Source organism: Macrotis lagotis, chromosome 1, assembly GCF_037893015.1.
Source record: "Macrotis lagotis isolate mMagLag1 chromosome 1, bilby.v1.9.chrom.fasta, whole genome shotgun sequence".
NCBI lineage: Eukaryota > Metazoa > Chordata > Mammalia > Peramelemorphia > Peramelidae > Macrotis > Macrotis lagotis.
This window is the reverse complement of record NC_133658.1, coordinates 411,645,846-411,898,225: the sequence shown is the minus strand read 5'-3', so window position 1 is coordinate 411,898,225 and position 252,380 is coordinate 411,645,846. Positions and strand designations below refer to the sequence as shown.

At 38.7% G+C, this 252,380-nt stretch overlaps 15 protein-coding genes, 1 long non-coding RNA gene and 1 pseudogene across 32 annotated transcripts; 9 read left to right on the top strand and 8 right to left on the bottom strand.

Moving 5' to 3' along the window:
- Positions 1 to 10,033: 10,033 nt before the first annotated feature.
- Positions 10,034 to 139,933, top strand: ANKHD1 (ankyrin repeat and KH domain containing 1). Of its 7 annotated transcripts, none has more exons than XM_074212820.1 (34): positions 10,050 to 10,408; positions 35,795 to 35,948; positions 53,831 to 53,987; positions 54,572 to 54,719; positions 56,054 to 56,201; positions 56,830 to 57,063; positions 59,572 to 59,666; positions 61,595 to 61,832; positions 62,115 to 62,306; positions 63,754 to 63,863; positions 83,911 to 83,998; positions 85,296 to 85,423; positions 85,678 to 85,821; positions 87,222 to 87,324; positions 94,985 to 95,734; positions 101,349 to 101,494; positions 101,637 to 101,748; positions 102,197 to 102,342; positions 102,851 to 102,993; positions 103,356 to 103,569; positions 107,361 to 107,536; positions 107,759 to 107,921; positions 109,534 to 109,629; positions 111,276 to 111,392; positions 113,971 to 114,145; positions 115,496 to 115,955; positions 120,606 to 120,752; positions 129,970 to 130,119; positions 130,263 to 131,872; positions 135,768 to 135,944; positions 137,381 to 137,581; positions 137,966 to 138,141; positions 139,022 to 139,186; positions 139,435 to 139,933. In XM_074212820.1, the coding sequence occupies exons 1-34, from the start codon at positions 10,067 to 10,069 to the stop codon at positions 139,492 to 139,494; spliced, it is 7,665 nt and encodes a 2,554-aa protein (XP_074068921.1). In that variant the 5' UTR covers positions 10,050 to 10,066; the 3' UTR covers positions 139,495 to 139,933. The 7 variants fall into 7 exon arrangements, with proteins under 7 accessions (XP_074068925.1, XP_074068924.1, XP_074068921.1 ...); XM_074212819.1 differs by having other exon boundaries at positions 10,052 to 10,408; positions 115,499 to 115,955; positions 137,330 to 137,581; XM_074212818.1 differs by having other exon boundaries at positions 10,052 to 10,408; positions 137,330 to 137,581.
- On the bottom strand, positions 137,299 to 143,421 carry LOC141506260 (uncharacterized). The gene is made up of 2 exons (XR_012473801.1): positions 142,583 to 143,421; positions 137,299 to 140,063 (listed from the first exon to the last, which is right to left on the bottom strand). It is a non-coding gene; the product is annotated as an uncharacterized LOC141506260 (long non-coding RNA).
- Positions 143,422 to 144,599: 1,178 nt separating this feature from the next.
- On the top strand, positions 144,600 to 146,905 carry EIF4EBP3 (eukaryotic translation initiation factor 4E binding protein 3). Its single transcript, XM_074212840.1, has 3 exons — positions 144,600 to 144,717; positions 146,081 to 146,251; positions 146,546 to 146,905. The coding sequence occupies exons 1-3, from the start codon at positions 144,615 to 144,617 to the stop codon at positions 146,572 to 146,574; spliced, it is 303 nt and encodes a 100-aa protein (XP_074068941.1). The 5' UTR covers positions 144,600 to 144,614; the 3' UTR covers positions 146,575 to 146,905.
- Positions 146,760 to 166,352, bottom strand: APBB3 (amyloid beta precursor protein binding family B member 3). The gene is made up of 18 exons (XM_074209040.1): positions 166,237 to 166,352; positions 165,569 to 165,732; positions 165,375 to 165,451; positions 165,094 to 165,154; positions 164,457 to 164,603; positions 163,714 to 163,841; positions 163,053 to 163,167; positions 162,848 to 162,932; positions 162,424 to 162,507; positions 161,954 to 162,069; positions 161,580 to 161,777; positions 160,169 to 160,404; positions 152,002 to 152,167; positions 151,647 to 151,896; positions 150,765 to 150,890; positions 150,103 to 150,305; positions 149,127 to 149,235; positions 146,760 to 148,573 (listed from the first exon to the last, which is right to left on the bottom strand). Exons 1-18 carry the CDS (start codon positions 166,283 to 166,285, stop codon positions 148,371 to 148,373), a joined length of 2,517 nt encoding a protein of 838 aa, XP_074065141.1. The 5' UTR covers positions 166,286 to 166,352; the 3' UTR covers positions 146,760 to 148,370.
- Positions 166,353 to 166,638: 286 nt separating this feature from the next.
- LOC141506257 (SLC35A4 upstream open reading frame protein) lies at positions 166,639 to 169,497 on the top strand. Its single transcript, XM_074212839.1, has 3 exons — positions 166,639 to 166,749; positions 168,640 to 168,738; positions 169,298 to 169,497. The coding sequence occupies exons 1-3, from the start codon at positions 166,735 to 166,737 to the stop codon at positions 169,493 to 169,495; spliced, it is 312 nt and encodes a 103-aa protein (XP_074068940.1). The 5' UTR covers positions 166,639 to 166,734; the 3' UTR covers positions 169,496 to 169,497.
- A 487-nt stretch (positions 169,498 to 169,984) lies between these two features.
- SLC35A4 (solute carrier family 35 member A4) lies at positions 169,985 to 173,450 on the top strand. Its single transcript, XM_074212838.1, has one exon. The coding sequence runs from the start codon at positions 169,985 to 169,987 to the stop codon at positions 170,945 to 170,947; it is 963 nt and encodes a 320-aa protein (XP_074068939.1). The 3' UTR covers positions 170,948 to 173,450.
- A 1,039-nt stretch (positions 173,451 to 174,489) lies between these two features.
- LOC141506251 (uncharacterized) lies at positions 174,490 to 184,686 on the bottom strand. Of its 4 annotated transcripts, XM_074212827.1 has the most exons (16): positions 184,055 to 184,686; positions 183,923 to 183,977; positions 183,727 to 183,806; positions 183,582 to 183,629; positions 183,217 to 183,336; positions 183,020 to 183,097; positions 182,815 to 182,897; positions 182,369 to 182,455; positions 182,143 to 182,259; positions 181,889 to 182,019; positions 181,373 to 181,587; positions 181,209 to 181,292; positions 178,656 to 178,784; positions 178,371 to 178,544; positions 178,039 to 178,189; positions 174,496 to 175,261 (listed from the first exon to the last, which is right to left on the bottom strand). In XM_074212827.1, the coding sequence occupies exons 1-16, from the start codon at positions 184,070 to 184,072 to the stop codon at positions 175,221 to 175,223; spliced, it is 1,611 nt and encodes a 536-aa protein (XP_074068928.1). In that variant the 5' UTR covers positions 184,073 to 184,686; the 3' UTR covers positions 174,496 to 175,220. The 4 variants fall into 4 exon arrangements, with proteins under 4 accessions (XP_074068929.1, XP_074068928.1, XP_074068930.1 ...); XM_074212828.1 differs by lacking the exon at positions 178,371 to 178,544 and having other exon boundaries at positions 174,490 to 175,261; XM_074212829.1 differs by lacking the exons at positions 174,496 to 175,261; positions 178,039 to 178,189; positions 178,371 to 178,544 and adding an exon at positions 179,957 to 180,005 and having other exon boundaries at positions 178,756 to 179,867.
- Positions 184,687 to 184,770: 84 nt separating this feature from the next.
- Positions 184,771 to 190,685, bottom strand: CD14 (CD14 molecule). Of its 5 annotated transcripts, XM_074212836.1 has the most exons (4): positions 189,987 to 190,685; positions 187,532 to 188,468; positions 185,960 to 186,050; positions 184,771 to 185,837 (listed from the first exon to the last, which is right to left on the bottom strand). In XM_074212836.1, exons 2-4 carry the CDS (start codon positions 187,552 to 187,554, stop codon positions 184,908 to 184,910), a joined length of 1,044 nt encoding a protein of 347 aa, XP_074068937.1. In that variant the 5' UTR covers positions 187,555 to 188,468; positions 189,987 to 190,685; the 3' UTR covers positions 184,771 to 184,907. The 5 variants fall into 5 exon arrangements, with proteins under 5 accessions (XP_074068937.1, XP_074068936.1, XP_074068935.1 ...); XM_074212835.1 differs by lacking the exon at positions 189,987 to 190,685 and having other exon boundaries at positions 187,532 to 188,804; XM_074212834.1 differs by lacking the exons at positions 187,532 to 188,468; positions 189,987 to 190,685 and adding an exon at positions 186,533 to 187,488 and having other exon boundaries at positions 184,773 to 185,837.
- Positions 188,650 to 196,020, top strand: TMCO6 (transmembrane and coiled-coil domains 6). The gene is made up of 13 exons (XM_074212832.1): positions 188,650 to 188,667; positions 189,002 to 189,144; positions 189,696 to 189,808; positions 190,053 to 190,165; positions 190,462 to 190,645; positions 193,170 to 193,274; positions 193,389 to 193,474; positions 193,707 to 193,823; positions 194,178 to 194,289; positions 194,469 to 194,655; positions 194,838 to 194,932; positions 195,193 to 195,360; positions 195,638 to 196,020. Exons 2-13 carry the CDS (start codon positions 189,060 to 189,062, stop codon positions 195,782 to 195,784), a joined length of 1,512 nt encoding a protein of 503 aa, XP_074068933.1. The 5' UTR covers positions 188,650 to 188,667; positions 189,002 to 189,059; the 3' UTR covers positions 195,785 to 196,020.
- NDUFA2 (NADH:ubiquinone oxidoreductase subunit A2) lies at positions 195,196 to 197,376 on the bottom strand. The gene is made up of 3 exons (XM_074212841.1): positions 197,140 to 197,376; positions 196,755 to 196,861; positions 195,196 to 196,285 (listed from the first exon to the last, which is right to left on the bottom strand). Exons 1-3 carry the CDS (start codon positions 197,307 to 197,309, stop codon positions 196,194 to 196,196), a joined length of 369 nt encoding a protein of 122 aa, XP_074068942.1. The 5' UTR covers positions 197,310 to 197,376; the 3' UTR covers positions 195,196 to 196,193.
- Positions 197,377 to 197,554: 178 nt separating this feature from the next.
- On the top strand, positions 197,555 to 209,809 carry IK (IK cytokine). Of its 2 annotated transcripts, XM_074212825.1 has the most exons (20): positions 197,555 to 197,698; positions 197,888 to 197,954; positions 199,192 to 199,284; positions 199,630 to 199,689; positions 200,311 to 200,478; positions 200,679 to 200,793; positions 200,968 to 201,038; positions 201,132 to 201,178; positions 203,825 to 203,988; positions 204,106 to 204,214; positions 205,514 to 205,553; positions 205,697 to 205,922; positions 206,621 to 206,639; positions 206,972 to 207,052; positions 208,001 to 208,079; positions 208,325 to 208,382; positions 208,960 to 209,048; positions 209,212 to 209,320; positions 209,521 to 209,555; positions 209,634 to 209,809. In XM_074212825.1, the coding sequence occupies exons 1-20, from the start codon at positions 197,683 to 197,685 to the stop codon at positions 209,659 to 209,661; spliced, it is 1,674 nt and encodes a 557-aa protein (XP_074068926.1). In that variant the 5' UTR covers positions 197,555 to 197,682; the 3' UTR covers positions 209,662 to 209,809. The 2 variants fall into 2 exon arrangements, with proteins under 2 accessions (XP_074068926.1, XP_074068927.1); XM_074212826.1 differs by lacking the exons at positions 197,555 to 197,698; positions 197,888 to 197,954 and adding an exon at positions 197,963 to 198,975.
- Positions 209,810 to 211,114: 1,305 nt separating this feature from the next.
- LOC141506253 (E3 ubiquitin-protein ligase RING1 pseudogene) lies at positions 211,115 to 212,944 on the bottom strand (annotated as a pseudogene).
- A 2,510-nt stretch (positions 212,945 to 215,454) lies between these two features.
- Positions 215,455 to 218,859, top strand: WDR55 (WD repeat domain 55). Its single transcript, XM_074212813.1, has 8 exons — positions 215,455 to 215,562; positions 215,662 to 215,816; positions 216,015 to 216,115; positions 216,507 to 216,594; positions 216,736 to 216,915; positions 217,004 to 217,103; positions 217,223 to 217,392; positions 217,482 to 218,859. The coding sequence occupies exons 1-8, from the start codon at positions 215,545 to 215,547 to the stop codon at positions 217,795 to 217,797; spliced, it is 1,128 nt and encodes a 375-aa protein (XP_074068914.1). The 5' UTR covers positions 215,455 to 215,544; the 3' UTR covers positions 217,798 to 218,859.
- Positions 217,902 to 220,623, bottom strand: DND1 (DND microRNA-mediated repression inhibitor 1). 2 transcript variants are annotated; one of them, XM_074212814.1, is made up of 4 exons: positions 220,273 to 220,623; positions 220,026 to 220,143; positions 219,174 to 219,635; positions 217,902 to 218,935 (listed from the first exon to the last, which is right to left on the bottom strand). In XM_074212814.1, the coding sequence occupies exons 1-4, from the start codon at positions 220,294 to 220,296 to the stop codon at positions 218,502 to 218,504; spliced, it is 1,038 nt and encodes a 345-aa protein (XP_074068915.1). In that variant the 5' UTR covers positions 220,297 to 220,623; the 3' UTR covers positions 217,902 to 218,501. The 2 variants fall into 2 exon arrangements, with proteins under 2 accessions (XP_074068915.1, XP_074068916.1); XM_074212815.1 differs by having other exon boundaries at positions 217,903 to 218,932.
- A 100-nt stretch (positions 220,624 to 220,723) lies between these two features.
- Positions 220,724 to 230,912, bottom strand: HARS1 (histidyl-tRNA synthetase 1). Its single transcript, XM_074212812.1, has 13 exons — positions 230,763 to 230,912; positions 230,307 to 230,396; positions 229,049 to 229,168; positions 228,360 to 228,455; positions 227,598 to 227,723; positions 227,026 to 227,133; positions 226,723 to 226,821; positions 226,414 to 226,507; positions 225,806 to 225,933; positions 225,470 to 225,712; positions 223,774 to 223,890; positions 222,885 to 223,031; positions 220,724 to 221,153 (listed from the first exon to the last, which is right to left on the bottom strand). Exons 1-13 carry the CDS (start codon positions 230,850 to 230,852, stop codon positions 221,076 to 221,078), a joined length of 1,536 nt encoding a protein of 511 aa, XP_074068913.1. The 5' UTR covers positions 230,853 to 230,912; the 3' UTR covers positions 220,724 to 221,075.
- A 43-nt stretch (positions 230,913 to 230,955) lies between these two features.
- HARS2 (histidyl-tRNA synthetase 2, mitochondrial) lies at positions 230,956 to 240,515 on the top strand. Of its 2 annotated transcripts, XM_074212810.1 has the most exons (13): positions 230,956 to 231,288; positions 233,553 to 233,627; positions 234,047 to 234,166; positions 234,272 to 234,367; positions 234,762 to 234,887; positions 234,991 to 235,098; positions 235,345 to 235,443; positions 236,745 to 236,838; positions 237,370 to 237,497; positions 237,591 to 237,833; positions 237,979 to 238,092; positions 238,305 to 238,451; positions 238,865 to 240,514. In XM_074212810.1, the coding sequence occupies exons 1-13, from the start codon at positions 231,145 to 231,147 to the stop codon at positions 238,922 to 238,924; spliced, it is 1,554 nt and encodes a 517-aa protein (XP_074068911.1). In that variant the 5' UTR covers positions 230,956 to 231,144; the 3' UTR covers positions 238,925 to 240,514. The 2 variants fall into 2 exon arrangements, with proteins under 2 accessions (XP_074068911.1, XP_074068912.1); XM_074212811.1 differs by lacking the exons at positions 230,956 to 231,288; positions 233,553 to 233,627 and having other exon boundaries at positions 234,101 to 234,166; positions 234,256 to 234,367; positions 238,865 to 240,515.
- A 196-nt stretch (positions 240,516 to 240,711) lies between these two features.
- ZMAT2 (zinc finger matrin-type 2) lies at positions 240,712 to 252,095 on the top strand. Its single transcript, XM_074212817.1, has 6 exons — positions 240,712 to 240,818; positions 241,308 to 241,401; positions 244,449 to 244,572; positions 245,235 to 245,308; positions 245,948 to 246,093; positions 247,638 to 252,095. The coding sequence occupies exons 1-6, from the start codon at positions 240,801 to 240,803 to the stop codon at positions 247,779 to 247,781; spliced, it is 600 nt and encodes a 199-aa protein (XP_074068918.1). The 5' UTR covers positions 240,712 to 240,800; the 3' UTR covers positions 247,782 to 252,095.
- The last annotated feature ends 285 nt before the right edge of the window (positions 252,096 to 252,380 follow it).

The window sequence follows — 252,380 nt, the reverse complement described above, 5'->3', positions numbered from 1 at the left end:
TCTGTGTTAAAGATCTAACCTCTAGAAGAGATGCAACTTACAGGTCATTTCCCAATATTTGAGTGCATGTGTATATGTGGTATGTGTGTGTGTGTGTGTGTGTGTGTATGTACATATGCATGTGCCCATTTGTTCAAGTGTATATATGGAAGTACACTTGTCCTTGCCTGTTCTTTGCATGAAAAGTTGGCAGAAGAAAAACTCTGGAGGAATGTGGATATCATACTGCCTGATCCTCTGTCCTTTTCTTTTTTTTTTTAAGGTTTTTGCAAGGCAATGGGGTTAAGTAACTTGCCCAAGGCCACACAGCTAGGTAATTATTAAATATCTGAGGCCAGATTTGAACTCAGGTACTCCTGACTCCAGGGCTGGTGCTCTATCCACTGCACCACCTAGATACCCCTTCCTCTGTCCTTTTCAATGAATCAACAATTATTTATTGATCATGTTCTCTAGCCACTATTACCTATTTCTCTCTCCCTCATGAATCTGGGTTTGTATACCAGAGCAAGGCCAAAGGAATTGATAATGGACATTGAAGAAATATACCCTTTGTCTCTAGAACTTGATCATCCCTGTCCTTCGCTTTTCAAACTGGTCTTCACAGACAGCCCTGGCTCTGCCACAAGTTCTTAACTCCAGTTGTTACTAGAGGGGCGTAAAAGTTGGACAAAGGTGAAAAAAAAAACTCCCTTTGCTACCAGCCCAGTCTTTTGTTGTCCCTCTTTCCCTTGAAGTCATATAGAATTATAAATTCTAAACATTAGAGAAAACTACCTGTGTGACCAATGCCACATGTATCAGGGTTGCTCTTGGGTTCTTTCTGCTCTTCAGTTTACTTGATCCTGAGATATGCTTTAGGATTGTAAAGGGCAAACTGGAGATGGAAGAGAGATGAGCAAGGTACAATCATCGAAAAGTTTTCATTACCCCCAACCAGGAACATAGCTGTCAAAGTTTAAGGGCCTTTAGTGTCTTGGAGTCTAACTCTTCTATCTTATAGATGAGGAAACTGAGATCCAGAGAGCTTCAGTTACTTGTCCAATGTCTAAGGAAGGATTTGAACCTAGGACTTCAATTTGTAATGCCCTGTGCACCATGCTATATCACATAGAATTGAATAATCTCATTACATGAGCAAAGATAATTAAATGTTCTTTCTAGAAGAAAGAAATAAATGCAAATTAACATTTTCAGTCAGGTCTAATTTTCTGAGTTGAATATGCTTATCCAATTTTGACTTTAAAAATAAGTTGTCAAAGATAGGACAGAAGCTTTTCTAATTTTTGGCCTCTGGTTGTTTGCTTTTTATGTGAGGCAGCATGATGTAGGGAGTATTCTACTTAGAGTCAAGCAAAACCTAAATTTCAAATCCTAGCCTCTGATACTTACTAGCTGGATAATCTTGGGCAAGTTACTTAATTTCTTTTAGCTTGTTTCTTCAGCTATTAAATATGGATAATAATACCTGTTGTACCTACCTCACTGGATTGTTGTGAAGATCAAATGAGATCACGTATATGAAGTACTTTGTAAATCTTGAAGCTCTTATGTAAAAGTCATTTATTACTATTATTCCATAAATGGGGCACATGTGCCAGTGGTAGTTATGAACTTTTAAGTAACAAAATCAATGGTATGCATGTAGTGGGAAAACAAAAAAAAAACAAACAAAAACCAAAAAAACAACCTCTTATACTGTACTTATTCTGTCCAATACCTTCTCCCCAGAAACTCTTGGTCCCATCAACAGCTTTCCAACAATTCCCAGAGTCTATTCACTGGATATCAACTAGGGCCCCCAGAACCCAAGTTGACAGAATACATTCCTCCCTTCCCTGGAGCCTCTAATGTGGCTTAATCTTAGTTAAGTAACTTGCATTTCATAAGAAGAGTCATTAGTGAAGATCTGCCAGCAACCGTTGCCCTACTCTCTACAGGACTGGCTGAGGAACTATCTTCAGTAATAGAAACTCCTCTTCCCTCCTACTCCCTGCAGGAATATGATGCCTTCATCAACTCTGGCCAGGTCCCTCCCATATACCAGAGGCATGCCCTATGATAGAATGGTGGAAGCTGACAAACTTTCTAAAGGTTCTAGGACAAATCTTTCCCCACCTCTCATCCTCACCTCCAGTTCCCAAGCAGAAGACTGAACCTTAGCTGATTTTACTGTCTTGCTATTGTTTAACAGGAAACCAGAGAATCGGGTCTGTGTCTGAGAGAAACTTACAGGTTAGAAGAGTACCTGGGCGAGTTCTGACAATCATCCCTCTTACTCATGGTCCCAGGATCCGTGAGGCATATAGGTCCTGGTGCTTGCTCCATGCTGGAATCTCACCTGAATTTCCTAGACACTCTGTAGTCACAATATGCTTTACACTGCTTCCTTAAGGAACAGGCACCTGGTGGGTGGCACTGTTACCTGCCCCAGGTGAACACTGAACTGCGTCTCCTAATTTACGGGCTTGACCTCATAAGCAAGGGGTGTGGTGAATCGAGTTCAAAGACAAAATAAGAGTGTCTTAGTTTTTGGCTTAACTAGCAAGGTGACTAGGTTCCCATTTTTAACACAAATTGCTCCCCAAACAGGACTTCTGGGTAGATGCCCTTGAGACTTTAGTCTGTTTGAAATGTTTCTAATTCTTGGTGGTAAAGTCAGAGTCTGAGGAATGGGTGTGGAAGATGATATTATAAATTTCCCTGGAACATATTGGACCAAATGTGCAGCCTCATTAAATATAAAATTTTACATGTTACTGGAAGATGTTATGATGATCCTAAAGCAACATATATCTGCCAGATATAAATACCTCAGAGGGTATGCAGATTGCTTTGGAAAGTTCTGAAGTTTTCAAGGCCCTGTTCCTGCAAGCCAAGAGGGACAAGTTCAAAGAATTCTTTCTAGTACATTGTAAAATCATGGCATACTTAATTTAATTTAAACTTATTTAAAATTTAATTCAATATTTGTTTGGGATAAATTTTATTGACATATTCTAACCTTAACAAACACCAAATAAAATGGGCATTTTCATATGCATAGTAGAGCAGAAAAAGAAAATTATATATGAAAATTCAGATCTTTATTAGGTATAGTTTGCTTCACTTTTTAAATACATATGATTGACATGTTTCAATTATCACTGTCCCCACCCACAATATCAAGATAATGTTCATTTCTATCCAAGGCATTAATGGCATCTCTCTTTTTGGCTTGTGCCTTTGAGAAGACTTCCTGACTGAAATGAAAGATGACTGGAGAAGTATGACTCTAGGTTCTATCTAAAGTCTAGAGTGTGAAGATCAACTTGGGAGAGTATCATTAAGATCATTAAGAGGGTTGAGTGTAGATTAAATGAATAGCTAAAATGTGTGAGAACTCACCCAAATGAGACCAATACAACACTGAAAAGCCATATCTCTCCTCCCCAACTGCCAAGCCAGCAAACACAATCAGATATTTCAAAATACACTTCGAAGGAAGAGGAACTTCTTATGGTTCAATTACATATCAAAATGTCCCAGTGTTGTGTAGACTGAAGGCTGCTAATTTACATCATTTCTGTTCTGTTTGAAAAATATCTCAGACTTATCTACATTTGAGATGAGAAAAGGTATGGACCTTAAGACTGGATTCTTGGTCTTGCCATTGGATTATGGGTCTCTTGAGACCAATCAGATCTTTCTCAGTTTATGCGAGCTGGTGTCTGTCTAATTTGCACCTCACACGCTTATCTGAATTATGCTCCTATCTATCAATATTTAACAAATATTTATTAAGTCTATGTATCCAGTACTATGTGCTTTGTACAGGAAATACAAAAGTGAAAGTCTCCCAACTTTGTGTAACTTAGTTTCTGACAGGGAGACAATATATATATGTATTTGTGTGTATGTTCTACAAAATAAATACAAAGTAGTTTGGGGAGGGAGGATACTAACAACTGTAACAGAAAGGGTTACATGCTGTGCAGACTTAATTTGGTCAGCACGAATCTGTACCACAATGTCTTTAAATGAGAATTTAATGATTAATTTAATGATTAATATATTCATAACCCAAGATTAATATACTTATAACTCAAAGATATACAATTACAAATATGAATATATGAAGGAATAACATCAGCATAGATAAAGGAGGAGAGATAAGAGATTAAAAAAAAAAAGAATTAGTTACCCAACAAAGGCTGCAATACCTGAAAATCTGACTGGCTGGGGAAGTCAAGTCAAAACACTTCCAGGGTCTCTTCCCCATCTCCAGTATTTCCTTCTTCTAATCTCACAGATTATTATCAGATTGTCTTCCTATTCCCACAGCTATGATCATGTTAATCCCCTGCTCAAACATTTTCAATGGCTCCCCCTTGACTACAAGATATAGTTGAAATTACTTAACTTGGCATTTAAGTTCCTTCATCACTTGGCTCCAACCAACCTTACCTCATATTTCTCCCCTTCATTTATCTACTTCACAGGTGTCTTTCAGGGGAAACCACTTTGTAAACTGAAATTCTATAGAAATGGGAATTACTATTCCATACTTTTCCAATTCTATGCTTTTGTTCACATGAATACTCTATTTAGCATGGCAAGGAACCTTGCCTTGTAAAAAAAATAGATAAAAAAAGATTTGGCAAAATCAACCATGTCTGGCAATGTATGCAATATTTTATACCTATAATTCTTTTTTTTTTAAGGTTTTTGCAAGGCAAATGGGGTTAAGTGGCTTGCCCAAGGCCACATAGCTAGGTGATTATTAAGTGTCTGAGACTGGATTTGAACCCAGGTACTCCTCACTCCAGGGCCGGTGCTTTATCCACTATGGCACCTAGCCGCCCCCCATAATTCTTTATCTCTGTAAAAAAAGGCAGTTTCTCTCTCATTTCTGCTCCTTAGCATCCTATCCATTTGAGTTTAAATGGCATCCCTTCAACAATCCTCCCTACCTGAAAGTGATTTCTTTCTTCTAAAAACTTTCATACCAATTTATTAGTATATTTAATATCACAGGATTTAAATCTGGAAGAGATTTAATAGAACATTTATACCAATGCCATCATTTTGGAAGAGTCAATGAAGACCCAGAGTTTGGCCAAGGTCATATAGATAATGGCTATCAGAATTTGAATCTAGGTCTTCTCAAACCAGGATACTTTCCTTTTACCATACTTCATGTATTTACTGTTTTCTGCAACTGCAACTGCATGTGTTGTATATCTCCATCTATACTGAGGGTAGGCACTATGTCTTATTGACATTTATATGTCCCTCAGAGTCTAGCATAGGTCTCTCACATAGCAGCTGTTCAATAAATACTTGTTAATGGATCAAAATTATATAGAATTAAAATTGAACTTAAGGGTATAAGGGTATAATTTGCTTGAGCTGTGTTACAATGAATGTAGATTTAAGAAATTATCTCCAAAAAGCAATCTGGCTAAATTCCTAAGATACCAGATTACTAAGAAGCTTCTGGAGATTGGTCCTCTCTCTGGAAAAGAGCAAAAGGAGTATACACAAATGACTAATTGTCTTACTCTGGATTCCCTTTCCCCATTACCTCTACTTCCCTACCAAGCCTTCAGAGAGTAAATCAGATGGTGGCAGATTTGGATTCTGTACCCTACTGCCACTATTGATTTTTTTTTAACTTCCTGAAAGACAGGTAGCCTACTTTCCAAATTCAGAAGCCCACATACCTCTTTGAAGTGGCTTTATATTTTTTTGTCAAGACAAAAAAAAAGGATTTATAACTTACCACCTACTTCCATCTTCAACACTTTGTGAGGATTCACTAATATATTATTGGATGAAAGTAGAGAATAAAAACATGTATGTAGTAGGGTGACATAGGTATTGCAATCCGGTGGAATTCAGGTCTTATTATTGGCAAAATATATGGTTCTCTGTTCCTCCATGGATGACTTCCAGTTTTTTTTCTAAATATTTGATTAAACTATTTCTTAAGTATAAATTGGGTTTGCTGAGAAGTTGACAAGGAAAGGCAAAAGGCATTTTGCCTTTTAAAATCCATCCTGGGCATCTCATGCCCTGGAACACTAAGATCATAAGCAAATACTACTGTTACTTGGATTATTCAGTTCAGTTATGCGACTCTGTAGTCACATTTGCAATCACTTACTTATCAATCAATCCATTTATGACTGAGCAAACAAGCCTTTTAGAAACACTTATTATGTGCCAGGCACAGTTCTAGGTATTTCAGATTCAAAGAAAAACTAAAAAGAAAGTTTCTCTCCTCAATCAGTTTTATTACATAAACAAACATGCTTACTGTATATCCCAAAGTATACTAAGCATAAGACTTATATATTGAAATTAGATGTCCTGAAAAGCTTTAAGTTGCACATCAATGTATTGATAACTTCACTTCCATGAATCTTTATCAAACCAAATCAAATTATTATAAATCAAACTATTACTGGTGAGAAAAGAAACCCTTTACATGTTAGTATTTTTAGTGGGGTTTTTTTTGCAAGGAAATGGGGTTAAGTGGCTTGCCCAAGGCCACACAGCTAGGTAATTATTAAGTGACTGAGGCCGGATTTGAATTCAAGTACTCCAGTGCTCTATCCACTGTGCCACCTAGTTGTCCCATGTTAGTATTTTTAAATGAAATTCAGGGATTACAGAATTTCCCTTTGTCTTTCCTCTGACCTTCTTAGCTTTACAAAGCAATTTTGTCCTTCTCTATTGTATTTACTGCACAATACTGTATATATATATGTGTATACATATATATGTATGTACACACGCATATATTTCTCTTAACTCTGTACTAAGCCTGTACTTCATGGAGGCAAGGCCTATATCTTAAGTCTTTGTATTTCCTTCTCTGCCACCTAGCTGTCCCTCTCAAAGATTTTTGTGTTCAAAACAAATTCAATACTTTCTAATCAGTTTTATTTTTCTATGAGTTTAACTTTTTTTATGGTATATTAATATCAGTATGAGTCTCATTCTTTTACTGATGTGGAAGCTGAGGTCATATTTCAAATCATACTGATAGAGGTTAAACTTTATCTTAAATATGTAACATATCAACTGTGATCAGGGGAGGGAATCACAAAATGTGAGATCTACTGCCTTGATGCTAAAGAACACCCAGTCCAATTCCTTCAGTTTTTTTGTTTTTTAGGTTTTTGCAAGGCAAATGGACTTAAGTGGCTTGCCCAAGGCCACACAGCTAGGTAATCATTAAGTGTCTGAGACTGGATTTGAACCCAGGTACTCCTGACTCCAAGGCCAGTGCTTTATCCACTATACCACCTAGCCGCCCCCCACTACACCACCTAGCTGCCCCAAATTCCTTCATTTTTACAAATAAGGAAATTAAGGTCCAGAAAGTTTAAATGACATAGGTAGCAGTTGGGATTTGAACTCTGGTCCTTTGCTCCCAATCCAGTACTTCTGTACTATATCCCTTCTTCTATCCATTTCCTCATTTGTAAAACTGTTTTATGTTAGTAATAAAACATTGGACTTGAAGTAAAGTTCAGGTGTCAGATTTTAATGTAAAATGAGGATAATAGTATCTAGTCAATACAGCTATTTTGAGAATCAATTATGACAAGCCTTAAATTCTTAATATGAGAGCTATCACTATAAATTGAAAATATTAAATAGTTTACTATTTTTTTTTTTACATTTCAACAAATACAAAAGTGAATTTGGAAGTTTTCAACTACTACATTATCTGGAGCTGGTCCTACCCTCCACTGGGCACTTATACTTTTGTGATCTTACCCACATCAAGGATATAATTTTTTTCCCCTCAGGTCTGCTTGAACTAATATACAATTAAAAAAAAACTCTCAAAGTCCTTGTTTAAATAAATTAGAAAATTTAAGTAGTTCAACTTTTTTGAGTTAGCAGTAATGTCAAGAAGACCCTTTTTCCTCCCTAATTTTACCTTTCAGCACCTATTTTTGTTGCAGGATATATACATGCTGAATCTGAATCACCTAGCTTTGAAGTGGGTTGGGCAGTGTTGGCTTTCTTTTGTTATTAGTTTGGGTCATAAACTAGACCTATATGATTTCAAGATTCTAAAACACAGAGGGTCTGAAATAATTATGTTTCATAGGTGTTAGATGAAGTCGTAGTAAACTATTTTTAGCTTAATGTTCTTGTGTAGCATTTACCGAATTCCTTTGCATTACGTCTAACCTCCCTCGAGTTGCTGAAAATAACAAGCTTATCTAATATACTTTAGTCATTTGAATGCTTCACATAAAGGGAAAAGAATCTTCATGCCACGGACACACTGGCAGTCCTCATGCGTTTCCTGATATTTTGGTTTACTCTATTCTATTTCCAAAGGTAATTTTCAGTTTTGCTAGTTCAAAAACAGATCAAACAATAAATAGTGTACAACCAAGTTGTGTAGACTGTTTTACAAAGGCTGCGAGCCAGTAAGCAATGTCGGATCCTGAGACTTGAGCCAGCTCATTATCAAGTTGACATTTTCGGGGTCGAAGGACACGTGGCAGCAGAAGCTTCTCCGGAGTTCCTCTCTGGCTCTGGCTAGCAGAGGGCAGGAGCCTGGCAGGTAGAGTGGAAAGAGCGCTGGAAGCGGTCATCTTAAGGCCTGGATCTTGGCCCCTGGCTGCGTGACCTCGCTCGCACAAGTCCCCAGGCTCGGCTCCCGCAGCCGCCCCGCGGGGCCCCTCCGGGCCGTGGCTTTCCTTCTCGGAGGCGGCAGCTTTCTCCAGGGGAGTCTCGGGGCGGCGCTCTCTTTCAGCCCGCTTGGCCAGGCGGGGCCGCCCTGGGCGCCCCGGGCCCCGTCGGGCCGCGGTGGCGCGGGGGGCGGGGAGGTGAAGGTGACTCCGCGGCGGCGGCGGCGGCGGCGGCGGCTCGGGCCGGGGGGAGGGGCCTGGGAGCGGGCTCCGGGCCCGCGGCTCCGCGCGCCGCGCCTGGGCGGAGGCCCCGAGGAGGCGGCTGGGCGGCCGCGGAGCGGTTAGCCGAGGCTGCCCCGCGCGCCCCCGGGCACAGCGAGGGCGGGAGGCGGCCCTCCCCTCGGCAACCGTCCGCCTCCGAGATGGAGGAGAAGAACCCCGAGCGGGCCGCCGGGAGCGCGGGAGGGGGGGGCTCCAAGGGAAATGCCGCCTCACCTGCCCGGGAGGCGGGGCTCGCTCCTACCGACTGACGGTCAGTGCCTCCAATTAGAGCTCGACGGCAGGGGCGGGGCCTTTAGTTGACTGACGGCACTCCTTCCTCCAATCATAGGGGGCACTTTCTCTGACCGGCCATAGTTTCCGCGCCTGTCTCAGAGCAGCGCCTAGGAACTGCGTTGCCCTCTTCTTCCCCCCCTCCTTCTCTGGTCCTTTAGGCCGGTGCCGCGGAAGCGCAACCCGCCGGAGAGTGAATGCTACTTGAAAGCCCACTTTTTCCCAGGCGTCATTCTCGCCAGCGAGGAAATCGGGAATTGGGGATTCCCCAGCCCTTTCCCGTCACCTCAGATGGGGGCGGGATGACTGGCACGCTAAGCGGCCAATTGCGCCACGCGATGTCCGGTGACCAAGTGACCGACACTTCATCGCGCCAATGAAATCCCCCATTATGAGGGGTCAACAGGACTGACGACACGGTTAGCTAATCCGCATTAAGGTTGGGGAGCGATGGGCAAGGAAGCTAGCCAATAAGAACAGAGAGAGACCGGAAGTCAGCGCGCGCGGAGTAGAGGGTGGGCGCTCGCAACCGCCTCGGCCTGCGCTGCTCAACGCAGCTTGGTGGCCTCGAGCCAGCGAGCGGCGCGTGACGGAGGGACTGAGCGACGGGCGGCCGGGGCCAATAAACGGTGGCCGACGGGGCTCTGTAGCCAGTGGCGAGTGGGGGGGCGGGAGGCAGCAGGTTAGGCTGTGGGAAGTTAGTGGCGCTGCTGGGACTGGGGGAAGGAGAAGCTTCTTCCTCCTGCAGTTCCTCTCGCTCCGGGGACCGGCGGCGGCGGCGGCGGCGGCGGCGGCAGCGGCGGCGGCGACGGCGGCGGCGGCAGTGGCCGCGGGCTACTCGGCTGCGGCTCCGGCTCCGCGTGCGAACTATGCTGACAGACGGCGGCGGCGGGAGCGGCGGCAGCGGCTCCTTCGAGGAGGACCTGGACTCTGTGACTCCGCGCTCGGCCCCGGCCGGGGCCTCGGAGCCACCTCCGCCCGGAGGGGTCGGGCTGGGGCTCCGCACCGTGAGGCTCTTCGGGGAGGCCGGGCCCGCGCCGGGTGGCGGCGGTAGCGGCGGCGGCGGCGGCGGCGGCGGCGGCGGCGGCGGCGGCGCGGGCGGAGGGGACGCGGCGCTGGATTTCAAGCTGGCCGCCGCCGTCCTCCGAACCGGGGGCGGCGGCGGCGGCGGCGGCGGCGGCTCCGGCAGCGACGAAGATGAGGTTTCGGAGGTACGTCTCCTCTCTCCGCCTCCCGGACCCCCTCCACCATCCCCGGGGGCGCTCTGCCTCTCTTTCTCTGGGCTGAGCTGTCTCCTGACAGCCAGCGGGGCCCATGGCGGCGGCGCGGGGCCTGCTGCGCATTCGGCCCCATCTCACAGCCTGGGGACCGGGAGGACGGGCTCCCCGGGCTCCCCCACGCCCTCTGAACACCGGGAAAGAGGAGACAGTCTTGAGGCCCTTCGTCTTCCGGCCCTTCGGGGGAGTGAGGGGTTCCTGCCGGCCCCTCCCCCACCCACCTTCGGGCTCGGAGGGGGAGCGGGCGTCGGCCAGAGGGTCCCTGCCCTTGGGACCGAGTAGAGTCGGGGACTGCCGCCGAGCACCTGCACCACTTTTTATTTTTCGGCGGGGAGAAGGATTAAGGCCCCTATCCCCGCCTCCCCAAACTCGAGCTGGATGCTCGCCATAGGAGTTCTCTTGTCTTTGGATTGGAGAGGTTGTTAGTTAACGTGTTGCCTTGTTGTGTCCGGGAAGCGGGCATTCCAAAGAACCTCCGAATGCGCCCCGAAAAATATTTGAGAATCCACTATGAAGAATGAGAGGAAAAGTTGTGCTGGTGTATTGTTCTCCTTTGGGATGATCGTTCCCTAGGTCTTTAGAAAGCCTGAGGAACATCTGGCACCCTAGGGCACCTTTTTAACATAAAGAGAATTAGGGTCTTTAAAGTTCTTGTCCCGGGAATATTTCCTGCCCAAAGGGTGAGATCCAGTTACCGTTTCCCTTTGAACCCGAGAGAAAACGGGATGCCGACCAGTCTCTGCCTCCTCATGATTCTACTGTAGCACATGAGGTTGCCCGTGGTACCATTCTCGATTTGTAACTAAGGTCATATCGTGCAATCTCTGTACCATCCCTTTCTTTAATTGACACACATGTACATACACATAACTTTTTATTAACGTCCCTATGAGAGAATCCTGTAAAGAGAAACACTGCTCATAGGCTTTAGAGAACTCTGTCCTTTTTATACTGTGCTCATAGGCTTTTAGAGAACTCTGTCCTTTTTATACTGTGCTCATGGGCTTTAGAGAACTCTGTCCTTTTTATACTGTGCTCATGGGCTTTAGAGAACTCTGTCCTTTTTATACTGTGCCCATGGGCTTTAGAGAACTCTGTCCCTTTTATACTGTGCTAATAAGGGATCTTCCAGAATGGGATAAAAAGAAACAGGCTAAGATAACAGATGAAGGAGCTGGCTGGCCTTGGAGCCAGGCCGACCTGAGTTCAAATTAAGCCTCTGACACATACTTGCTGAATGACTCCATAAAACATTAAGCTGCTCAGTGCTCTATGCACTGGTACTATAAGTTACAGACAAGGTCCCTGTGTATATTAGTAGAGGGAGTGGATTCATTCTGGAGTTCCTAATATCAGTGAAATCACAGGTGCATTCTGTATCTAGAACTGCACCAGGATTTTATCAACCGGATATTTTGTTTTCTACATCTTTTTTTTTTTTTTTTTTTTTGGAAGGAGCCTGAGGGGGAAAGAGGACTAGGACGCTGGGACTGAGATTTTGGTTCCAGGATTAAGGAAATGCTTCTTAATTGTGTATCTCCTTTGATATCAGTGTCTTGCACTTAGTAGGTATTTGACAAATGTGTAATGAATGTGTGAAATCTAGGTGGGGCTGATAATATTTAAGTAGGCATTGTTTAGCTGAAGTTAGGTTGTGGGGATTGTCTAGAGCCGGTTCTGTTTTGGGTTTATAGATAATCCACCTTGTTGAGAACCTCTTCCTTTTTAATTGAAAGTATTTTGGATGCATATTTAGTATTCCAAAGTCCTTAGGGGAGGTGGGAGGGAGGAAGAGAGAGAGAGAGACAGAGAGAGACAAACTATAGTGTACTTCTGTTTCCTGAACTGATTTCCTGAAAACATGGAGAATAATCTCCTGCTTGTTATGGGGAAAAAAAAGTTCCTTGATTTTATATTGTAGATGGTAGTAGAAGTAAGAATATCTATTTACTTCAATCTGTATTCCTAGCCATATTCTGGAATATTATTGGGAGAGACTCTATTAGAATTAGGTAGTTTTTGTCTGAAGAATTTTATGTGACATGAGACAACCACTCTTAGTTATTGGTAATATAGGAAACTAAAACTTATCCATCCCACCTACCTCACAGGGTTGTTGTGAGGATCAAATGAAATAGATATTTTAATTACTTTGTGAAATTGTAAAGTGCTGTGCAAGTGTAGTGTGATAATTTCTGATGTCATTTGGACAGAATTTGAGGGAAAAATTTCAACAGCATTTCTCTGATTGAAGCATCCCTAAAATTTTAGTCTTTGGGGAGTGTACCCTTATTTTGTACTCTATTAGTAGAGGTAGAATTCTCCAAAACCACCCTACTTTTTTTTTTTGATACAGAGAACATTCTGTCATTAGCCCCTACTCCAACACTCCTATATGAAATGAAGAAACATAACTTGTAGACTACATACAAAGAGTGTACTTGGCACATGATCCTTTTTATCCAATTAAGGTATATTCTAAAACAATATCAAAACCTTTTGATCCAATTCTTTAATAGAAATGGTTTAGATATTTTTCTGCAATCTTTAATGTAACTCAAAGCTTAAATTTTATTTTGGGAATATTCCCTGGCTTCCATGGAAGAATGGTGGTATAGGTCCTTATTTTCTTTCTCAGGCTAAAGGGCCCAATTATTTACATGTTCCCTGTACCTAAGAATATTAGTCTTGATGTCCTGATAGGTCCATAGTTTTGAGGTTAAAATTCTACATATTAAATTGAACAGTGAAATTGGGTGCCTATAGTATCTTCAAGGCTCCTGTGCTAGATGCTGAGGAAGATGATTAAAAAGAAATTATTTAAAACATAGGCTCTACCCTCATGGAGCTTGATTAGGCAAGAAGATGATACACATAAGAAGATGATACACACTAATTCCCAATTAGCATATTAGAGAAGAAAAAACAGACTGTGATGTCCTGATGAATAAAGATTATAACTCAACTTTGAGGTTTCATAGTAAAACTGGAATTTGAGGTGAGATTTAAAAGATGCCTAACACACATCACTTGTGACCTGAAATAATAGGAGAAAGAATTTGTGTTTTTTTTAATCATCTTTCTGTTGGAAGAGAAATTTCCAGAGGACCTGTGTTTTTCATTGAGTTAGGCACCCATTACAAGAGGGTAAGAGTAAGAATGACCACAGTATTTATGCTGATCAGGTAACATGTTCAGTACTTTTTTTCTTTATTCCATAGGATAGGATGAAACTTTTGAGTATCATGCTTAATACTTCAAGTTCCATGGTTACCATATAAAATCTTAAATATTTATTAGAGCATATTATTACTTAGATAAAAAATACAGATATTATATAGAATTTGTCAGTCTACTTTTTGCCTCTTCTCCAAATAGTTTGTAGGAAATCTAGAAATCCAGCATTTTTGAAATAGGCTTGATTGAAGAGCTATTCATAGGAAATTGCCCATATTTTCAGCCTTGCCACATTTGCAATCTCTCATTGGATCATTTCAAAAATCTTGTGAGGTAGGAAATACAAATATCATCTTCATTTTAGTGATAAGGGAAAGAAACTGATGCTCAGAAAGATAAAATGACTTGTCTAGGGAAACACAATACCTAGAGTTCAGGTCTTTTGGCTCAACTCCCAAGAGTTGTTTTCTCTATACCATTGGGACATTTTCTTTGGAATTATGCCAGGTTTAGGAACTCCACAGAGTGGTATCTTTGGGGTTTTATTGCCTTAAAGGAATGAGTATTCATAATGTATTTAATAAATGAAGCACGTCTTGGAATAAAGTAAATTGTTAGAAGGTTCTTTGTCTATTCCGACCCTTGAATAGAAAAGTCACAATTTGAATTGTATCTCAGTGAATTGATAGGTATTGTTTACAGTGGAGGTCAGGTTGAAAAGTTCTTTTAATAATAAAATCAGTTCTTTGGAGACTGTTCAAAAATTGGATTCATTCGTGAATGTAGTCTAATTTTTTTTAGGTTAAAAGAGAAGTAAAAGACATTTAAAAAACCATAATTTAGGACCTATTTTGTCATATATGAAGTTTAGCCTACTTTTTGTCATCTTTTCAAGTGTATTGTAGCTGTATATATTCTGAAAGGTATTCAGTGGTTGCAAATAAAAAATGTACATAATCATTTTGTTTTCTCTTAGATATGAGTTCAAGCAATTAGGTGAGATTATAAAAATTGTATTAAAATTGAAACTTTAAGTAGTAACTCATCATAAAAATCACTACTGGACTTTAAAGGTATACAATATAATAGATACCTATATTTTTTTATGTGTATGTATAAATAAAAGATAGATCTTTAGTCTGTATATATGTGCAAATGTGTGAATTTAAGAAAATGGGGCTTGGAGTCAAAAGGACCTGGATTCAAATTAAGAAAAAATTTATAAAACCAGAGTTGTCCCAAAGTGGAATATAGATTATCTTTGGAAAGTAGTAGAATTTAGGGGCAGCTAGGTGGCACAGTGAATAGAGCTGCGGCCTTGGGGTCAGGAGTACCTGGGGTTCAAATCCGGCCTTAGACACTTAATAATTACCTAGCCTTGTGGCCTTGGGCAAGCCACTTAAGACCCATTGCTTTGAAAAATCTCAAAAAAAAAATAGTATAATTTCTTTCACCATGGTCTAAACCAAGAGGCTGAAGATCATTTGTCAGGGTCATTAAAAGGAATTCTTATATTTGAGTGTAGCTTAATTAACTTAAGGTCACTTCCAATTTTGATATTCATTGATTCTGTATAAAGAGAAAACCAGACAGGAATGTAGCTTTCAGAGAGTAGAGTAAAGGAACTATTCTTTGGAGAATTGATTTGAATTTTATGCTTTCTAGAACCTACTTTCTTTATTGACAGTTCTGTCATTTTTATCATTAAAAAACCTCACCTTTTTCAGACTACACAAGCTAGTAAGGTGAGTCACTGCTTTTAGTAGCATCTTAAAGTTTATACTTACTGTTTAGATTATGGAGAAATAAAAAGGGAATGCTAAAAACATTTAGAGTAAAATTAAGATATTCAGTATACTTTTTTGTTAATACCATTTTAAATATTAGCCAAAAGACTTTTGCAAACAAACATAGCAGTCAATTGGAAAAAAATGCTTTTTTTTTGAAAACTCAAATAAATCAAGTTTTTCTATAGACTTTACATAAATTTGAATTAACACTGTCATAAAGAGTAAAACAATTTTACGAAATTTGAATTTTAAAAAGGAAATAGGAGTTTATTCTAGTAGGTCAAATTTTGTAGAAATTTGAAAACATGGGGTGGCTAGGTGGTGTAGTGGATAAAGCACTGGCCTTGTAGTCAGGAGTACCTGGGTTCAAATCCAGTCTCAGACACTTAATAATTCTAGCTGTGTGGCCTTGGGCAAGCCACTTAACCCCCTTTGCCTTGCAAAAACCTAAAAACTAAATAAATAAATAAATAAACAAATAAGTAAGTAAATAAACAAACAAATGAATAAATAAATGAAATTGGAAAACACTGAAATACAAGAAGGCCTATTTGCCTGCTGAAAAAAAATCTGCAGCTTATATAAATAATGATTTTTTTTTTGGTTAAAGACTAGGTTTTTTAAAAGTTTAATTTGAATGGAATTTTCAAAATGAAATTTTGGAAAAAATTTAAGCAATTTTAAAATATATCAATGCATTTGAGCTTTCTATAAAATTTTAGGAATGAGAATGGTTCAAGTTTAGTTTTATTATGATTTTTTTAATATGATTTGTAAGTTATAAACTATATGACATTTGAACATCCCTTTTAAATGTTTGATATCTTGAAAGATGAAATGATAGCTTTTATTTATAAAGCACTTTTTCCACAGTAACCTTGTGAAGTGAATAGTTAAAAAGATGATTTATAAAGTTCAGATTTAAATGGGAAAGTATAATTTTTGAAAGGTAGGAAAAATGTTTGCATAAGTTTGGTTTAAAATATTAAAGTTAGCTGTATAAATATGGGGAAATTATTAGTTTTTGGTCAGCTTGCTTTTCCTTAGAACAAAAAAAGTTAGCTTTAAAAAGAAAAGAGAATGAAATTAGCACTGTATTATAAATTACCTGATATAAATAATTTCTAGTTGGGGGGAGGGGAGGATGAATGATTTAAAAGTCAAATGTATTCTTGCTTGTCCAAGGTTAGACAGCTACTGACCTACCTTGTACTTCAGAATTGAATAATTAGAAAATTGTATCTATTTAGTATATGTATTTTTAATAGAGACTAATGTAGGAACTAAAGACTGTTGATGGAACTCCCAGGTGAGGAAACTCCCTTATACCAATTGAATAGTCTTAAGAGAGTTACTTAGAACATTGAGATTCAGTGAATTGCTCAATTCAGTGCTGCCCACTCCCCCCATTTGTCATAGATTCTTAGGATTTATGAGTTGAAAGGGACCTTAGAGCCCACACTGCATTCATCCTCCACATTTTACAAAAAAGGAAATTGAGAAATACAAAAGTCTAAATGACTTGTCCAGGATCTTACATCTGAGGGGCAGGATTTGAATCCAGGTCCTTTTGACTCCAAGCCCCATTCTGTATCTGCTATGCCACACTTTTATTCATCTATTAAGGAGAATAATAAAGACCATCTTTTGCCTGTACTATTATATTTCTTTATGTGGGTAGGTTGATTTTGGCATTATAAAAGTGATAGCTTTTAAGGCAGATTTTTAGATACAAAAATCAATATTCTGGAGATTGTTAAAATGTCAAAGGTTCAAGTTTGCAGTTATATTGGCTGATCAATTTTTAAATTTTCACCCCAGAGGAGTGTGAGGGGTATTCTCATTTTCACTGGTATGTCACTGGTATGTGCAGTCTCTATACACAATAGACATTCAATAAATGCTGCTTGACTTATTGAATAAGTTGTGGGTTATCATATTTTCTCATTCCTGCTTTTATCCACTACTTTGAAATGGAATGGACATCATAATACAATGATGTTTTTGAATTGTTATAACTTCCTACAGAAAACATTTTGTAAAGTGTAAAGTATTCTGAATATTAGTTGGATCAGTTGTGGCAGGACATATAAATACATATACTGTTATTACTAAAGTATAGTGGTACTGCAAGGTTTCCAAAATGCTTTCGCTCTAATCTCTGAGAAGAGGCAGTTTGAAGATTATATTAATTTTACAAACTAAAAAGATTGGTTTAAGGGGCTTACCTCAGGGTTACACATTACTTCTTGGAGCCAAAACTTAACTGTTTTGATTTCTATCACTCTACTTTACCTTACCACACTATTCTGGATGGGAAAATTAATCTAGTTTGGAGGAAAAAATTTCTTGTTAATTGATTTTGCTTCCCCTGTGGAAATTAGGCCTTTAGAATTTTCAGGGGAAGGACCTGAATATTAGCAACAACTACCTGATAGTTCTTTTGTTTTTTTTCCCTAGTTACAGGTAAAGACAATTTTAAAAAACAGTTGAGTTTCAAATTTTCTCTCTTCCTACCCCCCAAGATAGTAAGCGATTTATTATAGTTTATACGTGTTCAATCATGCAAAATATATTACTATATTATGTCATGTGAAAGAAGACTAAGATCCAAAGAAAGAAAAATTCATGAAAAAAATAGTAAGCTTTGATCTGCATTCAGAGCTATTATTTGTCTGAAGGGAGGAGATAGCAGTTTTCATCATGAGCCTTTTGGAATCATTTAGATTATTGTACTGCTGAGAATAGTTAAGCCATTCACAATTGATCATTATACAGTATTGTTGTTACTATTTACAGTGTTCTTCTAGTTCTGCTCACTTTATTTTGTGTCAGTTCATATAAGTCCAGGTTTTTTTTTCTGAAATCATCCTATTTATCATTTTTTTATAGCATAGTAAGATTTCATTACCACAATTTGGTCAGCCATTCCCCAATGGATGGGCATTCCTTTAATTTCCAATTCTTTGCTACCACAAAAAGAGGTGATAAAATATTTTTGTATTGATGGCCCCCCCCCCCCCTTTTAATCTCTGGGCTACAGATCTAGTAGTTGGAGTGCTAGGTCAAAGGCTTTGCAGAGTTTTATAGCTCTTTGGGCATATTGATTTCCAAACTGGTCTCCAGAACGGTTGGGTCAGTTCACAGCTAACTCCACCAGCAGTGTATTAATTTTCCTTTTTTGTCCTATTACCCAATCTAATAGAGATGAGGGTGGAACCTTGGAGTCTTTTTAATTTTGCATTTGTCTGATCAATATAATGTAGAACACTTTTTCATATGCCTATAGATAGCTCTGATTTCATCTGAAAATTGCCTCTAACAGGTCTTCTAAGAGAGTAAGAAAATGGCTAACCAATTGGGACAGGTCCCATAGGTTTCGTTAATTTATTTTTTTAATTATTCCTTGTTGATTTCTAAGGCCATCTCTACTTCAGTGTCCCAGAGTCATCTCTAACTCAACATGTTCAAAACAACTCATTATCTTTCTCTGAATCACTTTGACATATGATAGATACATATTTTAGCTGAAACTTTTAACCATATAAAACCAAGCTTTTCTTGTAGATATAGGAGGCCAGAAAGTGTTCTAACTTAAAAGCCAGAAATTAAGATACTTTGTTCCATTTTGTTTTTAAAAAATAGTTAAATTGTCTTTATCAGTAATAGTAAGATCTATTAAACATTTTTTTTACATATAGTTTTAAGAATTAAAGTTTGCTGGCATCTGATTATACAATAAAATTCTTCTGCACTCCAGATTAAATAAATGAGATAGTAATGTCCATCTTGGTTAGTTAACTCGATTATAATAACCCTCATTTCTCCTTCTTCCTCACACATTATTGGATGTTTTTTAAAATAAAAAAGGGACTAATTCATTGTTGGAATTGTAAACTGATCCACCATTTTGGAGAGCAGTCTGGAATTATGCTTAAGAGTTATTAAACTACTTTTACCCTTTGACCCAGCAATTCCACTAACTTGGACTATTCCGAGAGATAATCAGTGAAAAAGGAAAAGAATTAAAATGTTTATAGCAGTTGTCTTTGTGGTAGCAAAGAACTGGAAATTATAAGGATGCCCTTTAATTGAGGAATGGCTGAACAAGTTGTGGTATAAGAAATTATGAGCTCAGTGATTTAAAAAAAAACCATGGAAAGACTTATATGAAATAGTAGTAAAGCAGAAATGAAATGAGTAGAAGCAAGAGGAAATTGTATACAGTAGCAGCAATGTTTTAAGAATGACTGAACAAATTAGTTAATTGACCTATTATGAATACCCAAATTAGTTATAAAGGACATATGAAGAGAGATCCTCTGCATCCAGAGAAATAGAATTATGTATAGAATAACATTTTCACACACACACACACACACATATATGTATATAAATCACTATTTTGGGTCTAATGGTAGTTATCTGTAAGGTGGAGGAGAAAAAGGGGAAAAGAAATTTACATGATAATTTTGTATATTTGAAAGGAATAGAAAGTTGTGCATAGTAGATTTGCAGTTTTATGTTCAATCATCTTTTTAATTGTATTAATGGAAATGCTTGTTTATTCCATAAATTAAAAATAAAATATTTTTTTAAAAGACCATAGATTTCTATGTGTGGAAGGGACCTTAAACATAATTTAGCTCAATCCTGTTGTTTTAAGATGAGTTGCCCTTCTAGAGGGGCAACCTGTTAACATAACTAGATAATCTATAAACCAGAAATTTTTACTTTTCCAATACTCTTTTCATTGTCTATACCAGACTGGTTTTCTTGTATTGTACTGGACCAGTGAACCTGTTAACATTTCACAGAGGTAAATGCTAGTTCCAGATTAGTTTATAGAATAGATATATTTATTAAGAGCTGATTTAATATAAACTGACAACCCACAATAGAACAAAATTAAGTTGATTTGGAAGACTGTTGTAAGGAAAGCTTGCTTCTTACTACTTTATTAACCTAGTATTTGATGCCCCAAATATTTTAACAGCTAGTCTTTTTCATGGCTTCATAAGTACACTCCAGGACTCTTTATTATTTTTTTTTTTTAGGTTTTTGCAAGGCAGATGGGGTTTAGTGGCTTGCCCAAGGCCACACAGCTAGGTAATTATTAAGTGTCTGAGACCGGATTTGAACCCAGATACTCCTGACTCCAAGGCCGGTGCTTTATCCACTACGCCACTTAGCCGCCCCTCCAGGACTCTTTATTTGAAGATTTTTTTTTTTATGATCTCTCTTTATCTCATCCCCTCCTGGGGAGTCATTGGATAAAACTGGGCCTGGAGTCACAAAGACCTCTGTTCAGTTAAGGCCTTACACAAAAACAACAATAGACATTTCCTGGCTATGTGACCTGGGCAGTCACTATTTCCCTCAGTTTCCCCAGCAGGAAAATAGGAATGGTCATAATAGGGCCTACCTTCATGGTTCTGAGCATCAAATGAGATTATCTGTAAAGCACTCAGCACCTTGTAGCATATAATAGCCTCTCAATAAATGCTTGTTTCCTTCCTTCCATGGATTTAGTTATTGTCTGCAAATGACTCCCAAATCTACCTACCAGTCATTCTTCATTTGTCTCCCCCAACACTTAGGACAATCTTGGGGACACAGTAAATGCTTATTAAATTATTACCCATTGATTCATGTCTCCTGAGCCCAAATTCCATATTATCAGCCATGTATAAGATGTTTCTACACCTATAAGATGTTCCATGGGCATCTTAAACTTAACATTTCCCAAGCAATTCATTATCTTTCCCCTTAAACTTACTTAACCCTTCTTCTGATTCCTCCCTATTGGTGTGGAGGGTACCATCATCCTTTTACTCACCTAGTTTTATAACCTCTTGAGTTACCTTTCACTTCTTCCCCCCATCTGATTATTTGCTATTTTCTTTCTGTGTTGTTCATTGCTCTCAGCCTTCTTTTTTACTTCACTCACATGGCCACCATCCCTGTTCAGGCCCTCTGTACTCCTTTGCTTGGACTATGATAAAAAACCTCATATTTAGTCCTCCTGGCTCCAGTCTTTTTCCCTTTATAATCAGTTTCCCATGTATCTGCTAAATTGATATTCCTGAAGAACAGGTCTGACTGTGTCCCCATCTTGCTCAAGAAGCTTCATTAGCTTCCTGTTGGCCTCTAGGACAAAATATAAACTTCTGTGTTTGGCATTTGAAGTTTTTTATCATCTAGTGCCCACTTGTCTTTCCAGACTGATTTCACAATAATAACTCTCTTAAGCTAAACTGCATGTATACATGATACTTTATCTCCCATTTGTAATTCTTTGGGACAGGATCCCCTACATTCCCTTCCCTTCTATCCCCCCCTGCCACCCTCTTGCCTACAATACTCTTCATTTTTGACTATTTTTTGTCATTCCCTTTAAGGCTAAAATGAAGTGCCCTCTCTGTGTGGAATTTCCTTATCTTAATCATTCTCACTTTTCTAAGCAGCCTCCCACTTATTTTTTATTCTTCTTTGTATATTTTGTATTTACTTAAACAAGTTAATTTCCCTTGAATAGAATGTAAACTCCTTGATGGTAAAGGGCGGTTTTGTTTTCATCTTAGTATCCTATGTACCTAGTGTTCTATGCCTTGCAACTAAGAGGTATAGGTTGTGGAGTCAATGGTTGTGAAATATAACTACAGATAAATAAGAATTGTAACAAAGTATGTTTTAGTAATAGAAGAAGCACTCTGTTTATAATACTTATTATTTGGTACCTTCATTTATTTTATAAAAATTAATCCACATGGCTGTTTTTTTGTCAGGGGAAGCAGATAAAAATCTCTAAAATAATCCCTGGCAGTGCTTTGTCCCTTTGAGTGGAGTCAGTTGTTTTACTCCAAATGGCATATCTAAGTTGAAGGTAATATTTGCTGACTTAAGTCCATACAAGCTAATTCTGACCTCCATAGCACTAAAGTTTATTTGCAATCTTTCAAAAATCAGTATATTTTTTCTGTATTCATACTTTTGTTCACAACCCAAAGGTTTGTTTAACTGGGTGCTGTCCTCATCAGGTGCTTAGCTACACACCACTATAGTTTTTATAAAAACTCCCAAATCAGTAACTGTGGGAACAAAAAAAAGTAAGCAGAAGCACATTCAAGTACCTGACTGATTTTTCAGGTACTGTCTAATGACACTTAGGTTGAGAACAAGTGGAAATGTATCTTTTTTTTAAAGTCCATGATAGTAAGAGATTGAAGGTCTTAGCACATGAAAGAATATGAAGGGAAAAAAAATTGTATCCTAAATGAATACTCAAGTGCTTCCTCCTGAAGTATCAACTCTTCCCTACACCTTTTCTGGCTTTCCCAGCTATTTTCAATCTACAAGTTTACTGTTTGCCATGTATTGTTTAGCACTGGAGTTGTAAAGCAAAACTAATCCCTGCCCTTAAGCACCTCACACTGTTATGAAGTTCACGTCCAGCCTTTTAGTTCTGCTGGGCGGCTTCACTGGCCTCTAAGGGGGCAGGCAGAATTCAATACCTGTTTATGAATACAAATGCAATCCCTGTTACTCAGTGCTTACTTGGTGGGCTGTTTGAATGGGCCCACCTGCCCTAAGGTAGAAGTGACATGTTCTGAATAGAACATGAAATAATAACTTATAGCTCTTTAAAGTTTGAAAAGCACCTTACATACCTTATCTTATTTTAACCTTGTAGCTGCCTTGGGGAGATAAGCACAAGATTTTTACATATGAAGAAACTGGTTCTGGGAGAGGTTAAGTAACTTGCCCTTAGTTGAACAACTAAAGTGTAACAGTTGGAATTTGAATTAGGTCTCTCCTACTGTAGAAGTGTAGTGTAGGAGTGTATGGCTCCTATTGTACCATGCTTTTATGATTAAGTCCCCTTTACTTGCTTTCAAGAATTCAAATTACATTTTAATTCTTGAAATGAGTAGAAACCTGTTAGTATATTATCACAACACTGAATTGTATAAGCTTGTATTATTTTTTTTACAGGCACAAAATTTGAAAAGTTTTTTTGACTGTATATTTTGTAAAATCTGAGACAAATTAGTCAAATCTTGTCATTTGAAACCTACATGGAATGATTTTTAAATCTCAACATCTAGCTCGAGTTGTTTCTAGTTATTCTTTACTGAATAAATAAATATTAATTTTTTAAATTTCACTTTTTAAAGTTGTAAATTGCTTTTTCATATGGGAGAAGGGACTTAGTAGGAACTAAGTTGAGGGATAAATTTAGAAGAAAACAATGGTCAGATTAGATGAATAAATATTAATTCTTTTGGTGGATTTCTGAGTGGAAAGTATTTTTTTTTAGGTTTTTGCAAGGCAAATGGGATTAAGTGACTTGCCCAAGGCCACACAGCTAGGTCATTATTAAGTGTCTGAGACTGGATTTGAACTCAGGTACTCCTGACTCCTGGGCTGGTGCTCTATCCACTGTGTCACCTAGCACCCCGAAAGTATTTTTTTAAAGTTGAATTTGTGGTCACAATTTTTTCCCTTTCTATCCTGATTTTGAAATTTTGCTTCAGTCTTTGAAACTTCACTGCATGTCTCTGTATGATCAGTGATGGTTGCTTTGAAATAATAACTTGAAGTCTTGGTTGAATAGCTTTTTCTTTTTTTCTGTCCCTTAAAATGACTTTTAGAAACTTTGCCCTTAAAGAAAAGAGTAAAAGTGAAATTAGAATGAGTTAGGAGAACTGGATAATTCAGTGAATTTTGATGCAATATTTTTGCAGTTTTGACATACATATGGGGACAATGGACTTTATTTTTTTAAAAAAGTCACAATTTTCTAAGTATAGTCAATCAAATGCAATGTAAAATAAAAAGTGGTAATTTTTCATTCTATATGTGTTCAGCAACTAATCATAATTTTTGTCTGCTTAATCCTTAAGTAATGTTAGGTTTGTTTTATTTTATCCTATATTGTGGTCTAAATGGTTACACTGTAAAAATAGAACTTGAGTGTTAGAGTTTAAATTATTATATTCATGCTATATTACTGATTACTTTTTGTGGTAGTGAAGCTGAATAATAATACTGTACCATCTTAGTACCTACCTTTCATTGTTTCAGAATACTAAATGTAAAGCAACACTTTCCCTGAGGTGGACTAATGTATGTCATATGTTACCTTTGGTAGCTTAATACCTTTTCTTTAAAGAATGAGTATTCAGAACTAAAGTATATATGTACAATCATTCAGCATAACCATAAATTGACAACCTCAGTATTTAGGAATAAAATTGAGTATGTACTCCATCTACTGGCACTGAAGGAGCAAAGCAGTCACTGTAACATGTTCTCATAGGGCTTTAATGGAAGACACACCTGCTAGCCATGGGGCGAAGACAAAGATACATGTGGGTCATTCAGGGTGAGGAGTTTGAGTAGCCCTGAAGAAGAGATCTTGGGCATGCTTACTTATTTCCTTAGTATTAATGCTTTATGGTATTTGAGCCTCTTTTGAAGGACCTATTTTTCAAGGCTATTTAAAAAAACTTTTTGAGTCATGAGAAGATGTCTATTTCCAATACCCCCTGGGGTAGAGAGGGAAGAAATTTGGAGTTTCATATATGCAGTTGGCCTTTTTCAAAGTTAAGATTTTGTAGTGCCTACAAAGTAGGGCATTTTTTCATTTAGTCCTCACAACTCTTGGGGCAAGGACTTTTATCTCCCTTTTAGAATGAACAGGTTCAGAGAGGTCAAGTGTCTTGCTCAAAGTCATGTAGCTAGTGACATGTGTAAAGCAGGATTTGAATACAGGTCTTTGAATATTACTTCTATACTATCTCTTTCTTCGGCCTGACATTCCATTTTATCAGCATCATCAAGATACTTTCTAGCTTTCTTGTGGCATTTTTAATTTATCTATTTTAAAAGGAGATAAATGTATTTACCAGAAAATTTAATGAAAACACTCTGCCTTTTTGGGGTAAATTTGGTAGGATAAATTTAGTGCTGATGGAATTGGAGGTTGTCTTTGTTGCAATCTTTCTTCCAATTGCCATACTTAACCTTGCTCACTAGGCCCTTCTCACTTAGATTTACAGAATTTTAGGACTATAAGGGACATTAAAAACTTGTTGGTTGGGGTGGCTAGGTGGTGTAGTGGATAGAGTCAGGAGTACCTGAGTTCAAATCCAGCCTCAGACACTTAATAATTACCTAGTTGTGTGGCCTTGGGCAAACCACTTAACCCCATTTGCCTTGTAAAACCCTAAAAAAACCAAAACAAAACAAAAACTTGTTGGCCAGCTCCCTTATTTAGCAGGTGAGGCATTTGAGACCTAATAATGTCATAATGTCAAGTTATTTGCCCAAAGTTGCAGAGCTAGTTAGGGATGTATGATCTGGTCTTAGTACCTGCCTTCTGTCTAGTTACATCTCAAGGTTTTGATAGGACACACTGAAGATCATTTGCATTTAAAAAAGAAAAACTTGGTGAATAAGTAGATCAACTTTTTTTTCCTTTTAAGGTCTCAATCTCCTTTCCTTAAGGGATTTTCAATATGTGAAAAGTGTTTAAGCTTTAGAATGGGTAGCCTGTGATGAGAGTTTATTGTTCCCTTTATGTATATGGTTAACTCTAATTAGGAGATAGTAGTTCTAACTTTTACTAACCATGACTTGACTAGGGAATTTTTTTTTAAAGATTTTATTTGAGTTTTACGATTTTTCTCCCAATCTTACTCCCCCCCCCACAGAAAGCAATCTGTCAGTCTTTATTTTGTTTTCATGTTGTATATTGATCCAAATTGAGTGTGATGAGAGAGAAATCACATCCTTAAGAAACAAAAAGTTATGAGATAACAAGATCAGACAATAAGATAATGGTTTTTTTCCCCTAAATTGAAGGGAATAGTCCTTGAACTTTGTTCAAATTCCACAGCTCTTTATCTGGATACAGATGGTATTCTCCATTGCAGACAGCCTAAAATTGTCCCTGGTTGTTGCACTGATGGAACGAGCAAGTCCATCAAGGTTGAACATCACCCCCATGTTGCTGTTAGGGTGTACAGTGTTTTCTGGTTCTGCTCATCTCCCTCAGCATCAGTTCACGCAGATCCCTCCAGGCTTCCCTGAATTCCCATCCCTCCTGATTTCTAATAGAACAATAGTGTTCATGATATACATATACCACAGTTTGCTAAGCTGTTCCCCATTTGAAGGACATTTACTTGCTTTCCAATTCTTTGCCACCACAAACAGGGCTGCTATGAATATTTTTGTACAAGTGATGTTTTTACCCTCTTTCATCATCTCTTCAGGATATAGACCCAATAGTGGTATTGCTGGATCAAAAGGTATGCTCATTTTTGTTCCCCTTTGGGCATAGTTCCAAATTTCTTTCCAGAAAGATTGGCTGAGTTTACAGCTCCACCAACAGTGTAATAGTGTCCCAGATTTCCCACAACCCAAGAAGGGAATTTTTAAAAAGGCAAAAACAGACTCTGCCTTGAAAGAGCTTACAGTGGGGGAATGACATGTAATTAATTAGGTCTATACAACACATATATGGAGTGAGTGGGAGGTAACCTTTGGGCCAATGCTGTAGCAACTAAGGGGGAACTGAGAGACTTCCAGCAAGAATATAGAATTTGATCTCTCTTGAAGGAGATTCTAAGAGGCAGAAGTAAGGAGACAGCATTCTAAATATGGGGGAAAAGGCAAGGAGATGGTAGAGATAAAGTGCTGTTCCAGAGTACTAGCAGATAGGTCAGTCAGATAATAAACATTTATCAGTTGCCTACTATATACTCTGGAACTCTGGTTAGTGCTGGGGATACAAAGAAAGGTAGAAGACCTATCTTGAGTTCCCGTTCTCTTGGAGGTATCAGGAAAGACATCATGTGTAAAGGTCTAGGATAAAACCTTGGAGTGGGGGTCCACCTGGGTTAGAGACTGTGACCTGGATGAAGATCTAGCAAAAGAGACTGAGAAGGAGCAGTCATATAGATTGGAAGAGAACCAGAAGGGATCATTCTGAGACTTGAAAGAAGCTAGGTAAACCAGGTGGTTGAGATGAGGAAGGAGAGTATTCTAATAGTTCATGAAGGCAGCTAGGGAAAATGCCCAGACTAAGGAGATAGAATGTCTTGTCTGAGAAACAGCAAGGAGGCCATTGTCACTGGATCAAAGAGTATATGTTAACTGTGAGTATTGGGTGGGTGGGAAGTACTTTGAGAAGTTCAGTTTTGTTTATTATCTGTTGAATATCTAGTTCTATATGTCTAGTATGAAGTGTGAGAAGGTCAGCAGAGAGGTTGGGGTGGATAAATTTGAGAGTCATCAGCATAGAAGTGATAATTGAATCCATGGAAGCTGATGAGATCACCAAGTAAAATAGAGGGAGAAAAGAGGGTCTAGGATAAAACCTTGGAGTGGGGGTCCACCTGGGTTAGAGACTGTGACCTGGATGAAGATCTAGCAAAAGACACTGAGAAGGAGCAGTCATATAGATTGGAAGAGAACCAGAAGGGATCAGTGTTGTGAAAATTTAGAAAGATTGAAAAGAGAGTAATTGGCAGTTTGAAAACGGAGAGGAGTAAAAATAAAAGATTGGAATGGTGGGTAGGTAGGTACCAGTTTGTAAACCTAGTGATAGTAACCAATGACTTCTGATTAAATATGCTAGGCTTTTATTTTATGATTTTAAAATTTGTGTTTAGATTGTGATTCTTATTACTCCTGTCCCACTTTCCTTTCATTCTACTACTATTATTGCAGAATTAGAAAGGGGTTGCAAAGAATTGAGGGCAATTTCATATTTTTCTTCATTTCTTGGGTTTTTGTGACCAAAGAATTCATCATCTCATTGGCAGTTTGTTGAATAATGTGAGTTAATTTTGTAACAATATACTATTGAGATGTAGGATGATTCCTAATATATTGAGGAAACTTAGGAATCCTAAATGTTAAGGACATAATGGGTTGCAGTCTTTTGGATGATATCCAAATTGAGCTGACTTGATCTACTGAAATATTGAATATGTATAGTGAAACTTTTGGTTATTTTTATGCTCATAAATTTAGAAAGTTATTTGGAGAACTAGATGAACTTTCTTTTTCTATTTCTAACTAAAAACACTTAAATTCTTTTTAATTTGTTTTTGCAAGGCAATGGGGTTAAGTGACTTGCCCAAGGTCACACAGCCAGGCAGTTATAAAGTATCTGAGTAAGATTTGAACTCAAATCTTCCTGACTCCAGGGCTGGTGCTCTATCCACTACACCACCTATCCGCCCCAACACTTAAATTCTTAAACCAGGTAGACATTTAGGTAGACATTCTACCTGCTTTAGTTCAAGCTTACGTACCTTGTTTCTATGGTTTACTTCCCACAGTAATTGTTACCATATAAAGGTTCATTTGAAATCTTAAATGTAACAAAAACATATTTTACGGTTTCTTTTTAAATTTGGATATGTATGTGTATAAAACTTGAGAGAAGAGAGAGGACAGTAGTGATGAAAGTCACTTTGAGATTTTGTCTTAGGTTTTTGCTCTACAATAGCTGCCTTTCAAGAGGTACTATTTCAGTAATTAAGATATATTGCTTTTGGTAGGCTTTGTATATATATTTTTTCCCACTTGAATCTAATTGTGTTTAGAGAAAACAAAGTCCTGCCAAACTAGTTTAATGCCCTGAAAAACATCATGCTGTTATAGTTGTATCTAAATGTTTGTGAATGTAGCTGTTGGGTAAGAATAGTGATTTGCAACTGTATCTTTTGAACAGTTTTGAATTTTTAATATGTGTCATCTGAATCTGAAAATCTTCAGTGTTTTGTTATATAGCATTTATCAGATATTAAAAATGTCTGTAATTATATGATTTAACTTGATCAATTTGAATAAATATTGATAAGTAAACTAATATGCCAGTATTTTAATAAAATATAAACTGTCAAAAGTGGCTCATTAGCTTCTTCCCAAATAGGACAGATTACCTAAATATTCTGTCATTTTACTGTTTTCTGGTGAATGAAAGTTCAAAGGAAATAGAAAAGGTGCCAATTTTAGAAATATGAATTAGATGATACAATTGATTTACATATAACAATAATTATATATTTTTTAGGGTATTGGTTTTATTTTAATGTTAGTGGTTGTAATGTAATTTAATGTTAGTTGACATATTTTTAAAGGTGGAGCATTTAACAAGTGGCTTGCCCAAGGCCACACAACTAGGTAATTATTTTAAGTGTCTGAGGTTGGATTTGAACTCAGGTACTCCAAGGCCAGTGCTCTATCCACTGCACCACCTAGGCGCCAAAACGAGAATATTCTAAATTCAATAGTCTAGATCCTACTTTATCTTCTCTGAAAGGCAGTCCCCTCATTCCTGCCTCTCAGAATTCTAATTTTCTTTCAGGTCTTAGCTCAGATGTTACCCTTTTTTTTTTTTAGGTTTTTGCAAGGCAGTGGGGTTAAGTGACTTGCCCAAGGCCACACAGCTAGGTAATTACTGCGCCTCTTAGCCGGCCCAGATGTTACCTATTTTGAAGCATGCCTTCATATTCATTCTGATAGTGCCTTCTCTCTCCTCAAATTGCCTTGTATTTACTTATGTGGGTACCTTTTTGAATCCTTCCTATAGAAGTGAACTCTGATCAGAGTTTTTATTTTTTTTCATGTCTTGGACTACTTTGACCATGGAACCCTATGGACTCTTATGGGATGTTTTTAAATGCATGAAAAAAATACTATAAGCTTACAAAAAACTAATATTGAAGTAGTTATCAAAATGTTAAAAATATTCTTGGACCTTGAGTAAAGAACCAAGCTACCAGCTTTGTGGACAGGTAGTTTGGTTTTTGTCTTCATATCTATCCCCAGTGTCTTGCCCATAATAGGTTCTTAATAAGTATTTCTTAAATTTAAAATATATTTAAATTTTTTATCATTTTACTTTATAATAGTCCTCAAGTACATTATAATAAAATATAAATTATAATTTATAATCTACAATTAAAATGTAATTATTTTATAATTTTAAAAATATTTTTTCTTTATTTTATTTTTAGATCTATATTCTCTCCCACTTCCCTAAAATTTTGATTTCCTTTTCTGATTCAATATGGTTTTCTCCCTTCCCTCCCATTTTTCATAGATATTTTGATCCTTAAATGATTTTTCAGGTTCAACTGGAAATATTTAATGACTTGACTAAATATAAAGCATTCTTGAAATTCATAGTACTTGATTCTTTCTTATTTAAAAGGAGGATGCATTTTTAAAGTTGCTATTCTTTGTGTTGTTGTTTTAGTTGCCACTGCATCTTGAATCCATCCTTTTCCCTCCCATTTTCATACCCAGTATCCTATTTCAGGTTTTTAATCTCTTAAGATCTGTTATTTTGATAGCTTCCCTAATTGATTTCCCTATCCCATGGATCTCCCTTTTCAAACTAGGTTCCACACAGAACTACCAAATTGACATTTTTAAAGCACACTTTTTTTAAGGGTTTTGCAAGGCAAACGGGGTTAAGTGGCTTGCCCAAGGCCACACAGCTAGGTAATTATTGTCTGAGACCCGATTTGAACCCAGGTACTCCTTACTCCAGGGCCAGTGCTTTATCCACTGCGCCACCTAGCCGCCCCCTAAAGCACACTTCTGAATTATGTCACTTCTATTAAGAAACCCCTTATTCTAGGTTAAAATACACATTTTTCTGTTTGGCCCTAAACAATCTGACTCCAACCTACCTTTTCCAACATTACTTTCCTTTATGAACCTAAATTCTTGTCAAATTGGCTTATTTAATTACTGTTCCCTATATAATACATTCCATCTTTTTTTTTTTTATTTTTTTTTTTAGGTTTTTGCAAGGCAAATGGGGTTAAGTGGTTTGCCCAAGGCCACACAGCTAGGCAATTACTAAGTGTCTGAGATCAGATTTGAACCCAGGTATTCCTGACTCCAGGGCTGGTGCTTTATCCACTGCGCCACCTAGCTGCCCCTATTCCATCTCTTCTTGTTGAATCTTTGTGCATGAGTGCTGTCACACACACACACACACACACACACACACACACACACACACACACACCCCCTTACCCATGTTATTTCTCTCCAGTAGAATCTAAATTCCTTAAGGGCAGTACGTATTTTTGTCTTTATATCCTCTGTCTGGCACTTAGTCTCAAGTTTGTTGAATGGATGAATTCCTATAATGTCAATTTGTGTCCACTCATCAAGCTCAAATATCTCTGTAACTCCAGAATCAAATAAAAATTCTTTGGTGTGGCATTTAAAGCTCTTACATAACCTCCTTCCACCCTCCCACCTCCCATTCCACCTTTCCAGTTTTCTTACTCTTTCATCTCTATGTGACTTCTTGAATATGACACTGATCATCTTCTTCTTCACACCTAGAAGCCTCTTCCTTCTTATCTTTGCATCTTAGATTCCATGTCTTCCTTCAAAATTTAACTCATATCCTACTTATGACAGGAGGCTTTTCTGGTTCTTCTAACTCTGGAACTCTTAATTTTTTTTTTTCCCTCCCCGTCATAGACCTCCTTAGCAGTTTGAAGTCTATTACCACTTTCTCAGAATGTTTTTAAATGATATAAAGTAAAATAAGAATTACAAATGAAACTAATTATGTTGAATGGTTTTCAAAAATAACTTCATAGACCCCCCAAGGTTAACCCCCCCCCCCCCAGCTATAGCTGTTATTTGTATCTTATCTGCCCAGTTGTTTTATGGGTTTTTAGATGGAAATTCTTAGAGGGCAAGGACTATTTTTGCCTGCCTTTATAACATTTAACACAGTATCCAACAGAATAAGCACTTAATAAATGCTTGTTGACTGACTGACAAGATGACTTATTTCCTTTGAACTACTTCTGTGAAATAGGTAAGACCTATATTACCTTTTATAGATGGGAAATAAGAGACATGAAGAAACTTGTCTGGGGTCATGTAGCATGCTTCATGGGGGAGCATAACTCAATCCCAAATGATCTTTCTATGTCAAGCTATTTCTCACCACCCAGATCTACATGACCTTAAAACTATAAGTGCTATGTTCAGTAATGGGGGGAAGAGTTTTTGATTACTTTGTTCTGTGCTCTTTTTTCAATGTAGATACTTTCCAAGACTTCTCTTCTGTCCGATCTCTCCTCTCTTTTCATCTTCCTTCAATTTATGCTCATCTTTCAGTTTCCTTAATGTCAGTTATCCCCTATGCACATGATCCCCAGATTTGATCTACTTGACTTTTTAGTCTTGCATTGGTAACTGGCCACTGAATATCACAACTTGGATGGCCTATCATACTTGAAACTCAATATAAAAATATGACTCATTATTTTCCTTACTTATTCCCCAGATCCTTATTTTTCTTTCTGTTTTTCTATTTCTGTTATTGGTATCACCATCCTTCTTGCCAAATTCAAAACCTTGAAGTTATCTTTGATTCCTTCCTTTTCCTTGTTCCCTCACTTTCATTCCCTAATATTCTCAACCAGTTAGTAAGTATTTAATAAGTATCTACCTTGTCCTAGGTACTATGATAAGCTCTGGAGTTACAGGTACAAAAAAAAGAAGCAATTCCTATTTACGAGGAGGTTGGATATTAGGTGGTGTTATTATCATTGTCATTATTATTATTATCATGATCATCATCATCCTAGTAGTTGCCAAAACCAATCCATTTTACTATGACAGTGTATCCTGTATCCATTCCTTCTCCATTTCTGCTCTCACCCTAGTTTAGTCGTTGTTCTCTCTTAAAATCTTTTCCTAACTAATTCCCCCAATTTTACAATGTGCATGTGCCTTGCAAAAAAAAAATATACAGCCTTTAGTTGTTTTTTTCTTTCTTTTTTTTTTAAGTTTTTTGCAAGACAAATAGGGTTAAGTGGCTTGCCCAAGGCCACACAGCTAGGTAATTATTAAGTGTCTGAAGCCAGATTTGAACTGTGGTACTCCTGACTCCAGGGCCTGCACTCTATCCACTGTGCCACCTAGCCACCCCTTCTTTAGTTCTAATAATAGAATTGATAGGGATTTTTTTTAATAAAAGAAAGACTTGATTTATTTTGAATTTTTCCCCTAATCTTGCTTCCTCCCCCACCCCCCCCCACAGAAAGCAGTCTGTTAGTCTTTACATTGTTTCCATGGTATACATTGATCTAAGTTGAATGTGATGAGAGAGAAATCATAAGACTCGATAGTTTTATTTAATTTGTTTGAAATACTGTTTAGTCTATCTTCAGAACAGAAAGGTAAGTCGCCCAGAAGATGTTCAACTCCCTTTCCGTGTGCTTGTAACAAGCTTTGTTGTACAAGAAGTTACCAAGCGAGGTCATTTTGACAACTGGTAAGCTACATTTATCCCAATGGCCCAGATTCAAAATGGAGTTCTCTTTGTCTGTCATTTGTAATTATATCTTAAATAACTTTGCTACATAGTACATGATTTTATTTTAGTAGTTTTGAAGTTAAAGATTGGTTATTTAAAATTGCTGTACTCCCCAGATGGTTCAGAGCTAGACAATTTCCAATCTCTCTGATGTTTACCATCTTTTATGGGATACCTATTTTTGTGGTAGGACTAGCAACTGTTTGGTATTCATTGTGAATCATAAATCATCATATAGGGCAGATGCAATTTCTTAATAGTCAATTGAAGTAAGAATTGTGATATTTGGAAGAAGAGAATTAATTAATTTTGGTGTAATCCAAAGCACAGGTTATGAATTATAGATCATAGTTATTTTCATCCCTCTTTGCTTTTGCTGTCTTTTTAAGATCCTCCCAACCTGAACATTCCTTATGCTTCTGGTCTTTGATTTTACTTCTCCATAAACTCCAATCATACTGGTCTACCTTCCTTGTACATAATACTGTGTCTATCTCCTTGCCCTTGTACTAGCTGTCATTTTGCCTAGAATGCTTTCTCTGTCTTCTCACTCCCACCTCTTAGAATTGCTGTGTTTTTCTAAGACTTGGCTTAAATGCCATCTTCTCCAGGAAGCTTTTTCCTCCCTTGATCTCCTCAGAGACTAGAGCTTTCTTGTCTCAGGTTAACTTCTTTCTGCTCTATATGCATCTAGTATATGGTTATTTATTTTCTTGTCTTTTTGAGGACAGGGGCTAATTTTACTTAGCACAGATACGGAAACATGTCTTTCAGTTGTATCTGACTCTGTGACCCCATTGGGGTTCTTTCGGTTGTTGTTGTTTTTCAAAGAAATTTGATTAAGTGATTTGCCCAAGATCACACAGCTAGGTAATTAAGTGTCTGAGTCTGGATTTGAACTCAGGTCTTCCTGACTCTAGAGTTGGCACACTATCCACTATGCCACCTAGCTGCCCTATTTGAGTTTTTTTTTTTTTGACAAAGATCCTAGAGTGGTTTTCCCTTTTCTTCTCTAGCTCATCTTATAGATTTAGGAAATCAAGGCAAGCAGAGTTAGTGACCTGCCTCAGGGTCACTAGCAAATGTCTGAGGCTAGATTTGAACTCGGAAAGATGAGTTTGCCTGAGTCCAGTTCCAGCACTTTATCCACTATGTCACCTAGATGCCCTTCTGGAGCATAGTGCTTAAATAAAATAAGGGTAACAAGCAGTTTAACTTACTGGCCTCTTCCCTTTGATCTGCCCTGTTGGTGGTAATCAATAAGTATTTGTTGTGCTTGTTGCTCTTAAATAAATGCTTGTTGACTTCCACCATTGGGGCAGATCAGGGAAAGAGGCCAGTCAAATTGCTTGATCCAAACTTTGATTTACATTTTTCTTAAAGAAAATGCCCATTGAATTTATTGCAATTAACAAATTTTGTGAGGTTTGTTTGTTAAATTTCCTTAAGTATTTTGATGATATGTCTATTAAGATGTCAGATAATTGATTTTTGTTTGTTTGGGTTTTTTTTTATTTAGTTTTTTGCAAGGCAGTGGGGTTAAGTGGCTTGCCCAAGGCCACACAGTTAGGGGTGTCTGAGGCTAGATTTGAACTCAGGTACAGGACTCCAGGGCTGTTGCTCAATCCACTGCACTACCTAGCAGCCCCAGATAATTGATTTTTAACCTGGAGTTTCTATATCTTTGTATGGTAGGAAATTACATATTTATTTTCACTAATCTCTAACTGTAGACAAAATTAATTTGGTGTTTACTCAAAGTTTCTTTTTATCCCTATGAGTCTACACCATGCATTTCTCTGTCTCTGTATTTGTCTCTGTTCTCCCCTCTTGCTTTTTCTCTCATATACAGACGCAAATATGTGCCTCCTTTAAACTCAAGTTTACAGGGAAAATTGTCAGATGATAATTTTAGATATTAATAAAATCTGTTTAATGGAGCTTGAATCTTTAATTCTCCAACAGGTTGAGTCATTTATTTTGGACCAAGAAGATCTGGATAACCCAGTGCTTAAAACAACATCAGAGTTATTCTTATCGAGTGCGGCAGAAGGGACAGATTTACGCACAGTGGATCCGGAGACGCAAGCAAGATTAGAAGCATTGTTGGAAGCAGCAGGTACTTTGTTTGCATTCTCATGTTATCCTTGAAAGTGTTTTTTTCACTTTATGTACATATAAACTGTTAGCTATCTATAATAGAACTAATTAAACTTTTCTAGTTAATAAGAATATGTTCAAATTTGTTTAATTTGAACATAGAAAGTTCTACCTTTGAAAAAATGAAAGATAATATGAAACTTTTGAATACCTTAAATTTTAATTAGTGACTTCTGGGTTTAGCTTTTTAAATAATAGTATAAAGTACTGTCTTTCTAATGGCAAACTCCTTTGCTCTTAGAACTTTATGAAATAGAAATTAAATGGAAGCTGCTTCTTTTTAAATTGAAGAATCCTTGACTTTGATTTATATAATCCCATATGTTTTTATGTGTAATCATGATAACAAATTGATATTTTCCTTGGAATAAATTAATCTGCAAAAAATAAACCAAAACTTTTGAAAACTCTTTAAGTGATGCTAAGCAAGCACTAAACATATTTTTAAAGACAAAAATATTTAGGAACACAGTTTGAGGTAAAAGTTAATTAAAAGACTTGTATCTTGAGACTTTAAAGCATCTTACAAAACAAATAACAAAAATCTTCTGATACTTGATTTTAGAAAAGACACAAACTCATGCAACACGATCAAAATATACAGAAGACTAATGTGTAGTCAGTCTATGTAAAACACAAGTTGGGAAAAGGATTAAACTTTTAATAAATATTGAGAAAACTGGTTAGCAATGTGATAGAAAATAGATTTAATCTAGTGGTCACATATACCAAGTAAAATAATGAGGTTTATAGACTTGAACATTGTTTTGAAACCTATTGCAAAAATAAAAGAAAATAGAATGGTGTATCTATATCACTTCTGGAGGAAAGGGGGTAAGTATATATTAAATAGAAAAAATTATTGGAGATAAGACTAATGGACTTAATTACATAAAAAGAAAGCCAAGTCAAAGATTAAGAACATAGATTTCCAAAAGAGCAATATGTGATACTTTTTAAAAATCATTTGAAAAGTCATCCTTGACAAAAATGAAACGAAAATTGAAACAGCTTTGAGGCATCACCTTATGCCAATTAAATTATTTGTTGAAAAAATAAAATTCATTGCTGATATTTTGATGAATAAGTGCACTTTAAACATTTTGTATGAAATTGTAACCTTGAGATGATTTTTTTTAACAAGTAGTATCTCTTCAAATATATTTATCTTAGCACTTCGTCAATTTGATAAGGGTGGGTGCGTGTGTGTGCGTGTGCGTGTGTGTGTGTGTGTGTGTGTGTGTGTGTGTGTGTGTGTGTGTCTGGCTGTCTTATGTGTCTGGGTCTGTGTCCATGTTTGTGTGTCCATCCAATAATAAGAATTGGGCAAGTAGATAGTGGAGTGGATAGAATGCCATTTATGAGTTTAAATCTGACCTCAGACACTAGTTATATGACCCTGGTGAAGTTACTTAACCCTATTTGCCATATACACACACACACACACACACACACATATATATTCATCTATAAAACAAGCTGAGAAGGGAATGGCAAAATACTTCACTATCTCTACTAAGAAGACTCCAAATGGTATCACAAATAGTTAGGACACAGTTGAACAGAAATAATAAGAATGTGGAAATAACTGAATATATTGTTATGTTTACTTAATGAAATAAAACTTTTAATAGGATAATTAATAATAAGTTACTGAAAGGAATATAAAGAAATCTAGGAAGACTGATGAAATAATGTAGAATATAAAAATCAGAACCAGAACAGACTGCATGCTAATTATGATGAATTGGATGGATAAATGATGAAAGCTTATGTAGACCCAGAGAGAAATTTCCCACAAATTATGTCCTATGTTAAAATTCATTGTTTTTCAAATGCAAAAAAGTTACAAAGCAAGTATAATTGCTTTTGTTAATGTTAAATTTATAATAAACCTTTAAAAAGATACACAAGACTTTGTAAACTATAAAAAAGGCCCCACAATCTTTAAAAATGAAAAAAGACAATAAGAGAAATATGTTAAATGTATGAAGCATGTTTCTTAAAGATAATGCACAATTAGCAGTTTTAATTATAGTTTAATAATTCTTCAATTATTTTCTATATGAAGCTTCCATCAAATTGAAAGATAAGCTTTCTTTAGAGGTTAACTATTAGTTAAAATTAGTCTTTTATGCCCTGTATACATAATAATTTCATATTTATATATTTTATTTTTAAAAAAGAAATAATGTTATATGTAAGAGAAGGAAATTTTGTAGCTTATTAATCTTCTTTAATGAGCTCCTATAAGCATACTAAGTATTTGAGGTATATACCCCACTTAAATGTCTTTAATTCCCTGAAAATAAAGCTGTTATGTAAAATGACACTACAGTGGGCAGTTACATAGGAGCAACTTTTCTAAATGGGTAATTCACTGAATAATATTATTACATCTTTATGTTAGGCTTTGGTTTATATATTGTGGAAATATTTGTCAGAGAAATCTCATAAAAAGTAGGATGATAAAAGTGGAAAGAATACTAGACTTAGCATGAGAGTAGCTGTTAATCCTGTTATGTTTTAGTCCCTTCAACTTTCAAATAGTGGTGATACTTGTATGATTTACTGCACAGGATCCTTGTGAAAAAAGGTTTTAGAAACATTAAAGTATATAAACAGTGCAGTGCTTAACATGGTCAAATAATGATAAGAGGTGTATGGAAGGGAAAAAGGGGCACAAAGTAGGAAACGAATAAGTAGGAAATGAATAAATATTAAAATGTACACTTACTTAGGATCTTATTTATATACTATCGTGGAAAAGCACAGGCAAGATTACAGCAATACTGATTTTCTGATTGTGGTTTCACTGATGAATTAGTGGATGGCTCTATAAATTAGATCTTTTAAGCTAGTCTGAATAGAGCATTTGAATTTGATTTATTACCAAACTTGTAGTTTGGGGCTTACTTAAGAAAAATTTAAATTATTTTAAAAAATTTAAATATAAGAGATTTTGTGGTGAATATTTATTTACTTTACATCTTCTATGACAAATGGGCGAAACTACAAGTAAAGCAGCTTGTTTTAATTCCCCTTCTGTTATTTTTAGTTAAGAATAAATGGTGAGGGACAGCTAGATGGCACAGTGGATAGCGCACTGGCCCTGGAGTCAGGAGGATCTGAGTTCAAATGCTGCCTCAGACACTTAATACCCAGCTGTGTGACCTTGGGCAAGTCACTTAATTCCATTGCCTTAAATAAATAAAAAAAAATTAAAAAAGGATAAATGGTGAGGCACAGAAAACATCTTTTTTAGAATGATTTTGAAACACTGATTATGAGATAGGATCTAGTTTAAAAGTATTACTGTTATTAATAGATTAGCAGCTGTATCTTATCAGAAGTAAAGAATAATAACTTCTTCAAAGGTGACTCCTCTTCCAGTATAGAAAAAAGTTTTCAAATATAGAAAACAATTATGAATAGTCCTTTCCATTTTGATAATTGGTTTATTAATAAATATTCCTTATAGAACAAATTTCAACAAGATCATTCTTGAATCATGACTAAAATATAGATTTAATTATTAAGTTTCTAAAAGGGCCACTATTAACAAAGCATTTTTTTTTTCCAAAAGGACTAAATCTAGATAATAATATTGTTATGAGCCACATACATTATTATGGCTAATGTAGGAAAATGTTTCTGACTAGTTATGTTTTTTTGCCCAAATTTTTATCTTGTCAAGTTGATGCTGAAACTTATTGAGAAGGAGGTGACTTTGCATGATGATATTTTGTGCTTGAAAATATTTACCTTTTCTTTGATATCTAATCATTTGATTTTATTTATTTTTGGTGTGGGGGGGAGGGAGGAGACAGGGTTTACAAAACTTCACCAGGAAAGTTGATCAAGTTTTGACTGAATGCCAGTGATGGAGATCTAGACTAAGGTCAGACAATTACAGTCATTTCTCTTTGGGAACATTATACCTGTCTGGATGGTTCCTAGGAAGCTAAATCAGCTTTGTGGTTGACCCTAGTGATGATTCACTTCTTCTCTAGGGTGGAAATGAGGATCTAATTCATCTCAGACTGAATCCAGGGAATCAAAAATGTTGTGATTTTCCTCCTTTGCTTATAGTTTCAGATTTAGACTAGAAATAATACCTTCATAATTCAACTTTTAGTCAGAAGTGCTCCTGTGCTATTTTGATGCAAAGTTTAGAACTCATGGAATCATTTAGTAATATACTCACTATGTGTTGATTTGTTTCTTATTCAGGATGTTAAGCAGAATCTTGGGGAGTTTTTTAGGAGCCATATAGGAACGTGTCATAAGTATGTCACTTTTGTCAGCAGGTCTCCACTAAAGTCCTACTCCGATGCCTCATTGTGGCCTACAGGTGACCCTGGGTTCTTGAAGGTTTTGCTAGCAGAGCGCAAGCTCCGGCAGGTCCTACCAAGCTGGAAAGGCTTCAAGTATGGGCCCTTTGAATGGACTCTATATCTGTCATCCATGGACCAACCTAGCTAAGTTCGAAGAGGCTCATCACCAGAAGGTTGGACACCAGGTGATGAATTTTTTGGCTACAGCAATTCATGAAACAGTCTACTAAGGTATGGAGGGGTTGCAATATGCATAGGCAGAGGGAATTCCACCCACACGAATAGAATCATGCATCTTTTGAAGTATTGAAGTATGTCAGCAGGTACCCTGAGAAGAGACAGCTTAACTTCATAATCTAACAATTATGCCATTAATAAAATCCACTTCAAAAATTCATAGGATTATAGATCTAGAACTGGATAAGAACCTCAGAGGGTACATATCTAGTTTTGACCCCCTTCATTCTTCCATTTCAAAATTTTTGATAAATATTTGTAATCTTAAAGAATCTTATGGATACTTAGATGTAGCTTTCAGCGTAGATTTTATTTAAGAATGAAATAATAAAACCTTATACTTTGAAATGCAGAAAAATTTAAAAATAGTTGTACTTGATTTAAGACAATTACTCTTCTCAGGTACAGAACCATTTGATAGTGAAAACTGTCTTGAAAATTAAAGTTTAGGAATGTCTACTTTTAAAATTGTGTCAGATAATGAGCAAAGATGCAGAAAAGATATAATGTTAAAAAATATCATTACAAGGCAGTTAGCACAAATATTTAGAATGCCAACTATTAATACTTCATTACTTCAATGGATCTTATTGATGTGGGCATTTTATCTAAGGATGCAGATTACAACCCATCCATGCCTTCTCATCCTGTTCAGTTCTTGTCCATGTAATTTATTGGAATAAATTCTGCTGAGAGGATCTGCCCAGTATGGAGGCATGAAGCCTTCCCTCTAGGTCTTTTAACATAGTCTGGGTACTATTGTAGCCATTTGGACTATCCATCTTTTATTCCTTGATCTTGCTACATGACCATCCCACCTTTTTTCATCATACATTTTCTGGATGACATTTTATTCTGCTTCTTGTGTACAAGTGATCCTGGTTTTACTTGATTTACCACCATACAACATCATAGAGAAAAAGAGATATTTATTTTTTGGTCAAGGAGCATCTTGAGTGCATTGAAAGAAAGCACTGTATATTTCTTCCAAATATAATCTGATCTTTTCTTTTTTGTTCATTTCTGGACCCAACTTACTGTCCATTTGCAGTGCCTGTCTTTAAGAAATGTACTAATGAGAACTGATTTAATGTTTGTTCATTTAACTGCATGTCTGGACAATAGGCATTTTTTCATCCTTTAGATATTTCTGAATAGTTTATTAGGCCCATCTCTTCATCTTTTGGATTTTGTTGAGGACTATCTGTACTAGTATTCTGGGTCCTGATATAACAGAGTTTTGTACAAATAGTGGTATCTCGAGGAGCATAAAACATTGAAAATGGTGAAGATTATCCTCCATGATAGGGACAAATTCTTTAGTAAGCATTTATTCCTTTGTTATATGCCTCATTTAATATGATACATGGTTATTGAACAAAGTTGCCTCTGGTTATTATACCTACCAAAGAATCTTGTATGATAACAAAAAACTGATCTTCTATGATAATTTAAGATTGGAAAAGTATTTTATATATATAATCTCATTTGAGCCTAACATCAATCCTGGAAGTTGCAGCCATATTATTATTCCTAAATTTAAGAAGTTTGTTGAATTACCAGTATTGTCAAAGCCCCAGTATGTGTCACAGGCAAAATTTGATCCTACGTCATCCCTGGCTCCAATTCCTGGGGCTCTGTCTGTTCTGCCAAGCTCTCTTTTAGTCTGTGAATGGAAAAAAAAAAGGAAGGAAACTAGCATTTGTTTAAGCACTGTGTGAAATGCTTTAGAGAGATCTCATTTGATCTTCACAACAACCCTGGGAGGGAGGGAGGTCCATATTATCCCCATTTTACATTTGAGGAAACTGGGCAAAAAAGAGGTTAAGTGACTTGCCAAAGGGCTACATATATAGATAGTGTCTGGGATCACACTATTCTCAGATTTTTTGACCTCCAGACCCAATATTGAATCCACTGTGCCATTTTAGCTATGTGGAAGATACTTCCTTGGAAGAAGCCATTGAATGCATTTTGCCTTAAAAGTTCAAATACTTTTTTAAAAAGATAGTATATACTATGGGATCTTATTTTTTCTATGCCTTTCCATCAGTTGTGTGACTGTGAAGATGTAATCTGCTATAGAAAATGATTTGTGAAAGCATATTTATTCTCTTTCCATATTTGTATCAGGGAAATCTTTGATTTATGTGTAGATCATTTTCTTAAAGATCTTCTGGAGATTAGAAAATATACCTCTGGATTGATGGTTACTGACCATTCTCATTTACCTTGTTTGACTATTAATAATATAGTTACTCTCTCCTCCCCTCCCCCTATAATCCCATCCATCTACACAGTCATTTTGTATTTTCTTCTTTTGAGGTCTTGAAAATTGATTCTCTGATGCTTTCAAAATTATGTTTTATAGAACAGAGATTTGAATCGTACTTAGTCTGATCTAACTACTTTTTATTAATTTATCTAAATGTCATTTCCATTTCCTTGAGTGTGTAGTATGATTCTGCTGCCCATAATGAGAATAGACTGTTCTATCTGTTTTCTGTTATCCTCCCTTCAGTTTTATTTAGGAGCTTTAGAGAAAAACTGATTCACACCAAACTCTCTGAAGATTTCTTTTTTACTTCATTTTTTCCCTTGTTTTGTGAGGTGACATTATTTATAGTCTTTCATGATCCTTTGCTTTAATGAATCTTTACTAATTTATATTCTAAAGTAGCATACTCTTGTCTTGCCAATTCTTTCTGCTTGGCAATGAGGTCAGATATTTGTAGGCTACAGAGGCTTTTGGGTTCTTTTGGTCACCTTGGTGGTAATTGTTCTACACTGGATAAACTTCTATAACAAAAGGTAACAATAAGTCTTAAATTTTACCTTTGTTCATTTCCCATTTTTAAAAAATCACCAGCTTCTTTGAATAGACCAAATTTAAGCTGTCTTTTCATTTTTGAATTTCAAAATTTATTCGTTTTTAACATTGGCCTTTAATGATTTCCGTGTGTGTGTGTGTGTGTGTGTGTGTGTGTGTGTGGTTCAGTTGGAATAATTCATTAACCAGTTTTTTGGGTTGTTTTAGAATTTATTTAGTAGTTTATTTATCCCCCTGCTTAATATTTAAAAATGATTTTTTCATTCATTTTTTAAAATTTTGAGTTCCAAACAGTCCTTTTCTGACATTCTTTTTTTTTTTGCAAGGCAAATAGGGTTAAGTGGCTTGCTCAAGGCCACACAGCTAGGTAATTATTAAGTGTCTGAGGCCTGATTTGAACTCAAGTATTCCTGACTCTGGGGCCAGTGCTCTATCCACTGCTGCCACCTAGATGCCACTCCTTTTCTGAATGTTAAAAATATAGTCATTGCTTCTCGGCCTTTTTGGCTAAGATCAAGTGTAGTAAAAAATAGTCAGTTTCTTTTGTATGTCATATTATTCAGTATTTGCCATATCCAGTATCTTCCAGCTCTTTAGGGACAAAAGCATTTAATATTGTATGAACACAAATCTTCTGATTTCACCTGATTTTGATTTCTTTCATTTCATAATCTGAAACCACCACATCCCTTCCCTCTGGTCATCTTTGCATTCATGTTATATCTAAGTTTGAAGATATATTCAAGATATATTTTAACTTGTTCTAGTGGATCTTGGAAAATTTTTGTTGCATTTCTCTTTGACTTTACCTTTTCAATAGTGGTTCCCTTATAAGCTGCAATCATTTTAATAATGACTGTTACTTAAATTTATCATGTACACCACAAAGTGAGATGACCACATTACTTGAATGATGTTTTATTGCCTTTGGGTGCATGATGAAGCTAAACTCTTATCAGCTGCTTTATTTATTTTTTCAAGCAGAATCTGTAAGCCATTCTCTTTTTTCTTATTTATAGTGAGAATATTAATATTGATGTTCTAAATTTACTAATTTTGGTGTTGTTCATCTCTTCCAGTAGTATCTCACTCAATTCATTGATCATTGAACAATCTCATAGTTAGATTACCCAGAGTTAAATTCATCTTTTTTAGGTAAACTGTAAGCTACATAAATCTTGGCATTCTGTCCTATATTCTGCTTCAGCACTGTAGAATGAACAGGGATTGCATATAATTGAGGGTTCATTTCTTTATTTTTCTTGTTTCATAGGGTTGCCATTGGCAAATAATTCCTATCATATAATGCTCAGCCTGCTTTTGATGAACATCGTTATACTTGGCTTAGTCTCTTGATGTAGTTCTTTGCTGGGACTAGACTCAAAGCCTTTTTAGTTTGATTAGAGTGAGGTAAGAGTTTGCAGTCTTCTGGTTTATTCTTCCAAGTATCCAAAGTCACCTCCAAACCATGTAGAAGCATCAGAGGACTATCAGGGAAAAAAATATCAAATAACCTTCCAGAATTGTCCTTTTTTTAACCTGTAAGAAACGAATTTAGTGATGATAAGGATTTTTTTTTTAGCTTTTTGCAAGGCATATGGGGTTAAGTGGCTTGCCCAAGGCCACACAGCTAGGTTAAGTGTCTGAGGTCACATTTGAACCCAGGTACTCCTTACTCCAAGGCCAGTGCTTTATCCACTACGCCACCTAGCCTCCCTGATGAGAAGGATTTTGAAGAAATAGCAAGGCAAAAGTTATGGAAGAAAAGTCATTTTATAGGAATTTCCTGTCTTGACTATCCTTAGGTAATTTAAAGGACACATTAATTAGATAAAAGATAACCAATGACTAGTTGGTTACAGGTGATATAAGAATAACTTTATGGGTGAAGTAGACCAGTTTTGTTTTGTTTTTTGATTGTTTTTTGGATTTTTGCAAGGCTATGGGGTTAAGTGATCTGCCCAAGTATTAAGTGTCTAAGACCAGATTTAAATTTGGACTGACTCCAGGACTGGTGCTCTATCTACTGTGCCTCCTAGCTGCCCCTGAAGGAGATAAGTTTTGTTGAAGACAGATGAAAATTTATTAAATATTTAAAATCAAAACTGTTTATTCATTCAACATTTTTGAGGTGCCTGCTATGCACTATTTTGATCAGCCAGCTAGGTTTTGTCAACGAACAATATCAAGTGCTGTGTACAAGGAAAGTCACTTCCTTTGAAAGTAATAAAATTATCACACTAGATTAAAGATAATAAATGAGATGGCTAAGTCGGATGTTTATGTTTAGAACAGTTTTGGAGATGAAAGGTCAAATGGAATTGTTTGGGGTTGGTACACATGACTTGGAAATCCAGGTTTGAAAAATTGAAGGTCAAGTTCTTTTAAAATACCAAGTTAATTTGGTAAAGAATGAAAATGGCAATAGGCAGAAGTAGGAAAAACCTTAAACAAAGCCTTTTTATAGGTGACTAAATAAAATGTTTTAGAGTTTGCTTAAACAAAGTCTGCTTTTATGGAAATAGATGGATAGATTGAGGTAGGTGATGGGAAAATATGCTCCTGAGATAAGATATTGTCCTTACCCTCAAGAAGTTTTTATAGCCAAGTAGAAAACAAGACAAATATGTAAGAGGAGAAATATGTGTATGTATTTTTATTTCATCCATTTTGGAAGGCAATATGGAATAAGCATGTGTGTGTGTGTGTGTGTGTGTGTGTGTGTGTATACACATGCATATGCAAATATGTCTATATGTAAAAGTAGTATAAAAATCTATGCGACTCAGAGAGGGCAAATGGTATTTGATAGTGACAAAGGTCTATAGAATACTCAACTCTGAAGGGAGCTCACATTCATCACAGACCCAGTCCTCAAGACACTAGGCTGAAAAGTACTTGTTCCAAATGGGGTTCACATCATTACTGATCCTGAGACACAAAATAACAAAAGTACTGGAGGGGCAGGAAAGGGGACTGTGTTTCTTCATGCAGATTGGGAGGTGAACTCCATGTGAATGGGAAATCTTCTGAATGTGTCTTACTGCCTGCCCTGCACTCTTATCTTGGGATGAAGCTGAAAGACTGGTGCTAAGGATTTTTTGTTTGTTTGTTTTTAATTTTATTATGAACTTTTGTGGCATATCAAAAAATGAATATTTTCATACATAAGAAAGAAATTGTATATGAAACCACAAATTTCTGTAATGTATACCTTGAGTTTTTTAAAAGCATATAACAATTCAACAAATTAATTCCAGAGCTGACATACTTTTCTGTCTTCCCTCTAATCTTCAATCTGTTCTCTTTGAGTCTTTCTATTTTCTTTTGTCTTCTTTAAATATTTAATTGATGCTCTTTGCTTTCTATTTTTGGCATCATTATCACTACCCTTCCCATCCTCTATTCCCCTTGAAACAAATTATAGTCAAGCAAAATAAATGCACACATTGACAATATCTGAAAAGATGTCTTATTTTACACCTCTAGCCCACCTTTTTGACAATGAGTGGGGAAAGTATATTTCATTATCAGTAGTCTGTAATTACAGTAGGTCATTGTATTGGTTATAATTCTTAAGTCTTTCAGGTTGTTTTCTTTTACTTTATCTGGTTGTTTCAAAAGGTTGTATAAGTCTTTATCAGGTTTCTCTGAATTTCTTCCTTTCATTATTTCTTTTATCACAGCAATATTCCATTGCATTCATAAACTATAATTTGTTCAGTTATTCTCCACTAAGACACTTCATTAATCTTCAGTTCTTTGCTATACACCATAAAGTGTTACTGTGAATATTTCTTTACATATGGATTCTTTTCCTCCTTATATGATCTTTGAGGTAAATATGGCCTATTTCCTGAACCTCAAGTCACTCACAGTTTATAATGACTTTGAGTATAATTCTGAATTGCATTCCAGAATGGTTGAACTAATTCACAACTCCATAGTGGTTTATTAAGTTTTTAAAGGATTCTGTTCTTAACAAACACTAAATAAGGTGCTCATTTCCATATGCAACATAGGATAAAGAAAAACGATTGTATGTGAAGCTGTGAGTCTATAGCATATTTAGCTTATTTTTCTCATTAAATGTTTAATTAAAATTCAGAATGTTAATTTCAGAGTTATTTTCCTTGTCTATACAGCAGGGCATTAACTTGGTTGGATGCTTGAGGTAGAACTTCAGAGTTGTTTTAACACTATAAAGACTTAGGATTTAATAATACCATGAAGGACCATGGTATTAGTTGATGTGTATTTTTTAATCTACAAAGCAAATAAAGATAGGATAAAAAATTTGTTTCAAAATAAAATTTTTATTTCAAAATTAGATTGCTTAGTTCTTTTTAAAAATAATTTAGAGCATTTTTTCTAGTGGTTGATAGTTTTCATTTCTGCTTTTGAGCTCTGCTCATTCATATCATTTAACTATGGAGAGTACTTTGTGAATCTGTTACTCCTGGAACCTCAGAGCTATTAAGAGATCTGGTCCTTAGGGAGCCTAGGGCAATAAAGGACACCTTGGAAGGTGATTGAAATCTTTCACAAATTCCTAATCTTCGATGTGTGTGGAAGAAGTTGAAGGGCATTTATGCATATCTCAGATCATTCTTCTCAGTAAGCTTATGGTACCTGAGGGCTTGTTATTATGAAGTCTCTGAAATGTTCCATGCTGCTTATTCCTTATTCTCCACTGTCTTGGAATGGGGCTAAATGGCTGTTGTGAAGCATGAATTCAACTTCATTAAGAGACTAGAGCATCAATTTTTCATTAATCTAAGTACCTGAATCGAACTCACTGCTTCCTCTGTACTCATCTCCATTTCTACTCTGTTTTGAAATAACCAGTCAGAGAAGCTTAAACCCACCAATTCTGTGCTGAAACAACAGAGGATTCTTTTTTTATTTATATTTTTTTTATTTAAGGCAATGGAATTAAGTTACTTGCCCAAGGTCACACAGCTAGGCAACTATTTTTTTGTCTAAGGCTGGATTTGAACTCATGTCCTCCCAGCTCCAGGGTTGGTACTCTATCCACTGTGCTACCTAGCTGCTTCCACAACAGAAGATTCTTAAAGATAGAGGTTCTAATCACTCATATCTTTCCCTCATGTTATGGTGGGTAAACTGCCTAGGCCTAGTTCCACTTAATTTATAATTCAGAAAAAATTATTTCTCCTTCATGGTTCTCCTCATATTGTTGTCACTATCTGGCCTACCCCTCCATGTTTTTCCTCTTTTGCCCTTTTGTACTTCTGCCCTGAGTTCTCTGAACCCCCTTTTCCCTTTCATCCTAGATCGCTTTTGCTTCCTCCTCTTTCCATTTCCTTGTATTCATGGAAACCTGACTTTCTTCAAAAGAAACTTTATTCCTATTCACTCTCTTTCCAGATGCACTTTTTCTCATGCCTCTGAAATCACTGAGCTACGATGAGTAAGAAAAACAAATATTCTGAGAAGGCACTCATTGATTTCTTTAGACTGACAAAGGAGTCCGTGAAACCAAAAAGATTTAGAACATCTGTTCTAAATCATTCTTAATCCTTTCTCAAGGAGCTCAACACCAGGTTCATTTTCTTCCTACTCATCTTAGCCATTGCTCTTATCCTTGAAGAACTTCCATATGCCCTTGAACCTCTTTAGTTCATCTGTCTAGTCAGTTTCTTTAATCCATATCTTTATTGTTTTACTCACCCATTGATATTGAATGGTCAGAGCATCTGCCTGTCACCCATTACTGCTGTCTCTATGAAATTCTAATTTCTAGTCCTTATGTCTCTCCTTCTGCTTCAGTCCTGCTAAATATATACTTTGTCCCCACCATAACTTTGGGCCTCCAAAATTCAAAACTTTCTGGCCTCACAGTTTTGATTCTGTGATTATGTAGCTTATTTATGCACTGTCATCTACCTTTAAATTCCTTTGCCCTCTGTTCAGTTTTGCTAGATCCTAACTCTGGCTTACTGTACTTATCGTCTACTTTTTCCATTCCTACTTGATTACAGCTGAATGCTACTGGACAAAGTTAAATAATTATCAAAGTTAAATAGCTACTAATTACAAATTTGTCACATTAATTCAACTGACTGTCACCTCTTTAAGGCAGTCCTTTTTATTTTCCCCTTACTTTCTAAAGCATAAATCCTGTTGGCAACTGTTCCAAGCATCATCCTCTTCTTCACCATAGTATTTCTTATCTAGTCAGAAGGCCTTCCTTTCTCCTTTCTTTTCTTTTTTCTTTTTTTTTGCAAGGCAAATGGGGTTAAGTGGCTTGCCCAAGGCCACACAGCTAGCTAATTATTAAGTGTCTGAGACCAGATTTGAACCCAGGTACTCCTGACTCCTGGGCTGGTGCTTTATCCACTGCCCCACCTAGCCGCCCCTCCTTTCTACTTTCTAAGAAAATTTATCATGAACTTTTTCCAAAACATTTACATAGCCAACACCTTATTTCAAGCCCTCTAGCCTAAATTATTAGAATGCCCTCCTAATTGCTTTTCTTGCCTCAAATTTCTTTGTTTTCTTAATCCTTTTTCCTGCTGTCCAAGTAGTTTTCCTTAAGTACAGATCTGACACCCCTCAAAACCTCAGATTCCTGTGACTTCTCATTGTCTGCAAGGTCAAATATAAAGTCTTTAGTTTTAAAAACTCTTCATAACCTGACTCCAGACTATCTTGCTTAACCTCATTGGATGTTATTATAAACTCTATACAATAAATATACTGTGATCAGTCAAACTGGCTATTCCCTCTTCCTTACATATGACACTCTTTCTCCTGCACAGGCAGTCCTTCATGTCTTTTCCTCTTCTCCTCTGTCTCATGAAATCTCTTCTTTTAAGATGCAACAATTCAATTACCACTTTCTATTGAAGCCTCTCTTGACTCCCCCTCTCCCCCCCAGTGCTGATACTTTTCCTCAGAAACTATCTCATATTTAACTATTTTGTATTTATTCTCTTTATAGGTATTCTTTATATTATTCTACATAAACTTCTCTAGATGCTTTTCTCCTGCATTGGAAGGTAATACTTGAAGATAGGAATTCCTTTTTTGTATCTCTAGCAACCTAGTACAATAATAAGCACTTTTAAAAACATGGATTGGTTCTCCTTTCTTTTGTACCCTAGAACATCATTCCCTAGTCTTGCTTACCTTTTCTTCATATTTTCAAGTGGTACCTTCTCTTTTCTTTTTATTTTATTTAAGGCAATGTGGTTAAGTGGCTTGCCCAAGGCCACACAGCTAGGTAATTAGAAAGTGTCTGAGGTCGGATTTGAACTCAGGTACTTCTGACTCCAGGACCAGTGCTCTAATCCATTGAGCCACCTAACTGCACCCCCAAGTGGTACCTTCTCAAGCGAGACATACCTTAAGTGATATGAAGTCTCCCCTCCATTTCCCTCACTCTCAATAGAATGTCAGCTGCTTTAGGTTCAGCGATTGTTTCATAATTGTCTCTGTATCCCCAGTTCCTCGTACATTTTCTTACCTGTTGTCAGGATTTGTTGTGTTGAATTTAGTGTTTATGATAAATTTTAGAGTGCTCAGCAGATAACTGCTGGATCAGTTTTCTTTTTTTCCTGTAAAGAAATTAACATCTTGGGGCCGCTAGGTGGCAGAGTTGATAGAGCACTGGCACTGAAGTCAGGCATACCTGAGTTCAAATCTAGCCTCAGACACTTAATTACCTAGCTGTGTGGCCTTGGGTGAACCACTTAACCCCATTTGCCTTGCAAAAAATAAAAAAAAAGAAGAAATTAACATCTTTGGTGAAATAATTATTTTCATTTAAAATAATGAGACAGCAATTGTGGTTTTGGAAATTTGAATTAATTCCCATGTCAGTAATCAAAACAGCTTCTTCCTATTAAAATATAGTCAATTTCATTTAGTTACAATAGAATTTATTGGGAGTGCCATTTCTTATTTGAATTTTGTCAGATTATGAATAAGCAGGAAAAATGCCTTATGTAAATCACAGCTTATGATAGTCTTAATAAATTTAATGTAGTTTGACCTATCTGGCATTTGGTGCAGTCTTCTCTTTATCTCCTTTCACATATATACATATATGTATATATGTGTATGTGTATACACACACATAAACATGGGTGAATCACAGGAATTTGAAATGGAGATAGGTACCACTCTTTCTAAATCTTTGTTAGTGGTACAGTGAATATTGTTTGTATCTGGTTCATCCTTTGTGTTTGAATCCTAGAAAATTTTAGTAACTTATGCTAACTGATTCTGCTATCTTTAAACATTGAATTCGGTTCATCACTGGTTACTATTAACTAGTATTTCAGTACTAATGTTAAAGATATTAATGTAGATGATCAATTCATATTTACTCATTTGGGTTGCTTTTTTTTTTACTACTTGCAAGGTCTAAGAGTAGGCACTCTGGATTTCTTAAAAGATTAAGATGTATTTGTTAGTTTAGTGTAACTTTACTACAAGGCTAAATATAGGGGGAAAGTACAAATTCAAAGTTCAAAATAGGAAGTGATGATTTCATTGTACAGTGAGAAATAGAGCTGTAGTTAGCAAACCTTGGACTACAGTCCTCATTCTGCCTTTTATGGTTTGTTATCTTGAGCAGATCATATAATACCTCTGGGCCTCATTTTCCTGATCCTTAAAATGAAGGTTGAATTAAATCTATGAGAAGTTTATAATGAATTGTAATGGTGGGATTAATCTTTTCAGACTTCAGGAATTGTTGGATGTCACTTGTCGAGTTGAGTTTTTTCCCATCTCCAAAAATGGAAGAATCCCATCAGCATAGTGTAGTTGATTTTTTAAAAGGTGATATTAAAAAGTAGAACCAATAGTAGAACATAGATAAACTGTTAGGTTAGACTGTTTCCAGTGGAAATCACTTGTTTACTTGTTAATCTGTAGTCTCAGTGAAAGAGAATGGAAATTGATTTGCCAGGTTTGGGTGTCATGGAAACAGTGGGAGAAAATATGAAACAGGATAAGCTAATGTAAAAGGAGATCATTGTTGAATAGATGATGCTACATGTAGCTTAGAAGATGGTTACCCATAACATTTTACCAAAAGATGAGAATTTGGTAAATGTTGTATACTATTGCCACAGGGAAGTTCCTACTGGAGAAGTATTAAAAGGAAGGACAAGATGGACTTTTGCCTCTTTTTTCGTCTCCCCAGTACTTAGCATATTTATAAAAGTGCTTAGTAAATGTTAATTGACTGACTGACTGACCTATCCTGCAAATTATTCTGGGTCTTTTGATTCTGTATAAAGTATGCTTTATGTTTATTTCACCTGTTAAAGAATGCCGTGCATTTGAATGAATGAAAAGGTTTAAAGGTTTCTTATAAGCGTTGTGCTAATCTGTGGGGATGCAAATACAAGGCATTTGGCAAATATTCTTGTCTTCTGATGGTTTAAATGTAGTAGAAGATTAGTGTTATACTCATAATTAAGAAAGTCACAAAGAAAGGTATAAATCATTTTCCTATAGTTATATAAAATTAGTGACAAAGCTGGGTTTTTAATAGCTTTTTTTGTATACTGATATTCAGTCTTGTACATTCCCCATTAAACTATACCACCTTTCAAGATAAAGATCTTAGAGGAGAAAAATTCTGCCTAATAAGGAAATGAACCACTAGTATATTATCTGCCATTAGTTTATAAACTAAGTTTATAAACTATGCCACTTCTGTTACAGTACATATTTAGAGTTAGCAGCTAGTGTATATAATAATAACTTGTATAATTTTGATTGGTATGATTTTAAAATGAAAATTAAATACCAAAACATAGTGTTTGGCCACACCTGCTTTGATATTCTTTAGGTAAGCAGTAGTTAATGTTTGAATTTGTAAAACTAAGCTGAATTTCTCTTTCATTGATGCATTTTTCTCTGGCTATGTAAGTAACACAATTGCAGCTCAACTTTATGAGACTCAGGTGTCCTCTTTTTTTGAATGGGGAAGTGTGGGCATAACTATTTGAGAGGGTTAACTATAGCAGCATTTTAAATATGAAAAATTAAGCACTTATTTAAAAATTTTTCTCTACCCTTCCTTGCACATATACCACCCTCAACCCACTTGCACAATGAAAGTTTTTATTTCATTCTTAAAGGACTTTTTTTTTGCTTAATTTATCACTAAATTTTAGTTTAAATAATCTAGTAGCCTGAGTTTTTGAAGCATAATAATCTTAAGACAAGTGGTTTACACTAAAATATTTTGCCTTGTTTTGAATTTTATTACTTATGCCTTGTTTGTAAATCATACTTTTAAATTTTATAAGTTAGATTGTTGAATGTCATTTTCTAGCATGTTTATAAATTATTTGAGACTAATCATGCATGTGAATGAAAATTTTAAATTGTGCATCTTTTGTGTGATTCTTTTTTTGTACTAACCCATTTGATGAACATACTCTGAAGGAATTGGTAAATTGTCAACTGCCGATGGTAAAGCCTTCGCAGATCCTGAAGTGCTCCGAAGACTGACTTCTTCTGTCAGCTGTGCGTTGGATGAAGCTGCTGCTGCTTTGACACGAATGAGAGCAGAGAACAGTCATAATGCAGGACAAGTAGACAAGTATGTATTTGATAATTTGAGAGCAGTTGTTTTTCTTGTGGGCTGCTTCTAAGAAGAAAAGTTCTTGTTAAATATTTTATCTATTTAGGGAAACGAATAGACTTTAACTTGAGTCATTGCTGTAATTTTGTTAACTTGAATGTTTCCTATATTTTAGGCACTGTAATAGAAACAAATTTGAGTTGGGTACCATCCCTGCCCTCAAAGAAAATTGCCTTTCTAGAAATTGAAGTTTTAGTTTAATTTCTGGATTCTAAGTAGATCTTCCTATACGTGTACTGATACTTTGGCTAGTAAATGAAATGTGCTATTTTGAATAGAAAGAAAAATAGAAATACACATTAAAGAAATTCATCTGTTTCTACTTTGTTTAAAAATAAACATGTTTTTAAGAGTTGAATTTTTATTTTGTTTTAAACTTTGAACCATTTGTGCATAGTAGTTTATAATGACTGTAGCAAAGGTTTAGAAACTTTCAAAAAATAATTTTGGCTCTTCAATATTATCCTTAGCCCATTATAGCATTATGAACTTTAGCAGTTATTTATTGAACATTTCTTTATTCTTTGATTTTCATTTTTTAGTCGCAGTTTGGCAGAGGCTTGCTCAGATGGGGATGTGAATGCTGTTCGTAAATTGCTAGATGAAGGAAGAAGTGTAAATGAACATACTGAAGAAGGAGAAAGTTTGCTCTGTTTGGCCTGTTCAGCAGGGTACTATGAACTGGCACAAGTAAGTAGAAGTGTTCATATTAAGAAGATTTTTACCATTGCTTTTATATCCTAGTTTATTTGGGTTTTTTTTTTTTTTGGTTTTTGCAAGTAATGGGGTTAAGTGACTTGTCCAAGATAATACAGCTAGGTAATAAAAGTGAGGCCAGATTTTAAACTCAGGTCCTCCTAACTCCAGGGCTGTTGCTCTATCCATTGCACCACCTAGCTGACTCTGTTTCTTTGATTTTAAGAAGAAATAATTAGAGGATATAGTTTTGTTTCTTTAATACTAATAAAATCAGTTATTTTTACATATTTACATATCATTCATATTTTCTCACCCAAATATCATATAAATCTAACACATGAGAGTAAAAAAAAGATAAGAAGCATATTATATAGAAATTTTTTTGGTACAATTTTTAAACTAAAAGGATAAGAGTAATTTATCTGTACTTGTAATCAGTTCTAATATGTTAAATATGATTGTACACATATAACCTTTATCAACTTACTAGCTGTTATGGGAAGGGAAGATGGAAGAGAAGGAAGTAGAAAAATGTAGAATTCAAAAACTTACAAAAAGTCAAATGTTGAATACTATCTTTGCTTGTAATTGAAAAAATAAAACAATATTCCAAAAAAAAGAATAAGTTCTGTTTTAGTTTTCTCCTCTCATTATGGAAACTAACCACTTAAAAGAAATGTAGGTGGCACAATGGATCTGACCCTGGAGTTAGGAGGACCTAAATTCAAATTCATCTCAGATGCTTAATGATTACCTAGCTGAATGATCTTGGGCAAGTCACTTAACCTCATCACCTTGCAAAAAAAAAAACAACAAAAAAAAGTCTACTTCCACATAGTAGCTATTACATACGTAGATATGTACTCTATAAATAATTTAGTGGGAAGAGTACTTGGAGGCTGAAAACAAATTGCTTCCATTTATGGGCAAAAAGTGCTGTGTTAGTGAATCTAACTTGACAGCTTTTGAATAGTTGACATTGATTATTTAGTACTTACTGTGTATCAGACAGAAGTCCAGAGAGTGAAGCAAGCAAGATTTGAAGTGAGTGTAACTAGGGGCCCTCAAGAATTGTTACTCTGAGCAAGGAAATGATCAGTCAAGAGTGTGGGCTTCAGGGTATTGGTTTCTCCAGCTTGAAAAGGCAGGAGGTAGAGATACTCAATTTAAAAAACAAACAGAAAATATAATGAATTCTATTCCTTGGATTTACATACTAAAGGGAAAAAGAAAATTACCCTAATTTTTATGGTTTCAGAAAAAATATTATGAACTCTTAATGGTTGTGAAGCTCACATGACTATTTTTGAATTTTTTTAAAAAAGGTATTGCTTGCTATGCATGCAAACGTTGAAGATCGAGGGAATAAAGGAGACATAACTCCATTAATGGCAGCTGCCAGTGGAGGCTATGTAGATATTGTAAAGCTGCTGCTTGTTCATTGTGCAGATGTCAATGCCCAGTCTTCCACAGGTATGTATTGTCAAAGCATATGTAATATATTTGACAAAAGATAAATTTCACTTAAACCACAACTCTTTGGGGATCTTTTTGCTTTTGATAGAATTAAAACATTTCCTTTCAGTTTTTATAGTAGTTAATCCACATTAACATATGCCACATAGATTAATCTTTTAACCTGTTTTTACATTGGCTAATTGAAATTAAGATTTAGTATAGACATAGCTAAACTTATAAAAATGATACTATTTAAATCAACTGAGAAAACTATTTAGTACTTATTGTGCATCTAATACTAGACCCTGTTGAAGTCTTAAAATCAATTTACTATCTAGTTTAAGAGTTCAGACTAATTTTTGTGAAATTGAGATAAGTTAAATAGAAAGCAAGTTATGAAATTATGGTACATAAATCAAGTGCTATATGGTGTGGTATAGATGATAAAAAACTTAAAAAATTGCTTCTACTAAGAAAATAGCTTTGATAAAAGCCATTTCCTGCTGCTATCTAGTTTTTGCTGCCTCTGCTTAATACAAATAAAGTAAGTTGAAGGTGCTTCTCCTAGGAAGAAGGTGGAATGTTTATCTCAGCTATGATTATGATTAATATATTTTAATTGATTTTTCCCCTGATTTGCTAGGAAACACAGCACTAACATATGCTTGTGCTGGGGGATTTGTGGACATCGTGAAAGTGCTACTGAAAGCAGGAGCTAATATAGAGGATCACAATGAAAATGGACATACCCCCTTAATGGAAGCAGCCAGTGCTGGTCATGTGGAAGTTGCCAGAGTTCTTCTGGAGTATGGCGCTGGCATCAACACTCACTCAAATGAATTCAAAGAGAGTGCTCTTACACTTGCATGTTATAAAGGTAGGTACTACAACATATTTCTTTTCAGAGTTAGTCATGGCAGAATTTTTAATGTCATAAATTAGAATATCCCTGCTGAATATATAATATGTGATACAGCTTATATTCTTAGTTATGTGATAGCTTTGATTGGAATTGGATTTTTTGTGGGGCAGTGGGGTTAAGTGGGGTTAAGCCCAAAGTCACACAGCTAGTAAGTATCAAGTGCCTGAAGCCAGATTTGAACTCAGGTCCACCTGACTCCAGTGTACTCTATCCACTTTGCCAAACAGCTGCCCCTGGAATTAATTTTTGTTATTTTTTAAATCTACTTATAAAATTTTCTTATAATTTAGGGAATTCCAGTTTGGTTTTTACATACACTGATTTCAAAGAGTTAAAAACTTATCAAAGTATGATTTTTTTTGTTGTATCATAGATTACTTTGAGCCAAAAACAAAACAATTTCCCTTAATAGGCTGAGTTAATATAATATAAGTAATTAGAAGATTGCCATTATTTTATTTTATTTTTTAAATTAAAGATTTTATTTATTTTGAATTTTACAATTTTTCCCCTTATCTTACTTCTCTCCCCCCACCCCCCACAGAAGGCAATTTGTCAGTCTTTACATTGTTTCCATGGTATACAATGATCTAAATTGAATGTGGTGAGAGAGAAATCATATCCTTAGGGAAGAAACATAAAGTATAAGAGATAGTAAGATCAGACAATAAGGTATCAGGGTTTTTTTTTCCTAAATTTAAGGTAATAGTCCTTGGTCTTTGTTCAAACTCCACAGTTGTTTCTCTGGATGCAGATGGTATTCTCCATTGCAGAGAGCCCCGAATTGTCCCTGATTGTTGCACTGATATTGCTGTTAGGGTGTACAGTGTTTTTCTGGTTCTGCTCATCTCACTCAGCATCAGTTCATGATTGCCATTATTTTAAAGGGAATTCTAAATTGTTACTTATTTTCATCTTTTTTAGTCAATTAAACAATTTAAGCTTTAATCCTTGTAACAAAAATATGAAGTCAAGCAAAACAAGTTCTCTCATTAACTATTGGTGTTATCAGAAAGCTATTTCTCATTTTTCTGGTGTACACTTTTCTTTCAGAAGGGTGGAAGGGAAGGTGTATTTTTTTCTTTTTTTTTCAACATTTTAACATTTTATTTGTTTTCCAGTTATATACAATAGTAATATGTACCCATCATTTTTTTGCAAGGCTCTGAATTCTACAATTTCTCCCCCCCCCCCCCCGCAAAGAAGGCTGTCTGACAGTCTCTACATTGTTTCCATGCAATACATTGATGTAAATTGAATGTTATAAGAGTAAACATAATAAATATAAACCCCCTCCCCTCAAGAAGATGAGAAACTCAAGAATAGAGAGAGAGAGAGAGAGAGAGAGAGAGAGAGAAATTACTTCAGTCTGTGTTCAGATTTCAATGTCTCTGTCTCTGGGGTGAGTTGCTTTCTTTATCATAACTCCACCAGAGAAGTTGCTTCAATATTTTTCCCTCTGTTGCTATTACTAGCTGTTAGGGAGGTGTATTTCTTAAGTCTTTTGGAATCATGGTTGGTGGTCATTGCATGTTGTTGTTCATTGTATAAATTGTTCTTGTTCTGCTCTCTTCCTTCTTATCAGTTCATCCAAGTCTCCCCAATTTTCACTGAAAACTAAGCCTTTCATCATTTCTTCTGATACAATATTATTCTATTACTTTCATATACTATAATTTGTTCAAATGTTCCTCAATTGGTGAACATTCAAACATTCCCTTAGTTTCCAGTTCTTAGATACTACAGAAAAGCTACTGTGAATATATTTGTGCAGAATAGGACCTTTCTTCATTCTTTGATTTCTTTGGGATATAGGTCTACATAAATGATATTATTGGATCAAAGTTATAGTTTAGTAAATTTTTGAGTATAGTTCCAAACTATATTTCAAAATACTCTGTTTGCAGCTCTACCTACAGTGCCTTGACATGCTTATTTTTCTGCAGCTGTGTTTTCTCTAGCAAATGTTATTTTCATTTTTTGATCAGTTTTGCCAATCCTGGTAGGTGTGTGAACTAAAACCATAAAGGTGTTTTTTCATATAGTTATCAATAGCTTAGATTTCTTCCTTTGAAAACTGATCGTATCCATTGATCATTTATCAGTTGGAGAGACTGATTTGTAAGCTTTCATAAATTTGAATCGAGATTCTTATATATCTTGGAATGACCTTGATTTTCATATTTAATTTAAATATTTCTTACATAGTGAAGGAAGAATCAAAACAAGAAGAATGTTGTTAATTCTTAAATTGTGAACAAGATTTTAAAGAAAAACCCACTCTCAGGTCACCTTTTATAAAATCTACTCATTGATGTTTCAATTTTTGACTATAAAAGGAGTACTTTCCAAGCTTTCACAGTCATGAAAGAAAATTATGAAACACTTTAATACATATAACTCTTTTGACAAATATTTCTTTCAAGACATTGTTTTAAAATACTGTATTTTTTTCTTTTGAAGGCCATTTAGATATGGTTCGTTTTCTGCTTGAAGCTGGTGCAGATCAAGAACACAAAACTGATGAGATGCACACAGCTCTAATGGAGGCCTGCATGGTAATGGTTTTTGAGTTGAATTCATTTAAGCTTTTAGAGGGGAGAAGAGAAAAATGCAACTTTGAGGATTTAGGAAACAGACTTTGATTTCTAAAATTTGTTAATATAGCTTAAGCAAAGTTAGGCAACTTAGCATCAATAAAAAGTTGGCAGTTTATAGGTGATATGCCAATTCTGGTCTACCTACTTATTTTTGGTTTTGGTGGATTTTTTTCCTGTTTTCATATGCTTTCATGATGCTTTTTACATTTTTAAATGCAAAATACACTTTATGTAATGTAAATGTAAAAAAAAAATTTGGTGGGTTCAGAAGCAGGTGGCATAGATGAATCAAGGAAAAAGAGTTAGTGGCACAACTAAGCATAAAATCATTCATATTTAGGTTCATAATATAATATGTTAGGGCAGGAGTTAACAAATTAACTTTTCTAACCAATGGATAATTAATAATTGGCTGGGTTATCTAAGCAACTTTTTTCCATAATTAAAACCATATAAGCATTTTTTAAAAATTTCCTTAATATGTAGGGTTAGGTCTCCTAAGGCTCTGAATTCTTATTAGAACTGTACTCAAAGTATATTGTTGTAGAATTATTTTGGTCTTAAAATTACTACTTAATGGGTTTCTTTTTAATTTTATTTTCACAGAAGGTCAGGAACTCTTTGCTGATAAAGGGGAGAGGAATAGATGATACTTTTTAATAATAATTGTTATTTTTCTTCATAGTCAGAAATTTAATTGACTAGAAAGGACTTAGTTAAAATCTATTGTCTTAATATTGAGTCTTGTGCTTTCTATTTTCTTGTACTGAGTCTAGGTTCAGTTGATTTCATTTTGGTCAATATTGAATTCAATTCACAAACACTAAAAAAAGGAAGTTACTGAGTTTAAGTAAGACATTGTTCCTACTCTTCATGGAGTTTACAGTCTAGAGAATGATAAAACAAAAAATTTACAGTCTAGACAGTGATATAATTTAAACAGAAGTATAGAATACACACATGTAAATCAATGCATTTATAGTAATCATAGTACATTTGAGCAGGAGTTCAATATTACAAAAATAGAAAGGGAAGAGTTAGAATCTAAATAAAGAAAAGAAAGTTGTAAGAAAGTTGGAAAATGGAGTATCAGTGTTAAAACATTTTTTCTTGCTAATTTCTATTATCTGAGCAGATTTGCTTAAGGTGCAATTGATTACATGTGATTAATACTTTAATTTTATATGTATTTGAAAAATGTTAATCCACAAGTAAGATTTGTCTCAAAGCACCAGACTGTTTCATCAAGGGAACTGTATAGGACTATTTTGATCTGCAAGAGGATTTCCTTTAGTGATATAATACCAAGGGATGGGATGATAGCTACATAGAAATCAGCGGTGGTTGGTTTTTGGGGGAGGAGGGGGCAGATAGAGACAAGTCTTTGTTTTTAAAATTTATCAAGTGTCATTTTCTATACTTTATTATATAATACCTATCTGTGACATGAGAGTGATTCTTAGTAAACTCTTAGGTTTACAATTTGGCTGGATTAAATATATAACATGGTGTCTAAATTATCTTGAAGTATCCTTGGCAACTATATGTTCTGTTACTGTGGTTTTTACATTGTTTTAAAAGAATAACTAAAAAAAAATTCTAAAAATAACCAGATTAATAATGTTTGTATTTTATGATTTCATATATGTCTAATTCATCAATTCTAATTTTTTTAAAGAAATTTTTGGGTTAATGCAAAAATTTTAATATGTCAAATATGTAATTGGTACATATATAGCTGAGAATTTTGAGATTGATATAACTAATAGTATGCATCTAAGTTAATTTTTTTCCTCCCTTTTCCCTTATCAATTTCTTACATACTTTCCCTACTGTCAATATAAAACCTGTAAATTTTTTTCTCTTACTCCTGAAAACTCCTGCAGGATGGACATGTAGAGGTAGCACGTCTGCTTTTGGATAGTGGTGCTCAAGTGAATATGCCTGCAGATTCATTTGAGTCTCCACTAACATTAGCAGCTTGTGGTGGACATGTTGAGTTGGCAGCTTTGCTTATAGAAAGGGGAGCAAATCTTGAGGAAGTTAATGATGAAGGTTATACTCCCTTGATGGAAGCTGCTCGGGAGGGACATGAAGAGATGGTGGCACTCCTGTTAGCACAAGGTAGGAAAATTTTATCTCTAAAGTTGGTTTGAATGTCTTTTTCAAGAGTGTTAAATTAGACCATTTTCTAAGTTTCTTTTTAGCTTTATATTTTATGAACATTTGCAGTTTATTTTATTACATAATTTTGTTATATTTCAACACAAATTATTTGCATTGGTGAGAAACTAAGTGAATATAACAGAAGTAAAGAAGGCAGAAATGAATATCTGAATTTTTGTGAATAATATATTTTTAGGAAATTTTGGTAACTAATTTGACTTATCTTTGTGGCTACTGTAGGAGCAAATATAAATGCACAGACAGAAGAAACACAAGAAACTGCTCTTACTCTAGCATGTTGTGGAGGATTTTCTGAAGTAGCTGATTTCCTAATTAAGGCTGGGGCTGATATAGAACTTGGGTGCTCAACACCTTTAATGGAAGCTGCTCAAGAGGGACATCTTGAGTTAGTTAAATATTTGCTGGCAGCAGGTACGTGAATAATTATAAAATGCTAAAAATGACATTAGATTGAACAACTAATTTTTAAAATTACTTTTAACATTTGTCAGTCAGTATTCCTTCCATCAAAAGAAATCACAACCCCTTTGTAACAAAATGACTACAGTCAACCTAATAATGAACTTACCTAGTCTAACACTTTGAAATGGACATAATGAAAATGGGTAATTCCTTATCAGTCCGATGCTTTAAACTCTTCTAGCTAGGTTTATTATCTACTAGAGCTTGTTGAGAAGCCCATGGGTCACCCACCCCATGCCAAAATGAGCCATCTTCATGGCTGGGTATGTGACAATTAAATTTTAAAGCATCGTAAGGCTCCTTGTAAAGTACTGTATTAACACTGAACTATTTACTATTTATGATTCATACTCAAATGTCTTTCTTTTTAAACATATTTCTTCTATTATATGGTTATTGATTGATCTTAGAATCAGAAATAGTAGCTACTGCCATTACCATATATTCACTCTAAAAATAAGCATGATGCTAGGACTCTTTAAATTCTATTTATTCTCTAGTTATCTGTATGACTTCCAGAATGGGAAATGGGAACAACATATTAGCATGCATTTTTTCCCTTTTTGGCTAGAAGTACATAAAAATGATTTGTAAATTGCAGTAATCAGCCATTTATTTCACCCATTTTTCAGACTGATGTTTTAAAATAGTATATATGTATTTTTGAATACATGCATGTTATAGTTGGGTTTTTAGAGTACATTAGACTTCTGACCATAAGAAATTATATATGTAAGTCTGAATAAAACTTTTAAGTCACTTCTCTAAATTCTGGCAGGTTGATTGCAAATAAAACTTTCATGAATTAAGAAAATAAAAAGCATCATTCATCCATTAACTTTTTATGAAATGCTATTATGATTTTGGTGATAGCTTCAATTGGTACAATCTAGCCACTTTTTTTGATGTTTTTGCTTTGAATCATTAATTGAAATTACTTAAACTAGGAATAGTTAATATTTTGTGTTATGTTTTATTTTGTATTATTGTTCAAAGTAGCTGTGATAGTTTATCAGTGTCTTCCCTTTGACAAGTAACTATAAACACTCATATATTATTGATCCCTGTATATTTATGCATTATTTGGCTTCCTTATCCACTCTATTTATTGGATTGTGAGCAGAATATTTAGTATTCTTAAGCCTTTTCCCTATGACCATCTTTTCTTCTTGTCTTAAGCTTAATTATTCTTACAATATCTTGGATAGTTAATTATGCTTACCTGTTTTGCAACATTTGAGAATATGGTCCCTAATCATGTGGCAAAGTACATAAGGATTTATTTTATTATGTCATTTTTACTGAGGAAAATAAACATTTTAAAAGGACTAAAGAAATCTTTGATTTTACTAGATTTAGAAATTGAATGGTAAAGTGCTTTTCCTTTGTCATCTAGGGGCTAATGTTCATGCCACAACAGCAACAGGAGACACAGCTCTGACCTATGCTTGTGAAAATGGGCATACTGATGTTGCAGATGTGCTTCTTCAAGCAGGGGCTGACTTAGTAAGATAAAATTACTTTTGTATATTTTTATATGGAAGTAATCATGTTTATATTTTCCTTTTCAGAAAAAGTACTGAAATTCTTGCTTGCATGTTTATATAAATAATGTTAGCAATCAACTTTCCTGTCTACCTTGCATGTGCTAAATAAATGTGTCAAGGCATGTGATACTGAAAGGCCAGATATCTTAGTTATTGACATTAACTAAGTTTCTTATGTTGTTTCATGATTTTTACAGCTGCCCTCAGCAGACCATACTATAGATTTGCTGACATGCACAGAGTAGTCTTACAAAATACCTTTTGGTGATGGATTACTTTTGTTTCAAGTTCCAGAAAATTGTTTTAAATAGCTTTATTGTCTCTGAATCTTTAATATGCAAACAGAGCCACTGTTTCCTCTTTAAATTTTTTATAACTAGTTATGTTTATTACTAGTTTTTTATTGCTAGTTATTTTTATTACTAGTTAGAAGACAGGACAGATGTAGCAAAACAACCCTGAAGATTATTAATTTCATTTTAACTCATTCAATTCCACTTTAAGAAAACAAACTTTATGACCATCTTTTAAATTTATCAAGTGATATGTGGCATTTCATCCAGACCCCAGTTCTGCATATTTCTGAATAAAAGACTACTCAGATGTATATAAGTGTTGAATTCAATTCTTGATGAATTCTTAATTTTAATTTAACTAAAATTTTTAGGAATACAGTTGAAAGAACAGCTTGGTAACAACTTACTCTTTAACGTTTGTTTTCACAACAGCATATCACCCAAAAATTAGGATTATTTGAATAGAACCATTTTAAATAATAAGTCCACAGAGACCTTACTCTATAAATTAAAATCTGTTTTAAACCCCAGTTAAAACAAAACTGTTAGCAATACTTTGCTTTTGGTGATAATAATAATAATAAAAGATCTGTTATGGAAATCAGTTTGCTTTATCACCTTTCTAACATTTCCCTCTTCTTTCAGAGTGTTACTTCTTAAAAATCTTGATAGAAGAAAAAGTCAATAGTTATGTCAGTAACAAGGATTGTGATTTAAGAAAGAAATCACTAATAAGGTGTGGAACCCAAATTCTTCTTATAAAAGAAAAGGGGGAAATTGTGAGGAAAATGTGGGTGTGTGGGTTCTACAAGAATGTGAAGGGAAGATTGTAAGTTTACATTACAAAGACCTAGGGTCTGCCTATATTGTTGCCTATGGACAGGTACTGAGTTAAGATAAAAGATTTAACCTCCATTTGACCAAAAACTGTCACCTGTTTAAATAAACCTAGAGCCTTGACTTTCTCCTTCTGCATGCTCAAGCTGTTCATGTTCAAACTGTTCTTGCTCATTGGTATAATGAGCGGGGTAAGGGAAGTATATAGGAACTAATGTGTCAATTAGATTTGCAACCCAGCCTATGATTGGCATGAGGGAGCAGTAGCAATGCCTTTCAAAATGCATAAAAGAGCTTGTATTTTGGGATTTCCCCCTCCCTTCTCTCCTGTCATGAGATACCTGTGCCATTTTGTTAAGATATCTTAATAAAAACTATTTTATTCACTCTGAAAAAAGTGTTATTCTATAAATCATATACGAAAATGGGAGCTGAAATATTTATCATTTGATCCAAAAAGATTTGGATATACTCTTTTAAAAGTTTACCTCTTGCCCTCTAAATTTTTAACTAGAATGTCAGTTATACCTCTTTTACATACAAGTTTTGTGTCTTTTATATATGTTCTAAATCTGTTAAAAACCTCAGCCAAGTAAGAGGAATTTTAGTTTAAAAAAAAAGCTCAGCTAAGTTAAGAGGAATTTTGAAGTGACTAGGTGGCACAGTACCAGCCCTGGAGTCAGGAGTACCTGAGTTCGAATCCGGCCTCCAACACTTAATAATTTCCTAGCTGTGTGGCCTTGGGCAAGTCACTTAACCCCATTGCCTTGCAAAAACCAAAATAAAAATAAAGAGGAATTTTAAAGTGTATCAAACCTCACAAACCTTGATTAATTGATGGTAAATGCAATCTGAATTAGTGGAAAATTCAACTCAGAAAGTATGGTTCTATTATTTTCTGGAGAAGTATGGTATAGGACAATGTGCTTTGTATTATTCAATGTGTGATCCTGGACAAGCCATTTTATTTCTCATCTGTAAAATGAAGGGGGTTTGATCTCCAAGATTCCTTATACTTTTGAAATTGTTTTAATATATACGTAATAACTACAGTGAAGTTATGATGCCTTTATTCTATTAACTAATAAAAATAGATAAAAGAATGAAATTTAAGAATATTTAGAATTTTGGATAAATTAGAATATTTGTTTATTAGATTTTAATTTAACTTTAATGAAGTTAGAACTTGAAATTATTGTAAGATGTCCCCAAAATATTAATATAGTTTGAAGCTTTTAATGACTTCAGAAAACTTTTACAAATTTTTTTTTGTTGTTTTTGCAAGGCAAATGGGGTTAAGTGGCTTGCCCAAGGCCATACAGCTAGGTAATTATTAAGTGTCTGAGATCCGATTCGAACTCAGGTACTCCTGACTCCAGGGCCAGTACTCTGTCCACCGCGCCACCTAGCCACCCCTACAAATTTATTTTTAAAAATGCTTGAATGTTTACTTATATTTTTATAATATTGCTGTTTCTTATTAAAATTTTTAAGGTAATCACCATCTTGTACAGAATCACTCTAGTTTGATTTCAAAATGTATAAAAACTTTTATCAGCAGTTTGTCAGTATCTGAAAGGATTATATTTGTACCCATTTAGATTGGATTGGGAATAAGGTTTTAATTAATCCAAGAGATTTTTGACATGTCCTTCAAGATAAAGAAAATCTTAATCGAAATAGATCAAGTGATAATCTGAGAAAGTCATGTATTATGTATAGGTCAGTCTTGTTGAAATTAAATATTTATTATTCAAAACTCGCAAAGCTAAGTAAAAAATAAATTTAAATAATTGAATTTTCAAATTTTGGAAGGTTAGTTTGGGGCTATATTCTTTGGGAGTTAATAGAGCTTAAAACTGCACCAGGACTTTTAGAACACCCTGTATTTAAGAAAGGCTTAGATGAATTTTAAGAAATAGAGTTCTGTAATAGGTTATAAAGAAGTTTAAGGGATATTTACCATATAGCCTCTTAAGGTTGATCACATAGAAGGAAACTATTTTGCCCTTCCACAAAATATCATTTGGTTTGGTTCTCAGAACACTGAATCTTAGTTCTTACTCAATAACTTTTTATTGTCTTAAGATGATTTTTCCTCAAATAGATTAAAATATTTTTCTTGCAGAAACCTGGCCATATTTTTAGCCATTTCTTTTTAGTGGAAGGTGTGCCCCAATATACATTCAAAAATTCTCATTTAATAGAATTTGCACTTGTATTACTACACATGAGATAGTCTCTTTCATCTCTTAATTTGTTAAAATATATTTCATAGTGCTCCTAAGATCAAAATTAAGCTTTTACCCTGGAGAGTCAAATGATATAAGTGCAACTTTTTGGTAGTAGGTTTTATAGCCTTTTTAAAAAAGAAAATGGATCAGGCATTTGAATATAACTTCTGGCGTGCTGTTTCTTTTCTTTTCTTTTTTTTTTTTTAAAGATTTTATTTATTTTGAGTTTTACAATTTTTCCCCTAATCTTACCCCCCACACACACACACAGAAGGCAATTTAGCAGTCTTTACATTGTTTCCATGGTATACATTGATCCAAATTGAATGTGATGAGAGAAATCATATCCTTAAGGAAGAAACATAAAGTAAAAGAGATAGCAAGATCAGAAAATAAGATATCGGGTTGTTTTTTCCCCCCTAAATTAAAGGTAATAGTCCTTGGTCTTTGTTCAAACTCCACAGTTCTTTCTTTGGATACAGATGGTATTCTCCATTGCAGAGAGCCCCAAATTGTCCCTGATTGTTGTTGCACTGATGAAATCTGGCATACTGTCTCTTAAACACAATTTAGTGATGGTCTTTTTTCCCTAGAAGTGACTACAAAGCATCAAAGAATTTCTTAGGACAGGGGTCAGCTAGGAGGTGCAGTGGATAGAGTACCAGCTCTGGAGTCAGCCCAGGAGGGCTAGATTTAAAATTTCACCTCAGATACTTAATACATACTTAGCTGTGTGATCTTGGACAATCCCATTTGCCTTGCAAAATCCTATTGCCTTGGGGGAAAAAAAAGGAATTTCTTAGGACAAAGCTGTATAGATGAAATATGCCATTGATGATCTTTTTTTGGAGGGGCTCTCTTGAGGAGATAATGGGAAAGACCTAGGTGGACGAATTTTTTTCATTTGTGTTGATTTGTATTTATTTCTAGCAGAAGTGTAAGTGTATGGTAAGCATCTAAAGCATATCTTCGATAAAACAAGTTGTAGAAAATTTACATGAATTTCAGATGGTTATATTTTGAATCTTTCCTAAAGTCTTACTCTGATTTTGCTATGGAGGTTACTCTAGAATACTCAAAGGTGATGTCTTCTGAGCATAAAAGCTGGCAGGTCCTACCTAACTTTCTTTAAGCATTGGCTCAGTGATCAGCTAAATGTTCATTCATATCCTCATTTGGAGGATCAACTAAGAGAAGTTCATCACAAGTTTGGCAATGGAGTAGGGACTCTTTTGACCACATCCACTCTTAAATATATAAATTGAGGATGGTATATAATTTGTATTGGCAGAACACTGAATAAACTAACCACAGATTATTGTCTTATTTTGATATTTTTATCACATTTTGTTACTAAAGTAGGAGTGATTCATTATTGTAAGTATAACTTGTTTGTTCATGGTATTTCTAATCTAACTGCATAATTAAATTGGAATTATTAAACTGCCTTCTAAGATAAAATTGAGATATTTTAATAATATTTTATTCTAGGGGTGACTAGGTGGCATAGTGGATAAAGCACTGGCCTTGGAGTTAGGAGTACCTGGGTTCAAATCCAGTCTCAGACACTTAATAATTACCTAGCTGTGTGGCCTTGGGCAAGCCACTTAACCCCATTTGCCTTGCAAAAATCTAGGGAAAAAATTATAATAATATTTTATTCTAGATGATCTAAAACATAAAATTTAGAGTTGACTCTTAAAAATGAATTCAGTTTTCTCATCTTTCTATTAAGATTTCTTTATAACTGAAATTTGTTGAATTTATTGTTTTACTTAAGGTAGATAAATCTGAAACTTTTGATATAGTTCAAAATACTGTTTGTTCAGCTTTCCTATAGATTAAATATTTTTAAAGGTGAAAATAATTTGAATGATTAGTTAAATAAAAGAATGCCTGCCATAACAGATAAGTATCCTTTTCTGTGTAACACTGGCATTTGATATAATAATTATATACTAATTATAGGTCATAGTGAAGAAAATATCAGTGTTTGAAAAATACTCATGCCATTGCAGAAGACTTCAAGACCACCTCAGCATTTACTTAATCACACAATTTAACAATTTCATTCTGAACTAATTTTAGAGCTTAAAAAGCTTCCAATAAGATTATTATCCTCAGGGGCAGCTAGGTGGCACAGTGGATAGAGCACTGGCCCTGGAGTCAGGAGTACCTGGGTTCAAATTCGGCCTCAGACACTTTAATTACCTAGCTGTGTGGCCTTGGGCAAGCCACTTAACCCCATTGCCTTGCAAAAAACCTAAAAAAAAAACACCAAACAATAAACAAAACAAACAAAAGATTGTTATCATTAAGCTAAACAAATTCTTCTTCAGTTAATTTTCTAATATTCATTAGTGTTTTATGATTAGTCTTTATCATCCAAATATACAAGTTCTGGAAACAAAGTAAAGACTGACAGATGGGGGGGAGGGAAGTAAGATGGGGGAATTGTAAAACTCAATATCTTTAATTAAAATTAATTTTAAAAAATATACATGTTCCTTTTATTTTCCATTATAATGAGGTTATGCATGCAGTAAAAATTATAGTTGTAATAAGTACCCCCTCCTTTTCCTAATAGCATCTTTTACATTTGTTAGGACCATGCTTGCTTTCAGTATTTGGTGCCCACAGGCAAACAGATGATCTGAACCCTCCCCATGTAAGAAAATTTATATTTAAGAAGTTATCAATTGCAGATCCTCTAGAATAACTATTCTTGAAGAATTAGGGAAGGACTTTCTTTGGAAAAACTCACTTAAGTCTGATTCTGTGAAATGTATAGAAGTATTTTGTCTACGTTTGATTTCCCTGCAAATTTGTTATTTAATATGTTTGACTAAATAATTTCCTTTTTAAACTTAATTTGACAAGTTTCTAATTTCCTTTGTTCTCTAATTTCCTTCTGTCATCCTTTGTTTTTAAAATATATTTTGGTACTGTTAAAAATTTTCTTTGTGATGGGGCAGCTAGGTGGCATAGTGGATAAAGCACCGGCCTTGGAGTCAGGAGTACCTGGGTTCAAATCTGGTCTCAGACACTTAATAATTACCTAGCTGTGTGGCCTTGGGCAAGCCACTTAACCCCATTTGCCTTGCAAAAAAAAAACCTAAAAAAAAATTTTCTCTGTGAAAATGAGAATTTGTTCAAGGTATTTGTTAATACCTTGATACTCAGACATTTTAGAATAATGGATCATTTCAGGGACTTAGCATTTATTTTCTGAAGGGTATTAAGAATGATCTCCCAAAGACCTTAGTTCTGATAATAAGGTTGAACTTTGAACATTGGTCATTCTTTTATTCAATCATGTTTTCATGATTGGGTCACTGAAATATTTTCATGGATGATAATACTTCTTTTTTGTGAAAATAGTTTTTGAAAAGATAAAATGCCTTGATTCTTTTTTCAGTTTCACATATTACTCAGCATTTAAAGCTATTAAATATTTGGCAGTCTTCCTGGACTATTTCAAGGAACTATTGCAGAAACAATGTTTTTGGGTTTGGTGCAAAGCATTCAAGAAGTTCTCTTATGATTTTCTTGTGAACAAAATGGAGAAATGTGGACTGGTTGTTAGAATGGGTAGATTTGTTCTTGGCTGAATGTTGAGTTGTCACTTTGGAGGGAAATCTGTATTCATATTTAAAAACTTGAAGCAAAGATTGCATTAAGCCAGTGGTATTTACATATCTATACACACACACACACACACACACACACACACACACACACACACACACAGACAGACACACACACACACACAGATGTGCAAGAACTAATCAAAACATCAGTACTATGCTTTTAAACAATTGTCTCTTTAGTCATAAATCAATTTAATGTCAGTACTTAATTCTGTGAATGATTCAGGAATTTATGATACAGAATATTCTAGGAAGCATAATGTTTCCACCATAAGACCTTTTCAGTGGCACAATGGATAGAACACCAGCCCTGGAGTCAGGAGTACCTGAGTTCAAATCTGGCCTCAGACACTTAATAATTAGCTGTGTGGCCTTGGGCAAGCCCCTTAACCCCATTTGTCTTGCAAAAAAAAAAAAAACCTTAAAAAAAAAGACCATTTAACCTAATCATTTTTCTGTTCTTTATGGAATATTCATTCAATTCAGTCAGCACCAACAAATATTAGCAGATAGTTTGTTGCATAGGATTGTATTGAGTGTGGATTTAATTAGTATCTCCTAGTGAACTTATTCTTATCTTCTTATGTAACTCTCAGATTTTTCTCTTTTAAACTTGTTTACCTTTGCCTCTTCAGGGAATTGTTTCTACAAATTTGGTTTGCAATTGTCATAATTTCACTTGTCAATGAAATTTAGAACTCATGCTTAGAAGCTTGCCAGCTCGAATAAATATCTAGTAATTTAGTTGAAACTTTTTTTTTTTGGTATTATTGATGGTGGTAGGAAAGAGAAAATACAGGGCTGTGAGAAGGAATATTACTCCTTGCTTCCTGTTCCTATAGGTCTGCTTAGGCATTGTTTAGATCTGGAAGAAAGTAGACCTCAGAGAGTTAGATATATAAATATATAGTTTGTATATATGTATGTATGTATATGTATGGGAGAGTGTGTATTTGTGTGTTTATAGATATAAATATAAAATTTTATAGTTCAGTTCACTCAGATCTTCACTGAAATAAAGGTGATCTTTTTTGCTATTTTGGCTATCTAGTAGTATTGATAATCTTAAGAGCTTATAATTTATAACTTTTTACTTTCATGGAAGTTAATATTATTCATATGGCATCAGTGATAAAATTTTGACCTTTTTAATAAGTTTTATAGGCCTTTGTAACTGATTAACATCTCCTGAACATTTAAGTTCATCATAGTCTATGAATTTGATGGAACATTTGAGTTTTCTTAGGCTTATTTTACTGGTTGAGTATACTACTGAACATTTCCCAAAAATAGCAGATGGTACTCTGTACTATCCTATTTTCCTTGTCAAAAGTGGGAGTTTAATTGGCCTTGGAGATCATCTAGGTAAATACAACCAAGCTTGGTGTTAAGTGATTTTTGTGTCGTATTGTTTTGTCTTTTGCATAAAATTGAATATTTGGCATTTTCATTTGAGTGAAAGGTTGAATTCCTCTTTGTGGCATCTTATAAATTAGAAATTAGAGATTTGTGTTTGCCTTCTTTTGAAGGTGACTCTAATTTTAGTTGGAAAAACTTGAGCAATAAAGACATTATAGAGTGAAACCTAGTTGAGTTCCTTTAGCCTCCTTTTAGCACTATATTTTCTTTATGTATCACTCCCTCCCCAAGAAGACCTTCTCTTCAAAATCTATTTGTATTATTTAGCCTGTATTCACCTAGAGTTGTATTAGGTATCAGAGGCATTGGTTGATGATTTGTTTTATTTCTCCAGAAATATCTACTAATTTAATTTAAAGATTTTTTTTTTGTATTATTGGACCGTTAAAAATATCACATATTCTGGTTATAAGTCTGTTGTTTCTGGAGAAAGGATCTTTTAGAGAAGCTTAGTTTTATTTCTTAGCTCCTGAAACACCAGTCACTAGGTCTTCATGGCCATGTGTGATTTTAATTTTTGGAATAAGACCCGTGAGTTCTTCTTTTTCCTTCCGCAGGACAAGCAGGAGGACTTAAAGAAGACTATTTTGGAGGGCATAGAGACGGCCAAGCATCAGGTGAGGGTGGCCTTTGATGCTTGTAAGCTATAAGGAATAGATGTTTATAGATAACCAGGGCTTTGTATACCTAGAGTCTGTCCTTGAAGTTAAAGGGTTAGTGGTGTATACTTCTTCAAAAGATAAAACAAAGTCTCAGTAGATAGAGAGCAACACCTGATGGGTGTCTCCCTTAATGTTTCATCTAGGAAATAGAATAGAATCTCCCTGAGGAATAAAGATTCCTTTTAGGAGAGAGTTTAGGGTTCTCTGTTAAGGAGTCCTCAACATTTATTGAGTTTCACTGATAACTTTGTTCACCTATCATCAAAAATTTAGATTTTTTTACATGAGTTGTAGTATTGTGTTTTTGTTTAAGCCTTCAAAAAAATCTTTTCAAATTTAGTAAAACTTTAACTTTGTCCAGATCCTAATGAATATAAAATATTGCATTTAAAATTTTGATCTTGAATTTCCTTTATTTTCTTCTCCTAAACATTTTTAAAGGTTGAAGGAATGTTCTAGACCTGGAATTTCATTAGACTGGAGAATTTCTGTTAGAGAAATTGCAGTTCATTTTCCATTTTTTTAATCTTACTGTGGTTAAGAGAATTGCTTGAGACATTCAAAGGTTAAGTGCTTTGCACTAGATCATATAGGTCTTTCTCATTCAAGGGCAGTTTTCTATCTGTTGGATCATATTATCTCCTCAAATTAAAGTCTAAGGTTGATGAATTGTTTGAATTGGGGAATTTTGAGCTCCAACAGGGCTAAAATGTCTTAGTATCCATACTAAGTCTAACACCAATATAGTGAACCCCCAAGGCTACCTACGGAGAAGCTACCTGGCCAAAGTCAGACTGGAACCCATCAAAGCTTCTTTACAGATTGGCTCAGGATTCCAATTGCACCTTTAGTTTAGGGATAAAAAAGATCCAGGCTTTAAAAACTACCCCACCCATGAGGAAATTAATGTCTAAGAAAATAAATAATTGATATGTCAAGACATTTAATATTCATTGTGATCCATAGAGATTTGCATCAATACCATAAACTCAGGGTGTTCTTCATTACAAATGAATCTTTCAAGGGCAACTAGGTAGAATAGTGAATTATGGCGCTAGCCCTGGAATCAGGAGTACCTGAGTTCAAATCCAGCCTCAGACACCTAATAATTACCTAGCTGTGTGGCCTTGGGCAAGCCACTTAACACCATTGCCTTGCAAAAAAACGAAAAAAAAGAAAAAAAATTCCCCCATTTTTATTTTTGGTTTTTGCAAGGCAGTAGGGTTTAAATAACTCGCCCAAGGTCATACAGCTAGGTAATTTTTAAGTGTCTGAGGCCAAATTTGAACTCAGGTCCTCCTGACTCCAGGGCAGGTGCTCAATCCATTGAACCACCTAGCTGCCCATTCCTTAGATGAGCCATTTTTTGTTCTATCATCGTGCTTTAAAATTTAATTTTTTTTTAATATTTAGGTATCAGGGATGCATAGAATAGAAATTAATTTTTGTTTAACTTAAAACTATTTTACCTTCACTATGGGGCATTTTCTTATTTCAACAGGAAAGTTTGAAAGTCTATCTTTTTCCCTGAAAAGAAGATGTTCAGTTTTGCTGGGCAGTTGATTTGCTGGGTAGTAAACCACGTTCTTTTACTTTCTGGACATTTTCCAATCCCTACAAGCCCTTAATGTAGATGCTGCCAGATCCTGTGTAACCCTGACTATGGAACCTTGGTAGTTGAATTGTTTGTTTCTAGCAGCTTTTAGAATTTTCTCTTTGATTTGGGAGTTTTGGAATTTGGTTACAATATTCCTGGAAGTTTTTTTTGGGGGGGGGGATGTCTTTCAGGAGGTGACCGGTGAATTCCCTCAATTTCTATTTTACCCTCTGCTTCCAGGATCTCAGGGCAGTTTTGCTGTATTATTTCTTGGAAAATGAAGTCTAGACTCTTTTCCTGGTCATGACTTTCAAGTAGCCCAATAATTTTCAGATTATTTCTTTTGGATCTGTTTTTGAGGTCAGTTTTTTTTTCCCAATGAGATATTTCACATTTTCTAATTTTGGGCTTTTTGGAAGAGTTTTATTTCTTCCTGATTTCTTGCAAAGTCATCAGCTTCCTTTAGTTCCATTCTGCATTTAAAGGAGTTATTTTCTTCAGAGAGCTTTTTTATCTCCTTTTCCAGCTGACCAATTCTGCTTTTTTAAAGCATTCTTCTCCTCATTTGCCTTTTGTTTTGCTTTTTCCATTAGGCCAAAACTGGTTTTTAACATATTATTTTCTTCAGTATTTTTTTGTAATTCTTTCACCAAGCTGTTGATTTGGTTTTCATGATTTTTCTGCATTGCTTTCATTTCTCCTCCCAATTTTTCCTCCACCTCCCTTATTTGCTTTTCAAAGTCTTTTTTTGAGCTCATTCATAGTCTGAGCTCACTTTCTATTTCTCTTGGAGGTTTTGGATATGGAAGCTTCAATTTTGTCATCATCTGAATATGTGTTTTTTTCTTTTGTTTTTTTTTTTAAGGTTTCTGCAAGGCAAATGGGGTTAAGTGGCTTGCCTAAGGCCACACAGCTAGGTAATTATTAAGTGTCTGAGACTGGATTTGAACCCAGGTACTCCTGACTCCAAGGCCGGTGCTTTATCCACTATGCCACCTAGCCGCCCCTGAATATGTGTTTTGATCTTCCATGGGACTAAAGTAATTCTCTATGTTGAGATTCTTCTTTTTCTGTTGTTAACTCATTTTCTCTGCCCAAGATTAATTTACAGCACTTCTAAGGCTTTGGGGATATTTTATTTTTTGTCCACCCCATTGAGACCTTTATTCCTGCAAGGAATTCCTCTCTTGCCTGTGCTTTGATATGTAGATGACCACCTCACTTCCCTCTGCCCTGGAGCTGTAAGGAGGGGCCCTGCTGAGCTATCTTATCCATAGATGCCCAAATTGCAACCTGGATCTGAGTGTGGGCAAATTGCAGAGTCTTGCCCCCAGGGAGAGCAGAGATATTTCTGCTTTCTCCCCTGGCTCCCTTACCATCTGTGGGCTGTGCTCTAGAGGTGCAGGCTGGTTTCTCCTGAGTCTCACTGCATGTTCTGAGATCGGTGCTCTTCACTCCACACTCATTCTGGTCTAGCCAAATTCTCTACCCGCCCCTTAAAGTGGTTCCGGGGCTGCACTGCAACTGGGGCTTTTTCCAACTCTGGGTTCTGGTGAAACACCATTCCCATGGAACTTCTAAGTTATCTTGGACTGGGAAAATATTCACTCAGTCTTTCTGTGGGTTCTACCCCTCTGAATTTTGGCTAGAGTCATAATTTGACGGCTTTTAGAGTTCCTGGGGAAGGAGTTCCCGGGAAATGCTGCCTTCATGCCACCATCTTAGCTCCATCCCAGGACATTTTCTTAAAATATAAACTTTAATAAAATTTTAAATTATTTGACTCTTTTCTAGTTCCTAAATTGAAAATTCTGATTGATGCCCTTTGATTCCATAGTCAGATGGGGCTCTTTTTTGATGAATTGTAAATTCAGATGTTTTGTAACTGGTCTCTACTTACAATTTATAATACACATAGGTTCATGTCATTGTTGAGACCAATTCTCTTTGTTATTTTTTTGAACCATACTCAGTTTTGTAAATTTTCCTCTGATTAAAAAGTAAACTAATATATATGAAAACTTTTCTGTTTGTACCCTCAGCTTATGATTTCTAAAAGCCAAGTGCTAAATATAATCCTTGGAATATCATTTCAGCTTTTACATGTCCCTCAAGTATTGTTTTAATGTTGTAAGAAAAAGCAGGGTATTATGCATTTTATTTTAGCAAATCAAGCAAGGATTTCTTGACTTACTTTCTATTCACTTCTCTCTTATAGTTTAGTAGTATAGTTTTCATAAAAGTTTCTTTAAGTGCCTTAATAACTCTATTTACATAATCATACTGAAGATTTAATCTCTATTTCTTTTAAGTCCTGTCAAACCTGTTTCTAGTTAGCCTAATTTTAGGTTTATATCTTGAAATGTAATATAGATTGCTCACCTTGTTTGTTACTTCATCAAATTTTTATTAGTTGCCCCTAATATGAAAGGTAACAGTACCTTTTTTGGTGATTTTTTTTTTTTTTTAGGTTTTTGCAAGGCAAATGGGGTTAAGTGGCTTGCCCAAGGCCACACAGCTAGGTAATTATTGTCTGAGACCCGATTTGAACCCAGGTACTCCTTACTCCAGGGCCAGTGCTTTATCCACTGCGCCACCTAGCCGCCCCCTAAAGCACACTTCTGAATTATGTCACTTCTATTAAGAAACCCCTTATTCTAGGTTAAAATACACATTTTTCTGTTTGGCCCTAAACAATCTGACTCCAACCTACCTTTTCCAACATTACTTTCCTTTATGAACCTCAATTCTTGTCAAATTGGCTTATTTAATTACTGCTCCCTATATAATACATTCCATCTTTTTTTTTTTTTTAAGGTTTTTGCAAGGCAAATGGGGTTAAGTGGCTTGCCCAAGGCCACACAGCTAGGTAATTATTGTCTGAGACCGGATTTGAACCCAGGTACTCCTGACTCCAAGGCTGGTGCTTTATCCACTACACCACCTAGCCGCCCCAATAGTACCTTTTATTTCATTTTTTTAAAAATACAAACTTACTCTTTTGATTCCTTTTAGTCATCTCAAGGATATTTTAAAATATTACTGCAGAGTTTGAATAAGTAACTTTATCCTAATAAGTAACTAGGAATTCCTATACCTAGGAATCAAAGAATCGAGTGGTTTATTTCCTAAAACAATTAAGAACAAATCATTTTTAATTCAATTTTATTTTCTATTCCTCTCCCTGCCTGCACCCCTCCCATACCCATTGAGAAAGCAAGAAAAACAATACCCATTATAGAACTGAAATCATGCAAAATACATTTCCACATTTGCCATGATTATAAGAAAGAAAAAAATATGCTTCAAATTACATTCTGAATCTTTCTCTTCTGTTTTTGGAGGCGGATAGCATTTTTCCTAAGTTCTTTGAAATTGTGATGGATCATGGTGTTGATCAGAATTACTATGTCTTTGTTTCTATTAGTAAGTTGTATTCCTGACTCTGTATCAGTTCATATAAGTCTTATCAGGTTTTTCTGAAACCAAATGTATGCGCATTTGTCTGTGTTTGTGTGTGTGTGTATGTGTATGTGTATGTGTATGTGTATGTGTATCTATCTTTAGGGTAAAGAGTTAGCAGTATTACTGGGTCAAAGGATATGCATAGTTTATAGATAGCTCCAAATTGTTCTCAAGAATGGTTTGACTGTTTTATAACTCTTCTTTTCCCATATTCTCTCAAGCATTGTCAGTTCCTTTTCTATCATATTCTGATGGTTATAAAGTAGTACCTTAGAATTGTTTTAATTTGCATTTGTCTAATCATTAGTGGTATTGAACAGTTTTTATTTGGCTTAGACTTCTTCCTTTAAAAACTAACTGTTCACTGACATGCAATTCAGACCTCATTCTCTCCCCTTCCACTACCTTCCTCCTTTTCTCCCTCTTTTCATACTCTTGCATTGGTTCTAATAAATGGTTGCTTTTCAAAAAAAAAAATTAACTGTCCCTTGATCATTTAGCAGTTAGAGAATGGTTCTTAATCTTAAAAATTTGACAGTTTCCCATATATTTGAGAAATGAGATGAGTTAGAAATATTTGCTGCAAGAAATTTTTTCCCAATTTCCTGATTTTTTTCTAATTTTGACTACTTTGGTTTTCAATTTTATGTGATCAAAATTACAATTAGAAAAAAATATGGACTAGCTGGTGAACCAAACATTCATAAAAATACCATTTGCAGTTTAACCTATCAGACATTAAGAATCTTGAGGGGGGAGAGGGAGGATGGGGGGCAGGGGAGAGCAACTAAGTGGCCCAGTGGATAGACACTTGATACTTAGTAGCTGTATGACCTTGACAAATCACTCAACCTCATTGCCTTGCCAAAATAATGAAAAACAATAACAATAATAAAAAATTTTCCTAGGTCAAGTATTTTTTTAATTTAATTTTTATTTTATTATTTTGAATTTTTTTACAACTTTTTCCCCCTAATCTTGCTTCCCCCCCACACACAGAAGGCATTCTGTTAGTCTTTACATTGTTTCCATGGTATACATTGATCTAAGTTGAATGTGATGAGAGAGAAATCATATCCTAAGGAAGAAAAATAAAGTATTGTGCCTGATTGGTACACTAATGGAATGAACAAGTCCATCAAGGTTGGTCATCACCCCCATATTGTTGCTAGAGTGCACAATGTACCTCTGGTTCTGCTCATCTCACTCAGCATCAGTCTGTGCAAATCTTTCTGGGCTGCCCTGAATTCCCATCCCTCCTGGCTTCTAATAGAACAATAGTGTTCTATCACATACATATACCATATTTTGTTAAGCCATTCCTGGGTCAAGTATTTTTCATGAAACTTTTGGAAAATGCTAAATCATATAGGATATGCCACCTGAATTTTAAAGCTATTTTAGACAGTAAGTATGTTTTAGGCAAAGTTAGCATCTTTATGACCTAAGTTTTCATTTTCGGTTTTTTTTTAAATAATATTTCATTTTCCCCCCAGCTACATGTAAAGACATTTTAAAAAATCTATTTAAAAAAATTTTTGAGGGGGCAGCTAGGTGGCACAGTGTGTGGCCTTGGGCAAGTCACTTAACCCCATTTGCCTTGCAAAAACCTAAAAAAAAATTTGAGTTCCAAATTTTCTCTCTTCCTTTGTAACCTTCCCCCTCCTTGAGATAGAAAACAGTTTGATATAGGTTTTTCTTGTGCAGTCTTATAAAACATATTACCATATTTGTCATGTTATGAAAAAAGATAGAACCAAAGGATGTGGGAAGCCCCCCAAAAATGAAGAAAGTCAAAAATAGGATGCTTCAATCTGCATTCAGACACCCATTGTTTTTTCTCTGGAGGCGAGGGTAGCATTTTTCATCATGAGTCCTTTGGAATTGTCTTGGAGCATTCTATTACTGAGAAGAACTAAGTCATTCACATTTCATCATAGTACAGTATGTCTATTGTTCTCTTGACTTAAATTTGTCAAATGCAACCATATTGTTCCTCTAGGAACTTGAAGAAAGAAATATGTTTGAGGGGTAAGCAATTTGCCCAAGGCCACACGGCTAGGTAATTATTAAGTGTCTGAGGTTGGATTTGAACTCAGGTACTCCTGACTCCAAGGCCAGTGCTCTATCCACTGCGCCACCTAGCTGCCCCACAGGGGTAAGCAATTTTTAATCCTCTTAATAGTAAGGAAAAATTTGAGATTTGTCACTTTTATCTTTTAATTCTTATATTTTTAGTCATTCAGTAGTGTTCCAACTCTTCATGATTCCTTGGAGTTTTCTTGGCAAGGATACTGGACTTGTTTGCCGGTTCCTTTTTCAGTGGCTTAAAGCATACAGAGATTAAGTGATTTGCTCAGTCACAGAGCCAGTAATGTGTCTTAGGCTGGACTTGAATTCAGGTCTTCCTGACTCCAGACCCATGCTCTATTCACTGAGCCACCCTAGCTGCTCCTAGTCTTTCTATATCATATATGCCATAATTAGTTACTGCACACATGTAATCTCAGCAGATTTAACTACATCCTAGTTGTGGGTCCACAATGGAAATAAGTATTAATTCAGTGTCACATATAATAAATTCTAGCAGTTTTCTTTCACTTTTTATTACTTTTTATGATTTATTTTGACTTCTCATGCTCATACATTTATCCAATGGAAAGTGCAAACTTACATCATTAATCTCAAGATAGGTTTTAGCAATTCACAGAAAAAAAGTACTATCATAAGAAATATAGAGTTGGTTGCAGTGAATCAGGGGATCAGGATGGGAAATTTTTCTTTAACTTGGAATATATGACTTTATCACATGTTTTTGTGGGTACTTCTTTCAAAGATATAGTTCACATTCCCTTTATAACTTACTATTTTCTTTTTTTAATTTGCTTTCTTTTTTAAGATTTTATTTAATTTGAGTTTTACAATTTTCCCCCTATTTTGCTTCCCTCCCCCCACCCCCACAGAAGGCATTCTTTTAGTCTCTACATCATTTCCATGGTATATATTGATCTAAGTTGAATATGATGAGAGAGAAATCATATCATTAAGGAAGAAAAATTAAGTATAAGAGATAGCAAAATTATATAACAAGTTTTTTTTTCTAAATTAAAGGTAATAGTCTTTGGTCTTTTTTTAAACTCCACAATTCTTTCTCAGAACACAGTTGGCTTTCTCCATTGAGGATATCCCAAAATTGATTGTTGCCCTGTTGGCATGAGCAAGTCCATTAAGGTTGACCATCACTCCCATGTTGCTGTTAAGGTGTACAATGTTTTTCTGGTTTTGCTCATCTCGCTCAGCATCAGTTCATGCACATCCTTCCAGGCTTCTCTGAATTCCCACAGGATGGGAAAATTAAGCAACTCAACAGACTTTTCTTGAGTTATAGCTCCAAAATGTGAATTCACTGTTTTGTTTTAAAATATTGATACTTAGGCAGGGTGGCTAGGTGGCGCAGTGTATAGAGCACCGGCCCTGGAGTCAGGAGTACCTGAGTTCAAATCCAGCCTCAGACACTTAATAATTACCTAGCTGTGTGGCCTTGGGCAAACCACTTAACCCCATTGCCTTGCAAAAAAAATATTGATACTTACTAGCTGTATGACCTTGACAAATCACTTAATTAACATCATTGCCTTGCCAAAATAATGAAATACAATAACAATAATTAAAAAATATGTAAAGTCAAATGTAAATGATTTCGACATTGTCCATAAATTTTGCTATTCTCATTTTTATTTAAGTTGACTATAAATTGCATGATTTGCTACAGCAGCTATAAATGATGTCAGAACTTTTTTTTCCTTTTAAATGAGATAGCAAATTATGTACAATTACTGCAAACCTTTCTTTAAAGAATGGCAATAGGGGCAGCTAGGTGGCGTAGTGGATAAAGCACCGGCCTTGGAGTCAGGAGTACCTGGGTTCAAATCCAGTTTCAGTCACTTACTAATTACCTAGCTGTGTGACCTTGGGCAAGCCACTTAACCCCATTTGCCTTGCAAAAAAAATGGCAATAGTTTAAAATGTTTCAGGATTCGTATCTTGCATTTAGTTTTCACTCTTCACTTGTTAACTACCAGATCAGAAAGAACTGCTTTATTGCCAGAGCTTTTGCTTTCTTCAGATTCACAAGTAAAAAAACTCTTTGTCTTTCCTAAAAAGAGATGTTAAGAATATATCAAGAGCAAAATAGAGGTGAAATAGATGTTTGATCATTTATATGTTTTGTTTTTTTGATGTAGCAGAATTTATCCGAAGACTGAAATGTGATTATCTTCTAACAAAAACTGCTATTTATTTATTTATTTTTATTAAAGATATTATTTGAGTTTTACAATTTTTTCCCCAGTCTTGCTCCCCCTCCCCCCCAGATAGCACTCTGTTAGTCTTTACTTTGTTTCCATGTTGTACCTTGATCCAAATTGGGTGTGATGAGAGGGAAATATCATTAAAGAGAACAGAATTCTCAGAGGTAACAAGATCAGACAGTAAGATAATCTGTTTTGTTTTTTTTTTCCCCTAAATTAAAGGGAATAGTCCTTGAACTTTGTTAAAACTCCACAGCTCCTTATCTGGATACAGCTGGCACTCTTCTTTGCAGACAGCCCAAAATTGTATTGTTGCACTGATGGAATGAATGAGTCCTTCAAGGTTGAACATCACTCCCATTATTGCTGTTAGGGTGTACAGGTGCTTTTCTGGTTCTGCTCATCTCACTCAGCATCAGTTCATGCAAATCCCTCCAGGCTTCTCTGAAATCCTGTCCCTCCTGGTTTCTAATAGAACAATAGTGTTCCATGACATACATATACCACAGTTTGCTAAGCCATTCCCCAATTGAAGGACATTTACTGGATTTCCAATTCTTTGCCACCACAAACAGGGCTGCTATAAATATTTTTGTACAAGTAATGTTTTTGCCCTTTTTCCTCATCTCTTCAGGGTATAGACCCAGTAGTGGTATTGCTGGATCAAACGGTATGCACATTTTTGTTGCCCATTGCTATTTATTTTTATTGAAAATTCTAGTTTCTTAAAAGTTGGATTAAATTCAGTTGAGAAACACAAATTTGTCTTCATGAGTTCTAAGTAAACATTGGGATTGATCAACTTTTCATGAAAATCACCTAGATTACAGATGTCATTACTTGTATTTATGTGGTAGCATGATAAAGAACTTCTCATTTCTTTTGAGGTGACATTCCCTATCATTAGTAATAATTAGAGCAAGGTAATTTTCAATTAAATTTAGTCTTGGGATTGGAGGATATTTTTGATTGGAGGATATTTTTTCATTTGTGACAAGTATTGGTAAAATTCAGTCATTTCTTTCTGTTGCTGCATTGCTTTCTCTTCTTGGCTATTTAAATATTAAAAAATTTTTTGTTAGGATTTGATGTTTTTTTCTTCCCCATTTCTTTATAATTTGCTTATTTTCTCTTAGGATTGACTGAAATGACAATGTAGGCTTTTGAAAAATTCAGACCTTCACTTATAAGGCTAAGTTTCCTTTTCATTGGAAATACTTCAATAGTTGAAAATAGCTTAGAGTTGGTTGGATGGAACTTTTGGATCAATTGGATATTTCTTGATGTGCAAGGGTGATGTTTCTATTAAAATATAATATTGTGCTTTGTATTTATTCATGTTTGTTGTCTGGGATGAGTTGGAAGAGGGAATAGGATAGAATAAGGTATGTAATGTCAGATGACTTAAAAATATTTCACTCAAAGATCTGGCTATACTTGATAAATTTATCTATACATGAATTTTGAAGTAGTATTATATATCTAATAGAGACTTGATCAGTTGACACTGATAAGTGATTCTTTTTATTATAACAGGAGCATGAATCTGAAGGTGGGAGAACTCCTTTAATGAAAGCTGCCAGAGCTGGTCATTTGTGTACTGTACAATTTCTTATTAGCAAAGGTAAAACGTTGGTGATTGTTTCTAAACTTCTACAAGGTAGTTGTGAATTTTGCTCGTGTCATAATACTTTATTGTCTGTAATCTATAATAGAAGTTTAAAACTCAAATTCCACAAATTTATTCTAATAAATTTAGCCTTTTTAAAAAAGTAGCTCTTACTCAGTTTGCTTATAAATTTTATGCCAGTTTTTAAAAGAAACTCAATCTAAAGGTTTCAGTAACGTGTCCACAAAAGCTATATTCTCCTACCACAAAACAATTTGAGTTAAACAAAGTTATCTATGTGGATCTTCATTGAAAAAGATAGCTGCTGTTCTCCAATAGTAGTTCCTGCCATAGCTATGAAGAATAGGATAAGGTTGCTTGTAATCTCTTTTTATAACAACTTCTAATCATAACCACTAAAAATGAAATTCACTCAAGAAGGTTACCTATATTTATTAATAAGTAAACTAATTATCCCTTATAAAATATATTGAAGGGATTAGTGTTCTAGTGAAAATAATTACTAGATAATACTTTTTGCCATATTGTAGAGTATGAAATTAGCATGCTTACATTTAGAAACATAACATATTGTTTTAATTACTGTTACTTAAAAACACTCAAAACAATATTCTTTATGTTTCTGTGAACATTTTTCATCTAAGACATGTTATCTTGCCAGAAAGTTATAGTGAGAATTACTTGGAATAGAAGGAGAATAGGACATAGAAACACATGTTTGTTTTGTTTTTAGATAGCTTAAAGATGACACAGTCACTTTTTTCCATAGTCCAAAAAAGCAATATTTAAGACCATTAAAAAGAACTTAATCTTTTTGCAAAGATATTGATGACTAAATGACTTCAGCACATTTTTACTTTCAGTTCTTGATTATTTTTCTTTTGAATTGTGCAAAACTATTCAATAAGTCAGTTTAAAAGTGCATAAAATAATTTTAACAGTCATCAGAATAGTTAAAGTATTATTGTAAAGAATTTCATTGCTCTTGGATTTTTTTTTCTACTCTTGTTCTTATAATTCTTATTGCTTCCCATAACTTGCTTCAGAGGCTTGATTAAATCTTTATATTCTGATAGTAACCTAAAAAATGTTTACTAATCATTTTGAAAGCTCTAGACAAAAACACCATCTTGATGCAAAGGATTGAACTCTGCTGATTGAATTTATAAATTTTTGGTCTTACATATTATCAGTTTTGAGAATGTTACTTTCTCTGAGCAGCCTTGATTTATGTTTCATTTTAAAACATGATTTTTTTACTTGAGAAGTCATTGTTTCTTTATTCAAATAGGCGCTAATGTGAATAGAGCTACAGCTAATAATGACCACACGGTAGTGTCATTGGCCTGTGCAGGAGGTCATCTGGCAGTTGTTGAACTACTTCTGGCACATGGGGCTGACCCTACTCATCGACTCAAGGTATTTTGGATTACATTTATATGGATCTAGATGTACTCAGTGCTAGGAATTCAGGTGCTTAAGAATTTATTTTCGAACAAATAATTAATCTTAAGCTAATGTTTGACTGAAAAGTCCTATTTCTAAAGTTTATGATGATGAGAAGCTAAATTTATAGCAGGTAACTTCATTAAATCTTGATGGTGCTATATAATCTTTAGATTTTTAACTTAAAAACACTCACTAAATTAATTTTTATGTTGTTATTGTCTTAGGATGGCTCAACAATGCTTATTGAAGCTGCAAAGGGTGGTCATACCAATGTTGTTTCTTATTTGCTTGATTATCCAAACAACATTCTCTCAGTTCCTGCCACAGACATGTCTCAGCTTACCCCACCTTCTCAGGATCAATCTCAGGTAAATTATAAAATGAAGTTTGAGAATATAAATATTATTAAAATTGAATTCATTTTGAGCATAAATTACATGGCTTGTTCTGTTAAAATACCTATGACCATAAAGTTCATAACCCACTGTATTGGTCTAAGGTAAATAGAAAGGATTACTCTCATTCTTTCTTTCTTTTAGTTTTTGCAAGGCAGTGGGGTTAAGTGGCTTGCCCAAGGCCACACGGCTAGGTAATTATTTAGTGTCTGAGGCCGGATTTGAACTCAGGTATTCCTGACTCCAGGGCTACTCTATTCACTGCACCACCTAGCTGCCCCACTCTCATTCTTTCTAAGTGCTTAGTATAATATTTGAAGCATTAGTATCTTTTTTGTGTTCTTTTCTCAATCTCTTTTATTAACCTAAAAAGTTTTTTATTCAAAACAAAATTCTTTGGGGGAAAATATAGCTGGAGAAAATCTTTATAATAAAAAACATGCTTCAAAGACCAATGGCAGCCAAATAAATGTTTTCTTAATTTGGGGAGTTTTTCATATTGTATCAGCAATTTGACTGCACCTAAATCCAAACTGCAGGTTAATCAGGTTAAGGACACAGTCTTTAAAAACATCCATCAAGGGGTGGCTAGGTAGTGTAGTGGATAAAGCACCGACCCTGGAGTCAGTAGTACCTGGGTTCAAGTCCGGTCTCAGACACTTAATAATTACCTAGCCGTGTGGCCTTGGGCAAGCCACTTAACCTCATTTGCCTTGCAAAAACCTAAAAAAAAAATCCATCAAATAGTTATTCATGTTTTTGACATTTAGTATTATTTTCTCATTTAACTGAACTTAGAAGCACCATTAAAATGGCTCTCAGAGAGTGTTAAGGGTTATTCTAAGAAATAGAAGGAAACAAATGAATCCTGAATTCCATTTTTATACCAAGGTTTTTTAATAATAAAATATCAAAAATGAGAATATATTTTTAATTGCCTGGATAGAAACATGTTCCTAAATTGAACCAGCTAGAGTACACAGAATGTGTGTGTGTGTGTGTGTGTGTGTGTGTGTGTGTGTGTGTGTGTGTGTATACATGCATACATGTACACTGCATACACAAAGTTGTTCATTTTAGGAGGAGTTAGGATACTCTGTGACATCTGAAGCCCATGAAGATTAAGGATTATACTTGTGAACCATCCTGAAGTTCTTTTCTTAGTTCTGGATTCATTAAACATTTCTAGAATGAGTAGAGCTAATACCATTCCTCTTTGAGATTAGCATCTTAAGGGGGAAAAAAAACAACTTGATTATGTGAAACATTATAGTTGAAAATGAAGACTTTTGGGGTGAATTGTAAACATACGTAAATTTGTTGTTCTGTGTTGCCCAAACTGAGATAATTTTTTTTCTGAGTTGACTTTTTAGGTTCCACGTGTTCCAGTGCATGCACTCGCCATGGTTGTACCTCCCCAAGAACCTGACAGAGCTCCTCAAGATAGCTCCCCAACAGTCTTAGGAGTACCAAAAGGTTAGTATTTGAAATTTTTCTCAGAAATAATAAAAATTTATCATATGATTTATTGATGAACAACTTTAAGAAATCAGATAATAGGGGCGGCTAGGTGGCGCAGTGGATAAAGCACCGGCCCTGGAGTCAGGAGTACCTGGGTTCAAATCCGGTCTCAGACACTTAATCATTACCTAGCTGTGTGGCCTTGGGTAAGCCACTTAACCCCATTTGCCTTGCAAAAAAAAAACAAACCTAAAAAATAATCAGATAATGCTTTAATTTTATTTGGTATTAAGCATTGAGCTAGCTTGATATATTAGATAGAGAACCTGTCTAAGAGTCTAGAGTTCCTCCATTACACCTTGCCTGTGTGACATGGGCAAATCATTTAATCTTTCAGTGCCCCATGGAACTTCCTGATTCTCTCAAGTTGAAGTACAGTTTGCATTTTTGCATTGTTATAAGGAGTTTTCTCCTCCTTAATATCCTGCATTAATAAAATTGCACTCCTTGGCATAAAAAAGAAAAAAGGAAAGGTGGAAATGTAGGGGTGGAAAGTGGAAAGAAAAGTAGAAAAAACATGATGCCAAGAAAAAATAACTTTGTCTAGTATATAACTGTCAAGTTTAGTTGGATGTTTAGTTCAAGTGAGTTAAAACCATTCTTGGTTGATTACACTAAAATTTGAAAAGCACTTTTTACACATTAAATTTTTTTGTTAATCAACTAAACAGTATGCTGAAAGAAAAAAGCCCCATGGAACTTCCTGATTCTCTCAAGTTGAAGTACAGTTTGCATTTTTGCATTGTTATAAGGAGTTTTCTCCTCCTTAATATCCTGCATTAATAAAATTGCACTCCTTGGCATAAAAAAGAAAAAAGGAAAGGTGGAAATGTAGGGGTGGAAAGTGGAAAGAAAAGTAGAAAAAACATGATGCCAAGAAAAAATAACTTTGTCTAGTATATAACTGTCAAGTTTAGTTGGATGTTTAGTTCAAGTGAGTTAAAACCATTCTTGGTTGATTACACTAAAATTTGAAAAGCACTTTTTACACATTAAATTTTTTTGTTAATCAACTAAACAGTATGCTGAAAGAAAAATGACTGTTGATCCCTGCACATTCTTTTCTTTTCTTTTTTTTTTTAAGTTTTTTTGCCAGGCACTTGGGTTAAGTGGCTTACACAAGGCCACACAGCTTGGTAATTATTAAGGGTCTGAGGCCAGATTTGAACTCAGGTACTCCTGACTCCAGGGCCGGTGCTCCATCCACTGCGCCACCTAGCTGCCCTACTTTCTTTGTCAGGATTAAAATAATGAAGTAGCTTCCTTTAATATGTAAACCTGGTTGTTTGAAGAGATGGGATTCTGTACACTGTTTAAGGGACACATACTTATGAGTTCTGACACTTGTTTTCTGCAGTGCTTTGTTGTATGTATATGTATGTGTATATATATATATATGTATGTATATATACATGTATATATACATATATATATGCATCTTATACAGTATTCTTAATTTATACTGTATTCACCTGTAAATGTGTTGAATGTATTTGTTATAAGGGAAGGTCCTTATGGGGACAATTGTCTTTGAAAGGTAACAGTAGGGCGGCTAGGTGGTGCAGTGGATAAAGCACCGACCCTGGAGTCAGGAGTACCTGGGTTCAAATCCGGTCTCAGACACTTAATAATTACCTAGCCGTGTGGCCTTGGGCAAACCACTTAACCCCATTTGCCTTGGAAAAATTTTAAAATAAATAAACAAACAAACAAACAAATAAATAAATAAATGGAAGGTAACAGTAATGTAAAAGTAAAAAGGGAATGAGCATCAGTAAAACATTATTTGAGGGGCAGCTAGGTGGTATAGTGGATAAAGCACCGGCCTTGGAGTCAGGAGTACCTGGGTTCAAATCCGGTCTCAGACACTTAATAATTACCTAGCTGTGTGGCCTTGGGCAAGCCACTTAACCCCATTTGCCTTGCAAAAAAGAAAACATTATTCGAGTGGCATGAGCTTTTTGAAATAGGGGAAAGTATAGGATGTTCCAAATTAGGAGGAAAAAAAATTGTAATCCTGTTTCAGGATAGTTCAGGCAATGCCTACATATAGTTTAAAATATGAAATCATTTTATTTTTTATGAACAGATCTTAACTTCTTGATATGTTCCTAGTTTCTTAGCAGAAAAATAGATGAGGAGACTAATTGCAACAAGAGAAGATACTTTTTAAGAGATATGATTTTAGCAGTTAGAATTAAGAACTTCAGTAGCTTTTAATATAGCTTCTCAGTTTGTATTGGGGAATATTTTTCATTAGTTTTCTTTAAAACTGCAGTAATAAAAAATTTTCAGAAAATCAACTTTTTATCCAAGTAATATGAGACTCCATTGCTAGTTGAATGTTTTTAGAGTATTTAAATTAAAATTCCTCTTTTTTTAACTACTTATCACATGGTAGAGGGAAAAATTAATGCATTTGGAATCAGAGAATCTAAGTTCAAATCCTGACTTTTTCCCATCTGTGCCTTTGAAGATACTTCATATATTAGAGCCTCAGTTTTCTCATTTATAGAAAGGATTTTGATCTAAATAACTTTTAGATTCTTTCAAGCTCTAACTCTATGATTGTTACAGAATAAGTTGATTTATATTGAAGAACGGATTCATCAGGGTAACAAATAAATGAAAAAAATGTTTGAATCAGATATACATACAAAAGAACCTTAGGACACTTTAAAAGTGAAGGATTAATTCTACTGTCAAAAATAGTTTTTCAAAAACTGATGTACATGCAGGTAACCTGATTTTTGCTAGCTCATTGGTTGAGTTGAATTTTGAAAGTCTTACTAGAATGTTCTTTATGAGTCACTAAGCCAGAGGAAGTTGGTCCTGATGTCCAAGGGTAAGGTTCAAGCTTAATAATAAATAAACAATGAGCAGTGAGCATAACAAAACTTCTTTTGACATTACTTTGCAGTGACCCTGTTATATTCATACATGTAAATGTACTTGAGGAAATGAACTACTTGGAAAAATCATTTGATAGAAAATACATAACAGTAATAATTTGCACTTTCAGAAAAGCTAGCCATATACATCTTCAATAAATAGAGATTCATAATTATTATTTTTTCATTTGGTAAAATCCTTTATTTCATTTTTCTGCACTGTTACTATCTTCTACTTTTATTACCTACTTCCCAAAGTGTCTCAAAGAAAGTTAACTTCAAATGATTAAATGGCTCTTTTTGTCTTGTTTTATTCATTTATTTATCCTATTTTATTTAACTTTTTTTTTTACTCTTTTAATCAAGTTCATAAGTTCCTAGTACTTATCTCATCTCCCAGGATCCCCTTTCTGCCCTTCTCTTTCAGAAATCATGCTTTCAAATAATTCTTTTCATACTTCTTTATCTAGCAATCTGATAGGCTTTAAAGATAATTCCATAGAGTTATCATTTATTCTCGTTCTCACTATTCTTTCACAATTCATATTCATTCTATCCTGGTCCCCCCTTCTTCCTCTAATTTAATCATTTTTTCTATTCCTTTCCTACCTGAGTATTTAGTGCCTAATAATTTAGCATTTTATCACCATTAGAATCAACACTATTATTTTAAACATGAACAGATATGTGAAAATGACATTCTTAGTTGAAGGAATTTTTAATATTGTCTAAAATTTTTTTAATATTGTCTAATTGCAGATTAGTTTTGCTCCTGAAACAGAACTACAAAAATGTCTTTGTATATGTGTGTATGTAAATTTGTGTGTATACATATGTGTGTGTTTGTAGACACACACACACACATAAAAGAATTACCAGACTCTAAAGACTCAGATTGTTAGGAAGGATATTGCTTAATTCCTAAGTTTTTCTTCTAAACCCAACAATTATAATCTTTGGCATTAAGTTTTATGTATGAATGAAATCACTTCCTTTCCTTTACTCTGTTAATAACAAGGTCTGAAGAGACATGCTAAAGGAAAAACTAAACTAAACTAAATTCTTTTTCACTGCAAGTACTTTTGCTTTTAGAACCCATCATTTATTTACCAAAGGATAAGAATATTGACTTCCTCATTTAAATGTGTGAGTTCTTTATTTTTAAAGTAATTTTATACACACACACACACACACACACACACACACACACACATATTTATGTATGTGTGTGTGTGTCTGTGTGTATACACACACATATACACTCCAGACCTAGATAGGTAAGGTTTTTGGTGTTGATGGGAGCTAGTAGCATTGGATCCAGTGAGAATATTAACTTAAAAGATATTAAGAATTTAAGACATGTTATTTATCTAACTGGGGGAAAGATTTGCTCTTGAAATCTGTAAAGAGATGGATCATCATACTTATTTGTGACATTTGTTAGGAAATTAAGCTACCATTTATAATTCAAGCCTAATCTTAACTGTCTCCTAAGACTTGTATAGCTTTTATGTTAACAGTGAACATTGTTATTTATGAATGTGATTTCAGATAATAAAAAAGCTAACAACTAAGTTTTTGTCACTTGAAATAATTTAATGCTAAACCTACATTCTAAAAACAGGTTTTCTCTTTCAATCATATTCCCCCCCCAAAAAAAAACCCCAGTGTTCTTAATCTGCATATGAATTTCAATTTGCTCCTAAGAAATTGTATCTCAAATTCATGGACTTTTTTCTCCAGTTTTAGTGTATTAGGGGACAATAGAGTAAGAGTCTAATGAAAGTCTTTTAATTCTGTCTCCAGAACTACTAGCCTAGCTAAATATGTAAAGTCACTATCAGATAGTGATTTTTATCTGGCCATAAAAGCTTATTAAAGCATAGAGGGTTTTCAGTCTCTATAAGTAGGAGTGCCCACACTATTGACATCTTGGATACTTTTAAAATTGAAAATAAAAAGTAGATGAAAGAGGAAGTGGTTGAAAGATAGGCATTTAAATATTAAGTTCTATATAGAAGAAGGAAAAGACAATATAATATGCTAGGAAAAGACAATGTAAAAGGGAAGAAGCCCCAGAAAAACACTCTCCCACATTGCATCTATCTTAATTGCATTCTCAAAAGGTATTACTTTGATGGTGTTACAAATTCTTACAGGAAGACTAAATTTATTTTCAGTTAACAAAACAGATGCAGGAAATGGTATCCTGCAATAAAAACCTGCATAACCCAAAACCTAATTTGTGTAAGTCATGATTTAGTTGCCAAAAGGAAACTTATGTCACTTATTGCTAAATATAGTTGATGCTTCAGACTTTAGAGATATCACATTATTTCTTCTTAATCTCTATAACTATATTTTGTGTCCTGGGAACAAAAGATTTTAATTGGCAGTAATTTCTGGTCAAAACTGTGGTTTTTATTTTCAAATGATTCTTGGATTTGCTTATACAGATGATTTCATTAAATTCAACTTAAATAATTGGTAAAAGCAACAAATTGTATCCATTCTTTTAACAGTAGGTTGAGCTGGTATTTCTCACTGATTTCCAAAAGCATCTAATTTCAAAAATCTTTTTTGGAAAGAAAGTTGTTCTTAGGTGGCAAGAATTATACTACCAATAAGTGTATGTATAACTGCTGTTAGCATCTACCACATTTTCTTCTTGTTACCTATTGTTTTCATGGGAAGTTTTGGGAAGGTGCATTAAATCTACACTATGGTAACACTCATTATAACAATTACAGTCCAGATTTAAAAGGAGCTACTTTGAGTTCTTATATATTTTAAGTTTGATTTATCCCTTCCTTTTTCTTGTTTTTTTTGTACACAGTTCTAGTCACTTATATAGATCAGTTTTAATTATCTCTTTTATTCTAAGCTTCTTAAATGAATTTATATCAGCAAGATTAATGGTGCCATTTTGATCTGCCATTGACCTCAAAAGTTCTTGATCTTAAAATAGCATATCACATCATGACTACCAGACTTCCCTCTATTCTTTATTCATAAATCAAAATTATATTGCATTTATACAAAATTGTTTTATATCTCAAAAATGATCACAGGTGAACACTCATTCTTGGAAGAATTTCCAGTTCAGTAATTTGTGTAAATGCCTTATGCAATTAAATTTAGTTATGCTTTAAATTTGCTACTTTTCTGCTCTATTTAGTTGTAACTTCCCTGACCTCTGTAATCAAAGTAGGTACTATGAACAAATGCATTGTCATGTTTGCTCCTATGGAATTTTAGTGTAATAATTGTTTAAAAAAGTTGTTACTCAAGAAATTTTCCTTTATTGCTATGTTCAACTGATATTCCAAAATTGATTGCAAGATAATATGTTTTCTGAAGATATGAATTTTGTTTTTAATTTAAAATTAAGCTTCTTAAAATACTTGCATTTGTTGTGTTGGGAATGGTAGGATTTTGACTGTCACAAAAGAACTAGTTTATAAGGGATAAAACGTTAGATATTTTTATATACTTGATGCAGCAGAATACTAGAATTTCTTTAGTAAGAAAACAGTAGAACTCTCTCTTCTTTTCTTCTGAGGGCTCATAATCGTTAGCATTCAAGGTGTGTTAATACTTCCCTCATAGCCTTATATTTTTTCTTTGGACCTAATAACAGTTGAGTGTGGTTTGAATGTATATTGCTTCTCAATTTTTAAATATCTATATTACTTAAGTGACTAGGTACATTGACCCCAATCCAAATCAACTCTCACCTAATTTTGGCCAATCCTTTCTAAATGTGATTCATTTAATTCACTTCTAAAACAGTTTTTTATTTGCATTACAAATTTAGAGTGTGTGTATATATATATATATATATATATATATATATATATATATATATATATATATATATATTTTGTAGTTAAATGATAGGATATTTAATTTTTTAGCAGCTATAAATAGGATAGATAAAAGAGGAAAGGAGGAAAAGATGAGAAACTGACCTAATTATTTAAAAACTTTATACCTAAACAATCAAATTTCAATTATTTTAAGCACCACTCATAAAACCAAATGTTACCTGGTTCTCTCAAAACCATTTATTTCAGGTTGAGTTTGTCTTTCCTCCAAAATAATAAATAAGACTTTATCCTTTCTGATTTGTTTTCTTTTGATTGTCTGTTGGATACTGTGTTGAGTGATGTGATATTTGTAGTATCCAAAGACAGAGAAGCTGTAGTAAGAAAAACTTAAATATTAAAAAGATCTGCAAGTTTAAAGCATGATAAATTATGATCACAATGTGCTACATCTTTAAGATGAAAAAAAAATGGAAAACTTCTCCAAAGCTGTACCTATAAAGTACTCCGTCTTTTATTATCTCTTATGAAAAGTTAATGTTGTTTTTGAAAGTTTTACTAAGCCCATTAGACCAATTTCTAAAATAAGATGGATAATAATTAGATTTGATGCTCTTTGAATCCATTCTATAAATTCAGTCTAACATTCCTTTAGTTCAAAATAATTATTACTTAAAGCATTAAGTATGAAAATTCAGATCTCAAAGTTGGGTCACATGCCAGTTTACAATGTGTTGTAAATGAGCATAAATGTAAATCTATTTAATGTTAACATGACTTTTTTGACATACATTCTACAACATTTAATAGTAAGGGTTTTTGTGGGGTGGGTCTGGGAAGGGGGTGGCTAGTTTTTTTTTAGCATGGCACTTTTTCAAACATTTTTCGTGTGCTTAGGTACATCCAAGCAGAAGTCAAGTTCCCTGCAGGTAGCAGATCAGGATCTACTGCCATCTTTTCACCCCTACCAGCCTTTGGAATGCATAGTAGAGGAGACTGAAGGCAAGCTGAATGAACTGGGACAACGGATTAGTGCTATTGAAAAAGCACAACTGAAATCCTTGGAGTTAATTCAAGGTGAACCTCTGAACAAAGATAAGATAGAAGAACTTAAAAAGAACAGAGAAGAACAAGTCCAGAAGAAAAAGAAAATACTGAAGGAACTGCAGAAAGTGGAAAGGCAATTGCAAATGAAAACACAACAGCAATTTACCAAAGAATACTTGGAGACCAAAGGTCAGACAGACACATCGCTAGCCCAGCAACAGTGTCCTCACAGAAGTGTCTTTCCAGAAGGGGAAGGAGATGATAGTATCCCAGAGGATACTTTTTCAGTGTTACCTCAGGTTGATGCAGTCTTAGCTAAGGAGGAAGATGATGATGGTGAGCAACAATCTCCACCACCTGCAGAACAAATTGACTTTGTCCCTGTCCAACCTTTAACATCTTCACAGTGTAACTTTTCTGGTGACTTAGGTTATAATGGGACAAATTCTCTTGAACTTCAGAAAGCATTAGGTAATCAGAATGTAGTACAACAGCAAATTGCTGGACATGGGCAGGGATTATTAGTTCAAGAACCAGAAGGATTAATGGTTGCAACTCCAGCACAGACGCTTACCGACACTCTTGATGACCTGATAGCAGGTGGGTTAAGAAATATATCTATATTTATACATATGTACATATATAAAATATTTTATTTAACTTGTGTGCTCAGCTTCTTTACACATACCCTCTAAAATTCTTGTTTTTCAATTTGGAAATATCTCATTTCTTTGTTTTTGAAAAGGAATTAAGTACTAAAACCAAAGTTTTCTTATTTTTTTCCTGTCTTTGTCACTTTGCAAAAATGAATAAAAAATAATAAGTCCTTATAGTTGATCATCTTTAAAACTAAATTTCTGTCCACTTTTGAGAGGGTGAGGTGGGAAAAGAGAAAGGGAAATAGGGAAGTTGAGGAGAAGGGAAGGAGTGGGGAAATTTTCCTTTATTGGAGACCTCTGGTATATCAACTACTTTAATAACTTCCTCACCTATTTGTATGGTTTCTTAGCTTATAGGGAATGATCTTTGATTTAAAAAAAAATAATGGACTCTTCCATAATCCTTGTGGAAAATTGCCATATATTATTTATCCATCTGTTAATTCACTGCACTATTTATTTTTTCTATCTGGAGCCCATAATGCAACATCATCTTTAGTTGCATTGTTTTTGATTTTGTTAACTTGAGTTATTGTGAACTTTGCTGTTCATAAAATTAAAGTACTGAAGAGTAGTCACAGTGTGGTGGGTTGAAGACTTGAGTCTACCCCTACATTAACAATCTAAATAAAAATACCCCAAACCTTATATGAAAGGACTGGCAATCTACAATTATGTTTCTTTGTTTAATTACTGTTTGGAAAAGTTTTAACTATAGGCAGATTCAACAAGCTTACTTTGCCTTTCATTGTCTTCCTAGCAAAGGGGTGAGACAAATAATTACTTTACCTTCCTAAAAATAGTTAATGAAACGACTATTTGAAAGAGCCTTCATTCTGAAATGGCTAACTAAAATGATTTAACTTGAGTACAAAAGGATCATTTCAGGAATTTAGACCCAAGAGAAATAGTTAAAAGCAGGCCAGATCTTAGGAACTTGATTCCATCATTTTCCCCTTTCTTTCATTTATTGCCTTTTGTTGTTTGTTCTTATACCTCTTATTCACTGACTCTAGTTTTCCTTTCTGTTTATTTCTTTGTGAGATATCAGCCCTTTTTAATCTTTAGTGGCATTATTGAAATGTGATTCTTTAAAGTAAAAATATTTCACTTCTGAGTATCAATTATTGGCAAGCTGTTAGTTATGTGTAAGATTATCTAGTGTTTTTTTAATGTTACCTTGAGTTATGTACATCACCCTGCAAAGGAGGAATATCTTTAATTTTTAAAGGAAATTTAAAAAACAGTAAAAGTCTTCCAGTTATTGTGGTTTATGGATTTATGGTCCATATCCTTTAATTGTTGTATAGTTTCAACTTAACTCTTATCTATTGTAAATTTTAGTGGCGAATATATAAATAAATCTCAATGTTAAGTTTTGAGCCCTCAGTTTGGACAAAAACATCTTGGACTAAATGAAGTTCAGTGATAATAAAACTCTGGTGACTTGCATAATACTTTTAAAACTCTGGATCCCACAGTTAGAATTACTTCAAAGAATTATGATTTCCTTGATAGGGGTATTCCCCTCTTTCACAAAGATCATAACATCTCTATATGCCTTCATAGATAGTTTTTCCTGGGTTACTATATTTGAAAAAGCAATCCCTATAAATTATCATCTTACAATGAACCTCTCTGCTGTTAACTAGACTTGTCCTCAGGTAACTAAATTTCTGTCCACTTTTGAGAGGGTGAGGTGGGAAAAGAGAGAAAAAAAGAAAGAGGGAAATAGAGTTGAGGAGAAGAAAAGGAGTGGGGAAAGAGAGAAATGAGGGACTGAGAGGCAGAGTGAATTTCTTTGGGTTAGATGTAGTGGGAAAGTACTGAATTCAGACTCAGAAGACCTAGGTTAGAATCCAGGTTCTGCTGCTTTTAACTACTTGTATGACCTTAAATAAGTCAATTAACCTCTCTGGACCTCAGTTTCTATTAGTCTAGGTGATCTCAGAGGTGCTTTCTAACTTTATGATTTTTTAAAATTTATTTTTATTAATTTTTTTTTTTGCAAGGCAGTGGGGTTAAGTGGCTTGCCCAAGGCCACACAGCTAGGTAATTATTGAGTGTCTGAGGCCGGATTTGAAGTCAGGTACTCTTGACTCCAGGGCTGGTGCTATCCACTGCGCCACCTAGCTGCCCCTAACTTTATGATTTTTTTAAAGAATCTTAGTGCTTAGTTCACATTTTAAATATCCCCCATCACTAGTCAATCCAGTTAAATGCATTTTTTTTTTTAGGTTTTTGCTAGACAATGGGGTTACATGCATTTTGGAAAAATTTCTCAAAGGATATGTCAAGTCAACAAATTGATATTATCCCTTTATAAGTGTTTTTAAAATTAAGAGAGGTTTCAAATTTAAATTGAAAAAATTTTTATTGGCATCATGAATTGCAAAATTAATGATCAGGAATCAAAAAGTGACACATTCAAGCACTTCAACCATTTTATTAAATAAAAGAAAATCGATATTTAGTCATAATTTGATATCCAACTGCCAGTTTGCTTCATCACTATAATAAATTATTAACACTCATTTTATAACATCTGTAAGCATTTTTTAAAATAACATTTTTAAAATTATGTTATTGTCATATAACACAATAATTAAATTTCTATTCCTCAAGTAATAGGAGCATCATGACATATTCAATAGAAAATATCCTCTAAATCAGGAGGTACTTAAGTTCTAATTCTAGTTATGTGATTAGGCAAGACATTTAGTTGCCCAGGCAACTATAAGACAAAATTGCAGACAGTTGTGACCTCAGCATTGGTCTAAGAAGTTTCCTCCCTCAAGTTCCCTATACCAGTGAAATCCCAAATCCTGACTGCCTCAAATTGAGCCTTAGGTACTTCATGCTGAAAACATTACTTTAACAATAGTCTTATAATTTGTTATGATTTTTTTTTTGTAATTGTGGTGTGGGAAAAAATTGAATTCACCAAGAAAGGTAGTGCTTTTCCAAACCAGAATTTTTTTTAAATTTCTAAATCAATTAAAAAGCAATTTAAAGGTACCCAATTAAAAAAAAAACTTAAATCACCCAATTATAAATTATTCTTCATTGTTTTTTAATATGATAAACACTTCATTTTTCTATTTGTAACATGCTGTACTTCAATGATTAATTTTACTCAAAGAAGCATTCAGATGCTAAATTCAGAATGTTAATCATTACTACAATAATAGTAATTAATAACTGACCATTAATATAATGCTTTTAAGTACATTATCTCATTTGATCAACTAAAATGAAAAATTAAAGATAAAATATCCTTTTTCTCAAAGGAAAACAATGATATATTTCATTTTATTCAATTCCACATTGATTTTTTTTAAATGCTGTTCACAAATTTTACATCTCAGTTTAAGTACTTGACTGCTATAGCCTTCCATTATTTACAACAAACAAGGTTAGGGTTTGACACAGAAAAGTAGTATTACAGAGGCAAAATATATTTTAATGGAAAGGATATATGTAAATAATAAATTAATGAATTTATTTGAAAAAAATTGAAGCTAAAGAGGGACTAAGTGACTGTGAATGGTGCTTTATGACATTAAAAAAAGGAAGATTGGCTAACTACAAGCAAAGAATATATTTTGGAATAAACTTAGAGGATATAGGCTAGATGTTATCATTTTGAGATATTTTGAACTTTTTGTAAAATGTTTCTTATGTAGTGTTTTTAAGCATATATTACATCAATTCATTTCTGTTCATATTGACTGGTGTATATGACAAAGTATTGAAAACTAAACAAATGGCCTGTGTTATTTACCTTGTTTTATGTAAACTTGATATAGAGAAATACGACTTGAAAAAATAAATCAGGAATGGGTTTTAATTTTTGTTGTACGGAAATAGTAAGGTTTTAAATGAGAAGCCCCATTCAAAGCAAACATTTATCATAATTTATTATGCAAACCACCATTTTAGAACCTGACTATAAGACAAATCGAGGTTTAATAAATTTTATTTCAAGGACCCTGTCCTAAGTGTACTCTGTGACTCTGATATAATTGTCAAGTATAAATAGATTTACATTTACTTTGAATACATTTAGTATATTTCAATAGGTAATATTTTTCCATGACCCTCCTTTAAGGAAAGACTTTTTTATTTTCCTATATGACCTAATAAGGTGAAGGATGGAGTCCATAATACCAGTCTTCCTACTTCTTTCTCTCTTATCCTTTAAAATGCTGGTAAATCCTTTGTTGCTCTTGAATTAGAGATTTGTTATTAGTTACTGATAACTTTTTTTTTGGTTTTTGTTTTTTTGTTTTTGTTTTTGCAAGGCAAACGGGGTTAAGTGGCTTGCCCAAGGCCACACAGCTAGGCAATTATTAAGTGTCTGAGACTGGATTTGAACCCAGGTACTCCTGACTCCAAGGCCGGTGCTCTATCCACTACGCCACCCAGCCTCCCTTAGTTACTTATAACTTTTAACTGGAGGAAAAACTTAGGAATCTTATTTGAAGTTTTAACTTTTTGATAACACTTTTTTGTTATTCCACATGTACTTTAATGCCTTTTCCAGTTTGTTTTTTTTTTGTAGATCTTTGAGGCTTTTGGCAGAGATGTTTTAGGTACTTTCTATTATTAAAGAAAAAAAATCTTAATTAGAATGGTACAAAATAATGTTACTAGTCACTTTTTGCATATACAAGTTAATTACTAAAAAAAGCAAAGGAAGAAAGAAGAAGAAAAAAATTTTGGAACATCTCCTATATAGTTGTTAATGATGATCAAAAGGTCTTAAGTTTTAAAACATTTCTTCATACTTTGGAGAAGTACAGCATGAATAAGCAAAATTCCCTAATTATTTTTAAACCTTATTTAAAAACTATTAATAAAAATATTCTAGAGTCATATAGTGTTTTACTATAGACCAGGACATTTTAATATGTCATCAGTACATCAAATTTTGTAACAGTTGTTAGCAAATATTCTCCTCACTATACAAATGACAGCACTAAGAAGTTGTGCTAGAAAAGGCACATTCATCCTGAAGCACTAATGTGTGCCTGCCTCCCATATAATGAAGTAATGACACTCAGAAAGCCTCCAAAGATTTACTGGCATAAAGCACCTCTTAAATGGTGACAGATTTCCGTATGTTTTATACTTTGGCTCCATTTAGCAAGTGACAGGGAAGCTTATTAGGTATTAAAGGAAATGGATTAGATACTCATAATAATTTTTCAGGGATACCCCTGAGTTCCAGTATTCATTTTTATTAGTTTGATTTTACATCATGGAGTTCTTTTAGGATAATTTTTAAGTGTCTTAAATAATAAAATTCATGATATTTTACCTGCTAATAATTGTAATTAAATAAAGTAACTACATTTCAACTCTCATCACAATCAAGAACATTAAGTGTTTATTGCACTCACACATCATATAGAAGCTGTTATCTACAAAGTTGTCTATGGTGAAGTGTTTATTTTAAAAAAAAATTTATGATAGGATACTTAGTATAACATACTGTTAACCTCCCTTCCTTTTAGGAAAAGAATTTTAACAATATGAATTTTGTTTTTCAGCTGTGAGTAGCAGAGTACCCACTGGGTCCAGCAGTTCTTCTCACACTACAGAATCCCCTACACCTGAACCCTGTACACAGACTCCAAGCGGTGTGGCTTCCCAGCCAATGCTCCCTATGTATCCTTCAGTTGACATAGATGCCCACGTAAGTAGATTATTTTATAGATTTCATTTGGAAAATTGGAATCTTAATTATATAAAATTTGGTCACACAAATCTTCTCTATCTCTATTTGAAAAGTATTTCAGATAAGAAATATTTAATCTTTTTACTTTTAAATTTCCTAGACGGAGAGTAATCATGACACTGCATTAACACTTGCCTGTGCAGGTGGTCATGAAGAACTTGTGTCCGTATTAATTGCACGAGATGCAAAAATTGAGCACAGAGACAAGAAAGGTAAGTAAAATCTTTGCACACACTTAAAGTTAGCAAAAAATTAGTAGATTTTTCAACTAGGCAATAATTCAATGAATAGGTTTTTTTCACATTTGAAATTAAACACATTTTACCCATGATCACTTAAGCTCTTCTTTGGCTCCAATATGAAGCTTTTCAAAATCAATATTTACCTAATTTGAAAGAAGTACAAGTTTTAATTTTCCTTCTCCAAATCTAATACAAAAATAGTACTGAGGAAGGCATCAGTTAAAAAGGTAAAAGTCTTACAATCACTCTTTCTGATTTAGAATTACTTTTTTTATTTCAATATAAGATGGATGTTTATCACTAACAATCAATTTAGTTTATTGATTAGTGCTTTTCCTAGAGTAATGAATAAGAATTAAAGTACAATAAAACAGATGATGGGAAGTGCTCAGGAAATAATTACTCTTTTTTGGCTTAGGTTTTACCCCACTGATACTAGCAGCAACTGCTGGGCATGTTGGAGTAGTGGAAATTCTTTTAGATAAAGGTGGAGACATAGAAGCACAGTCTGAACGCACTAAGGACACCCCACTTTCACTTGCATGTTCTGGTGGACGTCAAGAGGTAACTTTTTTTAATATTTTACATATAATTTTGACTTTCTTTACAGTTATGCATATTTCTATCATTTTAACAGCATACAGTGAAAAACTTACACATCTCTTCCTCATTTTGCTCTGTTAAAGAATAAGATAAATATGAAATTTTTTTGTTTATAGGAAATGCCATATAGTAGAATCTACATTGGACATCAGCTTTTCTCTATGAAATCCCAAGCTTATGTTATTCTTCCAGTTAAGATCATAATATTAAGCATGAAGTAATCTTTCACTATTTACCCATTTGAAAAATTAACAGGGAGACATTTTGCTGATGTAGTTTGGTGTTTTAGAGCTTTAATATACTGAAAACAATATGGGTGCTTTTTAATCTCTGGAGACTTAGTCTTTTTATTGTACTTCCCCTTTAAACAAAAGTCACAGATTTTGATATCAAGACCCCAGTGTTTATTTTTTCCAGATTGATGAACCCTTCCTGTAAACTTGACTTCTCTTCATACTTTACTTTACAGGTAGTTGACTTGTTGCTAGCTCGAGGGGCAAATAAAGAACATAGAAATGTGTCAGACTATACACCATTGAGTCTGGCTGCCTCTGGGGGATATGTCAATATTATTAAGATTCTGCTTAATGCTGGTGCAGAAATTAACTCCCGGTAAGAATTGTTCATTCACAATAATCCTGAATATTGTCATCTAAAGTCCAAGCCATTTCTCCTAAATGTTTGAACAAATTAGTTTTGTTAGTTTTAGATTGTTAACCAAAATTCTCTATCTAAGTGCTTAAAGTAAACAATAAATACAGACCTTGTTTCCTATTTTACTGCTTTCAGTGATCCATAATTTCATTAGTCTCTTTTTTTAAGGGAAGAGGGGACTATAAGCTAACCATTATCTAGGAAAAAAAATCACCTTTTCAAATTTTGCGAATAAAACAAAATTTGTAACAAAATATTTTCCTCTTGTGCCTTTTGTGCTGGATGTTTTCTGCTTGCTGAGAATTTTTTTTCCTCCTCAGAACTGGAAGTAAATTAGGCATTTCTCCTCTCATGTTGGCTGCCATGAATGGGCATGTTCCTGCAGTGAAGCTGTTGCTTGATATGGGTTCTGATATTAATGCTCAGATAGAGACAAACCGGAACACAGCGCTTACCCTGGCCTGTTTCCAGGGACGAGCAGAGGTAGTCAGTTTGCTTTTGGACCGAAAAGCAAATGTTGAGCATAGAGCAAAGGTAAATATTCTGCCTTTATAACACTTTATATTGTCTCTCCAAGAGGAGAATAACTTTAATGTTATGTTTAATGAAATTTCTTTTAATGGTTCATACAAATTATAACCACTTTTTTTCCTCCTATGTTGACAAGTAAGAATTTTGGCAAAGACATACTCAAATGAACACTAACTTGAAATCCCCATACTCCCTATTACTTTATTTTAAATAGAATTTCTGAATTGTAAGGGAGGTCAGAAGCCATCTAATTCTCACTCATTCCTGAACCTCCACAGCATAACCAACACATGTTTAACTAGTTTATAGTTGAGGGGAAACCCCCTACTTCCCAAAGCAGTAGTAACCCATTCAATTTTTGAATAGTTTTTGTTTTGTAAATTTTCCCTCATATTAGACCTCAATATGCCTTTCAGTATTTTCCTAAACATTCTCCTTCTGAACTTAAAATTGATACTCATATGTTGCATATGGAAAATGTATCATAAATCAGTCTGTTGTCACCACCATGTCACAAAAACGACTTGTAGATTCCAACATACTTTAGAGTATCTATTATATATGGTTATCATTCTACTACATATGATTTTTATATTAATCCTCTAATTTAGTTTTACCTGAAGGCTTCAAAAAGTATTTTTTTAGGAAAAATTTTATTTATTTTGAGTTTTACAATTTTTTTCCCCTAATCTTGCTTCCCTCCCCCCCAAAGGCAATCTGTTAATCTTTACATTATTTCCATGGTATATATTGATCTATGTTGAATGTGATGAGAGAGAAATTATATCCTTAAGGAAGAAAAATAAAATATAAGAGATAGCAAAATTACATAATAAAATAATGGGTTTTTTTTTTTGCTAAATTAAAGGTAATAGTCATTGGTCTTTGTTCAAACTGCACAATTCTTTCTCCGGATACAGATGGTATTCTCCATAGCAGATAGTCCAAAATTTTCCCTGATTCTTGGACTTTTGGAATGAGCAAGTCCACCAAGGTTGGTCATCACCCCCATGTTGGTGTTAGGGTTTCTGGTTCTGGTTCTACTCATCTCACTCAGCATCGGTTAATGCATTTTGTATTGCATTGTAAATACATTTTATACTATGTATTTATATTAGTTTCACTTATATTATTATATATATTAATATTGTATTTCTTTTGTATTATATTGTGTGGTTATCAACAAGCAAACAAATGTTTCAACATACAGAGAAGAACAAGAGAGAATAATATAAGAAACTGTAGGCTTCTTTTTCATATTGTCATATTAATATATCTGTAATTTAGAGGGCAGCTTAGGTGGCATAGTGGATAGAGTACTGGCCCTGGAGTCAGGAGGACCTGACTTCAAATCTGGCCTCAGAAAGTTAAAAATTACCTAGCTGTGTGTCCTTGAGCAAGTCACTTAACCCCATTGCCTTGCGAAAACCAAAAAAAAAAAGTAATTTTTTAAAGTATTAAAATAGGACTTGTCCTTCTGAACTTTTTTGTTCTATGAATTTAAAAAAATATATCTTTTTTTTTTAAATCTTTTACTGCCTCCTAACCTACCATCTCCCCTATCAAGTATAAGCTTTATTTTGTAACCTATGTATAGCCTAGCAAAAGCGTGGCCATGGTTCAAGATTCATGTCTCATTTAGTTCCTCTAGTCCAGTGATTCTCAAGTTTTTTGGTCTCAGGACAGCTTCACATTCCAAAAAATTATTGAACACACCAAGGGTCTTTTGTTTATGTAGGTTATGTGAACCAGTATCTCTCATTAAAAATTAAAACTGATCAATTTTAAAGTATGTTTAAAAGCAGCAATAATAAACCTATTATGTGCTAAGATAAATATTTTTATAAAAAATAACTTCTAAACAAAAATTTAATGAGGAAAAATGTACTATTTGGCAAATCTTAGTAATGTCTGTCTTATTAAAAGACTTGTGAATTCTCATATCTGCTTCTGCATTCAATATGCTGTTTTGATTGAAGTAGAAAAAAAATTGGCCTTATAGAAGTTAGGTAGTTGGAAAAGGGCAAAACAATTTTAATGTTAGTATTATAGTAAGTATTATAGAAATATTTTTGGAGTTCTTTGGCAGAGATGTTGAAATGTTTTGCCATTTTCTTCTTCAGCTCATTTTACAGATGAGAAGAACAAGGCAGATGGGGATAAGTGACATATTTAGAGTCACACAACTAGTCTGAGGCCAGATTTAAATTTGTGAAGAGGAGTCTTCCTAACTGCAGTCCCAGTACTCTATCCACTGAACCACCTAGCTGCCTACAGCATATATTTCCTAATATCATTGTAGTGCTTGAATTTAGAAAGTTGATTATAAATTTTTTTCCTCTTTAACACCCTAAAGTACATAGATAATTTCTTCATCTTTAACATTTCTCTAAGGAAAAAATATTCTTATCATTAATAAAATTTCAAACGCTATTGTATTCTTTTTAGTATTTGCAAGGCAGTGATTTGCCTAAGATCATACAGCTAGGTAATTAAGTGTCTGAGACTGGATTTGAACTCAGGTCCTGGGGCAGCTAGGTGGCGCAGTGGATAGAGCACCGGCCCTGGAGTCAGGAGTACCTGGGTTCAAATCCGGTCTCAGACACTTAATAATTACCTAGCTGTGTGGCCTTGGGCAAGCCACTTAAACCCATTGCCTAGCAAAAACCTAAAAATAAATAAATAAATGAACTCAGGTCCTCCTGACTCCAGGACCTGTGCTCTATGCACTGTACCACCTAGCTGCCCCTCAAGCACTACTGTATTCTTGATATATTTTTTTGGGGGGTGGGGGTTGCAAGGCAGTGGGTTTAAGTGGCTTGCCCATGGCCACACAGCTAGGTAATTATTAAATGTCTGTGAGGCCACATTTGAACTCAGGTACTCCTGACTCCAGGGCCGGTGCTCTATCCACTGCACCACCTAGCCGCCCCCACTGTTGTATTCTTTTCTCTAATTTTAGTTGCATATTTAGTTCATTGATTTCGTCTTTCTCTAATTTATTCATGTAAGCATTTAACGATACAATATATCCTGAGAGCTGCTTCGAGTGAATCCCATTGGTTTTGGTATGACCCACTGTAGTATTCTTAACAGTGCCTGAGTCTGGTGCTTAGACCGAAATCAAACACAACTTAGAATTGTCCTGATAATGAGACTCTTGACAGCTCTGTAAATTTTTTATTTTTATTTTAGGAATCTCTTAATAAAAGTGATTTTTTTTATCCATGTCTTTTAAATATTTAATTTTCTAGGCACAAGAAAGTGGAACAAATAATGTGGAAATTTTTTTATGACTTTATATGTACAATGGGTATTATTTCTTGTCTTCTCAATGGGAGGGGGAGGGAGTAGACGGAGAAAGCATTTGGAATTGAAACTAAAAATAAATATTTTAAAAAGAAAGAAAATGAAGTAGAGATGCATCCAAATAATCACCATATCTGTGAGTTATTTCATATTAGGAAAAACTAAGAGTTAACTGAAAAATAATCATTTTCTAGTATCTCTGATTGTGTGTGTACTGTAGGGAAAATTCAGGATCTTTTGGAAATGCCTTTGGAGAGAATTGTTATGGCTTCAAATATGTAGACTTGAAGTAATGATTTTGTCATTAGTTTTGATCAGTCATCCAAGTTTAGTGACCTAAAATGTTCTCTAATATATTGGTATTATATCTACAATGAATAATGCCTAACTTAAACACTAAAACTAAAATTTTCTTATCATTTGCCTTCTAACCTTTGAAAAGTAAGCCATACTGGTTTGTGTCAACATTTTTTTTCTTTATTCAGACTGGCCTTACCCCTTTAATGGAAGCTGCCTCTGGAGGATATGCAGAAGTTGGAAGAGTTCTCCTTGATAAAGGAGCAGATGTCAATGCTCCCCCTGTGCCTTCTTCACGAGATACAGCTTTAACAATAGCAGCAGACAAAGGCCACTACAAATTCTGCGAGCTACTTATTAATAGGTAAAGTCAGGTTTTATAGATGTATGGAAATCTGTCTCTCTTTTACTAAGCTCTTTAATGCTAATTACAATGCCTATATTTTGCTGAAATTTTTTAAGAAAGAAAGGTTTTTTCCAAATTACATTATAGTATCTGATAGAAAGTGTCAGAGAACACTAGAAAAATTCATTCTTTTTTTAAAGTGATAATAAAACTATATTATATATACTCTGATTTTTATAGGGGAGCCCATATTGATGTTCGTAACAAGAAAGGAAACACACCACTCTGGCTGGCTGCAAATGGTGGTCATTTTGATGTGGTACAGTTGCTTGTGCAAGCAGGTGCTGATGTGGATGCTGCAGATAACCGGAAGATTACACCTCTCATGTCAGCATTTCGCAAGGTGATTTGATGCAAAAAATTGGATTTTAGAAAAAGTCAAGTCATAAAACTTGGATTTGATTCCTGCTTACTAGCCATGTGACTTTATACAAATCACTTAATCTCTTGGGCTCATTTTCTTCTTCTGAAAAATGAAAGTATAAGATTAGGTTATCTCTTCAATCCTTAGTTTCAGATTTAATGAGACTGAATGTCAAGTGACTGAAAGTTAAATTATTCCTGAAGCACTAATATTCTCAGCAGAAATTACTGCTTTTTATGTCAGAAAATAGCTAGAAACCAGCTATTTTATAATGTTGCTGTATGGGGAAAAAATCATATACAAGAAAAAGTGTTATTTGTTGGTAGTTGAACTTTATTAAGTTGATGAAGGTAGGGTGGGTGGGAGGAGAAAAAGTAGCTGTTACATATGAGAATTTGCTTTACCTCATTTAAGAAGCCCAGTTTCTTAGTATATTTTTATAAGTTGAACAGTATAAGTCAGTTGCTTTTGCAACATATTTTCTCAACAAACTATTTTGCAAATTGACTTAGTAGCAAGAAAGACATTTATTTGCAACTTTTACTACAGGAAGGAAAAGAAATATTGATACTCTAAAATAACTTTAAAGAAATCATGTTTAGGGGCAGCTAGGGGGAGCAGTGGATAGAGCACAGTCCCTGGAGTCAGGAGTACCTGAGTTCAGATGTAAGTTCAGACACTTGATAATTATCTAGCTGTGTGACCTTGGGCAAGCCACTTAACCCCATTTGCCTTGCAAAAACCTTTTTAAAAAAAAAAGAATTAAAAAAAGAAATCATGTTTGTCAGTCATATGTTAATTACAGATAATTGAATTATATTTCTTACTAATTGGTTTTCAAATATTCACTCAAATAACGTACATATCTTTATTGGAAATTTTATTTGAAAAAGAAAAATGAAGTTTTAAGAAAACTTTTAATCACTTAAGTCTATAGTTCCTTTTTTTAATTGGTGAAGCAATGGGGTTAAGTGACTTTCCCAAGGTCACACAGCTAGTAAGTTATTCAGTATATTTGAGGTTGGATTTGAACTAAAGTCCTACTGACTCCAGGGCCAAATGGGTGCTCTATTCACTAGTCACCTAACTGCCCCACAGTTCATCTTGCTGAAAAGAGCTAAGTTTAGATTCAACAGGTTTGTTTCAAAAGGCAAATTTTTTATTTTACTTATTCTAGATAAAAGTGTTGTTTAATCTCTTTTGGGGCAGCTAATTGGTGCAGTGGATAGAATACCAGCTTTGGAGTCAAGAGGACCTGACTTCAAATCCAGCCTCAGACACTAATTATCTGTGTGACCTTGGTGCAAATCATTTAACCCCCCTGCCTTGCAAAAAAAACCAAAAAATAATAATAATATTTCTATTTTCATTTGGTTATAGGTTGATAATTGAAACCAAGAAAAATTACCCTTTCCATGAAACATCTTTTAGACTTTTTTCTCTCCACAAATATGAAACTTTTTAATTTCCTCATCTCGTTTTGAAGTGGATACTTTATTCTCTTAAGCTAATTACCCACTTATTTTCATTCACTTATAAATTTTTATGCACATAGGCAAAAGTTGAAGAAATTTTCATGTATTCTCCATAGGGCCATGTTAAAGTTGTGCAGTATTTGGTGAAAGAAGTCAATCAATTTCCATCTGATATTGAATGCATGAGATACATAGCTACTATCACTGATAAGGTAAGTGTAATGATTCTGAAACATTGTTCCCCAAAGAAGTGTTACACTATGGCAAAGTGAGATTCTGTTTTTATTAACAAATGACCGTTATTTTTATAAAAGGTTTATTGATGTATTTTATCTTAAATTTGGTATTTATGAATTTTATCTTAAATCCTAATAACCTTTCTGAAACCTTTTCCTTTTTTTTACAACTCCCCTAAAAAAAGGCAAAACCATTTCATAGAAAGATTGTAACTAATAGATTTTGTAACATCCTGTACATATTGTATGCCACAACCAAGAAAAAAGGAATTGTTCCATCATTGATCCTCACATCAATATTATCACTGCAATTGATCTAAATTCTACTGTCTTTTAGGACTGTATTCATTTACATTCTTCTATTATTTATGCATATTATTCTCTTTGTTCTCCTTTCTTTGCATCAGTTCATACAAGTCTTGTTTCTTTGAACTCCTCATATTAATTGTTTATTATATTATTAGTTCTTTATTATAATGCAATAGTATTGTTACATTCACATACCAATATTTATTAAGCCATTTCCCCTTGATCTTTCGCTTTTAATTGGCTCATATGTAAGTTAGATGAATTGCTTTTGATAGTATTTTGAGATTTTTTTTCTTTTATCATTTGGTCTGTTATCTTATTTATGTAGTACTGCTACCTCAGTTATAGCCAGAGGTTTTAGAGAGATGACTTCTAACATATGACAAAGTGAATTCAAATCCTGATTCTGAAACATTCTATCTGACTATTGGCTAGTTGCATAACCTCTCAGGACTTTAGGTCAGAGCTGTCAAACATGAAACACATAATGCAGCCTGAACTAAAATTGTAATTGGGAAATATTTGACATAATAAATAAAAATTCAGTAAAATAGAGATAACATTACATTTTAAAGCTAAGTCAGTATGAGCCCTACACGGATTCTTATGTCAATTAATTGGCCCCCATTTCTATTTTAATTTGATGCTTCTCTCTATGAGATGTCTTTCTAAAGATCTCTTAAAAACTGTACATTATAGAGCAATTGTCAGACTGTCTTGAGAGAGTTTCTTGTTTATGAATTCCTTATGCCAATGAAATCACAAATGTAGACAAAAAAAATTAGTTAACTAGGTAAGATATATAGTTATTAAATGATACCTTCCTTTACTGAGATTACTTAAATTTCAGGAAATAGTACCTAACATAGAACCCTAGAGGTGTACTTCAAAGTTTTTGGCTTTCATATAACATTCCAAACAAATTGTGACAGGTCATGAAACCAGAAATTAAAGGTCCTAACCCTTTGTATCTTTGTTAGGCCTCTAGAGTAGGCATGGTGAACCTAGAACAACGAGAACCCTCATCCTTCTTGTTCTCTACTGCATTATCCTGGACTGTTGAGAAGTTTCTAATTTTGAAAATCATTGCATTTGATAATGATGAAAATGTGTTTAATACAAATAACTTTGAAAATTAAGATACTAAAGTCACCTATTTCAGGTTAATAAAAACACTTGTTTCTTATTTTGAAGAAAGACTGCTGCCCACATGGTTGAATTTTCAATTGTGTAAACTTTTCTCTCTGAAACGTGTGCTTCATAGGTTTTATTTGGTCTGTTCCACAATTATTTAGTCTTATTTTCCATCCTAGGAACTGTTGAAAAAATGTCACCAGTGTGTTGAGACAATTGTAAAAGCTAAAGACCAACAAGCTGCTGAAGCAAATAAGAATGCTAGTATCCTGCTGAAGGAGCTTGATCTAGAAAAGGTAAATGGGGAAACAGTGTTTCCTTTTATAAGTAATGCTACAATTCTAAGAATTTGATTTAAAAGAATTTATTACTGTATTACTATTTGTATTGTTTTGGAAAATGTTTTGCCATGTGGTACTTAATAAATAGGTTAAGATCTAATAAAGCAAATAGTTCACCTTTTGAAGCAAGCATTACATTTGCCAAATGATACTCCTAGATCAGTAGTTTTAATATTTAGTTTGGATAGTAATGTAGTGAAAATTTAGTCATTTTCAAACAGTTTGCTATATGGGCTAGATTATATATTACCTCATATAATTTTTTTGTTTGGGAGTATTACATTTATATTTAAGGAATGAAACAATTAGGATCTTAATAGGTATTATACTATAATTGTTGAAAATGTTATAATTTATAAAGAAATATTTCCATTGATCTAATTAGTTTGTTGTATATAGTATACAGTCTTGTGTGCTCCTTTTTTTGTTCTCCAACTTTCTCAGTGATTTTTATTGAGTTTTGGCTTTTCTTCCCTAATAAATGTGTGTTTATCAAACATATACCTTCTGTAAATATACAGTGGATTTTATTTTTGAATTCTCTGCTCTATTTATTTTGGTATTCTTTTTCTGACATGACACTTTTTGAAGTTATTTAATCTTTATATAATATATTTTGAGATATGGTAATTTTTTTATGTTCTTACCCATCATTTTCCTATAAAAATGTCTTTGACCACTTTAAATTAATATTAATGTTGATTTATATTTTGTTAAATGTTTATTAAAGTGTCAGTATTTCCCAAACTATTTGCTTGAGTTAACCATGAGTGAACTTTATTCCTTTATTTGTTGGATTCATCCTTGATTTCAATCAAAATCATTTTGAGGTTGTTTTTATATAGATATATGTCTTGATGATGCTCAAATGTTTTATTTATTTTATTATTGTAAAAGTTTTTCTTTCTATAAGGTTTTTTATTCTTATTGGTAATTTATGAGTATGTAGATTATATTTGTGGGTTTATCTTGTATCTTGCTACTTTACCAAGATAATTTGTTACCTCAGTGTTTTTACCGTCTTCGATTTGTTTTTAGGAAAATATATAATCTTCTCATCTACAAATAAAGAAATTTAAATTCCTTCATTATAGATGTTTATTCCTTCAATTTCTTTTTCATGATGTACTATCTATTTGCTTAGATTCCTAAAACTGATATATAGAAGTGCCAAGAGTGCTAATCCTTGTTTAATAGCTTTTTACTCCATTGTATATAATTAATACATTATCAGATGATATATGTATTACATTTTGTAAACCAATATTTTATATATATGTGTGTGTGTTGTCATTATAATCATCATCATTATTATTATTACTTTAAATTAACTATATATTCCTTGTGAGCAGCATGGGCTTTTTTTTTTCTCTTTGCCTTAGTGCCTAACAAGTAATAGATAATTAATAAATACTTGTTGAAATGAACTTTTTTTTTGGAAGTGGTAGGGGGTATGAGAATGGAACTTGTATATAATAGTTGGACTTTTCAACATGTTTCTTAATTTTGCTGACTTTTCCTCTGCCCTTATTTTCATTCTTTATTATGAGGAGAATAAGAATGATTTACTGGGAAATATAGGTGAAGTAAAAACCAAAAATGTGAATATTTGTTAAAGAAAAATCAGTAGTTAACAATTATATAACGTTTTATGGTTTTAGGCTTTACATATCCAATTTGATCTAGTGATTTAGTTGTCCTTATTTTGCCCTTTTTAAAGATGAGGAAAATGAGTCTGGCAGAGAGTAAGTATGGAATGACTAATGAATGTCTGAGGCAGGATTTGAACTTTGATTTTTTTTGATCCCCAAGACCAACAGTCTATTCACTATACCACTTAGCTACCTATATGAGGAAAGAAATTGTACATTTTATCTTTAGGACAAAAGTCCTTCTATAGTTAAAATCAGCATGAATTGAGGGTTATATTTTCTTGAAGAATTTCTCAGAAGAAATGATCATTCATTTAACCTTCATTATTTTTTTGAAAAACTTTTTTTTACTGGTAGTAGATATTTTAATTTACTGTTATTAGATATTTTAATTTCAATTTTAATTTAATTAGATAACTTAATTTACTTCCTAAAGTAAAAGTGCAATTCAGAGAAAACTCTAGTATAATCCTTATTATTGAATCCAGAACAAGTTGTTTATGACATATCTTTCTCAAACTGTTTCCTGAGATAAGGAGCACAGTATCTTAATGTTTCACAGTTGCTTTTGTATTTTTACTGTGTGGAAATTGTGTTTTTGCAGTATCAGTGTAATCCATAAACTGAAATACTGTCAGAATCATGGAATTTTTAAGTCTGCACTTTTTTTAGAATTATTTCTTTCATTTAATATTCTCTTACAGTACATTTTTTCTTAGTGTTCATGGGGGCCCCCATCTTAAAGAAAAGAACAAATGCCAGATGTCCATTTATAATAGTTGTAAAATTACCATGTCTTTTAAGAACCCATTTAAATTATACAATAGTATAATGAATATCTTTTATATCACTGAAACATTACTTGAATGCTTTATTTACAGTCAAGAGAGGAGAGCAGAAAACAGGCTCTTGCAGCTAAGAGAGAGAAAAGAAAGGAAAAAAGAAAAAAGAAGAAAGAGGAGCAAAAAAGGAAGCAGGAAGAAGATGAAGAAAACAAACCTAAGGAGAATTTAGAATTACCAGAAGATGATGATGAAGAGGAGAATGATGATGAAGGTACTTACAGTAATGGTATAATTTTTTTAGTCATTAAAATTTTCTTTTTTTTATATTCTTTTTTCCTAAAAAAATTATTATGACTAATAAAACATTTTCATATTTGTGATATCCAGAATATATGTATCTCATTCTTCACCGTTTCTCAACTCTCTGTTGGAGGTGGGACACAATTTCATCATCAGTCCTCCCAGAATTGTGGCTGTTCATTGCTTTGTTCAGAGCTCTTAAATTTTTCAATGTTGTTTGTTGTTTACAGTCTTGTCATAATTGCATAAATTGTTCTCCTGGTTCTGTTCTACAATGAATATTTCTGAACACCTTAGGACATTTTGAGTTAATATAAAAACTAAAAAAAAAAAAAACAGGAGAAAAGCAAGAATAGAAATAAAAATAGACAAAAGTAGTTAGGGAAAATATAGTTAAGTCTTTTTGTGAAAAGTTATGTATTGGGCCGGCTAGGTGGCGTAGTGGATAGAGCACTGGCCTTGGAGTCAGGAGTACCTGAGTTCAAATCCGGCCTCAGACACTTAATAATTACCTAGCCATGTGGCCTTGGGCAAGCCACTTAACCCCATTGCCTTGCAAAAACTGAAAAAAAAAGAAAAAAGTTATGTATTGTGACTTGTAATTATAATTACCAAGCTTGCTTCCCTAGATGCAAAAATATAAATATCTGAGGCCACATTTGGACTCAGGTAATCCTAACACCAGGGCCAGTACTCTATCCACTGCGCCCCCTAGCGCCCAACAAATATATTTTTAAAAAAACAATTAGCCATTTCCCCTGCTCAGGTTCCCAGAAACCCAAGTCATAAGTTTGAGGTAGTGTGCATACAGAGAAATGGAAGAACAAACTGAGAGGCATTCATTAAGAGAGTTTTAGAGCTCAAAAGTCAGTATGCAATTCATTCAAAGTTCTTTGCCCTGAAGCAGAGCAGAACCCAAGGAATGGGTCTTTGGAAGTCATAAAGTTAGGGCTTAGCTCCCTAATAATATTTTGTATTTGTAGAATGACTGTACTGTGCTCTGTTTGGGTAGAATTTCTGAAATGCTACTTTTGTAAGTGTGTTTTTAATTCTAAATTCATACAGTTCTTACCTAAAAATATATTGGTAAATTGGATGAGGAAATTTTAATGATTTCTCTTTTTCATAACCAAATTTGGGCTTGAATGTGCTTGTACATCAGTTCTGATAGTAATAGGGATTATTTTCTTTTATAGAGGGAATTTGTGAAAGTAAAACTTAGTAACAATGTCTTAATTTTTCAGACTTATTAGCAATTGACTAGGTAGCTATTTTGAAACTTGTGTTTTGAGTGTAGCATTTATTTATTCATTCTTATCAGCAGAGCAAGAAGTTCCCATAGAGCCTCCTAGTGCAACCACTACTACTACAATTGGAATTTCTGCCACATCTACTACATTTACCAATGTGTTTGGGAAAAAGAGGGCTAATGTGGTAACAACTCCCAGCACCAACCGAAAAAATAAGAAAAACAAAACAAAAGAGACACCTCCAACTGTGCATTTAATTTTGCCAGATCAACATATATCTCTTGCACAACAAAAGGCAGATAAAAATAAAATAAATGGAGAACCAAGAGGTGGTGGTGGTGCTGGTGTAAATAGTGATTCTGATAACCTGGATAGCACAGATTGTAACAGCGAGAGTAGTAGTGGTGGTAAAAGCCAAGAGTTAAACTTCACAATGGATGTAAATTCATCTGGTGACAGAAGATATGCATCACTATTAATTCATTCCCATGAAGAAAAGACCAGCACTACTGCTTCCAAAATTCAAACAAGGTGAGTTTTTTACTTTCAATTTCTTCTATAATTTAGTTTCTTTTTCCTTTCCACCTGAATGTTTTTATGGTGATTTGTTATACAGATTTTTATAGTGTTGAATACCAGTAATCAAATTTACCAGATTGTCATGTCTCTTCAAAACAATTAACAAACTTGTCTCCTGCCCTCCAAAGCATATTCAGAATGTGATTTCAGGAACAAAATTGTTCCTAGCAATTTATTTATAATTATATTTATTTATATTTATTTATAATATTTATAAATATTGGGGGCAGAGCCAAGATGGCGACAAGAGTGGATTGTGTTTTAGGCGCTCTCATAAATCTTCAAAACTAAAGACTTTAACTAAATTTTTGAAGAAACAGAACCCACAGAGGGACCCAGTGAGGCAGTTCTCCTATTCAAGGTAACCTAGAAAAGAGCAGAAAGGCTCTCCTCCCTAGGGTTGGAGGGGTGGCCCTCCAGAGGAAAAGAACTTCAGCCTGCTGGAGGCAGCTCCAGGGTGCTAGGAGCCATGGCTCACAGCAGTGGGGGAGTTTCCTGAGCTATGCCCTGGGGAGCACCGGGCACAAATTGGGGGGAACAGCTGGGGGACCTCTGCCAGAGCAAGCACTTTGAGCCCAGCCCTCAGGGCACACAGCTATGCAGCTTGGCCACTGCATTCCAGATCCAGGAAGCATAAGCAGGCGGAGCCAGTAAGCAGGAGCCCCCAGGGCATGAGCCTATTGAACCTAGGTAGGGGAGTAAAGAGAGAGAGACTGCAGAGCTCTGCCCCTGGAACAGGACTCTGGGGCTCTGACCACATTCAGATCCTGATCAAAGTCTAGGTCCCCCTCATAGAACAGCAAGGGCCCCCCCACCTCAGCCCTGTGGCAGAGGGGGGCACTTATGGTCATTCACAAACCAGGAAGGAGGACAGAGCCTCACACACTGAGACCGTTTTGGGAGATGCCCCAAAAGCTCAGGAAGCACCCCAAAAACAGGCTTAGGCTGGGAAAATGAGCACACAGAGAAACAAGAGGAACACCATTGAGAAATATTTTGCATATGAGCCCAAGAAGGATCAAAACACTCAGTCTGAGGATGAAGTTCCTGCATCTAAAGACTCCAAGAAAGACAGAGCTCAAAAAAGACTTTGAAAAATCAAATGAGGGAGTTAGAAGAAAAACTGGGAAAAGAAATGAGAGAGATGCAGGAAAAACATGAAAATGAAGTCAGCAGCGTAGTCAAGGAAATCCAAAAAAATGCTGAAGAAAATAGCATGCTAAAAACCAGCTTAGGTTAAATGGATAAAACAGTTCAAAAAGTTATTGAGGAGAAGAATGCTTTAAAAAGAAAAATTGGCCAGATGGAAAAAGAGATAAGAAAACTCTGAGGAAAACAAATCCTTCAGACAAAGAATAGAACTCAGGGAGATTGATGAATTTATGAGAAATCAGGACTCATTACTTTAAAACCAAAAAAATGAAAAATTAGAAGAAAATGTGAAACATTTCATTGAAAAAAACAACTGATATGGAAAACAGAATTAGGAAAGATAATTTAAAAATTATTGGAATACCTGAAAGTCATGATCAGGAAAAAGAGCCTTGACATCATTTTCAAAGAATTACTACAGGAAAATTGCCCTGATATCCTAGAAGCAGAGGGCAAAATAGAAATGGAGAGAATCCACCGATCCCCCCGAGAAAGAGATCCCAAAAAAACCAACCCCTAGGAATATTATAGCCAAGTTCCAGAACTCCCAAGTCAAAGAGAAAATATTACAAGCAGCCAGAAGGACACAGTTCAAATATCATGGAGTTGCAGTCAGGATCACACAGGACTTAGCAGCAGCTACATTGGAAGCTCTTAGGGCTTGGAATATAATATACCAGAAGGCAAAAGAGCTTAGAATGCAGCCAAGAATGAACTACCCAGCAAGGCTGAATGTCCTCTTCCAGGGAAAAAGATGGACTTTCAATGAACCAGGGGAATTTCAAATGTTCCTTCTGGAATGGCCAGAGCTGAACAGAAGGTTTGATCTTCAGATACAGGACTCAGGTGAAGCATAGAGATTGGAGGAGAAGGGGAAAATATGAGGGACTTGATGATGAACTGCATGTATTCCTGCATAGAAAAATGACACTGATAATACTCATATGAACCTTCTCAGTTAATAGAGTAGGTAGAAGGAGCTTTTATAGTTGAAGCACAGGAGAAAGCTGAATTTGAAGATAAAATATGGTGTAAAAATGGAGTCAATAGAAAAAAGGGAAATGTAATGGGAGAAAGAAAAAGGAGAGGGGGGAATAGGCCAAGATACTTCATATAATAAGATTTTTCTTTATTCCAGTGAGCTATTGCAATGATATGGAAGTGGGGGGAAGACAAGGGGTAATAAGGGAATCTTTGCTCTCATCAGAGGTGGCTAGAAGAGGAAACAGCATATATACTCAATGGGGTATAGACATCTGGAGTAAGAAGGGAGGGGACAGGGGGAAGGGGGGGATGTGAGTGATGGAGGAGAGGATGGACCATGGGGGGAGAGTGGTCAGATATAACACATTTTCTTTTTTATTTCTTGCAAGGGGCTGGGATTGGATGGCCTGTCTGGGACCATAGGGCCAGGTGGATGCTGGGCCTAAGGGGTGGTAGTGGCTTGGGGCCTCTTGGCCCCTGGACCAGGGATCTGTCTGCTGCACCACTCAGCTACCCTACAACATAGAGTGAAAGGAGAGAGAAAATATAGTACATAGTAGTAGAGAAATATGAAAGGAGGGAGTTGTAACCAGAAATGGCAACAGTGGAAAAATATGGAAGTAACTTTTGTGATGGACTTATCAAAAAGAATGTGATCCACCCAGGACAGAGTTGTTGGTGTTGGAACAAAGACTGAAGCATATTTTTTATTATTATTATTTTGGGGGATGGTGCAGGGCAAATGGGTCTGGGTGAGCTGCCTGGGGCCGCATAGCAGGGTGATCATTGGGTGTCTGAGGCCAGATTTGGACCCAGGTGCTCCTGGCTCAAGGGTCAGTGCTCTGTCCGCCACCCGGCCACCCCTACTATTATTACTATTTTATTTTATTTTGGGTCTCTTTTCTTTTTTCTTTTTTTTTGTTTTTTGCAGGGCAGTGGTGTTGGGGTTACTTGCATGTCACACAGCTGGGTGATTGTTGGGTGTATAGTGCCAGATATGGGCTCAGATGCTCCCAGCTCCAGGGCTGGTTCTCCGTCCATTGCGCCACCTGGCCATACCTACAGTTATTACTATTATTTTTTTTATTTTAATTTTTTTCTCTCCCCTTTACTTTATCACTCAAGCGAGTCTATATTTTTTGGGGGAGGAGGTATTTTGTTTACTTCTTAAACAAGAATATTTTATTAATGTATAAAAAAAATTGTAAAAAAAATGCATACCCTTTGATCCAGCATACCACTCCTCGGTCTATACCCTGAAGAGATGATGAAAAAAGGGTAAAAATACCACTTGTACAAAAATATCCATAGCAGCCCTGTTTGTGGTGGCAAAGAATTGGAAATCAAGTAACTGTCCTTCAGTTGGGAAATGGCTTAGCAAACTGTGGTATATTGTTCTATTAGAAACCAGGAGGGATGCGAATTCAGGGAAGCCTGGAGGGATTTGCATGAACTGATTCTGAATGAGATGAGCAGAACCAGAAAAACACTATACACCCAAACAGCAACATGGGGGCCATGATCAACTTTGATGGACTTGCTCATTCCATCAGGGCAACAATCAAGGACAATTTGGTGCTCTCTGCAATGAAGAATACCATGTGTATCCAGAGAAAGAACTGCAGAGTTTGAACAAAGACCAAAGACTATTACCTTAAATTTAGGAAAAAAATCCCCGATATCTTATTGTCTGATCTTGCTACCTCTTATACTTTATGTTTCTTCCTTAAGGATATTATTTCTCTCTCATCACAATCAATTTGGACCAATGTTTACCATGGAAACAATGTAAAGACTGACAAACTGCCTTCTGTGGGAGTGGGGGGGTAGGGGGAGGGAATTAAGATTAGGGGAAAAATTGTAAAACTCAAAATAAATAAAATCTTTAATAAAAAAATTTATAAATATTTTTATATTTATATTTCTACTATAATATATAATATAATATTTATATTTGCAGTGCATTTATAATTTATGTATTTGTAATATATATTTTATAAAAACATTGTCTCACTTCTAGCTGTTAAATTTAACATTCAAGTTGAAGTATTTGTGCCTTTTTTCTGTATTAGTAGTTAAACATTTCATATATCAAGCTTTAAATCAAGTCCATCAATCACTCCTGAGTGTGACACAGGCTCTCAAATGTGAATTAGGAGTTATGTGATTGCAAAAATGTTTGAGAATCAGGAGAACTTTCTTTTGATTTAATTCCTCTGTCACTAAAGTATGTGACCTTAGGTAAGTCAGGCTTTGTTAACTTAATAAGTTCATGCACATATACACTTGGGAACAGAAGAAAAAATGTTTAACTATTCTCTAAAATCAATTCCAGCTTTGTGATAATATGACATTTATTGACTGGTTAATTATATGTTGCTAATAATATCCATCTTGATTTAGTTTTCAAAGAATTTTTTTTATTTTACTTTGCTTTTATTAGAAGGAGTTATTTTGTCTTTACAGAATTGAAAGTGAAGTTAATCCTAATTCGTTGTCAACAAACTATAAATCAGTGTCATTGCCAGTGAGTTCTCCAAACATAAAGCTAAATCTTACGAGTCCTAAGAGAGGCCAGAAAAGAGAAGAAGGATGGAAAGAAGTTGTGCGAAGGTAAAATTTATTTTTATAATTAGGATTTACATAATGAATTGTTTTAAACTGCAGTGTCATATTTAATCATAACATCCTAAATGAAGTGAAATAAAATTAAAATATTTCTTGTGCTTTTGTTTTATAAATTGCAAGTACAGCACAGTACCTTATGAATTGTGTTTATTTCTCATTAAAATTATTTTGAAGCCAGCCTAGTGGAGTAGAAATATAAGACATTTGGGGCAGCTAGGTGTCACAGTGGATAGAGCACCAGCCCTGGAATCAGGAGTACCTGAGTTCAAATCCGGCCTCAGACACTTAATAATCTCCTAGTTGTGTGGCCTCGGGCAAGCCACTTAAGCCCATTGGCTTGCAAAAAAAACAAACAAACATACCCAAAACCCTAAAAAAAAAATCGAATGCATGAAATATAAGACATTAAATACAGATGAGTGTAACAGTACAATAATGATATATGCATTAGATAATTTTTTAAAAACAAGCAACTTTTTGAGGTCTTAAAGAAGAGTTCTTCCTAAACAGAGGGATCAAGGTGGTTCTTTTGGACAGATGATGTTTGTTTTGGTCTTGAAGGAATTCAGCATTTCCAACACAGAAATATCATGGAGCATGCTTGTTTAAAGTGTATATAAAGGGGAATAATACAAGATAAACCTGGAAAAGGTGGAGGGAGGAACAATTGATTATGAAGAGTGATGGAAAATAATAGCAGGTCATCTAGAAGGATTAGATGATAGTTATTTATTAAAGTAGGGATACTTAAGCATGATTCTAATCTTTTGGAAAGGAACCAGTGCTTATAGGGTTGAAGATGAAGACAAAGGTTTAAAAAAGTGAAATGAAAGCTAGAACAATGGAAATGCAAGAAAATTAATGCTTGTTCAAGAGGATCAAAGGTTCAGCTCTATCATATACTACCTAGGTGATGGGAATGCAAAGACAAAAACCAACCCAGGTCTAGAAACAGAGGAAACAAGAGCAGGAGGAGAAACTGGCCACACAAGGACCTGGCTTGAACTGAGAGGAATAACATGCTGGGAGGTGAGGGGGGCGTGATATATGGAGACTAGACATAGACTCAACCAGGAGAGAGCAGTGATATACTGGTACTGGTACATGAAGTACTTGAAGAATGAAGACAGATAGATGGTTCGGTGGACAGAGCAGGGCACAAAGGTGGTCTCTCTCTACACTGGAAGTCTCAAGTCAATTCCCCCACCCCTACCCCCATGACAATGGTATTCTTTGTACATGTCAGTTCTACTTTCATCAGGAAATTTGTTTTGTTAGGGGGTTTTGGTTGGGTAGGTAAGTTTTTGGTATAGGTGTGAGAGACCAAGGAGTGCTGAGCTGAAGAATGGAGTGGGGAGAGAGAGAGCACAGTAGTATACAGTAAAGTTAACAGGTGTTTTTTCTATTACAGTTTTCTTTCAGAATTCTTTATATAATGAATTTGCAGAAAGTGAAAACTAAATAATGAAAAAAAAGGATGAAGGAGGAATAGGACTTCTGAACTCCAGATTATACTAAAAATTAGTGATCAATACAACTTTTTGAGCACTGTTAAAAATATAGAAAAAGTGGATCAATGACGGAATAAACTAGACAAGGAAGAATAGAAGAATAGAAGTAATTACTCAGAGATCAAATGTTATCAGTAAATCTAGAAGTACAATTTACCTAGAAAGGAATTTCCTATTCGATAAGAACTTGTTTAGGAAAACAAGAAAGTATTAAAGGTGATACCATAAGGTAGTGCAGTGGATAGAGCACTGACCCTGGAGTCAGGAGGACCTGAGTTCAAATCCGACCTCAGAGGCTTAATAATGACCTAGCTGTGTGGCATTGGGCAAGCTTATAATGTCGGGAGAAGACAACCCACAGAAAGGAGAGATTGGGGGCAACTAAAGGTACCTGAGTTGACACAAAGTATTGAATTCCAAAAAGATCTAAGGAAAAGAAAGCAATGCAGGTTGTCTGCCCCTAAGTCCCTCCCCAAAATAGAAATTCCAGGAAGAACTCACCAGTGAAAGAAGGGACTAGTATTGGAATCAGGCAGGGAAAGGGGCAGATTGTTCCAGGGTGAAGGGACAACACTGGATGTGTATCCAGAGTGAGTAAGCCAAAGAATTGAAGGAGGTTCCAGAATGAGAAGGCCACTGAGAATATAGCATTTAAATGTGGGGAAGGATTAGGAAAAATTTCATTAAGGAGCTTTACCTGAACAACAGTTCTTTATAGGGGAAGGAGGAGGAGCTACGTAGGGATGGAAGTAGAAGTATAGAGTAGAGGGGAAAGAAACAGGGAGGATGGAGTACAGTCAGTGCAAAAAGCACTGAGAAGGGCGGCTAGGTGGCATAGTGGATAGAGCACTGGCCTTGGAGTCAGTAGTACCTGGGTTCAAATCCGGTCTCAGACATTTAATAATTACCTAGCTGTGTAGCCTTGGGCAAGCCACTTAACCCCACTTGCCTTGCAAAAACCTAAAAAAAAAAAAAGCACTGAGAAGGCAAAATGGGAGGATCTTGCATGAAAAAAGCAGAAAAAGGGGGCAGCTAAGTGGCTCAGTGTATAGAGCACTGACCTTAGAATCAGGAGGACCTGGATCAAATCTTTTCACTTTCTGCAAGTAGTAAGTACTGCTTACTAGCTGTGTGACCTTGGGCAAGTCACTTAATCCCCTTGCTTTGCAAAATCCAAAAAAAGAAAAGAAAAAGCAGAAAGAAGACTTCTAGACTGCAGAGTGCAGAAGGGAGAGTGATGCCCAGGGAGAGTGAAAATGGTTGGGCTGGATTGTATAGGACTTAAAAAACTAATTAGAGGGATTGTGTTTTATTCTGGAGGCAATAGAAAACCACTGGGGTTGCTTGCATAGTAGAGTCACATGGTCAGATCTGAGCTTAAGTAGCAACACTTTGGAAGCAGTGTATAGAATGGACAGGCATGAAAGATGAGGCAGGGAAAATCAGACTGTTGAAATAGGCTAAGCAAGAAGTGATGAGAGATGGGACTAAGGTAACTGTGGAGAGAGTACAGTAGAGCTTATGAAGCTAGAAATAGCAAAACTTCATAACTAAATAGAGAATGAAGGAATATGAGGAGGTCAGGATAATGTGCTAGCAAACCTCAGCTAGATAAGGAAGTTTAGAAGAGGGGGGAGAGTTTAGGGAAAAATAAAATTAGTTCACTTTCAGAAATATTGAACATAAATGTCCCTGGACCATCCACTTTGAAGCATTTGGTATCTAGGACTAAAGTTTGGTATAGATGAGACTGACTAGATAGATTCCTGAGTCATCTTCATAGAAATTTTAGTTAACCCCATGGGAACTGATTGAAGTTACTAAGAAAGAATAGGAAGGGAAGAGAAGTAGGTTCAGAGCATAACCTTGGAAAATACCCTTACTCGATGTTTATCTAACATGGCAGATTAAAAGGAATAGTCAGGTAGGAACGAGGCAGATCAGGAGGAAAATATGATAACCTATAGAGGAACAGATAGGTTGAAAAGAATAAGATTATCAGATTTGACAATTAAGAGATCATTATCGAATTAAAAGAGAGACATTGCAGGTGAATGATGAGATTTGAAAGCCAAATTGCAAAGTGAGAGGAGAGAACATGGAGGTGGCAAAAGTGGACAGCTTTTCTAGGAGTTTAGCTGAGCAAAGAAGGTAAGACAGTAATATATGAAGATTATAGAGTCTAATGGGGGAAAATTTTTTAGAATGGGGAAACCTTGAAGATTCAAAAGGAAGTGAGATGATGAAAGATGCATTCTGCTGAAAAAGATGAGAAGATCATAGGGTCCAATAATACATGTAAAGGAGTTGCTTTGTAGTAGATGAGGAAAAAGGATATCAAGGGTTTTTGAGGCTGTGATTTGCCCTTCATTCTTGAAGATTATGACTTCAGGGAGGGGATGCCATGACATGCATATGAATTGGATTTGAGTGAAGAGGGGAGAGGGGGATAATTGTGCTAAGTAAGTCACCAGCTTCACTTTGTCCTCCAAATCCATCTGGGGCCAGGACAACTGGAGATGGCCCTGGATGTGAGGCAGTAAGGGTTGAATGACTTCAGCTTGTGTCAAGTGTCTAAGGCCAGAATTGAACCATCCTGATTCCTGGGCCAGTGCTCTATCCACCAGTACTAGTACTAGTACTATCCATTGTGTCACTAAGTACTCTGTAGAGAGCAGGAGAAGATAATTACTAAATCATGTGACTTCAAATTTTCAGTACAATAAGAATCAGGGTCCACTGGGGAGAGAGAAAATGGATGGAGGAAGTATGAAAGACTTGAACAGGCAAGAGAAGCTTTTAAAATGCCTTTTTTGAGAAATGAGGTAAAGTAGTTAAATAGGTTTTTTTAGGTTTTTTAGTTTTAGATCTTTTTTTTTTTTTTTGCAAGGCAAATGGGCTTAAGTGGCTTGCCCAAGGCCACACAGCTAGGTAATTATTAAGTGTCTGAGACCGGATTTGAACCCAGGTACTCCTGACTCCCAGGCCAGTGCTTTATCCACTATGCCACCTAGCTGCCCCTAAAGTAGTTAAATAGGAAGGAATAAAAAGACTGCCTTGCCTGCAGTATAAGGGCCTGTACTTTAAATTTGATTACATGAATTTGAATTATATACTAAGTCAGCATAGTTATGGAACTTCCTCTAACTTGAACTTCATCATCAAGTGAGAAGAGTAGAGAAAGTAATAATGGAATTGATCCAGGGTTTGAGGTTTAATAAGAGCAGCAGGGAGGAAGTGTGGAGCAAGGAATTCAGAAGCACAGAGAATATGTGTATGGTTGAAGTGGCTATTAAGTTGAGTATTAAATTGATAAGGAAAAAGAGTGAAATTAGAGTAGGCATAAACAATCTGAAAAAATAATGAAGGATGTGTAACTATAAGATAGATAAAGCATAGGGGGAGGTAAAACACTCTAGATAGGGGAATGTAGAGTTTTTAATTAGGCAAGTGGAGTATCTGTAGTTAATAGCAAGTTCTTATATATAACCATCTCTGTGTAGTGAGGTCAATTGAAGGAATCTTCCTAGGTGTTGATACTGTCTAGTGTAAGTGCAGGATTTGAGAGAGTGGGAGATGGAGAACCCAGTGCTGAACTTGAGAAAGAAGGTAAAATGACCCAGAGTCATTGTACTTAACAGTTACCATAATTTTGATTAGGTAGAAATTTTAATCATGTGGAAAGGTAATAGGAAAGATAATGAGAAATGAAAAGCAGAATAATCTTGAGTTTTGCTTTGCCAGTAACTGGCAAACATGATGAGAAGTCAGAATAATCCTTGTTAGGAGGGTGTAGAGGAACAGACACCATTAATACACTTTTGCTGGGCCTATGAATTCATCCAACCATCCTGGGAAGCAGTTTGGAATTAGGCAAAGTAAATGACTCTAATGTCCATACCATTTGTCCCAGAAGTTCATAAAGATTTTACATCAAATTATGTATGTCATCACTTTTTTTTAAAATGTGATACATTAAAGTAAATGGACGATTTATTATTTTGCTGTTTGAAACAATGAATATGATAAATACAGAGAATCATGAGAGGCCTACCATGAATTGATGCTAAGTGAAGTAAGCAGAGACAAGAAAACCACACCGTGGCAGAAACAATGTAAGAAAAGAGCAACAACCACAGAACAATCAAAAGTGCATGTAGCAAAATTATAAATAATAATAATAATAATAGCTAGTATTTATATAACCCTTTTAAAGCTTGCAAAGTGATTTACATATGTTATCTCATTTACTCTTCTTAATCACCCTATGAGGTAGGTGCTATTATTATCCCCATTTTACAGATGAGGAGACTGAGACTGGGAGAGGTTAAGTGACTTGCCAGGGTCACACAGATAGTGTTTGATGCCAGACTCCAAGTCCAGCACTCTATCCATTATGCCACCTAGATGCCTCAAGAACAAGCTTGACCCCAAAGAAGAGATATGAGAAGACATTTCCCCCTGCTCCTTTGTAGAGGTCAGAATCCATGGTGTGCAACATTGCAAATGACTTCAGAATTTTTTGATGTATTAATCGGTGTCCTGATTTTTTTGTCTTTTTCTTTTTAATAAAATATAAAATCTTTATCATTCTTTTTCTAAAAAACAATTTGTCATAAGGAACAATTGAGAGAGAGAAAAGAAATTGATAAAGTGAGAAATCTGAGTGAAATGAAACCAAAAAGATGTTAATAAAAATATTTTTTAAAAAAAATTAGGAAGGGATGCCTCTTTTTGAGTTTTCAGGAAGAATTAAGTAGTCTTATAAAAAGTTAAAATATGTCAGTGTAAAAACAATGAAGAAAAATATAACAGAGAGGCAGAGAGGAAATGCTGAATTATGCCATGAAAATTGGATATAATGCAGGGAAAGTCGACAGCCATTGAATATTAGTATCATAGTATCATAATAGGAGATTAAGTGACTTGCCCTTGTCACAGAGTTAATAGGTATCTTAGAAAAGATTTCAGCTTAAATCTTCCTGACTACAAGTTCTGTATACTCAACTGTACAATTTACTCAGTGCCTTTCATGAAACTAACCAACAGGAAGCTCTTTTAGAAGATGAAAGAGCTACATCTTCTTGAGGGGTAAGTAGTTCCTTGTCCTCTAAAGAATAATGATGTAACAGAGAAATTCCCAAGTCTTTTCCCAAGGGTTTTCAAACTATTACTATTCTTTACCTCTGGTGATTCATGTGGGTACAAATGATGTTACCTGAAGAAATAATTTATAAGAAGATCCTAGGAATACAGATGGTAATTCTGTCTCTTCTATCAGTTATGTTATTGTCTTCAGCAAAGAGAAGATCATGAAACACTAATTAAATCTAGTTAGCAAGCATTTATTAATCACCCAACACACAATGCCAAGCATTATTTAGGTTAAAAAAAACCAGTATCTGAAAACAAAATTAGATTTCTGAATCTTGACTTTAAAAAATAACTATGAGAGTCTGCTGGCAAGAAATGAAGTATATCTGACATGCTACATTTTACTGGAATTTTGCTAACTTAACCTGAAGATCTTAAACCAAAAGTGAATAGAGAAGGGGGAAAAACCATCTACGTATGTTTACAAAGTTATACCATAAGAATTCAGTAATGGGGTTGGCTAGGTGGCACAGTGGATAAAGCACCAGCCCTGGAGTCAGGAGTACCTGGGTTCAAATCCGGTCTCAGACACTTAATAATTACCTAGCTGTGTGGCCTTGGGCAAGCCACTTAACCCCATTTGCCTTGCAAAAACCTAAAAAAAAAAAGAATTCAGTAATGGCAAGAGGTATTTTAGAGTTTCATAGGAGACATAGCCAAGAATGGAGCCAACAATAATAGCTTTACACAAATATACAAGGTGGGACTACAGGTCCTAATACAAGGAAGTAAATTTAATATCACAAGATACAGTCAGTGAACTGAAATATTTGTACCAGCACATCCTATAGTTAACCAAGAACTAAGTAGAGTTTCTTAAACTGGAGAAATGATTAGACAAGTTGTGGTGCAAAAATAGAATATTATTGTGCTATTAGGAAATATTGACTAAGTACTTTTTTTAAAAAAAGCACAGAAGACTTATGTGAACTGATGCAACATGAAGTAAGCAGAACCAGGAAAAGCATATTCTTAATAACTATAACAACATAAATTAAAAGAACAGCAGCAGTAAAACAATAGAAACTGAATGCTGAAAAATTGTTTAAACATGACTCCAAAGAAGAAATATGAGAAACTATCTTATTCTTCTTGTATCTTGCTGTTTGCAGAGCTGGAAGGTTATGAGTATATAATGTCAGATTTTTTTTTGATGAATTGATTAGGATTGTTTTATCTTTTGTTTTTTGAAGGGGTACTTCTGGACTGTGCATTGGAAGGTGTACTTTTTTATATATATATATATATATATATATATATATATATATATATATATATATAAATTTATTTTAAAAAATAGAAAAATCAAAGAGAGAAACTTCTTTTCTGATTTTTACCAGCTACTAGCATGCTGATTATTGGGATGTCAATGACATGAACTTTAAATGAGAAAATAACAATTATATCCTAGAGTTTGTGATTGAGAAAGAAAAAAAAATCTGTGTATAAATGTAATATACACCTTGATTTTAGAAAGCAGGTTTCATTGGGTTCATAAGGGACAATGATTGAGGGTAATTCTCAAGAATAAAATTCTGAGGGGACAGCTAGGTGGTGCAGTGGATAGAGCACCAGCCCTGGAGTCAAGAGGACCCAAGTTCAAAACTGGCCTCAGACACTTAATAATAATTCCTTAGCTGTGTGACCATGGGCAAGTCACTTAACCCCATTGCCTTAAAGAAATTTTTAAAAAAATAAATAAATTTGGAAACCTCAGAATGGAACAAAGCTACCAAGGAAATTCCCAAACATAAAAAAATATAAAGCCTAAGACCCTATGATTGGGAGAATGGGATTCAAAGAAAGCATATTACTAATGACATTGATTCCTGGCACAATTATGGTGGCTTTTATTAAAGGAATAATTATTGAATATCTAGAAGGGGTGGCTAGGTGGGAAAACAAGTTAAATATGAGTTCATAGCATGATATGGCAGACAAAAATGCTAGCATTTTTGTGTTCAGAGCATAACAGTGCAGGCTGTCTACCTAATCAAAATGGAAATTAGCATTTTTGCATTCAGAATGAGGGAATGTGTAATACTGCTCCAACCTGCTTTAACATATTTAAGGAATAGTGTTCAGTTCAACATGCTACGTTTTATATGGGTCTTTGACAAGCTAGAAAGCAACCAGAGAATGGTTTCAAGATTGAACCTGAAGAAGTTGAGGACATTGGATATTTACCCCCAGAGAAGAGAAGATTTAGAGGAAACATCTCAAAGTATCTGGTTTTAAAAAATGTATTGGAATTAGATGACCTTGAGGTCCCTTCCAACTCTTTATTAAAGAATCTTTCTTTCTGTAGCTGGGACACTTTTGGATTTGTTGGAGTCAATCAGATAACAAAATCTTTGATTCCTATCTTAACTCCCTTTTTAGGAATTCACTTTCATGATTTGATAAATCAGCCCTATATGACTAGATAAAAATCTATTAAAATGAATTATTGCAAGATTATTCATGTGTTTAAAATGAAAACAAGACAAATTAAAATTCAAACTACTTCTAATTGCTTTGTAATCTCTATGGCTTAGGTCAAAGAAACTCTCTGTCCCAGCTTCAGTTGTGTCCAGGATAATGGGAAGAGGTGGATGCAACATCACTGCAATACAAGATGTCACTGGTGCACATATTGATGTGGATAAACAGAAAGATAAGAATGGTGAAAGAATGATCACAATAAGGTAATTCTGAAAAAAAAAAGACAACTAACTCTTGGGAGATTTTTATACAAATTAAGGAATTTTTTGACTATCAGGAGAATTATAACTAATAGTGAACTTTAATGACTAACATTTTTCTGTTTATTTTGTCTTTAAAATTGCAGAGGTGGCACAGAGTCAACAAGGTATGCGGTTCAGCTTATTAATGCTCTTATTCAAGATCCTGCTAAAGAGCTAGAAGATTTAATTCCTAAAAATCATATCAGAACCCCTGCCAGCACCAAATCAATCCATGCAAATTTTTCATCTGGAGTAGGTACTACAGCTGCTTCAAACAAAAATGCATTTCCATTGGGTGCTCCAGCTCTTGTAACTTCACAGGCAACAACACTATCCACTTTTCAGCCCACCAATAAACTGAATAAGAACGTTCCAGCAAATGTACGTTCTTCTTTCCCAGTTTCTCTTCCTTTAGCTTATTCCCATCCTCATTTTGCCTTGTTGGCTGCCCAAACTATGCAACAGATCCGGCATCCTCGCTTACCTATGGCCCAGTTTGGAGGAACCTTTTCACCCTCTCCTAATACATGGGGACCATTCCCAGTAAGACCAGTTAACCCTGGAAGCACCAATAGTTCTCCAAAGCATAACAGTGCAGGTCGCCTACCTAATCAAAATGGAAATATTTTACAGTCAGAGTCTACTGGACTATCTGCTGCCAGCTGTCCTATCACTGTGTCTTCTGTAGTTGCTACCAACCAACCTCTGTGTGTTACTAATAGCCGGACTCCTTCATCAGTCAGAAAGCAGTTGTTTGCCTGTGTTCCTAAAACAAGTACCATGGCAACAGTGATCTCTACTGTGACAAGCACCTGTAGTTCTCTGCCTTCTGTTTCCTCTGCACCTATCAGCAGTGGACAAGTTCCCACAGCATTTCTGCCCTCTAGTGCTCCACAAACACAACTTTCTGCACATAAAACAGACTCTTTCTCTGCTATATCAACTCCCAAAGAGAAGGTGTCCACGCCAGACCAACCTGTGGGAAACCTGTGTACCCCATCTTCAGTTGCAAATAATTGTAGTATCTCTTCCAGCAACAACCAGGGAGCCCTAGAAACCCACTCTTCTAGTAGTCCTGCTCCTCTCAGTAACACACAGGAGGAGGTACTGCCAACAAATATATCCGATTTAAGTCCTATGTCATTGCCTTTTGCATCTAACTCAGAGCCTGCCCCATTAAGCTTAGCATCTCCTCGATCAGTTGCTGCTGATAATCAGGACACCAGTAATTTACCTCAGTTAGCTGTACCAGCACCTCGAGTTTCTCACCGAATGCAGCCTAGAGGTTCTTTTTATTCAGTAGTACCCAATGCAACTGTACATCAGGATCCGCAGTCTATTTTTGTTACAAACCCAGTTCCTTTAACACCACCTCAAGGTCCACCAGCTGCGGTGCAGCTATCCTCAGCCATGAGCATTATGAACAGTTCTCAGATGCACATTAATCCAGCAAATAAGTCTTTGCCACCTACATTTGGTCCAGCCACACTCTTCAATCACTTTAGTAGTCTTTTTGATAGTAACCAGGTGCCAGCTAATCAGGGTTGGGGTGACTGCCCACTGTCTTCACGAGCTGCCACAGATCCATCTTTCACTGTTCAGTCAACTTTCCTGGGTAACTCCGTTCTTGGACACTTAGAAAATGTGCATCCTGATAACTCCAAGGCACCTGGATTCAGACCACCTTCCCAGCGAGTTTCTACTAGTCCAGTTGGTAAGTTAACTAGCAGCTAAATCATCTCTGCTCAGCTTTGGTCAAACAGCTCATTCCATGTGTGTGTTTGTGTGTGTTTAAAGGGAATTTTATTTTTTTAAGAAATATTTTATTTTTCCAACTACATGCAATGGTAGTTTTTACCAGTCTTTTTTTTTTTGCAAGGCTATGAGTTTTATAATTTTTTCCCCTTCCTGCCCCCAACAGAAAGCACTCTGATATAAGCTTTATTTACATTTGTAACCATGCTAAACATAGATTGAAATTGAACATGTTGTGAGAGAAGAATCAGATCCAAATGGAACATTAGAGATACAAAATTATATAATGCATAAGACAGCTTTTAAAAATTGAAGATAATAAACTTTGGTCTTCATTTTAAACACCACTTTCTCTTAATATGGATGGTATTTTTCATCACAAGTCCCTTAAACTTGCCTTTGATTATTGTGCTGCTGAAATGATTATTATGGTTGATTATTGCACAATGTTGTTGCTAGTTATGTATAATGTTCTTCTGGTTCTTCAACTCATATTTTTTTAGATCATTGATGTCCCAACATTTTAGCTCTTCTGGGCCATGTCACCCAATAAAAACTTGTCAAGAACCATGTAACCTGGTCTGTGATGTTGCATTTGCCTTCCTTCATTTTTTTTTTATTTTGCAACCCAGGCCACATGAATGGGCTTTGAGAGCCTCATGCAACATAACTGCTTTGGGTGATTTTGACACTTTATGTTTTTCCTGCCTCTTTAGCAGTAAGTTGTGCTTTGTTGCCTGATATTTCCCCATAGTTGTATAAAATGACAGTTTTGATAAAGGACTTTTGGAAAACCATAGGGAAAATTCACAACTTTTAAACATTTTCTTACTCTCTGAAAATTCACCCTTGGAATAAAAAAGTGTCAGTTGTTTGGGATTTCTGAATCATAGCCTACTTCACAGCTGTCCAACCTTACTTTTAAAAGTTTTTATTGAAATAACAGACAAGATATTTTGATTTGCCATTTTAGTGAGAACTCTGCAGTTACTAAAGCATTTAATAAATCCACAGGGGGCTGCATAAAATCCTGCAGCATTTTGGACAGCCCTGGACTATATAATTTTTTTATTTTTGTTATCATCCCATTGTAGGGGGGCATTCTTGGTAAATATACTTGAGGGCTTTGCCCTTTCCTTCTCCATCTCATTTTATAGATGAGGAACTTAGGCAGACAGGTTATGTAACTTGTCCAGGCTCACAGTAAGTATAGCATTTGAGACCACATTTGAATTCAAATCTTCCTGACTCTAGGCCCCTTGCTCTATCCACTAAGCCACCTAGCTGCCCTTGTTTATTTGTTCGGTGTTTTTAAAAGGTTTAATATGGTATACTATTGTTTCTATTGGCTTAGAAACCAACTATTGAAACATGAAAAAATTTGAATTATAATACTAATTCAAATTTTGAACTTATTTGAGGAAACATTATATTTATCAGACTCTGAACCAAAATAAAATATACTGGAAATGAGAGTGGTACTTTAGATATGTAACATGCTGAAAAATAATTGAAGCTGGGTAATATAATTTAGAGTTGAAATTATTGGGTAAAAATACAATTGAAGGATTGTTTATACTGTAATCTGCTGCCTTTTTCCTAATTGGCCATATTATTTAAACTATTTAAACCATGTGTTGATGGTCTAGTTGTTCAAATGAATCTGTTGGTATGGCATTAAATATACTGTACAACTACATTAAATATATAGTACAATAGGACCTAAAAAATACATAACTCCTTCAAAAGTCCCAAAAGACTTATCTTAGTCAGAGATAAAGCTATTTAGATTTTATTTTGTTAGAAAAAGAGATTTTGGAGTACTCTTGAAAGGGCATGGGAGGGGTGGCTAGGTGGCACAATGGATAAAGCACCGGCCCTGGAGTCAGGAGTACCTGAGTTCACATCAGGCCTCAGACACTTAATAATTACCTAGCTGTGTGGCCTTGGGCAAGTCACTTAACCCCATTGCCTGGCCAAAAAAAAAAAGGCATGGGAGCAGAAAACCAGGTAATTTAGGGCCCCATTCCCAGTGCTGTGCTCATTAAAATAGTTTCAGGTGGTTTAATATAAATGCCACTGGATCTTGGGGGTCAAGAAACATGAGTTTGAATCCTGACTCTGACACTAGCAACTTGTGAAAGGTAAATCACATCATGTCTCAGTTTTCTCATTTATAAAATGAAAATAATAATTGCACTGCCTGTTTTACATTGTTATGAAAAAAAGTTCATCAACTTTTAAAGTGCTGTACAGCTATGAATACACAATTAAAATTGTAGCCTTTTATGACCTCCAGAGTGATGAAAAGTAAAGCCTGCACCTGCCTGGTATGTTTATTTGTGGATTCTTTATTTTCATGAATTGCAATTTAGGGAATCTCTTATTTTTGATTTTAAAGCAGTTTTTAGAAATATAAAGAAAGTATATAGTTAGAAAGCAATTGGCAGGGAGAAAGATTGAAGGGAAACTCTGGCCTCCAAAAGAAAACTAAGACACCCTGTTTAGTTTTTGATTTTAAAGCAGCTTTTAGAAATATAAAGAGAGTATATAGTTAGAAAGCAGGAGGCGGGGGAAAGATTGAAGGGAAACTCTGGCCTCCAAACTAAGGCAGCCTGTTTAGGTGAATTTTTTGGTAATTTACAAATTTATGACAAGCTACCTTTTTATTTATTTTTTAGTGGTTTTTTTTTTGCAAGGCAATGGGGTTAAGTGGCTTGCTCAAGGCCACACACCTAGGTAATTATTATGTGTCTGAGTCTGGATTTGAACTCAGGTACTCCTGACTCTAGGGCAGGTGCTCTTTCCACTATGCCACCTAGCCACCCCTGATAAAGCTACCTTTTTAAAAAATGAACTTAGTTATTTTGAACCTTTTTACCAGTTCCTTAGTAGAACTCCTAGAATAGGTAATGAAATACAAGACTATCAAAATTCACTGTAGGACATTGTTTGGAAAAAAGATTTTGAGTTTGTTTACCACTTGTAAATTTTACTATCATAAATAACCTATTCCACATCTACTTGGTTAATGGCATCTTTCTTCATCATTGAACTCTTCAAGAACATTAGTAGTCTTAAGTACTCATTTCTCACAGGACACATTTCTTTTAGGTAAAGAGCTATATTCTTTAATTTTTCTTCAAAACTTAGGAGTTCCATCAGATATTGAAATTGATGCCATCTAATCACAAGTTCTCCTAGGCACCGGCCTTAAACTCATAACAGCTTAGCTCTAGAGAAGGAAAATATGTCAGAGACCAACTACAGACCAACTCTCCAACTCTTATTATTTCTATAGATGAGGAATCTGAGGGTCAAGGAAGTGAATGCACATGGTCACAATAAGCATTAGAAACAGGATTTGAACCTAGATTGTGATATCAGAGCCAGTGATCTTTCTATTGTACTCTTCTGCCTCTCATGATCATCACCATATTTTCCCTTTCAGAGACAGTTACATAAATTAATCAAGATCATTAATGTTATTCTCAAATAATCATTCTTTCCTGATGTGTGTATAAGTAAGTAAATAAGCTTCATCATGGGCTATTATCATGTCACAGCCAGTGTTTGCAGTTATGTGCATTTTTTCATTCTCTTATGTACAGCCTCAGTTGACCCTTTGGAAGCACATAAGTCTATATGTATATATAGAGTGAGTTTTTATTAAGTATTTATTGAATTGAAGGATTTTTAGCTATTTCAAGAAATTTTTTCCTTTCATATTCTTTGTTTTATAAATCCTTGAATTAACAACAGAAACTCTTGTCTCTTCTTTTCCTAAAAGAAAATTAAAGCTTTGGGTTTGAAAATCTCAGCTAAATATATTTCTTGGCCATGCTTTCTTTCAGGATTACCATCCATTGATCCATCTGGCAGTTCCCCATCTTCTTCCTCAGCTCCTCTGACAAGTTTTTCCAACATACAAGGAACACGGGTTTTTCTACAAGGTCCAGCACCTGTTGGAACTCCAAGTTTCAACAGACAGCATTTTTCACCCCATCCTTGGACAAGTGCTTCAAATTCATGTAGGAATTTGGGGGGAATGATTATGAAAGTTTATTAATTAAGTTATTGACCATTTCAAAGAGTTTTTTTAAGATTTAAGAAACCATGAGACTCATCGGCATCCAAAGTTATAATAATCTTTGATAATCTTTGGTCACTGTGCTCTTTTATTGATACAGTAAGCAGCATGGAAAATGGTCAAAGTAGCTGTCCATAGTAGTATACACCTAGAATCCTTGCTACCAATGAGGCGGAGACTGATGGATCATTTTGTCTCAGAAGTTCTATCATGTACTAAGTTTGACACTACATATGGTGAATCTTCTGGAATTGGGAGTGGGGTGAGGCTATCACGTTGCTTAAGACTATCTGAGTCAAGTCAGAAATGAAGCAGGTAAAAAACTCCCTTGCTAATCAGAATGATACTGGGCCTGTAAGCAGAGCAGCCCATTATATTTATAGTCTAGGGTGAGATAGAGAGATAAGTCTTGGGAAAAAAAATGTTCAAACTAGTTTCAAATCTTGAAATATTTTTATTGACTTTATGCTGAGTAGGACAAGAATCAGAGGTACAAAGGACCTTTTGCATTTCACCACTTTGAATAATTTGTTGAATTTGACCAGAAGCTACAAATTGTGATACTGCCATGATCTGTTTTTACACTTAAGAAAGTTGCATACATTTGATTCTTTTTTTTTACATATTGCTAAAAAAGACTTATATTTAAATCCCTACAAATATAATGAATCATAAGGTAGATAGTCAATTATTTAATTTCCATTTTTGATAGTGAATAAACTTAACACTGGAAAAATGACCATCTTGTTATAGTTCAATAACCAAGCAGTCAGTTGAAACTCATAATTCTTTTCCAAAATTTATCCTTATTTTTAAAATTTAATCATTTTCAGTCCTTATAATCCAGGGCATGGATGAGTCAGTCTTTAGGTCTGAAAGAAGCAGTAATACTTTTTCTATTTTTGCCTTCATTTCATCAATCTAGGACATTTTTGTGCCAGATTTTCAATATTCATTGAGTTCTACTCAGAATTATAGAGTCTAAAACTTGTCAGAATCTTGGTTTTAGAAACTAATTTTCTACCTTTAAAAGGTTGTTGTAGGCAAAGAACATTGATAACCTTTTTGATAATGCAACTTCTCCTTATTTAACATACTAAATTGTCTTAGAAAACAGTCCATTTCTGGGAACTATACCCATAAAGATTTTATAATTTGAATTTCTTTAAGCATATAGTTCCTTCAAAAACCCTGGTTCATATCTCCACCACAATAAGATATCAGAGTAGGACTTCGGTGCAAGAATTCTCCACCTGAGTTTCTCAGATATTTAATATAAGTAGTATTTATATGTAATAAAACAATAGAGAAATATTTTGCCACCAGGTGACTCTCCTATTCCATCTGTTTCCTCGGGATCATCTTCACCCCTTTCAGCTACTTCTGCACCGCCAACATTGGGCCAGCCAAAAGGAGGCAACCCCAGTCAGGATAGAAAGGTACCTCCCCCGATTGGAACAGAGAGACTTGCCCGGATTCGACAGGGAGGTTCTGTTACACCAACGCCTCTGGGAACTAATTTCACAGCACCTGTTGGACATAGTGGTATCTGGTCCTTTGGCGTCAATAGTGTGTCAGGTAAGATTGTCCTGTCTTCTGAAGAGGGAATGGCTCAAGTAGGGCTTTTAAGGCAGTACTTTATATCTGAAATGTTTCTTAGGGTGAGTATTACAAGCACAAAGCACTATAAGTAATTAAAAATATATTTCTTTTTCCCATGAGCTATTCTAACCCAGATAGTAGCTACCTTGGAGTCCCTAAGACTATCAGTGTATATCACTGAAGACATCTTTTAAAGAGACCTCATGGCAATCACTGGAAAATGTTTGTTATTCAGAGAAGTTTCCTCAGGGTTCTCACTTGACAAACTAGTCCAGCTGCTGACATAGACCAGGAGTTCTTTTTGCTAAGAAAAATCTGATCAAATTAAGTAACACATAGCCCATTTCTAATTCTTTCCAGAAGGCCTTTCTGGTTGGTCACAACCTGTGATGGGGAATCATCCACTACATCAGCAGCTTTCAGACCCAGGCACCTTTTCCCAGCACCAGCCGATGGAAAGAGATGATTCAGGAATGGTGGCTCCCTCTAACATTTTCCATCAGCCTATGGCAAGCAGTTTTGTGGATTTTTCTAAAGTAAGGATATAAAATTTCCTAAATAGGGAATTGTCCATGTAGACCTTTTAAAAATCCTAACAATTTTAAGGGTGATTATTTTTGTTTTTGAATATTAAATATCCCTTTCTCTGGAATCTGTATAAGCTCAAATCTTTGTTGGTCATTTTGCTTCTTTGTCTTAACAAATGAAGGGCTTAAATAAATGCTAGTTGACTGTATTACTAATAGTAGCCTCTATTAAAAGATTATTCTCAGGGATTATGATAATGATAAAGAACACAGATCTTCAAACTAGAATACCTGAATTCAGATTTTGGCTCTGCTACTTACTCCCGTTGTGACTTTAAGCTAAATCAGCTTAGCCTCTTAGCATCATTTTCCTTTATCTGTAAATGAGGTTGCTCTAGATCAGGTATGTCCAACTCTTGGCCCTTGGGATGTATGTGACCCTCAAAGCACATTTATAGGACTATCACAGACCAGCTTTTAATCCTTAACAAACATGGCCCTTGACAAGTTTTTGTTGGGTGATGTGGTGCAGAAGAGCTAAAAGATTGGACACCCTTGATCTCAATCATTTCATACTAAAGATTCTTTCTAATTCTATTGTCTTTTGACCTCAAATTTTTCAAATTTACATAGTATTTTTCCCATAGTTAATCCTATGAGATAGATTATGCACATTTCAGGTGATGAGTTTATTTTGATTCTCAATAGGTTTATCTTTTTTCTCTTCCTAAGACTTCTATTTACACATGTTATTTGGTGCAAATAGATAGCATCTCTTTTTTTTACTACAGAGTCTTTGGACTACTTTATGCTTTGAAAAGGATTTCAAAGGCATAATCTGATAATTTATAATTAAATTCATGATTATAGCTATTTCCTTTCTGTGTAGGGCCTGCCAATTTCCATGTATGGAGGTACCATAATACCCTCACATCCTCAGCTTGCTGATGGTCCAGGTGGCCCCCTGTTTAATGGACTTCATAACCCAGATCCTGCTTGGAACCCTATGATAAAAGTTGTTCAAAACTCAACAGAATGTACTGATGCTCAGCAGGTAAAAGAAATTTAACTCTTTCTCTTACCTTTCAGATTTTTTTCATGTTCACTTTTGACTGTAAATACAAATCCTCAGCACTATAAATCATTTCTATCATCTTACTACTTTAGTCTCAATCTACTATTACTGTGCTTTAATATTGTAGGTTTTTTCCCTTGGTAGAAATTATTGCCATTAAACTTGTATTTTGTTTTGTAAATATGTAATGTTCCTAACTGGAAGTTATGATTTTTCCCCCTTTTCAGATTTGGCCTGGCACGTGGGCACCTCATATTGGAAACATGCATCTCAAATATGTCAACTAAGTTAGAAGGTCTTTTTTCTTTAGCCTTGTTTGGGAAACCTATGACCTTGGAAGAACTCTGGGGATTTTTTTTAATGTGCCTAACTAAGCAATTTTCTGTGTGGGCTTTAACAATGGAAACTTGATTGCCCATTGTATAAGAACAAATTGATTTCCTTTCCAACTGATTTTGTTCTTCAGTTAGTTTAGCCATTTTGAACTTAAAATCAGATGAACTTAGTGCTTTTGGCTAAACAGTACTGAATGCTACTTGTCTGCAAAAGAGAACTAGATGATTACATGATTTCAACCTTTTAGGGTGGTAAATACATGTATAATTGTTTACATACTTAAAAGGAAAAAAAGTTGAGTAAATTTCATGTCGTATAGTGGCTCTACTTTATGTAGCCTGTATTAATGTGAAATATTTACCTGAATATTCAATAAAAAGATGAACAGTATTTGGAAGTTGGTTGTGATTCTTTCATTGTTTGCATATTGCATATTCATTGTTACCTGAATGCTTTCACTATAGGAACAGAACTCCTTGGTAAATCCCCTAAAGATCACTCAACAGATGTATTTTGGAATCTGAAAAGGAAGAAGTCTCTGTTAATTAATTTTTCAACTTGTTCATTCTACTTAGTAATTCAATCTTTGTGAGTTATAAATATTGTGGCCTTTTCATTTAGTGAAAGCACAAACTGTGGCATTAGAACTTTATCAGGTGGGGCGGCTAGGTGGCTCAGCAGATAGAGTACCGGCCCTGGAGTCAGGAGTACCTGAGTTCAAATTTGGCCTCAGACACTGCTGTGTGGCCTTGAGCAAGCCACTTAACCCCATTACCTTGCAAAAACCTAAAAAAAAAAAAACTATCAGTATACCATTTGGTACAGTCACCATTGTTAGATTTGTCCAAAAAAAAGCATTTTTTTTTTTTTTTTTTTTTTTTTTAGATTTTTGTAAGGCAAATGGGGTTAAGTGGCTTGCCTAAGGCCACACAACTAGGTAATTATTAAGTGTCTGAGGCGGCATTTGAACCCAGGTACTCCTGACTCCAGGGCCGGTGCTTTATCCACTATGGTGCTTTATCCACTACGCCACCTAGCTGCCCCCCAAAAAAAGCTAGATTTTGAATCAAATGATATTGCCCAGTTTCAGGCTCAATTAGAATTGTGAACATCAAGTTATTTACTTGTGCCCTAACTTTATCAAGGGTAATAGATTTATTTGTATTGATTTTTCTCACATGTGAGGCAGAACACAGTGGTCATATAAATCTTGAATAACCGGTTACTCTAAAGGGCAATTGTTTAGTGGGAGTAGACCATGGGCATATTAGTACCCCTGTCTTATAGTGTGAAAATATACAAAGCAAGAGGTACTACCAAGAATTTGATGCAACAATATGGCAAAGTACTAAATTATACAATTGTGTACTTATATTTAGAGAGTACCAGAAAATCATTTGGAACTTAGAAGTCCTACTTAGATCAACAGGATTCAAAGGGAGGGAGGAACAGGAGAGAATGAGATAGGACTGGAGGAAATTTAATTTTAAAAGATGATGAGCCTTTAAAAGATTCTCTTGTGCCCTTTGAATACTGAAACTGGAGACTAAAATCTGGTTGACTTAAAACCATGTGGTTTTCACTGTGTTAGTCTGAAACACTTCCGAGTATGAACACATGAACACATAGCCATTCTTTATACCATACAAAATTAACAGCATATGTCTAATATTAAACATGGCTCTTCACTTTTTAGACCAGAATGCTATGATACTCCAGCCAACATGCAGAAGTTTTTACTGTATTTAAAAAATAGAACATTATTATTTTTCAGAATTTGCCAAGAAATACAGTTACTGCCTCTTCGATAATTTTTTAGTTAGAATATGTTGGTTAAAGTTGTCAGATTTCTTTAGCTGACAATCTCTTTGGAATTCATAATGTAATGATACCTTGTTACCTATTTCCATTGCTCTAAATTGCTATTTTTGAAAAAAAAGCACCTCATAATTAATGAAGAAAGTTATACAACTTCAGATGAGAAAACTAGCAAGTAATAACATAAGTGAATTGTATGCAATAATAATAATAAAAGTGATGTAGCATAAATATTACAAGAAGCTATTTGGTAAGCCACCTGACATACTTTCCTGACTCTTAGGTGTAATTATGGAAAAGTTTTAAGAGATAAGATATTCAAAACTAAAAGAGCTTAATTTCATTTATCAAGGCTACCTGTTTTCTGTTGAATCTAGTCCTCAATTTCAACACCTCCCAACATATACACTGTCCCTACCCCCCCTACTGTCTTACTAATTTTAACATGTATAAGAATAAACTAATCTTTTTTCTTAATGTGCAAATACACTATCCCTTCTTGATAGCACATCTGGGATGAATATACATGGTTACAGAATTAATGGAAATATTCAGGGATTATACAGTGAAATATTTTTATAATTAGAATTTCCTTTTAATTATGACTTGAAAGAAAAGAAAGGTTATTGTGAGGCATGGATTAAGATAGAGATTTGGACAAAAACATCCCTGTGGTACTTACTGAAGATACTTTAGGCAATTTAAAAATTTAACACATTACAGTAAAAATTCATCAAAAGGAAGGCATTCTTTTTTATTTTTTAATATTATATAAATATTTTGTTTTCTAATTATATGTAGTAGTTATTTCTACCAGTCATTTTGTGGTTAGGTTTCGAATTTTACAGGTTTTTCTCCCACCCTCCTTTCTCTTTCCCATCCCCCCCCACAGAAGGCAATCTGATAATCTCTACATTGTTTCCATGCTATACATTAATCAAAATTGAATGTGTTGAGGACATTATTTTATGTTAAAGATTTTCAAACCCTCTTACTTAAAACAAAATTGCCTCACAAAAGAATTCAGTTTGTAGCAAGACATTTGTAATATCTACTGGCATATTGGTGTTTGCCTTTTCATAAAAGTCTTTCCTTTAATACTGGTACAAATAGAAAGTACCATTTGGCTAAGCAAGTAGAAGGTAAAGGTAATGGGGGTGCTACAAACTAAAAGTTAAGAAATTTCATATCCTAAAGCAGCTCTTTCATCCATTCACTCACCTAAAAGCCAAGGTCCCTGTTAAAGCATATCATCTGCCATCGAAACTACCACTCCTTCCTAGGTAAATCAATGAGAAACTTTTCAGAAGTGCTGCATGCCAAGGACTATTCTGTCAGTGCCAGCTGGAAAAGGGAGGAGCCAGTCATTCTACAGTTCCCATCCAAACAGAAAAAGTGGGTGTGTTTAGGATTGATTGTGACCTTACTTCACTCTGTGAAGACCTTTGGACTGTGAGGTGTGCTAAGGCAACAAAATACTTGAACATCTAGTACTTAAATTCATCCTAGGCATCATGAAAAATATAGCTGTAACTTAGTTCCATAATAGACCTGTCTGGGTTTTAGTCACTTTAGTCATCTTTACTTCTCAACTGCCCAAAGAGATGGTCACCACCAATTACTTTTTTTTTTAGGTTTTTTTGCAAGGCAAATGGTTAAGTGGCTTGCCCAAGGCCACACAGCTAGGTAATTAGTAAGTGTCTGAGGCTGGATTTGAACCCAGGTACTCCTGACTCCAGGGGGTGCTTTATCCACTATGCCACCTAGCCGCCCCATAAATTTGAATCAGTTCTTTGCATATTTTTATTTAGGTTTTTACAAGGCAAATTGAGTTAAGTGGCTTGCCCAAGGCCACACAGCTAAGTAATTACTAAGTGTCTGAGGTCATATTTGAACTCAGGTCCTCCTGACTCCAGGGCCAGTGCTCTATCCACTCTGCCACCTAGCAGCCTCCACTCTGCCACCTAGCAGCCTACTTTTTTTTTAATAAGTATTTTGTTTTTCAATTATATACAATAGTAGTTTCTACCTATCAGTTTTTAATGTTTTGAATTTTACAATTTTCCCCCCATGCTCCCTTCCCTTCTCCCAACCCCCACAGAAGGCAGTCTGATATTGTTTACATTGTTTCCATGCTATACATTGATCAAAATTGAATGTATTAAGAGAAAAATATCCTTGAAGAAAACTTTTTTTTTTTTTAAATGAAGGTAATAGTCTTTGGTCTTTGTTTAAACTTCCACAGTTCCTTCTCTGGATACAGATGGTATTCTCCATCGAAGATACCCTAAAATTGTCCCTGATTGTTGCACTGATGGAATGAGCAAGTTCATTAAGGTTGATCATCACCTCCATGTTGCTGTTCCAGTTTTACAATCCCATAATCACTTTTTTTTTTAGGTTTTTACAAGGCAAATGGGGTTAAGTGGCTTGCCCAAGGCCACACAGCTAGGTAATTATTAAGTGTCTGAGGCCGGATCATCAACATTTCTTAAGAAAATTTTTGCTTTGCTACAGGAGGAAGCACTTTTTCTCTTGGTCAATACCCAATTGTTTTTCTTTTTACTTTGGTGGGAGTTGTAGGAAGAAGGAAGGATTATATTGGAAAATGACCAAAGTATAAAAAAAGGGCATCAGAAAATTTTTAGATAATAAAATTTGAGGGTTGAGGGAATAACTTTGAAGAAATTAATTGGAAACTGAGGCTTATTACTGTATTATGATCTCTTTGACCCTTCAGTTCTTCTGCTACATTAGAAAGAGGATAGGACAAATGATGAATGCTGAGGTCAATTGGGTCAGTTCTCGCCTTATCTAAAATCCTTTGCTGTTTTTGAGTCGTTAAAATAAAGACTCAGGGAGCAGCTAGGTGGCACAGTGGATAGAGCACCGGCCTTGGAGTCAGGAGTACCTGGGTCCAAATCCGGTCTCAAGACACTTAATGATTACCTAGCCGTGTGGTCCTGGGCAAGCCACTTAACCCTGTTTGCCTTGGCAAAAACCTAAAAAAAAATTTAGGAAAAAAGCCCAGTCATTTATTATTTTGAGATAAAAGAAATTAAACAGAAGATGCAATCATAATTTTAAAAAAAGACTCGAAGGTTAGGTGTTTGGTCCGCCCGGGCCCCACCCTGTAATGAGTAACTAGCTGGCTCGGCCCCAGCGGTCTGGCCTGCGTGCTATTGCCCTGCGGAGCGCGTGGCTGGGGCCGGCCGCGCTGGCCCCGGGCTCAGTGACCGCCGCAGCAGCTGCCATGTCCACCTCCGCGGGCTGCCCGATCCCCGGCGGCCGCGACCGGCTGCCCGACTGCTACAGCTCCACGCCCGGGGGCACGCTGTACGCCACCACCCCGGGAGGTCAGCCGCGGGGATTGGGGCTGGACGGGAGGGGGCTGCCCGATCCGGGCCTGGACCCGGCCGGGGCCGCGGGCGCAGGGGCTGGGAGGGCCCCAGCCGGGGCCGCGGGCGCACACGGGAGTCCAACTCGGGCTTCGGACCGACGGGACCTGCCCTTGCCCTGGACGGAGCCCCAGGCCTCCCGGCTCTGCCCCCAGCGCCCCTCGGAGTTCAGGCTGGCAGCTTGGGCTGGGCTGGGCGGAAGGAGGATCCCAAGCGCTGGGGTGTGGGGTTGCCCCCGCCCATGCCTACAGACTCCCAAATGATGCAACAGTATTGGGGGCTCTGTAACTGGGCAAGGAAGCCCGAGCTTGAGATCTCGGCTCCTGGAGAACGATGTAGTGGGTTTGACTTGGGGCTTCAGATGTAACCTGGAGGTGCCAGGGAATTTCCTTCCCTGAATACCCCCTTTTGTCCCCTAGAACTCCCCTTCCTTCGAGGGCTGGTCAGTATAACTTACAGCTGTTTGCCGGGTCCCAAGGGAAACTAGACAGCAGGGTGGGGGCTGCTGGAGCGGAAGATGTGTGGCTAACAGCTGCTGCCTGGGTCAGAGAACCCAAGCTCACAAGTTAGGATCCAGCCTTGTTCCTCCCAGGGGAAAATGAAGGAGGGGAAAGGGGAGTGGGAGAAGGAAAAGAAAGGCACCGTGCCCAGGAGGGGCCCTAACTGAATGTTTTCAGAACTGCGATTTATTGTTCAGCAGACTCTAAAACCATGTTCTCCCACTCTCAAACTCCTCTACCACACAGTGGCAGCTTCCCCCTACCACCCCTCCCTAGGAAAAGGGGGTTATCAGTTGAGAGAGAATTGTGTGACTTCATAAATATACATATTTAATATCAGAAAATTTTATTTTCCATGATAACAAAGGTATTAATTTCATGAGGTTGTGGTTGTATTAGATTGAAAACCATTACTGGACAGTAAGACATCAGGCAGTTTGTAAACCTTGCCCCCAAGTAGCTCAAATTTCTTCAGTGCAAGGGAGGGGAGGTGCACTGGTATATTACACAGGACTATCCCAGCACAAAAACCTACACATGCCTACCTCATTTTCTTAACACAAAAACATGCTGCTCAGTAGGAAACAATTTGAAGCTGAACACTGTTTCTAGAAAGGAGAGGTTGTCACAAACTCCTATCCATTAATAATAACTAATCCAATCTTTCAGATAAGGAAACTGAGGTTCAAAGAAATGGTCAGTTTGCTCAGGTATTCCCAGAGGTAGCCAGTTAAGTTCAAGAAGAAAGGGGGTTCAGGCACAGGTACTGCAGCTGTCTCCCACAGAATCCTGCTCCAACTTCCATGATCCGCTCCCTGCAGGAACTAGAATCATCTACGATCGAAAATTCCTGCTGGAATGTAAGAACTCACCCATTGCCCAGACACCACCTTGCTACCTCCCCCAGATCCCTGGGGTCACTGTCCCACCACAGGTCCCACTCACCAAACTGGAGGAATTAAAGGAGCAGAAGGAACCTGTAGAGATCCAAGGTAAGAAGGTTTTACAGAGAATTTAAAGTCTTATCTACTGGTAAATTGGTTTTAGAGGGAAATAGTCAAATTGTATTAAAAGATCCCTGGACTATTCCCTCAGCTTTCTGGTGTTGTGGTAGGGTTCAAGAGGAAGAAGAAAAAAGTTGTTTTTTGATATTTCAGGACTAGTCCCTTTTATAGAGCCAGCATCTAGCTGAAAGGGCTGTCAAGAGGGAGCCAAGGGCAAAAAGGCCTAACTGCATGGTAAGGGAATTAAGGTAATCTAACCACCAGGTTCCTCTTTCCCTCCAGATGAGGCACAATTTGAAATGGACATCTGACCCGGAATATTTGATCCTGTTAAACAGAATTCTCCCCCTGCCCTGCCTACCACCAGGTGGCTCTTCTTATTGCAACAATCAAGGCCTCAACTTCCCCAGGCATGAGAAAGGCTTGTGATTTCTAGTGACTCCTGTTCTCAGAAGTGAGAGCCCAAGGTGAAGGAGGAGGGAAGGTTCAGATTTGGGGTGTGGGTAAGAGAAGGTACTATTCTTCGAATGGATGCCATGTGGATTTGGAAGTTCCTTGATGAGCCCGTAATAACCACTTTTTTCTTTTGGTGTGGGACTGGATGTTGTACCCTATCTGTGCCTAATAAACACATTGAGTCTTCCCCTGGGTCATGGTTCTTTTTTTTTTCACCTCAACTGGCATTACTGTGCCACCTCTGGTCATCCTGAAGCTACAATGAGGAATGCCTATAGCATAGGACTCTGCTTCTAAGTCTGGGCTGTTTTCCAGCTGCAGTTGGATCCAGAATAGGGTGGGGAGCAAGGATCAGCAAGAGCTGCACTGTAAACAACAACCAATTGGCACCTGCCAAGGGTTGTTCCCTGTTCCAGGAAACAGCCTTCCAGGATCTAGGCCTGCAATCTGCTCCAAGTCCTACGCTGGGACATGGTCCTTCAGAAAAAAAGGCATTTAAGGCTCCCCTTCTCTCTTTGGTACCATAGAATGTAATGGGACCTTACAGGGATCATCTGTCAAGCCCTTATTTTGCAAATGAGATAACTGAGACCCATAAAGAGGAAATTCTTCACTCAAGGTCACATAGTGAAGAGCACATTTGGGGATTTAAATTGGAAATTTCTGAAAACAAAGACAGTATTTTTTTTTATTCAGCAACTAGGAAGGCATCTTTCTGGATTCCTTCCAACACATGCCATTTGATATCAAGATTCAATAACCTCTTTGTTCCCCTGCTGCTCTGATAGGTCTTCATTTTAATTTCTGCTTTTGGTCATCTGGAGCAAATGTAGCAGTGAGGCCTGGAGCCAATGCACAGAAATGCTAGAGGAATCCTGTGGTGATGAGCTTCCTGACTTCTTTAACCTCCTGACCCCGGAGCAGCTCTATGAGCTGCTCATTTAAGATAGATTCAGCTCTAATACCTTTGTTGGGGGCAGGGGTAAGGGCCCAGGCCCTACCTTCATTTGTCCTCTTCCAACTATCTTAATTCTCTCCATGCCCACTCCAAGGAAACAGATTGGTCACTTTACTTCCAAGCTTCTGTTCTCTCACTTTGAAACCAAACTTTTTTTTTAAATCATGGCTGCTAGGATTCTTTTGATCCTGTCATTTGAAAATTCCTACAGGGAAGGGACCATGTTATAATCCAACCCAACACAAATTAATGTTAAACTATATCTGTAAGAGAGAAAAGGAACTAAAGTGAAGATTGCAAAGAAACAGAACCTTTATGGGTGAAACCTATACTCCTAGAAGGTCTAATGGCAAGTGATTTTGAGAATAAAAAGTTCTCGTCCCACCAAGACATATCACTGGATGAAGATGTTTTTATTTATTTCACATATGTCAGAAGCAATCAATGAACTGTTTACACAGTCTTCCCTCCCCAGAGTCAGGCCAAAGTCCCAGTTAGAGTTGGAGCAGTTTCTCTGCTAAAGGAGAACCTCACTTCCCTTCTTCCAACTCCCCAATTCCTGCTGATGTCAAGAAAGCCAAGCAAATTATAAGTCCCTGGACCCCACATCCCACCAGATGTCCCACTCAGAGATAGTTCAATGTCTAGGACAGAGGGGGAGATAGGGACTGATGGGGAGGAAGAAAAAAAGGGTCACAGAGTAGAGAGGCCTGAGACCTCCTCATTCTCCTCTGTAGTAGTAGGCTCCTCTTTAGCAGCTTCCCCTGAAGGTAGGCTCCTCCTTTCTGCAATTAACCTTTTCACTCCCACCATCCACTGACTGACCTCAGTCACATGATCCACCATCAGCGATCGATGTATGTCATCAGCTCCATCCCAGTTGTGGTCCCTGAGCTCTAGGAGGAGAGAAGCCCTGAGCATAATATAGTTGCTTCTCCCCACCCCCACCCCTACCCCCACCCACAGAAAGGCTTGTTCCTCCAAACATTTAATAAAAGATCACAGAAGTATTTTCTTCACAACTCTATGAAGTGGAAATAATAATAATAATAATTATTTTTTTTTGGCAAGGCAAATGGGGTTAAGTGGCTTGCCCAAGGCCACACAGCTAGGTAATTCAGTGTCTGAGGCTGGATTTGAACCCAGGTACTCCTGACTCCAGGGCCAGTGTTCTATCCACTGCGCCACCTAGCTGCCCTGGAAATATTATTTTGCAGATAAGGAAACAGATTTGGAGATATGAGAGGACTGCCCATAGGAAAGGTTTGAGCTGGAAAGTGTCTTGATTACAAGTGCAGTGCTCATTCAACTTAGTTCCACCATATCCTGCTGCTTCTCTGGTATACTATTAACAGCCCCTTTGCTGGCTCAACCCAAGACTTCTTTGGCCACACAGGTAGTCATCTCAGAAAAATCCAAGGGCATCTGGGGTCCCTCAACCTGGCTCACCTTGCACCAACAGTGCCATCCTCTTCCTCACAGGAACTGACAGCTTCTCACTCTTCCACTGTCCCTGAAGCAAGGCTAGGCGCCGGTTGATGTCATCAAAGATCTGTTTCTGAGTACATAGAAACCCTTTCCAAGTCACAACTCTAATCTGCCTTTTCAGCTTCCTTCCACAATACTCCTTATCCCATTCTGGTCTTTTCCCCCACTCAATCAACCAATAAACCCCTTCCTTCCCTCTAGGTTCTATTCCTCCAGAGAATTATTGAGGTACCTTGTACAGAGCAAAAAAATGTTTACCTCCCTCTAAGACAAAGCCAAGTTAAGGTATGTAATATTTGGAACACATTCAGGGCCTGCTCTGTTCTGTCTTTTTGGGTTTTTTTAAGGTTTTTGCAATGCAATGGGGTTAAGTGGCTTGCCCAAGGTCACACAACTAGGTCATTATTAAGTGTCTGAGACCGGATTTGAACTCAGGTACTGATGACTCCGGGGTCGGTGCTCTATCCACTGCACTACCTAGCCACCCCAATCAAGTATAATTCTAATACAAAAGGGGGATAGAAGAAACAGAATAATGGAATTTAGGAATGAGAGAAACTTTTATGGTTATCTTATACAAAAAAAATTTTTTAATTTACTTGTAGATGAAGACATGGGCTCAGAGAAGTTATATGATTCATTCAAAGTCAAGCATCTGATTCCAAATCCAATGTTCTTTATGAAAAGACTTTTTGCCCCATTTATACTATGCTACCTTGGTTTAACTCAGCACCTGCCCCCAGAGACATTTTAAAAATTCAGAGAATTTCACTACACTTTTTAGAGAATTTCACTACACTTTTTAGGGATGGGGAGAAGGAGATTCAATTTAAATAGAGAATGCATCAGGGACACAAAGAGATGTAGATGTTCTCAAGTAAGTGGCTTACAATTTAGCTCAACTTCCATAATGAAACTGAGTTCCCCTGGGCCTTACCTGTGTATAAACCCGGCATTCCTCCAAAGCCTGTTCCAAGGGTCTCAGCACATCTTCCAGCATGATTTCACAAGTGGCTGGAGGGCTGACAGGTTCCAACCTCAAGGGAGAAGAGCTTTCCCCAAGAGAAGGCCCTGGAGCTTTTGTCAGGAGAGGTGGTGGTCCCACTGGAGGAGCCCCCATAAAAGGCTCTGCAACAGGCACTGAGAAGGGAAATCAATGTGCTGAGAAGAGCACTGAGTCCCATGGCCCTGATTGGTAAGAAGCCCTGCCCCCAGTTTCATCTTCTCCCTGTGCCCTTAACCTTTCCTGGTCAATGACCTCAGATCTAGATAGTTGAAAGGGAAGGAGTAAAGAAGGAAATAGAAAAGTTTTTCATTAAGGAGTTAAAGCTGGGACCCTGTTTTATCACAGTTTAAACATCTGTAAGAGCAAGGACTACTCATTATGCTAGGAAACAATATGGGATTTAGGAAATCTGTGTCAATGTTCAAGGAGAACAAGCCAGTATCTATATCACCATAACCTTTTAGCAAGAGCTGTCCGAGAGGACAGCTATCTCTGGGAGAACAGAAACAGCATGAAAGAGGACAAAAGCTCCAGCATAAAGGAAATACAGACAATTTTCCCCTAATCAAAATGGGAATTTGAACCAGACTGACCTTTGGGAGAACCATCCTGGGGAGCTGCAACCCGCTTGGTGAGGGGTGTCCTCTTATGACTGCTAGCCTGGGTCTGCAATCCATAAGAGAATTGTGGAGGGTCATTCCAGCCTCTATCCTTGTTCCCTGAAGTTGAAGGCAAAAAGGGGGGGGGGAATGGAGAGAAAAAATGAAAGTGATAAGGAGGAGGAGAAAATAACGAAAGGGAAGGAGAAATGGGCAAGAAGTAATCAGGAAAAAGAAAGAAATTGAAGATATTGAAAAAGACAGAAACAAGAGAAAGGAGATGATGGGATATAAGATAGAAAAAAGGAAGGAGAAAGAGAAGAGAAGACCATGAGAAGAAGACAGGAAAGTAAAGTGTAAAGACAAGAAAGCATGAGGAAGAAAAGGGGAGAGGGAAAAACGGGAAGGGAAAGAGGGGAAAGAGTGGGAATGGAGGGAAGAAGGCATGAGGGGAGGGAAAGAAAGAGAGAAAGGAGAAGGAGAAAGGGAAACGGGAAGAAGGCAGGGAGGTCCTTAAGGATGTGATTTCTCTCTCATCACACTCAGTTTGGATCAATGTACAACATGGAAACAAAGTAAAGACGGGCAAATTGCCTTCTATGGGGGGGAGGTAAGATTAGGGGGAAAATTGTAAAACTCAAACAAAATCTTTAATAAAAAAAAAGGCAGGGAGGGAGGGAGAGCTTAAGGAGGAGGAGAGGATGGGAGAAAGCGGGAAACAGAGGGGAGGGAGGGCAGGAGAGGAGGCAAGTGGAGGAAAAGGGAGACGAAACACAGGTTGGGGAAGGAGAGGGGAGGAGGGGAGAAAGGAACTGAAGGGAGAAGATGGAGAGGGAGGATGGGGCTCCGGCCCCGGGGCCTCGGAGCCCAACTCACCCGGCTTCACGTACGGATCCGCCATCGCCTCACTTCCGCACGGCCAGCGGGGCAGTGCGTGCGTCACTTCCGGAGGCGGGCCCCGCAGGGCTTCCCCGCTTCTCATTGGGCTGAGCCGCGGCTTGCCCAGTTCCCGCCCCTGCTTCCGGGGCTGGTTCCGGGGCTGGTTCCGGGGCTGGTTCCGGGGCTGGTTCCGGGGCTGGTTCCGGGGCTGGCGGAGGTAAGGGCATCTTCTCTCCTCCGAGGCGGCCTAGAGGCTGGGAGAAGCAGGGCGAGCCCCACGAGGGCTCGAGGGAGGGTCGCCTGACCTGGTCAGCCGCCCCGGCTTAGAGCCAGTGGGTCAGGAAGCACCGGCCCATGAGGCCGAGCTCCGGGGGCCAGCGTTAGATGCAGGTCGCCCCGACCTCAGGGAGCTCGCCCGGAACACTCCTGCAGGCCTCGGAGGGGAGGGATCGGAAATAACCCGACAACAGGGAGGGCCAACATTAGCAAAAATTGGGAATGAAATATACATCTTTTTCCTAAAAGGGGGATGGGAAAGGCTTCCTGTGAAGATGGGGTTTTAGTTGGGCTTTGGAGCCCTGAGTGAGGAAGAGGGTCCCCAGCTTGGGGGCAGCCAGAGGACATGCCCCTGGAGTCAGGTGCCAAGTGCAAGGAAGGGCTGATCCAGGAGCATTTGGGTGTGTGTGTGGGGGGGTGCAGACTGGTAAGGGGGCTGTTAGGTTTTGAACACAGTGTTTGATCCTGGAGGTGATTGGGAGCCACTGCAGCTCATGGAGTAAAGCGACTTGATCTGACCTGCACTTTGGTAGCTGATTAGAGAAGGGAGGTTGTGACTGGGGAGACCCACCAGCAGGTCATCCAGCCATGAGCTCCTTGAAGGTGCGGACTGGAGCGTCTTTTGTTTCTGTGTCTCTAGTGTTTGTCAGTGTCCGACATAGTGGGCATATAAGAAATAATCCAGGTGGTGAAAACATCAGAGGAAAGGAAGGGTTGTGTTCCAGAGATGTTCCAAAGGTGAAACTTAGCAGGCCTTGGCAATTAAATGGACATGGGGGTCAGAAAGGACACAGCTAGACCTCGCACAAGAGGGTGGTAATACTTTGGACAGTAATAAGGTAGTCTGGAGGGAATGGGTTTTGAGAGGAAAATAATGAGTTCGGTTTTGGACATTAGTTTAAGGGGTCTATTGAACTTAGTAATCTACTTTTTTTTTAGGTTTTTACAAGGCAATGGGGTTAAGTGGCTTGCCCAAGACTAGGTAATTATTAAGTGTCTGAGGCTGGATTTGAACTCAGGTACTCCTGACTCCAGGCCTGATGCTCTATCCACTGCGCCACCTAGACGACCCCAGTAATTTATTCTTAAAATAATCCTAATGGTTAGCATTTATCTATATACAGCACTTTTAAAATTTATTAAGCATTTTACATAAGCCTTTAAGATAGATACCATAATTGGTACCATTTTGCAGATGAAGGAAGGCTGCCTCTACCTAATCTATTTATTTATTCAATGCCATCCCAATTAAATTCAAAAAATTGTTTTACTGAGCTAGAAAAAATAAAAATTCATTTGGAAGAATAAAAGGTGACAAGAAAAAGTAACAAAAAATGTAAAGGGAGTGGAGGAGTACCAAATCTTAAATTGTATTGTAAGGTAGTAATTATTAAAACTATCTGGTATAGAGGTGGCTAGGTGGCACAATGGATAGAGCACCAGCTCTGGAGTCAGAAGTACCCGAGTTCAAATCCGGCCTAAGACATTTCATAATTACGAAGCTGTGTGGCTGTGGGCAAGCCACTTAACCCCATTTGCCTTGTTAAAAACTTAAAAAAAAAACCCTATGGTACAGGAGGCGGAGCCAAGATGGTGACAAGAAAGGATCGCATCTTAGGCACTCTCGCATAAAACTCATAAGCTAAGGACTCTAACTAAATTTTCGAGAGACAGAACCCACAAAGGGACCCAGGGAGGCAGTTCTCCTACTCAAGGTAAACTGGAAAAGAGCATAAAGGCTCTGCTCCCAGGGGTGGGAGGGGCGGCCCACCAGAGCAAAAGAACTTCAGCCTCCTGGAGGCAGCCCCAGGGCACTGGGAGCCTTGGCTCTCAGCAGCTGGGAAAGTCTCCTGAGCTACACCCCGGGAAGCACCGGCACAAAGGCACAAAGTGGGGGAACCTGTGCCAGAGTGAGCACGTGGAGCCCAGCCCTCAGGGCACACAGCCAGCAGCTGGCCACCACAATCCAGATCCAGAAACAGAAGCAGGCAGAGCCAGCCCATAAGCAGGAGCCCTCAGGGCATGAGCCCATTGAACCTAGAGAGGGGAGTGAAGAGAGAGACTGCCAAGCTCTGCCCCTGGAACAGGACTCTGGGGCTCTGACCACATTAAGATCCTGATAGCAGTCTAGCCCCCCCCCCCCACCTCAGCCCCGTGGCAGAGGGGGCCACTTAAGGTCATTCACAGACCAGGAGGGAGGACAGAGCCTCACACACTAAGATCCTTGTGGGAGTGTCCCCAAAGCTCAGGAAGCACCCCCAAAACAGGCTTAGGCTGGGAAAATGAGCAAGCAGAGAAAAAAGGAACACCATTGAGAAATATTTTGCAAATGAGCCCAAGAAGGATCAAAATACTCAGTCTGAAGATGAGGAAGCACAAGCTCCTGCATCTAAAGACTCCAAGAAAAACAGAAATTGGGCTCAGGCTATGACAGAGCTCAAAAAAGACTTTGAAAATCAAATGAGGGAGTTAGAAGAAAAACTGGGAAAAGAAATGAGAGAGATGCAGGAAAAACATGAAAATTAAGTCAACAGCCTAGTCAAGGAAATCAAAAAAATGCTGAAGAAAATAGCATGCTAAAAACCAGCTTAGGTCAAATGGATAAAACAGTTCAAAAAGTTATTGGAGGAGAAGAATGCTTTAAAAAGCAAAACTGGCCAGATGGAAAAAGAGATAAGAAAACTCTGAGGAGAACAAATCCTTCAGACAAAGAATAGAATCAGGGAGATTGATGAATTTACCAGAAATCAGGAATCAATACTTCAAAACCAAAAAAAATGAAAAATTAGAATAAAATGTGAAATATCTCATTGAAAAAACAACTGATATGGAAAACAGACTTAGGAAAGATAATTTAAAAATTATTGGAATACCTGAAAGTCATGATCAGGAAAAGAGCCTTGATATCATTTTCAAAGAATTACTACAGGAAAATTGCCCTGATATTCTAGAAGCAGAGGGCAAAATAGAAATGGAGAGAATCCACCGATCCCCCCCGAGAAAGAGATCTCAAAAAACCAACCCCTAGGAATATTATAGCCAAGTTCCAGAACTCCCAAGTCAAAGAGAAATATTACAAGCAGCCAGAAGGACACAGTTCAAATATCGTGGAGCTGCAGTCAGGATCACACAGGACTTAGCAGCAACTACATTGGAAGCTCATAGGGCTTGGAATACAATATACCAGAAGGCAAAAGAGCTTAGAATGCAGCCAAGAATGAACTACCCAGCAAGGCTGAATGTCCTTTTCCAGGGAAAAACATGGACTTTCAATGAACCAGGGGAATTTCAAATGATCCTGTTGGAATGGCCAGAGCTGAACAGAACGTTTGATCTTCAGATACAGGACTCAGGTGAAGCATGGAGATTGGAGAAGGGGAAAATATGAGGGACTTAATGATGATGAACTGCATGTATTCCTGCATAGAAAAATGACACTGATAATACTCATATGAACCTTCTCAGTTAATAGAGCAGGTAGAGGGAGCTTTTATAGTTGAAGCACAGGAGAAAGCTGAATTTGAAGATAACATATGGTGTAAAAATGGAGTCAATAGAAAAAAAGGGAAATGTAATGGGAGAAAGAAAAAGGAGAGGGGGAATAGGCCAAGATATTTCACATAAGATTTTTTTTTTTATTCCAATGAGCAATTGCAATGATATGGAAGGGGGGAAGGCAAGGGGGAATGAGGGAAACTTCGCTCTCATCAGAGGTGGTTAGGAGAGGAAACAGCATACATACTCAATGGCGTATAGGCATTTGGAGTAAGAAGGAGGGGGGAGCAGGGGGAAGGGGTGGGGATGTGAATGAAGGAGGAGAGGATGGACCTTGGGAGGAGAGTGGTCAGATCTAACACATTTTCTTTTTTACTTCTTGCAAGGGGCTGGGATTGGAAAGCCTGTCCGAGACCATAGGGCCAGGTGGATGCTGGGCCTAAGGGGTGGTAATGGGGGCTCGGGGCCTCTTGGCCCTAGGGCCAGGGATCTGTCTGCTGTGCCACTCAGCTACCCTACAGCAGAATCAGAGTGAAAGGAGAGAGAAAATATAGTACATGGTAGTGGAGAAATATGAAAGGAGGGAGTTGCTATCAGCAATGGCAACGGTGGAAAAATATGTAAGTAACTTTTGACATGGACTTATCATAAAGAATGTGATCCACCCAGGACAGAGTTGTTGGTGTTGGATCAAAGACTGAAGCACATTTTTTTTATTATTTTAGGGGTGGTGCAGGGCAAATGGGGCTGGGTGGCCTGCCTGGGGTCACATAACAGGGTGATCTTTGGGTGTCTGAGGCTGGATTTGGACCCAGGTGCTCCTGGCTCAAGGGCCAATGCTCTGTCCACCACCCAGCCACCCCTATTATTATTACTATTTCATTTTGGGTCTTTTTTTGTTCTTTTTTTTTTGTTTTTTGCAGGGCAGTGGGGTTCTGGTGGCTTGCATGTCACACAGCTGGGTGATGGTTGGGGGTACGGGGCCAGATGTGGGCTCAGATGCTCCTGGCTCCAGGGCTGGTGCTCCGTCCATTGCACCACCTTGGCCATACCTAAAATTATTACTATTTTTTAAAATTTTTTTCTCTCCCCTTTACTTTATCATTCAAGCAAGTCTATATTTATGGGGGGGAGGGGTATTTCATTTACTCTTAAACAAGAATATTTTATTAATGTAAAAAAATTATTTGTACAAAATGAGATTAAATAAAACTCAAAAAAATAAACTGGTACAAACTAAGAAATGAGATGGTGCAATAAAACTAATCTGTTGAAAAAGGAAAATGATCAGTGTTGAAGGGGATGTGGGAAAACTGGGACCCTATTGCATTGTTGGTGCAGGTGATGTTTGTCCTTTATTCTCAAAGAAGACCATGACTTCAGGGAAGTGATGCCTTGACAAGCACATGAATTAGATTTGAGGGGCTGCTGTGCTAAGTCACAGGATGACTGGAAGATGGCCCTGGATGTGAAACATTTAGCATTAAGTGACTTCATCAAGGTTGTACAGTTAAGTTAGTATTGTGTCTGAGACTGAATTCAAACTTCTGACCTCTTACCTCCAAGGCCAGTGCTCTGGTGCAGGTGTTAACTGATTCAGGCAATCTGAAACCCCACCCAAAGGGCTATAGAATCGTACTTTGATCCTGCAATACCACTGCTAGGTCTGTATCTCAGAGATCATAAAAAAGGGGGAAAGATCCACATGTACAAAAATATTTATAGCAGCTTTTTGAATAGCAAAGATTTGGAAATCAACTGGTGAATGGCTAAATAAATTGTGGTATATAAATGTGAAGTAATATTATTCTGTAAGAAATCATGAATGGGGGGGCAGCTAGGTGGCACAGTGAATTGAGTACTGACCCTGGAGTCAGAAAGACCTGAGTTCAAATCCTACCTCAGACTGTGACCTTAGGCAAGTCACTTAGCCCCATTCCCTTGCAAACAAAAAGGAATGGACTTCAGACTTACATGAAATGATATTGAGTGAAGTGAGCAGAACCAGAACATTGTACACATTAATTGCAACACTGTATGATGGGGGAACCAAATATGATGGCCTTAGATTCCTTTATCAGTACAATAATCAGACAATTCTAAAGAACTTCTGATGGAAAATGCCATTCACATCCAGGGAAAGAATTGTTTAGTCTTAATGCAGACCACAACATACTATTCTCCATTGTAAAATTTTGTTTTATGCTGTTTTTTATTCTTCCATAAATTTGTTTCCTTTTGTTCTGATTCATTTTTCACATGACTAATATGGAAATATGTTTAACATGGATATACATGTATAACCTCTATCAGATTATTCATTATCCAGAGGAGAGACAGAAGGGAGAAAAATGTGGAGCTCAAAAATCTTATGAAAAAAATATGCTGGGAACTATCTTTGCATGTAGTTAAAATAATAAATTAAAAAAATAGGATGGTGCATTGGCGAAATAGAATAAATATACAACATACTGTAGTAATTGATTCTAACACTGACTTTGAAAAATATAAAAATCTAAGCTTTTGGGATAAGCACTAACTGGTTAAAAATTGCTGGAAAACTATAAAGCAGTTTGGCAGAAACTAGGGATAGACCACTATTTTATACCATTTACCAAGATATGGTTAGAGTGTTATTCATGATGTAGATAAAAAGGGATATATCATAAACATCGAACATACTACCTATCAGATTTAAGGTAGGAGAATTTATGAATAACGAGCGATAGCACTGTGGGATATAAATGGATAATTTTGATTAATTTTAAAAGGATTTTTACAAATAAAACCAATGGAGCTGAGATTAGAAGAAAAGCAGAAAATGGGGGGGGTTTCATATTTTTCTTGAATAAATGCTTTGTATCTCAAATATATACAAAATGAGTAAAATTTATAAGACTGAGTTGATCACTTGGTAAATGATCAAAAGATATGAACAAGCAGTTTTTGGAAGAAATCAGAAACAGTCACATGAAAAAATATTCTAAAAGTCATTATTGATGAGAGAATTGCAAATTAAAGTAATTGAGATATCTCACACCTATCAGATTAGCTAAAATGAGAGAAAGGGAAAATGACAAATGCTGAAGGAGATATGGAAAAACTGGGACACTAATACACTATCATGGAATTGGGAACAAACCCAACTATTTTGGAAAACAATCTGGAATTATGTCCAAAGAGTTATAAAACTGAAGATACCCTCTGACCCAGCAATATCATTATTAGATCTGTTTTTCCAAGGGATCAGGGGAAAAAAGAGGGGATGTCTGTCAATTAGGAAATTCCTGAATAAGATGTCATATGATTGTGATGGAAAACTGCTGTGCTGTAAGAAATGATGGGCAGGTTGATTTTTGAAAAACTTGGGAAAGACTTGTATGATGACTAATTTAGAAATACATTAAACATCCCTCATATATGACATCCCATCTCCTATATCTGTGACCTAGGCCAGGATTGCACTTTCTTTGCCTCTTATAATACTTAGCTTCCTTCAGAGTACATGTGTAATCTATATCAGATAACTTACTATCATGGGGAGGGGAAAGGGAAGGGAAGTAAGAAAATGTCGAATTCCAAAGTTAACAGAAAAGATGAATGTTACAAACTATCTTTGCATGTAACTTAGAAAATAAAATAATACATTTTTTAAAAAACTGAGGATGAAACTGTGACTTATTCCACAGTAAGGGTTTGCTACAGGATTCAGATTTCTTTCTGACTCCCAGTCCAAAACTAATTGCCATGCCACCTAGTGGCTCAAGACAAATCCACATTCTCTCTTTGAGAAGCAACAGAACCTAACTTCAACCTTTCATTGCACCCCTAGTCTTCATTCTTCTATCGAGTCAAATGGACCTGTTACTATCCCTCATATAAGACATCCCACCTTCCATATCTGTGGCTCGGGCCAGGAATACATGTTCTTTACGTCTTAAAATACTTAGCTTCCTTGAAAGCTCAATTCTAATGCTTGCTCCTGCATGGAGCTTTTCTTGATTGCCCCAGCTGCCAATACTTCTATCCTCTTCCCAAAAATGCCTATTTTTATACTTACTTAAAAATATAAATATTACTTCCCTCAGAGAATTGCGGGGACATTTTTTTATTACCAGCACCCAGATACTTAATAGACTGTTGACTGCTTTTACGGATTAAGTGCCTGATCTCTAGGGGTGTCAGGAAGGGATTGTGCCCAAGAGATAGATTTGTTGTCTGGACCTCTCAACCACCTCTGCATGAGGAAACACTAGTCTAATTTCCCTTTACAGATATTCTCTCCAAAAGAACCAACTACATCTCCTAGCACCAAGCACAGAAAGTCACTGACCCCTTCTTTGGCAGCACAATCACATCCAATGAAGCCACTGAGATTTTATTTGCACTCATTTTGCTAAAAAGTGTTGCTGAGGTAGAGCCAACCTCCTGGGACCAACAGGGGCAGGGATCATAGGAACCAGGAAGGAGTGAAGGAAATGGGTCTGGGATAGTAGAGGTTGCAGAAGAACCCAGAGAAGACTAATAAATATTCAATATAAATGATTAATATATTCACAGAAGATATGAGAATGGGGCAGGCAGGAAAATGAAAGACAAATAAGGAAGACTTCATAGGCCATAGGGGCAGGTGAGAATAAGGAGGTGCTAGGATGGCCACTTGGATCCCTAGAATATGAGTGGTGTGAAATTGCTGGCAGGGTCCCCAAAGCCTCCCTTTCCAAACCTTCTCCAGCTCAATCTAGGGCATATGTAGTAAGGAGGGTTTCAGTCGGAAGGAATCTAAGAAGGAGAAGACACCTCTTTTACGGGGAGCGGCCCCCGCACTTCCTACTCCACCCTTGAGCAGAGGAAGTGGAAGAGACAGGGGTCCCCCTGCAGAGTCCACAGAGCTTGTCCGCTTGAGACGAAGTCGAGCCCGGGCTTGGGCACTCCGGGCCTTCCCTCGGGCTGCAGAGGCCACAAGACATTTCTGATACTGCACCTAAGGGAGACAATACAAGACAGTACAATATAGCATAAATATACAATCCTATGATAATGAGGGATATACAAAATTAAGTTGAGCTATTACACCTGCACTTAGAGACCTTACTATTTAATTGGGGGATAAGACATCAACATAGATAGCTACAATGTACACTATTATATAAGTATATTAGAGATTTCTAAAATGAAATATTGTGTGATTGTTACTAAGCAAGAACATCAGGGAAGGATTCCTGGAGAATATGGCATTTAAATTTGGGTTTTAAAGACTGGGATAGTGAATTAATAGTTTGACTAAACCATATATAATGGAGAGTAGCATGAGATAATGGCTGTAAAAAATAAAGTGAACCATACTGTGAAAATCTTTGAAGGTCAGGCAGAAGATTCTGAACTTTATTTAGGGCTTTTTTGAGGGACAAGTGAGAACATCATGTGGATACACAAGATTATTCTGGCAGAAATATGAAGAACAGACTAGAACCTTCTACAGATGGTCTTCTCCAAAGAATGGAGGCAGGACAATCCCTAGGGAGACTACTATCTTCAGGGAAATGGTACTGATGACCTATCCTGAGGTGGTTACAATAAGAACAGAGAAGAGGGAGATTAAGAGGTGTTGTGGAAGTGGAATTAACATAAACATGACTTGGTCATTGACTGGATGAGATGTGAAGGAAGGAGAAAAGTTAAAGATACCACCAGTTATAAAAGTGAAGGGCAAAGGGAGAGGCGATGATCATAATGAGGATAGGGAATTCTCCAGATATAAAGGCTGAAGAACAACAAGAATCTGAGGAAAAATAAACTTGTGGCCAGGGGTGAGGAGATGGCCAGGGGTGGGGAAAGAGCAGCTTTATCCTATCTGACCACTACTCAGCTCTTTAAAGGTAACTCTGGAGAAAGAAGTTGGTCAAAAGCTATCTGTCAGCTGATGTTTGTCTGATCATATTACCACCATCAGTGCTGCCTGAAGGGAATCCTCAAATGGCATCTGGGGTTTTTGGTTGCCTATGGCTGATTCACAAATAAGAGGAAGGAGTCCATGTAGGCCAAGGAACCTCTAGAGATCAAGAATTTTATGTATCACAGCACTCAAGTAAACTCTTCTCTTCCCTGGGGCCCTCCCTCAATTGCTGATCCAAGCTACTCCCCACTTGCAAAGCTCACCATGCATGCAGCCTGAACAGCCTCAGAGAGTGCCCCAGCATGGGGCTGGCACCAGAAGGCAGCACACTGGAACCGTTGATGACCAAGGTCAGCAATGAGTCCAAAAGTGTGGGGATCATGGCCAACACCAATGAAGGTCACATGTCGTACTGGACATTGCCACAATGGTTCTTCTTCTTCATCCAGTTCTGCCTGTCCCTTTTCCCCCACCCCCAATATGCAATCATAAATGGGGGCTGACCCCTTACTCAAGCCCTCCCTCTCCCATGCCTCAGTTCTCCACACACAGTAATGCAAGATCTTGGGTTCCTCCCCTTCCCTCCTGAAACTGGGATCTCCTACTCTAGCATTTAATGGTTACCAATTCCTGTTACCTGGACAGGCAATGCAGTCATGAGTGAGTCAGAGACACTGAGTATAGTTGGGACCCAGGAGTGTTGGTCCCCCTGGGAAGTCAAGGCCCCAATGGCTTCATTCAGCACATCCATTCCTGGGAGGACGATACATCCATTTCAGCTTCTATCCTGATCCAGTGGGATAGAAGTAGGAGAAGGGGGCGGGGGGGAGGCCAAAGGACCTCAGGAAGACTTTTAAGAAAAAAAGGAATTTGGGTCCTCTGGCTCACTATGGACCCACAGAAAAAGTGAACAAAGTAACCAAGTAAATATAAAACCTAGGGATGGGGAGGAAGGGTCAGGTCCTGAGGCAATATACAGTTACACCTTACACACTTCAAGACATAGACACTGCACAATCTCACATCTTATATCTAATCCCATATCCATTCTATTCTCCTCCACCCAGCTGTGCCTAAGATTTTTCCCTTGCCCAAGCAGTTCCTCACCCATAGCCTTGCAGACTGGCAGGGTCCCAACGTAGAGGGCCTCATACTGCTGGGCAGCCTGGCTCACAGCATCAAGAAGCTCCACTTGATAAATAAGGGATAAATAAGATCACTGTCCCCCCCCCCCCAAAACGAGTATTCCTTCTCAGAGGAGGACCTATCCAGTGATGCCAAGTGTGGAATTGGAGAGGAAGGCCTACCTACCTCTAAATCTCAAATTTGGGACTAGGTAACTAGGGCCTGTCACTTCTAGAGTCCCTCATTGTGGAATAGGAAAGGACAGTCACAAAGTATGGGCCAAACTCTTGGGACTACTTCCCTCCAAATATAACCTTCCCCCAAGCAATCCATCCAACCCTATGAAACCTATGTTCACGGTCATGTCCCTGTAGTCCCTACTCTTTACCCCATCCTTTGGCTATACCTTGCCTGGGTAGATCCTCAGGGGAGATAGGGTCCAAGGAACATCGAGGCGGGTCACCACTCACCCCTGCTCTCTCTGACAGAATCTGCAACATAAACACTCTGAGGTCGGGGGTGAGAGATCAGGCAAGGGGAACTCTTGGGACTCAAGGTGTCCCCATCCCCTTGCAGTCCCATCCTACCCTACCCCCTTCAGGGCCCCTCACCTGGGCACATAGCCCATGTAGGGCACTGGCAATGGCCTTGGCTGGGACATCACAGCGAAACACGTGGCATTTCAACATGCAGGTGTCCTTGTCACCCGCCACAAAGGCGAAGTCCCTGTGAGGGGGCAGGGATGGGGTTGGGAAGCTGAGCAATGAGGAAAAAGGAAAGACACTGGGAAGTGGGAGGTAAGGCAGAAGAGAGGATGGATATCTAGGAAAAGAGACAGGTTTTCAGAGTGAAAGGGAATGAAGGAAGTGAGAGAGGACAATAGGTGGGGCACTTGGCCCTGCCACTCACCTGTCCCTGATCCAGAAGCATGTGAAGAGCACAGGGGACAGTCAGCCCAGCCCTTTCCTGCTTCATCCCCATCCTTCCCAATTCCTTCAGAGGCAGGAAGCAGCTCAGTTTGCCCTCCCCCACCAGGTCCATGCCAGAACAAAGAGGGGCATCAGCATCTAGCAGGGTCAAGTCTGGGAGAGATCTGGGACTAAGGTCCAGCATGGCAAGGTCAGGGGGCCAGGGTGTGGAAGGGGTCTAGAATCAAGATCCAATTTGGCAGGGTCAAGGAGTCAGTGTCCATGGGGTTCAGTGCCAGAGAAATCACTCCTGGGGAAGGGGCTGTGAATCTTCAGGAAAATCAGTTGTCCAGGAATTTCTCACCGGCCATTAGTGCTGCCCACACCCCAGACTCGGATGTGCACTAGGGGTTGACAATGGATTAGGCTGTGGTCCAGGGGATTCACCAGACTCATTGTGTCTTTCTTCAGAATCATCAACATGTTCTGACCCTATGAAGTCCCCAGGGGAAATAGGGAACAGACAAAAAGAGGTTTCCATGAGTAATGAATGACTTATGGAGGACTCCAAGAAGGAACTGAATTTGAGAATGGCTTCTTAGAAAATAGGACAGGGAGTTAAGTCTAAACAGACTTGTCAAAGGAGAAAAAAAAAAATCAAAGAAAGTCTTATATGACTCTAGGATCACAGCACTTAAAACTGAAAGGGATTTAGGAAAAATCTAGTCTAAATGATTTATCAAGAGTGGGGAAGGGAACAGCTAGGTGGCACAATGGTCAGAGCACTGGCCCTGGAGTCACGAAGACCTGAGTTCAAATGTGACCTCAGACACTTAATAATTGCCTAGATGTGTGACCTTGGCAAGTCAATAAAATTGAATTAAAAAAAAAGTGGGGAAGTAAAATTTTTCTAAGAAAACATACAAGTAGTAATAGAGATTTGAACCTTTTCAAGTGACTTCAAATTACATAGTGCTTTGTTACCTGGTTCCCTAGCCAAGTATGTTGGTCATTTCTATCCAGCCTCTGAGTCCTTCTAACTCAAGTTACAGGAGAGGGGGAATTGAGAGAAAAAAACGAGTTTATGCAGCCAGTGGGTTGGCTCACCTCACCCCAGGCCCTAGCAGGTGGGCGGCTTTGACTCCGGTTCTGTGCCAACTGTTGAATGCAGTTATTGACAGCAATGCTGCTCTTTCCAGGTGCCAAGTCCTCTTCAGGAACCTCCACCCATCCCAGAGATCGTACTGCAAAGCACTGAGATAGCAGGGCCAGGTAGGAGAGGGGAATTGAAGAAGAGGGGATTTAGGAGTTGCAGGAATGAGAAGCAGTAAAGCCAAGATCCTCCTCTACAGAGAGTTCCTTGTAGTCACCACATAAAGGGCTTAATTAGATGTTTTATAATGTACTTGCCTTATGACACATGAGAAAGATAGTACAAGCTATCTTCAGGCAATAAAACTAAGGTTCAGAAAAATAAAATGTCTTGCCCACGGGCACACAACAGGTACCAGCATCATCTTACTGAACAAGCCCATCATCCCCTATGAAAGGAGAGGCCCTGGAAACATAGGCCATGATCCCCTATGTACCTAAAGATAGGCTCTCCCATGACCCTTCCCTACCACCCCATCCCCAGAGATCTCTGCTCCAGACTCCAATTCTAAGACCTCATTAATGCCTGTTTCCATATTTCCAGAGATACCCTGATGCTCAAAAGTAGGCACTGGTACCCACCACCCTCTACCTTGGAGCCTGGTTCCATGTTTCGGATGTAGGTTTCTTCCCCACACCAGGGTAGAGAAGTCCTGAAATAGAGCAGGGCTAGTGAGAGGAGGCTCCCCAAAGAGAGGGACACAAACTCGAGAACCCACAGAGTCCAGAAGAGGAAACAAAAAACATGGCGGCCAATGAGCCAGATGATTTGGTCATCTAGCCGCAAGTCAGATTATCCGGCTGCCCTCTCCTCCCCACCCTCCCTGTTGGGAGCTCAGCTGACACTGGGAATCACATCTCTATCCCCATTACCTTCGGTCCAGTGAACTTTCCAGGCTAGAGAAGGATCTCCCCTTGGGGGGTCGTAATCCCCAAGTCCCTTCTGTGCCCTATGGAGAGGGAGGTCAACTTAAAATCAAATGGGTAGATCAGGGACCCTAGCAGGAAGATGACTCTCCCTTCCAGTCCCACCAGATGTTATCATCCCCTCCCCAGCTGCCACATACCGAGTCAGGTGGCACAGAGTCCCCAGGTTCCCAGACTGGGCGCTGCCATTGAGTGCTGCCACTGGGTACATGCCAGTAATAGGTGCCAGCAGCATCGTGGATCTTCCGCCACCCAGGAGGCAACCCTGGTTCTCCCTCTAGGCTCTGGTCACCCCACAAGTCATCTGTAAGAGCACCACGGTCAAAAGGGTGTCCTCTAGGGAACTCGGACTAAAGCAGCCCCAGCCTCAGGGGTCGCGTGGAGTCGGAAAAGGCCTCGAGGCCCAGGGGCGTAAGCGGCTGCACAGGGGCAGGGCTGGCAAGGCAGCCACGGCGGGGCTCCTGCCAGGTTTCTGAACCCGGGCCCCGTTCCGCGTCCAGCTGTGTTTAAGTAGAGCCGACTTCCTCCGTCAGCTATGCCTTTGCCTTCGTGTCTTTAAAAGCACGATTCCGAGAGGAGGTCCGTGGGCTTCACCAGATTCCCAGATGGGTCCGTGACCCCAGGGAAGGTGAAGCGCGCCGGGCCGGGCCGGGCCGGCGTGGGGCCGGCGCAGTGCGAGGCGCAGAGCGGCCGCGCGGGGCTCCGCGGCTGCATCTGGAGGCTGGCAGGGAGGCTGCTCCGGCCGCGCGCCGCCCTCCCCGGCCCCCGCCCCGCCCGCGCGCCCCCGCGCCCCCAGACCCTCACGCACCGTCGCAGTTGACCAGGATGATGGCTAGCATGTAGTCTTTGCCCAGCATGGCCCGGCCCCTGCCCGTGCGCCCGGCCCGACCTCGGGGATGCGGCTCCCACTGCGCCAGGGAGCGGGGCCAGAGCCGCACTAACACGGGGCGGGGCGGAGCCGGGGCCGGGGCCGGCGGCGGTGAGCTCAGAGGCGCGGGAGCGCAGCGTCCGCAGGCCCGCGCATGCGCACCGCGGCCGGCGCGGGCGCGCGGCCTCAGACGGGGCCCCGACGCCTTCCTAGGGGCGGCTACGAGCGCACGGCCCGTGCGGCGGGGGCCCGGAGTGAAGCGTGGGGCCCCCCCACGCAGGGCTCCACGGAGCGGGGCCCAGCTCGCCCCCCCACGCACGCTCGCACACTCGCGACAGAAGACCGGCGACGTCCCCCGGCCCCGCCTCCCGGGGCGCTCCCGGAAGCGGCGAAGCGCGGAGGCGTGGCCGCGGCTGCGCACTGAGTGCGCCGGTGAAAATGGCGGATGACAAGGTGAGTACCCGGGCCGGCGTGGGGCGGAAGGCGGCCGGCTTGCGCTGTTCTCTCCCCCGCGCCCCCCGGGGACACTGTGCGGCGTCTGGAGCCCATCGTCTCACCTTAGCAAGCTCCAGACCACGGAAAGAGCTTTAAATGGGGAGTTCGGGGGCCCCCGGCTTCTGACTGTAGCGCCGACATTTACACTTGCTGGGTGGCCTGGGAGGAATGACTTCCTCTCTCCGGGCCTAGGCCTCCTCCTTTGGAAATGGAACATTGGACTAACCTCCAAGACCGCCTCCTCTCAGGCGTCATCTCTCTGTGGAGGCTTTGTGGGGGAAGCCGTTCAGGCGTCAGCCTTGCCTCTCTGCCCTCCAGCCATTCCCTTCCTAGAAAGCATAGCCGTGGGAGAGGAGGGAAGCTCTGGCAGGTGTCCTCCTGCTTAAGGGCCACTGGCGCCCCTATTCCAGCTCTCAGACACCCTCTTCCTTGGCTCAAGTTATAACTTAGGCAGGAGGTGATGGAGAGTTGCTTTGACAACTTTATTGGGAAAGCATTTCTCCTCTCCCGCCCTCTGGGCAACATCTTGACTTAAAGGTGTTTTAAGATTGTTTCCCAGTTTACTGCATTTCTTTTGATCTTGGTTACAGTGGTTTTATCTGTGCAAAGACTTTTTAATTAAATGTAATCAAAATCATCCAGTTTGTTTTTAGCAATGTTCTCTATCTCTTCCGTGGTCGTAAACTGCTTCCCTTTCCATAGATCTGAGAGATAAACTACTCCTTGATCTTCTAGGTTGCTTATATTGTATTTTATGTCTAAATCCTGTATCCATTTGGATCTTATCTTGGTATAGAGTGTGAGGTGTTGGTCTAATCTAACTTTCTTCCATACTAACTTCCAATTTTCCCAGCAGTTTTTTTTATCGAAGAGAGTTTTTATCCCAATAGCTGGACTACTTAAGGTATTTTAAATAAATTGGGCACTTTGATGCAATGGCCTGGGGCAAGGGAAAACTACCATGTTCCATTAATCCTAGGAAAACTTGCAGATTCACCGGACTGAAAGGGTCATCTCATTCTTGAGAGGAATTTCTTTTACAGTATCCTGACAAGTAGACATCTCTAGCCTCCTCTTGAAGGCATGTCTAGTGATGGGGGGAAGGGAAAGTGCCCCCCCCTCCCCCTGTCTCCTGAAGCAACTTGTTATTTCCCCTTTGGCCATAATTGATAGAAGGTTTTTAGACTCCCAAAGGGGAGCCAGCTCAGCTTCATCTCATGTCCTTATATGTTCCAACCTCAGATTAAAGTATTCTGAGAAGCATTTGGCCGTGGGAAAACAGATTTACCCTAGTCTAAGGATGGAGCTATCCAATACTTTCTATCTGCTCTGCCATCCCAAGGAATTCAGAATCCCCCATTCTCCTGAAGGTAGTACCCACTGACACTGTTCTCTCTCAATTCTGAGGAGAAATTTTTTAAATGTGAGGTTTAGAACTGAAGAGTTTGGGCAAGACCCAATTCTATTTTACCTAAATACTAAACCTGTTATCCATTTCTCTATGGAAAGGTTTAAATCTGACTAATTGGTATGGAAAATATAATCTTTTACCATTCCAAAAGAGAACCCTTTGGAGGTAAAGATTTGAATCTCTCACCTTTGGGAAATTTCTTTTTCTTTATAATAATATTTGGAGTTGCCAATGCTAAGCCAAGGTGAAAATGGGGAGAAAAGGAGCCAGAAAGTGGAAAGACTCCTTCCCTTGGAAAGCTAATGATTTATGCTGGGAAAAATCATAATTTATTACTTCTTTGGTTCTCCCTGTTTCCTCTTGAGGCTTGATAGCCATTGAAGGGAGGTGAGGGGGACAGTACAGCAGACTCAGACTGTCCTACTTTCCTGCCCTAGGACTCGATGCCAAAGGTGAAAGACCTGGCTTTCCTAAAGAATCAGCTGGAACATCTACAGCGGCGACTAGAGAAGGAGGTCAAGACAGGTGTGGAACAGGTAATTGGTAAGGTTAGCTTGGAGGCACAAATAGACCCACATATTCCCCACCTGATACCACTTATAGTAATCTTAGTAACCCTAATATTTGGTATTTTTCTAGATCTCATTCTCTCTCTTTTTAGTGTCCAAATCCTATATACTAATGATGTCTGCCTTCAGTTTTATAGTATAGCAGTTACTGTAGTTTTATATTAAACAATATAGAACTATAGTTCTATAGTTTACATTTCATAGAATGTAGGCAGAAGCCAAGTGAGTTACAGAAAGAACTGTGGCATGGGAGGTTAAATTGCTAAGTAGCAAAGACATAAATGGTTAGAATTGGTGGAGATTAGCTAGTATTCTTCCTGGGTCTTCTGGCCAAACAAACTCGAGAAAATATCTCTAGGTACTAAAATTTCTTCCTCTGGAGTTCAGGGGTAACTTGGAACTGAGCTCTGATTATTAAGCTCCTATCAAGAGATGGAGGCTGGGAGTTTTTCATAGCTAAGGCATGTATCCCAATGTAATTCTTAACCTGTATTTTTCATACTATCTGCGTCTGGTTTTCATGCAGGAAGGCTCGTTCCTGTCATCTCCTTTTCTCAAGGGCTTCCTGGCCGGCTATGTTGTAGCCAAATTAAGAGCATCTGCAGTGATGGGCTTCGCAGTTGGTGTATGCACCGGCGTCTATGCAGCACAGTCCTATGCAGTTCCCAACATTGAGAAGACTTTGCAGGATTATCTACGGGCCCTTCGTAAGGGACCTGACTAGTGCATCCTCAGCACTCCTTTCTCCAGGCCCTCCTCAGGAGGGGCCATAGCCCTGAGGAAGAGCCTTGGAGTCTGAGTCAGGATAGGCAGTAAGCCTGACTATCTAGGGTCATCAAAGATAGAGGCCAGCTGTCTTGCCCCATCTCCAGCCTCCCCAGGCCTTTAGTTGCCTCATTTGCTTCAGACCACAGATATTTTCTATACCCATATCCTTCCTCCTTCCCTCCAGCATCTGTACTTCCAGAATACAGCGTGCATGTGTGCATGCATGTGTGCGTGTGTGTATGGGAACGTGTGTCTCCCTGCTGCTTCTATTTCTGACTCTGACCCATGGCCTACCTAGTTCCTTGTTAACTTGATAATGTGTCCTGAATTCCCCTCTGTAGGAGCTGGCTCCATTATTCAGTTTTACCAGATGGACTATAGACTTTGCCCTCTTTTATTCTTCCCATCACTTACCTACCTAAAGACCTAGGTTGGTAAAGTAGGGATGAACGTGGAAGAAGGGGGCATACCGGGCATAGGGCGCCCAAGCCAGGCCCGATGGGTGCTTATGCTCCTCCTGTCTACAACCATGTATGGTGCCCATGCCCCACTCTTGGCCTTGTGTCGAAAAGATGGCCGTGTCCCCTTCCGCCCCTCTTCAGCTGTGCTTTGGACAGAACTGACCAAATTACTACTATCAGCATTTTCTTTGATGGCCAGGCGGCAGCCAAGATTATGGGACACTCCACCTTGGCGCCAAGCTGCCCCTTTTGCACTTTCTGCACTGCTCTATGGTGCCAACAACAACCTCGTCATTCACCTGCAACGGTACATGGACCCCAGCACCTACCAAGTGATGAGCAACCTCAAGATTGGCAGCACAGCTCTCCTTTACTGTCTCTGCCTGAACCGCCGTCTCTCTGCCAGGCAAGGCCTCGCACTGCTGCTACTCACTGGTGCTGGAGCCTGCTATGCTGCTGCAGGCCTCCAGGACCCACAGGGCCTCCTCCCACAGCCTCCAGCTGCAGGCATGCCCCTCCATGTGACCCCCTTGGGTCTGCTGTTGCTTTTGCTCTACTGCCTCATCTCAGGCCTCTCCTCAGTCTACACAGAGCTGCTCATGAAGAGGCAGCACCTACCCTTGGCTTTGCAGAACCTGTTCTTGTACTCCTTTGGGGTACTTATGAACTTGGGGCTCTATGTGGGAGGTGGGCCAGGCCCTGGGCTCCTAGAAGGTTTCTCAGCCTGGGCAGGGCTGGTGGTACTGAGCCAGGCCCTCAACGGTCTGCTCATGTCAGCCATCATGAAGCATGGGAGCAGTATCACTCGTCTCTTTGTTGTCTCCTCCTCCCTGATTGTCAATGCTGTACTCTCAGCCACTCTGCTTCACCTCCAGCTCACGGCTGCCTTCTTCCTGGCCCTCCTGCTTATTGGTTTGGCTGTACATCTCTACTATGGAGGCCGGTAGAGTCAGAGGGTCCACCCTCTGGAGCCATTTTGTCCTCCAGTGCTATTAATGCAGGCTTGATCTTACTGTGGTCAACATTGTCCTTTCCAGTGAACAAGGACTCACCTCTTGGAGAAGGTACTTCTCTCCTTTCTTGAAGGAGTTGGAAGGCACATCAGGATGGGGGATATGGGAGGTTATCCTTAGGGGTAGTGCCAGTTTGTATTCCCTGGTCTTAGTCTGTACTCTAATTGCTGACCCATAAGAAACTGCACTTCTTCATTCCCATGTGACTTTAGCCTGCTATTTCCTCATACTAGTCCCAGCCAGAATCCCTGATAGAAGTGCCTTTGAGAGGGGAGATCTGCAGGCAGGCAGGCCCATAAAAGCCCCTGGGCAAAGGTGAGGGAACCTGAAGCAAAATTGAATTTTTGCCAAGGAAACACTATTGTTCACTGAAGTTTGTTCCCCAGGTTCTAATAATTCCTTTCTGCTCCCATCATTTTGCAGAGCAGAGGGGATTCACCTAGGGATCCTGCCTCTATCAGCTGCTGTTTGGAAAGAATGAGACCTAGGTACTTTCCTTTTGTGTCAGTCCTGACTTCTCAAGCAGTGGGCCACTCTTCCATCCCTCCTGCCGTGGTAATTTAAACTCCAGTCTGGATTACTGAGATGTGAGCTCTGGAAACTAGCCAGAGTAGGCAGCAGAGAGGGCCTTTTCCTGTTGAGTACTGAGGCTCTTCCTTGTCCCCATAGATAATGCTTGTTTTTCCAGTTCCTCTCTGTCTAGCCAAGTAACTGGCTTGTTCTAAGTCCATTTCTCCTTTATTCTCTCAGACCCTACAGCAATTCACCAAAAAACTAAAATGTCATAGGTAACTTTGACCTCCCTCCTGTGTCCTATCCCAACTTTCCAGAAGGTTCTGCCATTGTCAGGGTCCATGTGGTCTGGCAGTTTTAGCAGCCAAGTGTGTCTTCCCCACCACAACTATTACCTACAACAAGTTGCAGCACTTAACTGGAGAAATGAACTGCTCCCTTGTGTGCTGCTGCTCTTCCAGTGTCAGGACTGAATTTCTTTAAGCCAACTAGAAGTGAGCCTTTACGAGTTGACAAGGAATGCCATCTCCTGTGGCCCTTGCCCTTTTATTGCAGTCTGGAGGGCTCTCATTGGCTCTGCCGTTCTACACTCCTGTACCCTGCTCCTGCCAGGAAGTATTCTGTTCTTAGACCCTCAATCTGACCACCTTTTCTGGTATATACCCATAACTTTCTAAGAAGGAGACTCCTGACTCCTTTACGGGAATAATTTAGACTAGGGCATGTGGAATTTTTCTATAGCTCAATCAGTGTCTCCTTAACTGCATAAGCAATAAGGTCTCAATAAAGTGTTTCTGGGAGTAGGGATTTCCCTACCAACTGCCATGCTGTCTGTGTCTTGTGTCCTTTATAAACTGTCACCAGTCCTGATTCTAATTGAACTTGTGGCTGCTGCTGAGTTGATCCTGGAGAGTCTCATACACCTTAGGAGTTAGGTTAATGGTATGGTTATCATATTATAGGCACCATGATGTCACTGGCTGCCTGAGTGGTTTCTGCTTTCACAGAGTTCTGAAACAAGAATGAGTCATAGATTAGAACCCCCCCCCCCCCCAAGCCCAGGCCTTTTAACTGCTATAAATTTCACTGAAAAAAAAAATCACCAAAATTTAAAATGACTTAACAGTTTCCTTACTGTTTCCCTCAGCCTTTAACTTACCACATTGTGGCTTCTGACCTTAATATCTCTGAGACAGTTTCCTCAAAGGTTGTCAGTCATTTAAATGGCTAAATCAGGTTACCTTTTCTTCTCTCTTTTAACCTCTGATTTTTCTTGTCACTTTCAGTATTGATTTTCCTCTCCTGGTATTAGTCCTTCCATTGACTTCTATGGACATTTCTCCTGATTTTCCTGTATAACTTCATTCTTAGCCCTAACAGTCATCCTTTTCCTGCCTCTTGACATTGATAATTGCCTAAACTTTCCCTTGTCAATTTCATCAGTTTTGTACTTTTTGCATATGATTCCCAATCAAACCCCAATCTCTATTGGATGCTGGTAGTACATTTCCCCCTTACCTGCTATATACATCTCCTAGATGTCCAGATGATACTGCAAACTTAAAATGTCCAAAAGACCTCACTTACCTTCATTGCTGCTACCCCTCCCATCCACAACCAGTACCTTCAGATTTCCCTGTTTCTTGTGAAAGAATTACTAAACTTGCCAGTGAAAGATTTGTAACCTCAAATATATCTGTTCTCTCATCTCCATTTCCCTTATGTAGTTAGTTGCTCTACTTTGTCTCCTAACCATACCATTTCCTGACTCCATTTTTCACTTCCAATTCAGTACCCTTCAGTGAGAAAATTTAAGTGCCTGGCTACTACTTTCAGTTACAGAAGATGCTAATTTGTACAGGGAGTTTATTCACTTGGTGTTCCCTGTACCAGAGAAATTTGAGGTCAAAGTGAAAAAATAACTTTCAGTACCCTGAAAATTTTTTTGGGGGGTTTTCCAAGGCAAGTGGGGTTAAGTGGCTGGCCCAAGGCCACACAGGTAATTATTAAGTGTCTGAGATTGGATTTGAACCCAGGTACTCCTGACTCCAGGGCTGGCGCTCTATCCACTGCGCCACCTAGCTGCCCCCAATACCCAGAGAATTTAAAGGTACAAATTGTTCCTGGCCTTAAGGATCTTACATTCATTTGTGGCTGCAATAAACACATATAAGTACATTTGAAAAAAAGCTTTTCCTTGAAAGCAAATAGGACTCTTTAAGAAAGGATTATTGGGGGCAGCTAGGTGGCCCAGTGGATAGAGCGCCAGCCCTGGAGTCAGGAGTACCTGGGTTCAAATCCGATCTCAGACACTTAATAATTACCTGTGTGGCCTTGGGCCAGCCACTTAACCCCACTTGCCTTGGAAAAACTAAAAAAAAAAAAGATTATCAAAGATTAGATTTGAAACCAGGTCTTCCTGACTCCTATAGAGATAATTAGATCCACAGGAATAGGAGCTGTCAGGGTATATAGGGAGGTAAGATTGAGCAAAGATTGCTGATGGAACAATTTAGATACTATCTGTAGCTGAAAGGATAAGTTGATTAGAAGCCAAGTTTCAAGGATTCTCAGAATTCTTTTTTCTCCAAGCTCAACTCCCTGGCTGTGTTTCTCTTCAGTATTTTTTGCTGATTTCTGATTCTTTTAGAGCTTTCTCTTCTTGCATGACCTAGTATTCCATTCCTTTTGTATAAATCTCTAGTAGTCTGAAAGCTTCTCCAGTGTAGGAACTGTCTGTCCATTCTCTAGCATAGCTTACTGTATAGGGGGATTTAAATCATACTAAATTTGCATCATTGCTCTCTTATTTGATGTTGTCCCCTAGATTCTCATCTAACCCTCTCACTTTCTTCTCAGGGAAACAATGCAAATTCAAGTAATATTTATTAAGTGTGCCTGGCAGCATGTGGAGGCTGGGAAGGAGAAAATGTGAAAATGAATGTTGAAAATTATCTTTTCATATAATTGGGAAAATAAATAATTTAAATAATTTAAAAATATATATCTTTAACCTTGGGTCCCCCCCATTACCTGCTTCCACCTGAACCAAATTCATGTTATCTAAAGTGGATAATGGACTTCCTTGAAATCCAAATGACTTGGATGCACGTTCTGGTTCCCATTGTAAGGACTGATTCTTATCTGTCTTGACCTCAGGTCACTTAACCCCTTTGAGCCTGTAAGTTCCAAATGAGTTGTTGGTTTGTACCCACAGAAGGAATTGCCCCCACAAAAAAAAAACAACATCCCTGGTCTCAAGGAGCTCATATTTTATTTTAGGAGCTCAATCAATAGTTTCCACAGCAGCTGGGAAAGAATGGGATCAAAGGCAAGAAAAAAAAGAGTAGACAGCATGGATAGGCAATGTGGCATGATAAGTAGAATGCTGAACTTAGGAAGAAAGGGGTTTTGGTCCTTCCCCAGATTCTTAACTGTTTGACTACAGCCAATTCACTTATTTTCTCTGAGTCTCACTTTTCTAATCTATAAAATGAGAACAATGCTAGCACCTGCCTCATAGGGTTGTTGTTCAGTACTAAATGAAAAAATAAGTGTAACATTTTGCAATACTTTAAAGCACTATACACATGTGAACAGTTATTATTTACGGACTGGAGCTAAAAAGGGGAGAGTAGAGGCTTAGAGTAAGAGAGATGAAACTACTAAGTACAAATGGTCTTCTTTGGTTGGTTTAAGGTTTTCTTTGTTTTTCAGGCAAGCAAGAATTGTCCTCTGCAGAGAGAGAGAGAGGAATAAGGTAAGTTCTTGTTCAGTCATATTTGATTCTTTGTCACATAGCACACCAGGCCTTTCTATCCATTACTCTCTCTTCAAGTTCCAAGTTCATTTTCGTTGTTTTCATGACATTGTCCATCTGATCCTCTGTCATCCCCTTTTCCTTTTGACTTCAATCTTTCCCACCACCAGTCTTTTCCAATGAGTTCTAACATTTCATTAGTCAAAGCATTTAAGCTTCAACATTTCATCTTCCATGAATAACCTGAATTAATTTCTTTAAGTTTTAATGCTTTGAATCTTTGCTGTTCAAGGGATGTAGTTGTTTAGAGTAGGATAAGAGGGTTGAAAAAAGAGGAAGTTTTTATTAGCTATTAATGAAATGACTATTGTGACAAGGAAGAATTAAAAGGATGGCAAAAAATAAAAAAAATGACGAGGACCTACTTTAGATAACATGAATTTTGCTCAGGTGGGAGCAGGTAAATGATTTATTTTCCAAAATGAACCAATAAGGATATTTCTATAAAACATGTTAGTGCGCCAGCTAAGTGGTGCATTGGAAAGAGCACCAGGCTGGTCCTGGAATCAGGAGGACCAGAGTTCAAATCTGACCTCAGAAATTTAATAATTACCTACCTGTGTGACCTTGGGCAAGTCACTTGACTCCTTTGTCTTTCAAAAAAAAAACCCCAAACCTCCAATAAATAAATAAAGTGTTTCGTGTTAGCTAATATAACATAAAAAGAAAATGACAAATATCAGAGGGGATGTGGGAAAGTTGGGACCCTCAAGCACTGTTGGTGAAATTGTGAACTGATCCAACCATCATGGAGAACAGTTTGGACCTTTGCACAAATGGCAATAAAATCATGTATGCCCTTTGACCCAGCAATAGCACTACTTGATCTGCTTCCCAGGGAAATTAAAAAATAATGACAAGGGCTTATATGTTTAAAAATACTTATAGAAGCTCTTTTTATGATGGCAAATAATTGGAAATTGAAGGGATGTCCATCAACTGGGGAATAGCTGAACAAGTTATATGATTGTGATGGAATTCTATCTTGTTATAAGAAATGAAGAACAGAATGCTTTCAGAAAATTCTGGGAAGACTTACATGAATTGGTGATGCTAAGTGAAATAAGTAGAACCAGAAGAACGTTGTACACGGTAATAACAATATTGCATGATGATCAGTTTTGAATGACTTCACTTTCTCAGCAATATAATGATACAATTCTAAAGGATTTCTAGAGAAAGAACTGATGGGATCTGAATGCAGACTGAGACATATTCTTTTTTACTTTCTTAATTTTTTCTTGGTTTCTTTTTAGGAGTAGTCTCTGTTTTCTTTTACAATATTACTAATATAGAAATATATTTAACATGACTGTACATGTATGAAGTGTTGAATATTAAATGCTTGGCTTCTCAATGAGAAGGGAGAAAAGAAAGGGAAGGAACTCAACATTTTTTTTAAGGTTTTGTTTTGTTTTTTGCAAGGCACAAGGCCACACAGCTAGGTAATTATTAAGTGTCTGAGGCCAGATTTGAACTCTAGTACTCCTGACTCCAGGGCTGGTGTTCTATCCACTGTGCCACCTAGCCACCCCTAGAACTCACCATTTTTAAAAACTAATTTAAAAATTGTTTTTTACAAGCAATTAGAAAAATTTATATATGTGTGTGTGTGTGTGTGTGTGTGTGTGTGTGTATGCTTATATAAAACTCAAGGTGTTTGAAAAGGCATCCCAAGGATGAAAATGGTGAGATCATATGTCACATTGAAAAGAGTACCCTGAAAAAAAAAAGAATATCCTGGAGTCAGAGAACTTGAGATCAAATTCTGGGTCTGACAATTACTGCTCTAGATGACCCAGGACAATTTTCCTCATCTTTATTACACGTGGAGGAGGTTGGACCAAGATTAGAGGATCTTATTTCAGTAGATGAAGAAAATGAGGCTCAGTGAGCTTCATTGATTTACTCATGATCACACAGGTAGGTTAGTGTACTTGTAAAAAGGGGAAAAGTAAACTGGAGAGATCTAGGAAGAGATCTTTGTTAACAATAATTGTTGTGGATTTCCAGAGACACAATGAAAGGAGAGCAAAAAGGAAGAGATTGTATGTGTGTGTGGGGGGGTGCTTAAACTGGCTATGGGACAGGAGCTAGTAGGAGAGGACAATTTTCCACTGACAGATTTTAAAACTGAGTCACTGGTATTAGAGATGCAAAAGATGGGAGTTTGACAAGACAAGGGGCCTCCATTCTCCAGAGTTTTGTGATATTATACATTCTTCTCCAAATTCTACAGAACTGGGAGTAAAGAAGCAGAAACTCAGAAACTTTCAGCCAGGTGCTAGAATAAGTAAATATCTGGAAATCTGATACCTAGAAGTAGGACTGAACTTGTACCAGGTGCCAGCATATAAGGAAGATTCCAGGCTCTGGTTGTCAAAAGTTAGTTTTTAATTTGACCCCTGTGGAATAGGTATGATTCTGGAGCTATGTCTGTTCTGAATACCTTTAAGGAGTCAGGTAGATTGCCAAAGCTTAATTTCTTTTTCTCTTCACTGTGATTTCTGTTGGGAATTATGGGTCATAGAATTAATGAAGGACCAAGACTGGCACCCCAATCTCATCTCCTCTTATAGCATTCTACTTTAGTTCAGAGCAGAGCCCCAGGACATATTTGTGGATTGAGATCAGTAGAACAACCCTCTATTTCTATCACTTGATCCCATCATCTCCTACTCTTAGTCCTCACCTTGTTGGAGTTGCTTATTCTGCACTTGGAGCTGTTGGTTCTGGGTGGCCAGAGAGATGGCATCCTGTAAGACTCCAGTCAAAAGGATTCGGTGATGGAACTCCCTGGCAGCAGCTTGTTCTTTCCACAGCCCCCGACAAGCCCTGAACACCTGTGCATTTCATGGGTAGATTGATGTTAGAGAATTTAAGGGAAATTCAGCCACCTGTTTATTTAACTGGTGCTTGAGTGACTGCCTACCGATAGAAGATGTAGAATGGATAAACAGCAAGTAGGGTTTTTAAGTCAGATTTCCCTCATTCCTCTGCCATCATTCTCTTTCTACTACTGACCTGCAACATGTGGCAGGTCTGGGCCCGGGACCCTTGTACATGCAGCTCATACAGGTCCTCTAGGTCCTGTTCAGCAGCATCTCGCTCCACTCTCAGGGCCTCCAGCTGCAGGACCAGTGCAGCAGCTTCATGATCCTGCCACTGGCCTAGACTCTCAGCAGATAGGTTTGGGGTCTATAACAGATCGAACGCAATATTTGCTGACACAAAAAAAACCTACTCATCAGATTTAGCCCTAGTCCAGGATTCTTTTTTATTCTCTTTCCATGGATATCTGGGACTAACCTGTTCTGTTACTATTTCCTTGTCCTGTTCCAAGCAAATCAGCTTCTCTTGGATCTGGGATCGGTGATGTTCTCGGAGCAGCTGCCTCTGGGTCCGTGCTAACATAAATTGCAGGGCCACATCATGGGCCTATGAGACAAAACAGACACCAACTAGGAGGACTTATATCCTGGCCTTTTTATCTGATCAGGTTCCATTTTTCATTCCCTTGGAGTGGGAGTATTTAATGAGTAATCCTTTAGATTTTAGGTGTCTGACCTTAGATGAGAGAAAAAATATTACATATTGATTTTCAGTAACTGCTTGCCTTCTCAAATGGGTGGGGGATAGAACAGAAGGAAGAAGAGAATTTGGGAAAAAAGTGTAGAAAATAAATTAAAAATTAATTTTGATTTAAAAAAGAATTCCTAATTTTCCAGTTGGTCTTTTCCAACACCAGGCTCCCAATTCCAAGTATTGCCCTCACCCCGATATAGGAGATTCAGCATTATAGACAGTGAATTCACAGGCAGTAAAACCAGAACTATAGGAGAGATAGGAGGTAGCTCTGCTAACTCCTCTTTAAAGAAGAGGCATCGGGGCAGCTAGGTGGCCCAGTGGATAGAGCACTGGCCCTGGAGTCAGGAGTACCCGAGTTCAAATCCGGCCTCAAGACATTTAATAATTGCCTGGCTGTGTGGCCTTGGGCAAGCCACTTAACCCCATTGCCTTGCCAAAAAAACCTTAAAAAAAAAAGAGGCATCATCATCAGACCACTAGATTTGAAGTCAGATGACATGAATTTAAATGCTCTCCACTACTTACCACCTATATAGTCTCAGGGAAATAACTTAATCTCCATTGAATTCAATTTCCTCATATGGAAAATAATGAGATTGGACTAGCTGATTTCCAAGGTCCAATCAAACCATAATTCATTTCTCATCTTCACCATCCTTACTCACTAAGCTAAAGCAGTGGAACTCCCCCTTCCCTCTTCCATAACTCAACCTGCCCTTTTGTGATTTCTTTCAGACTTCATTTGGTTTTCATTTTAACTGAATTTCATGCAGAAGAAGGGGCATCTGATATTGCTATCAGCCCCCTAAGGAATCCCAGTGTATAGGAATAGGTGAAGCTTTGCCTCTTTCTTGGAGCCCCCAAGAGGGTAGTTTATTGGTGCTGCTGGCAGGGGTGGTTTCTTCCCCAGGTCCAGAGTTTCCGAAGTATCTGCTGACAGAATTAATTTTATTCTAAGTGGAGACAGAAAAGCAAAAGAACCCCAAGAAGTTAGTATTGGGGTAGTAAGGTCTGTAACTCACCTTGGGAATAATTTTGGAAAACAGGGGGAAAGGCCTCTTCTAGCTCTGGCTTGAAGGTTGAAGATATTTTCATTTTGGCATAAAAGGTAGTTTTAAGATATAATTGATAACATTGAAAAGAAAACAGTCTTATATAATAACAACATTATAAAGACTAACCTCTTTGAAAGGCTTAAGAATGCTGTTTGACCTAGATTACCTAGATTCCAGTGAACTGATGATGAAATAGACTGCCCACTTCCTGAGCCAGGGGAAAGAATCAATGCCCATATTGCAACACATTTTTTTTTAAGACCTGACCAATGCAGGAATTTGTTTTGCTTAACTTTGCATATTTGTTTCAAGGGTTTTGTTTGTCTTTCTTTTTTCAGTGGAGGTAGGAAGGAGGTGAGAAGAGAGAGGTTGGATTTTTGTTAATTAAAAAAAATTAATTAAATTAAAAAAACAAAGAGTAAGTGAGATGAGCAGAACCAGAAGAACATTGTACACCATAACCGCAACATGGGGTTGATGATCAATCTGAATGGACTTTCTCATTTCATCAGTGCAATAATCAGAGACAATTTTAGGGTATCTGCAATGGAGAATACCATCAGTATCCAAAGAAAGAATTGTGGAGTTTAAACAAAGATCAAAGACTATTATCTTTAATTTTTAAAAAAGTTATGTAAATGTGTTATCTCTTATATTTTATTTTTTCCTTTAGGATATGATTTTTCTCTCACATCACATTCAACTTAGATAAATGGATACCATAACAGACTGCCTTCTGTGGGGGGGGGGGGGGGAGAAACGTAGGATTAGGGGAAAAATTATAAAATTCAAAATAAATATATTTTAAAAAGATTAGGAGAGCCTGCCTCAGTCATCCTCAGAAAAAAAATATAGAAAACAGAATTTTCTGTTATTAAAAGGTAATTTATAAAGACTTAGGGCCTGGGGCCTGAGTTAATATCTTAGGCATTATAGCCCAGTTTGTCACTGTGTAAGAGATAAGATTTGATGTTCTAGAATGTAAATCCAACACTCTGTCCATTAGACCAAGCTTCCTCTGCCTTAAAAGAGTCCATTTATTTTTCAGCCTAAGTGGTTGCTTGTCCTCATGTGTACCTCTAGTCCTATGCCAGTTTTGGAATCAAGTACATTGTAAAAGAATGCTTTAAGAAAACTTGAGAGCCCTAGCCCCAGAGATATCTTCTATGGATAGTTACGAAATGCCAATCTCAAGGTCTAGGAGTTGGTACCCACATACCTGCTGATTTGGAAGTCCAGGTGCAGAGGATCTGGCTCCCTTGAGCAGCCTAGTCTCCCAGTACCGGCTTTGGTTTTTCAGAACCTGAAGATACATTGTTCAGTCAACTGTTTTCAGAGCCCCTAATGCCCTAGATGGAAGGGTGGTGACTGGTTCTGTCTCACCTTAAGTTCCCTGAGAACTAGACTCATCTGGGTCAGCTGGCTCTCCTGTAGAACAGTTCCAGAGAGCCCAGAGCGCAGGTTCTGAATAGTAGCACGCTTTGCCTGGATTTCTTCTGAAGCATCCCACAAAATGGGAGAAACATGATTCACCTGGGCTGGGTCCCGAGCCCCTTCAGCCCCTGATAGTGAGGCCAGGAGTAGACTCAAGGGGGTGGCTGCCAGGGAAGACAGGCAGGCAAAGGGATCAATTTGTGGTCAGTGAGATGGACTTTTGATCTAGTCAAAGAACAGTTCTGTCCACTTCTTCTAAACTCTCCTGCCAAGAATCCCACTGGGCTGTCTTTTCCCTCTGGACTGGCAAATCCCACTCTTCATTAAGAAACCTGGATGAGGAGCTTATGGAGACAAGGCAAAAACAGGATTTGGGACCCTGGGAAAAACTTTCTTGGGACTCTCCCCAGAAAGAATTTAATCTCACTTAAAGTCTTTTCCTTTGCCTCCCTTCCTCCTACATACCTTGGGGATCCAAGTGAAGCAGCAGGCTACTATAACTATTCCCAGAGAGTAACCGAGTCACAATCCAAGGCAAGGAACCCATATGGGCCTTAGAAGTCCTTCCTGCCAGTGCCAGCAATAAGGGGCAGTCCCTACAAGGAGTGAGAGCTAAGGCCAGGCAGAATGCAGTTCCTTGTTATAGGACAGGGAAATTAATTACTTATTATATGAAATCCTCAACTTCTGCCCCAGATCCCTCCCCAAATTGGACTCACGGAGCTTCTGGAAGCTGTAGGACTCTCAATGAGCCCCGCCATATGCATCTGGACCAAGGCCTCTTTAGGGTGCTGGGTCCTAGGCAGGAAACTGTCACAGTGAGAAGGGAGCAGTCTCTGGGGAAGGAGAAGATGAATAAGCTCAGGTAAGGTCTTCTTAGGATGCCCTCTAAGTGCATCCATCCCTTCCCTCATCCCCTCTGCCAGCCTCCACAGGTTCACATACCTGTCTAAGCCTTCCATTGCCTTGAGATAAAGTTGGCAGCCAGACTTAGAGTCAAAAATCTCTGTTTCACTAGCTCCTTCCACTACTCTGGGAAAAATGGGAAAAACCTAGTGAATCTCTACACTATGTCCCTCTGCCACAGATCTTTAAAGTCTTGAATTCCAGTCATAAGAACAAAATGAGCAGGTAACCTCTAATCTTACAGACAGACAAGCCCTGAAGAAAGCAACTGTACAGAAGACAGGCTCTCTGGGAGAACAAAGAACCCTTGGGTAAGAGTGTTTTTTCTGCTCCATCTCTTTCCAGAAAAAATTCAATCTGCTGAACCCCAGAAGAAAGTGAAGGGTTTTGTTTTTTTTTGTGGAAATGGTGCTAGGAAATGAGTGAGAAAAGGAGAGCAGTGCCAGGACAGGATAGTCCCATCCTGGGCAAGGTAGTTTACTCACAGACCCAGTGGGTATACATCCAGAAAAGTCAGGTTGCTAGGTCCAGGCAATAATAAGTCTCTACCCCTTCCGAGAGAACTGAGCTGAAAGCAAGGGAGTGGGGGAGTATATGGGGTAAGTCTGTAGAGAACCCATAAAAACTTTTCAAATTCTGGAGAGTATTCTCCAGGGTTTCCCAGTTCCTGTAAATGCATCTTTTTGTCACCTGCACTAGACTTAGGGTCAAGAGGGATCCTTTGGAAGCACCTTGGGGTTGAATCTCTTCAAACAGCATTGCCAGCAGCTGGAAATTATTAGAGAAGGGATGGGTGGAATGGGGATGAGAGAAAAGTTAGTTCCTTTGGTCTGGAGTCCAACCAAGTCTGGACTGTGTATAGAGCAAGGTAGATCTTAGCTCCTCACCTGAGGAACCAGATCCAGTTCCTTGGCTTCTCTGCCCCTTATCAACACAGATACGTTGTAACCTCTGGATACTGAGCCCAATACAGCCTGAATATTCTCCAGAAACTCCTGCTCTGCTTCCTATATCAATAGACAAGAATTCATCTCTTTGGGGAAATCCTCTTCCCATTCCACTGGGTCCTAAGATTTTCAGCCTGGGCACCTTAGACTTCCTTTCTCTTCCCCTCCCCACCCCCAAACATCATGCTTCAATTCGGGAAGGGGCTGAATCAAGGGCAGTGTAGGATATGATGTTACAGGGGGAGAAACAAAATGAGGCAGAAGGGGACAAGACCTTGCCACCCACACCTGTCCCCTTATTCTACCTGTGCATGTTCTGGGCCTAGGACTCGGTCAAATGTAAATCGGTGCTCCTAGATGCAGGACCAGGGTCAGTAAGATCAATTCCCATTTATACTTTCCCTCCATCCTCCCCAAGCCTGGTCCCACCTTTCCAAACCCCAACAGTACCGGAGTCTCAGGGTCTCTTGAATCTAGCAGGAGCATTTTAGGACCATCTAGAAGGAATCTGGGGCCGCAGGTGTCATGACCTAAAATATAATAGTAGATCACTGTGAGACTGTCTTAGTTTTCTCCTGTTAAAGTCAGGAGAAACCAGCTCCAGCCTACTACCTCCAGGCCTGACCTCTTAGAAGGAATTTCTTACCTGCCTCTGGCAAGGATGCCAGTTGTACAACCACTGTCACTGTTGCAGCCCCAACCTAGAGAGAGAAGATAGTGAAACCTAGGCCCTGAACCTAAGCACCTAGAAAGGTTCCCAGAGCAAGTTTATGCTTACCTGCTCGCCGTTTGCCATGGTTCTGAAGCTTCTAGGATTCTCCTTAATAATTCATGTCCCATCTGGTGGTTTCTGGGCGGGGTTTGCTGTTCCCCAGTCTATGTCCACCATATTGTTTTCAGATCACATGTGTCTATCTCCCAGAGTTCTGTTTCTGCTCCATTCACAAGCCTCCATGTTGCCAGTACAACCAATTTATTCCACCCATACCAGTCTCCTCCAGGGAAGTGAGGTCAGAATTTCCAGAATTTCCCAAATTTCCCTTACTAGTATTTGATCATTTTGGGGAAGATGAAGAAAGGAAAGGGAGAGAGATTCAGAGGTTCTTAACCTTTTTCATGGACCCTCTTAATATTTTGAAATGCATAAAATTAAATACATAAGATTACAAAAAAAAACCATTATATTGCGATAGTTATCTTTTTTTTAAAGTTTGGGGACTTCAAGGTAAAAATCTCTGAACTTGGCGAATTTCAAAGTTCATTTCAGTAAGAGTTTATAATTCCAGGAAGGCACCTCCCAGTTAGGCAAGAGGGGAGTCTCTATTTTGGACTCTTCTGCTTTATGAGGGCCAGGGCAGTCCCAGTGGTGACGGATTTCTCTTCCTCCTCCCTTGTGCCCACCCATGGGAGCACTCCCATCCCAACTGGGGTGACTCTGAACTAGTCATCAGAGTATAGGAAAGAAAGAAATAACACACAGACATTTTGTTTTTTAGTCATTAGGTCTTTTTTTTTAATGAAAAGTTAGTGGAAACTTTTGGTTATCCTGGCATTCCCTGGCATCACAAGGCAGCCAGGTGGGAACTGGAACATGATTCTTCTCCCCTCCTCAATTTGCTCCATAAAGGCCTTCAGGGGAATCCTCTGACCCCCCGCAGCAGGACCAGGGCTGCTGGTCCAGAGACCTGTAGGGCTAACGGTGTACCTATGGACTTGCTCCCCTTAGAACGAACTTGACAGCTGTATGGCGCCTCTTTCCCTTGCAACTTGGCTGAGGCATTGCTGAGGGTAAATGGGTTCCCTTCGAGAATGAGGTCAGTGACCTGGGGCAGTTCCTCAGCTACCGGCTGCTTCATCAGCAGGTTATAGCTGAGGTCAAGCTGCTGCAGGTTCTTGGGTAGAGAGGTGGGCACACACTTCAGCTTCCCATGGGACAGGTTGAGGGATATCAGCGTGGGTGACCAGGTACATTGAGTCAAGGACGTATCCTCCAGCTCATTGTAACTGATGTCCAGTCGCTGCACATTTGCCCCAGTGGCCACCAGACCCTGGCACACTCTCCCTAGGGACTGGAGGCTGGTGTTCCGAAGTGCCAGATGCTGGAGTGTCTGGAACTCCTTAAGGCAGATGGCCTCAGTTAAGCCACTCTCTCCTAATTCTGGATTGTCAGACAGGTCTAGAGAGTTCAGTTTCTTGAAGGTGCCCAGGTCTGAGCAGGGTACACTGGTCAGGCCCAAGCCAGTCAAGTTCAGTGCCTCCAGTTCAGGTTTTAGCCAAGACCCGATCGCCCCTAGTAAGTTGCCTTCTCCGGCCAAGGACACTCTGCTGAGGTGCAGGGCTTCCAGAAGCAGGTCACTGTCAATGAGCGAGGGAGGTTGCAGGGGCAGGTGCGAAATCACCAGGTCTTCCAGCGCCAGCTCCTTTATCCGGGTGTAGGTCAGTGCTCGCAGGAGCTGCCGCAGAAGGGGGGCCGGAACCTCAGCCTCCTTTAGCTTCAGTCGTTTCAGGCGCAGCGCTCGAAGCAGGTCCGCTCCTTTGCTGGGGTCTGCAAGCCCTCCTTTCTGCAAAAAGACATCCAAGTTGTGTCCACCCCCATGGATCTCCACATCTATAGAGGAAATGCACATCGAAAGGCTATTCCATTCAGGCTTCGGGTCGGAGAAGTTGCAGAAGCAATGGTCACCTTCGGGGTCCAGGAGACAGGAGCCAGAGGATGACCAGGGAAGCCACAGCAGGGGAGGGAGCAGCAGCCACAGCAACCTTCGCCAGCACTCCTGAGGATACATGACGTCAGTAGTTTTATTTCCAAGCTTGTTCCAGCGCTGGAGAAACAGGGGAGCCTACGGGAGTGCGGCTGACTGGCTAGGACCCAGTTTGATCTCGGGCCCCAGCCCAACCTGACCACTCATTTTTTCCACGAATATTAATCCTTCTTCGCCTCCCCCTCCCCCAGTCTCCTGCTCTACATCCTCTACCTAGGTAGTCAGCCCGGACCAGCACTGAGAAGCATTGTGTATTATGTTTTGGAGAGTCTGTGGGGCGCCCTGAATCTGGAGTCAATAGGACCGGAGTGAAAAAAGCTCAAGGTCGGACCTTACTAGATTTGTGAGCCTGGAAAAATCACTTAGCTCCATTTGCCTGTTTCTTGTCTGTGAAATAAGCTGGAGAAGTCCCAAATGGGGCCATAGAGAGTAGGAAGAGGAAAAACTACGTAACAACAACAAAAGTTGAGGGTAAGGTGAGACAGGACACTCACCATAGCTGCTTTCCGGAGCCTTTATCCCTACCACTCCTTTTCTGCTTAGAGCTGGACTGTCTGGCTGCTGGCATGTGAATCTTGAATTTTTGAATGACCTTAGATTTTTTACTGTGAGACTCAAATCCTGTTTCTCCACCCCAACTTCCCCTGTTTAGTTTTGCAATCAAGGATGTCAGTACCAAGAAGGGCGGGTATTGGGACACTGGGGGTATCAGGAAAACAAACACTGGGCTCTTCCCTGTCAGACAGTCCTCCAATCTTCATGGGCCTCCCTTCCCTAAGCCCAACAATCCTATCTTGAACCAGTTATTTCTAGTCTAGGAAAGAGATGGAATGAGTGAGTCTCCACAGTCCATAAAAAGATATATGAAATATATGTAAAATATAAAATAAAAAAAATTCCATTTCAGGTAACCTCTCTTCATCTACTTGATTTCAGAAACCCTGTTGGATTTCTGGGAAGTGCCCAAAGAGGACAAGAATCAAAGACAGAAAGGGTGAGCCTCAAAGCTCCTTTTAGTTTTTTAGTTTGTTTCAAGAATTGGAAAATTCTAAACTTCCTTTTCTCTCTTTCAGTCTTTCTGTAGACAGCCCTCCTTTGTTTAGGGAAGGGTGGGGGGTGTGAGTCTTTAGGATTCTTCCACAACTTAACACCTTTGATCTAACTGTGATGGAAATGACCAATTAGACTATTGGGATAGAACTGTAGTTTCTCCTTCAAATTCATCTTGAGTCACTTCAGCATGCATTGGATTTAGATGAGAGAGAGAATTACACAAAAGCTATTGAGGGCCTCACCTCTAACTTGCAGATGAGGAGAGCTGATTGAGGAAGTGCAGTTATAAGTTAAGGAAAAGACTTCTCACTTTTCCTCACTTTCATCAAATCTGTGCAACCTTGCCCAAAACCCAAAATCAAAATCCCCCTGCTAACTGGAAGTGTGGGAACAAGTAGGAAATACAGCAAAGGCCTCTCATAGATTATAATAACTTGTACCTGGAAAGTACTGCAGAGATCATCTGGTGTGATACTCTCTTTACAGATAAGGAAGCTGAGGCAAGTGACCTGCCCAATGACGCACAGGTAGAAACTATCAAGAGAGGCAATTTGAACCCAGGCCTTGCAAACTCTGGTTATGCTTTTCACTGCTCCAGACTGCCTGTCATCTGATCATCAGGATAGTCCCAGGTTACATAAGAAGGCTAGTTGCCCATCTTAGAGATGAGAAAGGTTCTGCCAGTGATCTTTTCACTCCCCAGATCTACTTCTCAATAGTCCTGTTTTTACTATATTAGAACATATGTTAATACTGAGTGGATTAAGGTGGGAGATTTCTTACAGCCCCCCCCCCTTCCCCTTCCTCCTCCTGCCTTACTGGACAATTCTTAGAGAGAAAGTGAATGAATGTAACTTATTAGATCCCCTTGCCACATGTCCATAGGGCAACTGGGCCCCAAGGGGCAAGTATGTTTTCATTTAAACTTGTTTATTTGCTCCCCAAATCGCCACTTAGAATTAGATTTTGCTCCTAGAATGTAAGAACACATTCTCAGCTAATGAGAACAAGGTGGGGGGGGGGCTTAGGAATCACATATATTGCTTCTGCTGCTTGTACCCATAGCCTCCCTCCACCATTGGCACGGTGGAGTTGATGCCCGCTTCCCTTGGGAATCGAATAAAAACTTTTTCCTTCATACCTTGAGAGATATCCGAAATGTATTGGGTGGGGTACATACCACACAATCTATATAAATTATATATTGCAGTATATTAGAATTAGTAATTCCTCAGCCTTAAACAGGGTTTTTATCCTTTCCTATAAGTCTCAATCTGGAAGATTCAGGATGCACAAGGAGGTGGCTGGCACCCGGAGCGTTGGACTGGTTTGAGCCTGGGCAAGGCACTTAAGCTTGCTCAGCCTCCGTTTCCTCATCTGTAAAACAAGGAGAATAACAGCAGCGCCCCCCAGGGGCGTGGGGAAGATGCCCTGGAATGAGATGGAGGAGGTGCGCTACACATCTCAGGGCCAGCTCCGGCCCTGCTGTTGTGGCTCCAATCCCCTCCCACACCGCCGGGCCTTACTAGGGCCCCAGGTGCCAAGTTTTTTTTCAAGAAATCCATTCACTTTTGTGGTAAGTGTGAGATCCCGTCTACACTTGTTTATCCGGGTCCGGGGCAGAAGGCAGGGGAGGAGGGGCGGGGACGCGGGGCCGGGGCGCGGCTGCGGGGGAGGGGGCGCTCGGCCTTTCCGGCTGAGAGAGGAACGGAGAAATAATTTCCTTCCGGAAGTCCGGGAATCGGGGAAGTGAAACCAGCTGACCCCGCGGCCGCGCTGGCCCCCGAGGCCCCGCCCAGCGCCCCGAGGCTCCGCCCAGCGCCCCGCAGCCCCGCCCGCCCCCGCCACCGGAAGTGCAGCTGTAGGGCGAGTCTAGACGCCTCCCGCCCCTCCCCCTCCTCCTCCCCCAGCCGCCGCCGCCGCCCGTCCTCGGCCTGGTCCTATTGTGCCCGCAGCGCGCCCGGGGTCATGTGGAGCCACCGCAGCGGCCGCCTCCGGGCCCACGGCTACAACCTGCAGGAGCAGCGGGACCGCTGGCGGGAGCGGGAGGCAGGTGCGGCCCGCGCGCGGGGCCCGGAGCCCCCCAGAGCCCACCCCCAAACCCCTCCACCTCAGTCCGGGCCCGTCTTACCCCCCTTCCTGGAGCCCCCTCCCAGCCCCGGGCCCCCACCCCCCAGCCCTTGGTCCTTCTGACCCTTTCTCTAACCTCCCTCCTCCTCCTCCTCCCCCCGGCCCGGTGCCTGCGCCCTCAGAGCCCCCGGAACCTGAGTGCTTCCCCTCCAGCCCAGCTCCGGACCCTTTAACATCCCCCCCAGCCCTTAGCTCCTCTGGGCCCTGAGACTCCCCTAGCTGAACCTCTGGGCCGGTTTCCATCCCCCCCATCCCAGCCTCTGAACCTCTGGCTCTTGTGACCACCCTGCAGCCCGGCTTGACCTGCGCCCTTAGCCCTCAACCTCTGACCTCTGACTTTTCTGCCCTCGGTTTTAGCCTGAACTGCTGGCCTGTTTTGGCCTGATCCTTTGGTCTTTTTGTCCTCCCACCTAATCTGATCCCCCCAGTGTCCCCCATTTTTGGACTTGAGCTCCTGGCCTCTCTGTTCCCCAGCTTTAAGGAAAGCCAGGCGGGAACAGCACCTGGTCAGCAAGAGATTGCTGAGGGACAGTGACCTAGAAGAGGGCAGAGATGAGTTCCAGAACCGGCCTCTGGAAGAGCTGGAGGTGAGATTTCCGGACCGTGCCTGCAGCTTTTTTCTGGGATGAAAAGGGCTCTTTGTGTGTATTGAGATACTAGCCAAATGAATACAAAGTATCTTGTCTGCTATTGGTGCTTTGTTAGGTGTGCTTAAGAGAACCTTGGGGTTGTTGAATGTTTACCCATTTTCAAAGATTACTGTACCAGACACTTGTCACTCTGGGAGTAACTCTTCACTCCCGTTTTTCACTGTGCCCTGGGACCCTCCAGGTGCTACATTTACTGAGGATGTCTCAACGGGGAACCGAGAAGGAGAAAGAGAAGGCATTAATCAGTCTCCGACACAGCCTGCAGCATCCTGAGACACAGCAAACTTTTATTCGGTTAGTTCAGATACCCCAGTGGCCTAAGTAGCTGGGGTGTGGAGGCATCAGGAAGCAGACACCTGTTTACCGGGGAAGCAAGGCAACCCAATGGGTAGATGTCCTGGGATAAACTAGTCCAACTCCTGTCTTTTAGAGAGTGGGAAATGAGACCTAGAGAACCCAAATGACTTGCCTCAGGACTCAGAACTAGTTAAATAGCAGAGCTGAGATGGAATTCTGTCCTGAGTACCATTGGGGATAAGAAGGGGAGGGGCCAAGGAGGTTGAGCCAAATTCTAATACTTGCTGTTTCAGGCTGGAAGGCGGCATTCGGACACTCATTGGACTCCTGACTAGCAGCTGGGCTTCCCTCCAGATGGAGGCAGCTCGATGTCTGCATGAGCTCTCCCATGCTGACCAGCCGAATGTGGCGGAAGCTTGTCTGCCTTCCACATCCTACCTCCTCACCTACCTTTCTGGGCACAGTGCTGACTTCATAGTAAGAGCTTAACCCATTCCCGTCAGTCCTTCCCCTGCTGTGGGGAATCCAAAGGAGGCTTATTAGAGATCATCAGTATTATGACCTCATTTTACAGATGATGGAACTGAGAGCCAGAGAGGTTAGGTAGCTAGAGAAGGGTCATCCATATAGTTGGGAGCAAAGCTGAGATTTCCTGGGTCCTAAATCTGGTGTTCTATGTACTATTGTCTCCATTTACCTTTTTTTTTTCATTTTGGAGCTCATATGGAGCTCCCATTATTATGACTTTTAAATAGCTGATCATTTATTTATTTATTTATTTGTTTGTTTGTTTATTTTTTGGCCAGGCAATAGGGTTGTGACTTGTCTGAGGTCACATAGCTAGTCTATACATGTCTGAAGTCAAATTTGAACTTGGGTCCTCCTGACTCCAGGTGCTCTATCTACTGCATCATCTAGCTGCTTTTATTTTTAATTAAATTTTGTTTTATTAAAAATTTAACATCAACATCAATGAACTACTAAACTTATTTAGTAATTACTACATTTAAATTAATTTCAGTGCTCAAAAACCGTATACAAAAGGCAGAATGTTATAGATAGGAAATTGACTTTGGGGCCAAGAAAACCTGGGTTCAAGTCTTGCCTCTGACATATACTGTGATCCTAGTTAAGTTGATTAACCTTTCAGTGTCCAGGCAGATTTAATAAACAGGACAGTTTCTCATCTGTGTTTGCAGAGGGAGTTTCCTTGCCTGTTATTCCTCACATTAATGAAAGTAGTCTAGCTTTTTAAAAAAAAAATCATACAAATTTTTGCCATCCTTTTAGGTTAGATGTTCTTGACCAGGAGTTCATGATCTTTTAAAATTATATATATATATATATATATATATATATATATATATTTTTTTTTTTACAAGGCAAACAGGTTAAGTGGCTTGCCCAAGGCCACACAGCTAGGTAATTATTATTGTGTGGCCTTGGGCAAGCCACTTAACCCCGTTTGCCTTACAAAAACCTAAAAAAAAAATAAAATTATATTTTATTAACTGTAACAGTCATTTAAAATTTTTTTTATTTCCCAGTCTTTCCCTCCAGCCCCTCCCCCACCATTGAGAAGACAAGCAATATGATACTAATTATACGTATGAAGTCATGCAAAACGAATTTCCATATTAGCCATATTGCCACATACAAAAAAACCAAGAAAAATTAAGTGGAAAAATAATTTTCAATCTGTATTCAGTGCTAATCAATTGTCTCTCTGGTCCATGAACTTGAAAATAGTATTTTGACTATTCTGTTTTGATACAATACTTAAATTGCAATCCTAGATGTTTTATTTTATGCATTTAAAAACATTATTCTGGGGAGGGGTTCATAAGCTTCACCAGACTGCCAAAGGGGTCTATGATATAAAAAAAGATTTAAGGACACCTACTTACATCTTCATTATAATTCTTTGTCTAATTACACCCCCCCCCCATATAATATTAATGTGTATTCCATTCTTATGGTTCTGCTTTTTTCAGTTTACACTTTTTCATGAAGGTTCCACAGATTGAAAGCTAGAAGGGAACTCAGAGGTTATTTAGTCAAAATTCTTCATTTTACAGATGAGGAAACTGAGGCCAGAGAGGTTAATGATTTACTCAAGGTCTCACAGGTAACAGAACTGGGTCCTTTGAGCCTAAATCCAGGGCTCTTTTCTATTATAGCATGCTGGACATAGCAATTTTTTTTTTGCATACCTTATACTTGTTTATCTTAATTATATCATTATATCCTATTAAATTTTTGTAGAAAAAATTTATGTAACCATTTCCCTGTTGAACATTTAAGTGTTTCTGTTTTAAAAAATTACATATACTGCTATGATAACTTTTGCACAAATTTTTTTTAGTAAATTCCTGACAAAGGAAATACTAAATCATGGGGGTATTGTGGGGATATATATATATATATATTCTCTTGTCTTTTTTGGCCTTTACCTTTGCCAGTTAGGTACATTAATCAGATATATACTATCATTAAGAATGACTTAATTTGTTTTCTCTCTGTGTTCCTCTTGGTCTTTTTGAGGTCAGACACCTAGTGATGGAATTTGGATCCAAGGGCCTGGTTCCAGACTCATGTCTGTCAATCCACTGCTCAGATGCCTGAAACCCTGTCTCCCACTGCCATCCCACTGCAAGACCTAGTATCAGAATCAGTGACTCTTGGACCCACATTATGTCACATGTCCTTTGAAAGTCATATTATTAGCATTAACTAAAGTGGTGGTATAAGGCACGAGTAGGTACTGATCCCCAGCTTCTGATTACTGGTGCACTGGGATGAACGGCTCTGCTCTTGTGTCCAGTGTGATGTCAATTCCTCAGGGGCATGGGCAGGACCCTAGGGGTGGCCAGTGTTCACTTGTTGAAATGTAGAATTCCTGGGCTCAGATTTGTTAATAAAAATGTTTCAAGGATTTCCCTCTTCTTAGTCTGGGGAAGGGAAACCCTCAGAACTCTTTCTTGTTCCCTTCTGTTCTCAGGAGCTCTGCCTTTATACACTAGGCAACCTGGCTGTGGAGAGTGAGGCTGTGAGGAGGCAGCTTATGCCACAGGGCATCATTCCAGCCCTTGCTTTATGCATCCAGGTAAGGGATCCAATGTTCTTTCTTCCTCTTACCCACAGCATGCCCTTCCTACATGGGGAAGAGGCTAGCCCTGCTTTCTGCTTCTTCATTAAGAACTTCATTGTCTTATTGCAGTCTCCCCATGCAGCTGTTCTGGAAGCTCTGGGTTACACCTTGTCACAACTTTTGCAGGCCAATGAAGCTCCTAAAGAAATTATTCCGTAAGTAAATTTTCTTTCATTGGGATGGCAACATGGGACAAAGACTGATGGCCAAAGGTGAGCCTCAGACTCCTACCAGGGATACTATTTCCTCCTAGATTTACTTAACTAATTTCCTGTGCTACTTAGAAAGGCCTCAAGTTTGAGTGTCATTTTTACTCAAGGTGGGGTCCTGATGAGAATCTTGCATTTTTACTCAGACTCCAACTTACTATGCCCCTTTGACCGGCAGCTCTGTCTTGGACTCCGCCATCCTCCCCAACATGCTTCGACTTCTACATCCTACCCCAGAACTGGGGGCTAGTGTTGCTGTGGAGTTTGCCTGGTGCCTTCACTACATTATCTGCAGGTACCATGGGCCTAAATTAGGAATGCCATCTGTAACTTTTCTTAGAATTCCCTATGCACCCAGAGATCCATGGGATATTGAGTCAAAGCCACAGCACAGCATTACCTTACATTGCAGGGAGGGGTATGTGATAGTACCTGATTCCTACCTTATTCATTTCTTTAGATTGGAAACACAATTTAAGTACTGTTTTTCCTTTTCAATTCTCTAAATGTTGTAGGTCTCAGAGGTCATACTGACTTTTGCTGCCTCTCAACCTGTAACAGAATTCTTCCTGGCTTTGTGGCTTAGAATAAGCTAGGATTTAGGAACCCAGGATGTAGGGAAATGACTATACTTTCTCCTCCACTCCAGCCAGGTGAATAATCCACTGCTCATTTCCCGAGGAGCTTTGTCCAGTCTGGGGCTATTGCTGATGGACTTGGCTAGGGCTGCCTCAGGATCTGTGGATACGGGACTGGATCTGGTAGGTAAAAGGAAGTCACTGAAGAATTCCTCATCCCTTGGGAGAACCAGGTGTGTTTTTAACCTTGCTTAGTTGACAAGTTCTGTCTTGTCCTTGGTTTCTTCCCCTACTCTCTGTTAAACCTTCCTTTGGCCTTTAGACGCTAGCTAGCCTTTTGGCTACCCATCTTGCCTTTGCAGTTGGCCTGCCCAGTACTCCGGTGCTTTGGTAACTTGCTGGCAGAGGAAGGAGCAGCGGACCCAGGGGTACGAGCAGATTTTGGAGACGAACGAATTATAGTGGCTATGTTTATTCTTATGGAGTTCTTCATCCAGCATCAACCTAGCTTGGTTCCTGAGTGTCTCTGGGTCCTCAACAACCTCACTGGTATGTATTCATCCATGGTTAAGTAACAGTGACTTTTCCAAACATCTCAGGACCTTGTGGTTTAGACCAAGATTGGGGCAGATTACTTTAAAACATATGCATAATCACCAGTGCTTTAACTATAATTCACTTCCTTAGACTTGTGCTCTGTGAGTAATCTGGTCATGCTGTCTTTCCTCTAGTAAAAGATCCAGGCCTCTGCACAGCACTGCTCTCCCTGGATCTGGTTGCTCCCCTCTTGCAACTTTTACCCATTTCACGGGTGGTCCGTATATTGGTGAGTAACGATTGGGGGTTTTGTTCATCTAGAGGGTAGGAATATAGAAGTTTGTGTTGTCCTTTCAAATATTCAGTAGTCTGGCGTAGCAGAAAATGAATAGGAATTGAGTGTTTTAACTTTACTAGTTGTGACTAGAGGTTTATTTATTTGAGGCCTTTGCCTCATCTATAAAACAAAAATTCTTGTTAACTAAAGAAAGTTCTTTACAACTTCTAAAGTGCTCTAAAAATGTTAAATGTTCTTTTTGCTTTTTGTAGGTGCTCACGATCCTGTGTAATATTGCAGAGAAGGGCCCTTTCTACTGCCAGAGGCTCTGGCCTGGTCCACTACTCCCCCATTTGCTAGATATCTTGACCCTTTCTGACTCAGAGGTGGTAGGCCAAAGCCTGGAGCTACTGCAGCTGCTGTTTGTACACCAGCCTGAGGTGAGTTTTGTTTCACATTCTTCCAGGTCTTGTAGTTTTATAGGTTTGAGGTAGATCCCAGCCCTGATATTCCATAGAGGTAGATATTCTCTCCCTGTCCTACCTCCCAGAGCAGCAATGTAGAAACGTTCTCCCCCCCCATCATTCAGCACACATCTAGAGGGTTGTATTTTTCCTTTAGACAAGCCTAAGGAGTGGGTGAGTGACCCTTTCCTTGAAGAGATAGGAAAACCTAATTTTCTGCCTCACCACAAAACCTTTCTTGCTTCCTAAACAGTCAGCTCAGGACTTCTTACAGCATTCTGGACTACAGGCTTTGGAGAAACACAAAGAAGACTCTGACCTCCAGGAACGCATACAAGCTCTTGAGGAGGTGGCACTGGGAGGAAGTTCACTTGTACCGAATGCATTGGCACTGCCATAGCCTCTTACTGCCCACTTTCTCTAGGAGCCAGCCCTGTCCTTCTGTGGTTCAAGTTATGGTCTATGTTCCAGTTATATTTCCCTTCAGGGATGACTAAATGGGCACCAGGTCCACCAGGCTGCTCAGAGCCCTTCCCCATTTCCTGTCCGCCCTTCCCCTCTTCTTCCTTTTCTCATATATCACAGCTTCCCTTAGAACCAAAAAGTTGTATTCACATTAAATTTCTTCAGTCACAATTTTGGTGGTAAAATGCCTATGTTTGGGGGCAGGGGGTAAACATTCAGAAAAGTTACAGTTCGATTACAACACAAGGTTTACATGGAAAGATAATTTAAAATATGTGAATATTCATTCTTCCTTCATTAGGGCCCAAGCTCTGAGGGGCAGCTCTTAGTGTTTTCTTGAGTCATCAGACTCTGGTATTCATCACATTCACTAGAGCTGTGGCCACTTGTTCTCGATTGAGGTTATTCAATGAGACATTCTTCTCTTGGCCAAAAGCTGAGGATAAAATAGAAAACATCTATGAATATATATAAAACTGAAGAAATGGCTTTAATCATATAAAGTTCTGAGCAAAGACTATTACTGATATTCAGACCAGGAAGAAAAAAAGATAAGATAGGCAGAAGTGATTACAGGCTTCTGGAGGAAAGGGTCTTTACTAGAGGCTTTCCTGTTTTTAACCACTACCATGCAGGTTATATGTGGATGGAATAAAGTCACAAGGCAAGGAAGGGCCAGGCCTGCCTTTGCTTCCAAGTCCCCTATTGCCCTAGAGGGCCCAAGTTGAGGGGTTCAACTTAACTCTTCACCCTGAGGTTCCTTCTTTCATGAATACTCCTGTAATTCTCCCCTTTTGGAAAAACCCTTTACAGCTGCAGTGGGGGCGTCCTAAGGTAGAAGCCTACTCAGTACCCGTGGGTTAAGGTGCTTCCTGCCACCCAGGGAGGCCCAAGCCCCAGCTCACCATAGCGAACCCACAGCTTGGGCTGCACCCCGGAGCACTCCCGAATCAGGATGGGAAAGTCGGGGTTGGCCTTCTTCAGCTCCACGTAGTGTTTCTCAATGAAGTCCCTGAGGGACGCAGGGAAGGAAGAAGTTCGCCTTCTTACACACCGTTTAGACCAGGGTCAGAGGCGCAGCAAGCGGCATTCCCGTTTTACAGGTGAGAACACGCGAGACCCTGAGGGGCGGCGTGACTCGTCCAAGGCACGAGAAGCGTTGGAGAGAGGGGCCTCCCCCTTTTCCCTCCGTCCCCCGCAGGGGAGATGCCCTGTGACCCCGCGAGGTCGTGACCTTCCGACCGCCGCCCAGCCTGTGCCGCCCGGCCTGTCCCGCCCGTCCAACCGTACCTTACTCCTTGGCTGCTGGCCGAGCGTTGGCACAAGTGGATGCGGATCTCCCTCAGGTTCTTGCCCACCTGGAAGGCAACGCCACGGGCTGCGGCTGCCGCCATCTTTTCCAGAGCCTGCGGAACACCGCTACTCCCTCGGCGCTCGTTCAGCCAATCCGGGAGAGGCATTCTCCTCACCAATCCGCTTCGTACTTCTCTTGTCACTGTAGTCTGTTGCCTTGCAGGATTGGCCAGATGCAGGAAAAGAGGCGGGGAGAGGGAGAAACAAACTGGAATTCGACCAATTACGTCAGCGCCACAGAGGTGGCGGGTTATTGCCCACCCCCTATTTTGCTCATTTCCGCCCAGAGACTCGCTCTTAGCCACGTGAGCGGAGTTGCCGTGGTAACGACACGTAGGGAAGGTGGAGTCAAGCGTAAGCGGAAGTTGATCTGGCCGCAGAGCACTGCGGGTTACGATACGTAGCGCATTGTGGGTAACTACTTTGTGCGCCTGGTTTTCCTGGGCACCGTTTGTTTTGGGTTCTGAAACCGGGCTCAAGATGCCGGAACGAGATAGTGAGTGTCGGGCTCCACTCCCTTCCCCCTTGGGACTCTTTCTCGGATTAGCCCTTGTTGTTCAGAGTCTTCTCTGCGACCAGCCTAGAGCTGTCGGGGCCGGGCCGGGCGGGGCCCAGCGGGCTCCCTAGAGTCGGGCAAGGGTGGCGCGAGGGGACGGGGGGAAGCTCAGGCTTTTGTCTTCCCTAGGTGAACCGTTCTCCAACCCGCTAGCCCCGGATGGCCACGATGTGGACGATCCTCATTCCTTTCACCAGTGAGTGTACCCGGATGTAGGGGCCACGAGTTTTGGGGGCTCCTTGGTTGGGTGGGACTCCCTTTAAGTGCATCGCAAAATGCCCCGCTCAGGGAGGTGACCCTGGGCTCTTAAAGGTAGTGCCAGCGGAACATAAACAGGTCTTCTACAGCTTCATGTGGTGGGCCGCTCACTGCGGGTTGTATGGCTTCCGGACACCAGCTTCCTTGGGCAGTCAGTGCCTTGCTATAGTTTGGAGTCAGGACCTGGTATCTATCTGTCATTTGGGTTCTGCTATTTATTGCTTACACAATAACAAAGTAGTTATTGAATCTCTCTGAACCTTGAGGGATTTGTACTTGACAATCTCTCTTACAACTTGGAAAGTTTATTTTTTTTTTAGTAGAAGATTGTTTGCCAGATGATGAATTCTTTCATTTATAGTCAAATCCGTATTTAATAAAACTAAAATGTGAAGGATTTGGGGTCTATGTCAATGTGAGTATTACTTGCACTGAGGAAATCAAGGTCCTTGAGGTAATGAATTTTATTTGACTAGTGTCTTACTAGAGAAGTGCTATGCCCCCTACTCCCCAACCCTCGCTTCTCTTCCCCTTCTTCCTCTTCCTTCAACCACCTAGGCTTATCTGCCCAAAGGAATGTAAATTTTGATTGCTGGAACCTCTTAAGATAGCTTGGAGTTTACTGGCTAGATTTATTTCTTAAGAATGTTGCTTTAAATCACTCAGATTCTCATTGATTGACCATTAGTAGGTCCCAGGCCAAGCCCCACTTGGTCATTATTTGGACCTTGATTAGTTTAGAGTGAATGTAATTAGTAATTTCTTCAGTTTTTGCCCAAAACCTTCATTTCTTTCTTACCTGTCTTTAATTCTTGAATGAGTGTTGCCTCAGTCACATTGAGACATGTCAAAGATCGTAGCTTAATAAGACCAAGGCCACCCAGTGCAACCAGAGCCAGCTTCAGACCTTCTCATCTATATCTTGTCACCAAATTCAGATGACTGGAGGAGAAAGTAAGGTTGGTGATTTTGTACCATCCTCCCTCACTTAAATCCAATTCATGTGCAACTCAGGGTATCAATTTCCCAATGTCTACATTCTCTGAGAATGAAGGACAAGCAACAACAAGAAAATTAAAGACTATTTGTGAGGAAAAGAGGTGCTAGAAGAAAACAGACTGAGGAAGTGCTAATTTTGTGACTCCATATTTGATAACTTGTATCTTGCTTCATAGGTCCAAACTCACCAATGAAGACTTTAGGAAGCTTCTTATGACACCTAGAGCTGCACCCACATCTGCACCACCATCCAAATCTCGACATCATGAGTAAGCTGAAGAATAGTTCTAGTCATTTCCTGAACCATTCCCAACCTGTTCTTGTAGGAAACATTTAGAAAAGTAAAGGATGGGAGACTGTGGTTGGGTTGGGAATCAAAACATATATATTTTTTTCACAAGACAGTGGGGTTAAGTGATTTGCCCAAGGTCACACAGCTAGGTAAATATTAAGTGTCTGAGTCAGAGAATTCAATATATTCTAACAAATGTATTACTCAGGGACGACTTCTGACTCAGTTTTAGTGCTCTGATCACTTTATCACTCAGGTTTCCTTTTGGGATTTGTGAGCCTATGATAGCATTTGTTATTTTGGTATTTTCTATTTCTTCTAGGATGCCAAGGGAGTACAATGAAGATGAAGATCCAGCAGCACGAAGGAGGAAAAAGAAAAGGTGAAAGGAAGGAAAGGGGAGGTTAGGTCCTAATGAGGACATTGCCCTTGGGGGGGGGACTAAATTAGATTAAAGGTGTTAGTATGTAGAAGTTCTTATTTAACAAAGAATGAAGTTTCTCTTGGAAGCTTTCTAAGGATTTTGTACTTGTATTTTCACTTAGAAACTTTTAAACTTCACTTAGAAACTCTTAAAGTTCTCTCTGAGCCTTGTATTTTGATTTCTTTGTCCTTAGGGGTAGGTCAGCAATATTTATGAGACATTCAACTGAAGAAAAGAGTTGGAAATGCAAGTTTATCTTCTAAAGTTGAATGGCTTAATAGTAGTAGATACTCAGTAATTTGGAGGTGACTAAGCAGGATGGGGCTCAGCATGACTGAGAAAGCATTAGGTATTTCATTCCACTATAACTATAGAACAAACAAATATGGAGAGACAGAGTTGCTGTGAGAAGATATATAAGTAATTGGGTATTACAGGAAGTGTTATTTTTTGATCCAGAGGTATGTCTGTGAGGAGTGAGGGCAAAGATGTAGAGAATGGAGAGTCCAAGCAATTGACAGGAGCAGATTTTTCTGTACTTATATATGAATGCCTTACACATTTTTTTCTCATTCCTAGCTACTATGCCAAACTACGTCAACAAGAAATTGAGCGTGAAAGGGAGCTAGCAGAAAAATATCGGGACCGGGCCAAAGAACGCAGAGATGGTGTAAATAAGGATTATGAAGAAACAGAGTTGATCAGTACCACTGCTAACTACAGGGCTGTGGGACCAACTGCTGAGGCGTGCGTAGACTTTGACCTAGGTTCATTTAAGATTTCTTTTTGCAGCAGCCCCAGTCAAGCTGCATAATTGTGGACAAATCATTTAATTTTTCTGTGCTTCAGTATATTGTAATGTGGACCTTTGACCTCCTTTTCACCTAAGCCAAACCACTAATCAGTAATACTAGATTGACCTGATTATGGTCCCTTTTGTTGCATAGTGACAAATCTGCTGCAGAGAAGAGAAGACAGTTGATCCAAGAGTCCAAGTTCTTGGGTGGTGACATGGAACACACTCATTTGGTGAAAGGCTTGGATTTTGCTCTCCTCCAGAAGGTGAGATATTTTTTGTTTTGTTTGTGAATTATGGATATTGTTGAAATGTAAAATGTTTGTGGACCTCTAAGAAGGAGAGATTTCTGACTTGTAGTTTTACTTTATGAGGCCTGAAGATGGAATTTTATGGTATTGTCAGAACTGTTCCAGATACCTCTTTTTCTCCTCCTTTAGGTTCGAGCTGAGATTGCCAGCAAAGAGAAAGAAGAAGAGGAGATGATGGAGAAACCTCAGAAAGAAACAAAGTGAGTATATGGGAAGGAATTGTAGAGGTTGGAGGGGTTGGACTTGGAACTGATGGCTGAACTAGCTAATGGTGTTTTTCCTTGTTTCTTAAGGAAAGATGAAGATCCTGAAAATAAGATTGAATTTAAGACACGTTTGGGTAAGTAAAGAAATTTTTTTTAATGCCTTGAATTTTTTTTTTTAGATTTTTTTTTCAAGGCAATGGGGTGTTAAGTGGCTTGCTCAAGGCCACACAGCTAGGTAATTATTAAGTGTCTGAGGTCAGATTCGAACCCAGGTACTCCTGACTCCAAGGCCCCAAAGCCGGTACTCTGTCTCCAAGGCCGGTACTCTGTCCACTGCACCACCTAGCCACCCCAAATGCCTTGATACTTCTTGGTTTCGACAGGAATAGAACTTAAAGAAACTGAAATATAAGGTGTGACTTTTGCCTTGCAAAAGCTAAAAAAAAAAATTAACATCTTTGTTGTTTCTCCTCCCTTCAGACTACAGTATTTCTATCTATATGCTTTGAATACTGAACATTGAATGCTTTTTTCAAACTGCTTTAAAGCAAGGTTTAATTCCTTATAGACTTTATCCACTTTTACACGCAACATTGAAATTAGTTTGTGACTTAGTCTTAACATCAACTATAATAGTCCTTCCAAATGAAATCAGAAAGTAATCATTTAAACTTTACTTTCTTATAATTTTTACATGACTTTAAATCGTGACGTGCAAAGCAAACGCTCTTTATTTAATTATTTATTTATTTTTGCATTTTACATTTTTTTCCTCTAATCTCCCTTCTCTCCCCCCACCCCCCATGGAAGACAGTCTGTTAGTTTGTACATTGTTTCCTTGCTACACATTGATCTAAATTGAATGTGTTGAGAGAGAAATCATATCCTTAAGGCGAAAAAATAAAATATAAGAGAGCAAAATTACATAAGAACAGGTTTGGGGTTTTTTTTTTGTGATTAAAGGTAATAGTCTTTGATCTTTGTTCAAACTCCAGAATTCTTTCTCTAATACAGATGGTATTCTTCATTGCAGATACCCCAAAATTGTCCTTGATGGAATGAGCAAACCCATTAAGATTGATCATCAGCCCCATGTTACTGTATGATGTACAGTGTTTTTCTGGTGCTGCTCATCTCACTCAGCATCAGTTCATGCAAATCCTTCTGAATTCCCATCCCTCCTGGTTTCTAATAGAACAATAGTGTTCCATAACATACATATACCACAATTTGTTCAGCCATTCCCCAATTAATGGACATTCACTCAATTTCCAATTCCTTGCCACCACAAACAAGGCTGCTGTGAATATTTTTGTACAAGTGATGTTTTTACCCTTTTTCATGATCTCTTCAGGGTGTAGACCCAGTAGTGGTATTACTGGATCAAAGGGTATGCACGTTTTTATTGCCCTTTGGGCAACTCACTGCTCTCCAGTGAGATTGGATGAGTTCACAGTTCCACCAACAATGTATTAGTGTCCCAGATTTCCCACATTCCTTCCGACATTGATTATTGTCCGTTCTGGTTACATTGGCCAGTCTGAGAAGTCTGATGTGGTACCTCAGAGATACTTTAATTTGCATTTCTCAAATAAGTAATGATTTAGAGCAGCTTTTCATATGACTATGAATCACTTTGATTTCCTCATCTGTAAATTGTCTTCACATATCCTTTGACCATTTGTCAATTGGGGAATGGCTTGTTTTTTTTTTTTTGCTTTTTTTTTGTTACAAATTTGACTCAGTTTCTACATATTTTAGAAATGAGAACTTTGTCAAAAATACCAGTTGTAAAAATTGTTTCCCAACTTACTACATTTCTTTTGATCTTGGTCATAGTTGGTTTTGTTAGTGCAAAAGCTTTTTAATTAATCAGAATTATCTAGTTTATTTTTAATGATATTTTCTATTTCTTTCTTGGTCATAAATAAGCATATATAGCCAAAGGTTGGTTAAGACCTGCATAGAATGCCTTGACTTTAAATTTCATTTATTATACCTGTGGTATCTGTTACCACTTTTCTGCCTATACTCTGAAAATTTGCTTCAACAACTCAAATCTGCTTTAAGGCTTTCTTTTGAAAGTATTTAAATGTGGCGAAATGTCCTAGTTACATTATTGGCTGAGACAAGTCATTACATGAGAATCTATATATATTTTACTTTCAATCACAAATTATGAGGCTTAGACCCTTCTAATGGAGGCTAGTAGAAAATAAATCCCATTAGAAGAAAAATAACTTAAATTTATAGTTCCTGGTGTTAGCTGTTGCATAAATTTTCCTTGAAAAGTATCTTATTCTTTAAGTTTCCATGTTTGTATTCTAAGAAAAGCCTTTTATTGTAGTTGTTTATCTTAGTTAGCTTTCTAACTTTACTTTCCACTACTCCTTAAGAAGAATTTTAGTGTCTGATCCCCACCCTTACTTTTTCCTGCCTCGGTAGTACTGCTTTTGTAACCTTTTACCCCTAAATAGAATATCCTTCCTTTCTCTACCTATTCAATTTCTATTATTCTCCAGGGTCTGGCTCCAGTTTTGTCTTTCTCCTTTATAAAACATCTGACTATCCATTAAAAATTGCTTTTTCCCTTTCCTGACCTTCAACACTGTTAATAGTACATATTTTAGCGTTTGTTTTCTAATTGTTTGCTATTTTTACTTGTTTCCTCAACTACATTGTAAGGTCTTTGAAGATCAGGACTAAGACATCTGACAGTGCCAGGCTTACAGTAACAGTAGAAACTAAATGAATGCTTACATATTATCTCCTTCTCTTAGGCCGAAATGTTTACCGTATGCTCTTCAAGAACAAGGCTTATGAACGAAATGAGCTGTTTCTGCCAGGCCGCATGGCCTACGTGGTAGATCTGGATGATGAGTATGCAGACACAGATATCCCCACTACACTTATCCGGAGCAAAGCTGATTGTCCTACGATGGAGGTACTCGTCCTAATATTCCCTAGAACTGTCCTTTGTAGGAAATCTAAGAGGGATACTTTCCTCCTAGTAATGGTCTTTTCTCAGTTGATTGACTAATTTTTTTCTTGGGATTTTCAGGCCCAGACCACACTGACCACAAATGATATTGTCATCAGCAAACTGACACAGATCCTTTCCTACTTGCGGCAGGGCACTCGGAATAAGAAGTTGAAGAAAAAGGACAAAGGTGCCTGGCTGGTTTAGGGGAAAAACTTTCATTTTCTTTGGGTTTGAGTCTTCTAGTGATATATGGAGTATTAGGAAGAAATAAGTTTGTTTAGTGATATTTACCCTACAACCAGTCTGTCCCATTTCCCTTGGAAGAGAATTAGGAAGTTGGAAAGAGATTTGAGAATGGAAGAACAAGAGGATTATTCTCAGAATCAGGGTTGGGACAATCCTGGAACATATATTTCTCCCTAACCAATTTGGGAGGTAGTATTGTGGTATAAGACAGGTTGAAAACCAAAAAATATTCGTTTTTCCCCCACCCCTTCCCCTGAACAGATCAAGAAGTGATCATATTGTGCCTATTGTATCCATAAAGCTTGTGGTAGAGACTATATGAGATAGACATTTTTGTATATATGTTTACAATATGTAGAAGCTTATTTAATTGAATTTTTACATTGTTTAGCACAACATACAAAGATAGTTAGAAGTATCTTTCCATTGTGATGACCACAAAATGTTTTCTAATTAGTCTTATAGAATTATAGTCTGTACCAGGTGTGTCTTCCTCACCTCCCATTCCTCAGTTTCTTGAAATCTGACCTCTTCTATCGAAACTATTCTCCCAAAGGGTATTTGTGAACTCTTAATTGCTAAATTCAATTTTTTCTTCACAATTCTTATTCTTGATTTCTTGGTACTCTTTTAGACTAGACTATAACTATTCTTTTTCCTAAAAATTAAAAAAAAAAATTTTTGTTGTTTTTGCAAGGCAGTGGGGTTATGTGATTTGCCCGAGGTCACAAAGCTAGGTAATCATTAAGTGTCTGAGGCTGAATTTGAACTCAGGTCCTACTGACTCCAGGGCCTTTGCTCTATCCACTGTGCCACCTTGCTGTCCTCTTACTCTTTCTTAATGTTCTCTCCTCTCTGTGTCTGTGACTCTAGTCATCTAGCTTTCTCTTTTCTATCTATTGTTTGCTGGCTGTTCTTTTTGAACCTGCAATAATTGATAAAGATTTGTTTTTGAACTTTTTCCATTCTTCTGTGTTATTTTTCTTAAATGTTTTATTGAATTTTTTTTACATAATTTCCTCAGTAAATTCCCACCAAATAAATGGTTTCTTAGTTTTAATAAATATTTCAGGCAAAATAAATTTAGACATTGGTCTTATATATGTGCCTCATTCTGTCATTTCTTTTCTGAGAGTGAGGAATACGTCTTTGTAGATTGTTTTTTTCAGTAATACTGAGAGAATCACTAGGAATGAAATGACCCTACTTTGTTATCCTTATGCCTATTCTTACTTTATAGGAAAGCTGGATGAGAAGAAACCTCCAGAAGCTGACATGAAGTAAGTATGTTAGTTCTAATATAAGTAATCATAGAAAGAGAACTTTGTGGGAGATCAGCTATTCTGCCTAGTCTGGCACCTAAAGACATAGTAGGAGCCATATTTTTGGGTAACTACTGACATCTGGAACTATGTCTTCCTAGCATTTTTGAAGACATTGGAGATTACGTACCATCAACAACTAAGGTTCCAAGAGAAAAAGAACGAGAACGTTACCGTGAACGGGAGCGAGATCGGGATAGGGACCGAGAACGGGAGAGAGAAAGAGAACGGGACCGAGAGAGGGACCGAGAAAGAGAGCGGGATCGGGAAAGAGAAGAGGAGAAGAAAAGACACAGCTATTTTGAGAAGCCCAAAGTGGATGATGAGGTGAGTCTTGAGTTTCAGGATTTTTATCACATGTAGAAAGATAAACTAGTTTCAGAGAGAGATGAAATACAGATTCCTTGCAAAGTATTTTGGAGGGACCTAATAAAATTTTCTTGGCAAATGGAAGTATAATCTAGATATTCTATGCTTGCTTATTTATTTTTGCAGTTTAGGGTGGTAGTGGTGATGGTAGTGGGAGAGAATGGGAATTTAGGGAGAGAGAATTAGGAGCAGTAGACTCACTCCTTGAATCAGAGCAATGACTCAAACATTGTTTTCTCCTTGATCGGTCTGGGAAAAAAATGATTATGATGTGAGGGAATTGTTGAAGATAAAATTTGTAGCAGATTTTTCAGAATTAGAGATTATTCTAGCTGAGTGATCTTGTCAAGTCACTTAACCTCATTGCCTTGAAAAACAAAATAAAAATATCCCCAGAATTAGATATTATTCTCAATGATGATATTATGCAAGGTGGTATGGCAGCCCTACTTTTTAAAAAAGCAGAGTGTGGAAGGGAGTAAGATATCCTCAAAGTAGTTTCCTAACAAAAGGGGAAAAATGGTAAAGCTGATAGATGTTTAGAATAGTGGCTAAACGGAGAAGAGGGCAGAAAAGGATAGTAGTTTTGTGAAATGTGGTTGAGAATTCAGAGGAGGTGTTTCTGATATTTAACACTGACTTTACTCTCTTTTCAGCCCATCGATATTGACAAAGGTAAGTTACATTTATTTTTCAGTGGGTGACATGAAGTATTCTGAAGAACCAGAGGCCTGCATCCTGTCTCCTACCATTTTATTTTAAACCTGGCTTAAAATTGTGATACACTTCATGGAGCTACAGTGTTCATGATTGCTCAAAGGAGTCTTATCTCCCTGTTGCTTAATGTGACATAGAAAGTAATGGTAGAAATTATTGCTAGAGGGACCATGGAGGGATGTTGGGCTTCCAGATTTCTCAGTCCTCTAACAACTGTGTTTGGTTTGTATTGGGCCCTGGCCCAAGGCTCTCTTGCTTAAGAAGATGGTTAATATAAGTCTTACCTATAGGACCTGGATCTGCCAAGGAGTTGATAAAATCCATCAATGAAAAGTTTGCTGGTTCTGCTGGTTGGGAAGGTGGCGAATCATATCCTTTACTGTAAAAAAGGGTCATGAGTTCTAAAAGCAGTTTTGAGTTGCCCCCTGCTTTCCCCTAGGACATACTTATAGCACCCTGTCTCTTTAGGATTGTAGTCTCTCTATGGCTTTTATCCTTTAGTCTTGTTCTCTCTCCCTTTCTCTGTACTTTATCATTCTTTTCAGCATATCCCTTGTCTTCCTTTCAGAGTCATTTCTTTCTTTTTTTTTTAAAAAAAGGTATTGAAGGCACTGGGTTTAATTGACTTGCCCAAGGTATAACAGCTAGGCAATTATTAAGTGTCCAAGGCCGTATTTGAACTCAGGTCCTCCTGCTGACTCCAGGGCCAGTGCTCTATCCAGTGCACCACTTAGCTGCCCCAGGATAGCTATTTCTGTTAACAAATAATAAATAGAAACCAGTTCAACAAATCTCTTCAACACATCTCATTCAGCCACATTTCCCAACCTTTGCAAAAAGGAAAAAAAAGGAAAAAAAAAAGGAAAGGAGATACACTTTTAGACCTGCTCTTTGGGGGTCAGATTTGTTCATTGAAATTTCTCAACATTTTGTTGTTTTGTAGTTTTCCATTTATGTTGCTTTACTTATTTGTATATATTGTTTTCTCAATTCTTTGTGCTTTGTATCAGTTCATATTTTTTCCCATCCTCTGTCATCATAGTAGCATTTCATATAGTATTAATCATATTCCATTATATTAACGTACCAGGTTTTTAAAACTATTCCCCAGTGGGGTATCAAGTATATGGACATCAGGACAGCCATATGGTACAGTACACCAGCCCTGCAATCAGAAGAACCTGAGTTCTAAATCTGGCCTCACACCTAGCTGTGTGACCTTGGGCAAGTCACTTTAACCCCACTACCTTTCAAAACCCCCAAAAGTATATGAACATCTCCTTTTTGTGGCACTTATTATACTTTAACACAGCACACATTGAAGAAACCAGAAGATAAGAAGCAGTTGGGAGATTTCTTCGGCATGTCCAACAGTTATGCAGAGTGTTATCCAGCCACGTAAGATACTTCATTCTGGAACATGGGATATGGGGAGGGGAGTTGGAAAATTGAAACAGCAAATAAGATAATTATGCAGTTTGTGTATCTTTAAAGTATCATTCAGGAGAAAATGTCAGGATTGCCTGTCCTCATTTGAGTCAGTTGGGAGGTGTAGGGAAAGCAAGAAGTCTGAAAGGGACTGATTAAGTTTCTAGACAATCTTGGTTCATGAGAACATTTGACTTTTCTTTGCTTCTTTTTAGGATGGATGACATGGCTGTGGACAGTGATGAGGAGGTAGATTATAGCAAAATGGACCAGGTATGTCTCTGTAAGGTTTATATTAAGAAAGGGCTGCAATCCATTAGGGCTTCCTTTTTCTACAGGAATAAGAACAAGCTACCTGACTAAAAGTGTATGTCTTATATTTTCTAGTGCCATTTTGTAATCCTTTGAGAAAATTAATAGTTGTTCAGATGATGGGGGTGGAATTAGTGACTCAATGGAATATTTAATTTTCTACAAAAAGACAAATGAACCAAAAAACATTTTCCCTTTATGAGGCTTAAGTTACCCTTTTCAAAAAGAATTTTATTTGCACTTCAGGCTCAAGGTAGTGCTTGAGAAATTTAAGCTAAGTTTCAAGGTTTTCTGTATTTTTAAACACAAGATTGCTTTAGCCATCCTTTCTTCCTCCTTTACTGGAAATGGCAAGGATGATTTAGATGATTATCTGGAGTAACTGATTCTTTTTCACAAAGAATCCTAGAACTAGAGAAAGAGCCTGGTTAGTTGAATTTTCTAGACCCTGTCCTGAAACAGTATGAATGTGATCCACAAGTCCCATACCGCAAATTAGAAAGGTTCCTGCTGACCACCATTTTTTTTCCTGTCACAGGGTAATAAGAAGGGACCATTGGGTCGATGGGACTTTGACACCCAGGAAGAGTATAGCGAGTATATGAACAATAAAGAGGCTTTGCCTAAGTAAGTCTGGTACTGAAACTAAACAGGGTTTTGGAAGTTGGAAAGTGGAGATAGAGGGAGGGGCACAGTCTGATAAGGCTGTTCTCACCTAGGGTCCTGTCCTTGAATCTTGCTCCCATGCAGCCTCACTATATTGTTAGTGTTTTTCTTCATCTTTCTATAGAGCTGCATTCCAGTACGGCATCAAGATGTCAGAAGGCCGAAAAACCAGACGCTTCAAGGAAACAAATGACAAGGCAGAGCTTGATCGACAGTGGAAAAAGATCAGTGCAGTGAGTTTAGGGATGTGGGAAACTATAGATGGGAACAGAGATCTAGATTCTTCAGCCCTTAGGCTTGGAAGAAAACTTCAGGATTATTCCATAAAGATGGGAAGATCCTGAGATGCTTCACCCTGAGTTTTCCTCTTTTACTGTTCAAGATAGATTTGGATATGTAGCATAACTATCTCTTTTTTTTTTTTTTTTTGCAGATTATTGAGAAAAGAAAGAAAATGGAGGCTGATGGGTAAATTTTTTTTTCATTTGGTTGGATTTTTGAAACCAAGTGTGTTGATTCTTAATGCTGTTTCTTTTTCTATTATAGGGTAGAGGTCAAAAGACCGAAATATTAGTCCAGCATTCTGATTTCTGAAAGATTACTTCGCTGGATATTTCTCAGCTTTCTTTCTCTCCCTTTGCACTTTCCTTACAGAATCTGTAGTGTGTATGTATGTTTGTAAAAAATTGCATTGTTTTGACAAATAAAAATCCATGATAATCCTTTTTTTTTTCTGCTGAAACTGATTGCACAAGGGAAAGGTATCAGAGATAGTGAAGTCAACTCCTATTTCTTAGGGTTTTTTAAAACACTAGTTAGGCCAATCTCACTATTTTGTTTTTGCTCCACCTTTAGCACCTGTAGGAAGTCATTTTAATTATGTATACTTTGCAAACTGAGATTACAGCAGTATAGCTAGTAATCCCAGCATTTATAGGAAGTGTTAAATATTTCTCTTTTTTCCAGCTGTATTGAGCTGGAAATATGACACTGCCTAAGAGGTCCTGGCTAGTGTAGTTTCAAAATAGGACTATTAGTCTCATATGTTCCTTTTTTTAAAAAGCTAGTTTACTTTTTCACATAAGTCTTTACTAGGTAAAGGTATACCAGTATAATGTTGTTATACTTGAGTAATTTTTTTTAAGGTTTTATGGGGTTAAGTGGTTTGCCCAAAGGCCACGCAACTAGATAATTATTAAGTGTCTGAGGTCGCATTTGAACTCGGGTACTCCTAACTCCAGGGCTGGTGCTCTATCCACTGTGCCACCTAGCTGCCCCTTGAGTAATTCTTGTAACAATGAAGATCGTTTTTACTTTGATCAGGCCAGGTTACAAGGACAATGACTTCAGGTCCTCCTGGCTCCAGGACTATGCATTGTGCCATCTAGCTGCCCCCAGGGGCAGTGACTGTAGGAAAAGTGATTGGCCCTTGAATATTGGCAGTTTGACCTTAGGGTTGTATAGTAAGGCTTTAGGTAAGTGCAAAAAACATTCTGGGTTATAAAAACAAGTTAACCAATTTTGCAGTCCATTATACTAAATTACCGAGTAATGTTCCTCAAAAGAATCCCATCTCATGACTCTGGAAAGACTAGTGGTGATGTCTAGTCTGTTTGACCCTTTTATTTTTTTAAATTCGAACATTTTATTTGTTTTTCAATTATATACAATAGCAATATGTACTCATTATTTCAAGGCTCTAAATTCTACAATTTTCCCCCCTCCTCCCTCCCCTCCCCCTTAGAAGGTTGTCTTGACAGTCTCTACAGTTTCCATGCCATACACTGATGTAAATTGAATGTTATAAGAGTAAACAGGAGTGGCTAGGTGGCGTAGTGGATAAAGCACCAGCCTGGAGTCAGGGGTACCTGGGTTCAAATCTGGTCTCATAGACACTTAATAATTACCTAGCCATATGGCCTTGGGCAAGCCACTTAACCCTGTTTGCTTTGCAAAACCCTAAAAAAAACAACAAAAAAAAGAGTAAACATAAAAACATAAACTCCCCCCCCCCCAGAAGATGGGAAACCTCAAGAATAGAGAAAAAAAACGTACTTTGGTCTGTGTTCAGATTTCAATGGCTCTGTGTCTGGGGTGGGTTGCTTTCTTTATCATAAGTCCACCAGAGAAGTTGCTTCAATATTTTTCCCTCAGTTGCTATTACTAGCTGTCCTTCCACTCTATTTCTCCCCACTTTCATTTATTCTATTCTCTCTCTCCTTTCATCCTGGCCCTGTCCAAAAGTGTGTTGCATCTAAGTACCCTCTCTGTTGATCCTTTTTTTTTTGGTGAATCTGCCTAGGGTAAGTCTTTTTTTTTTTGAAAGAAAAAAAGCAAATGCATTGTTGTTGGGGGAAAGGGAGGTTTTTCCTCCCTCTACAACATCCCCATTACAGAACGGAGGTGACTGGTGAGTAGAAAACAAGGAGTTGGGGGCGCACACCCCACTCTGTACAATATAGAAGAATCTGATATAGACACTTTGTATAAAAGCCACTTGTCCTCATCGATGTCCTCTCGCTGGCCTGCCGGGCAGGGTAATGGGGTGGGGAGAACACAGACCTGGAGGCAGAGCTAGGACATACACACAGAAGCCCTATGACCCCCATCCCCTCGGGTCACTTGGGGTCCTTGGTGGAGGCATAGCACAGCTCCAGGGGTCTGGACACCTTCCAGAACTTCTCATTCACCAACTCCAGGGTCAGTGGGCCATTCAGAGTCGTGAAAGCTCCTCCCCCAGGTGCCATGTAGATGGTATACTGCTTCTCACTGACACCCTCCAGGCTGGGCAAGGCTGGCTCCTCTGGTCCATCAGTTCCTCCAGTTCCTGGTGCCTCCCCCCCACCTCCCTCAGATCCTCCAGCTTCTGGAACTCCTTCACCCGGTGCTCCAGGTTCCCCAGCCTCTTGTTGCTGCCACCGCTCAAGTGCAATCCTTAGAGCCAAGTACTTAGAGAAGTGGTCAACTGTGGCATTCCCCGTTGTTTTCACATATCTAGTCTGACTGTGTTCTCCTTTTTCGACCAGCAGAGGATGGGGCCGGAACACAAGCTCGATCTCTCCTCCTAGCTCTGGAGGACTGGGAGCCCCGGGTGGGCTTAGTGGGCCCAGGTCCTCAGAGCCTGCTCCCCAACCTGTACCTCCAGTAGCCCCTCCCCCTGTCCCTCCACTACTAGCCCCTGCAACACTTGGTCTGGGTCGCCTGGGGGCGGGTCCAGGAGTGGAGTCTGGGGCAGTCTGAACTAACATCTTCCCCATCCCCATCTCCCTCTCCCTCACCAGGTTCTCCCTCCCCACCACTCATTGTTGTTGTCTGGTCTGACACTGGCATCGGCCTCCTTACACGCCGGGCCCTGTGCATTGCCTGCATTCGGAGCCCCCTTCAATGCTGGAGCTCAGGGCTTGCTGGTTGTGCAGACGGCTAAGCCGGATGAGGACCCGATCCTGATGTGCCTCGTACTCCTCTGGACTTGGATAAATTTTGTAGATCAGTGCATCAAAGTTTGGATCAGGGCGAAGAGATCGCTTTGATACCAGTTTCTTCCTACAAGTAGGGCACTCTTTGTTCCCGCTACGCAGGGCAGTGACAATGCAGGCGGAGCAGAATCGATGGAGGCACTCCTTTGTGGTCATGGTATTTTTCAGCATGTCCAGACAGATTGGGCACATGAGCTCTGAATGTAGGGATCGGGGGGCAACAGCAATCTCTGTGCCATCCATGATGACCTCCTGTGGGGTCCGATGCAGCTCGTAGAGGCTTAGTTCCCACGTTTTGCTGGCGCTCTGTGCGTTCGCTGGGGTCGCCATGGTGACAAGGAGTCTACCCCCCCCCCCAGGTCTGGGGGCCGAGAAAGCCACAGAGGGGCGGCCGGGGGTATCCTCCGGCCAAGTTCACTCAGTCCCCAGACCCTCCCACTTAGGACCCCGGTCCTGCCGCCACCACCACCGCTCCCGCCGCCCCCGCCATGGCTGGGCCATAGTCTTTTTTTTTTTTTTTTTTTAAGATTTTGAGTTTTACAATTTTTCACCCAATCTTAGTTCCCTCCCCCCACCCCCCATGGAAAGCAATCTGTCAGTCTTTATTTTGTTTCCATGTTGTACATTGATCCAAAGTGAGTGTGATGAGAGAGAAATCACATCCTTAAGAAACAAAAAGTATGAGATAACAAGATCAGACAATAAGATATCTAGGTTTTTTTTCCTAAATTAAAGGGAATAGTCCTTGAAATTTTTTCAAATTCCACGTCTCTAGCAGGATACAGATGGTATTCTCCATTGCAGACAGCCCAAAATTCTCCCTGGTTGTTGCACAAGTCCATCAAGGTTGAACATCACCCCCATGTTGCTGTTAGGGTGTACAGTGTTTTTCTGGTTCTGCTCATCTCACTCAGCATCAGTTCATGCAGATCCCTCCAGGCTTCCCTGAATTACCGTCCCTCTTGGTTTCTGATAGAACAATAGTGTTCCATGACATACATATACGAGTTTACTAAGCCATTCCCCAATTGAAGGACATTTACTTGATTTCCAATTCTTTGTCACCACAAACAGGGCTGCTATAAATATTTTTGTACAAGTGATGTTGTTTTTACCCTTTTTCATCATCTCTTCAGGGTATAGACCCAGTAGTGGTATTGCTGGATCAAAGGGTATGCTCCTTTTTGTTGCCCTTTGGGTGTATTTCCAAATTTCTCTCCAGAAAGGTTGGATGAGTTCACAGTTCTACCAACAATGTAATAGTGTCCCAGATTTCCCACAACCCTTCCAACAATTGATCCTCCCTCTCTTCTATCACCTATTCTCCTCTTCCTTCCCCCCATTCCCCCTCATCCATTCCCTTTCCTCCCATCCTTCTCCAGGGCAAGACAATTTCCTAACCCTATAGTGTGTATTTGACCTTTTTGTTTTTTGCAAGGCAATGGGGTTAAGTGGCTTGCTCAAGGCCACACAGCTAGGTAACTAAGTGTCTGAAGTTGGATTTGAACTCAGGTACTCCTGACTCCAGGGCCCGGTGCTCTATTCACTGTACCACCTAGCCGCCCCTGACCCTTTCTTTTAAATGGGCCATGTTTATGTGGAATGGGAATATCACTAAGTCTCTAACCCAAAGCTGCAGATGAAATGCTTCACTTGACTCATAGCTGCAAAAGTTTCAGCAAAGCTGGGCTCTGAATTGCTTTTTTTCTTTTCCTAGTTACTGCCTTTTGTGTGCTGTGAAAAGCTGAAAATATGAGCTTCTGAATTGGTAGGTGTGAGATGGCAGCTAGCTGTAAGAAGATCCAACCCTGGTGGGTCACTGGACCAATAACCTTCTGATTTCTTACTAAATGCCAGGTTTCTGCCATCCATTACCAAGTCTGTAATCTAGCTCTTGCTGGTTTGCCAGATCCTAGTTTTAGCTTTCAACTTGGATTCTTTGCAAAAGTCTACTTTTAGGAAGCAGCGGTGCTAGTGTCTGTGGAAATTCTAGACAGATACTGTAATCTGCAAGTCATCCAAGACTTGAATTTAGAACTTAGATTTCATTGATTTCAATCGATTTTTCATTTGTTTAATGTAATCTAATACAGCTCTTTTATAGTGAGTTCTATAGGTCTGCTTTAGATCATGGTGATCCCAGTAAGTAGGTTCTGAGCGGCAGGCATGATTAAGGACAAATGGAAATGACTCGGATGGCTAGTACCTGAGTTAGCCCCCTGTCCGACCAGCAAAGCTGCTAGGGCGGTGGGTGCTTTTTCAAAAGAGCAAACTTCAGAAATGGGGATGAGAGCCCAGTGTTATTTTATCACACGGAAACACCCTCTCTGGGTTGGCTTCGGCGCCTATCTGGCTTTAAAAAGAGCAAGTTCTTAGTAGGATGTACTGGGTTCCCTGTTGTCCTGCGGCCCGCCCTTCGCGTTAGCAGTCGATACAGCCATTAGCGCCCTGGCAGTCAGGAATACCCACTGGCATTGGCCCTCGTCGGGCTGGTGAGCCCGCTGCAGGGCTCTGAGAACCGCAGGCCGAGCAGGACGGGAAGACGCGCCGCTCGCCAGAGCGGGGTGGGCTGAGATGGTGGCAGGTTCCCCACCGCCTTTACCAGCCAAGCACCGACAGGCCCCCGCATCTCCCGGGAACGGGCGCGCAGCCCTTCTTGCCCAGTCTGGACCCCATCCTTTGGGCCCTCAAGTGGTTTCCACTGGGATAACATACTGGGCTCCCGGGATCGGACCGCTCTGGCAGTCCGTCTGGCGGGAGCTTCCGCCCGGAGCCCCGCCCCCGTTCGTTCCCGTCGCGGCCTGCTTGGCGATAGCGCATGCTCAGAGCGCTGCTTCCGGTCCCTTAATACCATCAAGACTGGAAGGCGGAAGCGGAAGCAACGGCCGCTCTTCCAGCCCTTTCCATCTCGGTGGTATCTGGGAGGACTCCTAGGCCTTCCTTGACGGAAGTTGACACCCTCGACGGAAGTTGACACCAACATGGCGGCCTCCGGCCAGGTGAGGATCGCGGCCGCGGGGAGGGCCGCCCGCAGGCCGGCGGCAGAGTTGGAGCCCCGACCCCCAACGACTGCCCATCTCTCCTTTACTGCCCCGTAGGTTGACACCGACACCGAGGAGGAGACGAAAGTCTCGGCGCCGCGGGAGCGGGACACCCCCGAAGACATAGTGCTGGAGGCCCCGGCCAACGGGCTCGCCTTCCACCCTTCGCGGAACCTCCTGGCTGCCGGGGACGTGGACGGGGACGTTTTCGTGTGAGCGCCGGGGCCGGGGTGGGGGGGCCGGGCCGGGGCCTCCGAGAGGGCCTCGGCCCGCGCAGCCGCAGTCCGCCCCCGCCCCCTTGTTCTGGCCGAGCGGCGGCGGCGGCGGCGGTGGGCGGGCCTGGGGCCGGCGGGGCGCTGGCGGCGCATCCCGCGGCACCTAACGGCCCCTTGCCCTTTCCTTTGCAACAGCTTCGAGTACTCCTGCAAGGAGGGGGAGACCAAGGAACTCTGGTCCTCGGGCCACCATCTCAAGTCCTGCCGGGCCCTGGCCTTCTCCGAAGATGGACAGAGTGAGTGCAGGGGAGAGAAGGGGCAGCTCTGCGGGCTAACCCCGGAGCCTGGGAACTGGGAGCTGGTAGAAAGGATTTCTGCTGAAATCTCTATAACGTTGGGGCGGCTAGGTGGTGCAGTGGATAGAGCACTGGCCCTGGAGTCAGAAGGACCCGAGTTCAAATCCTGCCTCAGACACTTAATAATTGCCTAGCTGTGTGACCTCGGGTAAGCCACTTAACCCCATTGCCTTAATCAAATAAAAGAAAAAAGAAAAAGAAATCTCCATAACGCTGCATCAACCAGTGCTGAGTCCATTGGAATGTTCAGCAGTTAAGCTTGATCCTTGTTAAATGAGAGGAGGGTGGAGATAGATCATTGCCTTCTCTTTTTAATCTCTGCCTCCAACAGAACTTATCACCGTTTCTAAGGATAAAACCGTTCATATCCTGGATGTTGAGCAGGGCAGGCTGGATAGACGCATCACCAAGGCTCACAGGTATAATAGCAATTAAGGAAATAAATTGGGGATATTGGGAAAAATTGGGATCTTCCCTTGGGATAATGCAAGACAGGGAGGGCTTCTTGAATCTCATCCTTTTTTTAAAACTTCCTCTCAACTCCTTATCCTACTCCACAGTGTAGCTATCAACAGCTTGTTGGTAGTAGATGAGCATCTGTTAGCTACAGGAGATGATAGTGGCAGGATTCGGCTCTGGGACCAGAGGAAAGAGGGTCCCATCATGGACTTGAAGCAGCATGAGGAATATATTGCAGATATGGCTCTGGACCCTGCTAAAAAGCTGCTTCTTACAGCCAGGTAAAGCCTTGAAATTTTCCTCCCCAGCCCTTAAACTGCTTTTGTAAAGGATACCCCTCATACTCAATATTGTTTGCTTTTTTGACAGTGGTGATGGTTGCCTCGGTGTTTTCAATATCAAGCGACATCGATTTGAACTTCTATCAGAAGTACAGAGTGGGGATTTGACTTCTGTTACACTCATGAAGGTACAGTGAAGACTTGGGCGGGGGAAGACTTAAGAGGAAGAAGCAAAATCTCTTGTCCATCTCATCAGATCTAGGATTGATTGCTATTCTCTAGAAATAGCTCCTTGATTTTCTTGCAGAGGGGAAAGAAAGTTGCCTGTGGCTCTAGTGAGGGGACCATTTACCTCTTCAACTGGAATGGTTTTGGAGCAACCAGTGACCGATTTGCCCTGAAGGCTGAGTCTATTGACTGTATTGTGCCCATCACAGACAGTCTGCTGTGCACTGGCTCTACAGATGGGATTATAAGGTAAGGGGGGGGGGGGGAAACTGGTGGAGAAAGGATTGAGCAATCGGTAAGTCAGGTTCCCTAGGAACTAATTCATGTTTTCTCCATAGGGCAGTGAATATCCTGCCTAACCGAGTGGTGGGCACTGTGGGGCAACATGCAGGTGAACCTGTGGAACAGTTAGCCCTCTCCCACTGTGGTCAACTTCTTGCCAGCAGTGGCCATGACCATCGGCTTAAGTTCTGGAATGTTTCACAACTTCGTTCAATGGTGGTGGATGATTATCGGAAGAGAAAGAAGAAAGGTGGGCAATTGCAGGCTTTGAGCAGCAAGGCCTGGGGCGTGGATGACTTCTTTGCTGGACTTAAGGAAGAAGACCCGGTGCCTAATCCAGGTGAACAAGATTCAAGTGAGGACAGTGACTAAAGGGAAGGAAGGTAATGGGGAATCATCCAGACTATATACTGTCTGGTTTTCCATACCAGTTACCAAAGCCTACTTAAGAATTCCTTTAGAGGCATAATTGAAACTGAAACCCCTTTGGTTCTGAGCCAAAGAGGGGAGGAGGCATGTTAAAACCATTTGGCTCAGTAGTTAACTTGTCTTTTTTTTTTTTTCAGTTAGTGAGGCCAGAATGACAAAACCCAGTGTCTTTGTCCTGTGTTCCTTGGTTGATGTTGTGTTAAGATAAACTGAACAACCACTTATCTCCAGCTGGGCCCCTAATCAGAATGATGAGAAGGACATGGGATACATACATCAACATTAGGTTTTTAATTAAACAGATTTAAACTTAAACCAACAACAAATACTAAAGGGAAAAACAATAATGAGCAGTAGGGTCAAAAAATTCACCTTAGTCAACAAGTAAACATCTTAAGGGACAAAAACCATAAACCTATGAGGATTAGGTGGATGCAGGGATGTGCCTGGCATCAAAAGAATGAAACAGAGGTGGTTTTCCTCCTAGATCAGCCAAGGATTGTGTTCCCATTTGTGTTCCCATTTGTCCAGCTTCAGGGCCCTGCCCTTCTTGAAGGACCAAGGAGCTCTTTCACCCTACCCTCCACAGCTACCTGGTGACCAGTATGGGTACAACATATTACAGAGAGAAAGGAAACAGTAGTTACTTAGCAGGAAAACAATCCCCACCCTGGGCTCTCATTTTCCCTTGACTTATCTAATAATTCTAGGAGGCGAAGGGACACTGCGTTCTTGGCAACTTCATGGCCACTTGGCCCCTCCTTTGTTACAACTACCCAGATAAGGCCACTGAAAGGCACAGGGTGACCAGGGATCACCACTTGGTACCAAAAGTGGTGCCAGCCTGCAGGTCCAGCTCCCAAGCACTTAGTGAGAAACACAGGCATGCCTAGGTGCCTCTGCTGGCACAGTATCTCAAGGGTGGTCTGGGCACAGCTAGGGGGTGGTAGGGTCCTAAGACTGCTCTCAAGCCCCAACCCTCGAAATAAATGACCTTCAGTTTGCTGTCGTAGTCGTTGCTTCAGGTCTGGCTTCAGCCATTCTACTGTCACCTGCTCACCACAGAGCTTTGACCGCCCTGCTGGACAGAGGACACAAGAATCATAATGGGTGGGTGTAGGGGGAGACAAGACAACCTACTTTAACAAGTATTTGGACACGACCCGCCCCCTCCAACACACTAAACCCCCTTCTACCCTAGCCGAGTTTTAAGCTCTCCTACTGGCTCAAACGGATGAGCTAGTCTATCAGCTTTCTTCCCAATAGACAAGGTTGCCCTTTTTTCCTGGCCTCCACCCTCTCTTTGGGTGTATTCCTACCTTCTACGAGAGCTTTCTTGGCCATGGCTGCAGCCCGGTGGGAGCTAAACTTGAGCAGCGCAAGCTGTGTGTATGGGTGCATTAGGCTGGGGAGCAGCAGTGCTTCCTGGAGGTCGGATCCCAGAGGCTGCAAGGCCTGAAGCAAGGCCTGGTGGCTCAGGGCAGGTGGCAACCTGTCGAGGGTCAGCTCGCATTTCTCGGTGCTGCGGCACACGAGCAGCGGGCAGGCCGGCCGCAGGGGGTGGTTGTGCAGAGTGGCGATGGCGGCCTGGGCCCCGCGGCGGGAGCTGTACCGCGCGTAGGCGAAGCCTCGGTTCAGGCCGCTGAAAGTCATCATGAGGCGGAACTCGTAGAGACGCCCCACTCGCTGGAACAGGGGGATCAGCTGGTGCTCGTACACGTCCTGGGGCAGGCGGCCGATGAACACCTCGGAGCCCGCCGGTGGGGGGCTGCCCACCCAGCCTGGGGGTAGAGAAGTTTGACCTGCTGACCCGCTGGGCACAACCAGCCCCAACTTCTCTGAACCCAACTTTACCACTAACTGACTATGCTGCAGGATTAATTGGTTAAGTTCATTTCAACTGAACAAATTGCCTTTTAGTATTTCAGTATTTTAAATTTCAAATGAAAACAACTTTCAGGCTGTTCAGCAGGGCTTAGCCGGGCTTTCACAGAGCTTAATTGTATACAGAATGACATTTTTCTTTCCTTTTCGGGTGCAAATCAGGGGGAGTTTACTGGACACTTAATTCAAACAGAAAAAGCAGCTGGGTTCACAGGCCGCTCCCCCAAGGCTTGGGGGAGGGGTGTCAAGCGCCTAGCTGTCCCGGGCGGCAGGGGTGCAAATTTTACCTGGGGGTGGACCTCCATATTTTCTTTGCCCGTTGACTTGCACCAGTCGGATCCCCGTTTCCCTCACCCAAGCCTCCAGCGCAGCCTTGTTCACTGGATTCACCCGCTCACACCATAACTGGGGAGGGTGGGAGAAGGGGTGAGTACCGGCGCCAGCTCAGGCTCCAGTTCACAACGATCGAACCCGGCCCGGTCCCCATCCCCCAAGGCCTCTAACCGCGGGGACCCCTCAGCCCAAGGCACTCACCTCACACTCGCGCTTGGACTGCATGTTTAAAGGGAACCCACCCAACCACACACCTTTATAGCCTCTCCCTCAGCCTCTGGAAACTTCCTGGTCTCCCTACACTCCCATTGGCTATGAGGCACGACCCCGCCCCAAACGGGAGGGGGGAGAGAGGACACGTGTGCTCTACCCTCGGGGGCTTTAACAGGTGGGAGTAGGAAAACAGGGGGTTGGGGAGCAGGGAGTTTAGAGCCCCGCCTATTTTTCTTTTCCTTTTTTCATTTAGGGTTTTGGTCCCCTTGTGTGTGGCGGGGAGGGAGGAGGATAAAATTATGTAAAAGCCCATATAAACAGCACTTGGCAAAAAGCAGGTCTCCAGAGTATTGTATCCAAATTGGGTAGCAACAAAATATAGGAGTGCTCCCATAGTTGCCCCTTGATCCATAATGGAGTAAAGAGGGTGACTAGCAGAAACAGAAGCATTCAAGCATTTTATTGGACCCACAGGCAATCTGCTTCACAAGTCAGTGGGGAAATGTCAGCATCATGGCTTTTCTGTCAACACAGGGACACAACTCTACATACATAATGGGGTGACACCTAGGGACAATAGAGTAGCTTCAGTCCATATCAATGTCCTGGCCAGTTCCAGCAAACAACCTCTGAGAAAGTGGAGTTATACTCCGGCTATCCTTGCCAGTAATTTTACAATAAAAATTGCAGTTTTGTCTCCTTTAATTCTTTCCTCTGGAGCAGAATGTGCAAAGCAACTGAATAAGATGGACTAGCCTCCAGGGAGTGCAATTTCTATCCACTGAATTCTTTCAGTTCAGCAGATGGGGGGCATATTGGCTTGTTCGATTCCTGATTTCTTCCACAAGGTCTTCTCTTCGAACATCCACCTGGCCAAAATAGAGAAGACAGCATGTGAAGTGTCTGTTCTCCCTTTTGCTCCACAACCTTCTAGCTTCCTTTCTGTTTTCAGAGTTTTTATGTAATAATTATAATAACTAGCATTTATATTTATATAGTACCTATTTAAATAGCCAGGCATAGTGCTAATAAGCACTTTTTAACAAAATATCTTATTTGATCCTCCTGGGAGATAGGAGATTATTTTTTTTTTATAGGTGAAGAAACTGAGATGGACAGTTTAAATGACTTGTCCAAAGTTACATAGCAAATATCTGAAGTCTAATTTGAACTCAGGTCTTCTTGACTCCAAGCCTAGCTTTCTAAGTACTACATCTGTTTCAATTATAAGTCACAGTTCACATGTAACCAGAAGCTACATCAGAGGAAGTTTCAGCTGGTTTCCTAAAAGGTACAAGGCTACATTGGGGAATGGAGACTACCAGGGCTAGAGTTAAGCTGTGATGTGATTTCAGGGCCATTAGAAAAAGCTCAAATTCTACCTTATCTGCTTGCTAATGTTTCAATTTCCCTTAATTAAAAACTGGATTTGGACTCTACATTTAGAGATAAAGCTTACAATCCAAATACTTGTTCAGAGAAAAAAAAATTCACAAGGTTCTGAAATTTCTATAGAGTCTAAAGTCAGAATTACTTTTGTCTTTGAAGTCCTGTCTTTTATCTTTGAATTTCCTGAGAGGCAGGAGACCTGATCTGTTTTACCTTGGCCCATACTTATTTCAACACCTATTATCTATACATAAGACTATGGAAGTAGCCTCGGAGCAAGGGGGAAGAAGAGGTCAAGTACCTGTTTGATGCATCCCAGTTATGTGACCCTGGAGTAGTCACTCACAGCCCCTACAGTGTACTAGGTTAGGCTAGAGTGTCAAATACAAAGGGATTCAGGAAGGGTACATATTGACTTAGAAAACCACAGGTTAATATTATCTGTGTTGTATTGTATTTATTTACTTTGTAAAACATTTCCCTGTTACATTTTAACCCATCCCCCACCCCCTGCTCTAGGCAACTTAGGGATATCTAGAAATTGCATAAATAACCCTCCAGGGTAGAGAGCTTCCACATCTGGGAATTTTTTAAACCAAATAAATCAAAAGTCCAGGTCCCATTTTCCTCAGTTTCCTAGGCATAAGACAAGGGTTCTGAGGACAAAAATGAAAGGGTCTATCGTTTCAGTTTAAAAAGATATAATTTCTAGTTTTAGAGAGTTGTCTTAAATTGACAAAGTTTAAATTGAATTAAGGGGTCACAAGGCTAATAATTGACAGAACCAGAAGCCAAACCCAAGTCTTTCAAATCAATCAGGTTGAATACTGTCAATGGTGCCCAGCAGCCTCAGAGAGGTAAACAAATAGGCCTAATTCAAGGCAGAATGCATAAAGGTGAAGGAGAGCCATAGGCAAAACGCTCAAGGGAAATTTGAAGAGAGAACCCAAGTAGAGGCCACCAAATAGCCAGGAGAACTAAGAATGGAGGCATGGGGGTGGGGGGGAAGGGTGGAGCAAAGGAGGCCAGTCTTAAAGTCAAGGAGATAAGGTTCAGGAAACAACTGTCATAGAGGGGCATAATTTGTGAAGATGCCCATGGTGATTTCAGCTTCATGAGGCCAAAAAGGGAAACCAGACTTGCTTTAACTTAGAATCCTGCCACCCTGTCTCACCCACCCCAACCCTTCAGCTCCCTTTGGGTTCACTCACCTCTTCTCTGCTGGCCACAGAGCGAAGCTTGACAACCCCATCCTTCAGCTCCTGCTCCCCAATGATGGCCACCAGTGGTATACCAGTTTCCTCACAGTACTGCAACTGGGTCAGCAACTTGGGATTCTTCTTGTATAGAAGCTCAGCCTGAAAAGACCAGGGCAGGGAAGAGGCTGAGACAGAGTCTTGCCTCAGAGAGGACTCCTGGATGACCCATGATCTAGCAGAGAAGTTTTTGTACTCTCTCTCTAGTCCTTCATTTGGTCCCAGAAATGACCATTGTTGGGGACACAGCTAAGTGGTAAAGTAGATAAGAGTACCGGCCCTTGAGTCAGGAGGACCTGAGTTTAAACTCAAGACACTCGATACATATTAGTTGTATGACCTTGGGCAAATCACTTAACCCCACTGCTCCACACACAAAAAAAGTAAGAAATTACTATTGTTGACCCACCTCAGAAAATCAAAAGCCCTATAAACTTGTGATGGAAAATACCATCCATATCCAGAGAAGGAACTGTGGAGTTTAAATGCAGACCAAAGCTTACTATTTTCAATTTTTAAAAAGTTTTCTTATGTTTTATGTTTTTTTTTTTCTGTCTAATGTTTTTCCTTCTATTTGGATTTGATTCTTCTTTCACAGCATGATTAATATGGCTCTATGAATAGCATGATTATACATGTAGAGCCTATATTAAATTACTTTCGAAGAATGTAAAACTCAAAACTTTGCAAAAAAATAAATAATTTAATTGGGGAGGAAGGAGCCCTTTAAAATATGAATTTTTAGATTTTTTTTTTGCAAGGCAATGGGGTTAAGTGGTAAGATATGAATTTTAAAGAAAGAGTACAGCACTTCCTTGTAGACACCAGAGTCATTCAACCATACCTTAATGCCCCTGTCCCACAGTTCAGCAACAAGCTTCAACCTTTCCTCCAAAAGTTTCTTTTGGGCTGCAGCCACAAGCACCTGGGTCTCTGTTGTCCGAACCTTTTCTTCAGAAGCCTAAGATATGGGCAGATAGGGGCACAGCCTTGTATAGAACAAGTTAGCAGTTTGGCAAACTGGATCTCCCCACACTTCAGGATCAGGAGAAATTGGTCCAGGAACCAATCTTTCTCCCTACCCTACCCTACCCACTCCAGTTAATTTACTTCCAATTCAGACTTGCAGTTCATTCCCAGAAACAAAGAGTATAATACATAAATATTCACAAGATCACCCTTAGAAAAGAAAAAAGCAGACAGGAACTAGAGGTTTATCTTTATCTAGTTCTAAGGAGTAGCTGTGATTAACAAAGTCACAGTTCATGGTCTTCTCTTCACACCCCAGTATACAAATAAAAGTTCAGAAAAGATTTTTCCATTTGATTACATATTCACCTTCACATAAAGTTATTAGTTAGAATAAAGGGGCTTCAAAATCTTAAATAAATTATTCTGAAGTCTGCAAACCAAAACACATGTATCAGCTTCCCAGGAGGCTTACCACAATTTGGGGCGTTAGGCCCAACAAACATTATCATCCCCATTTGAGAGGGGAAGACATTATAAGTTCAGACAACTTATATCACCTGTGGTTATACTACTGCTAAATAATTATCCAAGGTCATTCTGCTTCTCTACACTGCCTAATTTCTGAGCACCATGTATTGGAATAACAGACAGCAGGCAAAGAACTCACTAAGAGCAACTGTCTCAAAGAGTGGTTGCCAAGCAAATAAGGCTGCACAGAAATCTTATCCTGGGCTTTTCTACTTCCCATATTCAGTCTCTTTGTGAATATTTTTTGAACCAGGCCATTTTCATCAGTATGGGAATTTCATCAGTATGGGAAGTTTCCTACAGAGAGGCTGCCATTGCCAAGGGACCACTCCCGCTCAGTAAGGTGGTCTTGGAGAATTGCCAGGGGACATTGAAAATTTCAGTGACTCTACCAAGATTGCCATCTAAAGCCGGGTCAGAGCGGATACAGGAGTCCAGGTCTTCCCATCTCCTAAGCCAGCTTTCTATACACTATTCCAAGCTGCTTCTTTGCACTCCATAAATCACAAAGCCTTATGTGTGAGTCACTATAATTATAGACTATGCACTTACAAATGTTAATATATCTGGTCTTATATCCCTTCTCCCACCCCCCCACTCCCAACTCAACTAGATTGTAAGGCCTATCCAAGTCAAATTTCCCTTATCTTTCTCTATTCAACATTCATAATTCAAACAATATACAAGAGCATTAAATAAAATATTACAGATAATTGCCCAGAAAGAGTGGCAAGTAAAGACCTACATCAACAAAAAGGACCATTAATACAAGTGTCTTACTGGTTGGAGATTAACACTGTAGGCAGGGCCCAAATGCAAATTAAACTAAATCCTGTAAGGTGATAATATCCTTTTCTTGACTCACTTGACAATTAAAAACCCACCCCTTTCCCAACTAAAATATAATTTAGTTGTCCCTAAAATCTGTATAGGGGCAGATATATTAATTGGCGTCTGAGTTTAAAAGTTAATTAGCTATTTTTTTCCCCTAATTTATTGTGAAATGGAAACGATACAGATACCCCAAATGGGGGTCCTACCTCCATCCTCTGTTCCACAATGGAGAAGATCCTTTCAACTCCAATGCTGAGCCCCACACATGGCACCTTGCGGCTCTTGGGGTCAAACATGCCAACAAGCCCATCATAGCGCCCTCCAGCAGCCACACTACCCACACCAAGTGGCTCCTCCCCCTCTTTGCCTGGGGTCTGAAGAAGCACTGCTTCATAGATCACACCTGTATAGTAGTCCAGGCCTCGGGCTAGGCTCAGATCAAAGGAGATCTGTAGGAACACAGAGATATGGTCAGTTCCAGAGAAGAGACAATGACCTGGGATCCTCTGCAATCTGCTGGAGCCAACCCTTCTTCTACTCACCTTCTCTGAAATACCAAACAGGCCCAGATATTCAAATAGCAGTTTCAGGTCCCCCAATCCCTCCAGTGCCTGCTTGTTCTGTGAGAGTTTGGGATCCTGTAGTAACTGCTCTACTAGGGACACACCACCTGAAATAAGCAGACAAAGAGAGGAAAGGGTGCCACCTTTCAACCATTCATTGATTACTTGGATTGTATTACAATCTCACACTACCTCACTACCTCAACAACTCAATCTTTTCAACCAATTTGAGTACTTACTTCATTCATAAGGATCAAAAATAGCAACAAAAAAAAAATCTATTTAAGCATAAGGGGAATGAGATAATTAAGTCACTGAAGCAACCTGACAATTGCTTAAAGAGAAAGTTCCTCTTGTTCAGAGCTAATTATCACCCCTCACAGAAGCTACCTGAAAACAATGTGGCCACACTATCCCTAGGCATCTTGTGTTGGTGGATTATCCCAGTAAGAATTATCAGAACCTTGGAATTCTCAAAGAGATGATTCCTGATCCTTTAGAAATACCTGCATAATGCTTAGTGCCCACAGTACCATTCCCCCTCCCCCAAATGTCACCATAATCTACCTCCTTTCCCAAACTCTTACCATGCTGCTTCACATAGGCCCCAATATGATCTGCCACCTCAGGGGCTAGGCCTTTCTCTTCCACCATTTCATTCTTCACATCTTCCCACAACATCTGCATAGACATTGGATTCAAGGGGTCCAGAACCGATTCACAACAGTGGAAGCTGGGCTTTATTCTTCAAGATGAAGGATCTTTAGGGCAGAGATCTCTGTCCCTCAACTCAGAATTAAGGCCCTCTCCCTCCCAGGAAGTGCTTTCTCATTTTCTGAGACAGGGTAAATTAAGGGGGAAAGAAGTAGGAGTTGAACAAGTAAGTTAGTTATCACCTTGTCTAGCTTGTCCACTGAAGAGCAAATAGTACGGAACTTGCTGTCAGGAACACCACAGACTTTGAACATTCCATCCAGAATTCGTCTGTCATTCACCTGAGAATTCCAAAGTCACTTTAAGAGAAAATCCCTACCCTCAAATTCTTCCCTTCAACATCATGACAGCAACAAGAACCCAAAGTCTCTCCAAATTAGAGAAGAGTTCAGTCATGGGAAGGGAAGACCAGGACTGCTAAGCATTTCTGATTTTTTGGAGCCTTTAATTAGTACTACCAGATCAGACACAGCCTTTCCTCTCACCTTAATAAGGAAGTCCCCCAGCTGAAGTGCACTCAGGATCTCACAAATGATCTTTAGACATTCTGCATCAGGGATCATGGCGTCGAACTGCCCAGCAATGTCAAAATCCTGCACAAAATGTGACATGAAGAAGTCCTGAATCAAGATGACCAATTTCCAGGCCCCAAAGCTCCAGATCCTCTAGATCCCCACTGGCAATGGTTCTTTCCCTCATATGCAAGACCATAGACCTTATAGCTTCCTTTCACTGTGATTCTGAGAAGATGACACATGTCAAGAAACTCTAGACCATACTGCTAAACTTTATTTTCTATTCATCTCTACCATCTCTTTTATTGAAATCTTAAGGGCTTTTTCTTTAGTCATTTCTCTTTCCCTGATCAGATTAAAGTTTTGATTCTGATATGCATATAGATGGTTTTCACATCTTAATTTTTAGTTCATCATTTATTCTCATCCTGATGTATTTAGATGCATCATATATGTTGCTCAGGAAAGTGAATATTTACTAAATGCTTAATTGATCTCAGAGGACTCAATGTCATGGGCTTTCTTGGCTCTAGGACACTCACACACTGGTAGAATTCCCGGTAACGGCCACGAGTCATTGCAGGGTTATCTCGCCGGTACACCTTTGCAATGTGATAGCGTTTGATGTTGGTCAATTTATTCATTGCCAGGTATCGAGCAAAAGGAACCTGACAATTGGTTAAGGAAAAATTTCCTCTTGTTCAGGGCTAATTAACACCCCCTCACAGAAGCTACCTGAAAACAGTGTGGCCACACTATCCCTAGGCATCTTGTGCTGGTGGATTATCCCAATAAGAATTATCAGAACCTTGGAATTCTCAAAGAGATGATCCCTGATCCTTTAGAAATATCTGCATTATACTTAGTGCCCACAGTACCATACTATGATTGCTTTTCTGAATCAGAACAGTATAGATTCATCATGGATACATAAGCATCCTTTCTGTTTCATTAAAAGAAAAAGAACATCATTTTGTACTGAAGATTTACCCAATGGCCTGAAGAGTCTTCATTGACAGGCAAAAAAATGGTATTCCAGAATCAATTATTTAGAAAGGATTCAGATTTTGCCATGGCACTATACTAAGTTCCTGTATGGTATTCCTAAGAGTAGGCCCTGCTAATTAGGATTTACATCTCTATTTCCATCTAACTCACACTACAACTGATTCTTTGGACCATTTATTCAAGGACTTTTTCCTATCTGTGTCCAATGTTCTCTGAATTTGAGGATTCCATTAACCCCAATCAATTAAAATCCAATCTAAATGAAAGTATCCTGAGAGCTCACTGTGAAAGGATACAGTGAGATCATAACGAAGGGCCAACAGCTCACCACCCTGATCCTTCAGGTCATAAATGAGCTTTGAGTCCTCTCCATACTTTCCAGTCAGTGTTTCCTGGAAGGCAAAGATGAAAATATATTATTTCAATGACTTCCCCTAACTCTAGATAAAGATGCCTAAAATTTTATAATCCTAATAGCCTAAGAAGCACAAACAATCAACTGCTCTGTGGGATGTTCTGTTAGAGGACTTCAAGATAAGTAATGGTTGCAGCTACTCCCCAAGAAAAACATATGTCTAAAATAGGAACCAGAACCACAGCAATAAAAGTAGGGAAATTTTTTTTTTATTTTAATAGCCCCCCCTTTTTTTTTGCAAGGCAATGGGGTTAAGTGGCTTGCCCAAGGCCCCACAGCTAGGTAATTATTAAGTATCTGAGGCTGGATTTGAACTCAGGTACTCCTGACTCCAGAGCTGGTACTCTATCCACTGCACCACCTAGCCACCCCAAAAGTAGGGAAAATTAATTCCTGCTTCTAAACGGAAACCAGGCTCCTGCATATCAGGAATAGTGTTGGGATTATCTATACCCATCTTAATAACTGATCCCTCATGACTATATCCCCTTGGAACAAGCCTACTGTATATTTGCCCTGTACTCCTCCCATATCTTTGCCAAACACTTCTCCCTTGGCCCTGACTCTCACCTTCAATTCAAACACAGGGGTATCTATTACTTCTGCACCATGGCGCTTGAAGCAGCTGATGATCACATCAAAAACCTTCTCTCGAACAGCCATCTGCCTTGGGCTGTAGTCCCGTGTACCCTTGGGGTTAAAATCAGACATCAAAGGAAAGGAGAAAAAGTAAACAGAAAGCAACTGAGTATTAAGAAATCAGGAGGAAGTATTCAGAAGTATTCTATTTATAATCTCAACTATAAGGGAACAGAATTGCATTTATCTCTCTTGCCAGATCTCTATAAACTGACAGGGAACCAGGCAGGATAGCTACCATCTAAATAAAAGAAGGTTTTTTTTAACCTTTAACATTAGAGTTAAGTTTGAAAGAGAAATTTGGTTGAGGGGTTTTAAGTTATATTAATTTTTTTTTGTTTTTTTTTTGCAAGGCAAATGGGGTTAAGTGGCTTGCCCAAGGCCACACAGCTAGGTAATTATTAAGTGTCTGAGACTGGATTTGAACCCAGGTACTCCTGACTCCAAGGCCGGTGCTTTATCCACTATGCCACCTAGCTGCCCCTATATTAATGTTCTTAAATTATAAATTTAAAAATACTGATTAACTATAGAATCCCTAAGAGACCATCTACATTCTATTTCTATAACCACTGGAATTCCTATTAATAGGGAAGTGTGTAAAAAAAAAGTAGACTAGGGATTTCAACAGAGGAATAACATACACTAGGATTCTTCTTGATAATCTGCAGGAGTGGCAGTTCTCCTGCAAGTTGGGATGACTAAAATCCTGCCTAACTTGACAAATTGGTAACACCCAGGTGCAACTCCACTTCCAGCCAAATGCTCAAAAGTGTTTTCTATTTTTGAAACAGGCTAAAGACTTCTTCCATCCTGACTCCTATGAGAAAGATGTCTTCAAAATTCTGATAGCACTATGACTAGATATCTCCTCTTGAACTTAATTCATTTCTCTTTGGAGTTTCTATCACTAAATTCTTTGAAGATAAGGTCTAAATATTACCAGTTTTATATATTCAATGTCTAACAGTGTCTTGAACTTGTTAAAGTGAACTGATCACAAATATATATTTGTCAGATGTTGGCCTCCTCTAGTTGGGGGTTGGGAGGGAGGAAGAAAGACAATTTGGAACTCAAAATATAGCCAAGAAAAAGTAAATATAACAAATATAAAAAAACAAACAGAACTTACAGTGCGGTAAGGCCCATCAGTGACCCTTTGAAAAAGTTTCTCTAGAAACTTAGTTACCTTTGGAGTTTTAAGCACAAACTTGTGTTTGCCTTCATCAGGTCCCAACTCTGCCTTCAGCTTCAGGAGCTTTGAAACCTCCTCCTCGATCTGGGAAGGAAGGACCTCAATAAGCACGGGAACTTGGAAGGGTCTGTCCCTGCCCAGGGCCCTCAACAATCCCCACGGTGTAGAGGCCCTGAGTGGCGGGTTCCGGACCTCCGACTCACAGCTAGCTGTGTGACAGTCATTTCCCATCTCTGTCTGTTTTTCTCATCTGCAAAATGGGAGTCCTAACAGTGCCTGCGTCACAGGCGCTATAAGCTCAAGCGGGGGGATGAATGTCAGGGACAACTTCAGCAGGACGGTGGCCTTCAGAACCTGAGTCTCGTCCCTTTCCCGCTTCCCAACACCACACGGCTACCCCGGAACCGGATCCGGCCTTCCCGGCCCAGCCGGCCGGGTCGAGGCCCTCACCAGCTCGGTGCCGGCCTTCTGCAGCTTGAGACCCCGTACTCGCTCCCCTTGAAGCCTCACGGCCTCTTCCAGTGCGGCTCGATCCGCCATCCTGCAAACCGCTGCCGCAGTCACGGGCCGCTTCCGGCCACCGAGCTCCGCCGGCGGGCCGCGCGGCCAGAGAGGACTTCCGGTCTGCGCGCGCCCAAGCCGGAAGAGCGGACGCCTAGAAGCGGGAGCAATCGCGTCCCGATCCCGCGAGACCCCCTTCCGGCAGCCTGCCGGGTGGCTGGGGTGGTACGTGCGCGCGTGTTTTCGCTCGCGGTCTGCCTCAGTGCCCTTCTCCCTTTGCCTCTCGCTGGACCCCGGGCGGCGCTGCCCCGCCGCGCCCCCTCCCCGCGCCATGCAGCGCCTTGGACCCCGGTCTCGGGAGGCCTGGGCCGCGCTGGCCCTCCTGTCGCTGCGACCTCCCCGCGCCCCCTGCGCCAGGGCCACGCTGCTTCTCGGCCGGGTGCAAGGAGGCCTGGTGCAGCCTCCGGCGCGGGAGGTATGTTCCGCCTTCTTACATTTCTCAGCGTCTTTGTAGGCTCTCCCGGGCTTCTGTCGTGCCCCACCTGGTCGGGCCTTCCCTTCCCTGCTAAGGTTTTAAGCCCCTTAAGGGCTGAACCTTTATGGTCTTTTTAGTACCCGGTCCCTGGAAGAGTTGACCTGAGCTTTCTAATTGTTCCAGGCTTGATGCTGCGTGTGAATGAGTTAAACGCGATCAGAACAAGGAATCCAACTTTTGAATTTCTATTCTAAAATATTAGTAGGTTTTAAAATAAAAGGTTTAAACCCAATGGGCTCCTTCATGATTTTTCATTGTCACCTGTGAAAGGCTGGTGGGTTGATCTAGATTTTGAGCAAATGGACCACAATGCTTTGCCCTCTAATGTTTGTGATCACAGGCCCACAGTCTAAGATTTTCATTTATTCATTTACTTATATTAATACATTTTGGTCAGGCACATCATGCAGAAAACCTCGGGACTATCAATTGGTATCTGTCAGAGGAATCTCCGGAATCTTCACCTGAAGACTTCTTGTAAACAAAGTCAGATGGCTACTTTTTTTGGTTATATTATAGAGTGGATCCCTGTTTCTATGCAGGCTGAGATAATTTGGCCTCTTGAGACTTTTTCTAGCACCAAATGAATGGATGAACGTAAAAATATTAAGTACAAACTAAGCCCAAAACACTATGCTAAGCACTGAGAATAGAAAAGCTATGAAATTTCTGTTCTCAGAAAAATTCACAACATACTGGAGAAAGCACACATCCACAAAGTTTCAATTGCAAGTCATATGGAAAGGTCCCATGGTTCTTGCAGGGCCAAAGCAGTTAATATCATCTTCAAAAGTTTTGTAGTCCTGTTATTTAGGAACCTTAACCTTTTTCTGTTGCCTTATTTTATAAACAAGGATAATATTTGCATACTGCTTACCTCATAGACATGAAGAAAGCACATTGCAAACTTTAAAGCATTATATAAAAGTGAATTATTATTGTAAACATTGTTAGAGGTGAATAAATTGCTGCCCTGAGAAATTAAATGATTTGACCAGAGTCATTCAGTTATTAAATAGGAGTATTATTGTATAGCCTGCCATAATAAATTAGTATTTTTCCATTCAATTAAATTTTTTCACACTGCCAAAAAATGATAGATCACCTCCTTTGAAGAACTTATAATTCAGAATTGTCATGTAGGGAAAAGGGTATTGAATTTGGGTTCAGGGGACCTGCCTGAGTTTAAATCTAAATTATCACCAATTTCCTCGGTGACCTTGGGTAAGCTACACAAACTTTTTAGACCTCAGTTTCCTTATCTGAATTTCTTAAATCGAGGAGATTGAGTTAGAAGCTCTTTAAGGTATCTTCCAGTTTCATTCTTTTTATTGGGGGAAAGAGAAGGAGGAAGGGAATAAGCATTTATATAATACCTACTAATACCTACTCCACCTTGTGCTAAGCATTTTTTTTAATAAAACTTATTAGATCCACCCCCAGCATCCCTGAGAGGTGGTGTTATTATTCCTGTTTTGTATTTGAGGAAACTGAGGCAAAAAGGTTGTGACTCTTCTAGGATGATAATACAGCTAGTAAATGTCTGAGATCAGTTTTGAATAAAGGTCTTCCAGACTCTTAGTCCAGTCTGAACCACCAGCTGCTTCAATAGGGGAATTAATAATCTAAAACTAACAAATAATATAATATTCTTATTGTAGCTTTATTTTTTTGGTATCTTTACACTAAAAGCATCTTTCTATCAGAACCCAACTAGGTCCAAAGGGCCTTAGCTTAGTCCTTTTGTAGGGAGTCAGTCTTTTAGTTTATCATCACTATTATTATTATTATTATTATTATTATTATTATTATTATTACTATTAGAAACTAGAGTTAAAATCATTTTTAGGTCCTTGCCTTGCCATAAACTTATTCTTTTTGTAAGTTCTTGTTTGTTTCTAGGTCTTAGTTTCCTTGGGTATAAGTTAGCAAAAAGTCCAGAGTAGAGTTGATTAGCTGAGTTTGACATTGAAAAGTACAACTGGTATATGACCCTCCCAGAGAATGAGAGTAAATTACTATGTATGGTGAAAGAGTCAATACAATGAGAGCCCCTGGGGGAAAGAAATGACTTTATTAAAAACCCTTTATGGACACAATTTTGACATAAGTGAAGAACCTTCAGAGCTTTTCTCTGTGTGACTGGAAATTCAGGGGAATTAGAGATCTATGACCATTACTTAATATACTATAATTATTTCCAGTTTGCAGAAGTCAGATTGAAGACTCAACTGGAATCAGATAAAGAGAAATCCAATTTTGTCATCAAGACTCCCAAGGTAATTCTCTTTTCTCTTCCTTTTTTGTCTTCTTTTATAATAGCCAGGGTGCTTGGGAAGAGCAATTTGCCCCTTTCTGAGTTGGAACCTTGTAGGGAATTAGTTTGTATCATATAGTGGTTAGAATTGCACTTGACTGGGTTCAAGTCCTTTATCAGTAACTATATGATCCTTGTCAGGATACTTCATTTCTTTGTTTCTTCATTTGTAAAATGGGAATAATAATAGTACCTCTCTCATAGAGTTGTTGTAAGAGTAGAGTGTCTATAAAGTGCATTACAAACCCTAAAATTAATTATAAGTGTAAATAAATTATTGTTGTGAGGGCCTGTTCATTATTCTCTATTTCCTAAGCCCTCTACATTTTGCCTTTAAACTCTTCCCCATTTGTCTTTATCCTGATTGTTTTTGGCTTTTAGGGTACCAGAGATCTTAGCCCTCAACAGATGGCCATTCGAGAGAAAATTCTTAATACTGTCATTAGCTGCTTCAAGCGCCATGGAGCTAAAGGACTAGACACTCCAGTATTTGAACTAAAGGTGACAGAAAGGAAAAGGGGAGGAGGAGCAGTATGGAAATTCCTCCATTCTTAGCTCCCAGTATCCTAAACCATATTTTTAAGCTACAGACTTGTGCTTGTCCAGGAAGTGCTAATGGAGAAGTATGGAGAAGACTCTAGACTCATCTATGATCTGAAGGATCAGGGTGGAGAGCTACTAGCTCTTCGATATGACCTTACAGTATCCTTCTAAGAATTATTTTACTTTATCTTGGATTGTCTTTTTCCGAGTTGGGGAGGGAATTGTGAATATCATGGTTATATCTGGAACTCTGATTCCTGTTTAATGTTAGATGGTTGAAGGAGGCATTCCCATAGTAAATAAGACCTGAAGGGGGTGGTGAAGATTGGGCTTTCAAATTTAAGTAATCTGGGAAAAGTAAGGGTTGGGATGAATAGGAAGGAAGAATTCCAGGGGTCTTAGGCTCCCTATAGTATGAGTTTTTCAATTTGATAGGATGATGCTGGAATTTATTGCTCAGGGTATAAATTTCCTTGGTATCTTATTTATGTAGATGTAGTTGGATATCAGCTCTGGAATTGGGGGGAATACTTCCTTAATAATTTCTTGTGAGGTCCCTTTTGCTCGATACCTGGCCATGAATAAGATAAAGAAGATGAAACGCTATCATATTGGAAAGGTGTGGCGACGGGAGAGTCCCTCTATATCCCAAGGTCGATATCGGGAGTTCTGCCAATGTGTGAGTGACTGGGCAATGGGCAAGGAGTATTCTAAGCAACACTCCTGGAAACATAGATTTAATTAGAAGATTTCAAATTTTCACTGTTTACTTTTTGCTGCAGGATTTTGATATTGCAGGTCAATTTGATCCCATGATCCCTGATGCAGAGTGTTTAAAGATTATAAATGAAATCCTAAACTCGTTGCAGATGGGGGACTTCTTAATTAAGGTGAATATTAAGATAAAACACAATGGGTAGGAAATGTGTGCATGATTTGAGATTATTTCCTTCAACTTCTCAGTTCACCTCTATGACTCCAACCTGAGTCCTTGACTTTAGCAGTTGTTTCTAGATAATCTTGATTATAAGGCATCCCTTCTCCTTTTACTAGAGGGAATCACTGGGAAAGGAGAATGGATCTTTTTTTGGGGGGATAGATATTGATGAAGTATCTGATGCATATGGAATTCACAGGTGAATGACAGGCGAATTCTGGATGGAATATTTGCTGTCTGTGGTGTCCCTGATGACAAATTCCGATTTGTCTGTGCTTCAGTGGATAAACTAGGCAAGGTAACTAAGATGGACCTTTTCATTTTCCCACATCTATGGTTTTTTTTTTTTGGTTTATATTTTACCAATCTTTTTTCAATGTTGAGTTTTACAATTTTTTCCCCTCCTTTCTCTCTCTCCTCCCCCTAACAGAAAGCAATATAAGCTTTATATTTATAACTTTGCTAAACAGATCAATGTTGAACATTTTGTGAGAGAAGAATCAGATCTAAATGGAAGAAAGAAAACATCAGAGAGAAAAAAAATGACATGATACAAAAGACAGCTTTTAAAAATTGAAGATAATAAGCTTTGGTCTTCATTTAAACTCCGCAGTTCCTTATCTGGATATGGATGGTATTTTCCATCACAAATCTTTTAAAATTGCCTTTGATTATTTTTCTGCTGAAATGAACAAGTCCATCAAAGTTGATCATCATCCCATGTTGTTGTTAATATGTATAATGTTCTTCTAGTTCTGCTCATTTCATTTAGCATCTTTTTCTTTTTTTTTTTAGGTTTTTTTTTTTGCAAGACAAATGGGGTTAAGTGGCTTGCCCAAGGCCACACAGCTAGGTAATTATTATGTGTCTGAGGCTGGATTTGAACTCAGGTACTCCTGGCTCCAGGGCCAGTGCTCTATCCACTATGCCACCTAGCTGCCCCAAGCTGCCCCAATTCTTGCAATTCTTAAAAGACTTTTCTGAAATCTGTTCCTCATGATTTCTTATAGAACAATAATGTTCCAACATATATATTTACATAAACAATTTGTTTGGGTATTCTCTAAATTTCCAATTCTTTGCCACTGCAAAAAGAGCTGTTATGGATATTTTTGTATACCACATCTAAGTTTTTGTAGCTTACCTCCTCCCACACCATTTTGTTTCAGAAACTTGAGGATGTGTAAATTAAACTATCTTTCTTACTTAAACTGAGCTATTATTGTAAGAGATACAGGAAAAGTTTAAACCACAACTTAATTTTTGTTCTCCAGAATTTGTAGTTCATCAACACTACAAAGTGCTTTCCTTACAACAACCCTTTGAGGGAGTCATTAAAACGATTATCATCCCTATTTTACAGATTAGGAAATAAACAATTTAAATGACTTTGCTTTGGGTCACATGGCTATTAATTGTTGAAGACAAAATTTCAACTTAAATATTTCCTGAACCTCAAATTTTCACCTTATTTAGTCTTTTGTCCTGATTCTTTTCTATTATAGATTTTAGACACATGCTTACTATTTCAATTATAATACCCCTTGTTATGAAAGAAAGTAGGGTCTAGAATATGAGCTAATATTTCTGTATCTGCAGATGTCCTGGAAGGATGTGAGACAAGAGATGGTAGGAAAGGTGGGCCTGGCTCCTAAAGTGGCTGACTCCATCGGGGGTTACATCCAGCAGCATGGTAAAAAGCAGATTCTCCAGGAATTAAATATACATGTAAATGGGGGCTAGATACTATAACTGTTTTATATCTAATATTGAGAACACTTTTTTTGGGAGAAAGATGGGTCTTGAACTTATTTCTGCCATTTCTTATCCTTTTTGTTTCTTTAGAAGAAAGAAGGCAAAATGGTAATAAATAACAATGTTAGTGGGACTTCTCAAGCACTGTGGCATGGAGCTTTTTTGGAAAGATAGTGAGGTGTAGAGTAAAAAGGACACTGAACTTGAAGTCAGGAAAGATCTCAATTAGAATCTTGCCTTTAATATATAATGGCTTTGTGACTTAACCTGAGTGCAATGTAGATAACCTTTGTACCACTTATCTCACAGGTTTGATGTAAAAATTAAATAAAATAGGTAAAGCAATTTTAATGCCAGCTATTTTTATTGCTTTTATTCATCTTGGCTTTTGATTGCATAGACTTGTTTGGATGAATTCCAAAGATCTTGTTTCCCCTATCTGTTTGACTTTTATGTTTGACTTTGCCAGGTGGTGTGTCCTTAGTAGAGCAGTTACTGCAGGATCCCAAACTCTCACAGAACAAGCAGGCACTGGAGGGATTGGGGGACCTGAACCTGCTATTTGAGTATCTGGCCTTGTTTGGTATTTCAGAGAAGGTGAGTAGGAGAAGGGTTGGCTCCAGCAGATTTCAGAGGATCCCAGGTCATTGTCTCTTCTCTGGGACTGATCATATCTCTATGTTCCTACAGATCTCCTTTGATCTGAGCCTAGCCCGAGGCCTGGACTACTATACAGGTGTGATCTATGAAGCAGTGCTTCTTCAGACCCCAGGCAAAGAAGGGGAGGAGCCACTTGGTGTGGGCAGTGTGGCTGCTGGAGGGCGCTATGATGGGCTTGTTGGCATGTTTGACCCCAAGAGCCGCAAGGTGCCATGTGTGGGGCTCAGCATTGGAGTTGAAAGGATCTTCTCCATTGTGGAACAGAGGATGGAGGTAGGACTCCTGTTTTGAGTAAATGGGGAAATGTCCCTTCTAAACTTTTTAAGACTGTCTGGACCTTCTTTTTGAAAGTGATGGGTTTCTGATATTGATTTGTTGCAGAACCTTTTAACAACTATTTTGCCTGTCTCTTCTCTAGGCCACTGGAAAAGCTCAGGTGACAGAGACACAGGTCCTTGTGGCTACAGCACAGAAGAATTTCCTTAAAGAACGGATGAAATTGATTGCAGAGCTCTGGGATGCTGGGATCAAGGTTAGAATAGGTGCCAGAGTCCTGTGGTTTGGACTCCCCTGATTCTTCCTGGTCATAATTAGAGCTGCTTTCTAGGGGGAGGAGGGCCAGGTTTTGGGTTTGTCTTTTTTTTCCTAGAAGGTGGGCATGTGTGGGGGAGGGTAGTGGTGAGGCAGTGGGTGTACTATATTCAATACCACTACTAAATCCCAAGACTTGTCTGTTGCTTCAAGGCTGAGATGCTATATAAGAAGAACCCCAGTTTCCTGACTCAGCTACATTACTGTGAGGAGACAGGCATCCCACTGGTGGCCATCATTGGCGAGCAAGAACTAAGAGATGGTGTCATTAAGCTTCGTTCTGTGGCCAGCAGGGAAGAGGTAAGACAATGATGGTAGAGGTAGAACAAATCAAGCTGTCCAAAAGAACTGTGCTTAAAAAATTCTTTGGAAATAGTGAATTGTGGAGCATTTGAAATCCTAGAGAAGTCAAGTAGCCACCACAATAGCCTGGAACAAGTGGCTCAGAAATTAGATGGGCCAGAGACAGATGACATATATTTATTTTGATAGCTAGCTAAATGGAATAATAAGACTGCTTGGTTTTGCATTCTGTGATCTCAGTTAAATTTATGTAGATGGATTTTGCACAAAAATATTTGAGAAATGCACATGCAAATACCTTTATGATAATTGCACATGTAGGTGTTGAATATAGGTGAAAGAGCTAGCAAGCAATTTGGAGCTGCAGAAAAATTTATTTTCTAACTCATATGACTACTTTCATGTTTCAGGTGGACATCAAACGGGAAAATATTGTGTCTGAAATCCAGAAGAGAATGGTGGAATCCTGATCTTGCCTGTTTTTCATCTGCTGCTTGTTCCAGTGGTGAAGATCTAGTCCTTTTAATGGCCCTCAGTTTCTTATTTGGGTCAGGATAGACTACATATCCCTTCTCCCTCCTTCCTCCCACACCCTCTTCAGTGCTTCTTGTCTGGAGATGGGAGAGTTACAATGGCACATAGGCTCCTGAATCCTCTTGCTTTAAATTGGTGTTGAGAGGAATTAGAGAATCCACTTTTAATTGGGGATGATGTCTTCTAAGACTATGTCACAGACTCACAGATGCTGAAGAGGCAATGGTATTACTGACTGCATACAACACATAGGTTGAACTGTGTCCTTTGAGCAGTCTTTTAGGGGATTAAACTGAAGGAATCTTGAAGCATGAGGGAGTTCTTTCTGAGATCAAAACTCAGGCCCTCAGTTAAGGTCTGAATCAACTAGGAAAAAAGCTTGACTGTCCCAGAAATATGCTTCCAGCCTTACTTTGGGTGTTAAAAGGAGACAGAGAGAGTACATGTCCTGATTGAGTCCAAACTCAACTGAGACAAAAAAGGCATGGGGTAGCTCCTTCTTGGTTATTTTTACCTTGTGCTAGGGATAAGCTAATACTTAGTTTCCTCATGGTTTGGGATATTGAACTGAGCACATCACTTTATGTCCAATTTCTTCAGTTTGAATGAAGAGGTTGAACCTCAGAGGTACCTTTCAATTGTACATATATGAAATATGTTCCCATGAAGCATAAGTAATAAAAAGGAACCCTTGACAAGGATAAGATTGGTGCTTTTTCCCCCTCCACTGATACTAGGCATACAACTATCAATTATTGTGATTTTTTTTCTTGGACCAGAACAGCTGCTGATACTAAAGGCTTGCCACATGTGTAGCCATCTAGAGATGATTTTATATTAAATGTAACTAACTTAAGACATTTTGTAATGAGAAACATTTGACTTATGTGGAGTATGGGGAATAATTTGGGTATGAAAATCTGGGTTATTTTTGGGAATATATATAGCTCTCCTTTTTACATCTGAAAACATTTCTGTGGAGATATTTCTGTTCTCAGGATGCTTAGTATTTTCTGTAAGGAATTAGTGTTCTTGGAAAGGTGCCAAGTTCCAAGTGGCATCAACTGTCTTAGCCCTTCATCATGTATTGAGTGGCAGAGACTAAAGTAAACTAATCTCCTTTATCATTGCAACACTAGAGGAAAACGCCCACTTAATATTTAGATGCTGCTGAATATTTGCTACATAAAGTAAGTGTCCACAGCCTTTTCCCTTATGTCTCTAGTGTTGGAATGTGTAACTAAAACTACTGCAAACTTACATTATGCTCAAAAGTTTTGATATTTCTGGGTTCAAGAATCTATCATTTGGCAGCCCATAGCCCTCCTGCTTAAGAACTGTGCCTTCCAGCTCCAGGCCCTTCTTTGGGAAAAGTTAAAAATTGTCAACGGAAGACGCGGGAGTTGGGGGTTCAGGATTTTCGTTCCCTCGCTGGGACTTCAGTTTCCGAGCAGGATCCGGTCAGCCTGGTGGAATTGGCTCCTTCAGAACGCACTTCCCGAGCTCAGGGCTGGTGTCCACCGCGTTGCCCATCCCCCCGGCCCCTCGGGCCTTCGGTGCCCACGTCTGTAAGGCGCGGGCTGGGCCCGAGACTAGGATTTGTATTAGACACGACAGCAGTCACTGTTGTTGCGGTGAGGCGCGTGCGCAGAGGGCGCGCCTTCGCCCCGCCGCGGGGCGGAAGTGCCCGCCGGAAGTCCCGCGGCGCCGCTCTAGCCCGGCGCACCATAGACACTTGGGAGGACCGCGTCGCTTTACGGCTCCAGGGAGCCTTTACATTATTTTCCGTCTTCACCTTCACTCGCCGCGAAGATGGCGTCCGGCAGCGGGGTAGGTGTCCGAAGCCGTCGGAGGGCTGAGGGTTTCTCCGCCGGGGCCGAGTGTCCTTCCCGGCGGAGCTCCCGCCGCCGCCCGGCGCCGCCGGGGACGTGGGTCCCAAGACCCGCGGTGGCGCCGACAGCCGAGGCGGGGAGCGGCCCGGGCCGGGGGACTCGAGCCGCCCCCTCGCTGCCGCCCTGCACGGGCCCCCCGAGGGCCTCGGTCCGGCGTGGCCGCCTGCACAGGCCGGGCCGGGCACCGGACGCGCAGAGCCCGGGCGCGAGGTCGCGCGGCCGTGCGGAGCGCCCCGACCGCCGTCGCCCGGGCTCCCCGAGGAAGCGGCGGCCCGCGCTCGCCCCGCGAAGGTGGCATGGGAGCCCGGGGTTGCCGAGCGCGGGGAAGCCCGGGTGCTCTGGCTCCTGTGCCCGGGGAGGACGCGCCAGCGGCCGCAGACTTCCCGGGAAGGGCCGCAGGGAACTCAGACATGTTTTCTTTTGACAGACTAAGAACCTGGATTTCCGCCGAAAGTGGGACAAAGACGAATATGAGAAACTTGCAGAGAAACGGCTTAATGAAGAAAGAGAGAAAAAAGATGGTGGGTGAAACTTGCCTGAATTTCTGCTTTTCTCTGGGCAGGCAGAGGGTCGGGTTGCAAAAGTGAATTAGGAAATGTTGGTTCTAGGCTCGGCTTTGTGACAGATTCTTTGGCCTCTCTAGGCCCCGGTTTTTAATCTATGGTTTCTTACCTTTTACCTTTCCTTGGTTGTTTCCCAAAGACAGGGAAATTTCAATGCTCAGAAATACCAGTTTTAAATGGTGTGAGTTGCTATTGTGGACTTTACTCTCCACCTTCCACCTTCACACGTTTGAGATATGGTTTATGTCCCAACTCAGAAACTTGAAAAGCAGGGCTCTGTAGAGTGTTTTGTGACTATAGGTCCTGTGAGTTGCCCAGTTGCCAGTTCTCATCTTAATCTTTGATATGCCAGTTCTTTAAGTAATTTAAGAGTTTGGAAACTTGTTTACTTGTTGTTGCTCCCACTTGGCTTGCTCAACAGTCAGTTCACCCTTTCTACATTCCAGCTGGATACCTTCATTCCACCTTGAATGCACCTTTTACCTATTATTTCCTCATTTTTCTTCATTTCTGCTGATAAAGTAACTATTAACTATCAAGTTTATCAGTTCTAACTCTGTAACATCCCTCACATCTATTGCCATCTTTCTATTCACAGCTGCTACTCTATACCAAATCCTCATCAACTTTTCCCCAAACTAATGCAGATACCTCTTAATTGGTCTCTCTCTTCCTCAAATCTTCCTCCTTGTCTAGGCAATTTTCTATACCATTTGTACACCATTTCCAACATATTCCTTAAGCACAGGTTGGACAAATCACTTCCCTGCTTAGGAAACCCTAATTGCCCTCTGTTAAATCTTAGATCATATATAAACTCCTGTTTGGCATTTAATGTCAGCCTCTCTTTCCAAGTTTATTGTATGATATACATTCTAGGGTCCAGTCAAATTGGCCTTCTTGTTCTTTGTTAAACATGATATTCTCTAACTCTGGGCCTTTGCACACTTTCTAATTCCAAAGCATAGAATGTTTTCCTTGCTTACCTCTACCCTTCAGAATCTTTAGTTTCCTTAAGAACTCATCTCAAGCTTTATCTCTTTATTGAGGTCTTTCCTTGATTCCTGCAGCTGCTAGTGTCTTTCACCCAAAATGAACTTGAGCTGTATTTTTTTTTGCATATAAATGTGTATTTATGTGTGATGTATTTTCAGCTCTAATAATTTGCAAATTCCTTGAAGGCACGACCATTTTTTTAATACCCTTTTTTTTAGGGTTGGTTTTTTTTTTTTTGCAAGGCAAATGGGATTAAGTGGCTTGCCCAAGGCCACACAGCTAGGTAATTATTAAGTGTCTGAGACCAGATTTGAACCCAGGTACTCCTGACTCCAGGGCTGGTGCTTTATCCACTGCGCCACCTAAACCTCCCTGGAAGGACCATTTTTTTTCCTATTCCTGTGCGGGAAATTGACATTCTAACCCAAAATGACTACTGGGAGTCCTCTCAAAGTGGCAGCAAAGAATTAAAATTTAATTCGGTTCTTGCAAGAAGCAGGGCACTTCCTAACTCTCTGTGAGAGAGAGCAGGAAAAACCAAGTTACAGAAGCTGAAGCAGGGTTAAAAAAGCCACAAAAACCACAACCCATTCCCCCTCCTCTTTTCTGCCAACCCTTACAACAATTGGACAAACTTGATGGTCTGAAGAGAAGGAGAGTATACCTGAGTGTTCCCAGGAAAGTTAGTCTTTGTTTACATCTTATATGGTTAGGGTGACATGATTTTTCTAGCTGGAGATCCGGGTTCCCACGCTCACCTAATTCTTGAGAAATAGAAACTGAGGACTATGGCTTAGACTAATTTAGCACAATGTTTCTGAAAAGTCAGCACTTTGCTCGTCACATTCCTATTTCATTTTTTCCTATTCCCACTCTTAATATGATGCTGTAATGTTTAGGTGCTTTATAAATGCTTGTGATCAGTTAAATATTTGATCTATACTCTTTTAAATTACTTAAGCCATCCTTCAAAGTATTACTTATTACTGCAAGGACTGCTAGGTGGCACGGTGGCACAGCGAAAATCAGGTCTTAGACACTTAATACTAACTTAACTATGTGACCTTGGGCAAGTCATTTAACCCCATTGCCTTGCAAAAAAACAAATCAAAACAAAACAAAGTATTACTGAAATCTCTCCTGTGACTTTAAAAATACTAGTTTCCAGACAGACTACAGAACCATCTAATTCAGTCTAATATACTTTTTACAGTTTGCTACTTTTGATCTCTGCCAAAGTTGGAGAAGGTGGCTATTGTTTTTATTTAATTCATTCTTAAACCTTTAGACCATACTGCAGAGTTATTGTCATAGGGAGCTGAAAGTTAACATATTTAAGGAGCTACTTTTTAACTTTGTGTGTGTGTGTGTCATGGATTCTTTGACTTGAAGCCTATGAATCCCTTCTCTATATTATAGTTTTGTTTTTTAAATCATATATAATTGAGGAAAATGCTAGATTTGATTTGAAGTTAGTTTAAAAAAAAGTATAGACCCCCTGAAGGTCTATACTTTAGACCTTTTAGGATTCTGTGGAACCCCAGATTTAAGATACCCAGTATCTTATTTAAGATACTCATTTACTTGTTTACTTGTTGCTGCTTCCATTTGCTTTGCTGAACAGTCAGTTCACCCTTTCTACATTTCAGCTGGATACATATCCTTCATTCCACCTTGAATGCACCTGGGTGTTGCAGTGGATAGAGCACTGGCCCTGGAGTCAGGAGTACTTGGGTTCAAATCTGGTCTCAGACACTTAATAATTACCTAGCTGTGTGGCCTTGGGCAAGCCACTTAACCCCATTGCCTTGCCAAAAAAAAAGACTTAAAAAGTTACCCCGTAGCAATTTGAGTCTGGAGAAAAGGGGGAATGAAGGTAAATTGATGAATATACAAAGATACTAGCTCATATCATCACTCCTAGTAGAAGAATACTTATATCAAAAAGGAACAATAGTTTCTAGCATTCCCTTCCCCAGCCAGGTGTCATAGACCATTCTTTCTTTCAGGAAAACCAGTGCAGCCTGTTAAGCGGGAGCTCCTTCGACACAGAGACTACAAGGTTGACTTGGAGTCCAAGCTGGGAAAGACCATTGTTATTACCAAGACCACCCCACAGTCTGAAATGGGAGGGTGAGTAGCCTTTTATTTTTACCAAAAAGGTCAGGATTTATGAGTGGTCAGTAGTAAGCACCTATAGGATAACTGCAGTTGACTCTAGGGAGAATTTCCTATAATAAACTTTAACATATTGATACACTTATGTATTGGTTGACAGTCAGCTAAGTTGAAGACTGTTGAAATAGTTGGGTTTTTTTTTTGTTGTTGTTGTTGTTTTGTGTTGTTTTTTAGTGATAGTATTGGAAATGTGCTGGAAACCCTAGGGGTCATGATTGATACTAACTCCTTAGAGCTTTGGAGACTCAGGCCTGGAAGTGAAGCTTTGTCACATTGAAAGGACCCATTTTTAAAGTTCTTCTCTTTAGTCTATAACTGCAGAATTAAGCAGGAGATAGGGACTGATCCAACAGTTTTTAAAGACTGACTGACAAACACCAGCCAGACCTATCTCCGTACCTCTCTGGGGCTTGCTAGTATTTTTGTCAGAATTGGTCACAGATGGTAGCTATACCCTCCTGTCCATTTTATTTGGGAGCTTCTATCTTCAGCTCTTCCCGGTGATCTCTGAAAGTCTAGAAAATAAAAGGTTGGGAAGCATTGATTTCAAATTGTCATTAAATTAAGGGACATGTTCTTAGGCATCTCAGTTAATAAGTACTTCTCTGTCTGTTTAGGTATTACTGCAATGTCTGTGACTGTGTAGTGAAAGACTCTATCAACTTCTTGGATCACATCAATGGCAAGAAACGTAAGAAATGAGGAAATTGGAATGGGTTTTGGGGATCCCCACAGCGTTTGCTGGAGGCTCAGAGTAGATGCTTTTCTTGCCTTTACACAGGGAGTTCCTTTCTCCTCATCAGTAGATGTTTATGGACCTCATGAGGTACAACATACTCTTTTGTTCTATAATCTAATTAGTATATTTTCCTAACCATCCACTTTCATTGCCCACAAAAAGCCTCATTCATCTTATTTTTTTAGTATGCTAAGTGCAGGGACAGAAGAGATCCTGGAGCTGTCCTCAGCAGAATTGGCTCTTCTTTCCTGAAACCATATAGGTTGTGGAGAGGCATCTTGGAAAGGGTTTATTGACATGTCAAGAGTACTTGATATAGTGACAGGAGACTTAGTTTTTAATCTTAGCCCTTCTACTTAACTAGCTGAATGACACTGGGTAAATAACTTCATTTTTCTGAACATCATTTTTCTTATTTGTAGAATGAGAATTTGCAATTTGCCTAGATGTTTTCTAATGTCTCTTCCAGGTCTAAATCTATACTCTTAAGGTCCTTCTTTAAGTGATGGGGGTAAGGGTAGGGATGTGAAGGAGAATATGGAGATAAGGAGCTGGAAGGAAGAATAATGGTTCCGTATTTCTTCCCCTCAGATCAGCGGAATCTAGGCATGTCAATGCGTGTGGAACGTTCAACCTTGGATCAGGTGAAGAAACGCTTTGAAGTAAACAAGAAGAAGATGGAAGAAAAACAAAAGGACTATGATTTTGAGGAGAGGATGAAAGAGCTCAGAGAGGAGGTAAGGTCCAAGCCAATTTCATCAAATTTAGCTTTTAGAACCACTAGGAAGCTCTCTTCTCTCAATGTGATATAAAATAAATAAGTCCATACTACAACATGTAAACCCTGTTCCAATGCCATCTTTCTGACTTGCTTATATCCCAGAAGGAAGACACTAGTCCTTTAATTTAGAAGAATTTAGTTCTGACTCCTGATTTTCACTACTTCTGGCTTAGTGGTCTCTTTTGATGTTGAAGTAAACAAGAGTTTGAAATAAAGGAAAAGAAGCTTTGGCTGTGCATGAAATCACCTGTTCTCCCCCCCCCCCCCCCCACTGTAATCTCTTCCTTTTGTTTTTGATTTTTTTGTTTCAGTGTAATATTACTTTATTTTTTCACTTACATGCAAAAATAGTTTTCAATATTCACCTTTTTTGTAAGCTTTTGAGTTCCACATTTTTCTACTTCCCTTTCCCACTCTCAATGACAGTAAGTAATCTGATACAGGTTATACCTGTATAATCATGTTTAACATGTTTCCATATTATGTTGTGAAAGAAGAGAACTAAAGGGAAAAAAAAATGAGGGAAAATAAAACCCAAATTTTTAGAGGTAAAAATAGTATGCTTTGGTCTGCAGTCAGACTCCATAGTTTTGCCTCTGAATCTGAATAAATGGCATTTTCCATCACAAGTCTTTTAGAATTGTCCTTAATCTAGTTGATCATCAGTTATGTGACTGTTGATGTGTACAGTGTTCTCTTGGTTCTGCTCACTTCACTCAGTATCAGTTCATGCAATTCTTTCCAGGCTTTTCTGAAATCTGCCCTCTCATGATTTCTTACCCCAATTGATAAATGGTCAAAGGATATAAGCAGGCAGTTTTCAGATGAAGAAATTAAAACTATCTATAGTAATATGAAAAAATACCTCTAAATCACTATTGATGAGAAAAATGCAAACTAAAACAACTCTGAGGTAGTGTCTCACACCTATCAGAGTGGCTGAAGTGACAAGGAGTTGTTCAGTGATGGAGGGGATTTGAGAAAAGTAATGCACTGCTGGTGGACTTGTAAACTGATCCAATCATTCTGGAGAGCAATCTGGAGCTATGCCCAAAGAACAATAAAACTGCCTACTCTTTAATTCAGCAATACCACTACTAGATCTGTATCCCAAAGAGATCATAAGAAGGGGGAAAGACCTACACTGCAGCTCTTTTCGTAATGGCAAAGAATTGGAAATTGAGAAAATGCCCATTAATTGGATAATAGCTGAACAAATTATGCTATATGAATGTGATGGTGTACTATTCTGTAAGAAAACAACCTCTTCATTTTTCCTATACCTTTGTGATTCCATCATTTTTGTGGTAAATCTCTTGCCAGTATGAAAAAGAGAATCTTGAAAGCCATTTGAGCTTTTGTCATGAGCTAGGTGGCAATATCTGGTAGATGACTGTCTGAGGTACTGCTTGGGTTTCAGCTGAGTTTGCTTGGGCTCTTAATCAAAGTTTCAATGACACTATTGTGGATTAGGAAATGATCCTTTGTGGCTTTTTGCAGGAAGAGAAGGCCAAAGCCTACAAGAAAGAGAAACAAAAGGAGAAGAAGCGAAGGGCAGAGGAGGACTTGACATTTGAGGAGGATGATGAGATGGCAGCTGTTATGGGCTTCTCTGGCTTTGGCTCCACCAAAAAAAGCTATTGATTCCCTCTGGACTTGTCTTATTCCCAAGCCTGACTTTGTGGGATCTCTAATATCCAAGGCATTTGGGGAAATTCTTCAAAGACCTGACATATGGAGGGAAGAAAGAAGTTTGTTTCTTTCCCTTATGGCCAGAATGCAGCTAGAATGTGGCCAGGATCTGGAGAAGTTGGGTTCCAGCCCTCTAATTTTCATATTTGAAGGAGCTGCAGTTCATCAGTCCTAACTTCCCAATAAAAAAGAAACCTCCCACTCATCAGCTGCTTCCCTGAAGCTCTTCCTGCATCCATCCCTCTTCCCTTTTCCCTCCCAGAATGATTGTCATAAAGATACCCAAATTTCTGCTTTTCTTCTCTTCAAGCCCTTGCCTTCTCTACCCTACCTCACCTTACACCTCCAGTGTTCTGGTTGTTTACTCCTAATGTTCTGTGGCCATGTGTGCACACATAGAGTGTTCTGCCAGATACTTGTATGTATGTATGTATGTATGTATGTGTGTGTGTGTGTATGCATGAATTTCTGCCCAGGGCTGGAGCCCAAGCCATCAGGCCACAGCTGCTCTCATTCCTGATGTCTTGGGTTGCAGGTGCCTCCTGTGGCTTGTTGTAGAGCATGTAATGGGGAATTAAATTGGATGAGTGTTTGGTATGGTTTGTTTCTGGTGAATTATTTTACTTTTTTTGTTTAGTCCTGGGCTATGTTTTAGCTTTTTAATTTGTATCTTTTAAATGACATTTACTCTGTTTTGTCTTCCTTGTATTTGGGCTCCAACATGAGTCTTAACTGATGCAAAAAGCCCCAGTGTGGGATTTTGTGTACCCAGGGACAAACTAACATATAGAATTAAAGGGAAAAAATATTGTTGGCTGGAACTATTTCTCATATTGATAATGGATACACTATCTTCTTTCTCTTTTGTCCTCTTTGCTCTTTTTCACACTGATGCTTTTTGCACAAATTTTCCCTTCCTTTGATTCATATTAGCCTTTTCCCCCCGAATCTCTACAGCCTGTTGTTTTTTATGCCTCCTCTCTTAGTCAACACTGGTCTGTTCTTTGACTTCTGTATGACCCCAGTGGAATCACTGCACCTGACTTTTAGTGTAACAGAGCTCAAAACTGCCTTCTCCAAAAGGCAGAACTTTAATCAATTTTGATCCCCAGGTGAGCAGCATGAAAGAGTGCTGCAAACATTTTAAAACATTGTGGGGGGGGGGGGTTGGACAATGGAACATCAAGGACCTAGTTCCCTCTGGGAAGGGTTTTGAGTAGACAAAAGGTTATCTGTCGAGTCAGTAGAAAGGAGGAGACAGGGAGATTCCCAAGAGGACTGCTGGAGTTTTCTTTTTTGCAAAGCAATGGAGTTAAGTGGTTTGCCCAAGGCAACACAGCTAGGTAATTATTAAGTGTCTGAGGTCGGATTTGACTCCGGGCCGGTGCTTTATCCACTGTGCCACCCCTAGCCACCCCCAGAGAAGTTTTTCATCAGTACTTTACCTTCTCCCAGCAAATCCCCCTCCCTTCTCCCTTTGCATATGCATAGAGAATGTGACCTGGTTGTATAAATATTCCAGCCCTTATACCTGTTTCATAAATCAGGCTGGCACTCTTGGGCAAAATACTAATGGGAGTCTGTTAATTGGCTTACTTGGTTGCCATAATGAAAGGAAGATTTTGAGGACCAATGTTTGTTCTCGCCTAGCTCTTCTAATTCAGATTTATAGGTCAGAGCCTCTAACAAAGGTTTCCAGTGTACCTGATCACTGCCTGGAGCCCAGAATGAAAATATTAAATTTGTACCAAAATATAGGAGGGTACACTTACAACCACAGGCAACCAAATGGAGCGGATTCCCTTTAGGTGAGGGATAGGAAACACCCAGAAGTGAGGACCTGAGACCCTGGGAACTGGCTGCCATGGCAACAGCAAGCAGGTAGTACTCAAAATTCAATAAATCTAGGAGCTTTTTAGGGGTAAATTAAATGTTTGATCAAACGTGGCAGGCAAATGATGTCATAAATATCCAAATGACCTTTGGTGGAAAAATGTTCACACTTGCTTTAGATCAATGCCAGCTTTATATTCAACTTCTGATGTATTTTCTAGATATTCTTAAGCTTTTCAGTTCATCCTCTTGCCCCTTTTCTTAGCTATTTAACCTCCAGAAGGTAAAAAGTTCCAATAGCACTTTAGCTTTAGGGCTACTTTAGCAAGTTTTTCTGTTGCTTTTGGAAGTGGCCAAGATGAAGAGGAATTTGACTCTTTTTTTAGTTTCCTAAGGATTAGAAACCAGATGTCTCTGTGACTGAAGATAAAACCCTTTTTACAAGACTCCAGTTTTGCCAGGTAGTAGAGTGGAGGTCCAGATATGCGCAGACACTCATTTAGTTCTTCCTACATTCCTTAACTCAAAAGTTGCCAGTACTACAGTTTTTTCCTAACATCTCTCCCTGGTGATATCCTTAGAACTTTAAATAATCTGAGTCTCATAGCTAACCCATTCCTTTTAGGGATGCTTATAAAGTGTTTACACTTACATCAGCTTCACTGTGTGATGCCCAATATGATTAAATTTTGCCTTCAAATTCTTGTGATTTAACTCTTGCAATGCTCCTTCCCAGTTCTGGATTCCAAAATGTCCTAAAAGTTGTTAATTAAAAGCAACAAGGCAGGGTTTCTGGGTCATGAGATAGGAGACTGAGGGTTATTGCTACTGGCTGAGAAAGAGACTGCAGGAAATTTAGAGTATATGAATTTTTGTGTTACAGATTGTTATTAGAATCTTAGGTATAGTTAAGGCTGGATGTCAATGACATTTAAGCCATGGTAATTACTTCCTTCCCCTAGGATATCTACCAATATATAGGAAAAACTTTACTCCTTTACAACTAAGAAAAAACACCTTCCTCTCCCAACATTAGGACACAGAGGAAATGGAGCTAACTACACAGAATTTTGTGAGGAAGTTTGAGATATTACTTCTTAGCACAAGGTATTAACATTAAACTGAAACTACCAAGAACTATAAAATCCAATAGTTTTCATGTTTAAATGACTGAAAGAAAGACCCAGTTCATTGTCATGCTGAAAATAGAATGGAAGAAGGAAAAGAGCATACAGGAAAATTAAAAGGTATGTGCCTTTATAATATTAGAGGTATTTGGGGACACAGGTTTCAAATGAATATAACATCGTAGGATTTAATTTAGAGTTGGAAGAGACTTAACACCTAGTCCAACTTCCTCATTTTACACATAAGCTACACAAACCTAGAAAAAGTAAGCGAATTGACCAAGAGTACTCAGGTAGTGATGTCAGACTTGGGTTTTGAACCCAAATTTAACTCTAAATCCATTGTTTTTGTTTAACCTTATTGCCTCACCCCAAAAAAGCCTCCCAACAGCTTTTTGTTAAGCACCTATTTTTGTAGAAAGTTTAGTTGTTCTTGGTTGTTACAAATATGGGGCAGCTAGATGGTTCAGTGTTTAGTGCCAGGACTAGAAGAGATGTAAAAAGATATGGACTTATTGTTAGGTCACTACAATTCCACTAAAAAGTAAAACTAAGCAGAACCAAAGACCTTTTACTCAATTGTGTCTTCCTCCTTCCATGCAAGGAATAGATTCCCAATCTTCTCTATCTCCATCATGTCTTCCTTGTTTCAGTCTTAGCTCAGTTATAAATGATCTTTTCCTGCTCTAATCTGTCAAATCTTTGCTTGAATGTCTGTGACTTTCCCTCATTGTTCTTGTTCCCTAGTGGTTTTCATGCCTTGATTTTATATCTATTCAATTGTAGGTTGAACTAAATGAACATCTACAAACATTTTAATGCAAAAAAAGCACAAAATGCATGATTGTAATAAACTAAAGTGTTCAGTACAATTTATTTTTAAGAAGTATATATATATATATATATATATATTTCACACAAACATACACACATTGTGCTGGTGCATGTAGATGTGTACACATACATATCTATATACACATATGTATATGTGCATATGTGTATAATAAAGTTGTAATCAAACTACTCAGTATCCGTATCTTTGTTTTATTCTATACATTGAAAATGTTTTATATTTTTTACATCTTTATCACTACCCACTAATCCCCCTCATCCTACCTTGTAACATAGTTACATATAAAATAAGTGTATGTATATATCTATTCATGTGTGTGTATATGTGCACATATATGTTGATTTACAACATTTTGTCCATGCCTGAGAAGATATATCTCATTCTGTATCTCTACTTCATCACCTCTTTGTCAAGGAGTTGGGGATATTTTTAAATATAAGTCTTTTGAAATCATGATTTTTGTCCTTCTGGTTTTGTTCATTTTTTTGGCTTCAATTCATATCTGCCTTTCCATATTTCTCAGAATCTACCAAATTCTTCTAGTCAATTTATTTTTTTTCTTGTCTTCTACTGGTAATCATCATAGAGTTATTTTCATCTGAAGCTTGTCTTGGGATTTGCTTACTCTATGGTGTTCATTGTATTAGGAGTTTTTTTTTTATTGTTTGCTCATGTCTTCAGTCTAATTTTATTGATTGGGACTCAAATACATAATCTGTAACTTATTGAACTCAATGA

Excerpts from the sequence above, each read along its gene's own strand:
- ANKHD1 (XM_074212818.1), top strand. The coding sequence starts at position 10,067 with ATGCTGACAGACGGCGGCGGCGGGAGCGGCGGCAGCGGCTCCTTCGAG. Across the intron at positions 131,873-135,767 it reads AGTTTCTACTAGTCCAGTTG|GATTACCATCCATTGATCCA; the intron begins GTAAGTTAACTA and ends GCTTTCTTTCAG. Across the intron at positions 137,582-137,965 it reads TGGCGTCAATAGTGTGTCAG|AAGGCCTTTCTGGTTGGTCA; the intron begins GTAAGATTGTCC and ends AATTCTTTCCAG.
- EIF4EBP3 (XM_074212840.1), top strand. The coding sequence starts at position 144,615 with ATGTCCACCTCCGCGGGCTGCCCGATCCCCGGCGGCCGCGACCGGCTG. Across the intron at positions 144,718-146,080 it reads GTACGCCACCACCCCGGGAG|GAACTAGAATCATCTACGAT; the intron begins GTCAGCCGCGGG and ends CGCTCCCTGCAG. Across the intron at positions 146,252-146,545 it reads GGAACCTGTAGAGATCCAAG|ATGAGGCACAATTTGAAATG; the intron begins GTAAGAAGGTTT and ends CTTTCCCTCCAG.
- APBB3 (XM_074209040.1), bottom strand. The coding sequence starts at position 166,285 with ATGCTGGGCAAAGACTACATGCTAGCCATCATCCTGGTCAACTGCGAC. Across the intron at positions 165,452-165,568 it reads ACTCTGTGCCACCTGACTCG|GGCACAGAAGGGACTTGGGG; the intron begins GTATGTGGCAGC and ends CCCTCTCCATAG. Across the intron at positions 151,897-152,001 it reads CCCGGAGCTCGGCCTCATGG|GCCGCCTCGGAGGAGAGAAG; the intron begins GCCGGTGCTTCC and ends CCCAGCCTCTAG.
- LOC141506257 (XM_074212839.1), top strand. Across the intron at positions 168,739-169,297 it reads TCAAGACAGGTGTGGAACAG|GAAGGCTCGTTCCTGTCATC; the intron begins GTAATTGGTAAG and ends GTTTTCATGCAG.
- SLC35A4 (XM_074212838.1), top strand. The coding sequence starts at position 169,985 with ATGAACGTGGAAGAAGGGGGCATACCGGGCATAGGGCGCCCAAGCCAG.
- LOC141506251 (XM_074212827.1), bottom strand. Across the intron at positions 183,630-183,726 it reads CAAGAGACCCTGAGACTCCG|GAGCACCGATTTACATTTGA; the intron begins GTACTGTTGGGG and ends TCCTGCATCTAG. Across the intron at positions 182,020-182,142 it reads CTACAGCTTCCAGAAGCTCC|GGACTGCCCCTTATTGCTGG; the intron begins GTGAGTCCAATT and ends CACTCCTTGTAG.
- TMCO6 (XM_074212832.1), top strand. The coding sequence starts at position 189,060 with ATGTGGAGCCACCGCAGCGGCCGCCTCCGGGCCCACGGCTACAACCTG. Across the intron at positions 189,145-189,695 it reads CTGGCGGGAGCGGGAGGCAG|CTTTAAGGAAAGCCAGGCGG; the intron begins GTGCGGCCCGCG and ends TCTGTTCCCCAG. Across the intron at positions 190,166-190,461 it reads ACACAGCAAACTTTTATTCG|GCTGGAAGGCGGCATTCGGA; the intron begins GTTAGTTCAGAT and ends TTGCTGTTTCAG.
- NDUFA2 (XM_074212841.1), bottom strand. The coding sequence starts at position 197,309 with ATGCCTCTCCCGGATTGGCTGAACGAGCGCCGAGGGAGTAGCGGTGTT. Across the intron at positions 196,862-197,139 it reads GCCAGCAGCCAAGGAGTAAG|GGACTTCATTGAGAAACACT; the intron begins GTACGGTTGGAC and ends TGCGTCCCTCAG. Across the intron at positions 196,286-196,754 it reads CAAGCTGTGGGTTCGCTATG|CTTTTGGCCAAGAGAAGAAT; the intron begins GTGAGCTGGGGC and ends TTTTATCCTCAG.
- IK (XM_074212825.1), top strand. Across the intron at positions 204,215-205,513 it reads GTTGAAGAAAAAGGACAAAG|GAAAGCTGGATGAGAAGAAA; the intron begins GTGCCTGGCTGG and ends CTTACTTTATAG. Across the intron at positions 207,053-208,000 it reads TTGGGAAGGTGGCGAATCAT|TGAAGAAACCAGAAGATAAG; the intron begins ATCCTTTACTGT and ends CACAGCACACAT.
- WDR55 (XM_074212813.1), top strand. Across the intron at positions 216,116-216,506 it reads CTTCTCCGAAGATGGACAGA|AACTTATCACCGTTTCTAAG; the intron begins GTGAGTGCAGGG and ends TGCCTCCAACAG. Across the intron at positions 217,393-217,481 it reads TCTACAGATGGGATTATAAG|GGCAGTGAATATCCTGCCTA; the intron begins GTAAGGGGGGGG and ends TTTTCTCCATAG.
- DND1 (XM_074212814.1), bottom strand. The coding sequence starts at position 220,296 with ATGCAGTCCAAGCGCGAGTGTGAG. Across the intron at positions 220,144-220,272 it reads AGTCCAAGCGCGAGTGTGAG|TTATGGTGTGAGCGGGTGAA; the intron begins GTGAGTGCCTTG and ends CACCCTCCCCAG. Across the intron at positions 218,936-219,173 it reads CAAGAAAGCTCTCGTAGAAG|CAGGGCGGTCAAAGCTCTGT; the intron begins GTAGGAATACAC and ends TCCTCTGTCCAG.
- HARS1 (XM_074212812.1), bottom strand. The coding sequence starts at position 230,852 with ATGGCGGATCGAGCCGCACTGGAAGAGGCCGTGAGGCTTCAAGGGGAG. Across the intron at positions 227,134-227,597 it reads ACCGGGAATTCTACCAGTGT|GATTTTGACATTGCTGGGCA; the intron begins GTGAGTGTCCTA and ends CATTTTGTGCAG. Across the intron at positions 226,508-226,722 it reads CAGTGGACAAGCTAGACAAG|ATGTTGTGGGAAGATGTGAA; the intron begins GTGATAACTAAC and ends ATGTCTATGCAG.
- HARS2 (XM_074212810.1), top strand. The coding sequence starts at position 231,145 with ATGCAGCGCCTTGGACCCCGGTCTCGGGAGGCCTGGGCCGCGCTGGCC. Across the intron at positions 234,167-234,271 it reads CTCCAGTATTTGAACTAAAG|GAAGTGCTAATGGAGAAGTA; the intron begins GTGACAGAAAGG and ends GTGCTTGTCCAG. Across the intron at positions 234,368-234,761 it reads CTCTTCGATATGACCTTACA|GTCCCTTTTGCTCGATACCT; the intron begins GTATCCTTCTAA and ends ATTTCTTGTGAG.
- ZMAT2 (XM_074212817.1), top strand. Across the intron at positions 241,402-244,448 it reads AGAAAGAGAGAAAAAAGATG|GAAAACCAGTGCAGCCTGTT; the intron begins GTGGGTGAAACT and ends TCTTTCTTTCAG. Across the intron at positions 245,309-245,947 it reads TCACATCAATGGCAAGAAAC|ATCAGCGGAATCTAGGCATG; the intron begins GTAAGAAATGAG and ends TCTTCCCCTCAG.